Below are 245,399 nucleotides of genomic sequence, written 5' to 3'. Positions count from 1 at the left end.
AGAGGGCGCACAAACGGCCAAATCTTCCGCCTGGAGGATAATTCCAATTATTATTCTGTTGTCCCTCTCAGTAGGGTTGTGCCATCGTCACTTAATGAGTTTTCAGGCAAGAATAAGCTGAGAGCTGAGGGCGACCTGCTGGTTTGCTTGCAAACGGGAAAGATTTTATAATTAAAGGTAATGTAAACAGAACTGCAGCGGTGCAAGCTATTTTCTTAGGAGTCCGACACAGAAATCTCACACGCTCTAGTCTGCTGGTTTTCAAATATCTCTCTGGGTAACACTGACGGCCTGCTACCGGAACGGTAAGGTGCTACGTACCGGTAGCAAATTTTGAGATGCGTGCTCAGCTGTGTGCCCCCAACACACACACGTGCAAGATTTGGCTTCTATGCATGCGCATCAGGAAAAATCTTAGAAACATAGAAACATAGAAGACTGACGGCAGAAAAAGACCTCATGGTCCATCTAGTCTGCCCTTATATTATTTTCTGTATTTTATCTTAGGATGGATATAGGTTTATCCCAGGCATGTTTAAATTCAGTTTATTTGTTTGTTTGTTTGTTTGTTTATCTATCTATCTATCTATCTATCTATCTATCTATCTATCTATCTATCTATCTATCTATCTATCTATCTATCTATCTATCTATCTATTTATTTATTTATACTGTGGATTTACTGTGGATTTATCTACCACGTCTGCTGGAACTTTGTTCCAAGGATCTACTACTCTTTCAGTAAAATAACATTTTCTCATGTTGCTTTTGATCTTTTCCCCAACTAACTTCAGATTGTGCCCTCTTGTTCTTGTGTTCACTTTCCTATTAAAAACACTTCCCTCCTGAACCTTATTTAACCCTTTGACATATTTAAATGTTTCGATCGTGTCCCCCCTTTTCCTTCTGTCCTCCAGTCTATACAGATTGAGTTCATTCAGTCTTTCCCGATACGTTTTATGCTTAAGACCTTCCACCATTCTTGTAGCCCGTCTTTGGACCATCTGCTTGTGTGAAGACACTCACACAAGCAGAGATTTCTGTGATTTTTGCCAGGTTTTTTGCTTCTGCGCATACCAAAATCGCTGAAAATCTCGCTCTTGTGCTCGTCACACGAGATTTCGCTTGCTGCGTATGCGCAGGAACTGAATCTCACACCAATGGGTGCACGCGCGCATGCCGGAGGGACCCATGACGGCCTTGGAAGACGCACCGGTAGCATCAAAGACGGCATGCCTTCACTGCTGGGTAAGAATCTCTACCTGATTATTTGTTACCGTCTGCTGAGATCATCGCAACAAAAAGGAGAAAAGCTGTGGTTTGGAACCGAAAGGATCTCCAAAATGAGATTGTTTCCACTAGTGGCGGGTTGCTGCAAGTTCGGACCAGTTCTTTAGAACCGGTTGTAGAAATTTACCGCCACTTGCTGAACCGACAGCGATGATTGGTGATCCATGCTCCCGAACCAGTCCTCGTGGTTTGCACACGGTCATTTCTGGGTGTTTTGCACAACATGATGGGCGCCCGTGTGTGAGTGAAGTGAGCTTCCGTCGTGATGCAAACCGGTAGTGAAGGTAAGTGGAACCTGGTCTCCACGCCATAAGTTCTGGCACCTTGACTGAATCCGTCTCGAAAAGCAATACAGTGTTCCCTCGCTTTTCGCGGGGGATGCGTTCCGAGACCGCCCGCGAAAGTCGAATTTCCGCGAAGTAGAGATGCGGAAGTAAATACACTATTTTTGGCTAAGAACAGTATCACAAGCCTTCCCTTAACACTTTAAACCCCTAAATTGCAATTTTCCATTCCCTTAGCAGCCATTCAGATTATTACTCACCATGTTTATTTATTAAAGTTTATTAAAAAAATATATTTATTAAAGGCAGACGAAAGTTTGGCGATGACATATGACGTCATCAGGTGGGAAAAACCGTGGTATAGGGGAAAAACCCGCAAAGTATTTTTTAATTAATGTTTTTGAAAAACCGTGGTATAGACTTTCCGCGAAGTTCGAACCCGCGAAAATCGAGGGAACACTGTAAACGTATTTGTTTTTTCATTCTATCGTTTGCATGTCTTTAACGAAGGCAGACCAATCAATCCCTATAACGTTGTAGAGGAAAGGTGTTGCTTACAAAAAAGCGGGAGGGTGGAGATCTGACTTAGTAACTAGCTGGGTGAAGAACGCACAGCCAGTAGGCCGGAGTCTCCTAGGAAACAAACCCCTGGATTTGCTGTTATCTTCAAACAGGCTTGTAAAATTGGTCTCGCCTGGTGATGAATAAAGAGAGAGAGAGAGGTTGATGGGAGATAGAAGCCGGTGGCTGCAAACGTTAGATTATCAAATAATGACGATAAAGCTTCCATCTGAAAGCGTCGGAACTAAAATAGTTTCTTCCCTTTTTATTCACTTTTCCCCAATTACTGAATGTTATCACATATATACAACAGAAAGATGCATATCTCCGCAGGGGAGATAGAAAGCCCCGGAGAGTCACGTTTGCCAATATTGTAAAATATTTAGGGAATAATCAGCAGCACAGGTACCTCTGAGCAAGCCTGAAGGGTTCCCACCGGCCATTTCCACAGATACGGGCAGCTACTTCAAAACTCTTGCGGTGGCATGTGGTCGGTGATTAGGACAGGTACGCAATTGTCTTCCCTCGTATTTTAGAAAGCATGAATGCCCTTCTCTGAGATCGCCAGCACAGCTGAGTGTGAATATGACCTGCAAATCTCATCATCTTGCAAACAAATTGAATTTTGGGGGAAAAAATTGCTTAGATAGGTGGCTTCCTGCTGGAGAATGATTCTTTATACGAGCAATTGTTCTTCCCTAAAATCGTATCACTGACTACTGACAAACCGTATCGCTTATTTATTTATTTTTAATAACACGCCCGGAGAACTAGAGGGATTGTTTTTTAAAGAGCTTTTGGGTCAGGTGTTTCCCTTTTTTAAATGTTCAATTCTGAATTATTATTATTATTATTATTATTATTATTATTATTATTATTATTATTATTATTATTATTACACAGCAAACGAGATCACTATGCTGGATTTCGTATTTCATCATCAGTCGGGCGCTTCCCAAGCACCTAGGACTGCGTGATGTAGCGGCAAATTATGTTTGCCGATCCCAGTAAAGCGGCCTTTTGCAATTGACAGGTGGAGATTTTGTCAATTCCGATGGTTTCCAAATGTCCGCTGAGATCCTTTGGCCCTGCGCCCAGCGTGCCAAGTACCACTGGGACCACTTTCACGGGCTTATGCCAGAGTCGTTGCAGCTCGATTTTTAGATCTTCGTATTTCACTAATTTCTCTAGCTGCTTCTCCTAAATTCTGCTGTCCCCTGGGATTGCGATGTCGATGATCCATACTTTCTTTTTCTCCAGTGTTGGTTAGTGAATTATTATTATTATTTATATTTATATAAACAATTATTATACTATTATTATTATTATTATTATTATTATTATTATTATTATTAATTAAATAAATTTGTATGCTGCCCCTCTCCGTAGACTCGGGGCGGCTCACAGCAACAGTAGAAAACAATGTACAATACAAATCTAATACTGTATTTAAAAGACTAAAATCCCATATAGTATAAGATACACAGTGGAGCCCAAAATTTCTGTTGCTAAGTGAGACAGTTGTTCGGTGAGTTTTGGCCCATTTTACGACCTATGTTGGCAAAGAGGTGAAGTGAATCCCTGCAGTTGTTAAGTAAGCAACACTTCATTGTTACGTGAAAATCGATGTTTATTTTAGTGAGATGTTGGTACTTTAGAACACAATTTGAAAAATACAATTCTTTAAGGCCTAAGTGATGGCTGACCTTTTTCTCATCAGGTGCCGAAAGTGTGGCTGTGCTGGCACCCTTAATGCAATGCGCCTGCTCCTGCATATGCGCACACGACCTCTCCCACTCCTCTGCCCCCACATGTGTGCATATGGCCCCTCCACACTCCCCCTGCTTCTTGTGCATGGGCACATGACCCTCCCCCTACATGCACCCCATGCATCCCAGAAATCAGCTGGTTGGTGGGAGACGCAGGCAAACATGCGCGATGGAGCTGAGCTGGGCGACAGCTTACAAGTCTGCCGAGAGGTCTCTGCATGCTAGCTGTGGCACATGTGCCATAGGTTTGCTATCATGGGCATAAAGTCTTCCAGATTGAGACTAGCCACTGAGTCTACTAAGTTTGTTTATTTATTTATTTATTTATTTGATTTGATTTGTATGCCGCCCCTCTCCGCAGACTTGGGGCGGCTAACAACAGTAAAAAGACAACGTAAACAAATCTAATATTAAAAAATCTAAGTTTCCAATAACATGCTTCAAAGAAGACAGAGGTGTTACATAGCCACCTGCTTGGCCAGGTTTCCCTTTTATCTCTCTCTTTCGTTATCCAATGGAGTGATATCGACAATGCTAAGACCCTTCCTTAATAAAATTGGAAAGGAAGCTTCTTCCAACCATGGCTAGTCCAAGTCTAGGCTGACCCACAAGGAACAGGGCAAACTAAAGGCAGGGATGGTGTAGAAAGGGCCTATCTCAGCACAGCCGTTGTTCAAACAGTAAAAATAAAACAATAAATTAAAAAAAATAAAACATTCCTGGGTTTACAGGCAACATGCTGTAACTACAAAGAAAACGACAGCAAATTTCAAAATCTCTTAAACCGGAAGATGTTTGATATAAACATCTATATAAACTGGTGAATTAAATCCCTGACTAAAAGGAAGGCTGAAATATAACTATTCAGGAGCATTCCTAAGGCTCCTAATTTTTATTCCTCATTTCTAATATAGCTTATGATAGTACGAAAAGATGGAAATCTATGGATCCCTCAATCTTTGATCCAATTCAGTTAATAGGGGAACCTGCTTCTTGACGTATAAATAAATAACGGGATGACGTGTGCCTTCTCCTCGTCACTCTTATAGGCTTAAACGTAGATTAACCAGGAAACTACGGTTTAAAGAGGGTTTCAAAACAAAATAGCAAACGGACTCTCTCTCTGGGGCCCTTAATCCATAATTTTCTGGTGCAGGCACCCTTTTAAAATGAGGACTCCTTTCCTTCCGACCCAAGCTCGGCTGAAGAGGACAAAGTCAGCTTGCCAACAAATTCTGGCCTGCAGGACTCATGACAGAATCGGGCCACTGTGCATTGGCTTTAGGAAGGGGGAGACCAAATGCAAAATGTATTTAAGTGCTGTTTGCACAGAGACATTCTCATTTTAAACTACGTTAACAAAAATGGAAGGCACAGGGAGACATATTTAGTCAAGGGGTGGAGGAAGGAGTTACCAAGAAGGTAAAGTTACTAAACGATATTATATATACTGTATATTGTTTTAATCCCTATTATTATAGTGGCTTAATTCCCCACCGTTTTGCGACACATGGATTTAAGTATCCCTCAATCTGTGTAATGAAACCGCTGGAAAATATATATTAATTTAAGCTCTTTGACGGTGTTGCCAATAAATATGTACATCCGGGTGCAATTTCTACACACACACCGCCCCCCTTTTATTTGTTAGACCGAGCTAGGCTGACCCTACCACTATGAAACTATCTGTTTCAGGAGACAAATTCTTAGTGGACAACGCATTGCTATTTGGAGGCTGGAGGACCGCGCTATCTGCTGGAGTGTTCTGCCCTCCAGTGGTCTCTACCTCGCTTGTCGAAATCACCGTTTCAACACGGCGGGCGAAGGACGGCTCCGTCTTACAGTGGCAGTTCTGGATGATGTCACACTGCACAGCTGCGTTGGATTTTTCTACCGGCTCAGCACAGGCGTCTGTTTGAGATGAAGCCTCGTGCTTCTCCTTACCGTTCAGGTCTGACAAGGGCAGTCCACCTCTGTGCAATGTATTCTTTCCTGGAGTTCTGGGGGATCTTGCCTGGGATTGAAGATTAGTTGTATTCCAGTGCCGGCCGTCGAATTGGCAAACGTACTCTGACCTCCCACATCCCCCTAATCCTGAGCAGAGATGTCTGGAAGTCCTTGAAAAGGAGCCTTGAGAATCCGATGACGCTCCTTCACTCCGCTCCTCTGGCTTAGACTGTTGAAATAAATTGGAGTACTCAGTGTAATTCTTTTGACAGCGGCCGATAAATCACTCTGGTTGTTAAGGAGCCCTTTTTATTGCTCGTACGACCCTTTAAAATATATATAAATGATGATATAATGGAAGAGAATCTTATAATGGAAGAGAAATGATAATATAATGGAAGAGAACCTTCCTTCCTTCCTTCCTTCCTTCCTTCCTTCCTTCCTTCCTTCCTTCCTTCCTTCCTTCCTTCCTTCCTTCCTTCCTTCCTTACTTACTTACTTACTTACTTACTTACTTACTTACTTACTTACTTACTTACTTACTTACTTATTGGATTTGTATGCCGCCCCTCTCCGGAGACTCGGGGCAGCTAACAGCAATAATAAGATAGCGTACAATAATAATCCAATACTAAAAACGATTAAAAACCCATTAATATAAAAACCAAACATACATACAGACAGACATACCATGCATAAAATTGTAAAGGCCTAGGGGGAAAGGGTATCTCAATTCCCCCATGCCTGGCGGCAGAGGTGGGTTTTAAGTAGCTTACGAAAGGCAAGGAGGGTGGGGGCAATTCTAATTTCTGGGGGGAGTTGGTTCCAGAGGGCCGGGGCTGCCACAGAGAAGTCTCTTCCCCTAGGTCCCGCCAAGCGGCATTGTTTAGTTGACGGGACCCAGAGAAGACCCACTCTGTGGGACCTAACTGGTCGCTGGGATTCATGCAGCAGAAGGCGGTCCCTGAGATAATGGAAGAGAACCTTATAATGGAAGAGAAATGATAATATAATGGAAGAGAACCAATTCCAGCTTCAAAGCACAGCCAATAGTTTTGTTTTCCATTACTGTAATCCATTAAGTTAGCTGGAAGTAATGTCAACGATGCTATTAGCTGTTCTATTTTCATGTGTATTATATAGAGCGGGCTTCTTGGCCTTAAAATAATTTGCAGGAGGATTAAAAATCTGAAGTGCGCAAGTATTTGAACAACTTCAAGGAAGCGTTTGTCCTTACCTCGTCAGAGGAGGAACTGGCATATCTGCCTGCTTGCTCTGGAGAATAAGTGGGTGACTGGTTACTTAACTGGGAATCATCATCTGGAGAACAAGAACAGCAACAAAATTCCTGGGTTTGTTTTGAGAAACTCTAAAACAGTAACATACGGAATCCTCATAGAAATATAAAAGATTGACAGCGGAAAAAGACCTCCTGGTCCTTCTAGTCTGCCCTTATACTATTTCCTTTATTTTATCTTAGGATGGATCTATGTTTATCCCAGGCATGTTTAAATTCAGTTACTGTGGATTTACCAACCACGTCTGCTGGAAGTTTGTTCCAAGCATCTACTACTACTCTTTCAGTCAAATAATATTTTCTCACGTTGCTTCTGATCTTTCCCCCAACTAACCTCAGATTGTGTCCCCTTGTTCTTGGGTTCACTTTCCTATTCCTACCCCTGAAGAGTGTTTGGAGACTTCAGACTACAAACCCACATTACATCAATTGTCCAAAGATTGCACTGGCTCCCGATTGGTCTCCGGACACAATTCAAGGTGTTGGTCATGGCTTAGGGCCAGACTATCTTCAAGACCGCCTTCTACCACATAGCTCCCAGTGACTGCTAAAGATCCACAGAGTTGGTCTCCTCGGGGTCCCCTCAGCTCAACTGTGCCGGCTGGCAGGTCCATGGGGGAGGGCCTTCTCTGTGGCTGCTCCGACTCTCTGGAACAAGTTACCTCCTGAAATCCAGACTACCCCTGCCCTACTGGCCTTCCGGAAAGTGGAAAAAGACCTGGGTTTTCCGGCAGGCATTGGGGCCATTGATCTGATGGTGGTAACCGTTGAGATCTGGCCATAAATGGTATGCATGGGTTTAACTGTTGTATTTAAATTGTTTTTAAACTGTTTTTAGAGGTTTTAGTATAATTTGGATGTCTTATGTTTTTGGTTGTGAGTTGCCTAGAGTCCCTAGGAAGTTGGGCAGCATAAAAATTGAATGAATGAATGAATTTCAAATTAAAACTAACCGTTTTGCCTGCTTTGCTTCCAATGTTGGTCAAAGTCACTGTAAACTTCTTTATTCAGCTTTAAAAAAAATTTAAAAGGAAAATGGTATTAGTATAATTTTTGCCAGAGCTGCTTTTATTTAGCTTCTCTTTTAGGTCTTGACATCGCGGTATAAATGATTTGCTCGAAAATGTTCTGTTGTTTACAACATAATATAGAAATAATTCTTTCCTTACGTGAAGGAAATGCTGTTTCTCGGTGAGTTAGTCCTCAACTTTCGACTTACAAATGAGCAAAATTTCTGTTGCTAAGTGAGACAGTTATTAAATGATTTTGCACCATTTTACCACCTTTCTTGATGTAGTTGTTAAGTTAGTCCAGTTCTGTGGGCGTGGTTTGGTGGGTGTGGTGTGGCTTGGTGCGTGTGGCAGGGGAAAGATACTGTAAAATCCCCATTTCCTCCCAATGACTTGGGACTTGGGAATCAAAGGACAGATATGGGGTGGGTGTAATCAGATGTGGTCTTTACCAGTTCTCTGAACTACTCAAAATTTCCGTTACCTGTTGTCCGAACTATACAAAATTTTCACTGCCAGTTCTCTGAACTACTCAAAAGTTTTGCTAGCGGTCTTCCGAACTACTCAAAATTTCTACTATTGGTTTTCTGAACTACTCAAAATTTGCACTACCGGTTCTCTGAACTACTCAGAATTTCTGCTCCCGGTTCTCTGAACTACTCAAAATTTCCGCTCCTGGTTCTCTGAACTACTCAAAATTTGCACTACTGATTCTCCGAACTACTCAGAATTTCCGCTACCAGTTGTCCGAAGTACTCAAAATTTTTGCTCTCGGTTCTCCGAACTACTTAAAATTTCCGCTACCAGTTCTCCAGAACTGGTCAGAACTTGCTGAAACCCACCTCTGGTCTTCGCTAACATAATTACACCATCATTCCATTAAGGGACCCCAGGTTTCTTTCCTATTTGGTTTAGGATTAAAATCTTACGAAGGAAACGGGTGCCCCATCTGGTTAGAAAGAAATAGCAAATGTGTATTTTCTGCTTATTGTACAAATGATCTTTCCGCATGCAAAGGGCAGGTTGTTTGGCATCTGCTGTGTAGCTGCTGATGGCTCATATGCTCTGCACGCAAATCGGCTCGAGAGGTTATTTGTTCTGCATAACTCAGCCTTGTTCCCGTGGCAAACTTACACAATGTAAAACAAAAACAGAAGGTAGAAGGAGTGTTGAAAGAATTTCAGAAAAGAGCAACAAAGATGATAAGGGTTTCTTTTAAAATGTTCTTATAAATAAGGATAATAATTATTTTAGAAATAATAGAAACATAGAAGTCTGACGGCAGAAAAAGACCTCATGATCCATCTAATTTCAATTGGAACTGGATGGGTGGGCATTGGATTTGGTATTGTGTACTGTACTGTTTTTTATTATTGTTGTGAGCCGCCCCGAGTTTGCGGAGAGGGGCGGCATATAAATCCAATAAACCTAACCTAACCTAAACCTAGTCTGCCCTTATAGTATTTTCTGTATTTTATCATAGGATGGATCTATGTTTATCCCAGGCATGTTTAAATTCAGTTACTGTGGATTTATCTACCACGTCTGCTGGGAGTTTGTTCCAAGGATCTACTACTCTTTCAGTAAAATAATATTTTCTCATGTTGCTTTTGATCTTTCCCCCAACTAACTTCAGATTGTGTCCCCTTGTTCTTGTGTTCACTTTCCTATTAAAAACACTTCCCTCCTGAACCTTATTTAACCCTTTCACATATTTAAATGTTTCGATCATGTCCCCCCTTTTCCTTCTGTCCTCCAGACTCTACAGACTGAGTTCATGAAGTCTTTCCTGATACGTTTTATGCTTAAGACCTTCCACCATTCTTGTAGCCCGTCTTTGGACCCGTTCAATTTTGTCAATATCTTTTTTGTAGGTGAGGTCTCCAGAACTGGACACAGTATTATTCCAAATGTGGTCTCACCAGCGCTCTATACAGCGGGATCACAACTTCCCTCTTCCTGCTTGTTATACCTCTAGCTATGCAGCCAAGCATCCTACTTGCTTTTCCTACCGCCCGACCACACTGCTCACCCATTTTGAGACTGTCAGAAATCACGACCCCTAAATCCTTTTCTTCTGAAGTTTTTGCTAACACAGAACTGCCAATGCAATACTCAGACTGAGGATTCCTTTTCCCCAAGTGCATTATTTTACATTTGAAAACATTAAATTACAAGTAGCAGGGAAAATGTAGCAGGCAACTTTCTTTAAACGATCGCTTCTCATGGAAGAAGCTTCTTCACTTCTGACCGGATGGTGGGGAATGGAAGGATTTATTTTCCTTGCAGACTGAAAGCAGCTGGTCATTTGTATCATTTTGGAGGGTCATTGAGGCCACTTGGAGGCCAGTGTTCCCTCTAATTTTTTTGGGGGGTGGGCGGAAAAGTATAGTGTCTGAGCAGCAGTCCCTTTGGGACTGGGCGGCACAGGAAAAATAAATAAACAAACAAACAAACAAACAAACAACCCGCCCTGTTTTGCCTCAGAGAATTTCAAAATAAAATACTGTCCTGTGTGTCTATAACAGTGAGCTCATAATAGGGCAACTCTATCAATATCAAAATGCCACTTAAATAGTTGAGCTAGTTTCAAACTAGATTTTGATTTTCTTTCTCTCTTCCTTACTCCCATTCTTTTTCTTTCTCTTTTCCTTCCTCTCTTTTTTCTATCTGTTTCTCTCTCTTCCTCTCTTCCTCTCTCTCTCCTTCCCTCTCACTCTTTCCCTCTTGGCTTCTGGGCAGGTTTGGAAAACTCTGAGTTGATGATGATTTTTAAGTGAGCAATTGCTCACTGCTCAGCTTAGAGGGAACTATGTTGGAGGCTTGTCTGTGTTTTCAGGGTCAGTAGTGTAAATGGGTGGGGACTGAGAACATAGACAAACCTCTAAGTGACCTGAACGATTATCTAAAAAGAATGCAGATGACCAGCTATCTGCAAGGAATGGAAATCCTTCCCTTCTCCACCATCCAGCCAGAGCTGAAGAAGCTTCTGGGATGAGAAGCGAAAAGTCTTCAAAGAAAAACAAAGAAAGGTGGCCTCAAACCATGAAATTTTACCGTTTCATGCTTGAAAATCTTCAAATAATCCACATCGAGATCTGGATGGCCTTTGTTCCTGCTGGAAAATAAGCCAGATTTATTCCTCAAGTTAAAATGATCGATGTTAGGGTACGGTATAGTTTAGGGAACTTAAGTAAATGAGGCTCTTAGCAAGTCCATCTCATTAGCATTCAGTAAGTATCTGACATCTTTTAGAATTGTTCTGCCAGCGTGTTTCAACCGCCCGTAATTACAGGGTAATTAGTCCAGGAAGACACACACCACAGGATAAAAGGAAAACCCAAACGTTTTTATAAACAGAAAAACAGAAACAGCTCCATTTTTAAATGTCAAAGGGATTTTCTGGTACACACAAGGCACAGGTTACATGCAATCCAATTGCTCACCCAATAACTGGGAAATTGAGTCCAATTCCAAAGTCCAGAGAGTCCACACACAATCTTGAACAGCACAAAAACCATGATCTTGACGAAACAATGAATCAGATAAACTGCCATGAGGCTAAAACACCAGGTTGCACTTTTATCTGTAGCACTAATTACAGCAGCCCCACCCAACCACAGGTGGCCCCATTTTCTCTTGTAATAATCCTTCAGTTGTTGTCTCCTATGCATCACTCTACGCATGCATGGATGTGTCATTAATTCTTTTTCAGAATCCAAGGATGATACAGATGACTGATCTCCTCCTGGGCTATCTGCCAAACTCCCCTCTTCCCTGTCACTCATGCTTCCTTGGTCAGAGGAGGCTTCGTTGTCAGATTCCATCGGGAGCAAAACAGGCCCGCGGCATGTGGATGTTTCCCCCACATCCACCTGCACATTCCTTGGGGCAGGAGCTGGGCCAGAGCTAACCACAACAAGAACTAGAGAAATCTAATGATAGGAACTTATTCTAATATGTTCAAAGAATGCAACAGAGGTCCTCAACCCTTGGCCACAGATCAGTATTGGTCCTTCGCCTGTTAGGAATCATGAGCAAGGGGCACATCTGTGGGATCTGCACATCTGTGGGATCTATGTTGTGTGTGAAGCCATCCCCCACCGCCTCCAGTCTGTGGAAAAACTGTCTTTAATGAAACCCTGGTGCCAAAAAAGTTTGAGGACTGCCACTTTACAGTGTAAAATATAACACAACAGCAATGCTGAAATGCATACTTAGGCACTGGTCTAGTATACAACAATGTATTTGCTTGGCGTAGTCAAGTCTGCTTTCTTTTCTTATATATAAAGCATTGCTATTTTCATCCTGAGGATGAAACAAAACTGGAGAAATGTTGCAGCCGCAGAAGATCCAGTGTCGTCCTTAATACGACACATTAATAGGTATCATCCATCTTCCAGGCCAATTGCACAGGGACTGGTTGGCTTGGAAAACTAAATCAGCACTGAAGAATAGTTTTCTTGCATAATAAGTGCCAGTAATTGCTATCATAAATATGTCTCCTCAGCTTATGTCTCTTTCTTTCTTTCTTTTCTTTCTTTCTTTCTTTCTTTTTTCTTTCCTTTCTTTCTTTCCTCCCTTCCTTCCTTCTTTCCTCCCTTCCTTCCTTCCTTCCTTCCTTCCATACTTACTTACTTACTTTTTCTTTCTTCCTTTCTCTTTTTCTTCCCTCCCTCCCTTTTTCTCTTTTTCTTGACTTCCAAAAAAGTTTAAAAACTCATCTTTGCTGCCAGGCCTGGGGTTCCTTAGACCTTCCCCCCTGACCGATGAATGCTTAGTTTGACTGCTGAATTAATGATATTGATAGTTTTTAATTAGAATTTTAAGATTGTTTTTTAATGTATAATTGGATTGTTATTATTGTTTCCTGTTTTTTCTGTACATGCTGTGAGCCGCCCCGAGTCCTCGGAGAGGGGCGGCATATAAATCCAATTAAATCTAAATCTAATCTTTCTTTCTTCTTTCTTTCTTGTTCTTTCTTTTCTCCCTTCCTTCCTTTTTTCCTTTCTTCCTTCCTTCTTCCCTTTTATTGCCTTCCTTCCCTCCTTCCGTTTTATTTTTCTTCCTTTTTTCTTCCTCCATCCCTTCCTCCATCCCTCCCTTTCTTCTTTGTATCCTACTTTTAGGATTTTTACAAATAATTCAAAGCGGTAAACACATCCAATACTCTTCCTCTGCATTTTTCCTCCACAACAACAATCCTGTGAGGTGGGTTGGGCTGAGAGATGGTGTCCGGCCCAAAGTTACTCAGTTGGCTTTTGTATCTAAGGCAGAACTAGAACTTGCTATCGCCTGGTGATTGACCCAAAGTTACCCAGCCGGCTTTCAGTCACAATCTCCCAGTCATTAGGCCACAACTTAACCACTAACCTTAACCACTAAACTGGATCTCTTTATAATAAGCAAGTTGATAAATGTTGATCATAGAACTCTTGCTGGTTACTTTGACTATAACTAATCAAAGCTAGTCACTTACTCTATGAAAACAAAGGCTAAGCTGTAATAGTTCAGCCTTATTTTGAAGTTTATCCTCTGCTGGAGAAAAAGGAACAATAATTTTGGAAGACCATTCCGCTTCATGTGAATGAAACTCTTTAAAAAACACACACACACACACAACCTCACCTGTACTTTAACAAACCCGTTATAGGTTTTGGCGCCTTGGTATGTTTCTTTTGGTTTGTAAAACCTCCTGCAAAACAAAACAAAACAAAAATCTTTAAAATAGGTTTACATTTATTATTTATTTTATTTTTATTTATTTATTTAGTCCAATACATAATACACATTGAAGAGAATAGATATCTAATAATATAAATAAAGGAAAGAATAGAAGAAAAGATATAAAAGTATAAGTGAACATATTTGAAAGGAAGAAAAGATAAATGAGATAAGGAGAGACAATTGGACAGGGGACGGAAGGCACACTGGTGCACTTATGGACGCCCCCTACTGACCTCTAAGGAACCTGGAGAGGTCAATCATGGAGAGTCTAAGGGAAAAATGTTGGGCGTTAGGGGTCGACGCTACTGAGTCAGGTAATGAATTCCATGCTTCGACAACTCGGTTACTGAAGTCGTATTTTTTACAGTCAAGTTTGGAGCGGTTAATATTAAGTTTGAATCTGTTGCGTGCTCTTGTGTTGCTGCGGTTGAAGCCGAAGTAGTCATTGACAGGTAGGACGTTGCAGCATATGATCTTGTGGGCAATACTTAGATTGTGTTTTAGGCGACGTAGTTCTAAGCATAACGCTAAAAAGAAAACATGGGCCATAATTCCAAATTCCTTGTGTGTCCAATAAAATTCTATTCGGTTCTGTTCTGTTGTGTTTTATTTTAGTCTAATCTAGTCTAATATAGCTCAGCAAGAAAATCCCTGTAATGTGTGACTCTTTGCCCACCCACATTAAATGCCTGCCTTAATAAAATGTAATAATAATAATAATAATAATAATAATAATAATAATAATAATAATCAACATCTTAAACTTAAAGCCTCTTCATTACATTTGCTACTTGCATTGTGGATAAGTACCTATATTATCAAAGAATGTAGTAAGGTTTTGCTGATCAGGAAAGTCTGTAGAATTTCTGTTCTGGATACTGCAGGGTTTGAACCGAACTGGATTCTGGTTTATTGCATTTAAACTTCGATTATTAAGGGAGCAGATCATCTCCGGAGCGGTGAGGATGCTTGCGAGATCCCTCTCAGCTGCACAGTGGGCAGGACCTGTCATTTGATGCATTTCTTCACTGTCAGATAGGCTGGGTTTACTGAATATTTCTTTTGCATCTCCAAAATCTCCAAACAGCTGGTCAATATGGCTTTGGTTAGCAAAAGAACAGTAAGACTGAGATGGAGGAAAGGTCAAAAATTGATTTTCTTCTTCAAACAAACTTGCAACTGGCTGGAAGGTTGCATCTTGGCTAGTTATCTGGTCATTTAAAGTGCCATACAATGACTCTTCCACGTTGGCTTGATGGTTTCCAGAATCCTTATCAATGGAGTTACCGTGTCCTGGACTTGTGGGGAGAAAAGGTGAAATGTGAATTTATTTTATTATTTATTTATTAATCAGATTTGTATGCCGCCCCTCTCCGCAGACTCGGGGCGGCTCACAGCAATAATAGTACAATGTAAACAAATCTAATATTTAAGTTTAAGTTAATTTAAAACCCCAATTTAAAAACCAATCATACGTACTAGCATACTATGCATAAATTTTTATAAGCGTAGGGGGAGGGAAAGTATCAATTCCCCCATGCCTGACGGCAGATGTGGGTTTTAAGGAGCTTACGAAAGGCTAGGAGGGTGGGGGCAACTCTGATATCCGGGGGGAGTTGGTTCCAAAGGGTCGGGGCCGCCACAGAGAAGGCTCTTCCCCTGGGTCCCGCCAAACGACATTGTTTAGTTGACGGGACCCGGAGAAGGCCCACTCTGTGGGACCTAACTGGTCGCTGGGATTCATGCGGCAGAAGGCGGTCCCGGAGATATTCTGGTCCGGTGCCATGAAGGGCTTTATAGGTCATAACCAACACTTTGAATTGTGACCGGAAACTGATCGGCAATCAATGCAGACTGCGGAGTGTTGGTGTGACATGGGCGTATTTAGGAAAGCCCATGATAGCTCTCGCAGCTGCATTCTGCATGATCTGAAGTTTCCGAACACTCTTCAAAGGTAGCCCCATGTAAAGAGCGTTGCAGTAATCGAACCTCAAGGTGATGAGGGCGTGAGTGACTGTGAGCAGTGGCTCCCGGTCCAAATAGGGCCGCAACTGGTGCACCAGGCGAACCTGGGCAAACGCTGATATGTTACATACAGTATCAGTGCGTATGTTTTTAAATTTTATTTTTTTACTTAATATGAAAGGTGGACTTCTGGCTTGCATGACATTGTGTTGGGGTTTAGAATTCTGCAATGATTATAGGTTTTTATTCTTAAACAAAAACTGGAAATCTGAGTTTCCTATATTTCATTTGAAATACATATTGTTCAATAACTGTGATTAACCAGTCTAACCACTGTATGTCACTGTGGCTCCATTAGTGTCAGGAAAAGAGGGGTAATAAAAGTCACAGGAAATGAAATCAGAGTATAAAATACCTAATGAATCACCTAAGAGTTTTGAAATGTTCTGATTTGGACCATCACTGGTGTTATACCTAACATTTTAAACAAATCAAATAGGACCAACAATACTGCATTTAATCATCCATTCATTTAGAAACATAGAAACATAGAAGTCTGACGGCAGAAAAAGACCTCATGGTCCATCTAGTCTGCCCTTATACTATTTTCTGTATTTTATCTTAGGATGGATATATGTTTATCCCAGGCATGTTTAAATTCAGTTACTGTGGATTTATCTACCACATCTGCTGGAAGTTTGTTCCAAGGATCTACTACTCTTTCAGTAAAATAATATTTTCTCATGTTGCTTTTGATCTTTCCCCCAACTAACTTCAGATTGTGTCCCCTTGTTCTAGTGTTCACTTTCCTATTTATCTGAATATGTTCATTTCAGAAAAAAGAACTACCATATTCTGTCACATTTGATAATATTATTTTTAATTTGGATATGACTTAGGTAGTGCTCAGATACATTTAGCTTTAGGTACTTAAGCTCATTTGTAAACATGATAGTCCAGCAAAATGAGCATGAACAGACGGAAGATAAATACAATTCTGATTTCTACATCAGACATGGCTGCTAGTGTCTGTTTATTTTATTTACCGGTATTTATTTATTAGATTTCTATGCTGCCCTTCGCGAGGCCACTCAGGGTGGCGTACAACATTAAATATAACAATATATAAGAAATCTAATAACTATAAAATATGAAAATTTACTTTCAATAAAGCAGATCCCTTTTGGGGGATGGAGGTAAGCTACAGTGAGGCAGTGCACATAATCTCAAAAAATAGCATAATTATATATGTATGTGATATAAAATAAAATAATAAGTGATTAACCCCCGCTTTTCCTAAAAAATTATTATTATTATTATTATTATTATTTATTAGATTTGTATGCCGCCCCTCTCCGAAGACTTATAACCTTATTAAAAATTCACATGAAAAAATCACTATTACAAAGCAAGGGCTTTTCCCCACAAAGATGATGGTGCATTTAAAAGTACAGTAACATAATTAATAATCTATTTTTACCTAGTCAGTTGCTGGAAATATAGACCAACTGGTACTTCTGAATCTGGTGCAGAGAATTCTTTTGGCCTGTATGCTATTGTAGAAAGACAGAAGTCGTCTTCTTTATTATTTACTGGCCAAGAAGTACTTAACTCCTGTCAATACATTAGAAAAAGGTTTCATGACAGATTAAACATCTTCTAAGAAATTTGTTCATTTTATAAACTTAACTTCAGTGATAGAAATACCATTTTTCTTTAGAGAAGAACTGGCCAACTGAATGGAATTGTCTAGTAATATGCATTTATTTATTTTATGATGTCTGTATTTTATTGGAGGGTTTTTTTTGGGGGGAGGGTGTATTTTATTATACTGATGGTTTTATATATCATTTTAGCATTGTTTTGGAAAGGGAGATTGAGTAGAGCTATACAGGAAAGATGAAGTTTATGACAAGCTGCTCTAAAATTCATGACATAAATACAAACCATTGTGCTACATCTGACACAGAGATACAAGTGATACTATAAATCTTTATTGAAAAGACCTCACTTCAGAATGAACACTGGCTTTTTCATAGAGGTATTTTCTTCTACTATCCAAGATTTCTTCTTGTATCCTATGAAGAAAATAATTTTTAAAAACAAACTAAGTCATTGGTGTATTTAAAAAACAACATATGATTTATGCATTTTCAGATAGAGGAAAATCTGAGATGATTGAGGAAGATAATCAGCAAATAAAGTACAAATCTTTAGTTAAGAATAGAATAGATAGAATATAATTTTATTGGCCAAGTGTGATTAGACACACAAGGAATTTGTCTTGGTGCATATGCTCTCAGCGTACATAAAATAAAATATACATTTGTCAAGAATCATAGCTGAATGTATAGCTATTCGTTTATAACTTTCCATAAAGAGAAATGAGGTTGAAAGTTCTGAAACCAACAAGTTTTCATTTAATAGTAACTGGATGCCCTGTAATCTATTTTATCATGAGTTTAGGAACATGGAAACATTTGAGAGTTTTAATGAAGAGTGCAGTATATCTTATGGATATTAACTGCCCTACGATTTCATTGCATTTCATCCTTCTTTATACAGCATGTTCACATCAATTTTAATGCAAGGCAATGCCTCCAAAAAGAGAATGATCCAGAAATCTTAGTACTTCAAGCATACACTGGAAAAATAATTGGGAATTATTGGGAATTGAGGGGGAAAATTGCACTTGAAAATGCAACCCATGAACGAAATGAAAGCATTGTACTAAAATGTGAAAAGAGAATAGACATTTTATGTACCTGTGCTGGATGTCATCAAGGGACAGCTTAGCTGGTCTACATTCTGGTGATTTGGGAAATTCTATATTTTGCTTTCTCAAAGGAATTTGAGTTTCTCTGTTAATATCTACATGAATTGGCTTTCGAATATTCTCTGCAATTAAAATGAAGATTATTAGCAAGATTACAGTGAGTTAAACAGGAATAGAAGGATCAACCCATCTATCTCTATCCTCCAATCTCTACTTTATATCTCTTATTTTTATATTTCCATATCTCTATATTTTTATCTGAAGGCACAGAACCTGGCCAGTTATTCAGATTCAAATCCAAATACTGTAGATATTAAGGGCTACCTGGGAATGCAGACATAGCACCTGTCCCCAACCTTAAAAAGCAATCATGTCTTTTCCTGCCTGGTTATAATTGTTTATTTATTTATTTATTGTTAGAGTTGAAAGGGACCATGAAGGCCATCGAGTTCAACCCCCTGCCCAAGCAGGAACCCTATAGTACACCAGTCAAGTGGCAGTTCAATCTTCTCTTAAAAATGTCCAGAGTGTTGGAGTTCACAACGTCCGCTGGTAGGTTGTTCCATTGGTTGATCGCTCTGACCGTCAGGAAGTTCCTCCTTATCTCCATGTTGAATCTCTCCTTGGCCAGCTTCCAGCCGTTGTTCCTCGTCCGGCCCTCTGGTGCCCTGGAGAATAAAGTGATCCCCTCCTCTCTGTGACATCCCCTCGTATACTTGAAGACTGCTATCATGTCCGCTCTGGCCCTCCTTTTCTCTAGGCTATCCATGCCCAGTTCCCTCAGTCTCTCTTCGTAAGTCTTGGTTTCCAATCCCTTAATCATCTTGGTTGCTCTTTTTTGCACCTTCTCCAGAGTTTTAATGTCTCTTTTGAAGTGTGGTGACCAGAACTGAATACAGTACTCCAGGTGTGGTCGGACCAGGGCGTAGTAGAGTGGCATTAAGACTTCCCTGGTCTTGGAGTGTATTCCCCTGTTGATGCAGTTTAGGATTGTGCCATGAAGTCTTAAGAAAAATGGCAGCTACTTTGCACAAGGTAGACAGGTGTTTAGTTCATTATCTTGTGTTCCAAAGCACTTTGTTGGAACCGAATCCAAACAATCGTACAGCTCTAATTCCCACTAGCAATTGGCAAGCAGGATATTATAGGTTGCAGCCTTTTGTGCCCAATTCCTACTTCTTATTACAGCAGCAAACTTGCAATTCGGATGAAAAATACGGTTGAAATTTGATGAAATGAATATTGTGGCTACAGGGCAGCTAGGATTTGGTGATGTCCTAACAAAGAAGAGGGCGTCAAATAATTGTCCAAAACACCAGAGGGCAGGACAAGAAACAATAGTTGGAAACTGATCAAAGAGAGAAACAATCTGGAATTAAGGAGAAATTTCCAAACAGCATGGACAATTAACCAGTGGAATGACTTGTTTTGGGGTGCTCTATCACTGGAAGTTTTTAAGAAGAGATTGAACAACCATTTGTTTGAGATTTTACAGGCTTTCCTCTGGTCGTCTTCCAACTGTTCTGTTCTGTTCTGCTCTGCTCTACTCTACTCTTCCTCCACTCGAAACAGAACACCCTATGAGACTAGACTTTCAATCCTGGGCCTAGAAAGTTTAGAACTAAGATGCCTTAAACAAAATCTAAGTATTGCCCACAAGATCATATGCTGCAACGTTCTGCCTGTCAATGACTACTTCAGCTTCAACCACAACAACACAAGAGCACACAACAGATTTAAACTTAATATTAATTGCTCCAAACTGTACTGTAAAAAATATGACTTCAGTAACCGAGTTGTCAAAGCGTGGAACTCATTACCGGACTCCATAGTGTCATCCCCAAACCCCCAACACTTAGATTATCCATGGTTGACCTATCCAGATTCCTAAGAGGTCAGTAAGGGGCGAGTACAAGTGCACTAGAATTCCTTCCATCCCCTGTCCTATTGCTCTCCTATATCTCCTATCCCTTTCTTCTATTCCTATATCTCTTCTTCTATTCTTTCATGGATATGTTCTATTACTATATCTTCTTTTCTATTATTTCTTATATATATATTACTATGAGTATCTCCTCTATAACCTTCATCATGTATTTTACTATGTGTATATAGATATATACCCACTAAAACCCTTATTGTTTATTGGACAAAATAAATAAATAAATAAAAAATAAATAAAAAATTAAACTGTCTCTGTGAAATTTGTTCTTAACTTACCAGCATTTTCTTTCTTTGTAGAAATCTGATTAACAACGTAGAGATTGAGAAGGTCCAAACTGACAGCTGAGCTTTTCAAAGGAGATACTCCCAGTAACTTCATCTTTGACTTCAGTTTTTCCTTTTCAAAAAAATCCTATTGAGAAGCAGTAGCAGCAAGTATCACATGCATGTTCGTATAGAACATTTTGTGACTTTCTGACAAGTACAGTATGTGTGCATGTATGTATGTATGTATGTATGTATGTATGTATGTAGTGTATATATATATATTAAGCATACGGTATATTAAACTTCTGCACAACAATGATTATGAATGTATTATTTTAAAACAGCTTACAATATATCTGAAAATAGCTACCATGGCTCCATCATTATAAAATATGCAAACTTCCACAACTGGTTCATAAATTTTTTATTATAAAATTATTGTGATGACGACAATGAGGATGGTGAAGATTCCTGGCTAGCTCACATATATTTTTCAAGTGTAATCATTAGTTACCTTCTGTTTTCTTCTCTCTTTGGTAAGCATGATTCTTCGACTAGAAAATGGAAGAGAGAAAAGAAGAAGCATTTTTAGACATTTTATATAAATTGAAGCCAGATTTATTCAACCACCAAATCAGAAATTGTTATTAATGGTGTGTTTTTCCTTCGATTAAATTTCTTGCCCACTTAATTCAAAATTCCGAAGACTTAAAATTTGTGGGTGGAAGGGACGGTTTCAAAGAAGTGAGAATATTTGAATAATATTAAATGTTTTCAGAACTGTTCTGTTTACAGCATCATTTTTTCAGGCCTTTCCCATCTTTATATCCAAACTGGCAAAGGTACTTAATACCTCTCCCTCCCATTTTCAACGGAACAACCCTGCAAGGTAGCTTCTTCTGAGAGTGACTGGCCCATAGCCACCCAGCCAGCTTTCACAATCACAAATTGCTCTGCCAATACCTTAATGACTATACCAACTAGTTTCTATTATTTTTCATCATGTATAATAATTTGTGATAACAATTCATGCCAACAATTAGCATAGTAAATATTTCCTATTATATTATTTCATTCAACATAATGTATTAATTTAGAATTAATTCCTGCATGGCATTATCATAATTATAATACATCTCAATTTACGATGATTGTTTAGCATGATTAGCATAATATTGCATATTATCGAACTGTAGTAATCATCATTTGCTATTAATGTATGCATGGCATAATTCATTATGACGTATTTATTCAACTTATACAGCCACTTATTTCAATTAATGAACCTGAGGCTTACAAATGAATATATATATAATGAAAACAATGAAAACATTAAAAAAACAACCATTTTCAAACAATAAAAAAACTAAATAAAAATATGAAATAAAAGCATTATTTATCCAAAATAAACAGATATATGCATTCCAATCTATAGTTGTTGATTGGCAGAATTACAATAATAAATATTGCATATTATCCTATTATTTTAATCATTTTCTATTAATATGTACATGGCATCATAACATTTGCTATGATATATGTACAGCATGTATGTATGTACTGTATGTATGTATGTATGTATGTATGTATGTATGTATGTATGTATATATGTACTGTATGTATGTATGTATGTATGTATGTATGTATGTATGTATGTATTCATTCATTCATTCATTCATTCATTCATTCATTCATTCATTCATTCTATGTCTATAGCTGCCTATAGCTGGCCAGCATACAATTCAAAAAATACACACTATAATTAAAACTATTTTTAAAAACAACTGGTAAATTAAAAATATAATTGTCTAAAATAGGCATATGTATAGTATTTAAATTATAGTTACCAATTTGCATTGCAGAGCTTATTATCATCAAATATATTTACAAATTAATAAATAGATAAGTTTTGGATTTTTAAATATCTGAGACAAAGTTTCCACTGCTTTTTGGTTGGAAAGATAATTTTTTTTAAAAAAAAAGAAGAAGGAAGGAGGACTACTAAAATCATGGCTGTATCGTCTCTAACATTATACTTTCCTGTTTCAAAATTTTCCTAAATTTCTAAATACAGAGAGATGTTTGGTTGTTTTGGGAAAATGATCATTTTAGAAAAATGAGTCCGAGAACCCGACATATTGTGGATTTGGGACAAAGATGAATATCCCCATAAAATAGATCATAATGGAGGCCATGAGGTGTTGATCTGTTTTCAAAATGAAGAAATCTGAGGGTTTTCCCTCATGCCAGTATTTTTAAATATTTCTGGACTGCATTTCTCTACCCTGCAAAAAATAATATAATGAACAGGGAAGTCCATAAAACAGGAATTTATCTAACCCCAAGAGAGCTGGCAATATTATTATTATTATTATTATTATTATTATTATTATTATTATTATTATTTATTAGATTTGTATGCCGCCCCTCTCCGTAGACTCGGGGCGGCTCACAACACAATAAAACAATTCATAACAAATCTAATAATTTACAATTTAAAATATTTTAAAAAACCCATTATTAAGCAGACATACATACAAACATACCATACCATACATAAATTGTATAGGCCCGGGGGAGATATCTCAGTTCCCCCATGCCTGACGACAAAGGTGGGTAATAATAATAATAATAATAATAATAATAATAATAATAATAATACTAGTAGTAGTAATGTATATTGTAATATACATTATACGAAATCCAGTATATAAATCTCATTTATATTACTATTTTTTGTGAAAACAACAACAACAACAACAACAACAACAATAATAATAATAATGATAATAATAATGCTGAAGAGCAGGCAGAAGTTCAAAAGAGAAAGTTCTACCACAGCCTTGAAAATCCAAAATCAATAATTCCTATTTTTTTCTCTCTCTTCCTGTCACAGTACTACGCAGGCCTTGCAATGCAAGAATTGGATTTATTTTTTTAAAAAAAAATCATTTTATTGATGCTGTGGGGGGCGGGGAATGAATGTGTATTGTTGCCAGGATGAGGGGGTTATTATATGATTTTATTGTCTTTTTTAAAAATTATTTTTACTTCTTTTATGTTGTGTTTTTATGTCCTTTGTAAGCCGCCTTGAGTCGGCAATATGAATTTTCTAAAATAAAACAAAATAAATATAATCAGAAGAGGAAAGGAGCATTGGATACATTCACGGCCTTAGATTGTTTGTGACATAAATATGTATAAATACTTTATTGTTATTGACAACGAAAGTCACGTGTCGCCCTGAAGGCTGGATATAAAATAAAATTAAAATAAAATAAAATAAAATAAAATAAATATAATCAGAAGAGGAAAGGAGCATTGGATACATTCAAGCCTTAGATTGTTTGTGACATAAATATGTATAAATACTTTATTGTTATTGACAACGAAAGTCACGTGTCGCTCTAAATAAAATAAAATAAAATAAAATAAATATAATAAAAATAAATATAAATATAAATACAATAAAAATAAATAAAATAAAATAAAAATAAAATAAAATAAATATAATCAGAAGAGGAAAGGAGCATTGGATACATTCAAGCCTTAGATTGTTTGTGACATAAATATATATAAATACTTTATTGTTATTGACAACGAAAGTCACGTGTCGCCCTAAATAAAATAAAATAAAATAAATATAATAAAAATAAATATAAATATAAATACAATAAAAATAAATAAAATAAAATAAAAATAAAATAAAATAAAATAAATATAATCAGAAGAGGAAAGGAGCATTGGATACATTCAAGCCTTAGATTGTTTGTGACATAAATATATATAAATACTTTATTGTTATTGACAACGAAAGTCACGTGTCGCCCTAAATAAAATAAAATAAAATAAATATAATAAAAATAAAAATAAAAATAAATATAAATACAATAAAAATAAATAAAATAAAATAAAATATAAAAAATATAAAACCACTTTAGAGCAGACATTATGTCCCCTCACACTTAAAAAAAAGACAATTGTGTCACTGTGAGGCCTTTTTGGCTTCACTCACCGCGATCCCCCAACCCAGTTCATTTTTCCTTCGTCTTGCCAACGCCACCCCTGACAGGCAGGCCTACCCAATGGCCTGAAAAGAAAGAAAGGGAAAAATGAAAAAAAAGAAGGAAAAGAGGCAGCCCCTGAAGGAGAAATGTCAATCAACACAAGTCCTGTGAGGATCACAGAAATGGCTGAGGGAAAGTTTCTCCAGGGGGTGTGTGTCAGCCTCTTCTTGAACCTGGGGCCTCAATGGGCACCTCAGGAATAATTTTTTTTCCCTCTCTAGATTTCCCCCCACTGTCTAATAGAGAGGATGCTTTAAGGCAGTGTTTCCCAACCTTGGCAACTTGAAGATATCTGGACTTCAACTCCCAGAATTCCCCAGCCAGCATTCGCCAGCAAATCAGAGAAGTTGTGATTTGTGGTGATAAAGTCAAGGTTTCTCTCTATGTGTGATGAAAGAGATGGGAAATTTAAGAATAAAAACTCAAGCACCTGCATTGTTTTATTGGATTTTTAAAAATTTAAATGCTGCTTCCCCCCCCCCCCCAAGTTTAATTTTTAAACAGGAGGAAGCTAAAGGTCACACTTAGCTTGCATCAATCTTTCTTTTTAATTTTTTTTTGGACGCCCATTAGTCGTAATTCTATTCCAAATAGAGGAGGAGTTATTGATTATTCAATAAAACAGGAAAGACAACCAAGTAAAACATGCTTACATGGCTGATTTCATAAACAGATGGAATAAGGAGGGCTTTATCGTTTAGATCACTTTAAATGGAAAGTCCAGTGAAAAGGTACGAATATAGTATTGTATTATAGTATGTTTAACATAATGTAAGTATAAAGTATCTATCTTCATTCTCTGTATTATTACTGTTTTATCTATCTATCAATCTATCTATCAATCTATCAATCTATCTATCTATCTATCTATCTATCTATCTATCTATCTAGTCTGTCTCTTTCTCTCTCTGTCTGTCTATCTATTTTATATATATTTATTTTATTTTATTTGTCATACAAATATAGTACAGTATTGTATTATAGTATGTATAACATAATGTAAGTATAAAGTATAAAGTATCTATCTTCATTCTCTGTATTATTACTGTTTTATCTATCTATCAATCTATCTATCAATCAATCAATCAATCTATCTATCTATCAATCTATCTATCTAATCTATCTATCTATCTATCTATCTAATCTATCTATCTATCTATCTATCTATCTATCTATCTATCTATCTAATCTAATCTACCAGTAATCAATCAATCAATCAATCAATCTATATCTATCTATCTATCTATCTATCTATCATCTATCTATCATCTATCTTTCTCTATCTATCTATCTATCTATCTATCTATCTATCTATCACTGTCTATCCTATCTATCCAATCTATCTATCTATCTATCTATCTATCTATCTATCTATCTATCTATCTATCTATCTATCTATCTATCTAATCTATCTATCATCTGTCTGTCTGTCTGTCTGTCTGTCTGTCTGTCTGTCTATCTATCTATCTACCATTTTCTTTCTATCTATCTATCTATCTATCTATCTATCCTATCATCTATCTTTGCAGCAGAAAATAAAAAGTATGTTTCCCATCCCTCAACATCTTTCTGTTTCTGAGTCTTCAACAAGATAATCCTTTGTAGCTTCTGAATACAAGGTTCTTAATCCCAGGCCGGAAATAAGCAGCTCAACGGATCAGAAACCCCGTTTTATGATCAGCAAAAGGAAATTCCTATGAAACATGGAGAACGGAGGTTGGGCTGATGGCACTGCTAGATTTATCAGCTTTAGAAGTGTCTCTCCCCTGTTTAATAACATATATACATTGTGTGGTTTTTGGTCTTTTTGTATGTCTGTATTTTTCATTTATTGCATTGTATTTATAAGCTACTGAGCCACCAAGACACTGTAAACAAATCTGCTTAAAAATAAGTAAAAATAAATAAGCAATGCAGGTAGCCAAATACACTTGCTTGAATGCCCGCAACATAAACCAGAAGAAAAATATTTTCATTAAGAATACAGTAATCAGATGAAACAATTTAGAGAGCTAATATCTCTGGGACCGCCTTCTGCCACACGAATCCCAACGACCAGTTAGGTCCCACAGAGTTGGCCTTCTCCGGGTCCCGTCGACTAAACAATGGTGTTTGGCGGGACCCAGGGGAAGAGCCTTCTCTGTGGCGGCCCCGACCCTCTGGAACCAACTCCCCCCAGATATCAGAGTTGCCCCCACCCTCCTTGCCTTTCGTAAGCCCCTTAAAACCGACCTCTGTCCTCAGGCAAGGGGAAATTGCGATATTCCGTTCCCCCTAGGCTTATAAAAGTTATGCATGGTATGTCTGTATGTATGATTGGTTTCTTAAATTGGGGTTTTTTACATTACTTTTAATATTAGATTTGTTCATATTGTTTTACTGTTGTTCGCCGCCCCGAGTCTGCGGAGAGGGGCGGCATACAAATCTAATAGATAGATAGATAGATAGATAGATAGATAGATAGATAGATAGATAGATAGATAATAAATTTTGAGATGTACAGGAAGCCCTCAATTTAAGACCACAAGGGAACCCAAAATTCATGTTGTTAAGCGAGAACACCATCACTAAGTGAATCACTGCCGTTGTTAAGTTAGCAACTCAGTTGGTCTATGAATCTGGCTTCCCTATTTATTTATTTGATTTGATTTGATTTTGCTGGTTGGAAGTTTGCAAAAATCACATGACCATGTGACCCGGGACACTGCGACCGACATAAATACAAGTGAGTTGCCAAGTGTCCAAATTTTGATCATGTGACCCCAGGGGGAAATGCTTCAAGAGCTGTAAGTAAGAAAAATGGTCATATGTCCCCTTTTTTCAGCACTGTTGTAACTTCAAACCGTTACTAGGGATTACCCCCCCAAAAAAAACCCAGCAAAAAAGGGTCACTTTTGTGTTTATTTATTTATTTATTTATTTATTTTGTCCAATACAAATTGAAAGTTTAGGAGAATAAAAACGTGTAGTAGTAAATATCAGGGAAGGGATAGAAGAAGAGATATGAGAATAGAATACATCAATGAAGAGTAGAAGAAGGATATATGGATGGGAGAAAAGATATATAAAATATAGGAGAGACAATTGGACAGGGGACGGAAGGCACACTAGTGCACTTATGCTCGCCCCTTACTGACCTCTAAGGAACCTGGAGAAGTCAACTGTGGAAAGTCTAAGGGAAAAATGTTGGGGGTTGACACCACGGAGTCTGGTAATGAGTTCCACGCTTCAACAATTCGATTGCTAAAGTCATATTTTTTACAGTCAAGTTTGGAGTGGTTGATATTAAGTTTGAACCTGTTGCGTGCTCTTGTGTTATTGCGGTTGAAGCTGAAGTAGTTGTTGACAGGCAGGATGTTGCAGCATATGATCTTGTGGGCAATACTTAGATCATGTTTAAGGCGTCGTCGTTCTAAGCTTTCTAGACCCAGGGTTTTTCGTAGGGTATTCTGTTTCGAGTGGAGGAGTGAAGGGCTCTTCTGGTGAAGTATCGTTGGACCTTTTCTAGGGTGTTGATGTCCAAAATTCGGTGTGGGTTCCAAACAGGTGAGTTGTATTCGAGGATGGGTCTGGCGAAAGTTTTGTAAGCTCTGGTGAGTAGTGTGAGATTGCCGGAGCAGAAGCTACGTAGGATCAGGTTGACAATTTTAGAAGCCTTTTTGGCGATACTGTTGCAGTGGGCTTTGGCACTTAGGTCATTTGATATTAGTATTCCAAGGTCTTTTACTGCATGGGGATTGTTTGTCAGATTTTGTTTATTTACTTTGTATACTAAATTTACAGAAAGGAGACAGCGTTAAGCTTTAACATGGATTCTTATTTTGCTCTTAAACCAGCACAAATGTTTATAAGTCTGCATCGTTCGTGAAAGGAAATATACAGATATCTATCTTTTTTTTTCTCTGATGATAATTGCCACTCTGGGGTATTGTTAACACCTGAGCCTTCATTGAACTGTTTAATACAAGTCAGAAGTTCCAGGTAGGTAAATGCCATGCTGTATTAATGTCAAAAATAATTGCCTTGTCCTATTTTGTCCTGAAAAAAAATCTTGATTTCCATATTGTTTCTTCCAGACCCAACTTCTTCGACTGAATAAAAAGCGCAGCCAGTCCTCGACTTACAACAGTTCATTTAGTAACCATTCCAAGTTACAACATCACTGGGGAAAAAAAAGACTGATTATTATTATTATTATTATTATTTTTATTATTATTATTATTATTTTTATTATTATTTTTATTATTATTTTATTATTATTATTATTATTATTATTATTATTATTATTATTATTATTATTATTATTATTATTATTATTATTAACAATACAACACAGCAAACGAGATCACTATGCTGGATTTCATTATTTCATCACCAGTCGGGCGCTTCCCAAGCACCTAGGACTGCGGGATGTAGCGGCGAATTATGTTTGCCGAACCCAGTAAAGTGGCCTTTTGCAATTGACAGGTGGAGATGTTGTCAATTCCGATGGCTTTCAAATGTCCGCTGAGATCCTTTGGCACTGAGCCCAGCGTGCCAAGTACCACTGGGACCACTTTCACGGGCTTATGCCAGAGTCGTTGCAGCTCGATTTTTAGATCTTCGTATTTCACTAATTTCTCTAGCTGCTTCTCCTCAATTCTGCTGTCTCCTGGGATTGCGATGTTGATGATCCATACTTTCTTTTTCTCCACAATCACAATGCCTGGTGTATTATGTTTTTTAAAAATTATTATTATTATTATTAATAATAATAATAATAATAATAATAATAATAATAATAATAATAATAATAATAATATAGTATATTATATACGGAATACGAAAATCAAGATTTTTTTCAGGACAAAATGGGACAAGGCAATTATTTTTTACATTAAAACAGCGTGGCATTTACCTACCTGGAACTTCTCAGAATTCCCTAGAACTCCCAGAATTCCCTAGCCGGCAGCCTTAAAATGGGTGAACTTCAACTCTCATAATTGCCCTGCCAGCATCCTTAACATGGGCGGAATTCAACTCCCAGAATTTCCTAGCTAGAATGCTTTCAGAAGTGCAGACTTCAACTCCCAGAATCCCCTAGCCAGCATTCTTAAAATGGGTGGACTTCAACTCCCAGAATTCCTCAACAAAGCATCCCCTTCAGGTGGGTGGACTTCAACTCCCAGAATTCCCCAGCCAGCAGGCTTTCAGATGGGCAGACTTCAACTCCCATAATTCCTCAACCAGAATCCCCTCAAATGGGCAGACCTCAACTCCCATAATCCCTCAACTAACATTCCCCTCAGATGGGCAGACTTCAACTCCCATAATCCCTCAACCAGCATCCCCCTCAGATGGGCGGACTTCAACTCCCATAATCCCTCAACTAACATTCCCCTCAGATGGGTGGACTTCAACTCCCAGAATCCCTTAGGCCTAGCAGGTTGACCGAGGAATTCTGGGCGTTGAAGTCCAACCCATCTTCACGCTGCCCAGGCAAATTAGCGGGGTGCAGTCCCACGCCCTGATACACAACACACACACACCCCTGCCTGGGAAAGCCCTCCCCCGGGAGACCCTCACCCTGGAAGGGGCCCGGGGGTGTGTGAGAGAGAAAGAGCTAAAAGCCAGCCGCGCCTCTCCGCACCTGCGCCCGCCACTCCCGGCGTGGCTCTCCCCTCACGGCCGGACCAGGCCGGCCCTCCACCGCCAGGCCCGGCCCGACCTCACCGGCTTTGCAGGCGCGGCCAATGAACGGCGGAGGTGGAGCAACCGAGCCGGGCGGGCTAGGAAAGTCCCGTCCTCCCCCCCTCGCGGCGTCTCACCGGACCGGGGACGATGAGCGCGGCCGTCCACGGGGGTCGCTGGAGCCGGGCTCGGGCCGCCAAGCGAGCGGCGGCATTGGTGGCCGCGGCTTACGGGCTGAAACTCCTCTGGCCGCTGCTTTGCAAGCGGCTGAAGCGACGCCGGGCTTGGGAAGATGGTGAGGCTGCTGCTCCCCGGGAGGAGGATGCGGAGGATGCGGAGGATGCTGCGGCCAAAAAGTGGTTGCATGGACCAGTCCGCGCCTCCTGCGAGTCCCCGCCGGCCGCCAATGCGGAATTCCTCCGTCAGCTGCTGGCCCTGCGCTCCCTCTTCTTCCCCCGGCTGGTCAGCGCCGAGAGCGGCTGGCTGGGCCTCCACTCCTTGGCCCTGGTCTCCCGCACCTTCCTGTCCATCTATGTGGCCGGCTTGGACGGTCAGATCGTCAAGAGCATCGTGGAGAAGCGGCCACGCAGCTTCGCCTGGAAGCTGCTCAAGTGGCTCCTGGTGGCCCTGCCCGCCACCTTCGTCAACAGTGCCATCCGCTACCTGGAGGGCAAGCTGGCCTTGGCTTGCCGCACCCGCCTGGTGGAGCGCGCCTACCTCACCTACTTCGAACGGCAGACCTACTACAGGGTGGCCAACCTGGACGGGCGCCTGGCCAACCCGGACCAGTCCTTGACCGAGGACATCACCCGCTTCTCCCAGTCGGTGGCCCGCCTCTACTCCAACCTCACCAAGCCCATCCTGGACGTGGCCCTCACTTCCTACACCCTCATCCGGACGGCCCGGGCTCGCGGGGCCAGCCCCGTGGGACCCACACTCCTGGCCGGCTTGGTGGTCTACACCACCGCCAAAGTGCTCCGGGCCTGCTCCCCCAAATTCGGCAAGCTGGTGGCCGAAGAGGCCCGCCGCAAGGGCTACCTGCGCTACCTCCACTCCCGCATCATCGCCAACGGGGAAGAGATTGCCTTCTACAGGGGGCACAAGGTAAAGGGGGACTGAAAAGAAAGTGTCGACGGGAGAGGAAAGAGTGGGATCGAAGGTGGCTTTGACGCTGCTGTTGTAATTCCTTCCTTCCTTCCTTCCTTCCTTCCTTCTATCCATCCTTCCTTCCTTCCTTTCTTCCATCCTTCCTTCCATTCTTCCTTCCATTCTTCCTTCCATTCTTCCTTCCATCCTTCCTTCCATTCTTCCTTCCTTCCATTCTTCCATCCATCCTTCCTTCCATCCTTCCTTCCTTCCTTCCTTCTATCCATCCTTCCCTCCTTCATTCATTCATTCGATTTCTAAAACATATGAAGAACGGTTACAGGAACTGGGTAGGCCTAGTTTAATGAAAAGAAGGAGGAGACATGATAGCAGTCTTCCAATATCTCAGGGGTTGCCACAAAGAAGAAGGAGTCAACCTATTCTCCAAAGCACCCAAGGGTAGAACAAGAAGCAATGGGTGGAAACTAAACAAGGAGAGAAGCAACTTAGAACTAAGGAGAAATTTCCTGACAATTAGAACAATCTCTCAGTGGAACAGCTTGCCTCCAGAAGTTGTGAATGCGCCCACACTGGAAGTTTTAAACAAGAAGTTGGATAACCATTTGTCTGAAGTGGTGTAGGATTTTCTGCCTAAGCAGAGGGTTGGACTAGAAGACCTCCAAGGTCCCTTCCAATTCTTCTTCTGTTGTTGTTGTTATTACTATTACTACTACTACTACTACTACTATTATTATTATTATGATTATTACTATTATTATTATTTCTGACAATCTCAAAATGGGTGAACAGTGCGGTCAAGCGGTAGGGAAAGCAAGTACTGTAGGATGCTTGGCTGCATAGCTAGAGGTATAACGAGTCTACGGAGAGGGGCGGCATACAAATCTAATTAATAATAATAATAACAACAACAACAAGAAGAAGAAGCAGGAAGAGGGAGATTGTGATCCCGCTGTGTAGAGCGCTGGTGAGACCACATTTGGAATAATACTGTGTCCAGTTCTGAAGACCTCACCTACAAAAAGATATTGACAAAATTGAACGGGTCCAAAGACGGGCTACAAGAATGGTGGAAGGTCTTAAGCATAAAACTTATCAGGAAAAACGTCATGAACTCAATCTGTTTAGTCTGGAGGACAGAAGGAAAAGGGGGGACATGATCAAAACATTTAACTGTTAAAAGGTTAAATAAGGTTCAGGAGGGAAGTGTTTTTAATAGGAAAGTGAACACAAGAACAAGGGGACACAATCTGAGGTTAGTTGGGGGAAAGATTAGAAGCAATGCGAGAAAATATTATTTGACTGAAAGAGTAGTAGATGCTTGGAACAAACTTCCAGCAAACATGGTTGGTAAATCCACAGTAACTGAATTTAAACATGCCTGGGATAAACATATATCCATCCTAAGATAAAATACAGGAAATAGTACAAGGGCAAACTAGATGGATCATGAGGTCTTTTTCTGCCATCAATCTTCTATGTTTCTATGTTTCTATTACTACTATTACTCCTCCTCCTTCTCCTCCCATTATTATTATTGTTGTTGTTGTTGTTATTATTATTATTATTATTATTATTATTATTATTATTATTATTTCTATTCATTCATTCCTGGCCATATTCCTCGCTGCCCCGAGTCTACAGAGAGGGGCGGCATACAAATCTAAATAATAATAATAATAATAATAATAATAATAATAATAATAATAATAATAATAATAATAATAATTTGAGATTCCTAGCTGCAATGGACAGCAAACCTGGCACTTCTCATCGCTAACAGGTGGCCAAGCTAAATGCCTGAAGGACCCCATCCCGTCACTAACTTATTATAGAAACATAGAAACATAGAAGACTGGTGGCAGAAAAAGACCATATGGTCCATCTAGTCTGCCTTTATACTATTTTCTGTATTTTATCTTAGGATGGATATATGTTTATCCCAGGCATGTTTAAATTCAGTTACTGTGGATTTATCTACCATGTCTGCTGGAAGTTTGTTCCAAGGATCTACTACTCTTTCAGTAAAATAATATTTTCTCATGTTGCTTTTGATCTTTCCCCCAACTAACTTCAGATTGTGTCCCCTTGTTCTTGTGTTCACTTTCCTATTAAAAACACTTCCCTCCTGAACCTTATTTAACCCTTTGACATATTTAAATGTTTCGATCATGTTCCCCCTTTTCCTTCTGTCCTCCAGACTATACAGATGGAGTTCATGAAGTCTTTCCTGATACGTTTTATGCTTAAGACCTATTATTATTATTGTTATTATTATTATTATTATTATTAATAATAATAATAATAATTTATTTGTTAGATTTGTATGCTGCCCCTCTTCGAGGACTCGGAGCGGCTCATATTACTGGTCCACGGCATTTAAAATTATGAATGTAGCGGTCCCTGAGGTCCGAAAGGTGAAGGACCCCTGTTGTAGATGACATTCTTGTAGCATTTGGGTTTTTACTTTTTGTTTAAATGTGCAGGTGGAAATGAACCAACTCCAGAAGAGTTACAAAGCTCTGGAAGAACAGATGAACGTCATTTTGTCCAAGCGCTTATGGTATATCATGCTCGAGCAGTTCCTGATGAAATACGTCTGGAGTAGCAGCGGCTTGGTTATGGTGGCGGTGCCCATTATTACGGCTACAGCATTTGCGGATGGCGGTAAAAGCGCTTGAATTTGAATTTTGGGGAAACAGGAGCTTGGGAAGAAAAGGCAGAGGTGTCTGAAGACTGTTATTTGTTTGTTTGTCTGTCTGTCTGTCTGTCTGTCTGTCTGTCTGTCTGTCTGTCTGTCTGTCTGTCTGTCTGTCTGTCTGTCTGTCTGTCTGTCTATCTATCTATCTATCTATCTATCTATCTATCTATCTATCTATCTATCTATCTATCTATTGGATTTGTATGCTGCCCCTCTCCGTAGACTCGGGGCGGCTAACAACAGTAATAAAAAACAGCATGTAAATCCAATACTAAAACAACTAAAAAACCCTTATTGTAAAACTAAACATACATACACACACATACCATGCATAAATTGTAAAGGCCTAGGGGGAAAGAATATCTCAGTTGCCCCATGCCTGACAGCAGAGGTGGGTTTTAAGGAGCTTACGAAAGGTGAGGAGGGTGGGGGCAATTCTAATCTCTGGGGTGAGCTGGTTCCAGAGGGCCGGGGCCGCCCCAGAGAAGGCTCTTCCCCTGGGCCCCGCCAAACGACATTGTTTAGTTGACGGGACCCGGAGAAGGCCAACTCTATGGGACCTAACTGGCCGCTGGGATTTGTGCGGCAGAAGGCGGTCCCGGAGATAATCTGGTCTGGTGCTTTATAGGTCATAACCAACACTTTGAATTGTGACCGGAAACTGATCGGCAACCAATGCAGACTGTGGAGTGTTGGTGTTACATGGGCATTTTTGGGATAGCCCATGATCGCTCTTGCAGCTGCATTCTGCACGATCTGAAGTTTCTGAACACTTTTCAAAGGTAGCCCCATGTTAGGGTCTGGATGGGTGTGAAGAGACACAGACTCAAGCCCGACAAAAACGGAGTGGCTGTGGGTTCTGCCTCCCAAGGACACGTCCATCTGTCCGTCCATTACTCTGGGGAGGGGGGAATTCTGACCCCTTCAGAGAGGGTGTGCAACTTGGGCATCCTCCTCGATCCACAGCTAACTTTGGACCACCATCTTTCGGCTGTGGCGAGGGGGCCGTTGGCTCAGGTTCACCTGGTGCACCAGTTGCGGCCCTATTTCACAGGGATAGATAGATGATAGATAGATTGATAGATTGCTAGATTGATAGACAGGTAGGTAGGTAGATAGATAGATAGATTAGATAGATAGATAGATAGATAGATAGATAGATAGATAGATAGATAGATAGATAGATAGATAGATAGATAGATAGATAGATCGATCTGCGGAGAGGGGCGGCATACAAATCTGATTAAACTTAAACTTAAACTTGTAAGTTTTATTGGATACATATATTTAATAATAGATAAATAGAGGAAAAGGTGTAAAGGAAATAGAGTTTATATGAATGACATATAAATGAAAATTTAACATTAAGACAATTTATTGTAGAAAGCTCATAGCGGTTGATATGTAGATCTGTAAATGTCTTGTTTTGTCTTGTTTATATGTTTGTCCTTATTTTAATTTTTTTAAAATAATTATATTTAATAAAAATCCTTATAAAAAAATAAAATACGTGTCTCGGAACAATGTTGCTGGATGCAATTGACTGTTTCTCTCTTGGATAGATTTGGACAACGATCAGAAACAAGCCATGGTCAGCGAACGGACGGAAACCTTCACTACCTCACGGAATTTATTAGTTTCCGGAGCTGACGCCATTGAGCGGATCATGTCTTCCTACAAAGAGGTACTCCATTAACTTAAGTCTTGATGAACAGGGGCGGCATACAAGTCCAACTAATAAATAAAATATATTCTAAACATCGTACGACACTCCTAAATAGAAAGTTCATATCCCGGGCAATTGTTTTAAGTGAGTATGAAAATGAAAACCGAACAAAATTTAAATCGTGCCATCAATATTCTTTTCACGACCACCATAATACCTTGCGGAGTGGAGTTGGGGCAACTGAATGGAGCTGAGTATTTACTGGGTGGATGCTCTTCCCGGTCCCAGTGCGGAGTTTTGTTCGGTAGATATACAGTGGTACCTCTACCTAAGGACGCTTCTACTTACGAACTTTTCTGGATAAGAACCGGGTGTTCAAGATTTTTTTTGCCTCTTCTCAAGAACCATTTTCCACTTACAAACCTGAGCCTCCGAAACTGTAACCGGAAAAGGCAGGGAGAAGCCTCCGTGGGGCCTCTCTAGGAATCTCCTGGGAGGAGACAGGGCCAGAAAAGGCGGGGAGAAGCCTCCGTGGGGCCTCTCTAGGAATCTCCTGGGTGGAAACAGGGCTGGAAAAGGCGGGGAGAAGCCTCCGTGTGGCCACTCTAGCAATCTGGGAGGAAACAGGGCCAGAAAAGGCAGGGAGAAGCCTCCGTGGGGCCTCTCTAGGAATCTCCTGGGTGGAAACAGGGCTGGAAAAGGTGGGGAGAAGCCTCCGTGGGGCCACTCTAGCAATCTGGGAGGAAACAGGGCCAGAAAAGGCAGGGAGAAGCCTCCGTGGGGCCTCTCTAGGAATCTCCTGGGGGGGAACAGGGCTGGAAAAGGTGGGGAGAAGCCTCCGTGAGGCCTCTCTAGGAACCTCCCGGGAGGAAACAGGGCTGGAAAAGGCGAGGAGAAGCCTCCGTGGGGCCACTCTAGGAATCTGGGAGGAAACAGGGCCAGAAAAGGCAGGGAGAAGCCTCCGTGGGGCCTCTCTAGGAATCTCCTGGGAGGAAGCAGGGCCGGAAAAAGCAGTGAGAAGCCTCCGTGGGGCCTATCTAGGAATCTCCTCGGAGGAAACAAGACCTCCACCCTCCATTTGGTTTCCTCAATCGCACGCATTATTTGCTTTTACATTGATTCCTATGGGAAAAATTGCTTCTTCTTACAAACTGTTCTACTTAAGAACCTGGTCATGGAACGAATTAAGTTCGTAAGTAGAGGTACCGCTGTATTTCGCCGATTATTTTGCTTCTGCGCACGCATGGAAAAGTTGTAGATTGTAAGAAGAATTGAAAAAGAATTTTATTTTATTTTATTTTTATAAAGGCTCCTTTTTAAAGGCTGACCTCGCTTCCTCTTTCTAAGGTCCGCTTGCCAAAACGAAAACGCTTATTCTTCATTTGAGATGATCTATTGGAGCCTGATTCCCTTCCTCGGGAATTGTGCTATTTTCTGCAGAAACCCAAGCCTGGGCACTCAAGCTAGGTAACAAGGTTCACTAATCACTTATGGTGCTCTTAATTCAATTGAAGCCGGGGGCCACGTGGAGGCAGGCCAATCCAATTGTTCCGATAGCCAATTTCCGTCTTCTCCAGGGGCATTTCATGCAGTATTTTGCAAAATAATGCAGTAACAAGCACGGCAAAACTTTCTCAAACTGTGCGTCCAATGACGATATTGGGAGGACATAATGACCACTCGATTAAACAAACAATATTTTCCTAATTTTTTTGTAGGAGCATGAAAATTTATATTTTTACAATTCGTTCTCTCTCCCCTGCTCTCTCTTTCCCCCTCCCATTGAATAGAATAGGATAGATTAGACTAGACCAGAATGGAATGGAATAGAATAGAATATAGAATAGCATGGAATAGAATAGAATATAGAGGAATAGAATAGAAAAGAAAATATGGAATGGAATGGAATAGAATAGAATATAGAGGAATGGAATAGAATAGAATATAGAGGAATAAAATAGAAAAGAAAATATGGAATGGAATGGAATAGAATAGAATATAGAGGAATGGAATAGAATAGAATATAGAGGAATAAAATAGAAAAGAAAATATAGAATGGAATGGAATGGAATAGAATATAAAGGAATAGAATAGAATATAGAATAGAATGGAATAGAATAGAATATAGAGGAATAGAATAGAATAGAAAATATGGAATAGAATAGAATATAGAGGAATAGAATAGAAAAGAAAATATGGAATGGAATAGAATAGAATATAGAGGAGTAGAATAGAATAGAATAGAAAAGAAAATATGGAATGGAATAGAATAGAATAGAATAGAATATAGAGGAATAGAATAGAAAAGAAAAGAAAAGACAAGACAATATGGAATGGAATAGAATAGAATATAGAGGAATAGAATAGAATAGAAAAGAAAAGACAATATGGAATGGAATAGAATAGAAAATATGGAATGGAATGGAATAGAATAGAATATAGAGGAATAGAATAGAATAGAAAAGAATAGAAAATATGGAACGGAATGGAATAGAATAGAATATAGAGGAATAGAATAGAAAATAAAATAAAATATGGAATGGAATGGAATAGAATAGAATAGAATAGAATATAGAGGAATAGAATAGAATAGAAAAGAATAGAAAATATGGAATGGAATGGAATAGAATAGAATATAGAGGAATAGAATAGAAAATAAAATAAAATATGGAATGGAATGGAATAGAATAGAATAGAATAGGATATAGAGGAATAGAATAGAATAGAAAAGAATAGAAAATATGGAACGGAATGGAATAGAATAGAATATAGAGGAATAGAATAGAAAATAAAATAAAATATGGAATGGAATGGAATAGAATAGAATATAGAGGAATAGAATAAAATAGAATAGAAAAGAAAATATGGAATGGAATAGAATATAATATAATATAGAGGAATAGAATAGAATATAGAGGAATAGAATAGAATAGAAAAGAATAGAAAAGAAAATATGGAATGGAATGGAATAGAATAGAAAATATGGAATGGAATAGAATAGAATAGAATAGAATATAGAGGAATAGAATAGAATATAGAGGAATAGAATAGAATAGAAAAGAATAGAAAAGAAAATATGGAATGGAATGGAATAGAATAGAAAATATGGAATGGAATGGAATAGAAATCTTTATTGGCAAGTGTGATTTAGATCTGCATCTAAAACCAGATTAGAGAATGCAGATTCGATAGAAGCCTTTGCAATAACGAAGAAAGCCTTTGTTTCGGTGCTCCACCCGTGCCGCTTATCATTACGGCTGCAAATTGCGACTCGTTTGTCCTTTTGCAGATCGCAGAACTAGCCGGCTACACTGCCCGTGTTTACAACATGTTTTCGGTTTTTGATGAAGTGAAGAGAGGCATTTACAAAATGTCAGACCTTACTCCAGAACGGGAAAGCGGCGACAAGAAGAGGAATAAAGCCAGACAATGTATTAATGGCCCTTTAGAAATCAAAGGTAATCGATACATTTCTGCTTTCTTTATTTCTTTTTAATATTTCACATTTGGGTTCAGTTCAACTTAGACCCGTGTCTCCCAACCTTGGCAACTTTTTTAAAAAATTAATTAATTAATTAATTAATTTATTTATTTATTTTTATTTAGTTAGTTAGTTAGTTAGTTAGTTAGTCCAATACATAATGAGAGTTTAAGTGGGTATATATATACTGTATATATATATACACATAGTAAAATACATGATGAATGTTATAGAGGAGATACTCATAGTAAAATGTATCTAAGAAATAATAGAAAAGAAGGTATAGTAATAGAACATATCAATGAAAGAATAGAAGAAGAGATATAGGAATAGAAGAAAGGAATAGGAGATATAGGAGAGCAATAGGAGAGGGGACGGAAGGCACTCTAGTGCACTTGTACTCGCCCCTTACTGACCTCTTAGGAATCTGGAGAGGTCAACCGTAGATAATCTAAGGGTAAAGTGTTGGGGGTTTGGGGATGACACTATGGAGTCCGGTAATGAGTTCCACGCTTCGACAACTCGGTTGCTGAAGTCATATTTTTTACAGTCAAGTTTGGAGCAGTTAATATTAAGTTTAAATCTGTTGTGTGCTCTTGTGTTGTTGTGGTTGAAGCTGAAGTAGTCGCCGACAGGCAGGACGTTGCAGCATATGATCTTGTGGGCAATACTTAGATCTTGTTTAAGGCGTCTTAGTTCTAGGCTTTCTAGGCCCAGGATTGAAAGTCTAGTCTCGTAGGGTATTCTGTTTCGAGTGGAGGAGTGAAGGGCTCTTCTGGTGAAGTATCTTTGGACATTTTCAAGGGTGTTAATATCTGAGATGCGATATGGGTTCCAAACAGATGAGCTGTATTCGAGGATGGGTCTGGCAAAAGTTTTGTAAGCTTTTGTAAGCAGTGTGAGATTGCCAGAGCAGAAGCTACGTATTCGCTGGCTGGGGAATTCTGGGAGTTGATGTCCAAATATCTTCAAGTTGCCAAGGTTGGGAAACACTCCCTTAGACTGTCCACGGTTGACCTCACCAGATTCCTAAGAGGTCAGTAAGGGGCGTGAATAAGCGCACTAGAGTGCCTTCCGTCCCCTGTCCTATTGTCTCTCCTATATCTCCTATATCTTCTCTTCTATTATCTTTTCTTCTGTTCTCTCATTGATATATTTTATTCCTATATTTTCTTTTCTATTCTTTCTCTGATATATTTTACTTCTAGTGTATCCTTTATAACCTTCATTGTATATTATTGTGTATTGAACAAAATAACTAACTAAGTAACTAAGTAACTAAGTAACTAAGTAACTAACTAACTAACTAAGTAACTAACTAAACCGAGTCTGCGGAGAGGGGCGGCATACAAATCTAAATAATAAAATAAATAAGTAAGTAAATAACTAAATAACTAACTAAGTAACCAAATAACTAAGTAACTAAATAACTAACTAAGTAACTAAATAACTAAGTAACTAAGTAACTAAATAACTAACTAAATAATTAAGTAACTAAATAACTAACTAAATAACTAAGTAATCAAATACCTAAATAGCTAACTAACTAACTAACTAACTAACTAACTAACTAAATAACTAACTAAGTAGCTAACTAACTAACTAGCATTTTCATGTCTTTAAACTCACCTGGTAACAGAGGTCCGTCTGCCAAACCGCCTTTCACAAACCCGATTAACTTTCTGTCTGTGCTTGCATTAATTGTCTGCTTGCTCTATTAACACACCTTGTGCTTTTTCTCTTTCTTTCTTTCTTTCTTTTTTCTTTCACTTATAGGAAAAGTAATAGATATTGATCATGGGATTATCTGTGAAAATGTCCCTATAATTACCCCCAGTGGAGACGTGGTGGTTTCCAAGCTAAACTTCAAAGTAAGATCCTTTGCGAGAATCTTCTGATTGTTGTCATCCCAGTTAGCACAAAAACAAGCAGAGCACTTACCGTACTTCCCCTCCCTCCCTCCCCTCCCTCCCTCCCCTCCCTTTCTTATTGCACTGTGCAGTGGTTAATAAATCTAAGTGCTATTGCTATTCCTTCCTTCCTTTCCCTCCCTCCCTCCCTCCCTTCCTTCCTTCCTTCCTTTCCCTCCCTCCCTCCCTCCCTTCCTTCCTTCCTTCCTTCCCCTCCCTTCCTTCCCTCCCTTCCTTCCCTTTCTTATTGCACTGTGGAGTGGTAAATAAATCTAAGTGCTGTTGCTATTCCTTCCTTCCTTCCTTCCTTCCTTCCTTCCTTCCTTCCTTCCTTCCTTCCTTCCTTCCTTCCTTCCTTCCTTCATTCTCCTTCCTGGTGGTGCAGTGGTTAAAGTGCAGAACTGCAGGCTAACTCTGCCAACAGCTGGGAGTTCAATCCTGACCTGCTCAAGGTTGACTCAGCTTCCCTGTTTCTGGAAGTCGATAAAATGAGGACCCAGATTGTTGGGGGACAAAATACTCTGTAAACCACTTAAAAAAAGGGGGGGAGGGCTGTAATGCACTTTGAAGAAGCGTGTAAGTGTTAGTTCTGTTGCCAGGTGAAACCAGGTGAAGATATCTGCCCTCTCCAAAGCGATGGTGTCTCTCCCTCCACTTCACAGGTGGAGGAAGGCATGCATCTCCTAATTGCCGGTCCCAATGGTTGTGGGAAGAGCTCGCTGTTCAGGATCTTGAGTGGTTTGTGGCCTGTCTATGAAGGGGTCCTCTACAAGCCACCTCCTCAGCACATGTTCTACATTCCACAAAGGTTTGGAATTTTTGTTTCTCACAAAATGAGTTCATAATAAGGGGTCTGCAGGCGAATAGAATAGGAATAGAATAGAATAGAATAGAATAGAATACCACTCGCTCATCCATCCATCTATATCTCTGTCCATCCATCCATTCAGCCACTATCCACCCACCCACTCATCTATCCATCCACCCATCACCCACCCACCAGCCACTCATCCATTCATCTTTCTATCCATCCATCTAGTTTTCTATCTATCCATCATCCACCCACCCACCAGCCACTTATTTATCCATCTATTCATCCATCCATCTTTCAATCCACCCACCACCCATCCATCACACATCCATCCATTGAAAGAATAGCAGAATAATAGGTTTGGAAAGAGATTCTGGCCAGTTCCAGGTGATATTGGGGGAGGGGGGGGCGGCTAGCCTTCTCCACCAGCTCATCCACACCACCTGGAAGTGACCACTGAGCCTTTCCAGAATGAATATTTCTGCACTTTTCTGCAGCGGAACAATTGTCAATCTTTTTTATTTTTTTGGGCTACCTGTGTCAGCTGGATGACTTCTAATTATAACCTGCTTATGCAAAAAGAAACCAACCCACTAAGCTCCGCACCGAGTAAGCTGTGCTAATGGGTGTAAGCTAATTAAACTTAGTTGTAGTAACGGAGCTCTTTGAAATATTTAAGAGACCCTGCTGGGCGCTGGGCAGCGAGGCTCACTGACAGTTATTTGAATCCCATTTCAATTATTTATACCTTAAAAGAATGGTGGAAAATATAGCTTGGCCTGGAATATTGTTGAACTAATTCCAATGGAGCAAATAGCATATTAGTTAAAAATAAAGAACCATTAGTAGTGACTTTGTGTGTGTGAGTGTAATATAATTTAAAAAAATACGGACCAAGTGAAGGGCTTTTTAAAAATATAAATCTAAGACAGTGGTTCTCAACCTTTCTAATGCCCCGACCCCTTAATAGAGTTCCTCATGTTGTGGTGACCCCCAGCCATAAGTCTAGCACCAATTCTCCCAACAGAGCTTTAAGTTGATTGGCAGGAAGGTCAGAGGGACACCCCCACTGTAAACAGCTGATCCTACCAAAAATTCACAGGTACAAATTTCAGACACACACACGTTTGAAAATTCAAAACAATGTTCTTTATAATGACAATTCACTTAAACGAAGCCCTCTTTTGGTATAGCCAAGAGCACTCGTCTCCAACCAAACTGGTAATTTGTACACGTCCCTTATCAGTTCTGAGATACTTAGCTTGCAGCTGTGAGGCAATTCACAGTCCTTCTTCTTTCACAAAGTGAAACACACTTTGCTCTGGTTTAGTTTCAAAGCGGGGAAAAATCAGCACACAAAAGGTCAAAGTCAGTAAAGCAGGCACGAAACACAACGATCAGATAATCCTCCACAATGGCCAAACCCACAGGCTGCTCTTTATAGCAGCCTCACTAATGACCACAGCCCCACCCAACCACAGGTGGCCTCATTTTCTTTGATAATAATCTCTCAGTTGTTGCTGCCGATGCATCGCTCTCCGCATGCGTAGATTAGATTAGATTAGATTAGATTTATTGGATTTATATGCCGCCCCTCTCCGCAAACTCGGGGCGGCTCACAACAATAATAAAAAACAGTACATAATAAAAATCCAATGCCCACCAATCTAATTACAATTTAAAATTAGTAATTTCATAAAACAATCCCAATATATATATATATAAAAAAAAAACAGGCACACAGTCAATCAATCAACAAAACAACATGGGCAAGGGGGAGGTGTTTTAGTTCCCCCATGCCTGACGGCAGAGGTGGGTCTTAAGGAGTTTCTGAAAGGCAGGAAGGGTGGGGGCAATCCTAATCTCAGGGGGGAGCTGGTTCCAGAGGGTCGGGGCCCCCACAGAGAAGGCTCTTCCCCTGGGTCCCGCCAGATGACATTGTTTAGTCGACGGGACCCGGAGAAGGCCGACTCTGTGGGACCTAACTGGTCGCTGGGATTCGTGCGGCAGGAGGCGGTCTCGGAGATATTCTGGTCCGGTGCCATGAAGGGCTTTATAGGTCATAACCAACACTTTGAATTGTGACCGGAAACTGATCGGCAACCAATGCAGACTGCGGAGTGTTGGAGTAATATGGGCATACTTAGGGAAGCCCATAATTGCTCATTAACTCTTGTTCTGAATCCAAGGAGGAGCTACATAATTGATCTCCTTCTGACCTGTCTGCCACACTCTCCTCCTCCCTGTCAGTCATGTCTTCTTGGTCAGAGGAGCCTTCATCATCAGATTCCACCGGGGGCAAAACAGGCCTGCAGCATGTGGATGTCTCCCCCACATCCACAGTCCTTGGGGCAGGAGCAGGGCCAGAGCTAACCGCAACACAAGGTGCCAGAATAGAAGCTTTAGTTCCTAACACCATGGGAAATTTGTCTTTTCCCAGGGTCTTAAGCGACCCCTGTGAAATGGTCATTGGACACCCCCCCCAAAGGTCCGTGCACAGGAAGCAAAATCTCGCGAGAGGACATCCGCGGGCGAGAATTCTGTAATTTTTTTGGCTACGAAAATATTTATAAATATTTATATATAAATTATATAAATATCTACATAATTATATAGATAGTTTTATTTATATCGACATGGATATTATGGACATGGACCAGATTATCTCAGGGACCGCCTTCTGCTGCACGAATCCCAGCGACCAGTTAGGTCCCACAGAGTGGATCTTCTCCGGGTCCCGTCAACTAAACAATGTTGCTTGGCGGGACCCAGGGGAAGAGCCTTCTCTGTGGCGGCCCCGGCCCTCTGGAACCAACTCCCCCCAAAGATTAGAATTGCCCCCACCCTCCTTGCCTTTCGTAAGCTGCTTAAAACTCACCTCTGCCGTCAGGCATGGGGGAATTGAGACCCTCTTCCCCGTAGGCCTTTACAATTCTATGCATGGTATGTATGTATGTATGTTTGGTTTTTTTATATTAATGGGTTTTTAATTGTTTCTAACATCAGACTACTATTGTACACTGCTTTATTGTTGCTGTTAGCTGCCCCGAGTCTCCGGAGAGGGGCGGCATACAAATCCAATAAATAGATAGATAGATAGATAGATAGATAGATAGATAGATAGATAGATAGATAGATAGATAGATAGATAGATAAATATTTACATATTTACATATTTACATATTTACATATTTACATATTTATACAATATTTATAAATATATTTATACATTTTTAAATATAAATTATAAAAACATTTATAAATATTTATATATTGTAAATATTTGCCAGTATATAAAACTTATATAAATATTTATGTACAAAATTATATAAATATTTATATAAGTATATAAATCATTTTATTTATATAACTAGTTTTATTCATATGATTACTGACAAAGTATAAACATGATTGTGAATAGTTTTCTGTGAATTTTCTGTTTTGTGTGAATTTTCATTCAAAGGCTTGAGATAAATCCTCCTTTATTCTTTCAGCCAGAGTTCTCCCCGCTAATAAACTCTAATTATTTCTTCTGTAAACAAAGCATTGTTTTTTTCCAGTACGTTTAGGAAACAAACGTCCTCAAATAATTACAGCATTTAGAAACCTGGCATTTAAAGCATTATGTGCTGCTGAGAGCATGGCAGCCCGAAATAGCAGGGTTGAGATGGGACTTCGCTCAAGAGGGCAAATCCAGTTCTGTTTTTAAAAATTCCTTTCCAGGCCTTACATGTCGCTGGGGACGCTACGGGACCAAGTCATCTATCCCGATTCCGAGGACGACATGCACGAAAAAGGCTACCAAGACCAAGATCTGGAATTTATCCTGCAGATTGTTCATCTGAATCATATCATTCAGAGAGAGGGGGGTATGCGTTATAATTTGTTTTTCTGGGAAAATGCGGCATGTCGTTCGGAGGTTGGAATTGCAAATGGCAACCAATTTATTTATTTATTTTATTTATTAGATTTGTATGCCGCCCCTCTCCGGAGACTCGGGGCGGCTAACAACAATATAAAAAGACAATGTAAACAAATCTAATATTAAAAATAATCTTAAAAACCCCAATTTAAAGAACCAATCATACATACAAGCATACCATGTATAAATTCTATAAACCTAGGGGGAAGGGAAATTTCAATTCCCCCATGCCTGACGACAGAGGTGGGTTTTAAGGAGCTTGCGAAAGGCAAGGGGGGGGGCAACTCTGATATCCGGGGGGAACTGGTTCCAGAGGGTCGGGGCCGCCACAGAGAAGGCTCTTCTCCTGGGTCCCGCCAAACGACATTGCTTAGTCGACAGGACCCGGAGAAAGCCCACTCTGTGGGACCTAACCGGTCGCTGGGATTCGTGCGGCAGAAGGCAGTCCTGGAGATATTCTGGTCCGGTGCCATGAAGGGCTTTAAAGGTCATAACCAACACTTTGAATTGTGACCGGAAACTGATCGGCAACCAATGCAGACTGCGGAGTGTTGGTGTAACATGGGCATACTTTGGGAAGCCATTTGATTGCTCTCGCAGCTGCATTCTGCACAATCTGAAGTTTCCGAACACTTTTCAAAGGTAGCCCCATGTAGAGAGCATTACAGTAGTCGAACATCGAGGTGATGAGGGTGTGAGTGACTGTGAGCAGTGAGTCCCGGTCCAAATAGGGCCGCAACTGGTGCACCAGGCGAACCTTGGCAAATGCCCCCCTCGCCACAGCTGAAAGATGTCCCGGAAGGCAAGGGGGGATTCACATTACCACTGTTATTGGTGCAATTGTCCAGGGGGATCTTAAGCAGAAAGAGAAGGCAAGACCCTCCCTTTCCCTTGACCCCCAACAAATGGGACCCAAGGGAACCCTATCGGCACTTGGACATCCATTTTAATAACCACCGATACACTTGGCCTCCATGAATCTGTCTAACCCTGCCTTGAAGCTATCAAGGCTGACAGCTGTCACGACCTGGAAGGGAATTCCATCAACCAACGACCCTCTGGGTGAATAAATATTTCCCTTGATTTGTCCTCACTTTCTTACCTATGAGCTTTAGGGAGGGCCCCCTCTTCCTAGTATTCCTAGTATAGTGATAAAGAAAATAATTTTTCTCTATCCACCTTTTCTATCCCCTGCATGATTTTATACACTTCGATCAAGTCACCCCTTAAACACCGTCTTTCAAGGCTGAAGAGACCAAGGCTTTGCAACCTGGTTTCATAAGGGAGAGGCTCCATTTCCTTGATTATTCTTGTTGCCCTTTTTTTGCACCTTTTCCAGTTCCATTATATTCTAGATAGATCAGACAAACAGACTGACAGACAGGCAGACAGACAGACAATAATTAGATAGATTACAGTATATCTTTCCGAGTCTTCGGAGAGGGGCGGCATACAAGTCTAATAATAATAATAATAATAATAATAGATAACAATAACAATAATAATAATAATAATAATAATAATAGATAACAATAACAATAATAATATAGTTGTAAGTCAAGGACTATCCGTATTTTACTCTCGCAGTAAAGACGTCTTCATAGCCTGAGCTACTTTTTACAGTTTTCATGGAAATTTTCCTTCGAGTTAATAAACGTCGTCGTACAAAGGGACGACGCTTTTTGAAAAGCTTTTCCAAAATAAACACCAAGGCTTTGTTTCTTTTTATGTGGCTCCCTGAAGGGTGGAACGCTGTGATCGATTGGAAAGACGTCCTGTCTGGAGGAGAGAAGCAGAGAATGGGGATGGCTCGGATGTTTTATCACCAGTAAGTCTAATCCTTCTGTTTCAGTGCGGATAAAATAGCCACGAGTTAGTTTAATGCACCGATCGTCTAAGTAGCAATAGCATTTAGACTCCTGTACTGCTTTAAAATGCTTTCCAGCCCTCTCTAAGCGGGTTACAGAGTCATCCTATTTCCCCCAACAATCTGGGTCCTCATTTTACCCACCTCGGAAGGATGGAAGGCTGAGTTGACCTTGAGCTGGTTATGATCGAACTCCTGGCAGTGGGCACAGTCAGACTGAATTATTGCATTCTCCCCACTAGGTGCCACCAGGAAGGAGAATGAGAAAGGGAATGAGAGGGAAGGGAAGGGGGAAAGGAGGGAGGGAGGGGAAGGAAGGAAGGGAGGGAGGAAGGAAGGAAGGAAGGGAGTAAAAAAGGGAGATAATTAGCAATTAGACTCCACCCTGAGTCTGCAGAGAAGGGCGAGATAGAAATCCAACCAAAATATAAATATAAATATAAATTAAATATAAATATAAATATAAATTAAATAAAAATAAAAATATTATAAATATAAATATAGGCTGATAAAAGGGAGTAGAGCCTGTGGCTTAGAGGAAAAATCACTGCCTGGCAAGGCATAAGCAGCCCAGGTTCGAATCCTAGAAGGGTGTGGCTTGGCTGATGAAAGCTAAAAAGCTTGAAATAGATCTATACCACTCTCCCTTTATTTCTTTATCAGTTCTTTGCAAGTTTGGAAAATATAAATATAAATTAGACTTATATACTGCTTAACAGTGCTCTACAGCCCTTTCTATGCAGTTTACAGTCGGAATCATAATTTTACCGATCTCGAAAAAGTAGGTAGGTTGAGTCGACCTTGAGCTGGTCAAGTTGGAATTCCTGGCTGTGGGCAGAATTAGCCTGCAGTACCACATTCCCACCACTGCCCCGCCACGGCGCTATAAAAGCAGCATTTCCCAACCTTGGCAAATTGAAGTCGAGCGGACTCCAACTCCCCGAATCCCCGCAAGTCAACTGGCTGGGGGAATTCTGGGCGTTGAAGTCCGCCCATCTTTAAAGTGCCAAGGTTTTAAAGACGCCGATCTAAGCGACTTGTTTCTGTAGATCCAACGTAAGCATTTCGACAACAACAGGATCTAACAGAGCACAACAAATGAGATCTATTGAATCGCCTCTCGGTGTGGAATTTCATTCAGAAAGACTCCGGCGAAGAAATAAAATGCAGGGATGGCAATTCGGTGACCTCTGGAAACCGTAGACCAGTTCTGGGCTTACGCAATTGCAATCTGCAGCTTCCCAAGGCTCTGGCGTCAGGAGGGATGTGAGAAAAACACAAGCAGCCTTCGACTTACGACCATCATTGAGTCCCCAGTTTCTGTTGTTAAAGGAGACGGTCATGCCGTGACTTTGGCTCCATTTTTAATGAGTTTTCTCACAACGGTTGTGAAGCGAATCACTTAAGTCGATCAATAAGTTGGTCACCTGGTTGTTAAGTAAATCCGACTTCCCTGTTGACTTTGCATTTACCACAGGACACGTGGGGTGGTGGTAAGTGTGAGCTACATGCCCAGAGTCTCAATTGGATGATGGATGATAGATAGATAGATAGATAGATAGATAGATAGATAGATAGATAGATAGATAGATAGATGTAGGTAGGTAGGTAGGTAGGTAGGTAGGTAGGTGTTGTGGTTAGCTCTGGCCCAGCTCCTGCCCCAAGGAATGTGCAGGTGGATGTGGGGGAGACATCCACATGCCGCAGGCCTGTTTTGCTCCCAATGGAATCTGCCAATAAAGCCTCTGACCAAGGAAGCATGAGTGACAGGGAAGAGGGGAGTCTGGCAGACAGCCCAGGAGGAGATCAATCATCTGTATCATCCTTGGATTCTGAACAAGAATTAATGACACATCGACGCATGTGTAGAATGATGCATAGGAGAGAACAACTAAAGGATTATTACAAGAGAAAATGAGGCCACCTGTGGTTGGGTGGGGCTCCAGTAATTAGGGCTGCTGCTATAAATAGCAGTGTGTGGGTTTGGCCGTTGTGGAAGAGTATCTGATCGCAGTTCGTCAGGAATCCTGTGTTGCTGCTTTCTGGACTTTAAATTTTAAGTTTAAGTTTTATTGGATTTATATGCCGCCCCTCTCCGAAAACTTTGTTTGTTGATTTTTCACGTCTTTGAAAACAAAGCAGAGCAGCGTGTGTGTGTGCGTCTCACTTCGTTGGAAGAAGAAGGGGTGTGAAGTTTCTTCACAGCTGCTAGCTAAGTACTTAATGACTGCTTAAGGTTAATTGTACAGCCTACCCGGTTGTTTTGGGACGAGTGCTCTTTGCAATACAAAAAGAGTGCTTAGTTTATTTTGAGTTTTGGGATAAAGAACATTGTTTTGAATTTTCAAACATGTGTGTGTCTGAAATTTGTAACCTTGAATTTTCGGGAGGCTCCTACCAAAGAGCCCGGCAGAACAGTAGGTAGGTAGGTAGGTAGATAGGTAGATATATAGGTAGGTAGGTAGGTAGGTAGGTAGGTAGGTAGGTAGATAGATAGATAGATAGATAGATAGATAGATAGGTAGGTAGGTAGGTAGGTAGGTAGGTAGATAGATAGATAGATAGGTAGGTAGGTAGGTAGGTAGGTAGGTAGGTAGGTAGATAGATAGATAAGGTAGGTAGGTAGGTAGATAGATAGATAAGATAGGTAGGTAGGTAGAGAGAGAGAGAGAGATGTAGGTAGGTAGGAAGGAAGGACCCTTGAGCATCTGCGGAAGCAAAAAATTGCCGAAATCTCTCGCACGCCTCCTCTCGTAAGATTTTGCTTCTCGGGCCCACCGGCTGGTCACTCAGAGTTGCGTGCACACCGCACTGGTCGCGGCGGTAAGTCGGAACCCCTGCCGGGTTGTAAGTCGGGGACTTGCCTATACAGTATTCAGGGGAACGGCAAAAATAAAGGATAATCCTGTTTCTCTTCCTCGCAAGGCCGAAATACGCCCTTCTCGATGAGTGTACGAGTGCCGTCAGCATCGACGTGGAAGGAAAAATATTCCAGGCTGCTAAAAGTGTCGGGATCTCCCTGCTTTCAATCACTCACAGGCTATCTCTCTGGTGAGTCTGCGTTTCAAGGGGAATACACCCTCTTCTTACTATACTCTTGTCCAGTAATGGGCAGCCAAAATTTTTACCGCCACACTGTGGGTGTGGCTTTATTTTGTGGGTGTGGCTTAATGGCCATGTGACTGGGTGGGAGTGGCTTGCCGGCCATGTGATCAGGTGGGAGTGGCTTGAACGATCATCATCGTTCAAGTGAACTATTATTATTATTATTTATTAAATTTGTATGCCGCCCCTCTCCGTAGACTCGGGGCGGCTCACAGCACTGTTAAGTCCTCGACTTACAAACTTACCAGTGTCGTTCGCTGGGGTTGACCATTTGCTTCGCGTTTCCCGAGACTGAGAACCGAGACGAGACCAGCACCTCCCCCGGAACTGAAACACCTCCCCCGGCCACGTACAATTTATGTATGGTATGTTTGTGTGTGTGCTTGTTAATATAGTGGGGTTCTTTTTAAAACTATTTTAAATACTTAAATTTATTGAATCTATTTGGATTTGTACGATTGTTTATATTTTTGTTGTGAGCCGCCCCGAGTTCGCGGAGAGGGGCGGCATACAAATCTAAATAATAAATAAATAAATAAATAAAATCCAGGAAGTGACAGCCGCCAATCAGCTGGAGCTGCGCACGCATCTCCATTTCCGCTGGTGGAACTGTGTTCCACCCCGTCCTGCCTGCTGCCCATCCCTGCTCCTGTTATCAATTTCAATTTGTCATCAGTTTTAGAAGGGAAGTAGAGAGAAAGGGGGGGGGGTAAGAAGAGGAGGTAGAGAAGGAGGAAGGAAGGAGCGGGAGATGGCAGTAGGAAAGGGGAGAGAAGGTGTAAGAAAGTAGTAGTAGAGGTGGAGAGCAGGCGGGGGTTCCTGCTTACCTCCACTACTGGGACAATTGCATGTTCAGTTCTGGGTGACTGGCGGGCGCGTCCAATGCACATGCGTGCATGTCAGAACAAGATTTGGCTTCTGTGCATGCGCTGGAGACAAATCTCATGAGAAGAACTGTGGTCACGTGAGATTTCGGCATTTTTTTGCTTTTGCGTATGCACAGAAAACTGCCGAAAGCTCGTGCACCCGCGCATCCTCACAAAATTTTGCTTAGCTGTTTTGCAGAAGCAAAATCTCACTTGGTGACCTGGGGCTACGCGCGTAGCTCCATTTCCACTACCGGAATGCCGTCCCCATTACACCCATCCTGGCGGAGAGTAAGAGAGAGAGAGTAAATTTTTCTATTGGTTCTGCGTACCTGATCATCCCCGTAGGAGCCCATCACTGGGGCAGGTGTGTCAAACTCAATTTCATTGAGGGCCACATCAGGGTTGTGTTTGACTTCGGGGTGTTCGTGTGAAGACCTGGGGGGGGCATGGCCGGGATAGGGGGGGCGTGGCCCTCTATGTGAATATCCCTCTCTCTCCTCATTCTTGGGGGACATAACTGACCCTTAGCTGTTTTAATTTATGTATGGTTTAATTGGATGGTATGACTGTTTTTTATAATGGGTGTTTTATAATTGCTTTTAATATTAGATTTGTGCTTTATATTTTGTTGTGAGCTGCTTCGAGGTTTCGGAGAGGGGCGGCATGCAAGTTTAATAAATAATAATAATAATAATAATAATTATTATTATTATTATTATTATTATGTCAATACAACGCAGCAAACGAGATCACTATGCTGGATTTCGTATTTCATCACCAGTCGGGCGCTTCCCAAGCACCTAGGACTGCGTGATGTAGCGGCGAATTATGTTTGCCGATCCCAGTAAAGCGGCCTTTTGCAATTGACAGATGGAGATTTTGTCAATTCCGATGGTTTTCAAATGTCCACTGAGATCCTTTGGCACTGCACCCAGCGTGCCAAGTACCACTGGGGCCACTTTCACGGGCTTATGCCAGAGTCGTTGCAGCTCGATTTTTAGATCTTCGTATTTCACCAATTTCTCTAGCTGCTTCTCCTCAATTCTGCTGTCTCCTGGGATTGCGATGTCGATGATCCATACTTTCTTTTTCTCCATGATCACAATGTCTGGTGTGTTATGCTTCAGAATTCGGTCAGTCTGAAGTCGGAAGCCCCACAGTAGTTTTGCTTGCTCATTTTCGACCACTTTTTCGGGCTTATGATCCCACCAGTTCTTTGCCACTGGTAAATGGTAGTTCCGGCACAAGTTCCAAAACTACCATTTACCTGATTATTTTTATTATTATTATTATTATTATTATTATTATTATTATTATTATTATTATTATTATTGTTGTTGTTGTTATTATTATTGTTATTATTATTATTGTTGTTGTTGTTGTTATTATTATTATTATTATTATTATTATTGCAGGAAGTATCACACGCACTTGCTCCAGTTTGATGGGGAAGGAGGTTGGTGCTTCGAGGAGTTGGACACTGCCCTCCGCTTAACTCTGAGCGAGGAAAAGCAGAGACTCGAATCGCAGCTCGCAGGGATGCCAAAAATGCAGCAAAGACTAAACGAACTTTGCAAAACCCTAGGGGAAGATTCCGTCTTTAAAACGGTGGATAAAGGAGAATAAACCCTTTAGGTTCCTCCCCACCTCCCTACAATTTTTTTTAAAAAAAATAATATTTATATATATATATGTATATACGGTATGCCGCAGAAGTGAGTGCACCCCCTCACATTTTGTAAATATTTAAGTACGGTAATCCACCGCTACTTCACGGTTCATCTTTTGCGGATTCGCTACTTCACGGGCTTTCAAAGGGGGCTTAAATCCATTAAATCCATTGAAAATTTTAAATCCATTAAAAATGCATAAAATTCTTCTACAGTACTACAGTACGAGTCTACGGAGAGGGGCGGCATACAAATCCAATAAATAATAATAATAATAATAATAATAATAATAATAATAATACTGTACTCTATTAAAGAAACTGGTAGGATATCACATGTAGTTCCAGCTGAGAAACATTATAGAATGACTGTTTAATGCAAAGGGCGGGTTTTAAAAGTCCAAATACTTGTTAAATACATAAAGAAATATCTTTCCTCTACTTCACGGAAATTTGTTTTTCACGGGTGGTCTTCAAACGCATCCCCCGCAAAAAACGAGGTTCCCTCAATTTTCGCGGGGGATGCGTTCCGAGACCGCCCGCGAAAGTCGAATTTCCACGATGTAGAGATGCGGAAGTAAATACACTATTTTTGGCTGTGAACAGTATCCCAAGCCTTCCCTTAACCCTTTAAACCCCTAAATTACAATTTCCCATTCCCTTAGCAACCATTTAGATTATTACTCACCATCTTTATTTTTCAAAGTTTATTAAAAAAAAAAATTATTAAAGGCGGACGAAAGTTTGGCGATGACATATGACGTCCTTGTGTGGGGAAAACCGTGGTATAGGGGGGGAAACCGTGAAGTATTTTTTAATTAATATTTTTGAAAAACCGTGGTATAGACTTTTCGCAAAGTTTGAACCCGCGAAAATCGAGGGAACACTGTACATCTTTTCATGTGACAACACTGAAGAAATGACACTTGACTACAATGTAAAGTAGTAAGTATACAGCTTGTACAACAGAGTAAATGTGCTGTCCCCTCAAAATAACGCAACACAGAGCCATTAATGTCTACATTGCTGGCAACAAAAATGAGTACACCCCTAAGTGATAATGTCCAAAACAGACCCAAAGTGTCTATATTTTGTGATAGCAGGTTTGACGTTAATGGCTGTGTGTTGCGTTATTTTGAGGGGACAGCACATTTACACATTTATTTATCTATCTATCTATCTATCTATCTATCTATCTATCTATCTATCTATCTATATCTTATTTTTTTATTTATTTATTTATTTATTTATTTATTTATTTATTTATTTATTTATTTATTTATTATTTGATTTGATTTGATTTGATTTGATTTGTATGCCGCCCCTCTCCAGAGACTCGGAGGGGCTAACAGCAACAATAAAGCAGTGTACAATAGTAGTCTGATGTTAGAAACAATTAAAAACCCATTAATATAAAAAACCAAACATACATACATACCATGCATAGAATTGTTAAAGCCTAGGGAGAAGAGTCTCAATTGCCCCATGCCTGATGGCAGAGGTGGGTTTTAAGCAGCTTACAAAAGGCAAGGAGGCTGGGGTCAATTCTAATCTTTGGGGGGAGTTGGTTCCAGAGGGCCGGGGCCGCCACAGAGAAGGCTGTTCCCCTGGGTCCTGCCAAGCAACATTCTTTACTTGACGGGACCCGGAGGAGACCAACTCTGTGGGACCTAACTGGTCGCTGGGATTCATGCAGCAGAAGGCAGTCCCTGAGATAATCTGGTCCGGTGCCATGAAGGGCTTTATAGGTCATAACCAACACTTTGAATTGTGATTGGAAACTGATCGGCAACCAATGCAGACTGCGGAGTGTTGGTATAACATGGGCATATTTGGGAAAGCCCATGATTGCTCTCGCAGCTGCATTCTGCACGATCTGAGGTTTCCGAACACTTTTCAAAAGTAGCCCCATGTAGAGAGCGTTACAGTAGTCGAGTTTCGAGGTGATGAGTGCATGAGTGACTGTGAGCAGTGAGTCCCAGTCCAAGTAGGGTCGCAACTGGTGCACAAGGCGAACCTGGGCAAACGTCCCCCTCGCCACAGCTGAAAGATGGTTCTCTAATGTGAGTGTGGGTCGAGGACGCCCAAGTTGCTAACCTTCTCTGAGGGGGTCAATGATTCTCCCCCTAGGGTAATGGATGGACAGATGGAATTATCCTTGGGAGGTAAGACCCACAGCCACTCCGTCTTGTCTGGGTTGAGCTTCAGTTTGTTGACACTCATCCAGGTGTATATACAAGCTGTATGCTCACTACATTACATTGTACGATTTGTCATTCCTTCAGTGTTGTCACATGAAAAGAGATACTGACAAATTTACAAAATGTGAGGTGGTGTACTCATTTCTGTGACATACTATATATAAACATACACATGCACTTTGGATTCTAAGATGCTACAGTTTACGTAGAAGATTAATTTAGATTTACAAGATCGATTTCCTCAGTATGAATGGCCTTCGGATCAAGTAGTGGGTTCTGAATTCGTTTGCTACCGGTTTGCGTGCGCATGCGCACAACACTTCTACACATGCCCAGAAGCATCCCGGACAGGTGGGCGGAGCATCCCAGGCGGGTGGGTGGAGCCTCTCGACGCTGCTATTGGTTCTAAGAACCAGGCCGAACGGGGAGCAAACCACCGCTGTTTCGGGTGGGTTGGGCTTCCCCCCTCATAATTTGGTGCTATCTGGGGTGGGGTGGGGAGGGGATTATGGGAGTTGAAATCCAACAAAATTAGGCAGAAACAGTATGTTTGAAAAAATGTGTTGTGAAAGAAAAGTACTTTCGGGATGAATGTTAGGTTGGTTTATTTGCTCAGTTAGAAAACAGGACTCTTGAAGGGATGTGAAATGTCTCAAAGTCATTTTCCTTTTTTTTTAAAATATCAAAGGACAACTGGACTTTTCTGTTTTTCCTTTGAACCTTTGAGGAAAAAGAAAGAAAATTTCTGTTGTTTTTTGAAAAAAAAAGAAGAAAGAAAAATCGCCTTTGAGATGATTGAGAATCGCCATAGACGAAAAACTCAATGAAAAATCGTATGTGATACACGTAGTCCTCAACGTGACTGAAGGTACGTTTCGTGTTGTATAACCAAATTTTTAAATATTTTGTTTTAACCAGCAATACCATTTCCCCCAGATTTCATAAAACTTCAGAATCTTCTTTTTCATGTACAGTGGTACCTCTGCTTACGAACTCAATACGTTCCATGACCAGGTTCTTAAGTAGAAAAGTTTGTAAGAAGAAGCAATTTTTTCCCATAGGAATCAATGTAAAAGCAAATAATGTGCGCGATTGGGGAAACCACAGGGAGGGTGGAGGCCCTGTTTCCTGCCAGGAGATTCCTAGAGAGGCCCCACGGAGGCTTCTCCCCGCCTTTTCTGGCCCTGTTTCCTCCCAGGAGATTCCTAGAGAGGCCCCACGGAGGCTTCTCCCTGCCTCTTCCGGCCCTGTTTCCTCCCAGGAGATTCCTAGAGAGGCCTCACAGAGGCTTCTCCCTGCCTTTTTCATCCCTGTTTCCTCCCAGGAGATTTTAGAGAGACCCCACAGAGGCTTCTCTCCGCCTTTTCTGGCCCTGTTTCCTCCCAGGAGATTCCTAGAGAGGCCTCATAGAGGCTTCTCCCCGCCTTTTCTGGCCCTGTTTCCTCCCAGGAGATTCCTAGAGAGGCCCCACGGAGGCTTCTCCCTGCCTCTTCCGGCCCTGTTTCCTCCCAGGAGATTCCTAGAGAGGCCTCACAGAGGCTTCTCCCTGCCTTTTTCATCCCTGTTTCCTCCCAGGAGATTTTAGAGAGACCCCACAGAGGCTTCTCTCCGCCTTTTCTGGCCCTGTTTCCTCCCAGGAGATTCCTAGAGAGGCCTCATAGAGGCTTCCCCCACCTTTTCCGGCCCTGTTTCCTCCCAGGAGATTCCTAGAGAGGCCCCACGGAGGCTTCTCCCTGCCTTTTCTGGTTACAGCTTCGTAGGCTCGGGTTTGTAAGTGGAAAATGGTTCTTGAGAAGAGGCAAAAAAATCTTGAACACCCGGTTCTTATCTAGAAAAGTTCGTAAGTAGAGGCGTTCGTAGGTAGAGGTACCACTGTATTTCCATTGTCAGTTTGCACATTTCTGAACATTTCACCTTTTTCAGTGCCGGTGTAACTTTGAATGGTCACTAAACCAGCCGTTTTAAGAAGTGCAGAACTACCTGTATTTCATAGGTTCTCAATCCAAGGTTGAGTTGCGCATTTATCCTTACAGATTTCTTTTTTTTATGGTAGATAACCAGTCGATACCAGCATGTATCAGATGCAAAACGTTTTTTTATCAGGCCCGTTGGCATCCACATTAATTTGCAAAAACAAACAAACAAAAAGAAAGGATAAATGACAGGTCGTCCTTGTCTTATAACATTCTGTTTCGTGACCCTTTGAAGTTATTGTGGCAAGTGAAAAAAGGGATTTAGAAAAGTTTTTCATTTATTTATTTATTCATCCATCCATCCATCCATCCATCTATCTATCTATTTACTATTTGCCACCTTTGCAACGGTGTGCAAGAAAGAATGGGGCAAAACTTGTCTTACTCAGCGACGTGAATTTAAGACTCCGATACTTTAAATTTGGATGCCTGTACTGTACGATTGTCCCTTGTTTAATATTAAAGCTTTGTGGCATTCTCAAGCCAAATGACAAAATAACCCTCTTGCCTCATCAAACCAGGATTTAGAGGGGAAGAAAAAATGAAGCCGGCTTACAAATTTCATCTAAATAATCATATTGTAAACCATGCTTAAAGAGAACAGAGTTTTTTCAGGGATATTCATTAGTGTAAACTTTTTTTAAAATTAAACATATTTTCCTCCTGATCATCTGGTTTTGTCCAGGGTATTTAATGTATGTGTTCGGAGACTTTTGTTGATTTCAAGGTATTATTCTATGTTCCTATTTCACATTCCCATTAAAATTAGTGAGAAATCTATCTCGCCCTAGTCAAGGGATCCAACAGGAGGCCCAAGAGTTATTTGATCTCATCCATCATTTGAGGAAGCGTTCAGAAGAATTGGAGCACACGTGTTGGTTAGCTTTATCAAATCAAAACGAAGTGATGTGAATAATTATATTTAGCTACAAAAGGTTCAATTGCATCAGCAAACTTGATTGAATATGCTCTTGGCAAAGTGGCATGTTTTGGAAGCAATAAAATTTTGCATGCTTTATTTAAGGTTATAACCCTGCATTAAATAAATGAAATTATTTTACTTTGTCAAAGGTTTCTTCGTTATTTGAAAAGCACAAGATGAAAATAGTTTGTCAAGGATTTTACTGGTGTGACAATTGAAAATTGTGGGCATATAACGGCGATGGTGTTTTTCATGCGTACCAAATATGGGAGTGTGCGCAATAGGAATGGAATGGAATTCTATTAAATTATTCTATCCTTCCCACCATCCAGTCAGAGTTGAAGAAGCTTCTTAGATGAGAAGCAAAACATCTTCAAAGGGGAAAAACAAGAAAGTCCAGTTGTCTCCTAAAAAAAAGCACTTTTGGGTTTCCCATTGAATGTCCTGCAAAAAATGCACTTAACCATTATCTCACTCCGCAACAGAAATGTGGGATTCCATTGTTTTTGTTTTTATTTTTGTCAAGTATGTATTGATAGTATACATATACTATACATAGTATATAAACATTGTTTATATACATGAGATGGGCACTAATAAGTGGGAAACATTAGGACAAGGCACGCTGGTGCACTTATGCATACCCCTTACTGACCTCTTAGGAATCGGGAGAGGTCAACAGTGGAGAGTAAGGGTAAAGTTTTATTTATTTATTTATTTATTTATTTTGTTTTAGTGGGTATATATCTATATACACATAGTAAAATACATGAAGAATGTTATAGAGGAGATACTCATAGTAACTTATATCTAAGAAATAATAGAAAAGAAGGTATAGTAATAGAACATATCAATGAAAGAATAGAAGAAGAGATATAGGAATAGAAGAAAGGTATAGGAGATATAGGAGAGCAATAGGACGGGACGGAAGGCACTGCAGTGCACTTTTACTCACCCCTTAGGTGCTGATACTACAGAGTCAGGAAGTGAGTTCCATGCATTAACTACTTGGTTGCTAAAGACGTATCTTCTACAGTCGAGTTTGGAGCGGTTTACTTTGAGTTTGTATCTCTTGTGTGCTCGTGTATTGTTGTGGTTGAAGCTGAAGTAGTCGTTGGCAGTCATCTGACAACAAGCCGTTGACTTATGACGACAAGTAGTCATTGTTGTAAGTCGAAGGCATATTTTCTACATACATGCATCCTACTCTGATCCAGAAACTTAAGTTGGGTCTACAAGGGTTTACAAGTCTACATTGAGTTCAATCCTGGTCGTAAATTCAGGACTCCCTTGTATTCTCTCCTAGTTTCCCAATTGTAATGCCGGACAGAGCCGCCAGAGGGCTCTCCAAGCTCCCGTAACAACAACAGGATGCAATAGGAAGCACTAGAGATTGGAGGTGAGGAGGAAGCAGGCGGCCATGATAGGGGATGGGAACGAATGAGCGGCACTGGTGAGCGAGAGGGAAAGCGGGAGCTGTCAGGCGCAGAAGAGGGACACTTAAAAGCAACGTACCGGATGCGGGGGTTGGCCGTGCTAGGAAGCTGCCATAGAGACAGGGTCGGAAGAACAAGGCAGCCATGTTGGGGGCTCTTGAGTGGAAACGGGCGGAGCTCGTGCCTCGATCTCGACTCTGTTCCGACGAGACTTCGTCCCCAGCATTACGAGGGTGCAGCCATTCCCGGGAAGGTAGCACCAAGCCGAAGCGGAGTCCTGCCATAGAGACAGGATATGAAGAAAGCAGATAGCCACCTTAGGGGAGCTGACTGGGAACCGGAAGAGTATTGTGTACACCACCGTTTTACCATTCCCACGTTAAGGCTCTATGGAAACGTATTAAGCGCAGAGAGGGGGGTAGCTTTTGTTTCCACACCGCACTTCCGGTATTATTTCCTCCCCGGCCCGCTTTGCACTGATACACGGAAAGAGAAACAGATGAACAGAGTTGGAAGGGACCTTGGAGGTCATCTAGTCCCGCCCAAGCCACTGGAGACAAGTAGCTGTCCAGTCTCTTCTTAAAAATTTCCGAAAGTGGTGACTAGCCTCGATTATTTCTTGATTAAAAAACAATAGAAATAGTTTTAAATGTGTGCTTAACATTGAGGCTACAATTATTCGGCTGGTAGGGACGAGGGGAAGAGCCTTCTCTGTGGGGGCCCCGACCCTCTGGAATCAGCTCCCCCCCGGAGATTCGCACTGCCCTCACCCTCCTCACCTTCCGAAATAATTTAAAAACACATTTATGTCGCCAGGCTTGGGGTCCTTAGACCCTCAGCCTCTGCCCAATGAATGTATTTGGTGTGATGGTATGTATGTGTTTCTTGATTTTAAATGTTTAGTTTTGAAGAAAATTTTAAATTAATTATTCTATTAATTGGCCTAAAAATGTTTTATTTATTGTATTTTTACTGAAATGTTGTAAGCCGTCCCGAGTCCATGGAGAGGGGTGGCATATAAGTCCAATCAATCAATCAATCAGGTTTTTTGTCAGAAAATATGTGATACATATATAGGTATATACTGTATATATATACAGTATACACATATACCTACAGTATGTAGGCCCAACCCAGGGCCATTTCAAGGCAGTTAATTTATTCATAGCCAACAAACTATGTTCTGTATGTATCACATGTTTCTGCTGAATTTTTAAAATTAAGGGAGACTAGGATAGCAAGGCAGAGGCCCCAGGATCAAATCCCGGTAAGGGTATGGCTAGCTGATGAGGCCAGAACAAGGCCGAAATAGCACTATTCTAGTCTCCCTTAATTTTAAAAATTCAGCAAAAACATGTGATACACACACACACACACACATATGACATGTTTTTGCTGAAGTTGTAAGCTTCGTGCTGCTGTAAATATAATTTATATTAACTATATTTACAGCAGCACGAAGCTTACAACTTCAGCCTGATGATGGTGAATGTGATTTCACCGAAACATCGCATAGACATGCAAAATATTACACGGGGCAAAACCCGAACTCAGAACAATCTACATATATGTATGTATGTATGTATGTATATATTTATAAACCTTTTTTTCTGTTGGACATTTTTTTTCTGTTTTAAAATTCAGCAAAAACGTGATATATATATATATGAATGTTCAAATTCAGCAAAAAAACATGTGACATATATATATACACATATACATATATACATATATATATACACATATACACACATATATATACATACATATATATATACACATATACACACACATATATATATACAGTTTATATAAAATTACCATGCACAAGTCCCCAGATGTTACCGCACAATAACAGCTCAACTTTCTAGATTTGTCTTGCATGCAGTGATAACAGTATCACAAAGACATGGTTGCTAGCCATCTTCTTAGAAAGTTGGTTTTTAAAAAAAACAAAAACCAGGGTTTAGAATTGTACCAAGCGCCAAAGATATATTTAAAATTCTGCCCTGCCATGAAGACATGGTTGGAGGAGCCGCCGGGTGGGAAGCTACTCTCGGCTTCATTTTGAACACTGTAATCAGCCCTTAAAGATAGCGGAATGCCTTCCACGCCCACGCAAGTCAACCACAGTGGAAATAAAACTTAAGAAAAAGGACAGTGGGTAGGGAGTCGGGGAGACTGCAAAAGCTATGAAAAAAGGAGGTTTTCAGGGACTTAATTCAATTTCTGCAAACAAGAGATATTACCTGTAGCATAAATAGACTGTAGAAATAGTCTGTTTAAACTATATTCATCTATATAAATAAAAATTCAGGTGTTCGTTTGTTCAAAATCTTAAATCTCCAAACGTTCTTCACTGATTGCTTTGAAGTTTTGACACAACATTGCATTCAAATACACACATGTTTTTATACACCTATATTGAAACATAGAAGTCTGACGGCAGAAAAAGACCTCATGGTCCATCTAATCTGCCCTTATACTATTTCCTGTATTTTATCTTAGGATGGATATATGTTTATCCCAGGCATGTTTAAATTCAGTTACTGTGGATTTATCTACCATGTCTGCTGAAAGTTTGTTCCAAGGATCTACTACTATTTCAGTAAAATAATATTTTCTCATGTTGCTTTTGATCTTTCCCCCAACTAACTTCAGATTGTGTCCCCTTGTTTTTGTGTTCAGTTTCCTATTAAAAACACTTCCCTCCTGGACCTTATTTAACCCTTGAACATATTTAAATGTTTCGATCATGTCCCCCCTTTTCCTTCTGTCCTCCAGACTATACAGATTGAGTTCATGAAGTCTTTCCTGATATAAGTCTAATAAATAATACAAATCTAATACATAATAATAGTATAGATGTCACACATGTAACAGGTAAAAACATGCAGGTGCTTAAAACAGGACCTTCACGGATTGCTTTGAAATCTTGAAATTAGAGGTACACACAGATTTCTTCTTACATGGACAATTTATATGTTGCATGTTTTGATTCTGCAACCCAACAGGACCGACACAGACTTCAGACGATAATCAGAACTGCAGAAAAAAACAATTGTTGCCAATCAACCTTTCATTGAGCCGCTCCGAGTCCTCGGAGAGGGGCGGCATACAAATCTAATAAATAATAATAATAATAATTATTATTATTATTATTAATCTGTGCTTATATAAGTCCAATCCAGCTACAGCAGCCTAAAATCTAATTTCATAACACTGTTCAAAATGAAATTAATCTATCAGAAGAGATAAACCTCTGCTAAATTATTAAATTTTAACAGCACAAGGACTTCCTTACGACACCTTGTTATTTCCCCCCACACGGTAGAAAATTAAGGCCCCAGACTTATTTTTAATTGTAATTTCTGGACAGCAAAGCTGTCCACCTTACATCCTGATTCCATTTCCTGTTTACTTTAAATAATTTCGCGTCTGGATCGTGAAAAACGCATCACGTCACCCTGCTTCTTGGGAAGTCAGCCCGTACTTCCTTCCGTGTCTCCAGCAGAAATGGTCAGCTGTTGCACTTTCAGAACAAAAGGGGGGAAAAAACCCCCAAGAAACATCTGGGGAACTATCAGCTGGATTTAGATTTGGCCCTAAATAACACTGAATTTAAAAATGGTTTAGTATCTGATGCAATAGAAGCCAATCCAGTTGTTGTGGCTTGAACATCATTATGGGCTAGTTTGTTGTGTGAGCCTACCCTGTTTTCTTTTCTCTGGGTGCTTGGAGAGGGAATAAACCACTTTGGTGTGTTGACTCCCTCACACTGCCTGCCACACACCCGGTGTGAGGTTGCCTCCTGGAGCGTCTGGGCAGGGAAGGGCAAAAGGGGGCGCTTTGCTCCGGCCGAATGAACTCAGTTTCAGCCAAACCGAGGAGTCACCATAGAAACATAGAAGTCTGACGGCAGAAAAAGACCTCATGGTCCATCTAGTCTGCCCTTATACTATTTTCTGTATTTTATCTTAGCATGGATCTATGTTTATCCCAGGCATGTTTACATTCAGTTCCTGTGGATTTATCTACCACGTCTGCTGGAAGTTTGTTCCAAGGATCTACTACTCTTTCAGTAAAATAATATTTTCTCATGTTGCTTCTGATCTTTCCCCCAACTAACTTCAGATTGTGCCCCCTTGTTCTTGTGTTCACTTTCCTATTAAACACTAAAAACACTTCCCTCCTGGACCTTATTTAACCGTTTAATATATTTAAATGTTTCGATTATGTCCCCCCTTTTCCTTCTGTCCTCCAGACTATACAGATTGAGTTCATGAAGTCTTTCCTGATATGTTTTATGCTTAAGACCTTCCATCATTCTTGTAGCCCGTCTTTGGACCCATTCAATTTTGTCAATATCTTTTTGTAGGTGAGGTCTCCAGAACTGAACACAGTATTATTCCAAATGGGGTCCCATCAGCGCTCTATATAGCAGGATCATAATCTCCCTCTTCCTGCTTGTTATACCTCTAGCTATGCAGCCAAGCATCCTACTTGCTTTCCCTACCGCCTGACTGCACTGTTCACCCATTTTGAGACTGTCAGAAATCACTACCCCTAAATCCTTTTCTTCTGAAGTATTTGCTAACACAGAACTGCCAATGCAATACTCAGATTGAGGATTCCTTTTCCCCGAGTGCATTATTTTACATTTGGAAACATTAAACTGCAGTTTCCATTGCTTTGACCATTTATCTAGTAAAGCTAAATCATTTACCATATTACAGACGCCTCCAGGAATATCAACCCTATTGCACACTTTAGAGTCATCGGCAAATAGGCAAACCTTCCCTACCAAAGTGAAGGAAAGGTGCCGGCTACAAAGCGAGTGAGCGAGAGAAGAGGGGAGCCCTTCAGCATGGGAAGGAAGAGGAAGCAGGTAGCAGCAGCAGCCGTCAAAGAAGTGGGAGGTTCCCCCCACTCGCCCGCCTGGGTTTCTCTCTCTGGTGCAGTAGAGGTACCAATGTACTGAGAAACGCACTTGTTGCTAGCATTCACACATTACTCTTGACCCGGGTTAGCAGAGCACCTCCATGATGGGGCTGCAGGCAAGAAAGGAAAGGCGAAAGAGACCCCAGATGAGCTCAGCCCTTGTCAGAAACAGTGTAGGGTCCCCTGCTTGGGCAGCACTGATGGTCTGCTAACGGAACGGTAAGGGGCTACGTTGCGGTAGCGATTTTCGGGTGCGCCCGCAGCTGCGCGACCTTGATGCGTGCCTGCACACGCCCGCACGATATTTGGCTTCTGCGCACACGCAGCAAGTGAAATCCCGCGTAAAGATGCTCACGCGAGCGAGATTTTGTCGATTTCCGCTGAATTATTGCTTCCACGCATGCGCGGGAGCACAAATATTGGCGATAATCGACAAAACCTCTCACGCGCACCTGTCCTCATGAGATTTCGCTTGCTGTGCATGCACAGAAACCAAATCTTGTGCCGATGGGTGTGCGTGCGGCTTCCAGACGTGTGCGCACCCACGACGGTAATGCCGAAGATGGCAAGCTTTCGCTGTCGGGCAGGTGGAGGGGGTTGGACTAGATGACCTTCCAACTCTGTTAATTTAAGCTTTGGCCTGGAGGTGGAGCTCTTGCCTCACAGTCTGGAGGTTGAGAGTTCGACCCTAGGTAGAAGCAGATGTAGGGTGTCCTGCTTGGGCAGGGAGTTGGACTAGATGACCTCCAAGGTCCCTTTCCAACTCTGTTAATGTGTTTATTTTATTTATTTGTTTTGTCCAGTACATATTGGCGGCATGTTTAAATAAACCATCCTCTTCTGAAGGCCCTGTGTTTCCAATATTTATCTTACCCGTCCTCCCCCACAACCTCAATGGTACATCCCAAAGCCCTAGATCCGAAACCGTAGGATGAACCCATTCCCAGGGAATAACTTAGGGGTGGGCGCGTTTGAGATAAAAAGGAAGCTCTCCCGCGATACGGAGAGAAAGGCGGGACTTAAAGCGGCCTGAGCCAATCCTGGGGTGGGTGGGGAGGCTCGCGGCCGCCGCCGCCCAGCCAACGGCGGAGAGCCGGGGCCGCGCCTGCGCGCGCGCGGGAGGGGAGGGTGGGGGCAGTCCAGTCCAGCCGTGAGGGGGAGCCCGAGGAGGGAGGCTCGCGCGCCGTTTCGTCGTTGGCGGAGAACGAGCGAGAGGGCGGGAGGGAAGGGCGGGCAGCGGGGAGGAGGAAGTTGGGGGGCCCTCTTCGGGGGCGCTTGGCTGAGGAGGGGCCGGAAGTGGGGTGGGGGAGCGGGCCGGGATAAGCCGGGCGGCGGGGCGGCTCCCTCAGGCTGGGTCGCCGGGGCGTCGTCGGCGTCGGGAGGATGGAGCAGGAGGAGATCCTGAGGCGCTTCATCCAGCGCGTGAGGGCCATGAAGGACGCCGAGCGCCACGGGGAGGACAACTTCGCCGCCGACTTCATGGTACGTAACGCCGGGCTCGCTCTCTCTCAGGGGAGAGCGGGGGGGGGGAGAGAGGAGGAGAAGGGCGGGGCTTCCTCTTTGGCGGGGGGGGGGGAAGAGGAGGAGAGGGGGGGCTCCTGCGCAAGGATGCTCACCCGGGGAGGGGAGGGGGGAGGGAAGGAGGGATGCCGCCTTTTGTGTGGTGGCCCTGCCTGGAAGAGGCCTCCTTTCTCCCCCCCTTTTCTTTTTTTATTCCTCCTTTCCTTCCTTTCACCCTCCCTTCTTTTCCTTTCCCTTTTTCTTTCCCTCCTTTATCAGGCTCTCCTTTCTTTTCCTTTCTCCCCTTCTATCTCCTCTTCTTCCCCCCTTTACTCTCCTTTCCTTGTCTTTTCTTCCTTCCTTTGCTTCCTTCCCTCCTTTTTCTTCTTCCCTCCTTTATCAGGGTCTCCTTCCCCTTCCTTTCTCCCCTTGCACCTCCTCTTCTTTCCCCCTCTTTTCTTTCCCCTCTCTCTTTTTTCCTTCACCCCTCCCTCCCCTGTCTTTTTTTTCTTTCCTTCCTCCCTTTCCTTCCCTCCCTCCTCCCTCTCCTCCCCCTTTCCTTCCTCCTTACCACCCTTCCGCCCTTCCCTTTCTTTTTTCTTCTTCCTTCCCTCAATCCCTTTCTTTTTTCCTCTATCCCCCTTTATCAGGGTCTCTTTTCTTTTCTCCCCTTCCATCTTCTCTTTCCCCCCTCTCCCTTTTTTCCTTCCCTTCTTTCCCCTCTCTCTCTTTTCCTTCATCTCTCCCTCCCCTTTCTTTCTTTTTCTTTCCTTCCTCCCTTTCCTTCCCTTCATTCCCCCCATCCTTCCCTCACACCCTTTCCTTTTTTCTCTGCTCCACCCCTCTATCATTATCTCCTTCCTTTTCCTTCCCTTTCTTTTTTCTTTTCTCTCCTCTTTCCTTTCCTTGTCTTGTCTTCCTTCTTTCCTTTACTTCCCTCCTTCCTCCCCCCCCTCCCCTCCCCTGTTCCTTTCCTCCCTCCACCCCTCCCCTTTTTCCTTCCTCCATCATCCCCATTATCAGTCTCTCCTTTCTCCCCTTCCCTCTGCTTTCTCCCATCTTCTCTCCTTTCTCTTTCTTTTCTTCCTTCCCTCCATTCCCTCCTCTTTCTTTCTTCTCCTTCCTTACCTCATCCTCTTTCTTTTTTTCTTCCTCCATCCCTCTTTTATCAGTATCTCCTTCCCTCCCCTTCTTTCTCCCTTCCTCCCCCCCAGCATTCTTCCTTCCTGGGGTTTGCAGTCTTCATCAAGGTGGGCAAAATTCACCCTTTTTTTTTTTTTTTTAAATCCTTCTTCTGGACCGGTGATGTAATTCTTCCCTTTCCTTCTTTCTCCACACCGGCCTCTGTGTGAGTGAGACAGACACACACACACACACACACACACAGAGAAAAAGACAGACAGAGGACTCATTTTCCAGGTCCTGCCCCCCACCTTCTCCCCTTTGCATTAATGGGCAGTTCGTGGCCCTTTCCTCTCTGCTTGCCCTCTCTCTCTCTCCGCCTGTATTTTTCTCCTTTGATCTTTTTAGCTGGTAGCCTTCAAACGGGCCCCGTGCTGCCCCGTATTTAGCTAAACAATTGGTTCCAGCTCCATCTTCTTTGGATGTATTTTTACATTTCCTCCTTCTCCATTCCCCTCTTTTGGCTGTATGGGTGGGGTGACATCCATTTGGATTGTGGTGCAATTCCCTTGAAAGGATCAGTTCTAGGGCATCCTGTGGATGTCTGAGCTGAAAAGAACATGGGCAAAGAGCAACCCATTCTCCTTCCTTCCTTCCTTCCTTCCCTTCTTCCCTCCCTCCTTCCTTCCCTCCCTCCTTCCTTCCTTCCCTTCTTCCTTCCTTCTTTTCTTCCTTCCCTTCTTCCTTCCTTCCATCCTTCCCTCCTTCCTTCCTTCTTTACTTCCTTCCTTCCTTCTTTTCTTCCTTCCATCCTTCCTTCCTTTCTTCCTTCCCTTCTTTCTTCCTTCCTTCCCTTCTTTCTTCCTTCCTTCCTACCTACATTCCCTCCTTCCTTCCTTCCCTTCTTCCTTCCTACCTTCCTTCCATTCTTCCTTCCTTCTTTTCTTCCTTCCATCCATCCTTCCCTTCTTCCTTCCTTCCTTCCCTTCTTCCTTCCTTCCCTCCCTTCTTCCTCCCTTCTCCCTTCCTTCCTTTCTTTCTTCCTTCCCTCCTTCCTTCCCTCCCTCCTTCCTTCCCTCCCTCCTTCCTTCCCTCCTTCCTTCCCTCCTTCCTTCCTTCCTTCCCTCCTTCCTTCCTTCCCTTCTTCCTTCCCTCCCTCCTCCCTTCCTTCCTTCCCTCCCTCCCTCCTTCCTTCCTTCCCTTCTTCCTTCCTTCCTGCTTGCCTGCCTGCATTTTTGGGTTGGGAAGAGAGAAATTTCCAAGCCAACGTCAAAACTGAGCTGCCCGACGTATAAGAGGAGGGTGTTGAAGTGGCTGTGGGATCCTGGGAAAGACCCAGGAGCTATGGAAAGCTAGGTCAGGCTTGAGGCATGGGAAGAGGAGGTGGATTTAGGAATTCCTTTCCACCTCCTGGTCTTTGGAAAGCCTCTGGAAAGAAGCTCTTCTGGCTCAAAAGATCCCATTGTTCCTCCAGGGCAATTTTAAAAAAAGATCTAGAAAAACTGATGCAAATTAGCTTCTTCACATACTTTGAGGTTACCTTGGTGCGCGTTCGGCCAGCCGCCTTAAATATTGTTTCATAAATTTGGAATATACGTTGCAGGGAGTTTAAGAATTGTGGTCATGGCTTGTTTCATCACAAGCTCTTATGACTCTGTGTGTCCTTGTTGCGAAAACGAATGTGGGAATCCTTGAGTTCCAATAGGAGGGGACCTTTACCGTGAGAATGGAAGGCGTGAGAGCCGGGTGGGGCCTGGGAGGTCTTCTAGTCCAGCCCCTTGCTTCAAACAGGAGAACCTGAACTTGTCTTTCGTAAATTACTCAAGACTCACTTATCCCTCCAGGCACGGGGGAGTTGAAACACTTTCCCCCCTCCAGGCTTCTTTATATTTTGTTTCATGTTTGGTATGAATGTGCTGTTTGGTTTTTAAATATATGATAGGGTTTTATATGCTTCTTTTAATATTAGATTTGTTTTGTTATAATATTGTTTTTATTGTTGTGAGCCGCCCCGAGTCTTCGGAGAGGGGCGGCATACAAATCTAATAAATAGATAGATAGATGGATGGATGGATGGATGGATGGATGGATGGATGGATAGATAGATAGATACATAGATTAGATAGATAGATAGATAGATAGATAGATTGATAGATGATAGATAGATAGATAGATAGATAGATAGATTAGATAGATAGATAGATACGTAGATAGATACGTAGATAGGTAGATAGATAGATAGATAGATAGATTAGACAGATAAATAGATAGATAGATAGATAGATAGATAGATAGATAGATAGATAGATAGATAGATAGATAAATCAGATATGAGTGACTGTGTAGACCAGAGGTGTCAAACTCACAGTCGGTGTGCCGGATGCGTCATGTGATGGCCACGCCCACTTCCGGTTTAGCGAAGGGGGAAAAAATTCATGAGACGACAATGTGACAATGCTAGTCTAAACTGAAATACTTTGTATTCTCTGGACGGAAATATTTACCGCTCCTGATGCTCGCTGAGCTTGGCTCTTGGCTTGCAGACCTTTCGTCACCCAACTAGGTAACATCATCGGTGCAAGTGAACTGTGCGTTTTGCTCCCTGTAGACCAGTGATGGTGAACCTTTTTTCCCTCGGGTGCTGAAAGAGCATGACATTTAAGGGGTGACTTGATCGAAGGGTATAAAATCATGCATGGGATAGAAAAGGTGGATGGAGAAAAATTATTTTCTCTATCGCACAATACTAGGACGAGGGGGCCCTCCCTAAAGCTCATAGGCAAGAAAGTGAGGACAAATCAAGGGAAAGATTTCTTCACCCAGAGGGTCCTTGGTTGATGGGATTCCCTTCCAGAAGAGGTTGTGACAGCTGTCAGCCTGGAGAGCTTCAAGGCAGGATTAGACAGATTCATGGATGCCACGTGTATCCGTGGTTATTGAAATGGATGTCCAAGTGCCGCTTCTATGTTGGTTGAGGCAGGCAGGGTTCCCTTGGGTCCCATTTATTGCGGGTCAAGGGAAAGGGAGGGTCTTGCCTTCTCTTTCTGCTGAAGATCCCCATGATGGTGGGCCACTTTGTGACAAAGAATGCTGGACTCGATGGGCTTTTGCCTGATTCAGCAGGGCTCTTCTTATGTTCTTATGTTCATATGCGTGCACTATCGCAGATGCCTGAGTGCCCACACCCATAATTCAATGCCTGGGGAGGGTGAAAACAGCAACCCCTGCCCCTCAGAGGCCCTCTGGAGGCCAGAAACGGCCTCTTTCCCAACTTCTGGTGGGCCCAGCAGCCTCATATTTTTGCCCTCCCTAGGCTCCAAAGGCTTCCATGGAGCTGGGGGAGGTTAAAAACGCCATCCCCCTGGAGGATGCCTGGAAGCCAAAAATGCCCTCCCTGAGCCTCTGCAAGCAAAAAATGGCCTCCCAGAGCCTCTGCAAGACAGAAATGCCCTCCCAGAGCCTCTGCAAGACAAAAATCAGCTGGCTGGCACACATGCAGATTGGAGCTGAGATTGGTAAAGGTTGGCGTGCCAGCTGATATGGCTTCACCTGCCACCTGTGGCCTCCGTGCCATAGGTTCGTCATCACTGCTGTAGACTCTTGCAGGTAGTCCTTACCCTATGGCTATGATTGAACCCAAGCTTTTTGTTGCTAAGCGAGATGTTCCCGCCCCCCATTTTACCACTTGTCTTGTCCCTGTTGCTAAATGAATCTGGCTAAATTAACTAATAGGGGGAGTGATCACATGACCCTGGGAACATAACAGTGGTCATAAATACCAATCAGGTGATCACGTGACCCCTCCCCCCCCTCTAAATTTGAGCGGCCACTGAACGAACCAGTCGTGACAGCAATCATGGGCTTCCCCAGGTATGCCCATGACACATCAACACTCCACAGTCTGAATTGGTTGCCAATCAGTTTCCGGTCACAATTCAAAGTGTTGGTCATGACATATAAAGCCCTTCATGGCATCGGGCCAGAATATCTCCAAGACCGTCTTCTGCCGCACGAATTCAAGCGACTGGTTAGATCCCACAGAGTGGGCCTTCTCCGGTCCCGTCGACTAAACAGTGTCATCTGGCGGGACCCAGGGGAAGAGCCTTCTCTGTGGTGGCCCCAACCCTCTGGAACCAGCTCCCCCCAGAGATTAGAATTGCCCCCACCCTCCTTGTCTTTCGTAAACTTCTTAAAACACACCTCTGTCGCCAGGCATGGGGGAACTGAAACATCTCCCCCGGGCCTATACAGTTTATGCATGGTATGTTTGTGTCTATGTTTTCTTTTAATAAGTGACTTTTAATTATTAGATTTGTTATTTATTGTGTTATTGTTGTGAGTCGCCCCGAGTCTATGGAGAGGGGCGGCATATAAATCTAATAAATATATATATATATATATATATATATATACTACTAAGTACATGAACATGGAAACCGTCGCAAATTTGTAGAAATCCTAGTAAAATTTGATTCTAATTGTCCCCCGAAATACAGAGTACAGTATTGAGGTCTTAAGTGTGCTTTGTCCTGTGAGTTGCTGCAGTCTGGACGTAAGCTTTGGAAATATGCAGTGAATATTACATATTTTACTGTCATGAAAATTTTCTTTTAAGAGACCTGCTACAAATAAAATGCCTCTATAGCGCATCTTCTAAAAAAGTAAAATGCTTTCCATTTATATGTGAAGTGGGGGAGGGAGTGTTTTATCTGTATTGACTATATTTGAACCAATTGGTTTCCCAGCTTATGCAGCAAAATCCCAATTTAATGGACCCTTTGGAGGGCTGGTCCATTAAATCCAAATTTATTTCTCTTCCATCACTTTGCATCAATTACACAATTATGTAATTGACATTAATGGCAGCGTTTGCAATAAACCCTCTTTTTAATGGACAGGCCTTTGATTTAATGACTATTCATCCATGAGATGAAGCTTTTTGAATGAAAGATTTATCTGTTGGGCCCTTTACTGCGACATTGAGGCCTGGTCTACATGGGCTTTGTGTTTTTAGCCAATCTATACATTTCTAATATTCAAACATTAAGGTTTAGTCCAGGTTTCCTGCCTTAGGTAAGGCCCAAGAGGTTAGGCCTTCTCTGTTGCAGCTTAGCGTCCAAGATCAGCTTCTATGCTGATTTATTAATAAACTTTATTTATTAAACTCTGTGGGGAGCTGATTCCAGAGGGCTGGAGCCCTCACAGAGAAGGCTCTTCCCCATAGTCCTCAATTTACAACACTTCATTTAGTGTCCGTTCGAAGTTACAATGGCGCTGAAGAGAAACAAAAGCCAGAGTGGCACAGTGGTTAGAATGCAGCACTGCAGGCTATTTCAGCTAACCGCTAGCCGTAGTTCAACAGTTCAAACCTCACCACCAGCACAAGGTTGACTCAGCCTTCCTTCCTTCCGAGGTGGATAAAACAAGGACTCCGATTGTTGGGGGCAATATGATGATTCTGTAAACCACTTAGAGAGGCCTGTAAAAGTACTATGAAGCTGTATTTATTTAATTTTTATTTAATTTTATTTATTTAATATGCATGGTATGTTTGTGTGTATGTCTGGTTTTTAAAAAAAGGGTTTTTTAGATATTTTTAAATATTAGATTTGTTGTACATTGTTTTTTTGTTATTGCTGTGAGCCGCCCCGAGTCTATGGAGAGGGGCGGCATACAAATCTAATTAATAATAATAATAATAATAATAATAACAACAACAACAACAACAACAATATAATTTACGTTTGATATGTATGTGCTGTTTGGTTTTTAATTATGATAGGATTTTTAGTTAGTTTTTAGTTATTTTTAATATTAGATTTGTGCCATTATAATATTGTTTTTGCCGTTGTTGTGAGCCGCCCCGAGTCTTCGGAGAGGGGTGGCCTACAAATCTAATAAATTGAATTGAATAATAATAATTATTACTATTTATTTACTAATTGGGTTTGTATGCCGCCCCTCTCCGAGGACTCGTGGCGGTTCACAACACATCAAAGAAAACAGCATATAATATAAATTACTAAAATCCAATTAATATAATTAACTATCCTAAAACCCATTCTAAGATCCCTAGAGCATTAAAAATAATTCATTCACATTCGAATCACAAGCATATTTCATATTCATCGGCCAGAGGCTGGGATCTAGTGACCCCAAGCAGCATTGTCTAGTGGAGGAGGCCGACTCTGTGGGACCTCACCGGTCGCTGGGATTCATAGCTTGGTCTCGAATTCTACTGACCCTGTATCTTCTTACCTTGTCCCATCAGTTCCCGCAGATCAGTTTCATTGGCCGAATTTATCCTCTTATCCATAATCTCAAACTGAATATGATCCACCATGTACCAATTCCAATTTTGTATTGTCCATTTGCTCGCATCCTTCCAGCCTAGGACTATTACCGCCTGAGCGAGTGTCCCAGGGTCATGTGATCATTTAAAAAAAATGTTTTGGCACAACCCAGTAGGGGAGTCAACCGGGTTACTAATTTAACAACTGCAGTGTATTCACTTAACGAACGTGTCAAGGAAAGTCGTAAAATAGGGCAAAACTCACTTAACGCATGTCTTGTTGGGCTCCATTGTGGTTGTAAATGGAGGACCGCTTGCATTTTAATAGAGGCATGAAAAGTTGGCTTTTTCCGAGCATCCTACTGGCTGTTGGGTCAAATCCTGGTGGAATCGTTCACCCTGATCATCACTGACTACACCAAGATTTTCCGGGAAGTTTGCAAGATCGCTATGTAAAAAATGCAATTTGATGTTCGTGTTGCAACCTCACAACCTCATAATTCTCACAAGGCGTAGAGAAAAAAACTTGACACGGCAGAAGAAAACTAACCACAGTTTTGAAACCAGCGTGCCTGAATAACCATAAAAAAAACTCAAAAATCAAACTCAACAGACGACAAATTGTTCCCCAGTGGATGGGTGTCAACAAACTCAAACTCAACCCAGACAAGACGGAGTGGCTGTGGGTCTTGCCTCCCAAGGACAATTCCATCTGTCCGTCCATTACCCTGGGGGGGGAACTACTGACCCCCTCAGAGAGGGTTCGCAACTTGGGCGTCCTCCTCGATCCACAGCTGACATTGGAACATCATCTTTCGGCTGTTTCGAGGAGGGCGTTTGCCCAGGTTCGCCTGCTGCACCAATTGCGGCCCTATTTGGACAGGGAGTCATTGCTCACAGTCACTCATGCCCTCATCACCTCGAGGTTCGACTACTGCAACGCTCTCTACATGGGGCTGCCTTTGAAAAGTGTTCGGAAACTTCAGATCGTGCAGAACGCAGCCGCGAGAGCCGTTGTGGGGCTTCCAAGATTCGCCCACGTTTCTTCAACACTCCGTGGCTTGCATTGGCTGCCGATCAGTTTCCGGTCACAATTCAAAGTGTTGGTCATGACCTTTAAAGCCCTACATGGCATTGGACCAGATTACCTCCGGAACCGCCTGCTACCGCACGAATCCCAGCAACGGATAAGGTCCCACAGAGTTGGCCTTCTCCGGGACCCGTCGACTAAACAATGTCGTTTGGCGGGCCCCAGGGGAAGAGCCTTCTCTGTGGCGGCCCCGGCCCTCTGGAACCAACTCCCCCCGGAGATTAGAACTGCCCCCACCCTCCCTGTCTTTTGTAAACTACTCAAGACTCATTTATACCGCCAGGCATGGGGGAGTTAAGATATTCCTTCCCCCAAGGCCATTACAAGTTATGCATGGTATGTTTGTGTGTATGTTTGGTTTTATAATAAGGGTTTTTAGTTGTTTTATTTATTGGATTGTTACATGCTATTTTTATCATTGTTGTTAGCCGCCCCGAGTCTGCGGAGAGGAGCGGCATACAAATCCAATAAATAATAATAAATAATAATAATTATAATCCACCTCAGTCCTGCAGTATCAAAAACTTCAGCATCAGAGCTGATTTTTCCCCCCATCTGGGATTATTATTATTATTATTATTATTATTATTATTATTATTATTATTATTTATTGGATTTGTATGCCGCCCCTATCCGCAGACTCGGGGCGGCTAACAACAGCAGTAAAACAGTACAACAAAATCCAATACTAAAAAACAGTTAAAAACCCATTATATAAAGACCAATCATACATACAAACATACCATGCATAAAATAGTGAAGGCCTAGGGGGAAAGTGTATCTTAGTTCCCCCATGCCTGGCGGCAGAGGTGGGTTTTAAGCAGCTTACGAAAGGCAAGGAGGGTGGGGGCAATTCTAATCTCTGGGGGGAGTTGGTTCCAGAAAGTCGGGGCCGCCACAGAGAAGGCTCCTTCTCACGTGGAAATTGGCCTGCTCTGGTTTTGCTGTTGTGAGAAGGCTTTGAGACGATCCCAAACACGCCTGCTTTTTTTTGTATGTGTGTGTGTGTGTAAGATGGTTGTGTAAAAAGGATGTCGGTCATCCTCCCATTGTTCTCTTCCATTCTGACTTGCCGAAGTTCGCCGGATGTCTCGAGAGCCTATTCCAGGGAGAACACACAGTGTGTTTGTTTTAGTTGGCTTTCGACAATCCGTGGCGGCTCAGCTGCTCCGCTACTCTATAATGGCTCAATTTTTCTCGCCTGCGTAACACATCCTTGACAGCGAACACGGATATTCCAGTGCTTGATGATAAGACGGTCACGATAGAACATGGTTGCTGAACATGGGCTGTCTGGCTGATTCCAGATTTTTTAAACAAAATTATTCTGGTTATTTGTTTCTCGATTTGTCTTGTGTATGTTTTAAAAAAACAGCTTAAAAATAATGGGTCTCTTGGAAAATACAGGCAGTCCTCCTGCAAGATTTTAATTCATAGAAACGTAGAAACACAGAAGATTGAGGGCAGAAAAAGACCTCATGGTCCATCTAGTCTGCCCTTATACTATTTCCTGTATTTTATCTTAGGATGGATCTATGTGTATCCCAGGCATGTTTCAATTCAGTGACTGTGGATTTACCAACCACGTCTGCTGGAAGTTTGTTCCAAGGATCTACTACTCTTTCAGTCAAATAATATTTTCTCATGTTGCTTCTGATCTTTCCCCCAACTAACTTCAGATTGGGTCCCCTTGTTCTTTGTGTTCACTTTCCTATTAAAAACACTTCCCTCCTGAACCTTCTTTAACCCTTTCACATATTTAAATGTTTGGATCATGTCCCCCCTTTTCCTTCTGTCCTCCAGACTATACAGACTGAGTTCATGAAGTCTTTCCTGATACGTTTTATGCTTAAGACCTTCCACCATTCTTGTAGCCCGTCTTTGGACCCGTTCAATTTTGTCAATATCTTTTTGTAGCTGAGGTCTCCAGAACTGAACACAGTATTATTCCAAATGTGGTCTCACCAGCGCTCTATATAAGGGGATCACAATCTCCCTCTTCCTGCTTGTTATACCTCTAGCTATGCAGCCAAGCATCCTACTTGCTTTTCCTACCGCCCGACCACAATTATTCTTGACAATTATATCTTTTACGTACACTGAGAGCATATGCACCCATGACAAATTCCTTGTGTGTCCAATCACACTGAGAATTCTATTCTAATCTAATAAAATAATTTATTTAGACTAGATTGCTAGTCTGTCATGGATCAAGGCGAAGAACTACAGATTATTGGTGAGCCATCGTTTTCTGTCTTGCTAGAGTCTCTGTCTGAAGAACCTAGGGCTCACTGTGATAGATAGCGGCAATCCAGTTTGTTCCGGGAAGGACGTGTGTGTATGTTTATTGTGATGGTTGTGCAAAACATCTGAACATAACATCTGAGCGTTGGGCCAAGTCTGCCAAGGGATTAAACGAAGGGGAAGAGGGACCTTTGAGAAAAGGGGGCAGTTGTATTGTATTTTGTATTGTATTTATTAGATTTGTATGCCGCCCCTCTCCTTAGACTCGGGGCGGCTCACAACAAAATAAAACAGTTCATAGCAAATCTAATAATTTACAATTTAAAATATTTAAAAAACCCCATTATTAAGCAGACATACATACAAACATACCATACATAAATTGTATAGGCCCGGGGGAGATATCTCAATTCCCCCATGCCTGACGACAAAGGTAGGTTTTAAGGAGCTTGCGAAAGGCAAGGAGGGTGGGGGCAACTCTGATATCTGTGGGGAGCTGGTTCCAGAGGGTTGGGGCCACCACAGAGAAGGCTCTTCTCCTGGGTCCCACCAAATGACATTGTTTAGTCGACGGGACCCGGAGAAGGCCAACTCTGTGGGACCTAATCGGTCGCTGGGATTCGTGCAGCGGAAGGCGGTCCCGGAGATATTCTGGTCCGATGCCATGAAGGGCTTTATAGGTCATAACCAACACTTTGAATTGTGACCGGAAACTGATCGGCAACCAATGCAGACTGCGGAGTGTTGGTGTGACATTGCTTGGAGACTTGGTGAAGATCGCATGTGGGGATAGACAACTTTGCCCTGTGACGGTTGGAGAGGTTACCAGGCAAGGCCTTGCGTGTAACCGAATTCGTTACTTTGGAGGAAGGAGTTCGCGGGTGCCATTTACAAAATTCCCTTTCTGACGACTCTTCACTGGCCTGATCCAGGCAGTCCTCAGCTTTACGACCAAAAATAGAGCTGAAAATGTCCGTTGCTAAGTGAGACCGTCGAGTGAGTTTGGCCCTGTTGCGCACCACCTCCCTTGCCGCAGCTGTGTAGTGGACCGCTATAATTGGTACGTTAGCAATATGGTCGCTAAGTGAGCCCGACTTTCGCCAGGACACTGCAGCCCTGTGAGTCTGGTTGCCAAGGATCCGAATTTTGATAGCGTGGCTGTAGGGAAGCTGCGACGGTTGTAAGTGTGAAAAACGGACCTCAGCCACTTTCTTCAATGCTGTCGTAACTTCGAACATAGTTAGAGTATATGCTGTATGGTTTTTAATTGTTGGGGTTTTTATATATTTTTATTAGATTTGTCCCATTGTTACACTATTTCTTATTACTGTTGTGAGCCGCCCCGAGTCTTCGGAGAGGGGCGGCATAGAAATCTAATTAATAATAATAATAATAATAATAATAATAATAATAATAATAATAATAATAGAGGTATAACAAGCAGGAACAGGGAGATTGTGATCCCGCTGTATAGAGAGCTGGTGAGACCACATTTGGAATAGTACTGTGTCCAGTTCTGGAGACCTCACCTACAAAAAGATACGGATAAAATTGAACGGGTCCAAAGACGGGCTACAAAAACGGTGGAAGCTCTTAAGCATAAAACCTATCAGGAAAGACTTCATGGACTCCATCCGTATAATCTGCAGGACAGAAGGGAAAGGGGGGACATGATCGAAACATTTAAAGATGTAAAAGAGTTAAATAAGGTTCAGGAGGGAAGTGTTTTTAATAGGAAAGTGAACACAAGAACAAGGGGACACAATCTGAGGTTAGTTGGGGGAAAGATTGGAAGTAACATGAGAAAATATTATTTTACTGAAAGAGTAGTAGATGCTTGGAACAAACTTCCAGCAGGCGTGGTTGGTAACTGAATTGAAACATGCCTGGGATATACATATATCCATCCTAAGATAAAATACAGGAAATAGTATAAGGGCAGATTAGATGGACCATGAGGCCTTTTTCTGCCGTCAATCTTCTATGTTTCCATGAACAGTCACTAAGTGAAAGAGCTACTTCGCTGCGCTTATGTTTTTATTCTGTATTTATATAATTTACAAAGCGCAGACGGATGCGTTTAGAATAGTTTAGAATTTCTTCATCTTTGTCGAGTGTCCCATTTACAAATGAGAGAAGAAACGGGATCTTTGTTATGTGGCGCTATTTCAAAATATATTCTCAGGCGTAAATTCAGGCATTGCTTTAGCTCTTTCGCTGGAACGGCTGTTCAGTCATACTTTCCCGTTAGCCCAGTAAAAAATAGATCTTCCACTTTGGGAAGATTCCTCATCCCATGGCAACCAGATGAATTTATACTTTTAGAAAAATTTGAGGAAGGAGAAGCTAATGGGCAAATTGTAATGCTGGCAAAACCAGGATTACAGTAAAATGCCAATCAAAAAAGGACGGCTATGAATTATTGCTTCGGTTTGGGGCGATACTTGGATTAAAATCTCTGAGAATGGGTAGAGAGAGGATGTGTCAATTTTACTATTTTGCACACGAAAACGCATAGTGTGGAAAGATGCCGTGTGTGACAGTCATCAGGGAAAACTATGTTCATAGTTGTGTCAGCAGCAAAAAAATGGAAGATAAATTCTATTTTTGGCATTTTGTGGCGGCATTGATTGTACGACTTTATGAGAAGTATATGGAGTGACAACCTGAACTCATTTAATATAAATACCCTTCTTTGACTGACTGACTGATTGATTGATTGCACAAAAACTACATAGGCAGGGGGAGATATCTCAGTTCCCCCATGTTTGACGACAGAGGTGGGTTTTAAGGAGTTTACGAAAGGCAAGGAGGGTGGGGGCAGTTCTAATCTCTGGAGGGAGCTGATTCCAGAGGGTCGGGGCCGCCACAGAGAAGGCTCTTCCCCTGGGTCCCGCCAGACGACATTGTTTAGTCGACGGGACCCGGAGAAGACCAACTCTGTGGGACCTAACCGGCCGCTGCGGCAGAAGGCGGTCTCGCCGATATCCTATTTAACAGATATGAAGGTCATATCTCAATAGGAATAGAGTTGGAAGAGACCTTGGAGGTCTTCTACTCTGACCCCCTGCTCAAGCAGGGGACCTCTGTACCATTTCATCCAATCTTTTTAAAAATACCTCCTATGTTGGCACACACGCAACTTCTGGAAGCAAGCCATTCCACCGATTAATTGTCCTTACTGTCAGGAAATTTCTCCTTATCTCCATATTGGATCTGTCTTCAATGCCTCTCCTATCTTCTTAAAAAGCTCCAGTGATGGAGTGCCACAACTTCTGGAGGCCAGTCACCCTACTGTTTAATTGTTCTCACTGTCCGGAAACCCACACTTGTGATACGGGTTGCTGTATAAATATGAAGAATAAAAGAATACCCTATGTGTTTGTTTATTCTTTATGTTTCCAAAAATTCAATTTTAAAAAATTCCATAAATAATTTCTTATATATATATATATTTTTTTAAAATTACACATTTTAGAAAGAGCAATAAACATTGATATAGATATACAAATAAAAAAGAAAAGAAAGAAAAGGAAAAGAACAAAGGGAAAGAGAAAGAAAGGGAAAGAGAAGAAAAGAGAGAAAGAAAAAATTGTTACATAGCATATCGTTATTTTGATGTTTCAAAAAACAAACTACCGTATATGTATCACTATTACTTTACCTAGTCCATATTATCAATTATTTGCATTTCCAGTATGTTATTTACCATTACCAGTCAATGTATGATTTACTTATTTGTTTGGTTGTTTCTTCTAGTTTCAAGCCATTTGTAAAATAAATAATAATAAATAATTTCAGTAAGTCAGCTTTTTAGTTTTAATTATCTGGTAGCGGAAGGTTTGAAGAAAATTAGAAGAGAGAATACTGTTCGTTCGTTCGTTCGTTCCTTCTTTCCCTCCCTCCTTACTTACTTACTTATTATTTATTATTATTTATTGGATTTGTATGCTGCCCCTCTCCGCAGACTCCCTTCCTTCCTTCCTTCCTTCCTTCCTTCCATCCATCCATCCATCCATCCATCCATCCATCCATCCATCCATCCACTTGTGATGTTATCTAGCAGGTGGCAACTTGAAAGCTCAGTTCTGACAGCTTGGGGGTATTGCTGAAATGTCGCTCCTAATAAATGGCTCTATTTCCTTTGAAGTTGGGCTCGTGGCCCGTAAAACTTCATAGCAGGTTTTGCAATATTCCTGTAATTCGGCATTCAGGGGGAAATTGAGAGAATTCGCCCTGTCCTTTAAAAAAAAAAGATTAAAAACCCTGTAATTTGTGTAAGACTCTTGAAAGGACATCACCCCCCCTTTAAAAAAAAACAAAAACCTAAGTGCACCCGGTAGTATGGCTGATTTTTACGCCCACCTTATTCTCTGAGATGGAAACCGCATAACCGCCTACGCAATAGCCAAGCTTATTATCGCAGCAGTTAAAACAAGGCAACAACTGACATCAAACACACACACAGAGTCTTCCTTTCTCTTTCCTTGTCTTTGAACTTTTAAAAAAATATTTTATCGCTTGCTGATCTCTGTTTGTAAATACAAAATTTGAATTTGAGTACCGCGTATGCCTTCTGCGAGTGTGTAATTTATAGCGGTCTCTAGATGATTCCAGAATTGAAATCCTTTAGGGAAGAAAGCGCAGAATAGATTCTTAAAATCTGAATCTGCCCTGGGTTTTTCCCGGCCATATTAGTATTTTTTCTTAACAAGGCAACCAAATCAAATACTAAGATTTTTATTAATATTGCTTCTTCATTGCTTATTTGACCCCTATGACAATCATTAAGTGTCGTACCACATGATTCTTGACAAATGTATATTTTATTTTATGTACGCTGAGAGCATATGCACCAAGACAAATTCCTTGTGTGTCCAATCACACTTGGCCAATAAAATTCTATTCTATTCTATTCTATTCTATAAGAGATGTTTGGAAAGGACATTCTTGATGGCTCTGTGGGTAATGTCTTGATTGATGGAGACATGGAAGTAGTAGTCCTCTCCTTAAAAAACACAATTGAGCCCAAAATACCTGTGGCTAACTGAGTCCTTTGCTTAAGTAAATGTTGTACCTGTTTTGAGGATCGGTTTTGTACCCGTATTGGTTTTTCTGTCAAATAAAAAAAAATGCTGTATTTTAAAATATGAGAAATATTCTTCTGCATGAACAGAGCAACTTGGAAAAATTATATTTATTTTTTGGAGCAGCGTGTTTGCAATGTTGTATTATGGGGGACCCCAAACTTGGCAACTTTTAAGACTTAAGAATTCTGGGAGTTGAAGTCCACAAGTCTTAAAAGTTGCCACGTTTGAAGACCTCTGTTGTAGTACAATCTTACAGAAGCTGGCCTATCCATCCACCATTGAAAGGCAGAGCAGATAACATTTTTATCTATCTATCTATCTATCTATCTATCTATCTATCTATCTATCTATCTATCTATCTATCTATCTATCTATCTATTTATTAGATTTGTATGCCGCCCCCTCTCCGAAGACTCGGGGTGGCTCACAACAATAATAAAAAAAAATATTCTAGCGAAATTTTCTTTTCTTTAGAGATAAATCCCTCCCTTTCTGTTCTTCACTCCCAAATTTTTCCTCCACAAATGTGCTTAATTGGTTTAGGCAAGGAAATTATTTTGCTTGGAGGAAAAGAAATGTACCAGAAAAAAAGAAAGGGAGAAAATAAAGAAAATGACCAAAAAATGCCTTAAAGAATGGTTTAGCCATGGTTTGATGAGCAGGAAGTTCACTTAAAAAAAAAAAACCTGTTTTGGTGGCATCATTCCACTGAGTCCCGTCATCGGGGATTGCAAATCTATTTATTACGGGTGATCAAAAGGAATGTTTCCCAATTCATCTGGGAGAGAGCAAATTTCTTCCCAGAATTAGATGTGGCTTTTTAATTCTGTCCATAGTGGTCATTGTACCCATTTTTCAGAAGCTTGATCTGTTAAGGGCTTATTACTTAAATAGTCTTGTGTTGTTTTGAACACAGAAGTGACCCCTGGTTCTAAATAGGAACCATTGCAACATTACATTTCTTTTTTTCTCTTTTTTTTAAACTAGTGGTGAGGTTATTGAAGTTGAAGGCCCAAGGGTTTTCTAGGCTGTTTGTTTAATCTCAGCTGAGCCCTGCTACAAACGGGCCTTTTGTAGAAAAAAGCATGTTCCTTGGTGGTTGGCAAGTAGGCAAATAGGACGAGGGCACATTTGACAAGTTTTGTCCATTAAAAGAGCTGAGTTTTTAAAAGGGTTTTATTTTTGTTGTTTGAAGATTGAGATTGTGACCTTAATAGTCTCATGCATTGAGTTTGCATCTCACCATCAGTTTTTCCTCTTTCCTTCTTTTCTCTCCTTTCCTACCCTCTTCTTCCTTTCCTTTCCTCTTTCCTTCTTTCCTCTCCTCTTCTTCCTTTCCTCCTTTCCCACCCTCTTCTTTCCTTCCTTTCCTTTCCTTTCCTTCTTTGCTCTCCTCTTCTTTCCTCTCCTCCTTTCCCACCCTCTTCTTTCCTTCCTTTCCTTTCCTTTCCTTCTTTCCTCTCCTCCTTTCCTACCCTCTCCTTTCCTACCCTCTTCTTCCTTTCCTTTCCTCTTTCCTCTCCTCTCCTTTCCTACCCTCTTCTTCCTTTCCTTTCCTCTTTCCTCTCCTCTTCTTCCTTTCCTCTTCCCTCTCCTCTCCTTTCCTATCCTCTTCTTCCTTTCCTTTCCTCTTTCCTTCTTTCCTCTCCTCCTTTCCCACCCTCTTCTTTCCTTCCTTTCCTTTCCTTTCCTCTTTCCTTCTTTCCTCTCCTCTTCTTTCCTCTCCTCTCCTTTCCTACCCTCTTCTTCCTTTCCTTTCCTCTTTCCTTCTTTCCTCTCCTCTTCTTCCTTTCCTCTTTCCTCTCCTCTCCTTTCCTACCCTCTTCTTCCTTTTTTCCTCTTTCCTTCTTTCCTCTCCTCCTTTCCCACCCTCTTCTTTCCTTCCTTTCCTTTCCTTTCCTCTTTCCTTCTTTCCTCTCCTCTTCTTTCCTCTCCTCTCCTTTCCTACCCTCTTCTTCCTTTCCTTTCCTCTTTCCTTCTTTCCTCTCCTCTTCTTCCTTTCCTCTTTCCTCTCCTCTCCTTTCCTACCCTCTTCTTCCTTTTTTCCTCTTTCCTTCTTTCCTCTCCTCCTTTCCCACCCTCTTCTTTCCTTCCTTTCCTTTCCTTTCCTCTTTCCTTCTTTCCTCTCCTCTTCTTTCCTCTCCTCCTTTCCTACCCTCTCCTTTCCTACCCTCTTCTTCCTTTCCTTTCCTCTTTCCTCTCCTCTCCTCCTTTCCCACCCTCTTCTTTCTTTCCTTTCCTTTCCTCTTTCCTCTCCTCTTCTTCCTTTCCTCTTTCCTCTCCTCTCCTTTCCTATCCTCTTCTTCCTTTCCTTTCCTTTCCTTCTTTCCTCTCCTCTTCTTTCCTCTCCTCCTTTCCCACCCTCTTCTTTCCTTCCTTTCCTTTCCTTTCCTCTTTCCTTCTTTCCTCTCCTCTTCTTCCTTTCCTCCTTTCCCACCCTCTTCTTTCCTTCCTTTCCTTTCCTTTCCTCTTTCCTTCTTTCCTCTCATCCTTTCCTACCCTCTCCTTTCCTACCCTCTTCTTCCTTTCCTTTCCTCTTTCCTCTCCTCTCCTACCCTCTTCTTCCTTTCCTTTCCTCTTTCCTCTCCTCTTCTTCCTTTCCTCTTTCCTCTCCTCTCCTTTCCTATCCTCTTCTTCCTTTCCTTTCCTCTTTCCTTCTTTCCTCTCCTTTCCTACCCTCTTCTTCCTTTCCTTTCCTCTTTCCTTCTTTCCTCTCCTCTTCTTTCCTCTCCTCCTTTCCTACCCTCTTCTTTCCTTCCTTTCCTTTCCTTTCCTCTTTCCTTCTTTCCTCTCCTCCTTTCCTACCCTCTCCTTTCCTACCCTCTTCTTCCTTTCCTTTCCTCTTTCCTCTCCTCTCCTTTCCTACCCTCTTCTTCCTTTCCTTTCCTCTTTCCTCTCCTCTTCTTCCTTTCCTCTTTCCTCTCCTCTCCTTTCCTATCCTCTTCTTCCTTTCCTCTTTCCTTCTTTCCTCTCCTCCTTTCCCACCCTCTTCTTTCCTTCCTTTCCTTTCCTTTCCTCTTTCCTTCTTTCCTCTCCTCTTCTTTCCTCTCCTCTCCTTTCCTACCCTCTTCTTCCTTTCCTTTCCTCTTTCCTTCTTTCCTCTCCTCCTTTCCCACCCTCTTCTTTCCTTCCTTTCCTTTCCTTTCCTCTTTCCTTCTTTCCTCTCCTCTTCTTTCCTCTCCTCTCCTTTCCTACCCTCTTCTTCCTTTCCTTTCCTCTTTCCTTCTTTCCTCTCCTCTTCTTCCTTTCCTCTTTCCTCTCCTCTCCTTTCCTACCCTCTTCTTCCTTTTTTTCCTCTTTCCTTCTTTCCTCTCCTCCTTTCCCACCCTCTTCTTTCCTTCCTTTCCTTTCCTTTCCTCTTTCCTTCTTTCCTCTCCTCTTCTTTCCTCTCCTCCTTTCCTACCCTCTTCTTCCTTTCCTTTCCTCTTTCCTCTCCTCTCCTCCTTTCCCACCCTCTTCTTTCTTTCCTTTCCTTTCCTCTTTCCTTCTTTCCTCTCCTCTTCTTCCTTTCCTCTTTCCTCTCCTCTCCTTTCCTATCCTCTTCTTCCTTTCCTTTCCTTTCCTTCTTTCCTCTCCTCTTCTTTCCTCTCCTCCTTTCCCACCCTCTTCTTTCCTTCCTTTCCTTTCCTTTCCTCTTTCCTTCTTTCCTCTCCTCTTCTTCCTTTCCTCCTTTCCCACCCTCTTCTTTCCTTCCTTTCCTTTCCTCTTTCCTTCTTTCCTCTCCTCCTTTCCTACCCTCTCCTTTCCTACCCTCTTCTTCCTTTCCTTTCCTCTTTCCTCTCCTCTCCTTTCCTACCCTCTTCTTCCTTTCCTTTCCTCTTTCCTCTCCTCTTCTTCCTTTCCTCTTTCCTCTCCTCTCCTTTCCTATCCTCTTCTTCCTTTCCTCTTTCCTTCTTTCCTCTCCTCCTTTCCCACCCTCTTCTTTCCTTCCTTTCCTTTCCTCTTTCCTTCTTTCCTCTCCTCTTCTTTCCTCTCCTCTCCTTTCCTACCCTCTTCTTCCTTTCCTTTCCTCTTTCCTTCTTTCCTCTCCTCCTTTCCCACCCTCTTCTTTCCTTCCTTTCCTTTCCTTTCCTCTTTCCTTCTTTCCTCTCCTCTTCTTTCCTCTCCTCCTTTCCTACCCTCTTCTTCCTTTCCTTTCCTCTTTCCTCTCCTCTCCTCCTTTCCCACCCTCTTCTTTCTTTCCTTTCCTTTCCTCTTTCCTTCTTTCCTCTCCTCTTCTTCCTTTCCTCTTTCCTCTCCTCTCCTTTCCTATCCTCTTCTTCCTTTCCTTTCCTTTCCTTCTTTCCTCTCCTCTTCTTTCCTCTCCTCCTTTCCCACCCTCTTCTTTCCTTCCTTTCCTTTCCTTTCCTCTTTCCTTCTTTCCTCTCCTCTTCTTCCTTTCCTCCTTTCCCACCCTCTTCTTTCCTTCCTTTCCTTTCCTTTCCTCTTTCCTTCTTTCCTCTCATCCTTTCCTACCCTCTCCTTTCCTACCCTCTTCTTCCTTTCCTTTCCTCTTTCCTCTCCTCTCCTTTCCTACCCTCTTCTTCCTTTCCTTTCCTCTTTCCTCTCCTCTTCTTCCTTTCCTCTTTCCTCTCCTCTCCTTTCCTATCCTCTTCTTCCTTTCCTTTCCTCTTTCCTTCTTTCCTCTCCTCTTCTTTCCTCTCCTCCTTTCCTACCCTCTTCTTTCCTTCCTTTCCTTTCCTCTTTCCTTCTTTCCTCTCCTCTTCTTCCTTTCCTCTTTCCTTCTTTCCTCTTCTTCCTTTCCTTTCATTTCCTTTGTATCCTCTCCTCCTTTTCATTCCTTCTTTCCTCTCCTCTCCTTTCCTACCCTCTTCTTCCTTTCCTTTCCTCCTTCTTTCCTTTCCTTCTTTCCTCTCTTCTCCTTCTTTCCTCCCCTCTTCCTTTCCTCCCTTCCCTTCCCCTTTTTTTCCTTTCCTTTCCCATATTCCATCCCTTTCCTTCCCATTCCTTCCCCCCCTTCTCTTTCCTCTTGTAGAGATTGTCAGTCATCCAGGTCATGGTTATCCCAAAGTTGCTTTTACAGGAGGCAACTGGACTTCCTTGTTTCCCCCCCACCTTTGAAGACGTTTCTCTTCTCATCCTTCAGTTGGGAACCTCCCCCTCTCCCCTCCCTTCTTTTTCCTACTTCTTTCCTCCATTCCTACAGAAGGAAACCCTCTTCTGCCTTTACATGGAGATGCCAGGGTCCCTTAGAGCTGCTCATACAATTGCTGTTCTCCCCTGATCCTTTTGATAGGGGTCATCAAACTTGCAAGGGTCACATGATACATCGTCGCGCCTTTGCTAAACTGGGCGTGGCCAGCACTTGACGCCTGCGGGCTGCGAGTTTTGACACCTCTGCTTTAGATCGAGGCCCTAACCATAATGGTAGCCCCCTGGCTTGATCTTTATTTATTTATTTATTTATTTATTATTTAGATTTGTATGCCATCCCTCTCCGCAGACTCAGGGCGGCTCACAGCAGGATACAACAATTCATGACAAATCTAAATAATGTAAAATATTTAAAACCCCCATATTTCTAAACAAACATACACACAAACATACCATGCATAACTTGTACATGCCAGGGGGAGGTGATTCAGTTCCTCCATGCCTGACGACAAAGGTGGGTTTTAAGGAGTTTACGAAAGGCAGGGAGAGTAGGGGCAGTTCTAATCTCTGGGGGGAGTTGGTTCCAGAGAGTCGGGGCCGCCACAGAGAAGGCTCTTCCCCTTGGGCCCGCCAAACAACATTGTTTAGTTGACGGCCCACTCTGTGGGACCTAATCGGTCGCTGGGATTCGTACAGCAGAAGGTGGTCCCGGAGATATTCTGGTCCAGTGCCATGAAGGGCTTTAAAGGTCATAACCAACACTTTGAATTGTGACCGGAAATTGATCGGCAGCCAATGCAGACTGCGGAGTGTTGGAGTGACATGGGCATACTTAGGTAAACCCATGACTGCTCTCGCAGCTGCATTCTGCACGATCTGAAGTTTCCGAACACTTTTCAAAGGCAGCCCCATGTAGAGAGCGTTACAGTAGTCGAACCTCGAGGTGATGAGGGCATGAGTGACTGTGAGCAGTGACTCCCAGTCCAGATAGGGCCGCAACTGGTGCACCAGGCGAACCTGGGCAAACGCCCCCCTCGCCACAGCTGAAAGATGGTTCTCTAATGTGAGCTGTGGATCGAGGAGGACGCCCAAGTTGCGGACCCTCTCCGAGGGGGTCAATAATTCCCCCCCCCCCAGGGTGATGGACGGACAGATGGGATTGTCCTTGGGAGGCAGAACCCACAGCCACTCCGTCTTATCAGGGTTGAGTTTGAGTCTGTTGACACCCATCCAGGCCCCAACAGCCTCCAGACACCGGCACATCACTTCCACTGCTTCGTTGACTGGACATGGGGTGGAGATGTAAAGCTGGGTATCATCAGCGTACTGATGATACCTCACCCCATGCCCTTGGATGATCTCACCCAGCGGTTTCATGTAGATATTGAATAGCAGGGGGGAGAGGACCGACCCCTGAGGCACCCCACAAGGGAGAGACCTCGGAGTCGACCTCTGACCCCCCACTAACACCGACTGCGGCCGGAGAGGTAGGATTAGAACCACTGAAGAACAGTGCCTCCCACCCCCAACCCCTCCAGCCGGTGCAGAAGGATAGAAAGCCTTATTTAGGAAGGAATGTTTTCTTAAAAGCATTTGATAAAACCTAAGAAAGATAGCTGAGGTGGCTGGACTTCTGCCAGTTCTCTTCGCTACTACCGTTTAACTCACACGGCCCCAATAACTCACTCCGCAGTGTGGCCTCCTGAGATGAGTCAGGAGTATAAAGCAACCGACCACAATCGAGGCATTTTATTGGTCTCCAGGAATTGCTAACAAAAGAAATTTCGTTGACGGCAGGCAAGCGTAATACAAATTCTACCGACACCAGCCATGGTGAATTACTTTCACAACTTGAGAAGTTCTTTTTTCTGGCACCTTGGAGGTATTTTTTATTTTTTTTGCAAATGGGCTGTCCGTATTTATGGCCGTCGGTTGTTCTTGGCAAGCGTAAAAGTTGTCGCCTTAGGCGAGTTACGAATTATTATTTTAACACTAGGTTTTTAAAGTTTAATTTGTTTGGCACTTAAGACAGTTATTCATGCGAAAAAAAGAGGGTAATACACCTGATTTCGTATTATAAAAATACTGTTTCTACTATAGGTAGTCCTTGACTTATCAACATCCTTTTAATGACCATTCAAAGTTACAAGTGGAAGAAGTGGTTTAAAAGTGGTAAGAGTACTTATGACCGTTGCAAAACACACACACAGTCTCATGATCAAAATTCGGACTCCTGGCAACTATAAAGCCCTTCATGGCATCGGACCCGAATACCTCCGGAACCGCCTTCTACCGCACGAATCCCAGCGGCCGATAAGGTCCCACAGAGTTGGCCTTCTCCGGGTCCCGTCGACCAAACAATGTCGTTTGGCGGGCCCCAGGGGAAGAGCCTTCTCTGTGGAGGCCCCGGCCCTCTGGAATCAACTATGTATGTGCTGTATGGTTTTTAAATTGTTGGGGTTTTTTAATATAATTTTATTATTCAATTTGTTCCATTGTTATACTGTTTTTATTACTGTTGTTTTATTACTGTCTTCGGAGAGGGGCGGCATACAAATCTAATAAATTGAATTGAATTGAACTGTCTTGTATTTATGATGGTTGCACTGTCTGGGGGGGGGGTGGCAGGGGGAGTTTCACACAATCCCCCTTTGCGTCCTTCGGACAAGCAAAGCCAAAGATGGAAACCAGAACTTCACCGAGCTTCAGTGATTTGCATAACAACCACGGCAAAATGGTGTTAAAAAAAGGGACGTGGCTCACTTAACAATCGTCAGTCTTAAGCAATGGAACTTTAGAGTTCAATTGTGGTCATAAGTGGAGGTCAGCCTGTAACAGTCAATTGTAAATAAGTGAAGTCTGGTTTATCCTTCTTAGTCATACTGAGATAGGGCGACTATCTGATGTTGTGGCATCCTTTGACTGGAGGTCGTTCGTGCTGCTTTACTTGAAATCTGATGTAGCAAAATATCCGAATGTAATTTGCAAGTAAGGTTAATTCATCTGTATTTTGTAAAGGCAATTCTTTGTGGGTCATGTGAAGAATGAGTACACAAGAGGCTCATTTTATGAAACCGGTCGTTGTCGCATTTCCTGTTGTGGCGTTCAGAACCACTTTGAAAAAACTGGCTACAGAAACTACACTTGTGCCTAAAAGCCACGTGGCTGGATTTTGAGAAACACTACCCAAAATTACACAAACTAGAATAGAAATTCTCTTTACATGCCTCACAAATATACCTCGGGGAGCCTCTTGAAATATTATGTATACTATGTATTGAACGGGTCCAAAGACGGGCTACAAGAATGGTGGAAGGTCTTAAGCATCAAACGTATCAGGAAAGACTTCATGAACTCCATCTGTATAGTCTGGAGGACAGAAGGAAAAGGGGGCACATGATCGAAACATTTAAATATGTTAAAGGGTTAAATAAGGTTCAGGAGGGAAGTGTTTTTAATAGGAAAGTGAACACAAGAACAAGGGGACACAATCTGAAGTTAGTTGGGGGAAAGATCAAAAGCAACATGAGAAAATATTATTTCATTGAAAGAGTAGTAGATCCTTGGAACAAACTTCCAGCAGACGTGGTTGGTAAATCCACAGTAACTGAATTTAAACATGCCTGGGATAAACATAGATCCATCCTAAGATAAAATACAGAAAATAGTATAAGGGCAGACTAGAGGACCATGAGGTCTTTTTCTGCCGTCAGTCTTCTATGTTTCTATGTTTCTATACATATATAGTAAATAAACCCCGCTATACGGTGCTGGACTTCATCTCCCTGAACACGAAGAGGTAATAATTGCTATCGCGCTAGTTTTCAATCGGAAATTGTATTCTTGCGGTTTAAAAAAATCCAGCCTCTGTTCATATGTGTGCCATTTTTTTAAAAAAACCTCCTCATGTATCATGTGCTTCCCAAGCGGAACTCAACAAGGGTTTTTAAATTTGGATTTAGATTTTGATTTAATTGGATTATAATAAGGTTTTTTAGTTGTTTTATTAAATTGGATTGTTACATGTTGTTTTTTATCATTGTTGTTAGCTGCCCCGAGTCTACAGAGAGGGGCGGCATACAAATCCAATTAATAATAATAATAATAATAATAATAATAATAATAATAATAATTTGTATGCCGCCCCTCTCCGAGGACTCGTGGCGGCTCACAGCATGTACAGAAAAACAGGAAACAATAACAACAATCCAATTTATACCTTAAAAAACAATCTTAAAATTCTAATTAAAAAGCTATCAATATCATTCATTCAACAGTTAAACTAAAGCATTCATTGGTCAGGGGGAAGATCTAAGGAACCCCCAGGCCTGGTGGCAAAGATGTGTTTTTAAACTTTTTCAGAAGACGAGGAGTGTGGGGGCAGTACGAATCTCCGGGGGGAGCTGATTCCAAAGGGTTGGGGCCCCCACAGAGAAGGCTCTTTCCCTAGGTCCCGCCAGCCGACATTGTTTGGTTGACAGGACCCTAAGGAGGCCAACTCTGTGGGACCTCACCGGTCGAAGGGATTCGTGCGGCAGAAGGCGGTCTCGGAGATAGTCTGGTTCTATGCCATGAATTTAAAATGGGAGAAAGTTTATTTTTATTTTTTATTTATTCATTTGTCCAATACACAAATACATAGGAAGAAAAATAGACGTGTGGTAATACTGTATATACAGTGGTCCCTCGACCATCGCGAGGGTTCCGTTCCAGGACCCAAAGCGATGATCGATTTTTCGCGAAGTAGCGGTGCGGAAGTAAAAACACCATCTGCGCATGCGCAGATGGTGTTTTTACTTCCACCGCCGCCCGCCCTTCGCCCGCCCACCCCATTGCTCGCGCCTGGGGTTTCCCCGCGCGCATGCCGCCCGCCCGCCCACGCCGTTGCTGGGGCCGCTTCCCAGCTGGGAAGTGGAGCTGGGATGTCCCCAAGCGCGCGTGCGTTGCTGGGGCCGCTTCCCAGCTGGGAAGCGGAGCTGGGGTTTCCCCAAGCGCGCGCGCACCGCCCGCCCGCCCACGCTGTTGCTGGGGCCGCTTCCCAGCTGGGAAGCGGAGCTGGGATGTCCCCAAGCGTGCGCGCGTTGCTGGGGCCGCTTCCCAGCTGGGAAGCGGAGCTGGGGTTTCCCCAAGCGCGCGCGCACCGCCCGCCCGCCCACGCTGTTGCTGGGGCCGCTTCCCAGCTGGGAAGCGGAGCTGGGATGTCCCCAAGCGCGCGCGCGTTGCTGGGGCCGCTTCCCAGCTGGGAAGTGGAGCTGGGGTTTCCCCAAGCGCGCGCGCACCGCCCGCCCGCCCACGCTGTTGCTGGGGCCGCTTCCCAGCTGGGAAGCGGAGCTGGGGTGTCCCCGCGTGTGCTGCCCGCCCGCCCACGCCGTTGCTCGCGCCGCCGTACCGGGGCAAGAGGGGGAAGACCCAGGGAAGCCGCCCAGGGAAACTCCACCATCTACGCATGCGTGGCCATAGAAAAAAGGCACGCATGCGCAGATGGTGGAGTTTACTTCCGGGTTGAAAACTAACGATATAGCCCTTTCGCGATGCTCGAGGACGCGAAACTCGAGGGTTCACTGTATAAGGGTAAAGTGAACTTAGAGGAGAGGATATATGAAAGGAAGAAAATATATATGCTAAGTGAGAGAAAGGAAAGACAATTGGACAGGGGACGAAAGGCACACCAGTGCACTTATATCTGCGTGCTGCTTCTCCGTACTGAAGGAGTGGGTCCAGCAGTCACATGGGTTGCTCCTGTCCAATCCGTTGGAACTGAGCCTAGTATTAAAAAAGACTGCTGGATCCGCCCCTTCCCCAGAATTCGCTCAGTTCGCATATCCTGCGGTTGTATTGTGATAGCTCGTTCAACATTCTAACACCTTCCCTTCGATCTTTCCTTCAAAGTAGTAAGAATTGTTTATCCTTATTTGTTTACTTGCACTAATAGCGCCAGCCGTTTGTGGCTCGGCTTTTTTCCTTTGGGAGAAGTTGCGGTTTCGTTTTCCCCCGGCTGTTTTGCCGTTTACGATCCCCGCTGCCGCTTGTGGATTCCTTTAATCCTTTGGCCTGGAGGTCTTGGTGCAAGTATTGCTTCATTGATTTATTATAGTATTATTGTTAAAGGGCTTAAGAAATACCTCCTGCGGAGTGAGACGCTTGTTTCTAGTCTCCTGGACTTAGTCGATCGCTTCCCCTTTAAGAAGTCTATTACGGAGCGATTTTTCGGCGCGAAGGCCTTCGCGCCCTTTTTAAATTTAGGCCTCTCGTGTTGGCCTCCTGCCAGCCGCGTAGGCCTCAGTCCACCGCTTGGATCCCGGAGTGGGCTTTGGGACGCTCAGGCTTAATTCTCCACCGGCTAAGCCTCCAACCAGAGTGCCTTGGTTACTTTAATTAAAGTTTAGGGAGGCTGGCCACGCTGTATTTGGGGACACGAACTCTGGGTTTGCCCAGATTGCCCTCAAGTCTCAGCAGCTCCGAGGCCTCGGAGCAGGATCCATTCCTCTTGGGAAGTCTTTGAAATTCTTCTCCCTAATTATTCAGTTATTTGGCTCAGCCTTGTCTTCTGTTAATTGTCAGACTATGGCTTCTTTTCCCAAGAGAGGCACTACCAAAGGTCCCAAAGAGGTTAGGCCTACTGGTAATTCTACTGAAGTTCCCCAGGCCTCTTTCCTCCTCTTCCTCAGGCACCCATTCCTTAGCCAAGCCCACCAGGGCTGAGAAGAGAAGGGACCTAGCCCTACAAAAAATACATGTTAAATCAGCCAAACGTTTTAAGGTGCAGGCCCAAGTGCATATCAATCCAACCCCCCCGGAGGCCTCTAACCTGCCTCTTTCTGGGGTTCCTGTGCTATCCCTGGATGAGCCAAACCTAAATCCACCCCAACCTAACCTATGGGGTTTAGGTCCAGAGGAGCCAGATATTACCGAGGATTCCTCCCAGCCAGAACCTGCTCAGGCCCTCAGGGATCCTCCGGCTTTTCCGGCTGATATTTCTTCCTTGCCACCGGAGTTTTCAGTCTATCTTGACTATTCTGACTAACACCATTGACGCTAAACTCTCATCTTTCAATGTGCCTTCTCTGTCTCATCCCCCTCCACGCTCCTCCCGTCCCGTGAGTTCTTCTCCTTCCTACAGAGCCCCAGCCATGGAGGTCTCTGACTCCTCTCAGGAAGAGGATGAGGACGTGGATGCAGAAGAGGATGATGACCCATTTCAGCGTCTGTCGGAAGATGAGGAATCTCAGATTAAGATTCCAGCCCCAGCTGCTATCTTTCCTTCGCAGCTTTTCAAATCTCTCCTGCTTAAAGCTAGAGTATCCACGGGGCTAGCCGGGCAAGAAAAACAGGCTACTTCTTCCTCAGACCCTCCGGAGGAAAATCTTCCTTATTTCATGAAAGAACAGGAAGACAATGAGGTAATTCCTATGCCCAAGTTGTTTAAGGATGCCTTGCTTAAACAGTGGGACCACCCAACTGCTGGCCTTACTCCCACTCCCAAGGACAAGAAGCTCTACAAGCTCTCCTCCGCCTATGAGGAACTCCTAACATGTCCCAAGCCAGATGAACCAGTGAAGACTCTCCACTCGACTGCCGCCATGCCTGGCGAAGCAGAGGAGGTCCTCCGGCCAGAGGACAAACGACTTGAGCAAATGCTCAAAAGGAGTCTTCTTGCAGACTCATGGGCCATTAAGAGTGCTGCAGCGGCATCCTTCTTTTCCAGAGCTATGCTCTTGTGGCTTCGTCAGCTCCAACCACACCTGCCTCCAGATGACTTACGGGGCCAACAGGATTTCAACAAAATCTTCGCAGCTGCCCAATATGTAGCAGATGCTACTCTCCAATCTTCCAGATTTGCAGCCAGGTCAGTAGCAGCCTCCACAACGGCCAGAAGACTTCTATGGCTCCGCCCTTGGCAGGTGGGAGTAAGACAGAAGTGGCAGTTAGCCATGGGTCCGCTGAAACGTAACCTCCTTTTCGGAGACCTTCTGGTCCCTCTCCTTACAGAGACCACAGACAAGAAAAAGGTCTTGGGACCTACCACCAAGAAGGCCCCTAAACCGTAGCCCTTTCGGCGCACAGGGCGTCAACAGGATCAGGGCTTCGCATTTCAAAGGAGTCCAGGTCAGTATTCCCCTCGGTTTCGATCCCAATCTAGAACCACCAGGGGCAGAGGTTCCCGTTATCAGAGAGGATCCTCTTCTACCAGGGCTTCCAAAGAGCCAGATGGTAAGTTTTCCTCCTTTCCCATAGGCGGTCGCCTAGCCTGGTTCTCTTCCGCCTGGCACCGTTCTTGTAAGGACCCCTGGGTCATTGACACTGTGGAAAGGGGCCTAAGGTTAGAGTTCATTTCACCTCCCCCTAACCGTTTTATTTCTTGTCCTTCTCCCAGTTCCCCTCCATCTCGTATCCGAATGGAGGAGGCTATTTCTCATTTGTTGACTATTAGAGCTATTCAACCGGTCCCCTCTCTCCAGAGAGGTTTAGGCTTTTATTCCATCCTCTTCATGGTCCCTAAGACCTCTGGAGGCTGGAGAGCCATCTTAGATCTAAAAAAATTGAACCGGTTCATAAAATATAGGAAATTCAAAATGCATTCCTTACCTTCCATTTTAGCAGCTCTACATCGGGGAGACTTTATGGTGTCTCTGGATCTCACGGAGGCCTACCTCCATATCCCCATTGTCAAGGTCCATAGGAAATTCTGCGCTTTGCCTTTCAAGGCAGGCATTTTCAGTATAGGGCTATGCCATTTGGGCTCTCCTCAGCTCCCAGAGTCTTCTCTAAACTCTTGGGATCCTTGGCGGCTCATATCCGGGCTTCTCCCATTCATATTTTATGTTATTTAGATGACATTTTAATTCATGGAAATTCCAGAACTGGTGTGGCTGCAGACCTCTCTTTTACCATGTCGGTTCTACAGAATCATGGTTTCTCCATAAATCTTAAAAGGAGCCACCTTGATCCATCCACTTCCATTCTGCATCTGGGAACTATCATTAATTCTGAGATATCCCAGGTTTTCCTCTCCACTGAGAGAAAACGCAACTTTTTGGATCTCATTGCTCGCATCCTGCCCCAGCAATCTGCCTCCATTGCCACCCTATCTTCCCTTTTGGGTAAAATGGTGTCATGTATTGGTATTGTCCCCTGGGCCTGTCTTCACGCCAGGGAACTACAGTGGTTTCTATTACCATTCCAGAGATCGGGCCACAGCAACTCGAATCGTCGCATCACCATTCCACCGACGGTTCGCAGATCCCTCAAGTGGTGGACTTCTCCAGCCCTAGACAAGGGATCTCCCTTCCGGTGCCCCGACCAGTTTGTAGTCACCACAGATGCCAGCCTCTCGGGCTGGGGAGCCCACGCCCAGGGTCTTTTAGCTCAGGGCACATGGTCACCGGAGGAGGCTTCCAGGCCCATCAATTGACTAGAATTAAGAGCCGTGTCTCTAGCTCTAAAACAATTCCAATCTCACATCTCCAACCAGCATGTGCTGATTCTCACCGACAATATAGCCACCAAAATCCATATTTGCAGACAGGGAGGCACAAGATCCAAGGCCCTCATGAGGGAGGCCCTGAAGTTAGGCCTTTGGGCAGAGAAGAATCTCCAGTCGCTTCTAGCCGACCACATCTCGGGGAGCCTCAACGTCCAAGCGGACTGGCTCTCGCGAGCGACCATAGATCCAGGCGAGTGGAATCTCCATCAGTCACTGTTCCACCAAATCTGCCTCAGGTTCGGCCATCCAGTGTTGGATCTATTTGCGACCAAAGCCAATGCCCAGCTCCCTCACTTCATCTCCAGGTTCCCGTCTCCGGGAGCAGAGGCAATCACTGCTCTCAGGAGTCCTTGGCCTCCAGGTCTATTGTATGCCTTCCCTCCAATTCCAATTTTGCCAGACGTGATCAACAAAATCCTCCTGGAGAAGGCCCGAGTAATTCTGATTGCCCCTCACTGGCCTCGCAGGCCCTGGTTCGCGGACCTCCAACAACTGTCCGTCCAGGACCCCTGGCGACTCCCCGTTTCGGAGGATATGTTGCGACAGGGGGCCTCCTTCCATCCAGACCCAGAGTGGTTCCACCTCACCGCCTGGCTATTATCCGGAGGGACTTAGACCTGCGAGGGTATGACCCGGACACAGTGGAAATCATCCTGAAGTCTAGAAGAGGGTCTACCAACCGGATCTACGACCATACTTGGTCCAAATTCCATCAGTGGTGCTTACAGGAGGGCTTATCTCCCCTATGTCTTCCCATCCACAGGATAATCACCTTCCTCATGAAAGGCTTCCACCAAGGCCTCTCTACCAGCACCATCCGCCGACACCTGGCCGCCATTTCTTCCGTCTTGGCGGGGCCTCGCAGGCAGCCCCTCCGCTCCTTTCCAGAAATCCAAGAATTTCTAAGAGGAGTGGCCAACCTCAGGCCTTCTAAAATCCACAGATATCCTACCTGGGACTTGCCACGGGTTCTCCACTCTCTTACTCAGGCACCTTACGAACCCCTGAACTCTGCGTCCCTCAGGTACCTATCCTTCAAGGTAGCATTCCTGGTGGCGATTACATCCGCCCGACGCATATCTGAGTTGGCAGCCCTTTCTATCAGACAGGACCCTTGTCAGTTTCACCAGGACAAGGTGGTTCTGCGACTGGACCCCACCTTTCTACCAAAGGTTAGTTCCATGTTCCACAGATCTCAGGATATCATATTACCTTCCTTCTGCCTCCAACGAGAGCATCCCCTGGCAACTAGATGGCACACTCTGGATCTCACTAGAGCGCTAAAGGTTTATATCCAACGCACAAGATCCATCCGGAAGTCTGAAGCACTCTTCATAGCCTACCATCCCAGATCCTTGGGATCCAGAGTGTCTTCTACAGTAATAGGTCGTTGGATCAGAGGGACCATCTCTAAGGCCTACGAGACAGCTTCCCTTTCCATTCCAAGGAATATTACAGCGCATTCCACCAGAAGTGCTGCCACATCTGCCGCTTGGGCGACTCAGGCTCCGTTGGAAGAAGTCTGCAAAGCAGCCACTTGGGCCTCGCCAAATTCCTTCATAAAGCACTACAAAATCGATTCGTACGCATCAGCGGACGCTGCCTTCGGCAGAAGAGTACTCCAATCCGTTATCTCTCACGATAGCAATGTACTCCCACCCTAGGGACCTATCTCTTGGGTATGTCCCATGTGACTGCTGGACCCACTCCTTCAGTACGGAGAATAGGCGTTGATTGCTTACCTGAACGCCTCTTCTCGTACGGTGAGTGGGTACAGCAGTCACTTCCCTCCCTTTGTGTGGTCTTCTTTACCTTCTATTCTATTTTCTTATAACACATGAGAGTTGAACATTAAGGAGCTTCACTACTGAGCCTAGTCTACGGATTCGCGAATTCTGGGGAAGGGGCGGATCCAGCAGTCTTTTTTAATACTAGGCTCAGTTCCAACGGATTGGACAGGAGCAACCCATGTGACTGCTGTACCCACTCACCGTACGAGAAGAGGCGTTCAGGTAAGCAATCAACGCCTATTTTAGGCTGCTGTAGCAATGGCAAATGGCCAGGAAATCAAGAATCCACGTGATGGGATGTCGCCCGGATTCCCAAGAGGGAAGAAGGAAGAGCGTTTCAGAGCAGGAAGAGACAACACAGTTTAGATAATTTGTGTGTGTGGAAGAGGGCAAAGATAGCTCCTCCCCAATAGTTCCCAAATGACAGGTAGTCCTCGACTTAAGATCCCAATTGAGTCCAACATTTCTGTTGTTAAGCGAGACAGTTCTTAAGTGAGTTTTGCCCCATTTTAAGACTTTTCTTGCCATAGTTGTTAAGTGAATCGCTACAGTTTATTTATTCATGCCGCCTTTCTCCTTGGACTCCGATAGATAGATAGATAGATAGATAGATAGATAGATAGATAGATAGATAGATAGATAGATAGATAGATACTGTAGATAGGTAGGTATGTAGGTATGTAGATAGATAGATAGATAGATAGATAGATAGATAGATAGATAGATAGATAGATGGATAGATACTGTAGATAGGTAGGTGTGTGTGTGTGTGTGTGTGTGTATATATATATGTAGATTGTTCTGAGTTCGGGTTTTGCCCTGTGTAATATTTTGCATGTCTATGCGACGTTTCGGTGAAATCACATTCACCATCATCAGGCTAAAGTTTCAAGCTTCGTGCTGTTGTAAAAATGTATATATATATAATGTATATATATAATGTTTTTAGCTGAAATTTTAAAATTAAGGGAGACTAGGATGGAACCATTTCGGCCTTGTTCTGGCCTCATCAGCTAGCCACACCCTTCCTTACTGGGATTCGATCTATCTATCTATCGATCGACAGATCGATAGATAGATACTGTAGGTAAGTAGGTAGGTAGGTAGGTAGGTAGGTAGATAGATAGATTTTCTCCCGATTAGCTGGAACTCGGGGGACAGAGAATAGATGGGGGCGGGGCCAGTCAGTGGTGGCATTTACTGGTGCTCCTGTGCGCTGCTAAGGAGAGTCCATGCATGGGATAAACTTCGGTTGGTTGCCAAGGGACTGAATTAAAAATAGATTAAAGCATGCCCTCTCTTCTCCACCAGCTCCCATGAGTCAGTTTTCAAACTCCGTCGAGCCTAGAGGGACGTTTCTATTTTTCTCTCTTACTTCAATCCCTTGGAAAACGATGATTTATTAACCAACTTGTCTGTTGCCTGTGGCTGAGATTGCAGCGGGTGGGTGCGAGGAGTTTCCCCGTTGCCCTGCAGCCATTCTTGCTGCCAGCATGTGCGCGGGTCCATCTGGTACATTGGCCAGAACCACTACCCCTACAGCTGAGGCAGGCAGAGTCCCTGCCGTCCGGGGGCTATGCTCCTCATTGTGGAGGAGCATTGGCTTACCTTGTCTTCTCTGTGTGCTGTGGGGAGAGTCCAAACCTGCCCTTGCTTTGTCAGGTCCAGGGTCGCTGCAGCTGCTACCTTACAAATTATTATTATTATTATTATTATTATTATTATTATTATTATTATTATTATTAATTAGATTTGTATGCTGCCCCTCTCCGTAGACTCGGGGCGGCTCACAACAGTGATAAAAACAATACATAATGACAAATCTAATAATTAAAATCTAAAATAGCAATTATACATATAAAAAATCTAAAAGAGAAACCCCAGTAAATAAAAACATAAATACAGTCATGTTGTGCACAGAAACTACATAGGCAAGGGGAAAGTGTCTCAGTTCCCCCAAGCTTGACGACAGAGATGGGTTTTGAGGAGTTTACGAAAGCCAAGGAGGATGGGGGCAGTCCTAATGTCCGGGGGGAGCTGATTCCAGAGGGTCGGAGCCGCCACAGAGAAGGCTCTCCCCCTGGGTCCCGCCAAACAGCATTGTTTAGTCGACGGGACCCGGAGGAGACCAACTCGTTGGGACCTAACCGGTCGCTGGGATTCGTGCGGCAGAAGGCGGTCCCTGAGATAATCTGGTCCGGTGCCATGAAGGGCTTTATAGGTCATAACCAACACTTTGAATTGTGATCGGAAACTGATCGGCAACCAATGCAGACTGCAGAGTGTTGGTGTGACGTGGGCATATTTAGGGAAGCCCATGATTGCTCTCGCAGCTGCATTCTGCACGATCTGAAGTTTCCGAACACTCTTCAGAAGTAGCCCCATGTAGAGTGTCTGACATTTGAGGACGATTGTCTACGCCTTCATTTGAAAACTGATTCATGGGAGTTGGCGGAGCAGAGAGGGCAATAGCAATAGCATTTAGACTTAATATACCACTTCACAGTGCTTTACAGCCCTCTCTAAGCAGTTTACAGAGAGGAAGCCTATTTTCCCCTACAATCTGGGTCCTCATTTCACCGACCTTGGAAGGAGGGAAGGCTGAGTCAACCTTGAGCCTACTGAGATTCGATCTGCCAAACTGGCAGCCGGTGATCAGCAGAAGTAGCTTGCAGTACTACACTATAACCACTGTGCCACCGAGGCATGTTTCAATCTATTTTTTTTAACTCAGTCCCTTGGTAACCGACTGAAGTTTATCCCATGCTTGGTCTCTCCCCACAGCACACAGAGAATACCATTCAGGTAAGCCAACGCTGCTCCTCCGAACTACTGAAAGACATAATCTCTCCGCCGCCCCGAGTCTGCGGAGAGGGGCGGCATACAAATCTAAATAAATAAATAAGTAAATAAATAAATAAATAAATAAATAAATAAATAAATAAATAATGAACTCAATCTGTATAGTCTGGAGCAGTGTTTCCCAACCTTGGCAAATTGAAGCTATCTGGACTTCAACTCCCAGAATTCCCCAGCCAGCAAATGCTGGCTGGGGAATTCTGGGAGTTGAAGTCCAAATATCTCCAAGTTGCCAAGGTTGGGAAACACTGGTCTGGAGGATAGAAGGGAAAGGGGGGACATGATCGAAACATTTAAATATGTTAAAGGGTTAAATAAAGTTCAGGAGGGAAGTGTTCTTAATAGGAAAGTGAACACAAGAACACGGGGGGCGCAATCTGAGGTTTGTTGGGGGAAAGATCAGAAGCAACGTGAGAAAGTATTATTTTACTGAAAGAGTAGTAGATGCTTGGAACAAACATCCAGCAGACGTGGTCAGTAAATCCACAGGAACTGAATTTAAACATGCCTGGGATAAACATAGATCCATCCTAAGTTATAATACAGGAAATAGTATAAGGGCAGACTAGATGGACCAGGAGGTCTTCTTCTGCAGTCAATGTTTCTATGTTTCTTCTCAAAACCTCCACTACCGGTTTTCCAGAACTGATCAGAACCTGCTAAAACCCACCTCAGCTGCAGACACCACAATAGTCATAAATATGAACCAGTTGCCAAGCATCTGGCTTTTGATCTCATGATCATGAAGATGCTGCAAATGTTGTGACACCCGAAAAAATGGACACAAGTTACTTTTTTCAGTGCTGGTGTAACTTTAAACTAAATGAACTGTTGTAAGTTGCAGATTTCCTATACAGTAGTACCTCGTGATACGAACCCCTCGTCTTACGAACGTTTCGAGATACGAACCCGGGGTTCGGGATTTTTGTGCCTCTTCTTACAAACTTTTTTCACCTTATGAACCCACAACCGTGAATGCCGAACCCGGAAGTTCAGCAAAGTTTGGGTTCGGTGTTCGGGCTCGTAAGGCCGCCGAGAAGCGCAGCCGCCCAGCTGTCACCTTTTGAAACAGTCAGGGGGCTTCTCGGTGTTCTCCTGAATGCTGAACCCGGAAATTCGGCAAAAGTTTGGGTTCGGCGTTCGGGTTTGGGAGGCTGCTGAGAAGCGCCGCCGCCCAGCTGTCATCTTTGCAGAAGAGCACGGAGCTGTTGGCCAGTCGGGAGGCTCAAACGGAGGTGGGGAATCCCAATAGGGAATTCCATGGGTGGAGCTTTGACGTCACGGAGACGTCCTTCCTGCCCGGCCAAAACGTGGACTCCAGGAAGGACGTCTTTGTGACGTCAAAGCTCCGCCCATGGAATTCCCTATTGGGATTCCCCACCTCCATTTGAGCCTCCTGACCAGCTGATACCTCCGCGGCTCTTCTGTAAAGGTGACAGCCGGGTGGCAGAGCTTCTTGGCGGCCTCCTAAACCCGAATGCCGAACCCAAACTTTTGCCGAACTTATGGGTTCGGCGTTGGGGGAATGTTTCAAAAGGTGACAGCCAGGCGGCGGCGCTTCTCGGCGGCCACCCGAACCCGAGCTTTTGCCGAACTTTTTGGGTTCGGGTTCGGGTGAATGCCGAGAAGCGCCCGGCTGTTTCAAAAGGTGACAGCCGAGTGGCTGCACCCAGCGGTGCGCCTTTTTTGCGATTTTTTTCCCTTTCACGCATTAATCCGTTTTACATTGTTTCCTATGGGAAACATTGTTTTGGCTTACGAACTTTTCACCTTACGAACCTCCTCCCGGAACCAATTAAGTTCGTAAGACGAGGTATCACTGTATATTCTTTATGGAGCTGACAGCCTGCTTTAGTTTGACAAGATTCTGCCTATAAGTGAGGAACAGTAAAGAGCTTTGCCTTTCTTGGTTTTTGGAGCTTGACCTACATGTATAAAACTCTTTAAGGTTGTGGCATAAATGAGACATAAGGTTGTCGTTATTTTTGAAGGAGACTTAAAATCCGTTTCTCTTGCTTCACCTGAAAATGAATGTTATCACTTTGACCAAAATTCTTGTCGTCTGTTCACCTGCAATTTACTAGCTTGATGGTTTATTTGTTGAACTTCTGTTGCACAAAATGTTCTATCATTTTCTTTTCTTTGTATGGTTCCCCTTAGCAAACAACGTTGCATATGTTTTTGTGGCTTAGAATCTATGCAAACAGTTACTGATAAAACGAGAGCTAGCAATTCCATAAAAATTATTCTCTATTATTAGTCTTTACGGTATCACACGACTGCATTCCTCTTTGAAGCTCAGCAGATTAAAAAAAGATAAAGAACTAGTGTCAGAAAATTGTGTACATTCCTCTATCTTAAATCTTACTCTCATTTGGTTCCAAATTACACCGTCAATTTTTAATCGCCAATAGCTCCAGTAATTTTTCCCCCGAACGCAACCAAGCAGTTGCATAGCTAATTCTAGAGTAACACACACACACCACCACCATATTAGCTTGTCCCTAATTTTGGAAACAAGTTGTTATGGTGTGTATGTGTGTATGGGAGGAAGCCTTTACGGTTTATATAAATATAGAGGTTCATGGGGGAAAAGTTGTAGAAGAAAATAGAGAAAAATATTCCTTTGAAGTGCGCACAACGTGGAAAAAATGGATTTGGAGCCGTTAAACAAGTAACAATTTAGCACATTTTAATTATAGAGACTGAGGAGGTTGTCAACAAAATATAGAACAGAAAAGATCTACCCAACCATCACTGGTGAAAAAGAAGAAAATGTGAAGAAGAACAGATATAAGGATATACTGCCATGTAAGTCCGAATCTCTTCTTTTTAATAATGTTTCTATTTTTTTCTGTTAACGTTTACAGCGTTGTACGTAGGTGAATCAGTTGGTAATTATTTAAGAATAATAGGATGCTTGGCTGCATAGCTAGAGGTATAACAAGCAGGAAGAGGGAGATTATGATCCCGCTATATAGAGCGCTGGTGAGACCACATTTGGAATAATACTGTGTCCAGTTCTGCAGACCTCACCTACAAAAAGATTTTGACAAAATTGAACGGGTCCAAAGACGGGCTACAAGAATGGTGGAAGGTCTTAAGCATCAAACGTATCAGGAAAGACTTCATGGACTCCATCTGTATAGTCTGGAGGACAGAAGGAAAAGGGGGAACTTGATCGAAACATTTAAATATGTTAAAGGGTTAAATAAGGTCCAGGAGGGAAGTGTTTTTAATAGGAAAGTGAACACAAGAACAAGGGGACACAATCTGAAGTTAGTTGGGGGAAAGATCAAAAGCAACGTGAGAAAATATTATTTTACTGAAAGAGTAGTAGATCCTTGGAACAAACTTCCAGCAGACGTGGTTGGTAAATCCACAGTAACTGAATTTAAACATGCCTGGGATAAACATATATCCATCCTAAGATAAAATACAGAAAGTAGTATAAGGGCAGACTAGATGGACCATGAGGTCTTTTTCTATCGTCAGACTTCTATGTTTCTATGTTTCTAAGAAAACAATATTTTTTCCTAAGATGTTCCATCTGCCTAAATTAATCCCCCTTTTTATCTTTACCATGCTTGTGTCTTCTATTTAAAAATTCTCTCCAAGTTTCGTAGCCAAACTAAGGTAGCAAAAAGTTTTGGGTGTTTTTTGAATCATCAAATATGCTATTATGCCCATCTACTTTTTAAAAGTCCTATTTTTTACAACTTGGAGGGAAAAGAGAGAAAAGGAATATTCAATGTGCACAGAATATATTTTATGATCGTATCTTATTATCGTATTTAAGTGATAGCTTCAAATAATGAAAAAACAAAAATGACATTTGTGAAAGCCTAACTAGAATTAAAATGAAAGTTTAAATATGTAAACATTTCTTTTCTGTCCTGTAGTATTGGCATTTTAAATAATGACCATTGCCTTGTTTTGTTTTCCTTGGCTGCTTTTTATCTTCTTATAAATGCAACAAAATAAAGAAGCATCTCACTTCACTGCCTGTTGTGTGATTAAATTAGTGGGATGCTGAGACCACTTATATAGTCCTTGTCGCACAACCGGCCATTTAATGGCTGTTCCACAGTTACAGTGTCCTTGAAAAGATGGCTTTACAGCTCATAAAGCACTTCCAGCCGTCATAAAATGGCACATCTTTACAATATTATGGTTTGCATCTTACTAGCAGGTTGTCAATAACATTTGTAATTTGCATAGCTGGCTGGAGAGCTGAAGTCCACAAAGTTGCCAAGTTTACTCAACAACCGAGATTCCAGCTACAATTGTATTCATATTTTGAGGACTATATGCACATACAGTGATACCTTGTCTTACAAACTTAAGGTGAAAAGTTTGTAAGATGAAACAATGTTTCCCATAGGAATCAATGGAAAAGCGATTAATGCGTGCAAGCCCAAAATTCACACCTTTCGCCAGCCGAAGCGCCCGTTTTTGCACTACTGGGATTCCCCTGAGGTTCCCCTCCATAGGAAACCCAACCTCCAGACTTCCGTGTTTTTGCAATGCTGCAGGGAATCCCAGCAGGGGAATCCCAGCATCACAAAAATGAGCGCTTCGCTGGCAACGGAAGTCTGGAGGTGGGGTTTTCCAGCGAAGGGAGCATCAGTGAAATCGCAGCATCACAAAAACACCGAAGTCCTCGAAACCCCATCTCCGGACCTCTGTTTTTGCGATGCTGCAATTTCACTGAGGCTCCCCTCGCTGGGAAACCCTACCTCCGGACTTCCGTTGCCAGCGAAGCACCTGTTTTTTTCGCTGCTGGGAGTCTCCTGCTGGGATTCCCCTGCAGCATCACAAAAACACAGAAGTCCAGAGGTGGGGTCTCCCATGGAGGGGAGCCTCAGGGGAATCCCAGCAGCGCAAAAACAGGTGCTTCGCTGGCAATGGAAGTCTGGAGGCGGGGCATCCCAGCAGCAGCATTGGGTTTGTAAGGTGAAAATAGTTTGTAAGAAGAGGCAAAAAAATCTTTAAACCCCAGGTTTGTATCTCGAAATGTTTTTATGACGAGGCGTTTGTAAGACGAGGTATCACTGTATTTCTAAAATTAGCTAAAGGAATTGAGTGGTTATTTTAAGAGACTGCCTATAATTGGGTTTTTTGGGGGTTTTTTGGCTAGGGAGCACACCTCCTTAGCTTGCAAAGTAATTTTTCCGAAATCATCTCTATTTCAGTTGATCACAGTAGAGTTAAACTGACATTAAAAACTCCCACCCAAGATTCCGACTACATCAATGCAAATTTTATTAAGGTACGTATTAATGTCATTTTATTACCTTGTATAGTGTACGTGTGAATTCCTCAAAAGACTTGACTTAAATTCCTTCCTGGAGACCCATTTTGGTTTTGGAATTATTGTGTGTGGTTGAGCTTGATTGCGAACAAGCTCACAATCCCTGCAAAAAAAAAAAAAAAATTAAAAAAAAATTAAAGAAAAGATGACCTCGTAAACCGTTAATGCAGGAAACAATCGTTGCTAAACTGATACAGCAAAATTCATCACAAAATAAAATAAAATAAAATCTCTAATTTTAGAAATAAAGGAAATAAAATCTCTAAGTTTAGCAATATGCAATAACCTGTTTGACTGATAGTGGTAATTTGGATGTGAGTAAGAGATTTTAAGAAAACATATTAGTAAGTGAATAATTTTTAAATAATTGGCTATTACCCTGTGATACGTATGTTGCAAAGTACAAACACATTTTGAGACCTGTTTTATTTCTGCCTTTGGAAATATAACACGTTAATCAGGAGTTAACATGTAAGTCTTCCAGAGGACAGAACTAAATTAACATCATTTGTTCTGTTTATTTATATCGGAGAAACATTAATGTGTATTATCCCTACAATGGAATGGAATCCCTCAAAGCAGCTTATTATAATTTTTCTCTAATAATTTTCTTAAGAATTATGAATGAAAAGAATGAAAGCCAATACTAATTGCTACGGAAATGCAAACAGTAAAATACTAAAAAAACATTGGTTAAAAAGAAAAGAATTTTTTTTACCCCAGCAGAGAAAAACAATTTTAATAGTACATCACCATCTCTAAATACAATACAATTTCAATCAATCAATCAATCAATCAATCAATCAATCAATCAATCAATCAATCAGTCAATCAATAAATATAAAGTACAATGCAATGGAATCTCTCATTACCCCACAACACATCTTTGAACTTTAAAAAAAATCTAAATATTTTGTCAATTGTTCATTGGCATGGTTGCCAAATAAAAGGAGTTTTTATGCATATGCTCTGGGAATGTGTTGAAGTTCAAAAATTTTGGAAGGAAGTACAGAATGAAATAAATAATATGCTAAACATTAATTGGATAATTACAAAAGAATTAGCAACACTAGTTAAATATGGGGAATTACGAGAATTTAAAGAAATCAAAACCGCAGCTTTGGAAAGCGCTCAAGCAGTAGTGGTATTAGGGTGGAAGGATAGCAATAAATGGACAATCCAGAATTGGTACTGGTACATGGTGGACCACATTCATTTCGAAATTATGGAAATAAGACTAAATAACTTTGATGAAAATAAATTGGAGAAGCTGATGGCACGATGGAATTAAGGTGAAAAATTACAGTGGAACCTCGACATACGAGCAGCTCTACTTACGAGCTACTCGAGATAAGAGCTGGGAGGGGAGCGACATTTTTGTTCGCCTCCCGAGCGCACATTCGGGATACGAGCGCCAAGGAGCTGTCTCCTGAAGCCGAACACTAACTTCCGCTTTCGGCTTCAGGAGACAGCTCCTTGGCGCTCGTATCCCGCGTGTTTTAAAAGGTTGCAGCCGGCCTGGGGGGCTCGGGGGGTGCTGGCAAGCCCCCCAGGCCGGCTGCAACCTTTTAAAACACGCGCGCCGCTTCGCAGCTCTCTGCTGAATCCGGAACGCTAACTTCCGCGTTCGGATTCAGCAGACAGCTGCGAAGCAGCGCGCGTGTTTTAAAATGTCACAGCCGGCCTGGGGGGCTCGGGGGCTTCCCCCTGAGCCCCCCAGGCCGGCTGCAACCTTTTAAAACACGCGCGCTGCTTCGCAGCTGTCTCTGAACGCTAACTTTCGCGTTCGGCGGCAGCGATTTTTTTTGTTGTTGCACGGATTAATTGACTTTACATTGTTTCCTATGGGAAACAATGTTTCGTCATACGAGCGTTCCGACTTACGAGCCTCCTTCCGGAACCAATTAGTCTCGTAAGTCGGGGTTCTACTGTATATCTTAAGTAGAATTTATGATGACAATGTGAAAAATAAATTCCAATCACTTTTTGTATGTAAAGAAATGTAAACCGGAGCTAAGGAAGAAATTGAAACTTACAGTAAATAATATAACTCTCTAAATGGTGGTGGGGTTTTTATTGGTGATGGGCACGTCTTCTTTTATGTATTTTTTGTTTGTTGTTAATTTAGTAAATAAACCAATAATTTTTTTTAATTGTTCATTGTCAATAAAAGTCCAGTAAGGGTGACCATGCATAGTTCTCCCCTTTTAGCTTGAATAAACTGACTTTGTATTCCTTCCCCACGTTTTTAAGGATATTATTTTTTAATCCCTTCCAAAAAGAGTCCCAGAGCTAGGTTTCTGTTCACCTGTTTTCTTGAGCCAGAAATCTTTCAGAATGTTAAATTTCCTTTTCATGTATCCAGTATGTAATTTTTTTTGTCATTTTGTTTGTTATTTCTAATAAAATCTTTCAAGATCTTAACAGAATTCTTTTGTGTATCCGGTAAAGAAAAGTTATCCAAGTCAATTTCCTGGTTCACTAGCAATAGATCTTTCGGGAATACTCTACGTCATCCATCAGCTCCATTTATGTATCCATGAGCAACTTATATAATGGCAAATGGTTATTATGGGATAGATTTTAAGGCTCTCGAGCCTCGCATCTGTAGTGCCTTTCCCTCAAAACCAGATTAGGCGATTCTTAATAGCGTCCTGTGTCTTTTAAATGAAATCTCAAAATTGGACTTTGGTTTTGTTGACTTTTAAAAAAAAATAAAGTATCTCAACTTTGGGAAAAGGAGACCAATAGCTTGAGAGAATTTATTATTATCCCTAAAGTTAACAAAACCAACGTCCAATTTGTTTGCGATCGGTTAAAGAAAACAATTCCCACATTTTGCAGTCTGTAGCTGGGAAAAACTGACATTAACAACGCTCCCTGGGCTGTTAACAGTGTATTTTTTTTAATGTGAAGGTTTGTTATGAACTTGTATTTCATTCATAAAAAATTGATATTGATCTAGGATTTCTTTAAATGTTCCTTTCGGTTTGAAAAGGAGAGCACGTTGACATTTTGTAAATATTTTTTTAAATTGAGGTACCATACTTCCGATTACATCTGTTTTTGGAATGATTTTGGACCTTTAGGTCTGGTTTTTCCGACAGGCCTGGGGCCGTTGATATGATGGTGGTAACCATTGAGATTCAGCCATAAATGTTATGCATGGGATCAACTGTTGTATTTAAAATGTTTTTAAACTGTTTTTAGAGGTTTTAGTATTATTTGGATGCTCTATATTTTTGGCTGTGAGCCGCCTAGAGTCTCTAGGGAGTCGGGCGGCATAAAAATTGAATAAACAAATAAATGTATGAGAACGGTCTTAAAATGTGTCTCGTTCTAAATACATCCGGAACCGCCTTCTACCGCACGAATCACAGCGGCCGATAAGGTCCCACAGAGTTGGCCTTCTCCGGGTCAATGTCGTTTGGCGGGCCCCAGGGGAAGAGCCTTCTCTGTGGCGGCCCCGGCCCTCTGGAATCAACTCCCCCCAGAGATTAGAATGGCCCCCACCCTCCTTGTCTTTCGCAAATTACTCAAGACCCACCTTTGTCGCCAGGCATGGGGAAGTTAGGATATTCCTTCCCCTAGGCCATTACAAGTTATGTATGGTATGTTTGGGTGTATGTTTGGTTTTTTATAATAAGGGTTTTTAGTTGTTTTATTAAATTGGATTGTTAATTGTTGTTTTTTTAATCATTGTTGTTAGCCGCCCCGAGTCTGCGGAGAGGGGCGGCATACAAATCCAATAAATAATAATAATAATAATAATAATAATAATAATAATAATATGCATGTTGCCATTTCAGGGAGTACATGGACCAAAAGCTTACGTTGCTACCCAGGGACCACTAGCAAACACAGTCATTGATTTCTGGAGAATGATTTGGGAGTACAATGTGGCGGTAAGTATCTTAAATACAGGTAGCTCTTGACTGGCCACAGTTCCTGTAACACTTCCAAGTTACAACGGCGCTGAAAAAAAGCGACTTGCGACCTTTTTTTCACAGTTACGACCGTTGCAGCATCCCCCCATGGTCATGTGATCAAAATTGAGACACCTTGGAAACTGACACATATTTATGACTGTTGCAGCGTCCTAGGGTGCCAAATTTTTTACTGCCACACTGTGGGTGTGGCTTATTTTATGGGTGTGGCTTAATGGTCATGAGACTGGGTAGCAGTGGCTTGCCACTCATGTGATAAGACGGGTGACTTGAACGATCATCATCGTCCTCGACTTACAACCTTACCAGTGTCGCTCGCTGGGGTGACAATTTGCTTTGCGTTTCCCGCGCTCTCCTTCCTGGGTTGCCCCCCCCCCTCATCAAGCTGGGTAACTAGGTGAACGGGTGCTGCCAGAAGCATAAATGCTGCCAGCGCCGCTTCCACCCACACCTCCAGGTGGGAGGTGGCCGTGTGAGGCTGGAGGGGAGCCGGGCAGGAGAGAGGGAAGCTCGTCCGAGGCCAGGAAGGAGGAAAGAGGAGAAAAGCAAGGAGCTCAGACGCAGCAGAGCAGGGGGGAAAAGGAGAGCCGAGCTGAGACCAGTAATCCAGGAAGTGACAGCCGCCAATCAGCTGGAGCTGTGCACGCATCTTCACTTCCGCCAGTGGAACTGCGTTCCACCCTATCCTGCCTTCTGCCCACCCCTGGGCGTGTGTGTGACTTTCTGACAAGCAAAGTCGGCAGGGAAACCAGAGTCACTTTGAAGCCTTGTCCTTAACTTAACTTAACACAGTATTCCAAATGTGGTCTCACCCCTTATATAGAGCGCTGGTGAGACCCCATTTGGAATAATACTGTGTTCAGTTCTGGAGACCTCACCTACAAAAAGATATTGACAAAATTGAACGGGTCCAAAGACGGGCTACAAGAATGGTGGAAGGTCTTAAGCATAAAACGTATCAGGAAAGACTTCATGAACTCAATCTGTATAGTCTGGAGGACAGAAAGGAAAGGGGGGACATGATCGAAACATTTAAATATGTTAAAGGGTTAAATAAGGTCCAGGAGGGAAGTGTTTTTAATAGGAAAGTGAACACAAGAACAAGGGGACACAATCTGAAGTTAGTTGGGGGAAAGATCAAAAGCAACGTGAGGAAATATTATTTTACCCAAAGAGTAGTAGATCCTTGGAACAAACTTCCAGCAGACGTGGTTGGTAAATCCACAGTCACTGAATTTAAACATGCCTGGGATAAACATATATCCATCCCAAAATAAAAGACAGGAAATAGTATAAGGGCAGACTGGATGGACCATGAGGTCTTTTTCTGCCATCAGTCTTCTATGTTTCTATGTTTCTATGCAGTGCGTTGTGGCCCACCAGCAGCCTGTAGAGCTGGCAGCAGCGTCGGACAGCAAGGAGGGTGGGGAGGAACATGGGCCAGGCTTGGAGTCAGGAGAAGGCTCTGCGTCTGGGCCAGAGATGGGGTCCGGGCCACCTGAGAGGTCTGTGCTGACTTTGGAGCCCTCTAGAGGCTGACGTGAGCGAGGCAGTGGAACAGGGGGAGCCTGTTTCCAATGCGCGCACGCGCAGGAGCTGCCAGAAGGCAAGAACAGTTACGGAGGAAAAGGTCTACTCGAGAGTAAGGCTTGGAGATGATTGGCCCTGGATGCTTATCAGCCTTCTTTCCAAAGTCTTTGGCAGACTTCTGTCGGACTCATTAACATTGTTTGGGACTTATTACGGCTGGGAATGAATATAATTCACAGCCGTTGAAATAAAAAGGGGGTTTTGAGAACGACATTTGTGTTTTATGATTTATTAGAAAGCTTAGGCAAGAACAGTTATGGAGGAAAAGGTCTACTCGAGAGTAAGGCTTGGAGATGATTGGCCCCTCCCACAGGACGTAAGAGAGCAACAACAGAATGTGCTTGTTGCAGGAAGCAACTTGATTCAATTCTGGTCTCAGCAGCTCTGTTCTGACTCCTTGTTCTGTTTGGCCTTGTTCAAAGCTCCTTGCCCATTAGGTCTTTGGCAGCGTGTCAAGAAAGATAAAGGCTGGTGCTTATCAGCCTTCTTCCCAAAGACTTTGGCAGACTTCTGTCGGACTCATTAACATTGTTTGGGACTTATTACGGCTGGGAATGAACATAATTCACAGCCGTTGAAATAAAAAGGGGTTTTTGAGAACGACATTTGTGTTTTATGATTTATCAGGAAGCCTAGGCAATTCACACCGTGGCAATAAAGGTCTTAATACAAGGCAAAACTCACTGAATTAAAAAAAAAAAAAACCTGAGAGAGAGGGGCGGCATACAAATCTAATAAATTGAATTGAATTGATTGCTTAGCAAAGTAAATATTGGGCTCCATTGTGGTCCTAAGTCGAGGACCTCTTGTGCCTTTTGAAGTCCAAATTGGTTGAGGCAGAATGCAACCCGCCCCAATATATTGGCAGACAATTGTGGCAATGTTTTGTAATCACATTTGGTGTTGTTGTTGTTTTGCACCCTCTCCAGATTATTGTAATGGCCTGTCGGGAATTTGAAATGGGAAGGGTATGTATTGAATCACATTCATTTTCTTACCAAATTTGCTACCGGTGAGAATCAGATTAAAAGTTGATTAAATGGTTTTAGATTTGCTTAGCGACCAAAGAAAAATCCCTAGAAAAGACCACAACTAGTGGTCTCGAGAGTCTGTTTTAAATCAAATGGCTTTCAATATTATATTGTGTGACATTATTCTCTGTTGTGCTGGGGAGAGAGTCCAGTGGAATGGGTTTTCGCTTCCCACTTCCTCTTGAGGCTGAGTCAATCTTTTCCTGGTCCCGTCTCCCTTGAGTCTGCATGTTTTTGACTCAGTCTCCGAGAAAACAGGATGCGAAGAGTGCGGGAGGGAAAAACATTCCATTGATCTTCTAATCCAGTAGTTCTTAACCTGGGGATCGGGACCCTTTGAGGGGTCGAATGACCGTTTCACAGGGATCTCCTAAAACCATGGGAAAAGACAAATTTCGGGACCCAGGGGAAGAGCCTTCTCTGTGGCGGCCCCAACCCTCTGGAACCAGCTCCCCCCGGAGATTAGGATTGCCCCCACCCTCCTGGCCTTTCGTAAACTCCTTAAAACCCACTTCTGCCGTCAGGCATGGGGGAACTGAGATATCTCCCCTTGCCTACGCAGTTTTATGTATGGTATGTTGTATGTATGATTTTTAAACAATGGGGTTTTTTAGACTTAATGTTAGATTTATTATTATAGACTTTTAATATTTGTCATTGTACACTGTTTTTATCATTGTTGTGAGCCGCCCCGAGTCTGCGGAGAGGGGCGGCATACAAATCTAATAAATAATAATAATAATGGTGTTAGGAATGAAAGCTTCTATTCTGGCGCCTTGGAACGTATTTTTACCATCCGACCAATCAGGCGTTTACGATGGGAGTGTCCCTCTGAACTCCCTGCCAATCAGCTTAAAGCTCTGTTGGGAGAATTGGCGCTAGACTTATGGTTAGGGGTCACCACAGCACGAGGAACTGTATTAAGGGGTCGCGGCATTAGAAAGGTTGAGAACCACTGTTCTAGTCAGTAAGACCGCCTCCGGGTGAAGGTGATTGGAAGGCCAAGCCTGGTGCAAAGGGATGAGTAGCAATTCCATTAATTGGAGCGTAGAGGCTCCGCGGAAGACCAGCCGCGCCCGGAGACTTTGGCTTTTCAGCAAAGCCACACGAGGGGTAGCCTATCACTACTTTATTACAAATCCGTACGTTGCTGAATTTTCTGACAGTCTCAAAATGGGTGAGCAGTGTGGTCGGGTAGTAGGAAAAGCAAGTAGGATGCTTGGCTGCATAGCTAGAGGTATAACAAGCAGGAAGAGGGAGATTGTGATCCCCTTATATAGAGCGCTGGTGAGACCCCGTTTGGAATACTGTGTTCAGTTCTGGAGACCTCACCTACAAAAAGATATTGACAAAATTGAACGGGTCCAAAGACGGGCTACAAGAATGGTGGAAGGTCTTAAGCATAAAACGTATCAGGAAAGACTTCATGAACTCCATCTGTATAGTCTGGAGGACAGAAGGAAAAGGGGGGACATGATCAAAACATTTAAATATGTTAAAGAGTTAAATAAGGCTCAGGAGGGAAGTGTTTTTAATAGGAAAGTGAACACAAGAACAAAGGAACACAATCTGAAGTTAGTTGGGGGAAAGATCAAAAGCAACATGAGAAAATATTATTTTACTGAAAGAGTCGTAGATCCTTGGAACAAACTTCCAGCAGACGTTGTTGGTAAATCCACAGTAACTGAATGTAAACATGCCTGGGATAAACATATATCCATTGTAAGATAAAATACAGGAAATAGTATAAGGGCAGACTAGATGGACCATGAGGTCTTTTTCTGCCATCAATCTTCTATGTTTCAGAGCCCAAGGTGTATCCTAACATTGCTCTGAAATTTTAAGTTTTGAAAATATTTAAATGTGAAAAACCAGGAAAGTACACCGTGAATTATCCAGGCGTAGTCTAAACTCTATGCATTTCAAAGTGTGTATATTTTTAAAAACTGCTCATTTTGCTAACAGAAAAAATGTGAACGTTACTGGCCACCGTATGGAGAAGAAAGTATCTCATTTGGACCATTCCACATTTCTTGTGTAAGTGTATTTATGATTGGTAGTCTTTTAACTTGAGCTTAAAAGTTGTAATTTGTGCTTAACGTGCATAGTTGTGGGAACATTGCACGCACAAATCCATTTTGCATTCTTCGGTTACACGAATTAGTCACTAGTGGCTCTGAAGTAATTTTACTTTGACTAGATTAATAATTGTATGAGAAGCAAAAGCAGATTTTTAAAGTCTTGGTGATGCTACATCGATACTTTATTCAGACAGTAGATTAGAATAAAAAAATGTGTGCTTCTCCGTACTGAAGGAGTGGGTCCAGCAGTCACATGGGTTGCTCCTGTCCAATCCGTTGGAACTGAGCCTAGTATTAAAAAAGACTGCTGGATCCGCCCCTTCCCCAGAATTCGCTCAGTTCGCATATCCTGCGGTTGTATTGTGATAGCTCGTTCAACATTCTAACACCTTCCCTTCGATCTTTCCTTCAAAAAGTAGTAAGATTTATTGTCTTTATTTAATTACTTGCACTAATTGCGCCAGCCGTTTAAAAGAAAAAAAGAAAAAAAAAAAAAAACGCGGCTTGGCTTTCTTTCCTTGGGAGAAGTTGCGGTTTCGTTTTCCCCCGGCGGTTTTGCCGGTTACGATTCCTGCGGCCGCTTGTGGATTCTTCTAATCCTTTGGCCTGGAGGTCCTAGTGCAAGTATTTATCCATTGAAATATTGATTATTTATTGTATATAAATATTTAAGGGCTTATAAAATACCTCCTGCGGAGTGAGACGCCTTCTAGTCTCCTGGACTTAGTCGATCGCTTTTCCCTTAAGAAATTCTCAGCAGCGATCTTTTCGGCGCGAAGGCCTTCGCGCCCTTTTTTAAAAATCTAGGCCTCTCGTGTTGGCCTTCTGCCAGCCGCGTAGGCCTCAGTCCACCGCGTGGATCCGGGAGCGGGCCTTGGGGGTCCCAGGCTAAATTCTCCACCGGCTAAGCCTCCAACCAGAGTGCCTTGGTTTACTTAATTACAAAGTTTAGGGAGGCTGGCCCCGCTGGATTTGGGGGCACGAACTCTGGGTTTGCCCAGATTGTCCTCACGTTTCAGCAGCTTCGAGGCCTCGAAGCAGGATCCATTCCTCTTGGGAAGTCCTTGAAATCTTCTCCTTATAATTCAGTTATTGGCTCAGCCTTGTCTTCTGTTAATTGTCAGACTATGGCTACTTTTCCCAAGAGAGGCACAACTAAAGGTCCCAAAGAGGTTAGGCCTACTGGTAATTCTACTGAAGTTCCCCAGGCCTCTTCCTCCTCTTCCTCAGGCACCCATTCCTTAGCCAAGCCCACCAGGGCTGAGAAGAGAAGGGACCCAGCCCTACAAAAAATACATGATAAATCAGCCAAACTTTTTAAGGTGCAGGCCCAAGTGCATATCAATCCAACCCCCCCGGAGGCCTCTAACCTGCCTCTTTCTGGGGTTCCTGTGCTATCCCTGGATGAGCCAAACCTAAATCCACCCCAACCTAACCTATGGGGTTTAGGTCCAGAGGAGCCAGATATTACCGAGGATTCCTCCCAGCCAGAACCTGCTCAGGCCCTCAGGGATCCTCCGGCTTTTCCGGCTGATATTTCTTCCTTGCCTCCGGAGTTTTCAGTCTATCTTGACTATTCTGACTAACACCATTGACGCTAAACTCTCATCTTTCAATGTGCCTTCTCTGTCTCATCCCCCACCACGCTCCTCCCGTCCCGTGAGTTCTTCTCCTTCCTACAGAGCCCCAGCCATGGAGGTCTCTGACTCCTCTCAGAAAGAGGATGAGGATGGGGACGCAGAAGAGGATGATGACCCATTTCAGCGTCTGTCGGAAGATGAGGAATCTCAGATTAAGATTCCAGCCCCAGCTGCTATCTTTCCTTCGCAGCTTTTCAAATCTCTCCTGTTTAAAGCTAGAGTATCCACGGGGCTAGCCGGGCAAGAAAAACAGGCTACTTCTTCCTCGACCCTCCGGAGGGAAATCTTCCTTATTTCATGGAAGAACAGGAAGACAATGAGGTAATACCTATGCCCAAGTTGTTTAAGGATGCTTTGCTTAAACAGTGGGACCACCCAACCGTTGGCCTTACTCCCACTCCCAAGGACAAGAAACTCTACAAGCTCTTCTCCTCCTATGAGGAACTCCTAACATGTCCCAAGCCAGATGAACCAGTGAAGACACTCCACTCGACTGCTGCCATACCGGGCGAAGCAGAGGAGGTCCTCCGGCCAGAGGACAAACGACTTGAGCAAATGTTCAAAAGGAGTCTCCTTGCAGACTCATGGGCCATTAAGAGTGCTGCAGCGGCATCCTTCTTTTCCAGAGCTATGCTCTTGTGGCTTCGTCAGCTCCAACCACACCTGCCGCCAGATGAATTACGGGGCCAACAGGATTTCAACAAAATCTTCGCAGCTCCCCGATATGTAGCAGATGCTTCCCTCCCATCTTCCAGATTTGCAGCCAGGTCAGTAGCAGCCTCCACAACGCCCAGAAGACTTCTATGGCTCCGCCCTTGGCAGGCGGGAGTAAGACAGAAGTGGCAGTTAGCCATGGGTCCGCTGAAACGTAACCTCCTCTTCGGAGACCTTCTGGACCCTCTCCTTACGGAGACCACAGACAAGAAAAAGGTCTTGGGACCTACCACCAAGAAGGCCCCTAAACCGCAGCCCTTTCGGCGCACAGGGCGTCAACAGGATCAGGGCTTCGCATTTCAAAGGAATCCAGGTCAGTATTCCCCTCGGTTTCGATCCCAATCTAGAACCACCAGGGGCAGAGGTTCCCGTTATCAGAGAGGATCCTCTTCTACCAGGGCTTCCAAAAGAGCCAGATGGTAAGTTTTCCTCCTTTCCCATAGGCGGTCGTCTAGCCTGGTTCTCTTCCGACTGGCACCGTTCTTGTAAGGACCCCTGGGTCATTGACACTGTGGAAAGGGGCCTAAGGTTAGAGTTCATTTCACCTCCCCCTAACCGTTTTTATTTCCTGTCCTTCTCCCAGTTCCACTCCATCTCGTATCCGAATGGAGGAGGCTATTTCTCATTTGTTGACTATTAGAGCTTTTCAACCGGTCCCCTCTCTCCAGAGAGGTTTAGGCTTCTATTCCATCCTCTTCATGGTCCCTAAGACCTCTGGAGGCTGGAGAGCCACCTTAGATCTAAAGAATTTGAACCGGTTCATAAAATATAGGAAATTCAAAATGCATTCCTTATCTTCCATTTTAGCAGCTCTACATCAGGGAGACTTTATGGGGTCTCTGGATCTCACGGAGGCCTACCTCCATATTCCCATTGCCAAGGTCCATAGGAATTTTCTGCGCTTTGCCTTTCAAGGCAGGCATTTTCAGTATAGGGCTATGCCATTTGGGCTCTCCTCAGCTCCCAGAGTCTTCACTAAACTCTTGGGATCCTTGGCAGCTCATATCCGGGCCTCTCCCATTCATATTTTATGTTATTTAGATGACATTTTAATTCATGGAAATTCCAGATCTGGTGGGGCTGCAGACCTCTGTTTTACCATGTCGGTTCTACAGAATCATGGTTTCTCCATAAATCTTAAAAAGAGCCACCTGGATCCATCCACTTCCATTCTGCATCTGGGAACTATCATTAATTCTGAGATATCCCAGGTTTTCCTCTCCACTGAGAGAAAACGCAGCTTTTTGGATCTCATTGCTCGCATCCTGCCCCAGCAATCTACCTCCATTGCCACCCTATCTTCCCCTTTGGGTAAAATGGTGTCATGTATTGGTATTGTTCCCTGGGTCCGTCTTCACGCCAGGGAACTACAGTGGCTTCTATTACCCTTCCAGAGATCGGGCCACAGCAACTCGAATCGTCGCATCACCATCCCACCGACGGTTCGCAGATCCCTCAAGTGGTGGACTTCTCCAGCCCTAGACAAGGGATCTCCCTTCCGGTGCCCCGACCAGTTTGTAGTCACCACAGATGCCAGCCTCTCGGGCTGGGGAGCCCACGCCCAGGGTCTTTTAGCTCAGGGCACATGGTCACCGGAGGAGGCTTTCAGGCCCATCAATTGGCTAGAATTAAGAGCCGTGTCTCTAGCTCTAAAACAATTCCACTCTCACATCTCCAACCAACATGTGCTGATTCTCACCGACAATATAGTCACCAAAGGCCATATTTGCAGACAGGGAGGCACAAGATCCAAGGCCCTCGTGAGGGAGGCCCCGAAGTTAGGCCTTTGGGCAGAGAAAACTCTCCAGTCGCTTCTAGCCGACCACATCTCGGGGAGCCTCAATGTCCAAGCGGACTGGCTCTCGCGAGTGACCTTAGATCCAGGCGAGTGGAATCTCCATCAGTCACTGTTCCACCAGATCTGCCTCAGGTTCGGCCATCCAGTGTGGGATCTATTTGCGACCAAAGCCAATGCCCAGCTCCCTCGCTTCATCTCCAGGTTCCCGTCTCCGGGAGCAGAGGCAATCAATGCTCTCAGGAGCCCTTGGCCTCCAGGTCTATTGTATGCCTTCCCTCCAATTCCAATTCTGCCAGACGTGATCAACAAAATCCTCCTGGAGAAGGCCCGAGTAATTCTGATTGCCCCTCACTGGCCTCGCAGGCCCTGGTTCGCGGACCTCCAACAACTGTCCGTCCAGGACCCCTGGCGACTCCCCGTTTCGGAGGATATGTTGCGACAGGGGGCCTCCTTCCACCCGGACCCAGAGTGGTTCCACCTCACCGCCTGGCTATTATCCGGAGGGACTTAGACCTGCGAGGGTATGACCCGGACACAGTGGAAATCATCCTGAAGTCTAGAAGAGGGTCTACCAACCGGATCTACGACCATACTTGGTCCAAATTCCATCAGTGGTGCTCGCAGGAGGGTTTTTCAGCACCATCCGCCGACACCTGGCCGCCATTTCTTCCGTCTTGGCGGGGCCTCGCAGGCAGCCCCTCCGCTCTTTTCCAGAAATCCAAGAATTTCTAAGAGGAGTGGCCATCCTCAGGCCTTCTAAAATCCACAGATATCCTACCTGGGACTTGCCACGGGTTCTCCACTCTCTTACTCAGGCAACTTACGAACCCCTGAATTCTGCGTCCCTCAGGTACCTATCCTTTAAGGTAGCATTCCTGGTGGCGATTACATCCGCCCGACGCATATCTGAGTTGGCAGCCCTTTCTATCAGACAGGACCTTTGCCAGTTTTCACCAGGATAAAGTGGTTCTGCGACTGGACCCCACCTTTCTACCAAAGGTTAGTTCCATGTTTCACAGATCTCAGGATATCATATTACCTTCCTTCTGCCTCCAACGAGAGCATCCCCTGGCAACTAGATGGCACACTCTGGATCTCACTAGAGCGCTAAAGGTTTATATCCAACGCACAAGATCCATCCGGAGATCTGAAGCACTCTTCATAGCCTACCATCCCAGATCCTTGGGATCCAGAGTGTCTTCTACAGTAATAGGTCGTTGGATCAGAGGGACCATCTCTAAGGCCTACGAGACAGCTCCCCTTTCCATTCCAAGGAATATTACAGCGCATTCCACCAGAAGTGCTGCCACATCTGCCGCTTGGGCGACTCAGGCTCCGTTGGAAGAAGTCTGCAAAGCAGCCACTTGGGCCTCGCCAAATTTCTTCATAAGGCACTACAAAATCGATTCGTACGCATCAGCGGACGCTGCCTTCGGCAGAAGAGTACTCCAATCCGTTATCTCTCACGATAGCAATGTACTCCCACCCTAGGGACCTATCTCTTGGGTATGTCCCATGTGACTGCTGGACCCACTCCTTCAGTACGGAGAATAGGCGTTGATTGCTTACCTGAACGCCTCTTCTCGTACGGTGAGTGGGTACAGCAGTCACTTCCCTCCCTATGTGTGGTCTTCTTTACCTTCTATTCTATTTTCTTATAACACATGAGAGTTGAACATTAAAGAGCTTCACTACTGAGCCTAGTCTATGGATTCGCGAATTCTGGGGAAGGGGCGGATCCAGCAGTCTTTTTTAATACTAGGCTCAGTTCCAACGGATTGGACAGGAGCAACCCATGTGACTGCTGTACCCACTCACCGTACGAGAAGAGGCGTTCAGGTAAGCAATCAACGCCTATTTAATAATGGAGCATTTTCCCTCAAAACTATACTTCAAAAAAGAGAAATTGTACATTAGCCTTATTCAGATTATAGTTTAACAAGAAACCATGCTATGGGTGTCTCTTGGTATTTCCCCTCTTGTCAATTCTGATGGAATTAGAAGATTGGCAGACTTTATTTCCATTTTAAAACTGCCACAGTTTGAAGTTTTGCACAAAAGTTGGATACCTTGCTCAAACTGAGCAAAATTTACTGTTGCTTCCATCAAGCTTTATAAATTGTGGTTGGTTTTTTTTAATAACTTTTTTTATTGGTTTATTTACTAAATTAACAACAAACAAAAAATAATTAAAAGAAAACATGCCCAACACCAATAAAAACCCCACCACTAGGGGGTTATATTATTTACAAAAAGTTTCAATTTTTTCCTTAACTCCGGTTTACATTTCTTTACATACAAAAAGTGATTGGAATTTATTTTTCACATTGTCGTCATAAATTCTACTTAAGATATAATTTTTCACCTTATTCCATCGTGCCATCAGCTTCTCCAATTTATTTTCATCAAAGTTATTTAATCTTATTTCCATAATTTCGAAGTGGTTGTCGTCCACCATGTACCAGTACCAATTCTGGATTGTCCATTTATTGCTATCTTTCCACCCTAATACCACTACTGCTTGAGCGCTTTCCAAAGCTGCTGTTTTGATTTCTTTAAATTCTCGTAATTCCCCATATTTAACTAGTATTGCTAATTCTTTTGTAATTATCCAATTAATGTTTAGCATATTATTTATTTCATTCTGTACTTCCTTCCAAAATTTTTGAACTTCAACACATTCCCAGAGCATATGCATAAAAACTCCTTTTATTTGGCAACCATGCCAGCAATTTCCTTTCCCTTTCCTCTGGAAGTGTGCTAGTTTTACTGGCGTGAAATACCATTTATGTAAAATTTTCCTTCTCATCTCTCCAATTCTTGTATTCTTTATCTTATGCATATTTTCTACTACTTCTTCCATCTCGCTTTCATTAATCCGTAATTCATTTTGCCAATATCTTGTTAGGCCTTTAATCACTTCCTCTTCCAGTTGTAATAACATGCTATAAATATTACTAGCCTGTCCTTTTGAATCATTAATCTTTTCTTTTAATATTTTTTCTAGACAGTTTTCTTCTCTCAAAAATGCTTCTTTATTCTCACTTTTATTTAAATATTTACATATTGCATTAATCTGCAACCATTTTTGTTGGCCCAACCACCATTCGAAGCGAGTTCTATTAACTCTTCCGTCTGTCTCATATAAATTGTGGTTTTAAGTTGGCTTTTTGGTGAGCGTATATAAGGCTAAATTTAAATTGGGCAAAATTTTAATCTGCTCTCTCTATCTCCGTTTAGGAAGCCGAACAAGTCAGAACGGATTACTATATTAGAACCCTGCTGATCGAATATCAAAATGTAAGTAGATAAAAGATCTCTTTCTCCAACCAGGCTAAACGTGATAGGATGCCTATTTTTGACTGCTGCTGTTTGTGCGAAACTGTGTTTGTTTTTGACAGTGTATTAATAGAATGAATTATTATCTCTCGGTTTGTGAGAGTCGGCAGGTAAATTCTGTGATCAGTTGATCCTCTAAAACACCTTGGAATCTGGACCAAGCTTGTTGTAGGTTTGGCAAATAGGATTTAGATGTGTGTGTGTTGAAGACCTCTGGGCTTCAACTCCCAGAATTCCTCAGTCAACATGAATTCTGGGAATTGAAGTCCACGGATCTTAAAAGTGGCCAGAGTTGCACACCCCAAATTTTAGATGTTTAATCTTGCAATTTTACAGGCAGATTTTCAATACATTAAAAGTATACAGAATATTAAACCTTGTACTTTTACCAAACCAAAGAGGTTTTTTCCCCTCCAAGTGCAGTTCCTTGATTTCTTTTAAAAAATTAATTGGTTTTCTGCTAAATACTTTCATTAGTGCTTAATAAACGTCATATTGTCTAGGAATTTAATTTGCTTAACCATACAAATACAAATCTACAATACAAATTTACATTCCAATCCTTTTTTTCCCAACCATTGCTAAAATAAATTCCGTGTTTGATTATATTTTACATCTTCCTTCTGTTTAATTTTCAATGTTAATCTATCCATTTTTGCACAATCTAGCATCTTCCTGACTATCTCTTCATCTCACGGTATATCTTCATTTTTAAGTTATTTCGATAGGCTATTGCATGGTACCCTAAATAAATACTGTAAAGGTATATATGTTGGTCAGTTGGATTGCTTTAGGTTCTGTCTTTCTCCCGTTGTTGTAAAACTCAAAAGAACCTCCAGCAGATGTTCCAAATAGCAATTTATTCAAAACTATTTATATGAGTTCCTTTAGGTGATGCAATTACCAGTCACTAATGAGAGATTTGAGAAAAAAGTGCCCTCTCAAAATGAACGGTTTTATAAGTAATGCAACATCCTTCTTACCCTTTTAGGAATCGCGTAGAATATATCAGTTTCATTATGTAAATTGGCCAGACCACGACGTTCCTTCGTCCTTCGATTCTATACTGGACATGATCAGTTTAATGAGAGAATATCAGGAACACGAAGAGGTTCCTATTTGTATACACTGCAGGTATGTTTGTTCGTTTTTTGATCGGGTTTACTTCAGGAGTCCAGTGAGTCAAAATAGAAATTTTTTATTTATTTATTATTTATTTATTTATTGGATTTGTATGCCGCCACTCTCCGCAGATTCGGGGCGGCTAACAACAGTAACAAAACAGTATAATCTAATACTAAAAAAACCAATCATACATACAGACATATCATGCATAAATTGTAAAGGCCTAGGGGGAAAGTGTATCTCAGTTCCCCCATGCCTGGCGGCAGAGGTGGGTTTTAAGCAGCTTACAAAAAGCAAGAAGGGTGGGGGCAATTCTAATCTCTGGGGGGAGTTGGTTCCAGAGGGCTGGGCCGCCACAGAGAAGGCTCTTTCCCTGGGTCCCGCCAACCGACATTGTTTGGTTGACGGGACCCGGAGAAGGCCAACTCTGTGGGACCTAACTGGTCGCTGGGATTCGTGCAGCAGAAGGCGGTCCCTGAGGTAATCTGGTCCAGTGCCATGAAGGGCTTTAAAGGTCATAACCAACACTTTGAATTGTGACCGGAAACTGATCGGCAACCAATGCAGACTGCGGAGTGTTGGTGTGACATGGGCATAACTAGGGAAGCCCATGACTGCTCTCGCAGCTGCATTCTGCACGATCTGAAGTTTCCGAACACTTTTCAAAGGTAGCCCCATGTAGAGAGCGTTACAGTAGTCGAGCCTCGAGATGATGAGGGCATGAGTGACTGTGAGCAGTGACTCCCGGTCCATATAGGGCCGCAACTGGTGCACCAGGCGAACCTGGGCAAACGCCCCCCTCGCCACAGCTGAAAGATGTTTCTCTAATGCAGCGTTTCCCAACCGGTGTGCCGCGGCACACTAGTGTGCCACGAGACACAGCCAGGTGTGCCGCCAAGCTCCTAGGGAAAAAGGAGAGCTTAAGGAGAGCCCTGCCCAGCTGGAGATTCCCTGGCAGCACCAGGTAGAAGCCGGCAATGCAGCACCCTTTTCCAGTGCCGCGCAAGGAGCTGGGCGTTGGAGTTTGGGGTGGGGAGCGATGAAAGTGCGGAGGCCGGCGCCGCGGCTGCCCCCACCCCCCAGTGCCTCCGTTCCCCTCGCGCCCCTGGCTTCTCGCCGCTGACGCCCGCACGCCCGTCCGCCCGCTTGATCTGCCCCTTTCTCCAGCTCCTCCGGCGAGCGCTCGGAGAAAACCTTCTCACAGCGGAGGTCTGAGAAGGTTCTTTGGAACGTCGGGGGTGCGTGCGCGCGCGCGCCCTATTCCCCCAGCCAGTCTACCCGGAAAAGCTTTGCCGGCCTCCGCAGAGAAGGAAGAGAGAGAACAAGAGAGAGAAAGAAAGGAAGAGAGAGAAAGAGATAGCAAGAGAGACAGAATGAGAGAGAGAGAGAAAGAGAAAGAAAGAGACAGCAAGAGGGGGGAAGGAGGGAGAGAGAAAGAGAGCCAAAGAGAGAGGAAGGAAGGAAGAGAGAGAGAAAGAAAGAGATAGCAAGAGAGACAGAATGAGAGAGAGAGAGAAAGAGAAAGAAAGAAAGAAAGAAAGACAGTAAGAGGGGGGAAGGAGGGAGAGAGAAAGAGCAAAAGAGAGAGGAAGGAAGGGAGAAAGAAAGGGATGGAGAGAGAGAGAAAGAGGGAGGGAGAGAAAGAGGGAGGGAGAGAGAAATAGAGCGAAAGGGAGAAAGAGATTTTTTTTTTGTCCAAACTTTTTTGCACCCCCCCCCCTCAATGTTCCCCAGGATTTTGAAAATGTGAATAATGTGCCGCGGCTCAAAAAAGGTTGGGAAACACTGCTCTAATGTGAGCTGTGGATCAAGGAGGACACCCAAGTTGCGAACCCTCTCTGATGGGGTCAATGATTCTCCCCCCAGTAATTTTAGTAATTTTTCTTTTTTCCTAATAATATGGGAAAAGCATTTTCCGTTCCTATTAATATTTTTAAAGTGCGATACACTGAAAAAAATGGATTTCTACATCTAAATCACAGGAATATAAATAAAACTTTATTAGTTAGGTGCCTGGGAATGCCACAATATTAAAAACATTTTTGGGAATAGATTTGTTGGACATTTAGGATATATTTTCTACTCTTGTGTCCTTTGATGGCCTCTTGACTGCTTGAACAAGGCGAGACTAGTAGCTAGAAGAGAAAGGGTCCCTTTATATAATTTTTTTGAGTGCCAGATGAATAGTTCTTTTATATGTTCCCAGTTACTTTAAAAGCCATTTTTATCCATGTGTTTGTTTGACTTGCAGCCTGTTTCGACTGAATGGCTTAAGTGTCATTCTTCCCAAACATATTTTAAAAATTGAGCTAAAAACAATACAGTATACATTAAGAAATAGTGACACGATACAGGGTACGTATAGGCTTAGAATAACAATCCAACCTCCGTGCGAGCCAGTTTGACCTGGTAGTTAAGACATCAGTCTAGAAACCAGGGAACTGTGAGTTCTAATCTCGCCTTAGGCATGAAAGTGGCTGGTGACTTTAGGCCAAACACCAGAAGATGGCGAGTTGGGTGCTATCTAGCAAAATGAAATTCAATGGTGAAAAAAGTCAGGTTCTACATTGAGACCGCCTTCTGCCGCACGAATCCCATCGACCAGTTAGGTCCCACAGAGTTGGCCTTCTCCGGGTCCCGTCAACTAAACAATGCCGTTTGGCGGGACCCAGGGGAAGAGCCTTCTCTGTGGCGGCCCCGACCCTTTGGAACCAACTCCCCCCGGATATCAGAATTGCCTCCACCCTCCTTGCCTTTCGTAAGCTCCTTAAAACCCACCTCTGTCGTCAGGCATGGGGGAATTTAGACATTCCCTCCCCTAGGCTTATAAAATTTATGCATGGTATGTCAGTATGTATGATTGGTTTCTAAATTGGGGTTTTAAATTAACTTAAATATTAGATTTGTTTACATTGTATTATTATTGCTGTTAGCCGCCCCGAGTGCGGAGAGGGGCGGCATACAAATCTGATTAATAAATAAATAAATAAACAACAAAAAGGTACATGATATGTGGTACCTCGCTCAATAATGGTAATTGTGAGAGGGATAATAATAATAATAATAATAATAATAATAATAATAATAATAATAATAATAATAATATATTAGATTTGTATGCTGCCCCTCTCTGGAGTCTTAGTGAACAACCATTTAAATATGAGTCAGTCCTGTTATTATGATGATGATGATGATGATGATTATTATTATTATTATTATTATTATTATTATTATTTATTAGATTTGTATGCCGCCCCTCTCCGTAGACTCAGAGCGGCTTACAGCACTGATAAAAACAATGTATAACAAATCTAATATTTAAAAACTCTAAAAAACCCTTATTTAAAAAGCAAAACATATGCACAAACATACCATGCATAAACTATATAGGCCTGGGGGAGATGTCTCAACGGCAGAGGTGGGTTTTGAGGAGTTTGTGAAAGGCGAGGAGGGTGGGGGCAATTCTAATCTCCGTAGACTCGGGGCTGCCACAGAGAAGGTTCTTCCCCTGTGTCCCGCCAGATGGCATTGTTTAGTCGACGGGACCTGGAGAAGGCCAACTCTGTGGGACCTAACCGGCCGCTGGGATTCGTGCAGCAACTGCCAAAAAAGCCAACACAGTTCTAGGCTGCATTAACAAAAGGATAGAATCAAGATCACGTGAAGTGTTAATACCACTTTATAAGGCCTTGCTAAGGCCACACTTGGAACACTGCATTCAGTTTTGATCGCCACAATGCAAAAAGGATGTTGAGACTCTAGAAAAAGTGCAGAGAAGAGCGACAAAAATGATTAGGGGACTGGAGGCTAAAATGTATGCAGAACGGTTGCAGGAACTGGGTATGTCTAATTTAACAAAAAGAAAGCAAAAAGGCATGTGACACACTTATGTTTGTATACACACCTAATGTTTGTATGCCTCAGAGTTTATTTTAATGGGTTGGATGCCACCCATAAAACAGGAATTCTTGGAGAGATGATTTGGATATGTTTACAAAGTGAACATGCGGAGTTTTATTTAAATCTCCTTTCCATAAACTGTATGTCTCTCTCTCTCTTTTCTGGTTACAGTGCAGGATGTGGAAGGACTGGAGCCATCTGTGCGATAGATTACACGTGGAATTTGTTGAAAGCCGGGGTAAGGAGGATTTAGAGCCGTCGACACGCTGGAAAAACTAGGCCATCTTATGCAAGTGATTAGAGATTTATGGAAGAATAATCAAGTTTTGTACGGGCAAAACTTGAAAAAATGATTTCGAGAAAAAGCAGACAACTGCTCTCGGGAAAGAAAAAAGGATTTTTCGTTTTATTTTGTTTTATTTTTTATTTTTTAAATATACTTTATTAATTTATTAAGAAAGGGGATGGGAATACAAAAAGAAAGATAGGAGGCATGAGGCAAACAATCTTTTTATACAGTAGCATTTATATATTGTTGTAGATTCATTTCATACATTTATCTATAGATAATTATTTTATGTTCAATATTCTTATTTACATAGTCTTATATCTATAAAGTATAGTAGTTTAGGAATAAAGTAGAGCTTTGCTATATGCAATGATAGATAGATTTTTCATTTTCATTGTTGGCAGTGTGCATTTTTTGCAGCAGAGAGAGAGTAAATAAACAAAGCTGTTTGTAAATGCTCGGGAGAATGTTTGAAATGCAAGTTCCTTCAATTTTCTCTTGCAGAAAATTCCGGAGGAATTCAACGTGTTTAATTTAATACAAGAAATGAGGACTCAAAGGCATTCTGCAGTGCAGACTAAGGTAATCTTGTCTTTGGGAGCCTAAATTGTGGCATGATGGGTTATCGGGGAGCGGCGTCTTTTCGAACGATCTAAGTTCATCCTTGTTTTTTTTAAAATCTCACGCGCACAGGAACAGTACGAGCTTGTTCATCGAGCCATAGCGCAGTTATTCGAGAAACAGTTGCAAAAATACGAGAGCTCTGCAGCGTGGAAAATTGCAGATGGATTGGTATGTGGCTGGAATCACTTGTCTTCTTTATGTTCAGCATTTTGAAATGGTATCATTTCCATGAGTTGAGCTACCTTTTCTTTGCTTTGTTTAGCCTTGTTGGCCTTTCCTGGTGTTTCCCAGTTTTTGAAACACTGCGGGTGCCCGAATAAACTTCCAGCTGCTTTGGGCCCAGTTAAAACCACAATTTTGAGTCCTGCATAACGTTCACATTAATTTCTCTTTCCTCTTTCGACATTTCTTATTAATAATAATAGGAACATATGCACCAAGACAAATTCCTTGTGTGTCCAATCACACTTGGCCAATAAAAATTCTATTCTATTCTCTTCTATTATTATTATTATTATTATTATTATTATTATTATTATTATTATTATTTATTGGATTTGTATGCCGCCCTTCTCCGTAGACTCGGGGCGGCTAACAACAGTAATAAAAAACATCATGCAAATCCAATACTAAAAACAACTAAAATACCCTTATTATCTATCTCTATCTATCTATCTATCTATCTATCTATCTATCTATCTCTCTCTCTCTCTCTCTCTCTCTCTCTCTCTCTCTCTCTCTCTCTACCTCTATCTATCTATCTATCTCTATCTCTCTCTCTCTCTCTCTATCTATCTATCTCTATCTATCTCTATCTATCTATCTATATCTATCTATCTATCTATCTCTATCTCTCTCTCTCTCTCTATCTCTCTATCTATCTCTATCTATCTATCTCTATCTATCTATCTATCTATCTATCTCTATCTATCTGTATCTATCTATCTATCTATCTCTATCTATCTATCTATCTATCTATCTATCTATCTATCTATCTATCTCTATCTATCTCTATCTATCTAACTCTATCTATCTATCTATCTATCTAATCTATCTATCTATCTATCTCTCTCTCTCTCTCTATCTCTATCTATCTATCTATCTATCTATCTATCTATCTATCTATCTATCTCTATATATCTATCTAATCTAATCTAATCTAATCTAATCTAATCTATCTATCTATCTATCTATCTATCTATCTATCTATCTATCTATCTATCTATCTATCTATCTATCTATCTATTAGATTTGTATGTCGCCCCTCTCCGTAGACTCGGGGCGCTTCACAACACAATAAAACAGTTCATAACAAATCTAATAATTTACAATTTAAAATATTTTTAAAACCCCATTATTAAGCAGACATACGTACAAACATACCATACATAAATTGTATACGCCCGGGGGAGATATCTCAGTTCCCCCATGCCTGACGACAAAGGTGGGTTTTGAGGAGTTTACGAAAGGCGAGGAGGGTGGGGGCAGTTCTAATCTCTGGTGGGAGCTGGTTCCAGAGAGTCGGGGCCGTCACAGAGAAGGCTCTTCCCCTGGGGCCCGCCAAATGACATTGTTTAGTTGACGGGACCCGGAGAAGGCCCACTCTGTGGGACCTAACCGGTTGCTGGGATTCGTGCGGCAGAAGGCGGTCTCTGAGATATTCTGGTCCAGTGCCATTCAATGTATTCAAAACTGGCCTTGGTACTAAATACAATCTTTAATTTGTACTTTGTATTGACTAGATCAAATTGAAACCGGGTATAACTTCTGCCCGAGTTGCTTGGGTCCCCGTTTTCAATCCCCCCCCCCCCAAAAAAAAAAAAATTACAAAAGTTTCCCATCCAGAGCAAAGTTCAAAATGCACATATTGGCTATACTTGTAATTGTAGGGTATGTACTGCTCTGTCTTGTTCTACCTGCCTTTGCTCGAATTTCTTAGACACGTTTTAGTTCCAGACGTCAAAGGCCGTTTCAAAGACAGTTGTGCAATATCCAGTTTCAGTGAGTAACTCGAGCAAGGCAAACCACAGGCAGACAAAAGCGTTTATCTCGGGCGTTGCAACAATTTGACTTCGAGAGACCACAAAAAATGAGTTTGTAAAAAGCTCCCGAATTCCTCCAGTCTGAGATGTGAGCCCTGGAATTCAGAAGAAGAACTCTTAACGCTTTAGTCACAAGATTAATATGTTCATGCCCTGCTGAGATTTCGCACGGCGTTCTTTAATCTTAGGAGTTTTAAAAAACCTGAAACAAGTTTCCCTGTGACCCCCCCCCCCTCTCCCCCTCCCAATAATTCCTCTGTTTTGTCAGGCTGTTCCTGCATTGTGAAGCCATTTTGCTCCTCGGCAGCAAAACAACATAAAATATAGATATAGGTACAGGCTACCTTTGAAAAGTGTTCGGAAACTTCAGATCGGGCAGAATGCGGCCGCGAGAGCCATCGTGGGGCTTCCGTTTCTACAACACTCCGTGGCTTGCACTGGCTGCCGATCGGCTTCCGGTCACAATTCAAAGTGTTGGTAATGACCTTTAAAGCCCTTCATGGCATTGGACCAGAATACCTCCGGGACTGCCTTCTACCGCACAAATCCCAGCGGCCGATAAGGTCCCACAGAGTTGGCCTTTGGGTCCCGTCAACGAAACAATGTTGTTTGGCAGGCCCCAGGGGAAGAGCCTTCTCTGTGGCGGCCCCGGCCCTCTGGAATCAACTCCCCCCGGAGATTAGAACGGCCCCCACCCTCCTTGTCTTTTGCAAGTTACTCAAGACCCACCTATATCGCCAGGCATGGGGGAATTAAGACATCTCCCCCAGGCTTTCTTATATTTTATGTTTGGTATGTTTGTATGGTTTTTAAATTGTTGGGGTTTTTTAATGTAATTTTATTATTACATTTGTTCCATTGTTATACTGTTTTTATTATTGTTGTGAGCCGCCCCGAGTCTTCGGAGAGGGGCGGCATACAAATCTAATAAATTGAATTGAATTGACTTGAATTTTAGCTTACAACCTCAATTCTACACCAACATTTCTGTTTGCTAAGCGAGATGGTTGTTAAGTGAATCTTGCCCCCATTTTATGACTTTTCCTGCCATGGTCGTTAAATGAATCGCTGCAGGTTTTTTTAACTTGGCAGGACGGTTATTGAGTGAATTTGACTTCCCCAAGAACTTTTCTGGTCAGGGGTTTGCAAAGGGGGGAAATCATGTGATAACATGCAAACACACCCGCCCCCAAGGATGCTGCAAATGGTCATAAACAGAGTCGGCCTTCTCCAGGTCCTGTCAACTAGACAATGTCGCTTGGCGGGGCTTAGGGGAAGAGCCTTCTCTGTGGGGGCCCCGGCCTTCTGGAATCAGCTCTCCCCTGGAGATTCGTACTGCCCCCACCCTCCTTGCTTCTGGAACGTTAATTAATTAATTAATTTATTCATTCATTCCTTTATTTATTTATTTATTAGATTTGTATGCCGCCCCTCTCCGTAGACTTTAATTTTTTTGTGTTTGTGGGGGAGGCAGTTTAAAAGTCTTAATGAATAAATTCCTTCTGCTTCTTATTCCTTCGACAGAACGAAGTGAACGCCGAGGACGCCGTCAGTTCTGGAGACCTGGAGAAACAGGATTCCCCTCCCCCGAAGCCGCCTCGAACTCGCAGGTACCCCCCCCCTTTGAGTCAACTCCCGGTCAATCGTCAGGGATCCATTTGACATGGCTTCATTTCGGTTTCCGCAGTCTGCACTGTTTGCCGATCAGTCACAATTCAAAGTGTTGGTTATGACCTATAAAGCCCTTCATGGCACCTGGCCAGATTATCTCCGGGACCACCTTCTGCCGCACGAATCCCAGCGACCAGTTAGGTCTCACAGAGTGGGTCTTTCTCCGGGTCCCGTCAACTAAACAATGCCGTTTGGCAGGACCCAGGGGAAGAGCCTTCTCTGTGGCGGCCCCGGCCCTCTGGAACCAACTCCCCCCAGAGATCAGGATTGCCCCCACCCTCCTGGCCTTTCGTAAGCTACTTAAAACCCACCTCTGCCGCCAGGCATGGGGGAACTGAGATACTCTTTTCCCCTAGGCCTTTACAATTTTATGCATGGTATGTCTGTATGTGTTTGGTTTTTATTGTAATGGGTTTTTAATTGTTTTTAGTATTGGATTATTATTATATTTAGTTTTAGTTTTATTGGATTTATATGCCGCCCCTCTCCGAAAACTCGGGGCGGCTAACAGCAATCATGAAAATATACAATAAAATCCAATACTAAAAGCAAATATGCTGTCTTATTATTGCTGTTAGCCGCCCCGCGTCTTCGGAGAGGGGCGGCATACAAATCCAATCAATCAATCAATAAAAACAAACAAACAAACAAACAAACTGAATTCAGGCCTTCTGCTGGGGATGGGAAGAAAGGAATGCTCCAGCAATTTCGTTGGGAAACGCCCAGGCGATCAGGGAGGATGACTGCAAGAGAGGATTAAACTAGATCCCTTGTGCAGCCACGGGTGATTCAGAGGTGATCCCTCCCTCCCCCGAAAAGCTCCGTAGAACCTTATCGGTCGGTTCCAAAGAGACACCAAACAAAATCCGGGGAGATTCCTGTACAAGTGATGCACAATTGAGGATTGAGCTCCAAAATTTTCATTGATAAATAAAGCAGTTGCTTAGTGAATTTTGCTCCATTGTACTACCTGTTTTTAGAACAATAGACTTAGGACAGGATTCATTAGAGAAGAGAAGGGGAGATGGCAAATAATAATAATAATAATAATAATAATAATACTAGTAGTAGTAGTAATAATAATAATAATAATAATAATAATAATAATAATAATACTAGTAGTAGTAGTAATAATAATAATAATAATAATAATAATAATAATAATTTATTAGATTTGTATGCCGCCCCTCTCCGAAGGCTCACAACAACAATAAAAACAATATTATAATGGCACAAATCTAATATTAAAAAACTAAAAACCCTATCATAATTAAAAACCAAACAGCACAAACATAAATTATAATAAGCCTGGGGGAAATATGTCTCAAATCCCCCATGCCTGGCGGTATAGGTGGGTCTTGAGTAGTTTACGGAAGACAAGGAGGGTGGGAGCAGTTCTAATCTCTGGGGGAAGTTGATTCCCGAGGGCCGGGGCCGCCACAGAGAAGGCTCTTCCCCTGGGGCCCGCCAGACGACATTGTTTAGTCGATGGGACCCGGAGAAGGCCAACTCTGTGGGACCTTATCGGCCGCTGTGATTCGTGCGGTAGCAGGCGGTTCCGGAGGTACTCTGGTCCAATGCCATGTAGGGCTTTAAACCTATGGCACGCTTGCCACAGGTGGCACGCGGAGCCATATACAAGGGCACGTGAGGTATTGCCCTATGTCAGCTCCAGCACTGAGCAGCTGATTTTCGGCCGGGGAAGGCTGTTTTGCCCTACGGAGGCTTCAGGGAAGCTTCCTGAAGCCCCGGAGTGCAAAAAAACTGCCCAACGGGCAAACCGAAAGTTCAGAAAAACGGACTTCCGGTTTGCCTGTTGTGCTGTTTTTCACACCCTGGGTCCCGTTAACTAAACAATGCCGCTTGGCGGGACCCAGGGGAAGAGCCTTCTCTGTGGCAGCCCCGGCCCTTTGGAACCAACTCCCCCCCGAGATTAGAATTGCCCCCACCCTTCTTGCCTTTCGTAAGCTACTTAAAACCCACCTCTACCGCCAGGCATGGGGGAATTGAGATACTCTTTCCCCCTAGGCCTTTACAATTTTATGCATGGTATGTCTGTATGTATGTTTGGTTTTCATAATAATGGGTTTTTAATTGTTTTTAGTATTGGATTATTATTATATGCTTTCTTATTATTGCTGTTAGCCGCCCCGAGTCTCCGGAGAGGGGCGGCATACAAATCCGATAGATAGATAGATAGATAGATAGATAGATAGATAGATAGATAGATAGATAGATAGATAGATAGATAGATATGGATAAAATTGAACGGGTTCAAAGACGGGCTACAAAAACAGTGGAAGGTCTTAAGCATAAAACGTATCAGGAAAGACTTCATGGATTCAATCTGTATAGTCTGGAGGACAGAAGGGAAAGTGGGGACACGATTGAAACATTTAAATATGTGAAAGGCTTAAATAAGGTTTTTAATAGGAAAGTGAACCCAAGAACAAGGGGGCACAATCTGAGGTTAGTTGGGGGAAAGATCAGAACCAATGTGAGAAAATATTATTTCATGGAAAGAGTAGTAGATGCTTAGAACAAACTTCCAGCAGACATGGTTGGTAAATCCACAGTAACTGAATTTCAACATATATCCATCCTAAGATAAAATACAGGAAATAGTATGAGGGCAGACTAGATGGACCACGAGGTCTTTTTCTGTCAGTCTTCTGTGTTTCTATGTTTATACTGTCAGCCTCTTGCCCCCAACAATCTGGGTCCTCATTTTACCGATCTCGGAAGGATGGAAGGTCGAGTCAAGCTTGAACTGGTCAGGTTCGAACCGCAGGCAGTCGGCAGAGTTCAGCCTGCCAATGCTTCACTCTAACCCTTGCGCCCACACAGGTCCGATCTCTTTCATCTCATCTACGCGCGTTTCTGTGTATGAAAAAATGCTCACGACAGTCTCTTTTCATCGTTGTCCCTAGCTGCCTTGTGGAGGGAGACATGAGAGAAGAAATTTTGCAGGCCCCGGAGCCCCACCCGGTCCCGCCCATCCTAACTCCCTCGCCTCCTTCGGCCTACCCGACCGTGACGACGGTGTGGCAAGACAGCGACCGATACCACCCCAAGCCTGTTTTGCACATGGTGTCTTCGGAGCACCCAGCAGACCTCAACGAAAACTACGGCAAACCCAGGGAATATTCAGGGAAGCACGAATTCTCGGACCCGGCCGACAAGAAGCTGGAACACAACTTGAGTTTCGAAATTAAGAAAGTGCCCCTTCAAGAAGGACCACGCAGCTTCGACGGGAACCCTCTTCTGAGCCGGGGAAACGCCCTTAAAATCAAAACGTGCCCGCCGGGCGCAGGGGAGACGGCTCCGAAACCGCAGGAGCGCGGCTCCGGAGATGCGCCTATGGAGACCGCCCAGAACCCTTGCAGCGAATGCAATCTACCGACGGTTGCTCCGGTTGTAATATCCTCTCTGGATGGAGATCAGGGTCTTACGACGGATGCTCCAGAACGGCCAGACTGTTTGCCCCTTAATAAAGAGAAGGGTCACGCCATGTGGTCCTTGGAAGAGACCCAAAACAAGCATCCTTTCTCCGAGGAGGCCCCTCTCCCCGTTTTGTGTCACAAAGTTAAACATCTGTCCATAGACTCGGGCGTGGCAGGTCAAACGGACACCTCTCCCAGGGAACCGGCGGGCCACTGCCGCGGAGGCGCGCTGTCGGTGAGGGCGCCTCTGTGTTTCACCAACCCCCTGCACTCGGACGACTCGGACACGGAGGAAAGGAACTCGGAGGGGGACCTGCCGCACCGTAGCACGTCGAATAGCGTCTCGGTGGCGAGCGCCACGGTTTCCGCGGCGACTAACGCAGAGAACGTTTCTGTTAGGAAAGTGTTGCCGATGTCCATCGCGAGGCAGGATAATGCGGCCCTAATGCATTCCGAATCTGACCCAGGTAAATTGTGCTAAATTTTATTTATATGGAATTAAGGTAAGGGGTGGGGGAAGAAACAAGAGCAAATTATGCACACTGGGAAATGGGGGGGGGTGTCCTTGGCTTGTCTCTGAGCTTGGCGGTGTTCTTGCAGACGTTTCGTTGCAAAACTAGGTAACAATATCAGTACGTCTCTTTTTATACTAGTGGCTTGCCCTTTCAGTGTTGCTGGGAGTATTCTTGGTGGTTCCTTGATTGGGCTGTTTACTCTTTGTTTGAGTTGGTGGTTCCTTGATTGACATATTGTTTACTTCTTGATTATTGGCCTAGTGTTATTTTTGGTCTAAATCTCTGCTCGCCTGGGTGTTGATTTCTGGCAAGGAAGTGTTTTGGTCTGTTTATTTCCTAAGGGATAAAAAAACAATGTCGTTTGGTGCGACCCAGGGGAACAGCCTTCTTTGTGGCGGCCCCGGCCCTCTGGAACCAACTCCCTCCCAGAGATCAGAGTAGCCCCCACCCTCCTTGCCTTTCGTAAGCGTCTTAAAACCCACCTCTGTCGTCAGGCATGGGGGAACTAAGATATTCTTTCCCCCTAGGCTTCTACAATTTATGTATGGTATGTTTGTATGTATGATTGGTTTTTAAAATAAGGGTTTTTAGCTGTCTTAGTATTGGATTGTCGCATGTTGTTTTTACCACTGTTGTTAGCCGCCCCGAGTCTACGGAGAGGGGCGGCATACAAATCCAATAAATAAATAAAAAATAAATAAATAAATGGCATCGGGCCAGAATACCTACGGGACCGACTCCTGCCGCATGAATCCCAGCGACCAGTTAGGCCCCACAGAGTTGGCCTTCTCCAGGTCCCATCAACGAGACAATGCTGGTTGGTGGGGCCTAGGGGAAGAGCCTTCTCTGTGGGGGTGCCAGATCTTTGGAATCAACTCCCCCCGAAATCTGTACTGCCCCCACCCTCATTGCCTTCAACAAGAGTCTCAAGACTCATTTATGTCGCTAGGCCTGGGGCCATTAGATTCTTGCCCCCTGGCCAATGAATGGACTGAGAGAACCTGATTGAATGGGAGTGTCTGGTTTTTTATGGTTCTTAGTTTTAGATTATATATTTAATTAATTGGTCCCGAAATTTTATGTATTGTTTTATTATATGTTGTGAGCCGCCCCGAGTCCTCAGAGAGGGACGGCATAAAAGTCCAATAAATAAATAAATAACACTTACGTATCATTCGCATAGAGATGAGCAATATACACATGTATATAAAACATGTATATAAAAGATAACAAACCTAGCCAATCTTTCACCAAATCAGACAACGCATGGCAGTTTATAATGTCAAAAAAAAAAATGCAACCTTGAACCGTGAAGCTAAAAAATTATTTTAAAATAGCATGACTAAATACATCAGCTATAGATCTTATTAATTAATTAATTAGATTTGTATGCCGCCCCTCTCCGTAGACTCGGGGCGGCTCACAGCAATAATAAAGACAATGTAAGAACAAATCTAATAATTTAAAAAACACTAAAAACCCCATTATTAAAAGCAAGCATACACACAAACATACCATGTATAAACTATATAGGCCTGGGGGAGATGTCTCAGTTCGGCAGAGATGGGTCTTAAGAACTTTACGAAAGGCAAGGAGGGTGGGGGCAGTTCTAATCTCCGGGGGGAGCTGGTTCCAGAGGGTCGGGGCCGCCACAGAGAAGGCTCTTCCCCTGGGGCCCGCCAAGCGACATTGTTTAGTCGACGGGATCCGGAGAAGGCCAACTCTGTGGGACCTAATTGGTCGCTGGGATTCGTGCGGCAGAAGGCGGTCCCGGAGATATTACCAGCACAGGTAAGTTTTAACTATGAGGGTTATCTGGAAAGTAAGGTTACAAGGCATGTAGCTCTCACGGGAGAAGTCGGTATTACTATCATGTAGCAGGAAGCCGGCGGAAGAGAATGAGTAGGGCTACGGGTCAGTAGAGCATTGCCTGGCGTTGTGGGAAAGGTTAGAGATGAGCGTCCTCATTCCGTTTCCCTCCAAGTGCGAAGTGCGTGCTGTGATACGCTACCTGCTAAGGGCAGGAACGCTGCTACGATGGGCGCCCAAGATTTTTCTCGCCGATTGTTGGGATTTGAATTGTTTGGGATGCAGGAGAATGGGCACGACGCCCCTGCATTGCTTGACAATTGCTCTCTGGAGTCTGGTGATAAGTTCAAGCTTATAGCAGTGATGAGGAAGAAGAGGTTCCTCCTCTTCCTGGTGCAAGATCCTGCAGAGCTGCCAAGAGGCAGGAGTGGTTACTCTAGAGGAGGTCTCCTCGGGAGTAAGACTGGGGGCTATTCGGCCACTCCCCTAGTCTGCTTAAGAACAGTAGGGGCAGCTGAAAGGCTTCAGGAAACAACAGTTTCGACTTGTGTATCTCTTGTGAATTGTCTTGTGAATCCCTCTTTCGGATTTCTTATCCTGGAAGACTCCTGGGCATTATGCCAAGCCTTTGGAAACCACCTGAGATAACAAGAACTAATTGCATGGCACTGAGTTAAGACTGAGCTTACGCCAGCTGCTAATGAAGATTAATTAGCAGCTGACTTTCCGCTTTTTGATTTGTGTGTGTGTCTCCACTGCTAAGCCAGTTATTAGCAGTGGTTCATTGATTAAATTAAGTTTGTTCAAATGGTGTGTTTGTTACATTCATAACTTGGGGAAAGAACTAGAAATCAAGAGTTCCATGCCTGGCCTCGTTTTGTTTTAAAATGCAATTGTTAATATCTTATTGAGGTTATTTTTTTTTCCATCTAGGTTTACTTTTGTTTTTACAAATACGTGTTTGTTTGTTTTTTAATTGTGTTAGTCACAGCTTTGCCAAAAAATCCTGCTCTTCAACAGTCGGCCGAATGGAATTTGTTACAAGACCAGAACATCTCCCAACAACCAAAATGTACAGTAAGTATGACACGACAGAGAAAAAGATATCTGAATATGACGTTTATAATGGCCATTAGGAATATGTTGTCTGGGATGTGTGTGTGTGTTTTAGAATCGGATGAAATCCAGCAGGTTCTCACAGGTTCTCTACATGGGGCTACCCTTGAAAAGTGTTCCGAAACTTCAGATCGTGCAGAATGCGGCCGCGAGAGCCATCGTGGGGCTCCCTAAATTCGCCCATGTTTCTGCAACACTCCGTGGCCTACATTGGCTGCCAATCAGTTTCCGGACACAATTCAAAGTGTGGGTAATGACCTTTAAAGCCCTACATGGCAGTGGACCAGAATACCTCCGGAACCGCCTTCTACTGCACGAATCCCAGCGGCTGATAAGGTCCCACAGAGTTGGCCTTCTCCGGGTCCTGTCGACCAAACAATGTCGTTTGGCGGGCCCCAGGGGAAGAGCCTTCTCTGTGGCGGCCCCGGCCCTCTGGAATCAACTCCCCCCAGAGATTAGAACGGCCCTCACCCTCCTTGTCTTTCGCAAATTACTTAAGACCCACCTATATCGCCAGGCATGGGGGAACTAAGACATCCTCCCCCAGGCTTTTATATTTTATGTTTGGTATGTATGTGCTGTATGGTTTTAATTGCTGGGGTTTTATATATGTTTTTTAATATTGGATCTGTTTTACTGCTATATTGTTTTATTATTGTTGTGAGCCACCCCGAGTCTTCGGAGAGGGGCGGCATACAAGTCCAATAAATTATTATTATTATTATTATTATTATTAATTATTATTATTATGCAGAATTGGAAATTTTGAGTAGTTTGGAGAGCCAGTAAATGCCACCGCTGACTGGCCCCACTCTTTTTCTCTGCTTCCTGTGTCCCAACTGATCTGGAGGAAATGGGGATTTTGCAATATCCTCCAGGGAGCACCAGGAACCCCACTGTTTAATGCAATGCTAAGATTCCATTATTTTGGGATATATAATGCTTATCATCATGGTGTGTGCCCGTTAGCCCTCCTGTACGAAACCACAGTTCTCATATATATATTTTTATGTTAACAGGGAATGAAAATCACCGAGTCTTCACAGCTTGGTAAGCAAACTAAGAACTTACAGAATTCTGCCACTAATCTAATTCAATTCAAACTGTTACTGGTTGAGAATTGTGTAGTTACAGAACTATATGGAATCAACTCGGCGCATAAGGATAAAGCAGGAAGGAAAAAGACCGTTGCTAATTGCTAAGCCCTTACTGGGTGAAGTTCTAGGAACTCTGAATGGAAGCTGAAAGAAACTTTGCCATAACCAGCTACGTATGTTAGCTCTGTGCAGTTCTGTGTTAGCAAAAAACTCAGAAGAAGATTTAGGGGTAGTGATTTCTGACAGCCTCAAAAAGTGCGGTCAGGCGGTAGGGAAAGCGAGTAGAATGCATGGCTGCATAGCTAGAGGTATAACAAGCAGGAAGAGGGAGATTGTGATCCCGCTGTGTAGAGCGCTGGTGAGACCCCATTTGGAATACTGTGTTCACTTCTAGAGACCTCACCTACAAAAAGATATGGATAAAATTGAATGGGCCCAAAAATGGTGGAAGGTCTTAAGCATAAAACGTATCAGGAAAGACTTCATGAACTCAATCTGTATAGTCTGGAGCAGTGTTTCCCAACCTTGGCAACTTGATGATATCTGGACGTCAACTCCCAGAATTCAATTGCATTTTAAAACAAAACGAGGCCAGACATGGAACTCTTAATTTGCTGGCTGGGGAATTCTGGGAGTTGAAGTCCAAATATCTTCAAGTTGCCAAGGTTGGGAAACACTGGTCTGGAGGACAGAAGGAAAAGGGGGGCACCCTGGGCGTCCTCCTCGATCCACAGCTCACATTAGAGAACCATCTTTCAACTGTGGCGAGGGGGGCGTTTGCCCAGGTTCGCCTGGTGCACCACTTGCAACCCTATTTGGACCAGGAGTCACTGCTCACAGTCACTCATGCCCTCATCACCTCGAGGTTCGACTACTGTAACGCTCTCTACATGGGGCTACCTTTGAAGAGTGTTTGGAAACTTCAGATCGTGCAGAATGCAGCTGCGAGAGCAATCATGGGCTTTCCTAAATATGCCCATGTTATTCCAACACTCCGCAGTCTGCATTGGTTGCCGATCAGTTTCCGGTCACAATTCAAAGTGTTGGTCATCATCTATAAAGCCCTTCATGGCACCGGACCAGGGTATCTATGAGACTGCCTTCTGCCGCACCAATCCCAGCGGCCGGTTAGGTCCTACAGAGTTGGTCTTTTCCGGGTCCCGTTGACTAAACAATGTCATCTGGTGGGACCCAGGGGAAGAGCCTTCTCTGTGGTGGCTCCAACTCTCTGGAATCAGCTCCCTCCAGAGGTTAGAACTGCCCCCACCCTCCTTGCCTTTCGTAAACATTTTAGTAGACTTTCCTTCAGAGCTCCTGGTTGTACTTGTCATTTACAAAATAACAAAGTTGGATGGGACTGCGGAGGTCTTCTAGTCCAACCCTATCTTTTATGAGACTTACGATGACAAATAGAAAATTACATTCATTTTGAGGGTAGCTGTGATGACATCACACACCTTCCAGAAACCATTGCTCTAGAACTGGACACCCACCTATCTGAAATGGTAGGGGGTCTCCTACTTGAGCAGTGGGTTGGACTAGGAGACCTCTGAGGTCCCTTCCAGCTCTTTTCTGAATGCATTTTTTGTGTGCATAAGCCTACCCGCCTTTCAGCGCTGTCTATTTCTTGCAAAATTGGTACTGGCTTCTCCTGTGAGATTGTAGGATGTGTGTCAACTTTGAAGCAACTTGAAACACCTTGGTGTTTATTAACCAGAATTTTCCTTTGTAAGAAAGAAAGAATTTTTGCTACCTAAGGGATACATTATTTTAGCAAGTTACATTGCTCAAACTAAATTTCACTACTCTGCTTACTAGTAAAACGGGGTGGGGATTTTTTTTTCCCACATAAGAAATTTTTGCTTGCTCTAGATACATAGATATTAAAATCTAGATCATTACAATATCAGGAATGTTAGATCTACGGATCTAGATATTAAAATCCAGCTTTGAAAACTGCCCTTTATTAATGGTTTCCTATTCTTGCAGATAACTCAGATCTAGGAGACAAATCTCCAACGGAGACAATACCTCAACCATCTTCCACCAGTCTAACTCCTAAAGGACAGCCCTTACCAGAGATTGCAGTTGAGACTACAGATATTGGTAAAGTGCAAATCACGATCTTACGTGAATTTTAACCCTAGGTGAATGTAATGAAAAATAGCAGTAACCATGTTTTGTGTCCGTTAGAATTTAAATTGTGCTGTGTTTTCACATTGGCCTGAAAAGTGCAGCACAACAACTGCATTATGTTGTCCCCTTGGATTGTGTCTTCTTGGGAGTGGAGTCCAAATAAGCAGAGATACTAAATTTACAGATTTTAAAAAAACTATTTTTAGGAAGCATTTAAGGCAGGGATATTTAGATTTCCCTCCCATCAGACATAATAAAGTGAAATTAACCTGGGTGTGGTTTAACAAGAATCAGAATATTTGCTTAATTTCAGAAATCACTGACTTTTAGAAAGTCCTTCCCATTTTCCAAGATGTAGCTTTTTCTTACGTTTACCCTATTAATAGAGTTTTTAATTCCCTCTACCCTGTAGACAGTGTGATATTTTGTTGTTGGATTTACTTAACTTAAAGGAGCCTCCCACGTAAGCGAACAGAGGTAGTTGGGTTTTATGCTGCTTTCCTTCTTTTTGAACTTTGGGTTGTTACTTGAGGTCTCATACACCTCTTATCATAACTCTTTGAAAATTATACCGTCAGTATACTGTATACTAAATTGGCTACAATAGTGTGAAAACGTGTGAATATTTAGTTAAGTGTATATTGTTAGTGAGGTACTTTAATGGAGTTGTTCTCCTTTAGGGTTTGGTAGCCGCTGTGGAAAACCAAAAGGACCAAGAGACCCTCCTTCAGAATGGACATGATGCAAGAACCAATGGACACATATTAAATTATACTGGAAAATTCAAGTGCCACTGAACAAGATCCGTAGTATTCCAATGCTTCATTTTTTTTTGAACGATCGGTGTACATATAGCTACACAATGGTACACTTTTGTATACATCTACACAAATATTAAAGATTTGAAATGGTGGATTCTATACTTCAAACTTAACTTTTTGCTGGGGCCATCAATCTGCCTTATTACATTTTAAAACAAGTATTACTTATGGTTTGTTACTTCAAGTATTATTGCCTTAATGTCTTTTAAACCTGTTAAAACACTGTTTATAAACATGTTAATATGGTGAAACTTTTGACAAATTGAGTTTATGAAAACTTTTTTTTGCAAACGTTTGATTACCATGTACATTTTATTTTGTGTATGTATAGGGCAAGTCAGGTATATAATTTGATAAAGCTGCAATCGTAAAGTATTAACAGAAGGTGTAAGAACTCTCTGCATGAACTAAGGTTGTGTACCTTGTAAATTATTTGCTCTAATGTTTTAGAAAATAGGTTTTTTTAAAGAAAATGTTGGTGCACATTCAGAATTACAGAATGGCAGAGATGAAGATTGTAATACATTTTGTAAATTGTAAGCAAAAGGTTATTTTTATATTATATACTGTTTCAACTGTCAGTCGTAATTTGTCCTGGTTTTCATCTAGTCACTGATATTCCATAAGTGCCTTGAAAGACCAGATTTTTTAGCATGAACAAGTTACCTATAGAGACTAGTGTTATCAACATATTTGAACTGTCAGTAAAAGAGAATATTTTAAAATCCTTTAAGTTAGTTTTCCTTTATATTATATTTCAATTTAAATCCTTAGAATTTTCAAAAGGAAAACCTTGGTAAGTATCCTCAGGATTAAAATTATGACTAATAATGCTAGTAAAATATTTTCCGTAAGAGAAGTTCGTTTTGTAGAAGAGGTAGCATTACTGACTTGGGCTTAAATGTTCTTCCGGTTATAAAATACTTTTGTTCCACATCTCATCTCTTACCCCTGCCCCTTTGATTTGCATGCTAGTGGTTATACATAGCAATTAAATAGCAATTAAAACTAAAGTACCTAAATAGAATTGACTCTTAACCCCTTTACATTATAAGCCCATGGCAATTTGTGAAGGCTGATAACTGTCAAAAAATATAATGGTTGTGATTTCTAAAATTGTTACTTGGGCTAGCAAGCCATCCTTTCACACCCCCCCCCCATGGGTTGAACTGCCACATTCAAATTTTTTAATATGTATAGTTCCTATATGATGGCATTTTCATTTGACTTTTAGTCTGCTATAATGTAACTGTAACACATGCAGTTACTAATCTGATGATTCCAAACTAATTTTATTGATATTTATTTATTTATTGGATTTGTATGCCGCTCCTCTCCGCAGACTCGAGGCGGCTAACAACAGCAATAAAACAATATATACCAAAATCCAATACTAAAAACAGTTAAAAGCTCATTAATATAAAAACCACTCATACATACAGACATACCATGCATAAAATTGTAAAGGCCTAGGGGGAAAATGTATCTCAGTTCCCCCATGCCTGGCGGCAGAGGTGGGTTTTAAGCAACTTTCGAAAGGCAAGGAGGGTGGGAGCAATTCTAATCTCTGGGGGGAGTTGGTTCCAGCAATGTGTATATGAAATGTTTCTATCAACTATAATTTCCAGAGTGGACTTTCTGCAAAGCTCAGAAAACACTGGAAGGAATAGCTTAAGCTGTTCTACATAAAGATAGATACCTGAATGTAAGTGTACTAATACAGGGTGTGCAACATTTTTATGTGGCTGAAAGCTATTTCAGAAAATCAAAGGGGTGCTTAAAATCAATGTGGGAGGAAGACGACGTTATGACCAAACAATGTGGATTTCCCCCTCAAGTTTCTTGTACTGAGACTAATGTGCTTATTTTCTTTTCTCCAGCAAAACCTGATGGGGGATCATGGTTCCCTTTATGCTAAATTAGTGCATTTTTTTGCTTCCAGGTGAAAAAAAAAAGATATGCTGTAGGATCTTGATGTCTGTCCATCTATGGATGCAAGATCATTACGAGTTTTAAAAAACAAATTCATTTCTCGCTTGCCTCGGAAATAGTCTGGAAAAGCACAATACAGTTACAAGAGTATTAGTGCTTATGTCAGAGTAACATGCTCATTTTATTACCACTGCCCCAAATCCAAACAAAGGTAATTTAAATTTACCTTCTTCCTGAATTTTCCAAGCTGAATAACAAAAACCTATTGGGAATATATTTACAATAGTGCTTAAAGGTTTGTAAACCCTTTTGAATTTCCATTATTTCAGCCTAAATATGACTTAAAGTGTCATTGTTTTCCTTGAGTAAAGAGAACCCAATTAAACTCTTCCCCGTTTGCCTTGAATGCAAAGATAATACAGTCTGGAAAATTGTACACTGTTGTTTGCTAACTTTTTATATTGGCACTACAGTTCAGTTTGAAAATATCCACTATTAGTGTTCCCTCGATTTTTGCGGGTTCGAACTTCACGAAAAGCCTATACCACGGTTTTTCAAAAATATTAATTAAAAAAATACTTTGCAGTTTTTTCCCCTATACCACGGTTTTTCCTGCCCCATGATGTCATATGCCATCGCCAAACTTTCGTCCGGCTTTAATAAATATTTTTTTAAATAAACTTTAATCTATAAACATGGTGAGTAATAATCTAAATGGTTGCTAAGGGAATGGGAAATTGTAATTTAGGGGTTTAAAGTGTTAAGGGAAGGCTTGTGACACTGTCCATAGCCAAAAATAGTGTATTTACTTCCGCATCTCTACTTCATGGAAATTCGACTTTCGCGGGTGTCCTTGGAATGCATCCCCCACGAAAATCGAGGGAACACTATATACTTACAAAATAACTATAATATGAAGCCTACTAAAAGATGATACCATGGACATTGTGTGTTTAGAACAATGCCTTTTCAAAAGGGCTCATAATAAAAATCTTGAGTTTTAATATTAAAATAACTTCCATATCTATGCCTTCTCATGAATTACAATGCTTATTTTAAAATGCTTCTATATAATTCTTATTCTAAAATTAGTTTCTGCAAACATAACAGAAATGTAAATTTAGCTAATATTTTTCTTACATTATTAAGATAACTAAAGAATGTGAAATTTAATCTTGCAACGAAAACCAGGGCAAGTTTAAAAACAGGAATAAGACAAAATGAACAATCTAGATTGTGAAGATTGAATAAAATATTGCAACTATTGCAAATAGTTGCAATACTTGCACTATTATATAAACACATCACAAAGCTAATTACAGTTCTTAGAAGAATTTGTGTTGCTGGACCATAAAGTTTATACATAGGATTACCAGTCTTTAAATAAATAAATGGGGTACTTTCAAATTATGCCTTTGGAAATGTGTTGTTTTTGCAATCTAAAGGAAAGTGGTGGTTCAGTACTCATTGTTTGATGCTGTTGAATGTATTAATATGATACAAATCTTAACAGATTTCACCTAAAATGAAACTTTAATAATTCTATAAAGTTTTAAACAGTAATGCAGTTAACAAAAAATATACTGTATATTATAGAATGTCAGGTTCACCCAACATATTTCCAAGAAATAGAGTGAATATTGGAAATGTCAGTGTAATATAATCTTAATTCCTCAGGTTGGTCTCATTTTTCAGTTACCGGTAATACATTTGTTCTGATAGTATTTTTTTTTAAAAAAAAAACCTGTTAAGCTAGTTCTTCTATTTACACAATACATTTCTATCAAGGTACAACTTCAATTTTATAGGGTTTTTTGGTCCTTGAAAATCTCCAGCATATTTTCCACTTCAAACATTTAAAGAAGTCTTCTAAACCTCAACATCAGGGCTGCTACAATGGCTTCAGCAGGTAATGTCCTACCCGAAGGCTCATATACCATTAATTACCTGGCGATCTCAAGGGACCCCTAGTTGGGTCAGGATCTTATAAAGTAATTAACATCTATAGCTCTTAACACTGGGAAGAAAAGCATAGAACATAGAACAATAGTGTTGGAAGGCAATCTCGGAGGTCTTTTAGTCCAGCCCTCTGCTCAAGCAAGAGACCCAATACCATTTTAGACAAATGGTTGTCTAATCTCTTTCTTGAAAGCCTTCAGTGATGCAGCACCTACAACTTCCGAAAGCAAGCTATTCCAATAGTTTTTATTATTCTCACGATTAAAAAATGTCTCCACAGTTGCAGTTGCCCCTCTTCTTGGTTAGTTCTTAACTTGGGCATTTTAGTGGGGTGATCAAAGAGAGTCAAAGGTTAGTTTGGGTTGCCCTGGATCTCTCCTGATCTCTACAAACCTTTTGTCACAGGCAGATTGGGTCGGACTCACTCACTCACTGTGTAATACCAACGGTGTAAAAAACAAACCAAGAGGGCAGCTCACTCAGGCAAGGTATGAAACTGAACAGGGCTATTGGACAACCATTTGTTTGAAATGGTATAAGGCTTCCTTCCTTCCTTTCCTTTCCTTGGATTTATATGCCACCCCTCTCCGCAGACTCGGGGCGGCTCACAACAATGGCAAAAACAGTACATACTGACAAATCCAATACCCACCAATCCAATTACAATTTTAAGTTAAAAAATTCATAAAACAATCCCAATACAGTATATATAAAAAGACAAGCACACAATCAAACACCAAAACAACATGGGCAAGGGGGAGATGTTTCAGTTCCCCCATGCCTGACGGCAGAGGTGGATTTTAAGGAGTTTACGAAAGGCAAGGAGGGTGGGGGCAACTGATATCTGGGGGGAGCTGGTTCCAGAGGGTCGGAGCCACCACAGAGAAGGCTCTTCCCCTGGGGCCCGCCAGATGACATTGTTTAGTTGACGGGACCCGGAGAAAGCCGACTCTGTGGGACCTAACCGGTCGCTGGGATTCATGCGGCAGAAGGCGGTCCCGTAGATATTCTGGTCCGATGCCACGAAGGGCTTTATAGGTCATAACCAACACTTTGAATTGTGACCGGAAACTGATCGGCAACCAATGCAGACTGCGGAGTGTTGGAGTAATATGGGCATATTTGGGGAAGCCCATGATTGCTCTCGCAGCTGCATTCTGCACGATCTGAAGTTTCCGAACACTTTTCAAAGGTAGCCCCATGTAGAGAGCGTTACAGTAGTCCAGCCTCGAGGTGATGAGGGCAGGAGTGACTGAGCAGTGACTCCCGGTCCAGCAGTGGGTTGAATTAGAAGACCCCCAAGGTTCCTTCCAACTCTAGCTATTCTATTGATTTAGCAGCAATTGTTAGTCTGGGCAGAGGCCAATTTTCACAGGCTAGATATCCTCTATTGTTCCCTATGTCCCAAGAAACACAGAGCAAGTCATGCTTACTTCCTGGTCTGCTCAAATGTTGCAGGCTATTTGGAGAAATTCTGAATGATCGAGCTAAAAAAAAATCTGAATAGAGGGCTAATAGTGCAAGAGCTGTTCTCCCAGTCCTATTTCCCCTGCAGAGTCCATCACAATCTTAAATGTAGTGAGCTTCCCTATCCAAAAAACCTCACAGCCCCCACACTTTACTAGGGCAGTTTTGAAAGGGGAAGGCATCAGAAACTGACCCACAAGATTGAACTTGTTATACCATGCATGTTTTAAAGGAGCCTTACGCATATGTAGTAAGTTTCACACCAGACTGTCCAACCTAACACGATAGCTTGCAAACCCAGCCTGTAGGTAACCCTGCCAATACTTCAATGCAATTCTCAATTTGTATATAAAGATCTTCTATTGCAGTGGTTCTCAACCTGGGAGTCGGGACCCCTTTGAGGGTCGAATGAGTGTTTCGCAGGGGTCGGTTAAGACTTTGGGAAAAGACAAATTTCCCATGTGTTAGAAACTAAAGCTAAAGAACATATTTTTACAATCTGATCAAATCAGGCATTTACAGTGGGGGTGTCCCTCTGACCTTTCTGCCAATCAGTTTAAAGCTCTGTTGGGAGAATTGGCGCTAGACTTATGGTTGGGGGTCACCCCATTAGAAAGGTAGAGAAACACTATCTGTTGCATTCTCAATTCCTATAGATCTTCTATTGCAACTAGACACAAAAAGTTTCCCCCCAGAATGCCATCTATGCTAAATAAATAATTCCCTCAACACTATCAAACTATTTACCAAGTCTGCACTATTACTACTAGTTTTTTCTCATCATTACTATCACCCATCTCCTCCCACTAATGACTGTCTGATTGTAACTTGTTGCTTGTATCCTTAAGATTTTTATTAATATTGTTTCTTCATTGCTTATTTGACCCCATGACAATCATTAAGTGTTGAATCTCATGATTCTCGACAATGTATCATTTCTACACTGACAGCCTATGCACCAAAGACAAATTCCTTGTGGGTCCAATCACACTTGGCCAATAAAAGAATTCTATTCTGTTCTCAACTTCCATAGGATCTTCTATTGCAATTGTCAACTTCTATAAAACAGCAATTCTCAATTTGTATAGAAGTATCTTCTATCGCAATTCACAACTTCCATAGGATCTTCTATTCTATTGCAATTCACAACTTCTGCAAAACGGTCTTCCGTTATTGCAATTCTCGATTTGTACAGAAGGATCTATTTATTATTGCAATTCTCAACTTCTGCAAAAAGATCTCCTATTGCAGTGTTTCCCACCCTTGGCCACTTGAAGATATCTGGACTTCAACTCCCAGAATTCCCCAGCCAGCAAACGCTGGCTGGGGAATTCTGGGAGTTGAAGTCCAGATGTCTTCAAGTGGCCAAGGGTGGGAAACGCTGTCCTATTGCAATGCTCAATTCCCATATAATCACCTTCACTTTCCACAGCTTAGTGATGAATTTTGCAGCCTCGGCCTAGCTACACCCTTTCCAAAAACTGACTGAAGCAACCTCGGGTCTTTTGCTCTCATAATTCCCACGTTGGCTTCATGATTTCCTTTAAAAAAAAACAAAACCCAAGGCTACCTTCGCCCAAGTTATCTTCGCCGAGGGCTTTTGCATGCCGCCTTTCTTCCGCTCACACGACGGCGGATCAAAGCAAGACCGAGCCCAGCAGCGCGCGTATATAATAATAATAATAATAATAATAATAATAATAATAATAATAATGATAATAAATTAGATTTGTATGCCGCCCCTCTCCGAAGACTCGGGGCGGCTCACAACAATAATAAAAACAATATTATAGTAGAACAAATCTAATATTAAAAAAACATAAAATATATAGTATTGTTTATTAGTTATTAATTAATTGGATTTGTATGCCGCCCCTCTGAGGACTCGGGGCGGCTCACAAATATCGAAACATAACAAATACATCTAAAAATCAAATTAATATGATTTAAAAAGACTTTTAAAAGCTCTAATATACTGTAGTTTAAAAACATTCATTTCCCCCCAAGGACCAGTTTTTTAAGGGAAGAGTTTATTCGCTTTGCGGACGGCACCGGCCCTATGGACCCCTGGCACCCTCCGCTTCTTTCGCCCAGCGTCCTTCCCGCGAGCCGGCCTTAACAGCGCTGCGGAGAGGTTTTCCGGGGCGGGCCGCCGCCACCTCCTCCGCCGCCGTTCCTCCCGCTGCTGAGGTACCATCTCCGCCCAGGCGCCTCTTCAAGATGGCTGCCGCGGGCGGTTGGGCCTTGGGGCCCCTCCGGCGGGACTCTGAGGTGGAAAGCTTCTCTCTGCCGAGTATCCACGGCGGGGGAAAAAGGGAGCCCGGCCTCAACCCGGCTCCGGCCAGGCCTCTCACCGGGAAAAGCCACCAACGAGCCTCGCCCGCGCTTCCCGCCTTTCGCTTCCCCCCTCCCCTCACAGAAATCGCCTCAGCGAACAACCTCTCCCTCCTTCCCTCCGTCGCGCGCCCCTCCGCCATTGGCGGCGCCGGGCGTCCCTCCGAAGCGGGCGGCTTTTCTATTGGCCGCCGAAAGTGGCGCTTGCAGCGCACGGCCCGCCCCCCCGCTCTCCGCTTCCCCGCCCCTCCCGGCTCTCTCTTCAGCGACGGGCGCTGTGAGGTAAATAGAAGCGGATCGCAAAATGGCGGAGCTGCCCAGTCCCGTGCGAGGGGCGACGGTGGCGCCTCTGCCGACGCCTCTTCCTCCTCCTCCATCGGCTCTGGCCGTCGGCGCCCGCGTCTCCCCGCGCGGGCTCCAGCCGCCGGCCGCCAAGCGCCTGAAGGGGGACGAGCGCGGCTTCAAGGCGGGCAAGCGCCTCAACGGCGAGGGCCACAGGCAGCCTCCGCCTCTTCCTCCGCCTCACATCCCCGTGGCGTCTTCCCCGGCAGGCCCCGCCGTGTGGAGCCTGGCTGCCTTCTCTTCCGGCGGGGGAAGCGGCCCGACCGGCGGCGGCGGCTCCTTCGTCTTCCAGCCTCAGCTGCCTCCGAAGTTGCTTCTTCCGCCGCCGCCGCCTTCCATCTGCCTGGCCAGCGTGGAGGGCCCCGGCGGGGCCAAGAGCAAGAAGCCCAAGGAGAAGCGCGAGAAGGAGAGGCGGAAAACCCTGCCCGGGACGACTGGGGCGGCGGCGGTGGTGGCGGCGGCGCCTCCACCACCTCCGGGAAGCGGCCGGGAAGAGAATGGCGACCTGAAGAGGATGCTCCTCCAGCAGCAGCACCACCATCGGCACCACCATCGCCCGGGCGGTGAGGAAACACTCACACACCCCCGACCCATAAAAAAGGGGGGTTCAGGGAGGTTGGGGGGTGGGGCTGGAAAATGGATGACTGGTGGGGGGGGAAGGAGGAAAAAAGGGGGGGCAAGGAAGAGATTGGGGGTTGGGGGGGCTGACCGGGACCCCTTTTGACCATTGGGAGGGTGGTCCCCACTTGGGAATGATGGCTGGTGATGGGGATGCTGGTATCTCCCATTGCAAGGCCAGGCAGAGGAGGCTTGAAAGGGGGGCGTGGGAGCTGCCTGGCATGGCAGCAGCCCTAATATATTTATATTTATATGTGTGTGTGTGTGTGTGGATAGATAGATAGATAGATAGATAGATAGATAGATAGATAGATAGAAAGTTGTGAGTTTGGATTTTTGCCTGTGTAATATTTTGAGTGTTGGTATTTTTGCAACGTTTTGGCGAAATCACATTCACCATTATCAGGCTGAAGTTATTGGCTTCAGCCTGATTAAACCATATTCAAACCTTTATTAAACCATATTCAAAGCAGCACAAAACCAGTAATTTCAGCCTGATGATGACGAATGTGATTTCGCTGAAACATCATAAAGACACTCAAAATATTACATGGGGAAAAACCTGATCTCACAACAACCTACATGCATATACCCATGAAAATCTACGAAAACATGTACAGTGTGTGTGTGTGTGTGTGTGTGTGTGGATAGATAGATAGATAGATAGATAGATAGATAGGATTTTCATCCCGCCCCTTTATAAATTAAAATGCAAAGTACAAAAGAAAATAGTAGAAAAATAAGGAAAATGTAGGGCAAAGGGGGGGAAAGAAAGAAAAGGCTTGACTTCCAACTCCCTTGGGTGCGGTAGAATAAGGTAATGACATCAAACCTCAACTTTTGACTTTTGCATAGTAGTATAAGCTGGCCATTTCTGTAACAACAAACCTGTCTAATCCATAAAGGCAAAAATGGAAAGTTTCATCCCTCCTTCTCCAAATCCCAGTTGCCTTTGGGGGTGGGGGGCAAGAAACACCTTTGGGATATGGACAGCTGTGTCCCCTTATTATGAACTGGATGCTTCTGGGTTTAAAATACTATTTCTGGTGAGCAAGAAAGGACTGGCTTGTATTCCTTTATATAAGACACTTTAGCAACATCAGTTTTTTTAAAAAAGTGATCCTTTGCTATCAGAGTCCACATTTGTTTTGACATTCTTCTAATAGGGCCCGTTTTTCTGTAGAAGCTGGGGAGATTGAACTTGAAGTTCAGTGATGTCTAATATCAGGATGTAGGTATGAGAGAGGATGAAAAGCCTTAATTTTTTTCATTCAGATGAGATCTTCTGAATATGCAGGTCTTGGTTGTTAAGTAAGTCTGAAGCTAGCTGGGTTATCTTGAAAAAATGCTACAAATTTACCTTCAGTATGGATGCAGCTCAATCTCATAAGTTTTCGGTATGATTTTCAGTCACTGTCATAGATTAAGGAATTTGGGCAATCCAGTTGATCATTGCATTACCCTCAGATGAAAAGAAACAAGATTTGGTACTTTTGGACCTAGTGAAGCTTGAAAGTTTAAAAAAACCCTGCAAAAATGCCCCCTTTAGTGTAATCTTAAACAGTTCCAAGACCCTCACATGGATTCCTATATTCAATCAATTATCATTGAACAGAAAAGGAACTGTGCTTTAAGTTGATACCATCTGGTTTATGCAGGTATAAGCCAGTGTTTTAATTTCAGCCATTTTAGCTGGAATAGAGAAATAGGTGGTAGTTTTTAACATGAGGACCCAGATTGTGGGGGCAATAGGCTGGCTCTGTTAAACAGTGCTATTGCTAACATGTTGTGAGCCGCCCTGAGTCTGAGGAGATGGGCGGCATAAAAATTGAATAAATAAATATTAGGAGGTCTTGAAATTTCCGTTCAACTATTTCTCATAACTTTTCAATATGATTTGGTAAGGAATAGTCAAATTAGACTATTCTAAGGAAAACTTACTTTGTTAGAACCTCATGGTCTTTATCAGTGAAACATCTAATATAGAATGAAATAAATAAGTGTTGACTATTAATCATGTACACTGTATTTGTACGGCTGTATAGTTTATCTAAGACCAATTGTTTATCAACATAAGTTATCCACTACTGGATCTTGCTCAATGCCTTTTTTTAAAAAAAACAACAACCAGATTTATAGTAGAAAGGATGAGAAGATAAAATTTTCTTCAGGGGGAAAATGCTTTAAAAAACAGCAAAATAATGTGAGGAAGGTATTAGCTTCCCATATGTTTCTTTCAGGAAAATAGTGAATGCTGCTTTATTGGTGAAATAAACAGATACAGGGAAGAAACAGGGTTCCCATGTCACATTCGGTTTGGCTCAGTAAAACTATATACAGTACTTATGAAATCAAGTTGGAGTTAAAAATGAAATTTAATTTTCTGTAACCATTCCATAGTGCTATTAATATTTTTAGGCTTATAGAAATCTAATCTGAATGCAAAAAAAAAATCTGTTGGCTTCTTGAATCATTAGTGTTCTTTTGCATCTAGTTATGTTCAAGGCAGTTAGGAAGTTTTAGATCTAACAAGTCAGTGTTTGCAAAGCTTGCGAGAAGAGGAGGTAAGAGGGGGACATTTGCTTTGAAACAACCATTGAAGCAATTTAAAGGAGTATCACAGACCTGAAACATGACTAATATTTCCTTTATGTAAACTGAAAAATAATATAATGGTAAAACTTTTTGACCTTTTCAGTAGCTGTCAGTTTTTGGCAGGCTTCATAGCACAGGGCTTTTTTTTTCAACAGCTGCAACTTCTAGTTTCCTTGGCTGGATTTTACAATGTGTAGAGTTTCTTTCCCAACACCATTATAGTGCTTGTATGGCCAACTTAAAGGTCTCTTCCTTGGCTCTAGTACACTAGAGAGCAATTACAATAGTAAGGCGTAGGACAGTCATCCCTTTTCATGATACATCATCCCATTTCCTCCAAGCTCTGATATCCCAGGGCTGAATGCTGGTGATCCCCACGTTGGAGACATAATCTTGTCAGCGAAGGCCAAGAATGGATCAGAGAGGATCCTTGTGAAATTTCTCCAGCTGTTTGACATACCTTCAATAGAGTCCAGAATTCTGCATCCATACAGGAAAGACGGGCTACGAGAATGGTGGAAGGTCTTAAGCATAAAACTTATCAGGAAAGACTTTATGAACTCAGTCTGTATAGTCTGGAGGACAGAAAGGAAAGGAGGGACATGATCGAAACATTTAAATATGTTAAAGGGTTAAATAAGGTCCAGGAGGGAAGTGTTTTTAATAGGAAAGTGAACACAAGAACAAGGGGACACAATCTGAAGTTAGTTGGGGGAAAGATCAAAAGCAACATGAGAAAATATTATTTTACTGAAAGAGTAGTAGATCCTTGGAACAAACTTCCAGCAGACGTGGTTGGTAAATCCACAGTAACTGAATTTAAACATGCCTGGGATAAACATAGATCCATCCTAAGATAAAATACAGAAAATAGTATAAGGGCAGACTAGATGGACCATGAGGTCTTTTTCTGCCGTCAGACTCCTATGTTTCTATGTTTCTATGAGATGGTACCACAACTGTGTAGATTCTCATCTCTGTGGAAATAACAGGTGTTTGTATTGGTTGAACACTCGAGTTTGCAGTACCCAAGGGCCTGGCTGGCCTTGTTAACCAATTTCTTCATCTAAAGGCCCATTGCTTGAGATGATGCTTCCCAAGTATTTGAAGCTGTTCACACTTGTCCTCATGACCCTGACACATGATCACAGGAAAGCAAAAAAACTGATTGAATAGGATTGAAGCTTTCTATTTTCTAGATGGAGCGCGGATCACTTGTGTCATGGAATTACTTATTGAGAACTTGTGAATGCTGTATGGATAGTTGACTATATAGTCTGGAACATTAGCACGCCCTTAGGTTTATTAGAAAGATTAATAGTGTCTTAATAATAGGTGTATGTGCAAGGTGTCCACTTAAAGTAAAGTAGCATTTCCTTCCACCTTATGAGAAAGTTGATTACTTTAAAATAATGTTGTCATTGATGTTTCTCTCAAAGTTTGCCAATTTTGTGTGAATTGTACTTAAGAACAAATTATAGAGAAAGTGCTGAGATTTTTACACATGTCTTATTCTGTTTTATTTACTGATATGCCAGGATGTTCCCAGCAAGCTTAATCCATGGTAATTTATGTCAATCTAAATGCCAGTTTAATCCAAGCAGTACTTGAAATTCATGGGCTTTGCTTGGATTATTACTCTTTTACAATCTTTCAGTTCCTCCTAATACGATAATATCTTGCTACTACTTCCTCCAAAATATATGCTCTTAGTTTTACATACGAATCTTAAGGAAGGCAGAGGAATATGAAATGCAGTAAGGATATTCAATTGAATTGTTAATATTTTTGTGCCTATAGAAATGAGAAGATTAAGTTCTGATATGTTTTTATGCTTGTTGGACAACCATGGCTTTTTTTGTCTCTAAACTAGCTTCCCACAGTAAGTTGTCTGAAACTACAGTTTTACCATTGGTATCTCAAATACTTAGTGTGAGAATACAACACTTGTTTTTAAATGCGTAGCATCAGACCAAAAGAAACATCTTGTAATAGATGCTTTAGGAAGCAAATTATTATTATTATTATTATTATTATTATTATTATTATTATTATTATTATTATTATTATTATTATTTATTAGATTTGTATGCAGCCCCTCTCTGTAGACTTGTAGAATCTTGTTATTTTACCCTAAGAATACATTCCTTTTTTTTTTGGGATTTTTTTATTTTAAAACATACACACATAAAAGACAAACACAAAAACACACATTTGTGTTTACATCCCCATTTCTATCAGAAGCTCTAACAAAGATGTATACATTTTTATATTATTTTGTTAATATTTATGCTTGCATATTTTTGTGTAAAATTTCAAATATAAATATTTTTATCCATTATTAATCTTTTATGCTTTCTCTTTAGTTTCACTTCCCTTATCATTCCTCTTTTTTAACAAACTATAAAATTTATCCCATACCCTATAATAATCTGAATCCTCTTTTCCCTTCTAATTTCCTTGTCAACATGTCAATTCCTTCACATTCCATGATTTTTACCCTAAGAACACATTCAATATTTGAGACATTTGTAAAAGGCTGTAGCCTATTTTATTATAATTTTGCACTTTATTTTCCTGATACAAATCTCAGTTTTTTACCTTTACATTCCTAACCAGTTGAGTGGAAATTCTTGCCACATGTAAGATGATGATTGTCATACAGGACTTAGCATTTTGGGGGGGAAGGCAGTTAAAGTTATGGAAAGCAGATGATATTATGCAGCAGTCTAAATAACATTAGATTTCAGGGAATACTATTATGGCTAAAAAGAAACTCATAGTTTTAATACAAAGAATGCTTAAAATAGTTTAATTTTGTGCACAGCAATATGAGAATTTAGAGAATTTAAACTATAAATATTATATTGCTTTCATTGAACATAAATGCTTATGCGTTTATTGTGGCTAAAATTTTACTTGTAAGGTTTGCATTATTTAAAACGCCCATATATAGTCACTACTTTAAAACTCCCATATGTTTTGTCAAACAGTTGTGATTATATCTTGAATTTCAGCTTTGCTGTAGATCTGTGGGACTCGTAGAGTGCTGCAGCCCCCAAGACAAAAGAAATAGCAATATATTTTACTCTTGAAATGATCAGTTGTTCTCAGTGTTTGACCCTGCACATTTGAAGTTCAAAGGGACATGTAGGAGAGTGCTGATTTACTTTTGTTTACTCATCCAGTTTAAAACAGTAAACAATCATTAAAGTCAAAAGTAGCACATAAGAAATAACCTATAGATACAATGTTGATCATATTTCCTCCTGTAGCAACTTTGGAGAAGGGTACAAGTTAACATTCTACTAAATATCTAGATGGCTTAGTGATGGCGTAATTCAGTAATTAATTCAATGCTTGGGGAGGGCAAAAACAGCTTCCCCTGCTCCCCCCCAAAGGCTCTCTGGTGGCCGGAAATGGCTTGTTTCCCAACTTCTGGTGGGCTCAGTAGGCTCGTGTTTCACTCTCACCAAGCTTCAAAGGTTTCCAAAGGCTTCCCTGGAGTCAGGGGAGGGTAAAAATGCCCTCCCCCTCCCCTGGAGGATCTCTGGAAGCCAAAAATGCCCTCTCAGAGCCTCTGTGCAAGCCAAAAAACAGCTGGCAGGCATACACATGCATGTTGGAGCTGAGCTAGGGCAAGCTGACTCAGCCTTCCATCCTTCCGAGGTGGGTAAAATGAGGATCCGGATTGTGGGGGCAATAGGCTGGCTCTGTTAAAAAGTGCTATTGCTAATATGTTGTAAGCCGCCCTGAGTCTAAGGAGAAGGGTGGCATAAAAATTGAATAAATAAATAATAGTTTGTGTGCCAGCAGATACGGCTCCGTGTGCCACCTTTGATTTCATAGGTTCGCCATCACTGGCTTAGGTATTTCTTTAAAGGTTTCCTTACTCTCTAAACTTTTCTGAGTTCAGAATAGGCTTATAAAACCTATGTGTTAGCACCCTGATACGGAACTGTTGTAAAATGGAAACGTTTTTCCTTGTGTTTTTGGTTTTGGTTTTGTCTTTATTTTTAAAGAAAAAAAATCCCCTATCTATTTGATGTACTGGTATTTGAAATGAATTAAATTTGCCTAGCAGTAGGTTGCCTTGGACAGAGGAAGGATTGTTGTCACAGTGGCTGATCTAATGGCCTATGATTAGACCTCTTGATGTAATAATTTTATATGCCTTTTGATAATACTTCAACGTCATAAGCTGCCTTAGATCTCAGTGGTTTGTTTTATAGTCTGATGTGGGGTCCTCTTGGAAGTTTGTGCAAAAATTATTTGCTTGCTAACAGAAAACCAATAAAAAAACCATACTGTAGGTATGCAAGATTGTAAAAAGATTAAATATATGATTATTAAAAATTAAATCTAAAGATTAAAATTTCATCAAGATAAACATTAATTGTTCTTTACTTATTAAACTTCAAAAGGTTAATCATTTTACAGCTTCAGCCGAGTATTCTGTTATTTTTACTAATGTTATTTTAGGAATTAATTAGCTATTACAGTAGTATTTCTTAATTCAGAGTATTTGGGATATTTTGTATGTTTTTTTGCAACAGGAATTTGAAATACTGAAAGGTTAACAATTATTACGTTTTGTATGTAAGAGTGGACTTAGAGGCTCTAAAGTGATTCTTAAGAAGTGGAAAATGTGAATTTACTTAGTAACTTTACTTCTCTGAATGTTGCTACTTGGAGTACAATGCTAATTGTGTGTTTGGATGTTTTTACATAACTCCATATGAGTCACTATTAGCTGTTTTTAGTCTGTTTTATGAACACCAATAAAACTTAAAGGAAGGTCTTGCCAACTTGATTAAAAGTTTGAAGAGAATTATATTACAAAACACAGGTACTTGTGTTAAGGAAAAGAAGTATTATAAAGGGGTGTTCTAACTCGTTGATCCAGTTTTGAAGCTTCTAGATTAAGCTGTTTTCCCCATCAGGATTCTGAGTTGGGCAGTTTTCAAGAGTTCTTGGTTGGATTGCAGTTGGGCAGATATATGAGCAGACTTAATTAATGGAAGAGATATAAAGTAGATTTTTTTTCCTCAGTTTTTTTCCTAGGATATCATTAGGAATCTCGGAAGCCTCATGTTTGGTTGGCTTTTGGTAACAAAAGGGATTATTGAGCCAAGATTTCAACATCACGAGGATGAGAAAATATATAATGACATGTCCCAAAAGTGCTTTTCAAAAGGCAATTGTACTTTTTGGTTCTTTTATTCGAAAACATCTAATTTCTCATCTAAGAAGCTGCTTCAGTTCAGAAGTTTGTTGGATGAAAAGCAAAACATTTTCAGGGGGAGAAAATCAGAATCTAGTTGCCTTTTGGAAAAGCACCTTTGGAACAACTATGACCTGGATAATTGGAAATCTCCATAGATATAATGACATAAGATATAGAGCTCATGTATATAGAATAGAATAGAATAGAATTTTTATTGGCCAAGTGTGATTGGACACACAAGGAATTTGTCTTGGTGCAGATGCTCTCAGCGTACATAAAATAAAATATACATTTGTCAAGAATCATATGGTACGACACTTAATGATTGTCATAGGGATCAAATAAGCAATGAAGAAGCAATATTAATAAAATTCTTAGGATATAAGCAACAAGTTACAGTCATACAGTCAACATGGGAGGAAATGGGTGATAGGAATGATGAGAAAAACTTGTAGAATAGAAGTGCAGATTTGGTAGAAAGTCTGACAGTGTTGAGGGAATTATTTGTTTAGTAGAGTGATGGCGTTCGGAAAAAAACTGTTCTTGTGTCTAGTTGTCTTGGTGTGCAGTGCTCTGTAGCGACGTTTTGAGGGTAGGAGTTGAAACAGTTTGTGTCCAGGATGCGAGGGGTCAGTAAATATTTTCCCTGCCCTCTTTTTGCAGTATACAGGTCCTCAATGGAAGGCAGGTTGGCAGCAATTGCTTTTTCTGCAGTTCTGATTGTCCTCTGAAGTCTGTGTCGGTCCTGTTGGGTTGCAGCACCAAACCAGACAGTTATAGAGGTGCAGATGACAGATTATATCACATTATAGCTTTGAAAATTATTCTCAAACCTAATTTAACTGCTATAAATTGGAAGATATTGGTCAGGTACTTCGGTTGAGGTAGCATGCTGAAGATCTTGAGTACTTTGCATTTAAAAAGTTATATATTAATGGGTTATAGTAATTTCAATATTTTGTCACTGCCGATGCATTTTGTGAAATTAAATTGTGGTTTTTAGTTAAGGAATGACGGTCTGTGGATTATTAAAAAACCTAAATACGTGTAAGAGAAACCTGTAATTTTTTTGCTTATCTTTGGAAACATTAGGAACAAAATTAGATGGTTATGATAAACCCTGGTTAAGTCAGTTTGTTTCTGAAGTACAGTGCTCTTTGTATTCACATATTGTTTTCCAAACTCTACTGTGAAAAGAAAGGCATTCAGTTATTGATTTGGGAAGTTGTGCTGATCTGAGACATATTTCTGTTCTGTATTAAAGCTGTAGCCCATCCATCAGTCGAATGAATAACTGTGTTGATTGTGAATTTCTTTTTAAAACTTACTTTTCTTTATTGAATATGAACGTATTTCCTTTCCAGATGAAATCGTCAGAGAAAAAACCACAGAACGAGACAAGGAAAAGCAGAAAGAAAAGAAGAAGCACAGATTAATGTCTGAAATAAAAAAAGAGAATGGAGAAATGAAATTATTTCAGAAAGGTAAGCACAGGATTTTTCATATATGAGGATGGTGTATAAATAAAATAAGATTTTTTTTAAATGAGTATGTTTTTAGATATATGTAATTCTGATTTGTTCTAGTTTTTCTTAACGATAAGAGGCAGTATAACCTGTGGTTTTCATTTCAGGTTTGTACTTAAGAGAAAGGATATCATGTTTATCTAGTTACAGGTCTGTACTTAATTTGAATACCAAAACAATTATGTGAGAATTAAAGGCAAGTGCACAATAAAGTGCACACTAAACAATGTCGTCTGGCGGGACCCAGGGGAAGAGCCTTCTCTGTGGTGGCTCCGACCCTCTGGAACCAGCTCCCCCCAGAGATTAGGATTGCTCCCACCCTCCTTGCCTTTTGGAAACTCCTTAAAACCCATCTCCCCCTTGCCCATGTAGTTTTTGTGTATGATTTGATTGTGTGCTTGTTTTTTATATATTGGGGCTCTTTTGGATTTTTTTTTAAACTTAAAACTGTAATTTAGATTGTGAAATATTAGATTTGTTACTATGTTTTGTTTACCATTGCTGTGAGCCGCCCCGAGTCTACGGAGAGGGGCGGCATATTAATCCAATAAATCTAATCTAATCTAATCTAATAATGTGCCTGAAATGTGAATTTTGTGGCACCTTTCTTACATGAAACAAAATGTTTGCAAAATGGGTTATATATGTTTCCTTCCCTCTTTTGTTGGGTTTCTGTAACAGTGACCACAGAATTATTTTGGATTGGCTACTAAATTGGTTTTCAGTCATTGTTATATGGTGACTTTGATTGCACATTGGGGATTAATTTCAGAATTAATCTGAGAGTGGAAATCTATTGGGGTGAAATTTGTGGGGATCTTTTATTCTCCTATGCTACGTTGTTGAATTTGTACTTTATTGCCATGAAAAATGCTTTGCAAAAGATAACCTCACAATTAAACTGTAGATAATCACCCTGGGAAGCTCAACATGTGTATGAAGATGATTTTGCATGGTTAGTGGCCAAATTGAAGATAATATATCCAAACTTTTAAAATGCAGTTAACCCTTAAGGATGGCAAGTGAGGGGTGACTGCTGTTAAATATGTGGTCATATTAAATCCAAGAGCCAATGCAGCCACAGCTGCAACTAAACAAGGTGCCACCATCTTACTTCCAAATTGAAAATTATTAAATTGAAAATCAGTGACGCTAATGTAATAATATAAAGGGTCAAAACTCATATGATTTAACAAAAGACTGTTACGTGTAGGTTTATCCAAACATCAGACCTGTCCATCAAGTCAAAACCTGGTAAAACACTACTAATCAGTATCGGTTTTACCTTGACCGAGTCCAACTTATTTGAAAAATTACTTCAATCTTAGATATTTTTTCATTCTGTGTGCTTGTACATTTATACCCTGCTGATACAAGCACATGGCGGGACCCAGGGGAAGAATCTTCTTTGTGGCGGCCCCGGCCCTCTGGAACCAACTCCCCCCAGAGATTAGAATTGCCCCCACCCTCCTTGCCTTTCATAAGCTGCTTAAAACCCACCTCTGCCGCCAGGCATGGGGGAATTGAGACCCTCTTCCCCCTAGGCCTTTACAATTCTATGCATGGTATGTATGTATGTATGTTTGGTTTTTTTATATTAATGGGCTTTTAATTATTTCTAACATCAGACTACTATTGTACACTGCTTTATTGTTGCTATTAGCCGCCCCCAGTCTCCAGAGAGGGGCGGCATACAAATCCAATCAAGAAAGAAAGAAAGAAAGAAAGAAAGAAAGAAAGAAAGAAAGAAAGAAAGGAAAGAAAAGAAAGAAAGCAGCTCCCAACAACAATAGATAAATCTTAAAGGCACTAAAATGAATGAATTACAATAAGCACAATAAAAATAAGTTAACAGTTGAAAATTTGGTACAGTTTGAAATATTGGGACAAATGTTGCCAAATGAGGCTTCTTGGAAAAACCTCCAGTAGCCTGAGGGCTCCTTAGGAGAACAAGCCCTTTCTCCAGTTCACCAGACAACCGAGCTTTCTGCCAATGATTGGAAGTGTCTCCTGAAGCTGCTCGCTTGTGATCTAAATACAGGGCAGGTTCGTAGCAGGAAAGGCAATCCCTTAGGCCATAAGTCATCCAAGGTTTCCAAAGCTGATATCTTACGACATCTTTCATAACTGGGTAGATAATTGGCAGTTTATCTTTGGCATGCCAGGATTGTACTTTCATTCAGGATTCAATCCTGATAGCAGCTGTTTGGCCACATGTTGGCCTGGCAATAGAAGGGAGAACTTTGAGGCTGTGGAGTCCAGCTTGACCCCTGACTTCCTTGTGTGGGCTGCCACTTGAAGGGCAGGAGGAGAGGGGGGGGGTGTACAAATCCAATAAACTATAACTAATAAACTATAACTAACTGCCTCTGCCTTTCTTACCCTGCAGCAGTAAGGTTACAGTCTCCTTTGACATTCATTCATTCATTCATTCATTCATTCATTCATTCATTCATTCATTCATCCATCCATCCACCCACCCACACACCCACCCACCCACTCATTCATTCATTCATTCATTGGATTTATATGCCACCCCTTTCCAAGGACATGTCCTTGTGCATATGATACGTGGTTTGCAATCATCCATTAAGTGACCATTCAAAGTTACATGGGCATTGAAAAAAGTGACTAATGTCCGTTTTTCACACTTATGACTGTTGCAGCATGATCACGTGATCAAAATTCAGATCCTTGGCATCTGACTCATAGTTATGACGGTCGCAGTGTCCCAGCGTCATGTGATCCCCTTTTAGGATCTCCTGATTAAGCAAAGTCAATGGGGAAGCCAGATTCATCTCATGTATTACTAAACAACTGCAGAATGCGCCAAAACTCACTTAACAACTGTCTCAGCAACAGAAATTTGGGCTCAATTGAGGTGATCGGTCAGGGATTACCTGTATCAATTCTGCCATTGAATCTGCATAAAGACAAACACAACAACCTGTCCAAGGAATCAAGAGTTTTGAGAAGAAACTTCTACTCTAACAATAGTCAACTGTTTCAGGAAGTAGTTGATGCAAATTTTTGCAGTCTTTTCAGCCAAGCAAATTTTACGCAATTAGGGTCCACAAAGAAAGTGAGAAGCAGCTGTTATCTTTGCAGCTTCTCTCCAATAGTTGCTGCATGCTAATATTGCTGTTTGCAGGTCTAGCCTAACGAAAAGATACGGGAAAACATTAACTTTTTCCTGCTGTCAAGCGCTTGTTGCAATATTTATTTACTCATTCATTAGGTCACTCTGTCTTCAAGCATCTTGCAGACTTATGAAACAGTAATGAGATAAACTAGAAAAGAACAATATATTGCTAACATTTCCTACTGCTGGCGAAAAGCTGTATCCCCTATACCCAATTGCCTCCACACACACCCTCCCATTGCCCACCACCAGCAGCAGCCTAGTCTTAATGGCAAGTTAGTAGGGCTGCCTGCAGAGGGATTTCTATTCTGAAGAAGGAAACCAGTCTGCGAGTCTGCGGAGAGGGGGGGAATACAAATTTGATTAATAAATAAAAAAATAAAATAAACCAACAATTTAAAACACCTCATTCCAGGAACCCTGCAGGTAATATTTGTCTTAGACTAGGAATCCCAGATCATTTTGAACGGGTCCAAAGATGGGCTACAAGAATGGTGGAAGGTCTTAAGCATAAAACATATCAGGAAAGACTTAATCAACTCCATCTGTATAGTCTGGAGGACAGAAGGAAAAGGGGGGACATGATCGAAACATTTAAATATGTTAAAGGATTAAATAAGGTTCAGGAGGGAAGTGTTTTTAATAGGAAAGTGAACACAAGAACAAGGGGACACAATCTGAAGTTAGTTGGGGGAAAGATCAAAAGCAACGTGAGAAAATATTATTTGACTGAAAGAGTAGTAGATCCTTGGAACAAACTTCCAGCAGGCGTGGTTGGTAAATCCACAGGAACTGAATTTAAACATGCCTGGGATAAACATATATCCATCCTAAGATAAAACACAGGAAATAGTATAAGGGCAGACTAGATGGACCATGAGGTCTTTTCCTGCCGTCAGTCTTCTATGTTTCTATGTTTTTGCAACCCTGACCCTGGTAGCTTAACTATATTAATGATTGAAGGTATAAGTGACATTGCTGTTCTTCAGGATTCATGTGTAAGCATGTTTTTTTTAAAAAAATTATGCTTCAGTAGGTACTTAAATTTGTTTACAGTACTTGGCATGGGATATTTTTTTACTTTCATGTAGCTCCAGCTTTTGATAAATTAAAGCAAAACCCTTTCTTTCTTTCTTTCTTTCTTTCTTTCTTTCTTTCTTTCTTTCTTTCTTTCTTTCTTTCTAGACATAAAAGAAAAAATGAAGAACAACGCAGACGACCTGCAGATTAAAAAAGTGAAGAAGAAAAAGAAAAAGAAACACAAAGAGTGCGAAAAACGGAAGCGTCCAAAAATGTACAGTAAATCTATCCAGACCATCTGCTCAGGATTGCTTTCCGATTTTGAGGATCAAGAAGCCAAAGGCATCGTGGATCACCACCACCACCACCACCACCACCATCTTAAAGATTTCAATGAGAAGCATAAGAATCCCAAGAAGGACTCGGAGCCCAAGAGACCGGACCACAGTGAGTTTCCCTTTGTCTCGTTAAAGGAGCCACGGGTTCAGGAGAAGCTGCAACGGTTGGACGCGCTGGAGTTCAAAGAGTTTATTCACGTGGAGCACCAGCCCAACGGAGGTGCCTCGGTGGTTCACGCCTACACGAAGGAACTCTCCCACTTGTCTCCTGTGGAGATGGAGAGATTTGCAGAGGAATTTCTGGCGCTGGTTTTCAGCGAAAAGGAGAACTGTGCCGCTTACTATGTCATGGGGATTGTTCATGGGGCAGCTACTTACTTACCTGATTTTTTAGACTACTTTTCGTTTAATTTTCCCAATTCACCAGTGAAAATGGAGATTTTGGGGAAAAAAGACATAGAGACTACTACTATGTCCAATTTTCATGCTCAGGTAAGAAGTTATCTTTCATATTTTTTTTTTAAAAAATTGCTTACTATTCAGTGTTCCAGTTCTTTAAAATTATCTAAATTTGTTAAGACAACGAGCTTCCTAATATTTATTTATTTTATTTTATTTTATTTATTTATTTTATTTATTTTATTTATTTAATCTATTTAATCTATTTAATCTATTTTATCTATTTTATCTATTTAATCTATTTTATCTATTTATTTATCTATTTATTTATCTATTTATTGGATTTGTATGCCGCCCCTCTCCGGAGACTCGGGGCGGCTAACAGCAACAATAAAAACAGTGTACAATAGTAATCTGATGTTAAAAACGATTAAAAACCCATTAATATAAAAACGAAAGAGACATACAGACATACCATGCATAAAATTGTAACGGCCTAGGGGGAAAGAGTATCTCAGCTCCCCCATGCCTGGCGGCAGAGGTGGGTTTTGAGGAGCTTACGAAAGGCAAGGAGGATGGGGGCAATTCTAATCTTGTGGGAAGTTGGTTCCAGAGGGCCGGGGCCGCCACAGAGAAGGCTCTTCCCCTGGGTCCCGCCAAGCGGCATTGTTTAGTTGACAGGACCCGGAGAAGATCCACTCTGTGGGACCTAACTGGTCGCTGGGATTCGTGCAGCAGAAGGCGGTCCCAGAGATAATCTGGTCCGGTGCCATGAAATACCGTGTTTTCCCCCAAAATAAGACCCTGTCTTATATTTTTTTCAACCCTGAAATAAGTGCTTGGGCTTACCAAGCCCAAAAGCAACATGAGAAAATATTATTTTACTGAAAGAGTAGTAGATCCTTGGAACAAGCTTCCAGCAGACGTGGTTGATAAATCCACAGTCACTGAATTTAAACCTGCCTGGGATAAACATAGATCCATCCTAAGATAAAATACAGGAAATAAGGGCAGACTAGATGGATCATGAGATCTTTTTCTGCTGTCAGTCTTCTATGTTTCTATGTTTCTATCAGGGGATGTCTTATTTTGGGGGAAACAGGGTATTAGCATTTTTTTTCTCTTTATACCATGGTATATAGAGAAAAAAAAATGATAGAACATCTATTTTTGATAAGGCAAATAAAAAAGGCCCTGTGAACTACCTGCTCACAGTTTAGATTGCCTACATAATTCATGGAAATTCTGCCTTGTATTCCTTGATGGCTCTGGAGTAGGAGCTGCCAGTTTGGTATATCCTGACTGTGGATCTTAAGGCTGAAAAACAAACAAACCAAAAACCAAAAAAACCCAGAATGGAAACAGTAGGGGAAAGAACAATTCCTAAAAATGGTTAACAAAAGTCAAAAAGGGTCAATGTCTATGGAGATTCTCAGTCATCCAGGTCACGACCCTCTAAAAGGATGCAGATGACCAGCTGTTTGCAAGGATTATAAATCCTTCCATTCACGGTCAGACCTGCGGAAGCGAAACATCTTCAAAAGAAAACCCAGTTGCCTCCGAAAAAAGCACCTTTGGGTCAAAGTGGGTCATTTTGTCCAAAAGTGAAGTGGCTGCAGTCTTGTATATACGTATCACACCTGGATTCAGGTGCGGTTGAAAGAGAAAGGAAATGCAATACGTACTGTATATCAAATCCTTCCATTGCAAAATTAGAATAATAATAATTCATGCTTGTTTTATGTTTGCAAGTGGATTTTTGAATGATAATTTCTGATTTTAGATTTTCCGCTGTAGTTTGAAAAAAAAATAGAAGATTATTCTTGAATTCCCCCCCCCCCCCCCGGGCATATTAGTAGTTGCCACTTGCCTATAAGCAAACGTCCAGAAATTTTCTGCTTGATTAAAAGAATGTGGAGCCATTTAAAGCAAAATGGAACTGAATTGGCGTGTGGTGTAAAGTTATTTTCAGGTTGCAGAAGCTGTATGGTTTTGCTGATGTTTTGAGTTCTTCTCTTGGGCCACCGTTGTTTTGAAGCATTTGAAAGAAAGCCAAGAGTATTCATCATTTAATAACCATTCCATGGAAAATTCAATGTTAAGAGCAAGATTGTTACATTTAATTGTTCTGTCGGGCTCTCTGGTAGACTCCTCCCAAAACTTCACAGGTACAAATTTCAGACACACACACGTTTGAAAATTCAAAACAATGTTCTTTATAATGAAAAGTCACTTAAACCAAGCCCTCTTTTGGTATAGCCAAGAGCACTCGTCTCCAAACAAACTGGTCATTGGTACAAGTCCCTTATCAGTTCTGTGATACTTAGCTTGCAGATGTGAGGCAATTCACAGTCCTTCTTCTTTCACAAAGTGAAACACACTTTGCCCTGGTTTAGTTTCCAAGCGGGGGAAAATCAGCACACAAAAAGTCAAAGTCAGCAAGGCAGGCACGAAACACAAGGATCAGATAATCCTCCACAATGTCCAAGCCCACAGGCTGCGCTTTATAGCAGCCTCACTAATGACCACAGCCCCACCCAACCACAGGTGGCCTCATTTTCTTTGATAATCTCTCAGTTGTTGCTGCCTATGCATCGCTCTCCGCATGCGTGGCTGTATCATCAACTCTTGTTCCGAATCCAAGGAGGAGCTAGAGAATTGATCTCCTTCTGAGCTGTCTGCCCCACTCTCCTCCTCCCTGTCACTCATGTCTTCTTGGTCAGAGGAGCCTTCATCATCAGATTCCACCGGGGGCAAAAGAGGCCTGCAGCATGTGGATGTCTCCCCCACATCCACAGTCCTTGGGGCAGGAGCTGGGCCAGAGCTAACCACAACATTAATTAATAAGCTTTGCTGTATATGGTGTGGGGGGGATGTGGTGACAGGCAGAGAGAGAGAGAGAATCCCTTGGATTGGTTTCAGCTGCATTCAGAAATGTTAGGTTGAACAGGAGAGGAAGTCAGGTGCTCCACAGCAGGTGTGTCAAACTGGCAGCTGGGGGGGGGGGCGCAGATATGTCACCTGCAGGCTCCCCCCACTCCAGATCCCCGAATGGGAAAAACGTCATGAAATGTCACATGATGGCAACGTGACACAACGAGTTTGACACCCATGCTCTACAGCAGTGTTTCCCAACCTTGGCAACTTGAAGATATTTGGACTTCAATTCCCAGAATTCCCCAGCCAGTGAATGCTGGCTGGGGAATTCTGGGAGTTGAAGTCCAGATATCTTCAAGTTGCCAAAGTTGGGAAACACTGCTCTACAGGATCTTTCCCCTGTTTTTATCATTTCATTTCATTTATTTACTTGTTTGTTTGGCTTCTGTGCTGCCTGGAGGTGACTGAACTTTATTTGAGTCTAGTTTTTCTTTTTTTTTTTCCTGGCAGAAGAGCATTGTCTCAAATTTGGACTCCTCTTCACTTCAGTTCAAGACAATGATCTCAATCTCTATCTAATTTCTAGTCTAAAAATAGTAAAAGAACATACGCAAATAATGAAGTTCAAAATCCAACATCAAAATATTCATTAAAAGGGTTGAAAAATATTTTCCAACGGTGGAATTGGAATGATGATGTTATCATTATAAAAACATTTATGCCATCTTCAGAAGGAGTTAATTACATGTTTATACAATACCTTAACGTAAGAAATACCTTAAAATACAATTTGAAAAAGGCATCAAAGAAGCAGGTTTAACAACCAATTAAGATGTTTAAAGCCTGTAAAATAAAAACATTTCTTGGCTGCTTCTCTCAAAAGTATCAAGGCAGGGCAAAGTGAAATTGAAGTATTTGTATGCCGCCCCGAGTCTGCGGAGAGGGGCGGCATACAAATCCAATAAATAAATAAACAAAATAAATAAGTGCTACATTGAAAAAACTATGTACTGCCGCCATCTGGCCTGCCTTTTCTTGTAAAAAAAACAGTTTTTCAATGGCCCCAGCTGTCAGGGCAGATTCTTTGGGAATAAAGAATCCTTCCGGTCAACGACTACTTCAGCTTCAACCGCAACAACACAAGAGCACTCAACAGATTCAAACTTAATATTAACCGCTCCAAACTTGACTGTAAAAAATACGATTTTAACAATCGAGTTGTCGAAGCGTGGAACTCATTACTGGACTCAATAGTGTCAACTCCCAACCCCCAACATTTCTCCCTTAGACTCTCCACGATTGACCTCTCCAGGTTCCTAAGAGGCCAGTAAGGGGCGTATATAAGTGCACTGATGTGCCTTTCGTCCCCTGTCCAATTGTCTTCCCTTATCTTATCTTATCTTATCTTCTCTATCTATCTATCTATCTATCTATCTATCTATCTATCTATCTATCTATCTATCTACATATATATATATATATATATATATATATATATATATATATATATATATATATATATAGGTGAAATCCGCGATGGGGAATTTATCGACTGATAGTACTTATTTAAGTATTTATATTGTAATTGTTTGGTAAGTTTTCATTGTTTTAAGTGTTTATAAACCCTTCCCACACAGTATTTATTTTAGATACAGTATTTAAATACAGTATTTACAATTTTAGATTTTTTTTTTTAAAAAAACCTGCCGATCAAGTTCAGCGGGCTGTTTAAATCTGCCAATCAACTTCCTCAGAAACCCGCGATGAAGTGAAGCCGCAGTAGGTGAAGCGCGGTACAGTGGTCCCTCGATCATCGCGAGGGTTCCGTTCCAGGACCCCAAGCGATGATCGATTTTTCGCGAAGTAGCGGTGCGGAAGTAAAAACACCATCTGCGCATGCGCAGATGGTGTTTTTACTTCCACCGCCGCCCGCCCTTCGCCCCGCCCACCCTGTTGCTCGCGCCTGGGGTTTCCCCGCGCGCGCACCGCGCGCGCCGCCCACGCTGCTGCTGGGGCCGCTTCCCAGCTGGGGAGCGTAGCTGGGGTTTCCCCAAGCGCGCGCGCGTTGCTGGGGCCGCTTCCCAGCTGGGGAGCGGAGCTGGGGTTTCCCCAAGTGCGCGCGCACCGCCCGCCCGCCCACGCTGTTGCTGGGGCCGCTTCCCAGCTGGGGAGCGGAGCTGGGGTTTCCCCAAGCGCGCGCGCGCGTTGCTGGGGCCGCTTCCCAGCTGGGGAGCGGAGCTGGGGTTTCCCCAAGCGCGCGTGCACCGCCCGCCCGCCCACGCTGTTGCTGGGGCCGCTTCCCAGCTAGGGAGCGGAGCTGGGGTTTCCCCAAGCGCCGCGCGCGTTGCTGGGGCCGCTTCCCAGCTGGGGAGCGGAGCTGGGGTTTCCCCAAGCGCGCGCGCACCGCCCGCCCGCCCACGCTGTTGCTGGGGCCGCTTCCCAGCTGGGGAGCGGAGCTGGGGTGTCCCCGCGCGTGCCGCCCGCCCGCCCACGCCGTTGCTCGCGCTGCCGCTGGGGTCTTACCAGGGCAAGAGGGGGAAGACCCAGGAAAGCCGCCCAGCTTCCCAGCTGGGGAACTCCACCATCTACGCAAGCGTGGCCATAGAAAAAAAGGCACGCATGCGCAGATGGTGGAGTTTACTTCCGGGTTGAAAACTCGCGAAATAGCCCTTTCGCGATGCTCGAGGACGCGAAACTCGAGGGTTCACTGTATAGCGAGGGACTACTGTATATCATATATATTCTCTCCTTATCTCTTATATCATATATATTCTCTCCCTCCCATCTGTTTCTCTTCTTTTTACTTTCTATCTTTATATATATTACTTAATGCCTACTCTCTTCCATAGGTATTGTATATTGGACAAAGAATAAATAAAAATAAAAAAATAAAAAAAATAAATGGTCTTTCCAATAATCTTATCCCAGGCAATTCAAGTTTCATATTAATTATATGCAACACTATGAATTGGGCCTGAAAACCCTCCCCAAGCAAGCTGTAAAAAAAAAAGATCGGGTGACCACATCTTATTCTCCATAGTGGGCGAAGACATCAGCCAGCGTGGTTCCTCCTTCTGGATACTCCATAATGTTCCACGTAGAATGTGTTTTTAATTTAATTTAATTTTTTAAAGTAATTTAATTTGGATGTTGAATTACCCAGTTGTGTCAAACCTGGGAATAGTCTTAGCAACGGCTGTGATGATGTAATAATTCTGAAATTCCATAGGTGTAAAAGTGATTCATTGTAGAAAGCTGGCCTCAGATATGTAACCATACAGCCAGATATATATTTTAGAGGAAAGGATGCGATAGCAATGGCTGGGATTGACAACATCATTCATAGCCACAGCAGATACCTTGATATTGGTAATGTCCGGAACACACCGAAATGACAAACCTTATCGTTCAAAGGGGCTAGAATCCCAACCAGAATAACCGCTCTTTTTTGTATGCATTGCCACCCAGTCTATTGATTTTTCTGTTTTGTCAGAATCTTAGCTTCTTTCTTAACGTCCAGCCCAGCGGTCCCCAAACTACGGCCCGGGGGCCATTTATTTGGCCCGCGGGTCTTTTCCAAGGCCGCACTGGAAAAGCAGTGAGAACGTCCCCCTCAATCTTATCTCACCCGAGGTAAAGTAAGGCTTGCTGAAAGTCGAGCTGGGCACAACACACACACACACACTCTCACATACTTGCCTCCTCCTCCTCTTTGAGTTGCTAGCTCCCGTTTTCTGAATGGGGATTGAATGGGAGTCGGAGGGTGGAGGCTTGTTGGGTGAGTCCTCCGTGGGGAGAGAAGAGGGAGGGTGAAAGAGGGAAAAGAGAGAGAGAGAAGTGGAGAGAGAGAAAGAAAAGGGAAAGAGAAGGGGAAAAGAGCGAGGGAAAGAAATGGAGAGGAAGGAGGGAGGGAGGGAAGGAAGGAAGGGGGAGAAAGAGAGGGAGAGAGAAGGGAGAGAGGGAGGAAGAGAGATAGCAAGAGACAGAAAGAAAGCAAGAGAGAGAGAGACAGAAAGCAAGAGAGAGAGAGAAAGAAAGAGCGAGCGAGACAGAGAAAGAGTGAGTGAGAGAGAAAGAAATAAGGTATGTGTAGTGTGCATAGGAATCTGTTAATAGGTTTTTTTATAGTCTGGCCCTCCAACAGTCTGAGGGACAGTGAACTGGCCCCCTGTGTAAAAAGTTTGGGGACCCCTTGGACTCCAGCCCATCTCTAGAATCAGTGATACCTTGGTGGAAAAAAATATAAAGTAGTCGTGAGGACAATTATATAGGGCGGAAAACCTTTGTAGAATTTTATGCCAATATTTACACTGTGGTTTATTTTGGAGAACTAGCTCAAAACTGAAGTCATTTGAAATCTATTTACACACATTGCCTTTTGGGTATTGTTTTCTTCCTGTGAAAACAGTTTGTATCCGTTTTGTATTTGTATCAAATGTTAAAGTATTATTTGCAAGTTAGATTCTCTCCTCTTCCTTGTGTTCAGGGAAGAATTATATTATGAAAAGAATATTGTTGCTAGGATGAATTAAGGGGCTTGTGGGGGGAACCAGTTGTATTTTTCACAGACTGGAATAATTCATTTTCATTCGTTTATTTCCTGTTTGATTTTTTAAATGAAAGTTTTGTATGATTGAGGAATGTTGTTAAACTGTTTATCTCTTGGTAAAATATATATTCCTTATTATATTAATGAATGGAAGATTTCTGAATGACAAAGGGGGAACTCTATTCATACTTGTATAGATTTAATGTAAAATGTGGGAGGCACAGTGGCTAGGAAATAATCAGGAAAGAGAGGCAGAAGCCCCCAGCCGCTTATGGTCAAAGGAAGAAAATGAGGAAGGACTTCCTTGAACAGATTAAGCAACTCAAAGTGACAGGCAGACTTGCAAGATTGACATCTGCCTGCCCAGATAAACCAGACAGGAAACTATTTTGTTGTAAGGCCACCTTGACGGAATCGTGCAAGTCTGAAAATACAAACTTCCTGCCAGCAGTTTTAGCTGCTTGATCCATTAGGGTGGGTCCTTCACAGATTTCTTTTCTTGTCCTTTTATTTATTTAGATTTATTTATTTTTGTCCTGCCTTTATTGTTTTTATATCCCATTTCCCCCCAAAATAAGACCCAACTGGTAAATAAGCCCTAGCATAGTTTTTCAGGATGCTCATAAGTCCTACCCCCAAAATAAGCCCCAGTTAGGATCATCAGGCAGACGGACTCAATTAGTATCGTATTTCCCCCAAAATAGGACCTAAACAGAAAATAGTCCCAAGCAAAAATAATATAAGGCCTAGTCTTATTTTGGGGGAAGCACAATAAGTAACTCAAGGCAGGTATGGGGATTTCCTAGCTTACTTGCCTGATGGTTTGGTGAGCAGAACCTCTTTCCCTCCTCCCCCAAAGTCACCCGCACATCCCATTGCACCGAATTACATTATTTTGCTCCTGCGTGGAGAAGTAGAATTTCACCCAGTTCTATTGTTTGTATTAGAATGTAATTTGCTGTTAGTTAAACTTGTTCATTTCATTCTTGCTCTAAAAATAGAGCAGGTTCGGTCACAGCCTGTGTAATCATCCTCTTTTCTATATTTAGAGAGCTGAACAAAATGCCTGCTAGACCTAAGAGCAGAACTGCCCCATTCGTGATGCACCAGTCTCCAACCATATCATGGACCCATGATAAAACCTTGAGATTGTTAAATTTTGAGATGGTACCTTTTCATGAATAATTAACTTGGAACGTACTCGTCTGGAGCTAAAAAAATATACAGTGGCATTAAAAAAAACTGTCCTACCTTTTTTAATGCCACTGTAATCTTATATAGTACTATGCCCCAAGTCCTAAAACTAAATCGAGACAACCCAGTATAAACAAATGAGTCAAAACATATTTATTCATGGATTTGAGAAAAATGATCTAAAGCTACATATTTGTGTACTGCAAAAGTATGTGAAATAAAAGATGTAGCAGGTGTCACAACACATTGTATCAGGTGATGTGACAAGACTTAATCCTCTCTCTCCCCCCCCCCTTTTCTAAAATTGGGGTTGAAATAAAGTTGGGAGGCCTCTGGGAGAAAAAAACAGCTATTTATTTATTTATTTATTTGATTGATTGATTGATTTCTATGCCACCCTTCTCCTGAGATTCAGGGCAGCTATATCCATGTTTAAAAAGTCCCAAGATATCCTGAAATCATGTTATTGAATTTAAACCATAATATGGTGATAGGGTATCTGATGATGAAATGTAGAAACATAGAAGACTGACGGCAGAAAAAGACCTCATGGTCCATCTAGTCTGCCTTTATACTATTTTCTGTATTTTATCTTAGGATGGATATATGTTTATCCCAGGCATGTTTAAATTCAGTTACTGTGGATTTACCAACCACGTCTGCTGGAAGTTTGTTCCAAGGATCTACTACTCTTTCAGTAAAATAGTATTTTCTCATGTTGCTTTTGATCTTTCCCCCAACTAACTTCAGATTGTGTCCCCTTGTTCTTGTGTTCACTTTCCTATTAAAAACACTTCCCTCCTGGACCTTATTTAACCCTTTAACATATTTAAATGTTTCGATCATGTCCCCCCTTTTCCTTCTGTCCTCCAGACTCTACAGATTGAGTCCATGAAGTCTTTCCTGATACGTCTTATGCTTAAGACCTTCCACCATGTACTTTATCTCCCATAGGTCTTTCACTTCTAGTTCCTTCTTTGTTTTTAATGAGGGAATAAAAGAAGAAAAAAAACCCCCACCCCAAATTGTACTATAATAAATAACACATATGGCCATTGTGATTGTGGAATATTGGATGCGGGTAAACAGGATTTTGAGAGAGAGTATTTTTGTGCGAGTCCTGCTCTTCAGTAAATTGCTGTTAAACCAAATAATTGTTTAGTGCAATATACAAGTCGGGCTCCCCAGGTACTCTCCTGAAAAATAATTGTTTGCATTTATTCGCAGAAGGAGTTGCAAGGCTGTTATGGAAAGGAACTACAGGTAGTCGTAGACTTATGACCACAATTGTGAGCCCAAAATTTCGGTTGATAAGTGAGACATTTGTTAAGTGAGTTTTGCCCCGTTTTACGACTTTTCTTGCCTCAGTTGTTAAACGAATCGCTGCAGTTGTTAAGTTAGTAACATGGCTGTTAAGTGAATCTGGCTTCCTTGACTTTGCTTATCAGAAGATAGCAAAAGGTGGTCACATGACCCCCCCCCCCAAGGACACTGCAGTCGTCATAAACATGAATCAGCGGCCTAGCTCCATATTTTAATCATGTGATTATGGAGATACTGCATGTCACACCGTAAGTGTGAAAAACGGTTGTAAGTCACTTTTTCTCCAGTTCCATTATTTGGAATGGTCACTAAACAGGCTGTTGCAAGTTGAAGACTACATGTGTAACATTTAGGCTTCGTAAATTAGGTGTGTTTCTATTTCTGGGACATGTCTTAGAAGAAACGTATTGGACACATCAGATATAATTTGGCAGGCTGAGTAAGCCACTGTGGCCTAGTTCATACATAAAACCAGGGCTTGGAAACTTGAAAAACTGGACTCTTATTTCATTTAGCAAAAACAAACAAAGTCCATTGCAATTTACCAAGAGGTTAACTAAATCATTTCTCACCATGTGTAAACATTTGTATGATACCGTATTTATGAAATAACATTTGTTTCCATTGCTCTCACTCAGATAGAGTCAGGGGTGGTGGAAGCAGAATTGTTATTAGTTTATCTGTCTCCCTCCCTCCCTCTGCATAGAGAGAGACTTATTTCTGCTGTTTTAGATTTTTCTCTTCTATTTATTGTTTTTTTTTTTTTAAAAAAAATTAATTTTAAATTTTTTATTGGGTTTGTATACCGCCCCTCTCCGCAGACTCGGGGCGGCTAACAACAGTGACAAAAAACAGCATGTAACAATCCAATACTAAACAACTAAAAAAAACCTTATTATAAAACCAAACATACATACATACAAACATACCATGCCTAAATTGTAAGGACCTAGGGGGAAAGAATATCTCAGTTCCCCCATGCCTGACGGCAGAGGCGGGTTTTATTTATTTTATTTATTTATTTATTGGATTTGTATGCCGCCCCTCTCCGGAGACTCGGGGCGGCTAACAGCGACAATAAAACAGTGTACAATAGTAATTTGGTATTAGAAATGATTAAAAATCCATTAATATAAAAACCAAACATACATACGTACATACCATGCATAGAATTGTAAAGGCCTAGGGGGAAAGAGGATCTCAATTCCCCCATGCCTGGCGGCAGAGGTGGGTTTTAAGTTGTTTACGAAAGGCAAGGAGGGTGGGGGCAATTCTAATCTCTGGAGGGAGTTGGTTTCAAAGGGCCGGGGCCGCCACAGAGAAGGCTCTTCCCCTGGGTCCTGCCAAACGACATTGTTTAGTTGACGGGACCCGGAGAAGACCCACTCTGTGGGACCTAACTGGTCGCTGGGATTCGTGCAGCAGAAGGCGGTCCCTGAGGTAATCTGGTCCGGTGCCATGAAGGGCTTTATAGGTCATAACCAACACTTTGAATTGTGACCGGAAACTGATCGGCAACCAATGCAGACTGCGGAGTGTTGGTGTAACATGGGCATATTTGGGAAAGCCCACGATAGCTCTCGCGGCTGCATTCTGCACGATCTGAAGTTTCCGAACACTCTTCAAAGGTAGCCCCATGTAGAGAGCGTTACAGTAGTCGAGCCTCGAGGTGATGAGGGCATGAGTGACCGTGAGCAGTGACTCCCGGTCCAAGTAGGGTTGCAACTGGTGCACCAGGCAAACCTGGGCGAACGTCCCCCTCGCCACAGCTGAAAGATGTTTCTCTAATGTGAGATTTGGATCGAGGAGGACGCCCAAGTTGCGGACCCTCTCTGAGGGGGTTAGTGATTCCCCCCCCCCCCCAGGGTAATGGGCAGACAGATGGAATTGTCCTTGGGAGGTAAGATCCACAGCCACTCCGTCTTGTCTGGTGATGGTGAACCTATGACATACATGCCACAGGTGGCGCACTGAGCCATACCTGAGAGCACGCGAGGTGTTGTCTTGTGTCAGCTCCAGTGGCATTACACGCACTGGCTAATTGATTTTTAGTCTTCTTTTCAGACATTTTCGCTCTCCTCAGGGTTCAGGAAAGCCTCCTGAACCCCCTGGGGAAGGCAAAAAGCAGCCCGACAGGTCTACCGGAAGTCTGGACCCTTCAACGAGACCTGTGGAGGGAGGGCATTGCATTATGGATGTGGGCACAGTGCACCCTTTTGGCACCCAAGCCAAAAAAGGGTCACCATCATTGGCCTATTAAGTGACACCGAATAGATGAAGCAATTAAAAGCCAATTAACCACTTCCTGAAGAGCCAGCAACAAAGCAATCAGAATATTGCCTCAGCAAAACTTTCAGTTGAGAAGGAGGAAGAGAAAAAGGAAGTGAAAACAGAGTTGCTTAGCTGTGAACAATTTTGTAAAAAATGGTCCCTAGTTTTAGCCCGTGACAACAATCCCTGAAATGGGATGTTTACAGCAGTCTTTAATTTCAGACTTTGCACTAAATTACAACAAAACAGAAGGAGGCAAGAAAAGGATGGAAACAAAGGAAAACAGACAGCACAGGTGGTCCTCAACCTATAACCACAATTGAGCCCAAAATTTCTATGGCTAAGTGAAACATTTATTAAGTGCACTTTGCCCTGTTTGATGACTTCTCCTGCCACAATTGTTAAGTGAATCACTGCAGTTATTGTTAAGTTAGTTGTTAAGTGAATCTGGCTTCCTTACTGACTTTGCTTGATCGTAAGATGTAACCATGAACTCATGAAAGTCAAACTCAACTTAATGAACTCCATCTCTATAGTCTGGTCTGGAGGACAGAAGGAAAAGGGGGGACATGATCGAAACATTTAAATATGTTAAAGGGCTAAATAAGGTCCAGGAGGGAAGCGTTTTTAATAGGAAAGTGAACACAAGAAGAAGGGGGCACAATCTGAGGTTAGTTGTGGGGGGAGATCAAAAGCAACATGAGAAAATATTATTTGACTGAAAGAGTAGTAGATCCTTGGAACAAACTTCCAGCAGATGTGGTAGATAAATCCACAGTAACTGAATTTAAACATGCCTGGGATAAACATAGATCCATCCTAAGATAAAATACAGGAAATAGTATAAGGGCAGACTAGATGGACCATGAGGTCTTTTTCTGCCGTCAGACTTCTATGTTTCTACATTTCATATGACTAGGACACTGCAGCCATCATAAATATAAGTCCGTTGCCAAGCATCAAAATTTTAATCACATGGCCATAGAGATGCTGTAATTGTAAGTGTGAAAAGCAACCATACATCACCTTTCTTAATACTATTATAACTTTGAACAGTCACTAAATGAACTGTTGTTAAGTCAAAGACGAGCTCTCTTAATTGCAATGCCCAGCAGAAATGGAAACAGTTCAGGGAGACCAAAAGATTCCACTATTTAAATCAAGTATCGATAAAAGTTCATGCATTGTATAGCTAGTACAGAGGAAAGAGGGCAGGCAATCGTCCCTGAAATATATGGCATTCTCTACCATCTATAAATAGGCTGGAGTGTGTTTTGTGTGATAACTTTCCACACTATGATAAATTTCTGGAAAAGGTTTTATAATCGTCATTGAAAACAGTTGGCCCTCAAGCATGCTTTTTCAGAGTATTTAATGCCACTGGGGATGCAGTAAAAATGTAATTTAAGAAATAATAAAGGAAGCTTTATTTTAACTACATTGATTGGATCAAAATCTGAAACCAAAATTGTTATAAAAAGGCTGACTTGGTTTTTTTTTAATCGGAGTGGTTATTGAATTACTTATATAATCAATGCCAATGTCTTTAATTTTAATTTGGATATATTTTCCACAATCAGTTACAGAGCAATTATCCTGCAGTACAATTTAAAATGCTCAGCAAGTTAAACCAAATGGTTCTTAGCCTTTAAGACCTGGTCCATTAGACTGTTTTAATGATGTCCGTTGTGCTAATTGAGTGCTCTTGTGGTTTTGGCTTTGTTTCAGTAAGACGCTCAGAGTTTGTGGAATTGGTCTGTATATGAATTATGCAAAATAAAGGGTTTAATTTCTCAAAATATCTTAGAAATGTTCCTCATGTGTCTATGAGTTGGTGTGTAAAAATACAGGGCATCTAACTTTGATTGGTGGATTAGTAAATTAAAGTTGTCTATAGAGGCATCTATGAAAGTATAGTATGCTTAATGGATTCAGTCAGGTGGTAGGGAAAGCAAGTAGGATGCTTGGCTGCATAGCTAGAGGTATAACAAGCAGGAAGAGGGAGATTATGACCCCGCTATATAGAGCGCCGGTGAGACCACATTTGGAATAATACTGTGTTCAGTTCTGGAGACCTCACCTACAAAAAGATATTGACAAAATTGAATGGGTCCAAAGACGGGCTACAAGAATGGTGGAAGGTCTTAAGCATAAAACGTATCAGGAAAGACTTCATGAACTCAATCTGTATAGTCTGGAGGACAGAAGGAAAAGGGGGGACATGATCGAAACATTTAAATATGTTAAAGGGTTAAATAAGGTCCAGGAGGGAAGTGTTTTTAATAGGAAAGTGAACCCAAGAACAAGGGGACACAATCTGAAGTTAGTTGGGGGAAAGATCAAAAGCAACATGAGAAAATATTATTTGACTGAAAGAGTAGTAGATCCTTGGAACAAACTTCCAGCAGACGTGGTAGATAAATCCACAGTAACTGAATTTAAACATGACTGGGATAAACATAGATCCATCCTAAGATAAAATACAGAAAATAGTATAAGGGCAGACTAGATGGACCAGGAGGTCTTTTTCTGCCGTCAGACTTCTATGTTTCTATGTTTCTATGGATTAGGAGTGGTATTTGGCTGCCAGGATGCTAGTGAAAGGTTTATTACATTTTGTCTATGGGAACAACATACATTCGGGGGGGGGGGGGGGAACCCCACAGACATTGAAAAAAAGCATTGACTAACCTCAAGAAACTTGAATCTTTGGATAGAGAGATGTAAAGATTAGCACTGCTGCATAAGTCCTCGGAGAGGGGCGGCATACAAATCTAAATAATAAATAAATAATAAATAAATAAGTGACAACTGTACAATCTGTCATTTTAGAGGGTTGAATATAGGAACTCTGTGTGTGTTAGATCATCTGGCAATTTAAAAAGCCATTACTGGATGCTGACTATTCAGCTGAATAACCTTGAAAAGTACAGTGTGATGACAACTTGATTGATTCCATCATTCACAGCAATGTTAGCAGAGAGAGAGAAAGAGAGAGAGAGAAAGAGAGAGAGAGAAAGAGAGAGAGAAAGAGAGAGAGAGCAACTTAGATGAGTGATCATTTTCTGCCTCTTATAAATGGAAATGCATTCTTGAAGTTATACCTTGACAGAGAGAAGTCATAAAGTATTAAGTAAAAGTAATAAAAGGAAACAATTATTCTCAATTATTTTTTATATAAAAATAGAATACTGTGTATGAAGTGTGAATATTTTCCTTTAAAAAAATAATGCATAAATTAAACTCCTTTCTTTCTTTTTTCTTTAATTGGCTTTTCTTTAGGTAAAAAGAACATATTCCCATGGTACATACAGAGCTGGCGCGATGAGACAAATCAGCTTGGTTGGAGCAGTAGATGAGGAAGTTGGGGATTATTTTCCAGAGTTCCTTGACATGTTGGAAGATTCGCCTTTGTTAAAAGTAAGATGGAAATTAGAATGTGTTGGGACCTTTCTTTCAAATAAAACCATGAGAGTCAATAAATTAGTTAAGATCAAGGAGGTAAAAATATATATCTTTAATTCAATGTTATGTTCAAACAAAACTGAATGATTAAAAATTCTGAAGCCCGTAACGTGTAGATAGTAGTTTGTCTCTTGCAGAAATTGGCACATTTGCAGTGCTCATCAGTTGGATGTCAAAATACTGGGAATGTACAAGTTTCAGTCTGGTTTTCAATCTGAATTCAAATGGAATGTTCCAATGCTTTGCATTAATCATATTGTCAATCATGTTATCATTTGTAGATGGATATACAGTGCTTTTCGTTTTGTAAAATAAAGAAATAGTTAAAAATAGTATCAGAAAATGACATAGATTTTAAACATAGGTGTTTCGTTTCAGTGTACTTTACCATGGGGGACTCTTTCCAGTCTTAAACTAGAAAGTCGGAAAGACAGCGATGATGGTCCCATCATGTGGGTACGTCCAGGAGAACAAATGATCCCTGTGGCAGATATGCCAAAGTCGCCTTTCAAAAGGAAAAGGTATGTCGTAATATCTGATTGACTTCAATATTTAATACAGTGATCCCCCGATTATCGCGAGGGTTCCGTTCCAAGACCCCTCGCGATAATCGATTTTTCGGGATGTAGTGGTGCGGAAGTAAAAACACCATCTGCGCATGCGCGCCCCTTTTTCCATGGCCGCACATGCGCAGATGGTGGAGTTTGCGTGTGGGCGGCGGGGAAGACCCAGGGAAGGTTCCTTCGGCCGCCCAGGCAACGGGGAAACCCCATCTTCGGCTCCTTGCTGCTGCCGCGCTGCGGAGCAGATCAGCTGTTGGGCGGCCGAAGGAACCTTCCCTGGGTCTTCCCGCCGCCCAGGCAAAGGGGAAACCCCAAGATCGCTTGCCGCTTGCCCGTTCACCCGCCCGCCCGGCTGCTCGCTTGCCCGTTCACCCGCCCGCCCGGCCGGCTGCTCCGCTTGCCCATTCGCCCGCCTGCCCGCCTGCTCGCTTGCCCGTTCACCCGCCTGCCCGGCCGCTCCGCTTGCCCGTTCGCCCGCCCGCCCGGCTGCTCGCTTGCCCGTTCACCCCGCCCGCCCGGCCGCTCCGCTTGCCTGTTCACCTGCCCGCCCGGCTGCTCGCTTGCCGCTCGAGAGCAAGAGGGGGAGAGATAGAGAAAGAGAGAGAAGGAAAGAAAGAGATGAGAGAGGGAGGAAGAGAGTGTGAGAGAGGAAGAAGCAAGATAGAGAAAGAGAGAGAGAAAGAAAGATGAGAAAGGAAGGGAGTGACGTCATTGGGTGGAAAAATCGCGATATAGCGTTTCGCAAAGATCGAGATCGCGAAACTCGGGGATCACTGTAATCCGTTGCAGGATTGGTGCAGTAGAAGGAGTGGCGGAATCTGGGAGGCGGAGTTAAAAGAGGAATCTGTCTAGACCAGTGTTTCCCAACCTTGGCAACTCGAAGATATCTGGACTTCAACTCCCAGAATTCCCCTGGCTGGGGAATTCTGGGAGTTGAAGTCCAGATATCTTTGAGTTGCCGCGGTTGGGAAACACTGGTCTAGAATCCTATGTATCCATAAGCAGACTAAGTCCAACCTCCCTTGAATTCCCTTGACCTTTATTTAACTCTAAACAGGTACCTGCATTTAGCTGAGAAGATTCTGGTACATAGGGTATAGCAATACATCAATTTAATGGGACCTTCACAGGTGGACCTGACTTTGCCTGTCTGGCAATTGGCAATGCAGTGACTGTGTATTGTCAATGTATAAAGGGCACACCCTAAACGACTGGTTTTTCAGTTCTCACATATTTTGTCCTAAACAGCAGCTAAAGTCCAAAAAGGGCTTTAAAGATTTTCTTACTATTAAATGTCCCCCCCCCCCCACCCGCACCGCTTGCTCTTAAGGACGCTGTATCCTTCCAATTATCCTCTTTAAGGAAATAAGCACCTCATATTTCATGCTATATATAGAATAGAATAGAATAGAATTTTATTGGCCAAGTGTGATTGGACACACAAGGAATTTGTCTTGGTGCATATGCTCTCAACGTACATAAAATAAAATATACATTTGTCAAGAATCATGTGGTATGACACTTAATGATTGTCCTAGGGGTCAAATAAGCAATATTAATAAAAATATTAGGATATAAGCAACAAGTTACAGTCATACAGTCAACATGGGAGGAAATGAGTGATAGGAATGAGGAGAAAAACTAGTTGCAGCACCAAACCAGACAGTTATAAAGGTGCAGATGACAGACAGATATATGCCACCGTTTGATTTTATTTGGGTTCCCCCCAGTTATTTCAATAATTATTAAATAAAATAGATAAATTCACCAACCTAATACAAATGTACACTGCTCAAAAAAATTAAGAGAAACTTGATGCTGTTTGGACTAATCACCCTTTCTCAGCCAGTCCTATATCATGGAAGAATTGGAAAATAGTGTGATATATACATATATATGTGTGTGTTCGGATCGTGTTATTTGTAGGACTGTCTCCCCTTCACTTCATGCTGTGAGTGAAATTAATCCTATGAAGGCCGAAAACTTAAGAGTGTGTACCCTTTCTTTAATTTTGTTTTAACAGAACTACCAATGAAATAAAAAACCTGCAGTACCTACCTCGTACTAGCGAGCCTCGCGAAATGCTTTTTGAAGACAGGACGCGAGCCCACGCAGATCACATAGGACAAGGGTTTGAACGACAGACTACAGCTGCCGTCGGAGTGTTAAAGGCAGTGCATTGTGGAGAATGGTATGTAATTGCCATTTGGTTCAGGAAAACATCTATAGAATACTAGGCGTGTTTAGCAATAAGGAAATTATCTGAAAATGGATTGTGAGAGCCATTTTTCAAGCACTCGAAGAAGTGTCTCACAGAAAAAGATCAAGTCTTGTTTTCTGTCATTCAAAAGTGGAAGATATGGCACAGGGATGTTTATAGATAGAATATTTATAGCTCGGGGTTGAATTGTGGGCTACTTCTCTGAGTTTGCTGGTTTTCTTGCCGACATTTCATTACCAAACTAGGCAACACCATCAGTCCTAAAAGGGAGTGGAGTTTGCTCTTATTTTTATATCCTGGTGGCTTGCCCTGCCAGTGTAAGAGCAAACCCCACTCCCTTCTAGCACTGAGAAGGTTACTTAATTACGTAATTAAATGCCTGCGAGAAAACTTCCAAGCTCAGAGATGACCAAAGACCCCACACAATAATTTTTAATTATAGATCAAGGCAATTTTGGATGAGGGAATATATCCTGTTGATAAGAGCAGTTTGATTGTTGAACCAATTAAACCAAGAGATTCTGAGACCTTTTTCACTGGGTATCTTCAAACATAGTCTAGGAGGTTGGATTAAATGTCCTTTTCCCAGTTTTTTCTAGATATTTTATCAGTAGACCTACCATTTAGTAAGAATTTGCATATTAAACAGCATTCTGCAGCATTAAAAGAAACCATATAAAATGGTACTGAAGGAAGACTTATTTCTGTTGCCATATTTATCAATGGGGGTAATCTACACAGTTACCTAGAAAAATGAAAATTATATCTTGATTGGAGAACTGCTACCCTGTTTCCCTGAAAATAAGACAGTGTCTTATATTAATTTTTTCTCCCACAGATGTGCTATTTCTTATTTTCAGGGGATATCTTTATTTTTTTCCAATGAAGAATAATTCACATTTATTGCAAAACAAAAAAACCCAAACATTTATTATATACTGTACAGTAGTTGTTATCACAAACCAGCATAACCAGACAAACTGTGAATCCTATCAAGAATTTCTTACTACTTCCATACCATTATTTCCATGTACAACAATTACACTTACTTCAAATATATGTTATATATGTTCTGTTCGGGAATGCTGTGAAACAAAATGTCTCCTATGTCTTACTTTCAGGGGATGCCTTACATTAGGCAATTCTACAAAACCTCTTCTATGTCTTACTTTAGGGGGTGACTTATTTTCGGGGAAACAGGGTAATTACCTGACACTTAAAGAATGGAGGAATGGGATAAATAATAATGAATATTTTGGTTTGAAATGAGATTATGTAGTTAGTAGTAAAGCCTCCAAGTCCTTGTGACTTAATCTATTTCCATTCTCCATGTAGTTTTCTTGGCAATAATACTTCGCTTCTGTCTGAGGGTTACTCACCCCTGCACTTAACCAAGATAGTCCCAACATAGCTTCCAACCTCAGACAGTGCTAGCCAGACGCTGCCCTGTACTGAGTCAGCGGTTTGTCTGACGTGTGAATCCTATTGCTTTACTCTCTTCTCATAGCTCAGTATAAAACATTTCTTGAATTCATTTCTGTGAGTCTATTGCCGAAGTATTTGGTTCTCTCCTCACTAAGCAACAATTAGTACAAGATCTATCTATCTATCTATCTATCTATCTATCTATCTATCTATCTATCTATCTATCTATCTATCTATCTATCTATCATCTATTAAATTTGTATGGCGCCCCTCCGTAGACTCGGGGCGGCTCACAACAACAACAGAAAAAAACAATGTAGAATACAAATCTAATAATGAAAACTAAAAACCCATAATTTTAAAAAAACATGCACACAACATACCATACATAAACAATATAGGCATGGGGAAGTTAAATCAGTTCCCCCATGCCAGAGGTGGGTTTTAAGGAGTTTATGAAAGGCAAGGAGGGTGGGGGCAGTTCTAATCTCAGGGGGGAGCTGGTTCCAGAGGGTCGGGGCCACCACAGAGAAGGCTCTTCCCCTGGGACCCGCCAAACGACATTGTTTAGTCGACAGGACCCGGGGAAGGCCAACTCTGGGACCTAATCGGTCGCTGGGATTCGTGCGGCAGAAGGCGGTCCCGGAGATATTCTTCCTTATGTCTGTTAAAATTAAATTTAAAAGATATGTTAAATGAGCTTTACTTCCACAGTACATTCAATATATGGAGCAATTTTCAATAGTTCCATTTTTTCCTTTTGTATGGTTACAAAAACAATATTGCTGTATAACATTTAACTTTCCAATAATTGTGTATCAGAATCAAGTGTCTTCTAGTTACAGAATTCAATACGAAGGAAAAGCCAACAAACATATAGAGACACACAGTTACACAGAGAGAGGGGGAGAGGAAAGGGAGAGTGTTTTAGAGAGAGAAAGAGAGAGTATCAGAGAGAGGGGGAGAGGAGAAAGCACTCTTCTTTTTCTGATTGGTTTGAAGAAAATGTCCAGTTTTAATAATCTTGGGTACATGCTGTTCCTATATGTTTATCTCTTGAAGAGCATGTAGACGTGGATAGTACCACTGGACATCACGATGGGATGAGAAATCAAAGATAGAAATCACGTTATTGAGATAGATCTCCCGATGCCAGTAATTTCACAAGTTTTCTTCATTTTCATCCTGATTTCTTGATCCATGTCGCTTCTGCATTTCAGTCTCTGATATTGCCTACTAGATACCTCTTAGTCATTCCAAAATAGAACAGCTTTTTGGATGGCTTTGCCATAGTCCAATCCTTCAAACTCCACTTATTAATGTTGTAAGGCATTTTTTTCACCTCAATGAAGGTTAGAAATGTTATTTGCTTTTTTTTTAAAAAAATTGTAAGCTGCTAACTTTCAAAGGTGGCTTGTGAAATTCATTAGAATAGCCGTCCTTCAACTGTTTTATATCTGTTTCATTTTCCAATATAGCTACCGCCTCTTTGATTGCAAGAATAATTCATTGGCCGGTTGATTGAATTAAATATTAATTTTTTTCATCTTCATTCTCAATGTTTTTTGTCTGATGGATGAAAGAACTTTCATTTGCTAAAGTGGTATTTTCAGCATCCTCTTCTAATACTTCCTATTTTTGGCACAAAGAAGAAGAGCTGTTCTTTGAAGAAAACAATAATTTAAATTATACAAATCAGTGAATTGCAATATAGGGTTGGCAAGTTCATGCTGCCTTTCAGCACTACTGGCTGATGTAATTTGCATACGGCGGTCAGCTGAGCACTCCATCTGTGATTGCGCAACCTGATGCCAAGATCTCCTGGCTGAATTCAACCCCCCCCCCCCTTTCTGTTCATCTTTCATCCTCAAATGCTTGAGTGTTTTAGGAACTGTGCACTAGAATAAACCAATCTCCTCCGCATTGCAAATCCGACACAGTAGGAGGCATTCATTCCAGTTTATGTTATATAACCTTTTCCTTAAAGCAGGCTTTCCTTAAACCTATGCTGGCTGGAGAATTCTGGGAGTTGAAGTCCACAAGTCTTAAAGTTGCCAGGTTTGAAGTGCTCTGCCTTCAATTCAATTCAATTCAATTTATTAGATTTGTATGCCGCCCCTCTCCAAAGACTCGGGGCGGCTCACAACCATAATAAAAACAATATTCCAGCGAAAACAAATCTAATATTAATATTAAATATTAATCTATAAATATAAATATAATTTAATATAAATATAAATATAAATATAATATAAATATATTTATAATTAAATATAAATCTAATATTAAAAAGCACATAAAACCCTATCATATTTAAAAAAGCAAACAACATATACACACCCAAACATATATATATTCAAATTCAGCAAAAAAACATGTGCCACATACAGATAGAATTGTCGGCTATCAATAAAATTAACTGCCTTGGAAATGGCCCTGGGTTGGGCCGAGAGGCAAATAAGGAGCTGTGATGTTCCTTCAATACACCAGGGTGATTCGACACAAAATATGTAACCCTTCCCTGGTGCAGAGCTGAAGGGATTGGATATTGTAGCCTAGAGGATAATTCTCTGCCTTACAAGGCAAAGGTTGCAGGTTCAAGTCCCAGTGGGTATGGCTAGCTGATGAGGCCAAAATAAGGCCAAAATATCTATCCTAGTCTCCCTTAATTTTCAAATTCAGCAAAAAACATGTGACATATATATATATATATATATATATATAAAAAAAGCCTAACTTACCTCTATTTGGACAAACAGATGCCAGTTCCACAGACATGCAAATGTAGATGTTCTTTTGCAATCACATTAACTGCTATTTTTTTAGTTTTATTCCCCATAATTAACCTCACCTGAACATAGTGTTCAACCCCTGCTTCTTCGCTAAATGGGGTTTCGTGTCGCGCTTTAAATGTTTTTGTTTTAACCCCAAGTGCAGTTTATGTGCCTCTATTATTTGAATGACACTGAAGGCATAGTTCTGTACAAAACAGAAATTTTGGGCTCAGTGGTCCTCAACCTATTACCATCACTGAGCTCAAAATTTCTGTTACTAAGCAAGACAGTTGTTAAGTGAGTTTTGTTTCATTTTACGACCTTTCTTGAAACATTTGTTAAGCGAGTCACTATACAGTGATACCTCGTCTTACGAACTTAATTGGTTCCGGGACGAGGTTTGTAAAGTGAAAAGTTTGTAAGACGAAACAATGTTTCCCATAGGAATCAATGGAAAAGCGATTAATGCGTGCAAGCCCAAAACTCACCCCTTTTGCCATTTTTTCGCTGCTGGGATTCCCCTGCAGCATCCCAAAAACACAGAAGTCCGGAGGTGGAGTTTCCCATGGAGGGGAGTCTCAGGGGAATCCCTGCAGCGCAAAAACGGGCGCTTCGCTGGCAACAGAAGTCCGGAGGCAGGGCATCCCAGTGGTGGCAGCTTGGGTTTCTAAGGTGAAAATAGTTTGGAAGAAGAGGCAAAAAAATCTTAAACCCTGGGTTTGTATCTCGAAAAGTTTGTACAATGAGGGGTTTGTAAGACTGTAGTTGTTAAATAAGTAGCATGGTTGTTAAGCTTGCCAGAAGGTGATCACATGACCCCAGGTCACTGCAACCGTCAAGATTGATTCAGCCTTCCATCCTTCCTGAGGTTGATAAAATGAAGACAAAGATTGTTGGGTGCCATGTGCTGACTCTGTAAACCGCTTAGAAAGGGCTGTGAAGCCCTGTGAAGTGGTATATAAAGTTTAAGTGCTATTGCCATTATCCCTGCCGAGTGTCTGAATTTAGATTTCATGCCCATGAGGATGGTCGTAAGTCAGTTTTTTCCTGTGCCACTGTAACTTCGAATGGTCACTAAACAAACTGTTGTAAGTCAAAGACTCAACCTACACAGCTCTTTGTATTTTGAAAATTAGTAACGATTTTTTAAATAATTCTGAATGGCAACTTTTGATTATCTCCCCACCCCATGTGTAGGGTTGAACAGCCTCGCATAACCAAAGACGTAATTTGTTTTCACGCGGACGATTTCTTAGAGGTAGTCCAACGGCTGCAGTTAGATTTGCACGAGCCTCCACTTTCCCAGGTAACTGTCTCGATGTGTTCTGTGTTAGCAAAAACTTCAGAAGAGAAGGATTTAGGGGTAGTGATTTCTGACAGTCTCAAAATGGGTGAACAGTGCGGTCAGGCAGTAGGGAAAGCGAGTAGGATGCTTGGCTGCATAGCTAGAGGTATAACAAGCAGGAAGAGGGAGATTGTGATCCCCTTATATAGAGCGCTGGTGAGACCACATTTGGAATAATACTGTGTCCAGTTCTGGAGACCTCACCTACAGAAAGATATTAACAAAATTGAACGGGTCCAAAGACGGGCTACAAGAATGGTGGAAGGTCTTAAGCATAAAACGTATCAGGAAAGACTTCATGAACTCCATCTGTGTAGTCTGGAGGACAGAAGGGAAAGGGGGACATGATCAAAACATTTAAATATGTTAAAGGGTTAAATAAGGTCCAGGAGGGAAGTGTTTTTAATAGGAAAGTGAACACAAGAACAAGGGGACACAATCTGAGGTGAGTTGGGGGAAAGATCAAAAGCAACATGAGAAAATATTATTTTACTGAAAGAGTAGTAGATCCTTGGAACAAACTTCCAGCAGACGTGGTTGGTCAATCCACAGTAACTGAATGTAAACATGCCTGGGATAAACATAAATCCACCCTAAGATAGAATACAGGAAATAGTATAAGGGCAGACTAAATGGACCATGAGGTCTTTTTCTGCCGTCAGACTTCTATGTTTCTATGATGTCTGGATGATGATTAAGAAAGTTCCGAATCTCAGAAGGGAAGGTCTTTTATTTTCTCTCTGTTTTCCCCTCTAGTGTGTCCAGTGGGTGGATGATGCAAAACTTAACCAGTTACGAAGGGAAGGCATCCGATACGCCAGGATCCAGCTGTACGATAACGATATTTATTTCATCCCACGGAATGTCATCCATCAGTTTAAGACGGTTTCGGCGGTGTGCAGTTTGGCGTGGCACGTGCGGCTCAAGCTCTACCACTCGGAAGCCGAAAACCAAGCCACAGATCTCCCCACGGATGCCACGTCTTCTCTGACGGGACTCCAGACCGTGGGGGGGCCCCATCCCGCGGACATCCACCCCTCCGAAGGAACCCAATTCTTAAGCGGCCTTCAGACTAAGTACGTCAAACAGGAGGTTTCGTGCCCGCCACACGAACCCGATTTATCTCTCCGGAACCCCGAGCGGACCCTTCCCGTCCACCTCCCGGAAAAGACGGCGGCCTCCGGTGCCGCGGAATGTCCGAAAGTGAAAGCGAGGCTGGATCACGCCTATTTGACAGGGTGGAGACTTGAGACCGACTCGAACCCCGAGCCTGGTCGGAAATACCTACAGGACAGCGTGCGCCCCGGGGGCCGTGCGAATCCGGACGACACGAGGCACCGGAGCTCATCTTACCCGGGCCTCCATGGCAAACCGGACGACGATTTTTTGTGTTAAGTGTGTGGGCGTGCGTGGGCGTGCGTGTGTATATGTTTTTAAAAGTACTTTTAAAATATAATGGACAACAATGTAAGGAGGCTCACATTCTGTGGGGCAGGATGTCGTTTCCCTGACCTGCCCTTGCAGCTGTGGCAACATAAAAAAAAAATAGTACATGTAGCTTTGTAACATTCCTCGGTGCCTGTCCGTAACTGTAAACTGTTTGAAAAGCACTTAGGGCCAGATGCACTGTAAACACTGCAGGTATAACATAAAAGAAAAAAAAGTCTTTAAATATGAGTTGTAGGTTTTAGAATAGAGCTGACATTTAACATATATATATTTTTTTGTAAGATAAAGCCCAGAATTCCTTTTGACAATTCCGGGCTTTTCCATAGAGCTTATTTATACCATTTTATGTTTTCCTTTTTTTAATGTGTCAGCGCTGTAGTGTAAATAGCTTTTTTTTTAAAAAAAAAGAAAAAACACACAGACACACACAAAATGAAACAAAAAAAAAATCTTTTTAGTGTGATTTATATTAAAATGTGAGCCGCTTAATAAAGGTTCATAATAATTATTTTTATTTTTTAAAAAAATCTCAGTCCTGGTTTTAAAAGGGGGAAAAAAAAGGGAAATATTCTTATATTAAAAATGCATAGATGTATTAAGTAAGATAGAGTTTGTTGTTGAATTTCCGCAAAATCTTGTCTGGAGAAGAATAGGAAGGTTCGTTTTCTTTTTAGTTGGATGCTCGACAATATGTCAGAATGGAAGCATAACTTCTTTCCTTTTTCCTATCTTACGGACGTTAGACTTCAGCAAGGATTGGACATTTGAGTATTCTTGACTGGCATATCACTATAAAGTGGAGTCCTAATGAGTGGCAAATCGTCAATAAATACAAAAAAGAGGGGTACAAAAAAAAAAGAATAGTACTACAGTTTGCCAGTTATTTGAACAAAATATATAAATAGACCAGCAATGATCTACTTCAGTGATTTTCAACCTTTTTTGAGCCGCGGCACATTTTTTACATTTACGAAACCCTGGGGCACATTGAGTGGGGCGGGGAGGGGGGGGGCTAAAAAAAGTTTGGACAAAAAAATTCTCTCTCTTCCTCCCTTTCGCTCTATTTCTCTCTCCCTCCTCTCCCTTCGTTCCTCTTTCTCTCCATCCCTCTTTCTTTCTCTTCCTTCCTTCCTCTCTCTTTTGCTCTCTTTCTCTCTCCCTCCCTCCCTCTATGTCTTTCTCTCTCTCTCCTTCCCTCCCTCTCTCTCTTTCTCTCTCTCTCTCTTGCTTTCTTTCTCTTGTTCTCTTTCTTTCTCTCTTGCTTTCTTTCTCTCTTGTTCTCTTTCCCTCTCTCTCGCTCTTTCTCTCTCTTGCTTTCTCTCTCTCTCTCTCGCTCTTTCTCTTGCTTTCTTTCTCTCTCTCTCTTTCTTTCTCTTTCTTTCTCTCTCTCTCTCTTTCTTTCTCTTGCTTTCTCTCTCTCTCGCTCTTTCTCTCTCTTGCTTTCTCTCTCTCTCTGTTTCTTTCTTTCTTTCTCTTTCTTTCTCTCTCTCTTGCTTTCTTTCTCTCTCTGAGCTTCGCGGCACACCTGACCATGTCCCACGGCACACTGGTTGAAAAACACTGATCTTCTTAACACCCCTCTGCTCTCCGTCCTTTGTCTGGGCATTTAATTCTATAATGGCAGCAAGCAGATGACTAAAGAGGTTTACAATAAATATAAGAAACGGGGGGGGGGGGGGGGAGAGCATTTTATTTCCAATCAAGAATATAGTGCCAGGTCAATGTGGATTTGCCTCATGCATCTGGCTAAATAAAGTTAGGAACATGCTTAGTTTAATCACTTCAGTGCCAGAACCTATCAGATTTCCTTTCTGTAACTGGACACAGAAACAGCTGTCTCTTTCTGACCTCTTTTATGGCACAAACTATAACTTCCATTCTTCCCAGCTGGGAGCATAATAGGGAAAAAAATATCCATTAAAATATCCACCCATCTCCTCAATTTGAGTCTTCAGCTTTGCCATACAGGTGGTGACGGTCTTCGCAGCAGCCCCCGGCCCCACAATTCGGTGGAATAACGCAATAAAACCTCCCCTTGCCCATATCCCTTGAGTTTCTTAGCTTGCATTGCTGTCATCGTGGTCATTTTAAGAGGCAAGCAAATCACTAGACTTCGTTTGCGTGTGGGATTTTTCCTTTTTACAACAAGGTTTAATGTGTGGGCCTCAATCCAAAATGCCACAGAAGCTGTTGCCAGAAAAAAAAAGATTTCAGAATCAGCTAGCCCTCAGTGAGACCGGGGGATCTCTAATTTAGAACTGATCTGCGGTAGGGAATATATACAGTGGTACCTCGGTTCCCGACCACAATTCGTTCGAGAACCGATTTGGTCGAGTACCGAATTAATTTATCCCATAGGAAATAATGGAAATGGATTTAATGGGTTCCCAGCCCCTATTGACTCGCTGGGAACCAATTAAATCTATTTTCTTTATTTCCTATGGGATAAAAAATCTGAGGAGCTCTATAAGCGCTCCAAGCTGCAGGAAGGGTGGGGGCGGCTGCAATCCCGGCAGCTTCGGGGGGCTCCTTTCCTCAGTGTTTCGTCTTGTTACCTGTAGGCAGCTGCACCAACTTTCTCCTTCCCGGCGGTGGCAACGGCGGCGGATTCCCTTCGAGTAGCAACAGCGCCGGTAACGTCATGTAATGAAGGGAAGCTGCTGGAGTGGCGGCAACTGCTGAGATGGCTACGGCGGCTTCCCTTCATCACGTGACGTTCCCAGCGCTGTTGCTCCTCGAAAGGAAGCCGCCGCCGTTGCCACCACCGGGAAGGAGAAAGTTGGTGCAGCTGCCTACAGGTAACAAGACGAAGCATTGAGGAAAGGAGCCCCCTGAAGCTGCCGGGATTGCAGCCGCCCCAGGCGGTAACATTTCGTATAATTAACAAAATTTTCTGTGGCTGTTCGGTATCCGAATTTTTGTTCGGATACCGAAGGAAATTTTTGCTTAAAATTTTGTTCGGTATCCGAAATGTACGACAACCAAGGCGTTCGAGAACCGAGGTACCACTGTGTATATATATACAGAGTATAGCAAAGATTGCCAGCTGGACATTTTCAAAGTGTCTCTGCCTCTCTTTTGTATACAAACAGGACAATATATATTCTCATCACCAGAACCAAACGCCTAGCTGACCATGAGCACTTAAAAACAGAATTGAACAAACTCAAAGATGTATTAATTTCTAATGGATTCGAAAGTAAAGCAATTACAAACCTAATCAAAAAAGAGACACCCCCCAAAAATCAAGACCAAGAACAGGATAATGGCACCACCCTCCTCCCTTACATCAAAGGCACCACAGACAAAATTAGTAAAATTCTACACAAACATAATATCAAAACTTCATTTGTCACTAACCAAAAAATATCAAACATCCTAAGAGACCCAAAAGATAAGATCCAACTCGAAAACCAAGGAATCTATGAAATCCCTTGCAAAACATGTGCAGCCACATACATTGGACAAACTAATCGAAGAGTAAACGCACGCATTGCAGAACATAAGAATGCAGTCAAAAAAGAAGAAAAAACTTCCTCCCTTGTCCAGCACATTAAAAAAACAGGGCACGAAATTGACTTTGAAAAAACTAAATTACTTTCCAAAACAGAAAATGTATACAGAAGAATTATCATGGAAGCCATAGAGATAGAAAAACACCCCCTTAGCATGAACAAACGAGATGACACGTCCCGCCTACCAGAGATTTGGAAACCAGCCTTAAACAAAAAAACATATCATAATCATCACCATGTCAATCCTTCAACTAAATGTGATTCCACCAACCAATCAAATCATTAAAACATAGCCACCCAATCTATTTGCTACATTCAAACCAAATCTCCACCCCCAACACTATATATAAGGAACAAATGGCAGTTGCAAACATTCTATATTTACAGCAGCACGAAGCTTATAACTTCAGCCTGATGATGGTGAATGTGATTTCACCGAAACGTCGCATAGACACTCAAAATATTACACACACACACACACACACACACATATTCCTGTTTGTATACAAAAGAGAGGCATATATACTAAACTGTGTGAGTGCACGTGGAACTGCCTGCCGTAGGTCCTGAGCCATACATTGCAATTGCAGAACATTTAAAGAAAAGGTAGACATGCAGAGATATTGGATGCAACCTATGATAACCAAACTTTGATTGATTTCTTGGCCTCTTCCACTTTAAACTCTCTGGGTATTTTGAAAAAGAAAAGCACAGGGGGGGTGGGAAGCCCTTATTAAAACCAGTTATGATCATTGCTGTGCATTTTAAGCACAGAGGATGATTTCCAGAACGGGAGTCTCCAACCGTGGCAACTTTAAGACTTCTTGGACTTCAACTCCCAACTTCCTCACCGGCTGAGGAATTCTGGAAGTTGAAGTCCGCAAGTCTTAAAGTTGCCGACCCCCGTTCTAGAAGACTCTCGCTATGAATATAAGAGTCAACAACGTGGTTTTCTATACCGAGTGATGGTCATAGCCCTTTCAGATTGCTGATGTCAGCAAACGCCACAATTTTCTTGCGCTTGGGTGTTTGGTTTTTTTTGCACACAGTTTGGCAAACATGTCTTAACAATGCCAGGCAGTTTCTGTAAGAGGCTGCATTTATGTTTTCCCTTTGAGGTGGACAAGGTGTGCTGAAAATGTGACGAAGTGCTGAAACCTTTTGTTTACCTGAAACTAAGCTGTCATTGGATATTGTCATTTCTCTCTTTTGTTGGGGCTGTTATATCTGGCATGTAAAAACCTGGACGGCCTCTAGAAGGCAGCAGTGAGCTAGAGTTTTCTAACACTCTCTGCTGTCAGCTAGTTCTTATATTAGCCTTAATTTTTTTTTTGTTTTTCCTCCAGAAATATGTCCTTCCTAATCTCCTTCCACTTATCTGCTTTGAATGATGCAACAACAGATAAATGCTACTTTTTTTAAACAAAAATTCTCTGAGCTTCTTCATACTCTCCACCACACCCTACACTTTAAGAAAAATATATTTTCAATCTGTACAGTTTAATCTTTTCCAACTAAGATCTGAATGGTTGGGGTTTGGTTAATTATGACACCCTACCCTCCCTCTGTTTTTTTTAAACGTACAAGTAATGGTAGTTCTCGATCTACGACGCCAGATGAGTCCAGCTTTTTTGTTGCTAAACGAAACATAGAAACATAGAAGACTGACGGCAGAAAAAGTCCTCATGGTCCATCTAGTCTGCCCTTATACTATTTCCTGTATTTTATCTTAGGATGGATATATGTTTATCCCAGGCATGTTTAAATTCAGTGACTGTGGATTTACCAACCACGTCCGCTGGAAGTTTGTTCCAAGGATCTACTACTCTTTCAGTGAAATAATATTTTCTCATGTTGCTTTTGATCTTTCCCCCAACTAACTTCAGATTGTGTCCCCTTGTTCTTGTGTTCACTTTCCTATTAAAAACACTTCCCTCCTGGACTTTATTTAACCCTTTAACATATTTAAATGTTTTGATCATGTCCCCCCCTTTTCCTTCTGTCCTCCAGACTATACAGATGGAGTTCATGAAGTCTTTCCTGATTAGTTCTATGCTTAAGACCTTCCACCATTCTTGTAGCCCGTCTTTGGACCCATTCAATTTTGTCAATATCTTTTTGTAGGTGAGGTCTCCAGAATTGGACACAGTATTCCAAACGTGGTTGCACCAGAGCTCTATATAGCGGGATCATAATCTCCCTCTTCCTGCTTGTTATACCTCTAGCTATGCATCCAAGCATCCTACTTGCTTTTCCTACTGCCCGACCACACTGCTCACCCATTTTGAGACTGTCAGAAATCACTACCCCTAAATCCTTCTCTTCTGAAGTTTTTGCAAACACAGAACTGCCAATACAATACTCAGAAACATTTGTTAAGTGAGTTTTTGCTCCATTTTACAACCTTTCTTCCAACAGTTGTTAAGTGAATCACCACAGTTGTTAACTTAAGACCACGGTCGTTAAATGAATCTTGCCAGGAGGTCACAAAGGAGGAATCACATGACCCTGCAACCATCATAACTATGAATCAGTCGCCAAACCTCTGGATTTTGATCACGTGACCACGGGGAGGCTATGACGGTCGTAAGTGTGGAAAACGGTCATAAGTTACTTTTTTCAGTGCCATAATTTTGAACGGTCAGTAAATGAACTGTTGTAAATTGAGGATTGCCTGTATTACGTAGTAGGCAATCATTAGCAATTGGGTTGGAGAGGTTTGTGCTTAATTTTTTTCTCCAGATTTTGGAATTCGAGATATGATTTATAATACAGTGATACCTCGTCTTACAAACTTAATTGGTTCCGGGACTAGGTTCTTAAGATGAAAAGTTTGTAAGACGAAACAATGTTTCTCATAGGAATCAATGGAAAAGCGATTAATGTGTGCAGGCCCAAAATTCACCCCTTTTGCCAGCCGAAGCGCCTGTTTTGCGCTGCTGGGATTTCCCCAAGGCTCCCCTCGCTGGGAAACCCCACCTCTGGACCTCCGTGTTTTTGTGATGCTGCAGGGGAATCTCAGCAGGGGAATCCCAGCAGTGCAAAACAGTCACTTCACAGGCAACGGAAGTCCGGAGGTGGGGTTTCCCAGCAAGGGGAGCCTCAGTGAAATCACAGCATCACAAAAACATGGAAGTCCGGAGGTGGGTTTCGAGGACTTCCGTGTTTTTGCGATGCTGCAATTTCACTGAGGCTCCCCTTGCTGGGAAACCCCACCTACGGACTTCCGTTGCCAGCGAAGCACCTGTTTTTGCGCTGCTGGGATTCCCTTGCTGGGATTCCCCTGCAGCATCACAAAAACACAGAAGTCTGGAGGTGGGGTTTCCCATGGAGGGGAGCCTGAGGGGAATCCCAGCAGCGCAAAAACGGGTGCTTCGCTGGCAACGGAAGTCCGGAGGCGGGGCATGCCAGCGGTGGTGGTGGGTTTGTAAGGTGAAAATAGTTTGTAAGAAGAGGCAAAAAAATCTTAAACCCCGGGTTTGTATCTCAAAAAGTTTGTATGATGAGGCGTTTGTAAGACGAGGTATCACTGTACCTCCATTTTCAGTAAAGAATAGAAAAAAATATGGGATTGGTGTTTCTGAAAAATGAAGCATTTGCCACAATTTGGATCCCGGACCTATTGTTTTGCTGGAATGTAATAGACTACAAAATTTGTTTTGAAGTGGAAAATGTTTGTACTGTGTATTCTAGGCAACAATGGAGCATTCCAAAACTTTTTAGTTCATGGATTATGCTTAAAACCTGGTTTAATCGTAGTGTGCAAGTTGCGTTTGCTTGGTTGAGAAGGTGAGGAATGCTATAGGCACTTCCTGGTGGGAGAGTCCTATAACTTATTTACTATTTATACTCAACCGATCAAGCAAAATTGTAATTCTGAAAAAAAAAGTCAAGCTGGGAATGTATGTGTAGGTTGTATCAAGATTCTTACTACCAAACTGAATGGCTCTGGTCCAAAAGACATTTCCTTATTACCTGGTCCCCAGCCAGCTAAGCAATGGAAGGAAAGAAAAAAGTCATAAAACATAAAAGTCTGACTTCTAGATTTCTATCAATGTAAAGTTGCAGAAACTAGAACCAAGCAGGAAACAGATTGCAGCTGCAATATTCTTCCTGTTAACAGTTGCCTGTGCTCTTCCTTCCAAAAATTATTTTAACCATATTGTTCAAAAAAGACCGTGTTGCTTTTCTCTCGTTGAAAACTAAAACCCTGATCAGTTGCTATATTTTTCCTTCTGTGGAATACTGTTGGTTTACCTCTATCAGGAACACACAAAAGTGTTTCCTCTTTTGAAAAATAAGTGAAATAGCACGTAAACATCACCATCCCATGTCATTGAATATTTCGTTGTATGTAAAGCTAGGCTAAATTATGAAACATCTCTCAGCTGTGGCGAGGGGGGCGTTTGCCCAGGTTCGCCTGGTGCGCCAGTTGCAGCCCTATTTGGACCGGGAGTCATTACTCACAGTCACTCACGCCCTCATCACCTCGAGGCTCGACTACTGTAACGCTCTCTACATGGGGCTACCTCTGAAAAGTGTTCGGAAACTTCAGATCGTGCAGAATGCAGCTGCGAGAGCAATCATGGGCTTCCCAAGGCATGCCCATGTCACACCAACACTCTGCAGTCTGCATTGGTTGCCAATCAGTTTCCGGTCACAATTCAAAGTGTTGGTTATGACCTATAAAGCCCTTCATGGCACCGGACCAGAAGATCTCCGGGACCGCCTTCTGCCGCACGAATCCCAGCGACCGGTTCGGTCCCACAGAGTTGGCCTTCTCCGGGTCCCGTCGACTAAACAATGTCGTCTGGCGGGACCCAGGGGAAGAGCCTTCTCTGTGGCGGCTCCGACCCTCTGGAACCAGCTCTCCCCTGAGATTAGGATTGCCCCCACCCTCCCTGCCTTTCGCAAACTCCTTAAAACCCACCTCTGCCATCAGGCATGGGGGAACTGAAACATCTCCCCCTTGCCCATGTTGTTTTGGTGTTAGATTGATTGTGTGCTTGTTTTTTTTAATAATCTGGGGTTGTTTTTTAATGAATTTTTTAGCTTAAAATTGTAATTGGATTGGTGGGTATTGGATTTGCTATTATGTATTATTTTTACTTTGTTGTGAGCCGCCCCGAGTTTGCGGAGAGGGGCGGCATATAAATCCAATAAATCTAATCTAATCTAATCTAAACTGGTTTGGCTTAAACATGGTTTAGAGATTAGATTAGATTAGATTTATTGGATTTATATGCCGCCCCTCTCAGCAGACTCGGGGCGGCTTACAAAAATAAAACCCAGTATATAGTAACAAATCTAATATTTAGCAATGCCACAATGGTGAGGTTTGCATTTTGTTAGTCTGTACAGAAACAAACTATACAGGTCAATATGATATGTAAATACCGGGTGTGAATGGAAGAGGTTAAGTTAACGAGGAAGCGAGACATATCCAGAGTATTTTACTGCATAAAGCACTTTAATGTCAATTGCTTTTATTTTATTCATTGAAAAAAGGGAATACGAGAAAAAAAATTTTTTACACTTAGGACTAACTAGTTGCAAAATGCAGGTGTATATAACACACATAATTTTAATGATTTGAATGAATGGAATTATATAGAAACATAGAAACATAGAAGTCTGACGGCAGAAAAAGACCTCATGGTCCATCTAGTCTGCCCTTATACTATTTTCTGTATTTTATCTTAGGATGGATCTATGTTTATCCCAGGCATGTTTAAATTCAGTTACTGTGGATTTACCAACCACGTCTGCTGGAAGTTTGTTCCAAGGATCTACTACTCTTTCAGTCAAATAATATTTTCTCACGTTGCTTTTGATCTTTCCCCCAACTAACTTCAGATTGTGTCCCCTTGTTCTTGTGTTCACTTTCCTATTAAAAACACTTCCCTCCTGAACCTTATTTAACCCTTTAATATATTTAAATGTTTCGATCATGTCCCCCCTTTTCCTTCTGTCCTCCAGACTATACAGATATACAATATCTTTTTGTAGATGAGGTCTCCAGAACTGAACACAGTATTCCAAATGGGGTCTCACCAGCGCTCTATATAAGGGGATCACAATCTCCCTCTTCCTGCTTGTTATACCTCTAGCTATGCAGCCAAGCATCCTACTTGCTTTCCCTACCGCCTAACAGTGCAGTCAGGCGGTATATTGAATAATGCAGAGGTTTCTCAGTGGAACTGAGCTTTTCCACTAAAATGTCTGGATTTTCTAAGACTTCAGAAATTAGCATGAAAGAAACAAGCACAAAGAGAAGATCTCCCTTGTCCAAACTGCCTCCGTCGCAGTTTCTATTTTTGTAGTTTAACACAAAGTGGTTTCCGCTAACGGAAGGCCCCTGTTAGTTTACCCTGGTAGCCTGCCTGTCGCATTGAATTACGGTTTATTTAATAAACTGCAATTGCTTAGACAAAAATATAAATCCTAATGATATATTAGCCTATATCAAGAGTATCCAGTGGAGCTCATTACGCTTCAAAACTGATTTAAAGTCCCGCATGAGCAAAGCAAATCTATGCTGCTAATTAAAGCAGCCCCCCCTTTCCTTGGGCTGCTGCTGCTGCCATGGAAGATTGAAAAACCCGGCCTGCTTGAATGAATCAACTCATTTAAAATGACCTTCAAAAGCAAGCACATGGCTTAACCTTGCCCTGACAAAAAGTTGTGGCAGCCTTAATGAGGAGCAGGGAAGTGTCATGCTCAGGTGAGGTTTACAGCGCCGCCAGGTCATTTTTAAAGCATCCGCAGGCCTCATTTTAACATTAAGCTTAAAACAAATCCACATGATGGCTTAATCATGTCACACATGATATGTAGCACCACTTTAGAAACCTACAAAGCTTTTACCACACCACACACAGAAAACAAGCCAAGAACCATCCTCCATGACCATTCCCATCCTTCCTTCCTTCCTTCCTGCCCTTCTTCCTTCCTTTCCTTCTTCCTTCCTTCCCTTCTTCCTTCCTTCCTTCCCTTCTTCTTTCCTTCACTCCCTTCTTCCTTCCTTCCTTCCTTCCTTCCTTTCCGTCTTCCTTCCTTCCTACCTTCCTTCCTTCCTTTCCGTCTTCCTTCCTTCCTACCTTCCTTCCTTCCTTTCCGTCTTCCTTCCTTCCTACCTTCCTTCCTTCCTACCTTCCTTCCTTCCCTTCTTCTTTCCTTCCCTCCCTTCTTCCTTCCTTCCTTCCTTCCTTTCCTTCTTCCTTCCTTCCTTCCCTTCTTCTTTCCTTCCCTCCCTTCTTCCTTCCTTCCTTACCTTCTTCCTACCTACCTTCCTTCCTTCCCTTCTTCTTTCCTTCCCTCCCTTCTTCCTTCCTTCCTTTCCATCTTCCTTCCTTCCTTCCCTTCTTCCTTCCTTCCCTTCTTCCTTCCTTCCCTTCTTCCTTCCTTCCCTTCTTCCTTCCTTCCCTTCTTCCTACCTTCCTTCCTTCCCTTCTTCTTTCCTTCCCTCCCTTCTTCCTTCCTTCCTTCCCGTCTTCCTTCCTTCCCTTCTTCTTTCCTTCCTTCCTTCCTTCCTTCCTTCCTTCCTTCCAACTCCCTAGGGACTCTGGGTTGCTCACATCCACCCACCCACCCCCAAATAAACATACAGTGTAATATTAAAATCTCTTAACAGAACAATTTAAAACCAATTTTAAAACCAACAGTTAAAAACCATGCATGCCATTTGTGGTTCAGAAGATAATGGTCTTGGCCTAAAACTAATGGATGCTCATTAGGTAAACACTTGTGACAGTTCACTGCTGAGGAGTTGCTCCCTCCTATATAATTTCGAGGTGCCCTGTTGAAAGCCTGCCTGGGCCTGGTTGCTATAAGTACCCATGTACCTGGACAGGCCTTTCTTGCTCACCTTCGGTTTGAGGAACCTACTGTCTCCAGAATGACCCCAGTGCTCAAGAGCTAATCCGATGGGCCACGCTGGCATAGAGTCCTGCGCTCAGGGTGATGTTGATGTCTATTGTTCTGCTACCTTGAAAAAGGGGGGAAAGTTAGTGCTAAGATCTGTTGTTATTCTTCAATGGTTCGGCTTGGAAAAAGTGGCCTTTGGTCTTGAGATTGCAGGCATTTGTGGTGTTTGTGTATGCCTATGTCTTAAGGTATTTGTATTTGTATTTATTAGATTTGTATGCCGCCCCTCTCCGAAGACTCGGGGCGGCTAACAACAATATAAAAAGACAATGTAAACAAATCTAATATTAAAAATAATCTTAAAAACCCTAATTTAAAGAACCACTCATGCATACAAGCATACCATGTATAAATTCTATAAGCCTAGGGGGAAGGGAAATTTCAATTCCCCCATGCCTGACGACAGAGGTGGGTTTTAAGGAGCTTGCAAAAGGCAAGGAGGCTGATATCTGGGGGGAGCTGGTTCCAGAGGGTCGGGGCCGCCACAGAGAAGGCTCTTCTCCTGGGTCCCGCCAGACGACATTGCTTAGTCGACGGGACCCGGAGAAGGCCAACTCTGTGGGACCTAACTGGTTGCTGGGATTTCTGCAGCAGAAGGTGGTCCCAGAGATATTCTGGTCCGATGCCATGAAGGGCTTTATCGGTCATAACCAACACTCCATCCTCTGCAATTGTCTATGGAGATTCCCAGTCATCCAGAATCATGGTTGTCCCAAAGATGCTTTCTTCCCCAAGAGGCAACTGGACTTTCTGGTGGTGGTTGTTTTTTTTTTAAAAAAATTGGGAGACACTTTACTTCCTGTCCATTGTGGTTGGATCACAGCCAGCTCTTCTGGTAATGGACTTTGACCCCGGTCCGTCCGAGCATCGGAGACCTGTGTGGCTATCGGATGATTCAGACAGTGAGGGGGGGAAGGAGAGATGGACGCTGAAACTTCTGGAGAGATAGAGGTGGAGGCCCCTGCAGTACCTATGACTAAACAATGTCGTCTGGCGGGACTCGGGGGAAGAGCCTTCTCTGTGGTGGCTCCGACCCTCTGGAAGCAGCTCCCCCCCAGAGATCAGGATTGCCCCCACCCTCCTTGCCTTTCGTAAACTCCTTAAAACCCACCTCTGCCGTCAGGCATGGGGGAATTGAAACATCTCCCCCTTGCCCATGTAGTTTTTTTGTATGATTCGATTGTTGTTTTTTATATATAGTGTTCCCCCGATTTTTGCGGGTTCGAACTTCGCGAAAAGTCTATACCACGGTTTTTCAAAAATATTAATTAAAAAATACTTTGCGGTTTTTTTCCCCCATAACAAGGTTTCATCGCCAAACTTTCATCTGCCTTTAATAAATATTTTTTTTAATAAACTTTAATAAATAAACATGGTGAGTAATAATCTAAATGGTTGCTAAGGGAATGGGAAATTGCAAGTTAGGGGTTTAAAGTGTTATGGGAAGGCTTCTGATACTGTTCATAGCCAAAAATAGTGTATTTACTTCCGCATCTCTACTTCACAGAAATTCGACTTTCACGGGCGGTCTCGGAACGCATCCCCCGCGGAAATTGAGGGAACACTGTATTGGGGTTTCTTTTTTGGACTTTTTAATCTAAAACTGTAACCTAGATTTTTAAATATTAGATTTGTTACTATGTATTGTTCTTCACCATTGTTGTGAGCCGCCCCGAGTCTGCGGAGAGGGGCGGCATATAAATCCAATAAATCTAATCTAATCTAGTCTATGAAACCCCCAGCTAGGGCCTTGTCTGGGTCGGATGAGGAGGGGGTGATTAATGACCCAATCCTGACTGTGCGTGTGCGAAGGATTAGGGGGAGACAGGAACAGTTGCGCAGACGCAGGAGGAGATCTTGATCACAGCCGAGACTAATAGGGAATTCTGCAGCACGCAAAAAAGGGGAGGTTTTGTGGGAGTGTTCTTTGCAGGCGTTATCGTTCGCGGTTTAACGGAGAAAGGCATTCGTATTCAAGTGTGGTAAGAGTGATTAGAGCTACGGAAAAATTCAGAGAAAATTGGTGGGCGTCTTTCTTGCAGAAGATATGGGTAATAAGAGGTTGAGGCATCATTAATGCAGGGGTCTCCGGCCTTGGCATCTTTTAAGCCTGGTGGACTTCAACTCCCAGAATTCTCCAGCTAGCTGGGGAATTCTGGGAGTTGAAGTCCACCAGGCTTAAAGTTGCCATGTTCTAATGCATGCCTCAATTAGTTTTTCAACCATTGTTTCAGGTTTTGGGTAATGTATACTGCTCAAAATAAATAAATAAAGGGAACACTCAAAGAACACATCCTAGAGGAGGGTGTTTGCCCAGGTTCGCCTGGTGCACCAGTTGCGGCCCTATCTGGACAGGGAGTCATTGCTCACAGTCGCTCATGCCCTCATCACCTCGAGGTTCGACTACTGCAACGCTCTCTACATGGGGCTACCTTTGAAAAGTCTTCGGAAACTTCAGATCGTGCAGAACGTGGCCGCGAGAGCCATCGTGGGGCTTCCTAGATTCGCCCACGTCTCTGCAACACTCCGTGGCTTGCATTGGCTGCCGATCAGTTTCCGGTCACAATTCAAAGTGTTGGTTATGACCTTTAAAGCCCTGCATGGCATTGGACCAGAGTTCCTCCGGAACCGCCTGCTACCGCATGAATCCCAGCGACTGATAAGGTCCCACAGAGTTGGCCTTCTCCGGGTCCATACGACTAAACAATGTTGTTTGGCGGGCCCCAGGGGAAGAGCCTTCTCTGTGGCGGCCCCGGCCCTCTGGAATCAACTCCCCCCAGAGATTAGAACTGCCCCCACCCTCCTTGTCTTTCGTAAATTACTCAAGACCCATCTATGCCGCCAGGCATGGGGGAGTTGAGACACCTTTTCCCCCAGGCTTTTTTATATTTATGTTTGGATATGTATGTGTTGTTTGCTTTTTAAATATGATAGGGTTTTTTATGCGCTTTTTAATATTAGATTTGTTTTCGCCAGAATATTGTTTTTATTGTTGTTGTGAGCCGCCCCGAGTCTTCGGAGAGGGGCGGCATACAAATCTAATAAATTGAATTGAATTGACATCTGAATGAATGAAATATTCTCATTGAATACTTTGTTCTGTACAAAGTTGAATGCGCAGAACAGCATGTGAAATTGACTGCCAATCAGTGTTGCTTCCTAAGTGGACAGTTTGATTCCACACAAGTTTGATTTACTTGGAGTTCTATTGTGTTGTTTAAGTGTTCCCTTTACTTTGTTGAGCAGTACATATTGGGTAACATTTATTTATCATCCGTTGCACCTCCAAATAAACATTAACTGGTGAAGTTATAAGGTGCTTTTGTCTCAGCCCAGCTGTCAAGTTAGTTGTGCTTTTGTAAGCTGTGGTTTATGACTCAAACCAGCCAATGGTGGTTTAATGAACCCTGCATGGGGCAATGAGTAAATGCTGTCAGGGGATTTGGAGGTTGCTCTCCTGCTTGTGAGATCTATTTGTTTAGGTAATGATAATGGAGTGCATTTGAAACACATTCCTGGTACTCATAAGCTGAAATACAGACATCCCAATCTCGGAGCTCAGAACTAGGGTGAATAAAAATTGATGATTTAAAAAAAATAATAATAAAAGAAAATCAGATTTAAAAAAAAATCAAATTAGATTTTTTATTTCAATCAGGTTTTTTTTTTAAAAAAATCAAATTTATTTTAATAAACTGCTTTTGGAGAAAAAATCTAGTTTTCTGTTTGAGACATGGATAATTTAGTTTATTCAGCATGAAATGCATCTCAGTTATTATTTATTAATTGGGCTTATATGCCGCCCTTCTCGGAAGACTCAGGGCGGCTCACAACATATAATTTATACGTAGTGTGAGGCTGTATATTCTGCAATATTGGGACTGTCGGTGAGTCAACAGCAGGTCAGAGGAGGTTGCCGCTGGGGGACGGAGCTAACAGTTGCTCTCTAAAAATTAGGAAAACTTCCTAAAAATGGAAAAATCGCTAGTAAAAAGTCTTGATTTTAAATCAACTCGGTTTAAGTTGATTTAAAATCAAGACTTTTTACTAGTGATTTAAAATGTGATTTAAATGGACTTAATTTAAATCAAATCCACGCTGCTCAAGACACAGCAACAGCTGAGGCAGTGGTGGGTTGCTGCTAATTCGGTCCGGTTTTGCGAATCGGTAGCGGTGGGAGGCTCCGTCCACCCACCCCGAGCTGCTTCTGCGCATGCGTTGTGCCTGTGAGCGCCACTGGTGAATTCCTACCATTGCGGTCCACAGCTACGTACCAGTAGGAGCATGGTCATTACGTAATTTTCAGCTATTTTTCCCCCCGGGTTTAGATGATGATGATGATGATGATGATGATGATAATAATAATAATAATAATAATAATAATAATAATAATAATAATAATAATAATTTATTAGATTTGTATGCCGCCCCTCTCCGAAGACTCGAAGACTTAGATGGTATATCCGCATCGAAAAAAGACCCCCTACCCACCCTTGCGTTAATGTCGACCTTTATTCTTCGTCCAAAGCACAGCTGAGAAGGTCCTCGACTGTGTTTTGGCTTGTAATGTCGCCCTGAACATGCACAAAAGTGAAATCACGCAGTGGGATGCGTACATATGCACGGGGGCACCACCGGTAGCGAAATTCAACTGGAACTCGCCCACTGATGGTTTGCTCTTCTTTGGCGCTACCAGTGTGCCCTCCGAGGCCGTTACAGGCGCGCAGGTGTCCCAACAGCTGCACGTGCGCCTGTCGGCGCAAGACTCAGCTTATGCATATGCGCAGCGAATAAAATCTCACGTGAGGACGCGCAAGTGAGGTTCCGTTGATTTTCGCTGTTATTTTTGCTTCCCCGCAGGCGCAGAAGCAAAAAAAAAAAAATCACTGAATTTTTTTGATGAAAAATCGCTGAAATCTCACTCACGCTAGCATCCTCACATTTATTTATTTATTGGATTTTATTTATTTATTTATTTATTATTTAGATTTGTATGCCGGCCCTCTCCGGAGACTCGGGGTGGCTAACAGCAATAATAAGACAGTGTATGACAATAATCCAATACTAAAAACAATTAAAACCCATTATAATAAAAAACCAAACATACATACAGACATACCGTGCATAAAATTGTAAGGGCCCAGGGGGAAAGAGTATCTCAATTCCCCTATGCCTGGCGGCAGAGGTGGGTTTTTAGTAGCTTGCAAATGTGAAGTCAAATCTCGCCTGGGGGCACACGTGTGCTTTGGTGATGCATAGCTGCATGCCCATAATAATTTAATGATAATTTATTAGATTTGTGTGCTGCCCCTCCCAGGACAGCGCATCACATAGTAACCCTGGAACCCATTACTGAACCCACCCCTGGTGAGCGCGTGCATGCGCGAACCAATAGCAACGGGTTTTAGAACCCACTACCGATCTAGCTTTTAAAGACCTGTGGACTTCAACTCCCAGAATCCCCCAGCCAGTCATACTGGCTGGGGAATTCTGGCAGTTGAAGTCCACAAAAAAATTGCCAGAGTTGGCCACTCGTCTTTAGATGATTGGCAGCCCAGCAGATGGCAGCCTTTTCCTGTTGTATTTGGCCAAGAAAACCGCTCTTTGGATTGCAGGAGGTCAACTCAGGCAACGCCATGACTAATATACCCCTTCTCTGGGATTTTTTTTCTGTCTCCCCACTTAGCAGGAAGTTACTCCCTGTCAAGCTGGTGCAGAAGTTGGTGAGCAATCAACGGCTAGCCACACCATCTACGAAAGGCCTGATGTTTATGGGAACTTGGGAGAGGTGATGATTTTCACGAGGGAACAAATGTAATAATAATAATAATAATAATAATTTATTAGATTTGTATGCCGCCCCTCTCCGAAGACTCGGGGCAGCTCACAACCTGATAAAAACAGTATTATACAGGTACAAATCTAATATTAAAAAAAAAACTAAAAACCCTATCATAATTAAAAACCAAACAGCACATACATACCAAACATAAATTATAATAAGCCTGGGGGAAAGGTGTCTCAAATCCCTCATGCCTGGCGGTATAGGTGGGTCTTAAGTAGTTTACGGAAGACAAGGAGGGTGGGAGCAATTCTAATCTCCAGGGGGAGTTGATTCCAGAGGGCCGGGGCCGCCACAGAGAAGGCTCTTCCCCTGGGGCCCGCAAGATGACATTGTTTAGTCAACGGGATCCGGAGAAGGCCAACTCTGGGACCTTATCGGTCGCTGGGATTCGTGCGGTAGCAGGCGGTTCCGGAGGTATGTAGCCACAAATAATTCTTTCAGGGGGGTTGAAGGCTATCCTATGCCCACCCACCTGGGTGGAAGCGGAAGGAGGAGTGGCCAGGCTGGCACAATCTGAGTGGGCAACGTGACAAATTTGTGGGTGGGGGAACAACGGACGTCAACTTTCAACTGAGTGGGAAACTCGGTTTCCCAGTCTGGGTGCCAGGATGGCTCGGGAAATAAATTGGAACTTTGAGGAGTAGTTTGAGTCGGATTCTGATTTAGTTCGGATGGAACCTTGACATTTAACCTGAATCTGGCCGGTTAACCTTGACTCTCTCTTTAGAAGTTTACATTTCTCAGTTAATCTTGATTGATTAAAGCGTGCTGACTCAAAAGTGAGCTCTTCCACAGACTGGGCATTCGTAGCACGTTTTAATCTCTCAAATGGACCACCAGATTTTACTAAAGACAGCTTGTTTCCAAATAAAGCCCGTCCCGTATTGGAAACAAGAAACCAAAATGTTCACAGGAGACAATTTCCACATTGTAGTATTTTATATCTGAAAGATATAAAATACGAGGGTCGCCCAGAAAGTAATGCACCACATTTTTTTTCAACAATTATTTATTTATTTTATTTATTTATCTATTTATTATTGGAAACAAGAAACCAAAATGTTCATAGGAGACAATTTCCATATTGTAGTATTTTATATCTGAAAGAGAAAAAAAATCTATAGTTTAAAAAAAAATCTATAATTTATATCTGAAAGATATAAAATACGAGGGTTGCCCAGAAAGTAATGCACCACATTTCCCCCCCCAACAATTATTTATTTATTTTATTTATTTATCTATTTATTATTGGAAACAAGAAACCAAAATGTTCATAAGAGACAATTTCCATATTGTAGTATTTTATATCTGAAAGAGAAAAAAAATCTATAGTTTAAAAAAAAATCTATAATTTATATCTGAAAGATATAAAATACGAGGGTTGCCCAGAAAGTAATGCACCACATTTCCCCCCCCAACAATTATTTATTTATTTTATTTATTTATCTATTTATTATTGGAAACAAGAAACCAAAATGTTCATAGGAGACAATTTCCACATTGTAGTATTTTATATCTGAAAGAGAAAAAAAAATCTATAGTTTAAAAAATAATCTATAATTTATATCTGAAAGATATAAAATACGAGGGTCGCCCAGAAAGTAATGCACCACATTTTTTTCCCAACAATTATTTATTTATTTTATTTATTTATCTATTTATTATTGGAAACAAGAAACCAAAATGTTCATAGGAGACAATTTCCATATTGTAGTATTTTATATCTGAAAGAGAAAAAAAATCTATAGTTTAAAAAAAAATCTATAATTTATATCTGAAAGATATAAAATACGAGGGTTGCCCAGAAAGTAATGCACCACATTTCCCCCCCAACAATTATTTATTTATTTTATTTATTTATCTATTTATTATTGGAAACAAGAAACCAAAATGTTCATAGGAGACAATTTCCACATTGTAGTATTTTATATCTGAAAGAGAAAAAAAAATCTATAGTTTAAAAAATAATCTATAATTTATATCTGAAAGATATAAAATACTAGGGTCGCCCAGAAAGTAATGCACCACATTTTTTTCCAACAATTATTTATTTATTTATTTATTATTATTGGAAACAAGAAACCAAAATGTTCATAGGAGACAATTTCCACATTGTAGTATTTTATATCTGAAAGAGAAAAAAATCTATAGTTTTTTAAAAAAAATCTATAATTTATATCTGAAAGATATAAAATACGAGGGTCGCCCAGAAAGTAATGCACATTTTTTTCAACAATTATCTATCTATCTATCTATCTATCTATCTATCTATCTATCTATCTATCTATCTATCTATCTATCTATCTATCTATCTATCTATTTTTATGCCGCCCTTCTCCTTAGACTCAGGGTGGCTTACAACATGTTCGCAATAGCACTTTTTTGAACAGACCCAACATATTTCCCCCACAATCTGGGTCTTTATTTTACCCACCTCGGAAGGATGGCTGGCTGAGTCAACCTGGAACCGGTGGTGAGACTTGAACTGCTGACCTACAGATCTACAATCAGCTTCAGTGGCCTGCAGTACAGCACTCTACCTGCTGCGCCACCTGGGCTCTTATTTTGATTTAATTATTTATTGAACACAATGAAGCTTAACACACAAGAAAGAATGATGTTTCTTTTGCACTTCCTATTGTTCCACGTAATCTCCATCCTCTTCTATGGCCTTCGTCCAGCGAGACACAAGGGCGTGTAGGCCCTGTTGATACCACTCCTTGTTCTGGCCGTGAAGCCATTTCTGCAGTGTGCGAATTACCTCCAATGGCCTCCCACTCTGGGCCCAGCGACTAACCGTACTTCTGTCGACTGCAGATTCTCCATAAACTGTACAGAAACGTTTGTGAATGTTCCCAACAGTTTCTTTCTCTGCAGTGAGAAATTCAATGACGCACTGCTTGAAACGTACATCACTTGTAGACGCCATTTCAAAACACAGCTGCAGCTATGCGGTCTGAAGAAATGCAGAATTTACACATACATTCCTGACAATTCAAATATTGTATATCTAAAGTTTCGCACTTGGACCATTACTGTAGGCTGAGAAAAAAAATGTGGTGCATTACTTTCTGAGCGACCCTCATTACTTGGTATCTAATGCTGCTAGTATCAACCGAATTTGAGTTGGTTGATTGTATGCAAAAGGGGGCTTGTCAGATGGAAAGCTAACAGCGCAGGTTCGAGACCCGAGCTATGCACGTCGGGGTGAGCTCCCGTTCCTTGCCTCGCTCCCGCCCACCTAGTGGTTTATAGGATGCAAATTTATTTATTTTATTCATTTATTTATTACATTTATTCATTTTATTTGTTTATTTTATTTATTTATTCATTTTATTCATTTATTTATTTATTTATTACTCCGTAGACTCGGGGCGGCTAACAACAATAATAAAAACAGCATATAACAAATCTAATATTTAAAATAACTAAAAAACCTTATTAAAAACCAAACATACACACAAACATACCATGCATAAATTTTATAGGCCTAGGGGGAAGGGAATATCTCAATTCCCCCAAGCCTGATGACAGAGGTGGGTTTTAAGGAGCTTACGAAAGGCGAGGAGGGTGGGGGCAATTCTGATCTCGGGTGGGGGAGCTGGTTCCAGAGGGCCGGGGCCGCCACAGAGAAGGCTCTTCTGCTGGGTCCTGCCAAACGACATTGTCTAGTAGATGGGACCCAGAGAAGGCCTTTGTGGGGTGGAGTTTGGGCAACTGAATGGAGCAGAGCGTTTACTGACCGTATGCCCTTCCTGTTGCCAATGTGGAGCTTTGTTCAGTGGGTAGATTTGCACCCAAAGAGAGAAATTTCTGCCTCTACCTAGGATTGAACTCCCAGCCTCCTGATTGTAAGGGGAGAGCTCCACCTCTGGACCAGCACACCACTCTTTGAAAGGGTGCAAATGCCAGTAGAGAAATAGGTACCATTTTGGTGGTACCTGATAACTGCATCGTGTGTATCTTTGGCAATTTATTTAATCAAATTTATTTTATTTAATCAAATTTATAGGCTGGATAAAATAGCCACTCTGGCCATATAACCATGGAAAATGTCTTTGGCCAACCCTGGCTCGCTCAGCCAAGAAATAGATACTCTACAGCCAGCCAGAACCAGCCAGGGGAACCCTTTACTTCTAAATATTTGAGATTGTTAATTGCCTTATTCTAATGCACAGGAATTTTCTATTTATCCTCCACTTTTTCCTCATTCCCTCCCCCCGTTTATTTATTTATTTATTAGATCTGTATGCCGCCCCTCTCCGTACACTGGGGGCTGCTAACAACAATAATAAGACAATATAAACAAATCTAATATTTAAGTTTAAGTTAAATTAAAAAACCCCAATTTAAGAAACCAATCATACATACAGACATACCATGCATAAATTTTATAAGCCTAGGGGGAAGGGAATATCTCAATTCCCGATGCCCGATGACAGAGGTGGGTTTTAAGGAGCTTACGAAAGGCAAGGAGGGTGGAGGCAACTCTGATATCTGGGGGGAGTTGGTTCCAGAGGGCTGGGGCCGCCACAGAGAAGGCTCTTCCCCTGGGTCCCGCCAGACAGCATTGTTTAGTCGACGGGACCCGGAGAAGGCCAACTCTGTGGGACCTAACTGGTCGCTGGGATTCGTGCGGCAGAAGGCGGTCCCGGAGATATTCTGGTCCGATTCCCCCCTCTGCCCAGCTCTCATTTAACTTTTATTATTATTTATTATTATTATTATATGCGAGAATTTTGTTCATCTGCTTGGATACTGTTTTAAAAACCGCCTCCTGCAATTTGGATGCCCCCAAAGATGGGCGGATTTAATTATCAGGATTATTAAGGCGTTTGCTAGGGGATTCTGGAATTGTACACTGCAAATTTGGTGACTTATAGCAACAGCAATAGCATTTAGACTTAAAAACTGCTTCATAATGCTTTTACGGCCCTCTCTAAGCGGTTTACAGACTCCGCCTATTGCCCCCAACAATCTGCGTCCTCTTTTTACCCACCTCGGATGGATGGAAGGCTGAGTCATCTTTGAGCCGGTCGTGAGATTTGAACTGCTGAACGACAGCTGGCTGTTAGCTGAAGTAGAAACATAGAAGACTGACGGCAGAAAAAGACCTCCTAGTCCTTCTAGTCTGCCCTTATACTATTTCCTGTATTTTAATCTTAGGATGGATATATGTTTATCCCAGGCATGTTTAAATTCAGTTCCTGTGGATTTACTAACCGCGTCTGCTGGAAGTTTGTTCCAAGCATCTACTACTCTTTCAGTAAAATAATATTTTCTCACCTTCCAAGCATCTACTACTCTTTCAGTCAAATAATATTTTCTCACCTTCCAAGCATCTACTACTCTTTCAGTCAAATAATATTTTCTCACCTTGCTTCTGATCTTTCCCCCAAGTAGCCTACAGGGCTGCATTCTAATCACTGCTCCACCCCAGCTTCTAACCACTGCGATTCTAACCACCGCGCCAACCCCGGCTTGGAATATAATAGCTGAAAACAGTAGCGAAAATACTAAGGGTTCTTAGTTACACTGCTGTGTAATTGCAAATTGGTGTACCGTGAAACGTCGGACCGCAAGAGAACTTAAAATGTAGAAACCGCAGAAAATAATGAGGTGGTTTTATTTACAGTATGTACATGGGGCATCGGATGGCTCTGCTTCGCATGCTGGAAAAAAAATCACGTTTTTAACAGCTCGCAGAGCGAATACCTATTTTTTAAATAATTCCTTGTAGAGGCGGTAAAGCTCGTAGCAGCGTCGCTCAGGAAGCGGAAGGGCTTAGTCCCTCCTTACGTAGAAAATATTGCAGCCGAGCTCTATCATCCCTCCAATGAGCAAAATCCACAGGGGAATAAAGACATAGTACAGTTTCATGGCGGTAAATTGTTCCAGTTTTGCGCAGAGCGCCAGGCAGAAGGCCAGCTTCAGGAGCATCGCTGTCAGGTACCAGGCTTTTTTCTTGAGGTTCTGGGAACCGTTGCGAGGGTCGTAGCCGGATTTGCAACGGCGGGCCATTTTCACGATGATCATCACTAGAAGGATGGTATCAAATATCCAAACCGGGATAAATATGAGAAACCAGTTCCAGGGCGCCTTTTCATCCAGTTTTAACACCAGCATGATCAGGAAGAGTAACGTGAAGAGCCACGTGAGTAGAACTCTCTGGGCCAAGGACATTCTCATTTAAACAGCCTTGGTAGGTCGGTAGCCAGAACAGAAAAAAAAGGTGCCCTAGAATTTAAAAAAAGAAAGAAAAATAAGGCGATGGGTAAAAAGCATATAAAAAGACATTCTGCGTATGTGTCTCCCTCATAAAGCTTTTGCTATTTAAAAATAAAAAACAAAAAACAATACAGTGTTCCCTCAATTTTCGCAGAGGATGCGTTGCGAGACCACCTGCAAAAGTTGAATTTCCATGAAGTAGATAAGAGATGCGGAAGTAAATATACTATTTTTGGCTATGAACAGTATCACAAGCCTTCCCTTAACACTTTAAACCCCTAAACTACAATTTCCTATTCCCTTAGCAACCATTTAGATCATTACTCACCATGACAGAGTGGGCCCGTTTTTCACCGTCCCCGGGCTCTAGAAGCATTCTAGGAGCCTGAGGATTGCAAAAACGGCCACCTCCCCATCGAAGGCCATAAACGGCCCATTTGTCAACTTTTGGTGGGACCGGAAGGCCCATTTTTCGACCTCCCCAGCTTCCAGAGGCCTTCCTGGAGGCTAGGTAGGGCGAAAATTGCCTCCCCCGTTCCCCCAGAGGCCCTCCGGAGGCCAGAAACAGCCTCTCAGAGCCACTGAGCTAGCGAGCCCTTTACTTACCCTCAAAACGGGCCACTAGAGACTCCTAGGAGGGAGCTGAAAACCAGCCAGCCAGTACACGCTGGAACTGATCTAGCGCAATGGCTCCTGTGCCGGCCAAGATAGCTCCGCGTGCCACCTGTGGCACACATGCCATAGATTCACCATCAGCGCATTAAGGCATCAGACTAGAAAGCAGAAGACAGTTTCAGTCCAATGGTCAGGGTGAAAACCAAGGGGGGGCGACGTTGGATTAACCCACCTCCCCTGATTTTGTTGTGGGGAAATTAGCAGGAGGAAAGGCTGCAGGTAGTCCTCAACTTACGATCGCAATTGATCCCAGCATTTATTTATTTATTAGATTTGTATGCTGCTCCTCTCCGTAGACTCGGGGCGGCTAACAACAATAATAAAACAGCATATGATAAATCTAATTTTTAAAATAACTAAAAATCCTTATTAAAAATCAAACATACACACCCGTTGCTAAGTGAAACATCCGAGTCAATTTTGTACTGTTCTATGACCTTTCTTATTTTATTTGTTCGTTTGTCCAACCGTCCGATTTCTAGGCCGCCCTTTTCCTGAGACTCGGGGTGGCTTACAACATTTAGAAGCGTTTTATATATTGTGTTTCTATTGAATTGTTGTAAGCCGCCTGGACTCCGCAGAGAGGGACGTCATATAAATCCAATCAATCAAACAATCAATCAACAAAGAAACAAACATTAACAATGGAAGAAATCAAAATTAAATAAAACATTATAAAAACATCACTATAAAAAAACCCCTTTAACTTGAAACATCTCAGAACTCATACAGCTCTGTCATATTTCTAACATTCATAAAATAATGGAAGGAAGGAAGGAAAGATGGAAGAAAGGAAGGAAAGAAAGTGGAGGCAGACTATAGGGTCTTTCGTGTTCTCTGAGCTTGGCTGTTTTCTTACAGACGTTTCATTGCCCAACTAGGCAACATCATCAGTGCTAAAAGGAAATGGGATTTGTGGAAGGAAGGAAGGAAGGAGGGAAGAAGGAGGGAAGGAAGGAAGGAGAAAGACTGGGGTCCTTGGTGCTCTGATAAATGGCTTTCATACAGATGTTTCATTACCAAATAGAAACATAGAAGACTGACGGCAGAAAAAGACCTCATGGTCCATCTAGTCTGCCTTTATACTATTTTCTGTATTTTATCTTAGGATGGATCTATGTTTATCCCAGGCATGTTTAAATTCAGTTACAGTGATCCCCCGATTATCACGAGGGTTCCGTTCCAAGACCCCTCGCGATAATCGATTTTTCGGGATGTGGTGCGGAAGTAGAAACACCATCTGCGCATGCGCGCCCCTTTTTCCATGGCCGCGCATGCGCAGATGGTGTTTTTACTTCCGCACCTGGGAAGACCCAGCAGCTGAGGAGCCGCCTGCCTGCCCGCCGCTTTTCCGCTTGTCCGGCTGCCGCTTTTCCGCCCGCCGCTTGTCCGCTCGCCGCTTGTCCGCCCGCCGCTTTTCTTGTCCGCCCGCCGCTTTTCTTGTCCGCCCGCCGCTTCTCCGCCGCTCTGGGAGTTGAAGACCCAGGGAAGGTTCCTTCGGCCGCCCACCAGCTGATCTGCTCGGCAGCGCAGTAGCAGCGAGGAGCCAAAGATGGGGTTTCCCCGTTGCCCACGCAAAGGGGAAACCCCATCTTCGGCTCCTCGCTGCCGAGCAGATCAGCTGCTGGGCGGCCGAAGGAACCTTCCCTGGGTGCCGCCCGCCGCTTGAGAGCAAGAGGGGGAGAGATAGAGAAAGAGAGAGAAGGAAAGAAAGAGATGAGAGAGGGAGGAAGAGAGTGTGAGAGAGGAGGAAGCAAGATAGAGGAAGAGAGAAAGAAAGAAAGATGAGAAAGGAAGGGAGTGACGTCATCGGGTGGAAAAATCGCGATATAGCGATTCGCAAAGATCGAGATCGCGAAACTCGGGGGATCACTGTACTGTGGATTTATCTACCACGTCTGCTGGAAGTTTGTTCCAAGGATCTACTACTCTTTCAGTAAAATAATATTTTCTCATGTTGCTTCTGATCTTTCCCCCAACTAACTTCAGATTGTGTCCCCTTGTTCTTGTGTTCACTTTCCTATAAAAAACACTTCCCTCCTGGACCTTATTTAACATCGTCAGGTAACATCATCGTCAGGTAAATAGGTAACATCATCAGTGCTACAAGGAAATGGGATTTGTGGAGAGAAGGAAGGAAGGAGGGAGAAAGACTGTGGGATTTCATTACCCAACCAGGCAACATCATCAGCGTCAGCAAGAAAAACAAACCAAGTTCAGAGACCACCAGGGGATCCAGAAAATAATTCCTTGGAGAAGGGCGACCTATATAAGTCCAATAAATAAAACCAAAATAAATGAAATGAATAATAATAATAATCATCATTTGTATTTGCACTTAAGGGATGCTGACCCTGAGGTTCTCCCCCTCAGCACTAAGGGGGAGCGGGCTTTGCGGAGAGGAGGATTGTGGGGGCCTTGTTCCCTGGTAGACGTTTCATGACCCAGCTAGGTAACACCATCAGTTGCTCCCAAAAGGCAGAGTCGTAGGGGCAAAAAACCCCCTCTAACCTAACTAACCAATCAGCCATCGACTTTTCCACACGACGCAGCGCTATTGGGGGGGTAGGAGACTGCCCCTCCCCCTCCTGCAGGCCTAAAGAAGCCCCTCCCCCTAATCTCCTTCTGTCCCCCTCCCTCCTCAACAAACGCCTCGAGTCCGGCCTGGGCCTCGCGGCGACGGACCGGCAAGCGAGGCCTGCCGGCCCTGCCCCGGTCTCGTCTCTAAACCGGGCAGAGCCGTCCTCGTCTCCGTGGAAAGGGCCGCTACTTACCCTCCTCAGGACCCCATGGGCGGCCGCCAAGCGACGCCGCTCTAGGAACGGCACCTCCCGCCTGATCAGGGAGAGGAAGAGAGAGGCCCCGGAGGCTCCCCCTCCCCATAGGAAGGCCTTGGCTTCTCATCGGCTGGGAGCGCTGTCCGTCAAACCCGCGCGGCGCCTCCCCTTCGTCTTCTTCCCTTCCCTCGTTCCCTAATTGGGCAGCACCCGCTGCCTATCAAGAATCTTTGTCCCTTTAAGTCCCTCCCCCTCGCCGCCGGAGTTGTCATTTCCCTTCGGCTGCTCTCCCCTCACGGGATCCCGTCAATCAAAGCCGAACCAAAAAAAAAGGTCGAGCGCTGAGGCCACACCCCTTCCCTCCCTCCCGCCCCGAAGTTCCTCGCCCAATCGGATCTTTCGGGCTTTTTCCCCCCTTTACCCTCCTTCCGCCCCGCCCATTGGAGGAGGAGGAAGAAGGGGGCGGGGCCACCGGAGCGGCGCGCCGTCTTTCCACGGCGGCGCGCTGTTGCTGTTGCTGCCGCCGCTGCTGCTGCTGCTTTTCTTCTGCTTCCCCCCCCTCCGGTCCGTTGCGCCCCCCCGCCTCGGGAGCGCGCGCCTGAGCGCCCCCCGCTCACGCGCTGCTCTGCAGAGGCATTTTTTTAAGGAGGGGGGGGGTCCTTCCTCCTCCCGCCCCTCGCCTGCCAGTCAGTCAGCCGAGAACCGGTGAGTTGAACACCCCCCCCCGCCCACGCCTTGCAATTGGGTGGGGGGTTTAATAGTGGGGGGGGGGAATTGCACGTGCGCGGAGGATGCAAAGTGTGTATGTGAGGGGGGGTTGTCCTTGGGGGAGGAGGGCGACGTGGCTGGGGAGGGGGAGGGACCGGGGGGGGGGTCGTTGCCTACCAGCCAGATGGGGGGGGGACAGTGAAGGATGCTGCATGAACTCCCCCCCCCCAACGCCCAAGAAGGGGTCTCGGTTGCTTTACCCCCCCCATCTTGCAGGGGTGGGTCCTGGGCACCTCCTGAAACTGGATCTCGGCTGCTTGGTCCGCAGGTGGGACCCCCCCCCCAAAAAAAATAAAGGGGACCTGGGCTTGCTTGCCCCCCCTTGCAAGCAGGTAGGAGGGGGGTGCAAAGGTGAAGGCACAGGGCCCCCTCCTAGAAGGAGATATCGCATGCTTTGGCCCCTTGTGGGGAGATAGGATGCAGGGGGTTCAGGAGGGGGCTGTCCCCCCCAAAATAAAGGGGGTCTGGGCTTGCTTGCCCCCCCCCTTGCAAGCAGGTAGGAGGGGGAGGCAAAGATCAGGGGGCCCTCCTAGATAGAGATCTGGGATGCTTTGGACCCTTGTGGGGAGATGGGATGCAGGAGTTTCAGGAGGGGGCTGTCCGTCCCCCCCCCAAATAAAGGGGGTCTTGACTTTCTTTGCAAGGAGGTAGGAGGGGGACGCAGAAATGAGGGCACAGAGCCTCCTCCTAGACAGAGATCTGGGATGCTTTGGTCCCTGGTGGAAAGGTTGGGGAGGGCACAAGTGAGGAGGGGTCTGGGGGGGGTCTAGTAAGGAATTCTCAGTTGTAGTGCCCCCTTGCAGGGTGGTGGGAAGGGATTGCAGAGGGCAGGAGGGGGCCTGGAATGGATCCTGTCCAGGGGAGCAACCCCTAAGTCATTCAGGTTTGGTCCAGCATGTTAAGCGAGTGACAGGTAGATCTCTACAGAAAATCCACCAGGTTGCTCCCTTCCTCGCTGATGGAGCGAGTCGCTTGTGTTTTTTGGACACAACTTTGTAATTCTCACCACATTAGAAACATATAAGATTGACGGCGGAAAAAGACCTCCTGGTCCATCCAGTCTGCCCTTGTACTATTTCCTGTATTTTATCTTAGGATGGATATACATTTATCCCAGGCATGTTTAAATTCAGTTCCTGTGGATTGACCAACCACCTCTGCTGGGAGTTTGTTCCAAGCATCTACGACTCTTTCAGTCAAATAATATTTTCTCACCTTGCTTCTGATCTTTCCCCCAACTAACCTCAGCTCGTGCCCCCTTGTTCTTGGGTTCACTTTCCTATGAAAAACACTTCCCTCCTGAACCTGAAAAAAAAAATCAGATTTTTTTTTTTAAATTTAAAAAATAAGGGAGCAAAACAGACTCATTATACAAAGGTCTGGAGTATAGAGAAGAAGCTACCTGGGGAAAATAGTAATTATGATTATGCAAACGTGGCCGGACAAAGGGTTATTTCAGCAAGCGGATTAAATAGGAAGAGGTTGGGTGATGTGTCCTGGGTCACATCTCCATTTGGCCTTGTCTTTTTCAGGGAAATATGGAATTTTCAAATTTGATTTGATTTGACTTGTATGCCTCCCATCTCCCTAGGGCAGGGGTAGGCAAAATTGGCTCCTTCTTTAATTCCAGAAATGAGGTCTTCAGGAATTTAAAACGCCTCCACCATCTTGTTTTTTGACCTTTAATAAAGCAAGAATTCAAGCGGTCAACTCCCCCCCCCCTCTCTCTATTCTGGTTCAAGCAGGAATTTCTGCTGGCTTTTTTGGGGGTCAATTTGTGCCAGTTGTATATCAGGGGTTTCCAACCTTGGCAACTTTAAGATTTGTGGACTTCGACTCCCAGAATTCCTCAGCCAGCTGAGAAATTCTGGGAGTTGAGTTCTAAGGATTTGCCCGAGAATCTTCTAAGTCCAGGGTAGGCAAAGTTGGCTCTTCTATGACTTGTGGACTTCAACTCCCAGAATTCCTCAGCCAGTCGTGCTAGCTCAGGAATTCTGGGAGTTGAAGTCCACATATCATCTCAGGAACCGCCTTCTGCTGCACGAATCCCAGCGACCAGTTAGGTCCCACAGAGTGGGCCTTCTCCGGGTCCCGTCAACTAAACAATGTCGCTTGGCGGGGCCCAGGGGAAGAGCCTTCTCTGTGGCGGCCCCGGCCCTCTGGAACCAACTCCCCCCAGAGATTAGAATTGCCCCCACCCTCCTTGCCTTTCATAAGCTTCTTAAAACCCACCTGTGCCGTCAGGCATGGGGGAATTGAGATATTCTTTCCCCCTAGGCTTCTACAATTTTATGCATGGTATGTCTGTATGTATGTTTGGTTTTATAGTAAGGGTTTTTAACTGTTTAAATATTGGATTGTTATATGCTGTTTTTATTACTGTTGTTAGCCGCCCCGAGTCTACAGAGAGGGGCGGCATACAAATCCAATAAATAAATAAATTCTTCATATGTTTTAGCCTCCAGTCCCCTAATCATCTTTGTTGCTCTTCTCTGCACTCTTTCTGGAGTCTTAAACAGAACATTTAATCGAGACATGATATTGTTCTCTGCAGGCACATCTATATTTAATATAATTTTAAGTCCTTCCCATGCTAATATTGGATTGCTATATGCTACTTTTTTATTACTGTTGTTAGCCGCCCCGAGTCTACGGAGAGGGGCGGCATACAAATCCAATAAATTAAAATAAAATAAAATAAATATGTCATAGAAGAGCCCACTTTGCCTACCCCTGCCCTAGGGCAGTGATGGCGAACCTATGGCACAGGTGCCACAGGTGGCACATGGAGTCATATCTGCTGGCACTCGAGCCTTGCCCTAGCTCAGCTCCAACATGCGTGTGTGTGCCGGCCAGCTGATTTTTGACTCGTACAGAGGCTCTGGAAGGGCGTTTTTGGCTTCCAGAGAGCCTCCAAGGAGATGGGCGATGACGTTTTCACCCTCATCGGCTCCAGGGAAGACTTTGGAGTCTGAGGAGGGCAAAATATGAGCCTTCTGGGCCCACCAGAATTTGGGAAACAGGCCATTTCCGGCCTCCAGAGAGTCTCTGGGGGGGGGGAGCTGTTTTTGCCCTCCCCAGGCATTGAATTATGGGTGTGGATACTTGCACATGTGCGATAATGAGCGTGCATGCTCTTATTGCGCACAAGGGAAAAAGGTTCACCATCAGTTCAGTTCTGGAGACCTCACCTACAAAAAGATATGGACAAAATTGAACGGGTCCAAAGCCAGGCTACAAGAATGGTGGAAGGTCTTAAGCATAAAACGTATTAGGAAAGACTTAGTGAACTCCATCGGTAGAGTCTGGAGGACAGAAGGAAAAGGGGGGACATTTAAATATGTGAAAGGGTTAAATAAGGTCCAGGAGGGAAACATTTAAATATGTGAAAGGGTTAAATAAGGTCCAGGAGGGAAGTGTTTTTAATAGGAAAGTGAACACAAGAACAAGGGGACACAATCTGAAGTTAGTTGGGGGAAAGATCAAAGGCAACATGAGAAAATATTATTTGACTGAAAGAGTAGTAGATTCTTGAAACAAACTTCCAGCACTCGTGGTTGGTAAATCCACAGTAACTGAATGTAAACATGCCTGGGATAAACATATATATCCACCCTAAGATAAAATACAAAAAATAGTATAAGGGCAGACTATATGGACCATGAGGTCTTTTTCTGCCATCATCTATCTTTTATCATCTATCTATCCATCCTCTATCTATCTATCTACCTACCTACCTATCTATCTATCTATCTATCTATCTATCTAATATATCAATCCATCCATCATCTCTCTCTCTCTCTCTCTCTCTCTCTATCTATCTATCTATCTATCTCTAATATATCAATCCATCCATCATCTCTCTCTCTCTCTCTCTCTCTATCTATCTATCTATCTATCTATCTATCTATCTATCTATCTATCTATCTATCTAATATATCAATCCATCCATCATCTCTCTCTCTCTCTCACACACACACACATCTCTCTCTCTCTCTATCTCTCTCTCTCTATCTACTACCTACCTACCTATCTATCAACATGTATTGTCAGGGCATTTGTTTAATTGATGCACTGTTAATTTTCAGCCAGCCTGCTTTGCAAGCTCTCAGATGTCAGTGTGAAAAAGTGGAGGAAATATATATATTTTTTGTTGTTTCCTTGGGCTCAAGGCTGAAGTTGGACAGTTTAGTGGAGAAGGATGGAGAGAATTCGCCCCCAGAAAGAAAGAACTTCAGTTGCAAAGTTATAACAGATCACGAGGAAGCTGCATTTGCCTCCAAGCGATAATATTCGACAGTTAGTAGCCGGGCATTGAAAGACAAGGAGGAAAAGAATGCAGAAGTTTTAGAGTATAAATAGTTGGGAGATGGTTATTATACTTGTAAATACCGTGTGTTGCTTAAAACTTCTATCGCTGGATCTCTGATGAAATGAAATAAGTTTCACCTGGCTTGGAAGGCACTTGAAATAGAAACATAGAAGACTGAAGGCAGAAAAAGACCTCCCGGTCCATCTAGTCTGCCCTTATACTATTTCCTGTATTTTATCTTACGATGGATATATGTTTATCCCAGGCATGTTTACATTCAGTTACTGTGGATTTACAAAGCACGTCTGCTGGAAGTTTGCTCCAAGCATCTACTACTCTTTCAGTCAAATAATATTTTCTCATGTTGCTTTTGATCTTTCCCCCAACTAACTTCAGATTGTGTCCCCTTGTTCTTGTGTTCACTTTCCTATTAAAAACACTTCCCTCCTGGACCTTATTTAACCCTTTCACATATTTAAATGTTTCGATCATGTCCCCCCTTTTCCTTCTGTCCTCCAGACTATACAGATGGAGTCCATGAAGTCTTTCCTGATACGTTTTATGCTTAAGACCTTCCACCATTTTTGTAACCCCTCTTTGGACCCGTTCAATTTTGTCCATATCTTTTTGTAGGTGAGGTCTCCAGAACTGGACACAGTATTATTCCAAATGGGGTCTCACCAGCGCTCTATATATTCATTTATTTTCATTTTCTGTTGCTGTTTGGCTTTAGTTATGGAGCTTTGTCTGTGCATTCTGCAGAGATTGAAGAGGGCTCAGTCACTAGATTTGCGGTAGAGAATTAAGGGGAAACGTTATCTGTCCAGCCACCCATGGAGAATGTTTATATATGTGCACTTTGAGGGTTTGAAACTTTGAGGGTTTGAAAGGTTGGATCATCTCTCCTTCCTGTTCCTCCCCTTCTCAGAAAACTGCCAGGCCAGCTGTCCCGTTTAATGAGGAATTCAAATTATAACCACCTCCTTCTCCTCTTTTTTCTTCTCCTTTTCTTCTTTATCTTCCTCTCCCTCCTTTTCTTTCTTTCTCTCCTTCCCTCTTTCCTCCTCCTCCCCTTTTCCTTCATCTTCTCCTCTTTTTCTCCTTCCATTTTCTCTCTCTTCTTCCTCCTCTTCCACCACCCTCTCTCTTCCTTCTCCTCCTTCCTCTTTTTTCTTCTTCATCCCCTCTTTTCTTTCTCTTCTTTCTTCCTCCTCCCTCCTTCCTCCCCTTTTTCTCCCTCCTTTTTCTTTCCCCTCCTCTTCCTCCTCCTCCTTTCTCTTCTTTTTTCTTTCTCTTGTTCCCTCTTTCTTCTTTCTCTTGGAGGTCATCTACTCCAACCTCCCTGCCCAAGCAGACCCCACGCCAGTCTCTTCTCGAAAGCTTCCACTAATGGAGCACCCGCAGTTTCTGAATGTGTAACTAAGGCTGGAAACAAAGACGGACCCAATGCCTTAAATAATGGATCTATAGCATTGCTTACATAGCGAAGCTCTGAGAGCTTTTTACTACGATCAATAAGTCCTACTTCCTTCCATTACTTTTTCCTCCACTTTATGGAGACCTCGTTCAATGGATATGGTCGGATTTGGACGCCTTCTGTTCCTTTAATTCCAAAAATGAGGTCTTCAGGAATTTAAAACGCCTTCACCATCTTGTTTTTTGACCTTTAATAAAGCAAGAATTCAAGCGGTCAACTTTTTTCCCCCTCTCTCTCTATTCTGGTCCAAGCAGGAATTTCTGCTGGCTTTTTTGGGGGTCAATTTGTGTCAGTTGTATATCAGGGGTTTCCAACCGTGGCAACTTTAAGACTTGTGGACTTGTGGACGTTGAGTTCTAAGGATTTGCCCGAGAATCTTCTAAGTCCGGGGTAGGCAAAGTTGGCTCTTCTATGACTTGTGGACTTCAAATCCCAGAATTCCTGAGCCCATCATGCTAGCTCAGGAATTCTGGGAGCTGAAGTCCACATGTCATAGAGGAGCCAACTTTATTTATTTATTGGATTTGTATGCCGCCCCTCTCCCAAGACACAGGCAGCTAACAGCAATAATAAGACAGCATACAATAATAATCCAATAATAAAAACAATTAAAAACCCATTATTATAAAAACCAAACATACGTACAGACATACCATGCATAAAATTGTAAGGGCCCAGGGGGAAAGAGTATCTCAATTCCCCCATGCCTAGCGGCAGAGGTGGGTTTTAAGTAGCTTACGAAAGGCAAGGAGGGTGGGGGCAATTCTAATCTCTGGGGGGGAGTTGGTTCCAGAGGGCCGGGGCCGCCACAGAGAAGGCTCTTCCCCTGGGTCCCGCTAAGCGGCATTGTTTGGTTGATGGGACCCGGAGAAGACCCACTCTGTGGGACCTAGCTGGTCACTGGGATTCATGCAGCAGAAGGCGGTCCCTGAGATATTCTGGTCCGGTGCCATGAGGGGCTTTATAGGTCATAACCAACACTTTGAATTGTGACCGGAAACTGATCGGCAACCAATGCAGACTGCGGAGTGTTGGTGTAACATGGGCATACAGTGATACCTTGTCTTACAAACTTAATTGGTTCCGGGACGAGGTTCTTAAGGTGAAAAGTTTGTAAGACGAAACAATATTTCCCATAGGAATCAATAGAAAAGTGATTAATGTGTGCAAGCACAAAAATCACCCCTTTTGCCAGCTGAAGCACCCGTTTTTGCGCTGCCGGGATTCCCTTGAGGCTCCTCTCCATGGGAAACCCCACCTCCAGATTCCCTTGTTTTTGTGATGCTGCAGGAGAATCCCAGCAGGGGAATCCCAGCAGTGCAAAAACGGGTGCTTTGCTGGCAACGGAAGTCCGGAGGTAGGGTTTCCCAGCGAAGGGAGCATCAGTGAAATCGCAGCATTGCAAAAACACCGAAGTCCTCGAAACCTCACCTCTGGACTTCTGTGTTTTTGCGATGCTGTGATTTCACGAGGCTCCCCTCACTGGGAAACCCCACCTCTGAACTTCCATTGTCAGCGAAGCGCCCGTTTTTGCGTTGCTGGGATTTCCCTGTTGGGATTCCCCTGCAGCATCACAAAAACACGGAAGTCCAGAGGTGGGGTTTCCCATGGAGGGGAGCTTCAGGGGAATACCAACAGCGCAAAAACAGGTGCTTCACTGGCAACGGAAGTCCAGAGGTGGGGCATCCCAGCGGTGGTGGTGGGTTTGTAAGGTGAAAATAGTTTGTAAGAAGAGGCAAAAAAATCTTAAACCCCGGGTTTGTATCTTGAAAAGTTTGTATCACGAGGCGTTTGTAAGATGAGGTATCACTGTATTTGGGGAAGCCCATGATAGAAACATAGAAGACTGACGGCAGAAAAAGATGATTGCTCTCGCAGCTGCATTCTGCACGATCTGAAGTTTCCGAACACTTTTCAAAGGTAGCCCCATGTAGAGAGCGTTACAGTAGTCGAGCCTCGAGGTGATGAGGGTAGGCAACCATGACTTGTGGACTTCAAATCCCAGAATTCCTGAGCCAACCATGCTAGCTCAGGAATTCTTGGAGCTGAAGTCCACATGTCATAGAAGAGCCAACTTTGCCTACCGTTGGACTAGATCATTGATGGTGAACCTCTTTTTTTTTTTTTTTTACTTTTTTTGGGGTAAATTTCCTTAAATTCCAGAAATGAGATCGTCAGGAATTTAAAACGCCTCCGCGGTCTTGTTTTTTTGACCTTTAATAAAGCAAAGAATTCAAGCGGTCAACATTGTTTTTGTCTCTATTCTAGTTCAAGCAGGAATTTCTGCTGGCTTTTTTTTTTGTTTTTGGTCAATTTATGTCAGTTGTCCCTCACTCTATATCGGGGTCTCCAACTTTGGTAACTCCAAGGCTTGTGGACTTCAACTCCCAGAATTCCTCAGCCAGCTGTGGAATTCTGGGAGTTGAAGTCCAGAAGTCTTAGAGTGGTCAAAGTTGGAGACCTCTATATCAGTCCATAGCACCCGAAGGCACGAAACAATGGATGGAAACTAACCAAAGAGAAAAATGCCCCTTGAGTTCGACAACCCTGGTCTAAACCAGATATCTCCAACCGTGGCAACTCTACAACTTGTGGACTTCAATTCCCAGAATTCCTCGGCCAACCATGCTGGCTGAGGAATTCTGGGAATTAAAGAATTCCCAGAATTTATAGACACCTCACATCCTGGACACCAACTCCTACCCTCAAAACGACGCTATAGAGACACTAGAAAAGTTTTTTCCCTGAATGCCATCACTCTGCTAAACAAATAATTCCCTCACTACTGTCAAACTATTCACTAAGGCTGCATTGCTATTACTACTAGTCTTCTCATTGTTCCTATCACCTATTTGCTCCCACTTAGGATTGTATGACTGTAACTTGTTGCTTGCATCCTTTCGATTTATATTAATGTTGATTTGTTTCCTGATTGCTTATTTGTACCTATGACAATCATTGTGTTGTACCTCATAACAACATAGAAGATTAACGGCAGAAAAAGACCTCGTGGTCCATCTAGTCTGCCCTTGTGCTATTTCTTGTATTTTATCTTAGGATGGATACATGTTTATCCCATGCAGGTTTAAATTCAGTGACTGCGGATTTACCAACCACGTCTGCTGGAAGTTTGTTCCAAGCATCTACTACTCTTTCCGTAAAATAATATTTTCTCACATGGCTTCTGATCTTTCCCCCAACTAACCTCAGATTGTGCCCCCTTGTTCTTGGGTTCACTTTCCCATTAAAAACACTTCCCTCCTGAACCTTATTTAACCCTTTAACATATTTAAATGTTTCGATCATGTCCCCCCTTTTCCTTCTGTCCTCCAGACTATACAGATTGAGTCCATGAAGTCTTTCCTGATAGGTTTTATGCTTAAAACCTTCCACCATTCTTGTAGCCCGTCTTTGGACCCATTCCATTTGATCCATATGTAGGTGAGGTCTCCAGAACTGGACACAGATTTAATTATTTAAACTAATTTTAATTTTTTTTTAAAAAAAATGTCATTCAACCTTTCATTTTGTCGTTCCCTTGGCATCCATTTCTTCAACACTTCCATCCCACTATTTCTTCCATATTAATGCAACTCTTGTTCCTGTGGCATGTTGACCTGGACAAGTTGACCATGTCAAGTTGTCATAGATAATAATAAGCTCCATCAATTGAGCCCTGAGGTGTAGAAACACTCGAGCACTGACTTGTGTTGTTGGATTTTTGGCAATCACAAACCAGTTTGCTTTTCCAGGAAGAATTAGGAATAGTAAGCTATTTTGGGTCGTCTCTTTCTAAAAATAATCGTTATATATAGAAATTCCGCTTCTACTCATCATTCCTTTTTGGCTTACATTACTCCATTGATTATTCTTCTTATTATTTTTCTTGTGGGCTTTTCCTAAATTCAACAATTTCAGGCAACTGGGGGAAAATATTACTGTGTATGTTTGTTTCCCAGCAGGCAAGAATTTCCTACAAAACAAGGATCATGTGAACGAGGAATGGAATCCCTCTTGTCTATGACTATATAATTTATGACCTGGCATTTCATGTTTAGCCAAACCCAGTTCTTGTACGAGGACGGTTGCAAATATATCGCCGCGAAAATATGTCCCGAATGAGAAGGGGGGGAAAAAAATTGTTATTGCGGATGGTTTTGCAATGAAACATTCCAAATCGGATTTTTCTTTTTTCAGATTTTCAGTCCTGGCTGGTTTGGCCACATTTTAGAATCTGAAAGCAGGTTTTGGATGCCGGACAAGAAGAGGAGAGCTATTTGCGTGTATGTTTATATTTAGAACGGAGCTGTTAGCCGTTCGAAAAGCATAACCTTAAAAAGTTGTAACCCAAAGTAAAATGGAGTTACTTAAGGCGCTAATAAACATGGTCAGTCTTTTGTGTTAGAAGTCAGATAGCTTGGAATTTGCTTGGTTTGAGGTTGGGCTTAGAATCTAGCGTTGACCATAATCTGTCTGTCTGTCTGTCTGTCTGTCTGTCTGTCTGTCTGTCTATCTATCTATCTATCTATCATCTATCCATTCATCATCTATCTATCTATCTATCAGCTATCCTACCATCATCTATCTATCTATCTATCTATCTATCTATCTATCTATCTATCTATCTATCTATCTATCTATCATCTATCCATCCATCATCTATCTATCTACCTACCTACCTACCTACCTACCTATCATCTATCCATCCATCATCTATCTATCTATCTATCTATCTATCTATCTATCTATCATCTATCTATCTATCTATCTATCTATCTATCTATCATCTATCCATCCATCATCTATCTATCTATCTATCTATCTATCATCTATCCATCTATCCATCTATCCATCTATCCATCTATCTATCTATCTATCTATCTTCTATCCATCCATCCATCATCTATCTATCTATCTATCTATCTATCTATCTATCTATCTATCTATCTATCTATCATCTATCCTATCATTGTTGACTAAACAATGTCGTTTGGCGGGACCCAGGAGAAGAGCCTTCTCTGTGGTGGCCCCGACCCTCTGGAACCAGCTCCCCCCGGAGATTAGAACTGCCCCCACCCTCCTTGCCTTTCGTAAAGTTCTTAAGACCCATCTCTGCCGTCAGGCATGGGGGAATGATACATCTCCCCCGGGCCTATACAGTTTATACATGGAATGTTTGTGTGTTTGTTTGCTTTTAATAATGGGTTTTTTAGTGTTTTTTAAATTATTAGATTTGTTCTTACATTGTTCTTGTTATTGTTGTGAGCCGCCCCGAGTCTACGGAAAGGGGCGGCATACAAATCTAATTAATAATAATAATAATAATAATAATAATAATCCATCCATCATCTATCTATCTATCTATCTATCTATCTATCTATCTATCTATCTATCTATCTATCTATCTATCTATCTATCTATTCTATCCATTCTATCCATTCTATCCATCTATCTATTTTTTTATGCCGCCCTTCTCCTTAGACTCAGGGTTTCCTGCCTAAGCAGGGGGTTGGACTAGAAGACCTCCAAGGTCCCTTCCAATTTTGTTGTTGTTGTTGTTGTTGTTGTTGTTATTATTTTTATTATTATTAAATGCGAAATGCCCACAATCATTTTTCTTAATATGGACTGGAACTGTGGAAGAAGCAACTTTTGAGAGATGGTAGGCAATAGTTTAATAATAATTTACCCAAATTTGCTTTGTTTTTATGTCAGCGTTTTGGGTGCAGGTTTAGTGAAATAATGGAACCATACCATGTACAGGATGCGTTCCAAAAGTAATGCAATTATTTTTTTAAAAAAGTAATTTATTGAACAGATTTGCACAAACACTTAAAATGCTTCAAAGTACTGTCCTTGGGCCTCTACACATTTTTTTCCAGCGACTCTGCCATGACCGGTATGTGCCCTGGAAGGCGTCTTCGGGGACCTTTCGCAAGATCTTCGTCACGGCTGATTGGATCTCCTCTATGGATGAAAAACAGGTTCCTTTCAGGGCTGGGAACAAAAAGAAGTCTGCTGGGGCGACGTCAGTACTATGGGGAGTGGGGGGCAACATTGTCATCTGGTGTTTGGCCAGGAACTCGCGGACTCGTAGCGCGTTGTAGCAAGGCATGTTTTTCGTCCATAGAAGAGATCCAATCAGCTGTGACGAAGATCTTGCGAGACGTCCCCGAAGACGCCTTCCAGGGCGCATAGCAGAGTCACTGGAAAAAATGTGTAGAGGCCCAAGGACAGTGCTTTGAAGAATTGTAAGTGTTTGTGCAAATCTGTTCAATCAATTACAGTGATACCTCGTCTTCCAAACGCCTCATCATACAAACTTTTCGAGATACAAACCCGGGGTTTAAGATTTTTTTGCCTCTTCTTACAAACTATTTTCACCTTACAAACCCACCGCTGCCGCTGGGATGCCCCGCCTCCGGACTTCCGTTGCCAGCGAAGTGCCCTTTTTTGCACTGCTGGGATTCCCAAGAGGCTCCCCTCCATGGGAAACCCCACCTCTGGACTTCCGTGTTTTTGTGATACCGCAGGGGAATCCCAGCAGTGCAAAAATGGGTGTTTCGCTGGCAACGGAAGTCCGGAGGTGGGGTTTCCCAGCAAGGGGAGCCTCAATGAAATCGCAGCATCGCAAAAGCACAGAGGTCCGGAAGTGGGGTTTTGAGGACTTTGGTGTTTTTGCGATGCTGCGAATTCACTGATGCTCTCTTCGCTGGGAAACCCCACCTCCGGACTTCTGTTGCCAGCAAAGCACTCATTTTTCTGATGCTGGGATTCCCCTGCAGCATTGCAAAAAATACAGATGTCCGGAGGTGGGATTTCCCTTGGAGGGGAACCTCTGGGGAATCCCAGCAGCGCAAAAATGGGCACTTCGGCTGGCAAAAGGGGTGAATTGCACGCATTAATCGCTTTTCCATTGATTCCTATGGGAAACGATGTTTCGTCTTACAAACTTTTCACCTTAAGAACCTCATCCCGGAACCAATTAAGTTTGTAAGACGAGGCATCACTGTACTTTAAAAAAATAATTGCATTACTTTTGGAACGCACCCTGTAAGAATAGCATTGCTTTGAAAGAGCGCTAAAGCCATTTTTTAAAAAGGAGCCAGAGAAACAGGTGATAGGCCACAGGGCATGGTTGTGTTAGTGAAATGCTCTTTCTGAAGAGACATAGGGATGATCTTGGGAGACAGGAGGAAGACCTGAGGCCGAGGAGAGACAAGTGTGGCTCCCAGGCCTTTCCATGAAACTAATGTGAGAAAATACAGGGGGGTGGACAAAAAAATGGAAACACCTTGAAAAATCATCAAAATATCTTTTAATAAGGTGTTGGTCCACCTTTTGCGGCAAATACAGCCTCAATTCTCCGAGATATTGATTCGTACAAATTGTGAATTGTTTCCAAAGGAATGTTAGCCCATTCTTCAGTTAAAGCACCCTCCAGTTCTGTATCTATATCTCTGTATATGTTTGTGAGTGACATAGGGGAATGTTTGGTAGGGAAGGTTTGCATATTTACCGATGATTCTAAAGTGTGCAATAGGGTTGATATTCCTGGAGCGGTCTGTAATATGGTAAATGATTTAGCTTTACTAGATAAATGGTCAAAGCAATGGAAACTGCAGTTTAATGTTTCCAAATGTAAAATAATGCACTTGGGGAAAAGGAATCCTCAGTCTGAATATTGCATTGGCAGTTCTGTGTTAGCAAAAACTTCACAAGAGAAGGATTTAGGGGTAGTGATTTCTGACAGTCTCAAAATGGGTGAGCAGTGTGGTTGGGTGGTAGGAAAAGCAAGTAGGATGCTTGGTGCAGAGCTAGAGGTATAACAAGCAGGAAGAGGGAGATTGTGATACCCTTATAGAGCGCTGGTGAGACCACATTTGGAGTACTGTGTTCAATTCTGGAGACCTCACCTACAAAAAGATATTGACAAAATTGAACGGGTCCAAAGACGGGCTACAAGAAAGGTGGAAGGTCTTAAGCATAAAACGTATCAGGAAAGACTTCATGAACTCAATCTGTAGAGTCTGGAAGACAGAAGAAAAAGGGGGGGACATAATTGAAAAGCAACGTGAGAAAATATTATTTCACTGAAAGAGTAGTAGATCCTTGGAACAAACTTCCAGCAGACGTGGTTGGTAAATCCACAGTAACTGAATTGAAACATGCCTGGGATAAACATAGATCCATTGTAAAATAAAAGGGCAGACTAGATGGACCATGAGGCCTTTTTCTGCCGTCAGTCTTCTATGTTTCTATGTAATGGGTGGAAACTAAACAAGGAGAGAAGCAACTTAGAACGAAGGAGAAGTTTCATTGTGTTCAATAAATAATTGTTGAAGGAAAAAAATACGGCGCGTTACTTTCTGGGCGACCCTTGTATAACGAACACGGTAGAGGGATAGACTTAAATAGCGCAGAGCAAGGAAATTAGCGTCATGGTTTAAAATCAATGAAAGCTGTTAAATGCTGCTCTTCACAGAAATGCTGGCAAAACATCCCGGGAGGAGAAGGAATGGCGAGTCCTTTTTTTTCTAACTAGCGTTCCGGGTGAACAATCTTTGAGTGGCTTCCGGTCAAAAAACCTAACTGTGGAACGAAGGAGGAAAATTTTGCTGACGGTCAGAACAATTAATTGGCGGAACGGCTGGCCTCCAGAAGTCGTGGGTGTTCCAACACTGGAGGTTTTTAAAGATGAGATTGGACAGCCAAATTGTCCAGGGCAGTGATGGCGAACCTTTTTTTCCCTAAGGTGCCCAAAGAGCATGGGCGCACGCTATCGCCCATGCACGAATACCCGCACCCATAATTCAATGCCTTGGGAGGGCAAATACAGCTTAGAAACATAGAAACATAGAAACATAGAAGACTGACGGCAGAAAAAGACCCCATGGTCCATCTAGTCTGCCCTTTTACTATTTCCTGTATTTTATCTTACAATGGATATATGTTTATCCCAGGCATGTTTAAATTCGGTTACTGTGGATTTACCAACCACGTCTGCTGGAAGTTTGTTCCAAGGATCTACTACTCTTTCAGTAAAATAATACTTTCTCATGTTGCCTTTGATCTTTCCCCCAACTAACTTCAGATTGTGTCCCCTTGTTCTTGTGTTCACTTTCCTGTTAAAAACACTTCCCTCCTGAACCCTATTTAACCCTTTAACATATTTAAATGTTTCGATCATGTCCCCCCTTTTCCTTCTGTCTTCCAGACTATACAGATTGAGTTCATTAAGTCTTTCCTGATACGTTTTATACTTCAGACCTTCCACCATTCTTGTAGCCCGTCTTTGGACCCGTTCAATTTTGTCAATATCTTTTTGTAGGTGAGGTCTCCAGAACTGAACACAGTACTCCAAATGTGGTCTCACCAGCGCTCTATATAAGGGGATCACAATCTCCCTCTTCCTGCTTGTTATACCTCTAGCTATGCAGCCAAGCTTCCCCTGCCTTCTGGTCATAAGTCACTTGTTTGTGGCGCCGTTGTAACTTCGACCGTCATAAATAGGAGTTGGTCGCCGAGTGTCTTCATTTTGTGACCAAGGGGGATGGTTCGATGGTCGTAAGTGTGAAAAACGGTCATTAGTCACTTGTTTGTGGCGCCGTGGTGACTTCGACTGCCATAAATAGGAGTGTCTTCATTTTGTGACCAAGGGGGATGGTTTGATGGTCGTAAGTGTGAAAAATGGTCCTAAGTCACTTGTTTGTGGCGCCGTGGTGACTTCGACTGTCATAAATACGAGTGTCTTCATTTTGTGACCAAGGGGGATGGTTTGATGGTCGTATGTGTGAAAAATGGTCATAAGTCACTTGTTTGTGGCGCCGTGGTGACTTCGACTGTCATAAATAGGAGTGTCTTCATTTTGTGACCAAGGGGGATGGTTTGATGGTCGTAAGTGTGAAAAATGGTCATAAGTCACTTGTTTGTGGCGCCGTGGTGACTTCGACTGTCATAAATAGGAGTGTCTTCATTTTGTGACCAAGGGGGATTTGCATACAAATCCAATTAATTAAATAAATAAAATAAGTCACTTATTTGTTGTTCTGCTGTGACTTCAAATGCTCACTAAATGAACTGTAATGATTTTTTTCATGTACTGTAGAACCGGGCCAAGGATGAAAAAAACCATAACAATGTCATTTGGCGGGGCCCAGGGGAAGAGCCTTCTCTGTGGCGGCCCCAGCCCTCTGGAACCAACTCCCCCCAGAGATCAGAATTGCCCCCACCCTCCTCGCCTTTCGTAAGCTCCTTAAAACCCACTTCTGTTGTCGGGCATGGGGGAATTGAGATATTCCTTCCCCCTAGGCCTATACAATTTATGCATGGTATGTTTGTGTGTATGTTTGTTTTTTAATGAGGGTTTTTAGTAATGTAAATATTAGATTTGTTTTATGCTGTTTCTTATTATTGCTGTTAGCTGCCCCGAGTCTACAGAGAGGGGCGGCATACAAATCTAATTAATTAATTAATTAATTAATTAAGAAAGAAAGAAATAACATTTTCATTGTTCACCAATGTATGACTAAACATTTGACTTTTCCAATTATTTGGCAAAGGATTTACCAGGGCAAAAGCGATGTAAATGTGAATGAATCAGATAAGCTTTGGATAAATAAAATCCGGAATTCAGCGGTACATCTTTAATACAATTCCATATTAAAATTGACTCATCTTTAGGGAATGAAATCAACGCTTCCCGGGGGGGCGGGGGGGGGGGGATATGGCCTAGGGCTACCTCTTTGTCAACAGGATTGTTTAATTGTTGAAGGCAATTAAACAGTTGAAAGAAAAAAAAATAATAATAATAATGCGTTTTGATGTTTAAACCATGTTAATATATGAGCAGAGTAACCCTTGTTTACCAAGGTTGTGCACACAGAGAAAACTTTAAGTTGAGATTAGTTGTGAATAACTACTCAACCACACACAAATACGCTAACTTGAATTAAAGTTTACTTTGAGAAATAACATATTCAGATAAACAGTCTAAAGCCATACACCTAATAAGTCAGAATAACAAACATTACCAAGTACATAGTCTTTCTTATCAGTTGTATTTGTCATAAACAGCAAACAAAGATATCAAGCCTAATTACATTTTAGCTATAATACATGACTACCCAGCTTTACATCTCCACCCCTTGTCCAGTCAACGAAGCAGTGGATGTGATGTGCCGGTGCCTGGAGGCTGTTGGGGTCCGGATGGGTGTCAACAGACTCAAACTCAACCCGGATAAGACGGAGTGGCTGTGGGTTTTGCCTCCCAAGGACAATTCCATGTGTCTGTCCATCACGCTGGGAGGGGAATCATTGACCCCCTCCGAGAGGGTCCGCAACTTGGGCGTCCTCCTCGATCCACAGCTCACATTAGAGAAACATCTTTCGGCTGTGGCGAGGGGGGCGTTTGCCCAGGTTCGCCTGGTGCACCAGTTGCGGCCCTATCTGGACCGGGACTCACTGCTCACAGTCACTCATGCCCTCATCACCTCAAGGCTCGACTACTGTAATGCTCTCTACATGGGGCTACCTTTGAAGAGTGTTCGGAAACTTCAGATTGGGCAGAATGCAGCTGCAAGAGCTATCATGGGCTTTCCTAAACATGCCCATGTTACTCCAACACTCCGCAGTCTGCATTGGTTGCCGATCAGTTTCCGGTCACAATTCAAAGTGTTGGTTATGACCTATAAAGCCCTTCATGGCATCGGACCAGAATATCTCCGGGACCACCTTCTGCCGCACGAATCCCAGCGACCAGTTAGGTCCCACAGAGTTGGCCTTCTCCGGGTCCCGTCAACTAAACAATGTCATTTGGCAGGACCCAGGGGAAGAGCCTTCTCTGTGGTGGCCCCTGGCCCTTTGGAACCAACTCCCCCCAGATATTAGAATTGCCCCCATCCTCCTTGCCTTTCGTAAGCTTCTTAAAACCCACCTCTGCCGTCAGGCATGGGGGAACTGAGATCCTCTTTCCCCCTAGGCCTTTACAATTCTATGCATGGTATGTCTGTATGTATGTTTGGTTTTATAATAAGGGTTTTTTTTAGTTGTTTAGTATTGGATTGTTACATGCTGTTTTTTATCACTGTTGTTAGCCACCCCGAGTCTGCGGAGAGGGGCGGCATACAAATCCAATAAATAAATAAATAAATAATAAAATAAATACTGCAAACTTGCTTTTACAAATGTCTCACTTAGCAACAGAAATATTCCGTGGTAAGTTGAGGACCACCCAGGGAAGTCTTCAGCAATTTTCTTGTGGCAGTTTCAACTTGTCGTGTTACACAGCTGGTTGGAATTCCTTGGGTAGGATACGGACACCTTTGGCTGCAGATGGTTAAGAGTTGTGTTTGTGTCCTTAAGGCTAGGCGCGGCGTTAGCGGTAAGGAAAGGAATGTTTGGATCCAGATGCCGAAGGGGAAGGGTTTCTCTGCCAGAGGTTTTTACGCTGACTCCTGATTTCGCCACCTGAAACAGCCTCTCCCAAATCCTGTAGATTGGACAGGAGCTGGTGTTACAACGCTAAACTTCCTACCCAGCGGGAGCAGCAACCACGGGCGACCACAAATGGAATTGCAATTTCTGTGTATCCAGAGGGGAACCCGTTTGGGAACCATCGTCTGAAATAATCACCATTTGTAGTTTTTGCGGGATATCGCATGCAAGTGATTTCAGATACACATCAGTATTTTTTTAAAAAAATAAAAATTTATTTATTTATTTGACTTCTATGCCACCCAATCCTGAAGGACTCGGGGCAGCTTACAAAATAATGCAATACAAATACAAAAAGATACAAAGCAATAGTAGATCCTTGGAACAAACTTCCAGCAGACGTGGTTGGTAAATCGACAGTAACTGAATTTAAACATGCCTGGGATAAACATATATCCATTGTAAGATAAAATACAGGAAATAGTATAAGGGCAGACTAGATGGACCATGAGGTCTTTGTCCGCCGTCAGTCTTCTATGTTTCTACGTTTCTAAATAAATATAGCGTCCCTACTTTTCGGATTTTCCTTTCTCGCGGGTGGTCCTGGAACGTAACACCCGCGACAAACGAGGGAACATTTATTTATTTATTTATTATTTAGGTTTGTGTGCTGCCCCTCTCCGCAGACTCGGGGCGGCTCACAACAGAATAAAACAATTTATAACAAATCAAAATATAATTTAAGATATTTTTTTTTAAAAAAACCAGTTTGATTTTTTAAAAAAACCCATTTACTAAACAAACATATATACAAACATACAATGCATAAATTGTATATGCCCAGGGGAGATGTCTCAGTTCCCCCGTGCCTGACGACAAAGGTGGGTTTTAAGGAGCTTACGAAAGGCAAGGAGAGTAGGGGCAGTTCTAATCTCCGGGGGGAGTTGGTTCCAGAGAGTCGGGGCCGCCACAGAGAAGGCTCTTCCCCTGGGGCCCGCCAACCAACATTGTTTAGTTGACGGGACCCGGAGGAGGCCCACATTGTATGTATAATTTCAAAAAAACAGCCGTAAGTTATTTTTTTCAACGCCGTCGCAACTTGGAACCATCACTCAAAGAACTATTTGTAAGTCAAGGACTATTTGTAGTCGGAAAAGATGCTATTACACTGCTGATTTTATTTTTATTTTTTTGCTATCAAATACTAGCCTGGTCCTTTATACCTGGTACAAACTTCACTCCTTTGACAAACGTACCTTTTAAAAGATCTCTGTGCTATAAACTTTTATTTACCGTTGCAACATTCGCGGCGCACCGCTGCATAAATATTCCCTCACGTTGCTCAGCATTTTTTGTTTTCAAATAAAATACTTCGCAGCTGTGTCATACGCCGCTTATAAGTCAATTTATTTTCCCTTCTCTGAGCATTCGAGAGCCGTTGCTCACTCACTTCCTCCCAGGCCTCCCTGAAGCCTTTTTTATTATTTTCAGCTTCGAATCCTTGGAGACTCCTTCAATTGCTTGTGGCGGGCAGAGAGAGAGAGAATGAAAGGCGGGTGCCTGGGGACAATTACATCGGCAAGGTGAGATGGCGAGCTGTGGGACGGTTTGACGGCCGATCTTGTTTTATTTTCTTTTTTTTCCACTTTTCTAAGATTTTTTATTTTTTTTAAACATAGAAACGTAGAAGACTGACGGCAGAAAAAGACCTCCTGGTCCCTCTAGTCTGCCCTTATACTATTTTTTTGTATTTTATCTTAGGATGGATCTATGTTTATCCCAGGCATGTTTAAATTCAGTGACTGTGGATTTACCAACCACGTCTGCTGGAAGTTTGTTCCAAGGATCTACTACTCTTTCAGTCAAATAATATTTTCTCACGTTGCTTCTGATCTTTCCCCCAACTAACCTCAGATTGTGTCCCCTTGTTTTTGGGTTCACTTTCCTATTAAAAACCTTACATATTTAAATGTTTCGATCGTGTTCCCCCTTTCCCTTCTGTCCTCCAGTCCAGACTATACAGATTGAGTTCATGAAGTCTTTCCTGATACCTTTTATGCTTAAGACCAGTGGTTCTCAACCTTTCTAATGCCGTTACCCCTTACTACAGTTCCTCATCTTGTGGTGACCCCCAACTATAAGTTTAGCGCCAATTCTTCCAACGGATCTTTAAGCTGATTGGCAAGGGTCAGAGAGACACACCTCTGATTGGTTGGATTGTAAAAATATTGTAATCGCCTGATTGGTTGGATTATAAAAATATGTTCCGAGATGCCAGAATAGAAGCTTTAGTTTTTCTTTTTTTTAACATAGAAACATAGAAGACTGACGGCAGAAAAAGACCTCCTGGTCCATCTAGTCTGCCCTTATACTATTTTTTTGTATTTTACCTTAGGATGGATCTAGGTTTATCCCAGGCATGTTTAAATTCAGTGACTGTGGATTGACCAACCACGTCTGCTGGAAGTTTGTTCCAAGGATCTACTACTCTTTCAGTCAAATAATATTTTCTCATGTTGCTTTTGATCTTTCCCCCAACTAACTTCAGATTGTGTCCCCTTGTTCTTGTGTTCACTTTCCTATTAAAAACACTTCCCTCCTGGACCTTATTTAACCCTTTAATATATTTAAATGTTTCGATCATGTCCTCCCTTTTCCTTCTGTCCTCCAGACTACTGTATACAGATTGAGTTCATGAAGTCTTTCCTGATAGGTTTTATGCTTAAGACCTTCCATCATTCTATTTCTTCTGGTTTCAAGCCATTTATAAAGATTTCCCCAAATTGTATAAAAGTCTTTCTCTTGTTGATTTTGTAGTTCAAATGTGACCATTCTTGTAGCCCGTCTTTGGACCCGTTCAATTTTGTCAATATCTTTTTGTAGGTGAGGTCTCCAGAACTGGACACAGTATTCCAAGTGTGGTCTCACCAGCGTTCTATATAGCGGGATCACAATCTCTCTCTTCCTGCTTGTTATACCTCTAGCTATGCAGCCAAGCATCCTACTTGCTTTTCCTACCGCCCGACCACACTGCTCACCCATTTTGAGACGGTCAGAAATCACTACCCCTAAATCCTTCTCTTCTGAAGTTTTTGCTAACACAGAACTGCCGATACAATACTCAGATTGACTGACTTGTGGATTTTTTAACTCGGGCAGTGATGGTGAACCTATGGCACGCATGCCACAGGTGGTACATGGAGCCACATGTGGCACACAGAGCCACATCTGAGGACACGCGAAGCGTTTATTTATTTGTATTTATTTGTTTTGTCAAGTACGTGTTGGTGGTATACAAAGATATAAAAATATTTAAATGCATGATCCTAGTAAGAGAGAAACATTAGGACAGGGGACGGTAGGCACGCTGGTGCACTTATGCACGCCCCTTACTGACCTCTTAGGAATCCGGAGAGGTCAACAGTGGAGAGTCTAAGGGTAAAGTTTTGGGGGTTAGGTGATGATACTACAGAGTCTGGTAGTGAGTTCCATGCATCAACTACTCGGTAACTAAAGTCGTATTTCCTGCAGTTGATTTTAGAGTCATTTATTTATTTACTTACTTGCTTGCTTGCTTGCTCGCTCGCTCGCTTGCTCATTCATTCATTCATTCATTCATTCATTCATTCATTCCAATACACAATTAGGGTTTTAGTGGGTATATATCTATATACACATAGTAAAATACATGATGAAGGTTATAGAGGAGATACTCATAGTAAAATATATTTAAGAAATAATAGAAAAGAAGATATAGTAATAGAACATATCAATGAAAGAATAGAAGAAGAGATATAAGAATAGAAGAAAGGAATAGGAGATATAGGAGAACAATAGGACAAGGGACGGAAGGCACTCTAGTGCACTTGTACTCGTCCCTTACTGACCTCTTAGGAATCTGGAGTGGTCAACCGTGGATAATTTAAGGGTAAAGTGTTGGGGGTTTGGGGATGACACTATGGAGTCCGGTAATGAGTTCCACGCTTCGACAACTCGGTTACTGAAGTCATATTTTTTACAGTCAAGTTTGGAGCGGTTAATTATTAAGTTTAAATCTGTTGTGTGCTCTTGTGTTGTTGTGGTTGAAGCTGAAGCTACTTTAGGTTTGTATCTGTCGCGTGCTCGTGTGTTGTTGTGGTTGAAGCTGAAGTAGTCGTTGACAGGAAGGACCTTGTGGCAGATGGTTTTTACGCCGCCCATATATGCCGCCCTTCTCCGAAGACTCAGGGTGTCTCACAACATATAAAAAATACAAAATACTGTAATTCAAAAGCCCTATTTTAAAATGTTGCCTTGTGTCAGTTCCAGGACACGTACGCGTGCCGGTCAAGTGATTTTTGCCCTTCTTTTTGGGCAGTTTTTGCTCTCGACAGGATTCGGGAAAGCCTCCTGAAACTTTGGGGAAAATGGCCCAGTGGCCCAACCGGAAGTTCAAGAACGAACTTCCGATTGGCCCATTCGGCCATTTTTCGCCATCCGCAGTGTTCAGGAATGCCATATGAAGCCAGCATAAACCAGCCCAACAGGCCTACTGGGAGTCCAGGGGGAGCATTGCTTTATGGGTCTGTGCCCTATTGGCGACCGAGCCAAAAAAGGTTCGCCATCACTGTACTATGTAATGTATGTATGTATGTATTTTTTATTTTTTATTTTTTATTTATTATTTATTATTTATTTATTCAATTTAATTTTTTAATTTTTTAATTTTTTTAATTTTTTATTTATTTTTTATTTTTTAATTTATTTATTTATTTTTTGATTTGATTTGATTTGATTTGTATGCGGCCCCTCTCCATGGAGTCGGGGCGGGTAACAACAGTGATAAAAACAGTATGTAGCAATCCAACAATAGAACAACTAAAAAACCCTTATTATAAAAACCAGACATACATACAGACATACCATGCATAAACTGTAGAGGCCCAGGGGGAAAGAATATCTCAGTTCCCCCGTGCCTGACGGCAGAGGTGGGTTTTAAGGAGCTTACGAAAGGTGAGGAGGGTGGGGGCAATTCTGATCTCTGGGGGCAGTTGGTTCCAGAGGGCCGGGGCCGCCACAGAGAAGGCTCTTCCCCTGGGTCCCGCCAAATGACATTGTTTAGTCGACGGGACCCGCTCTGTGGGACCTAATCGGTTGCTGGGATTCATGCGGCAGGAGGCGGTCCTGGAGATAATCTGGCCCGGTGCCATGAAGGGCTTTATAGGTCATAACCAACACTTTGAATTGTGACCGGAAACTGATCGGCAACCAATGCAGACTGCGGAGTGTTGGCGTGACATGAGCATTTTTGGGAAAGCCCATGATTTCAATCCACTTGGGCGTTGTGGAGCGATCTTCGTTTTCAATAGGAAGGGTCAATCACACGGGATTGAAATTTCAGCTCGTCCCCACATGTGGGACGAATGGACATCCGCCGAGAATGGACTGCGCCGATTATTTTTTAAAAATAATCATGCTATTACACGCACACCCTCTTGGTGCCCAAGCTGAAACCAAGATTCGCCATCACTGTACTAGGACCTCGTCGAGTGTTCTTCGCTTTCGATGTGAAGGGTCAGTCTCACACAGGCTTGAAAATTTCAGCTCATCCGCAGATGTGGGACGAACGGAGATAGAAACATAGAAACATAGAAGTCTGACGGCAGAAAAAGACCTCATGGTCCATCTAGTCTGCCCTTATACTATTTTCTGTATTTTATCTTAGGATGGATCTATGTTTATTCCAGACATGTTTAAATTCAGTTACTGTGGATTTATCTACCACGTCTGCTGGAAGTTTGTTCCAAGGATCTACTACTCTTTCAGTAAAATAATATTTTCTCATGTTGCTTTTGGTCTTTCCCCCAACTAACTTCAGATTGTGTCCCCTTGTCCTTGTGTTCAATTTCCTATTAAAAACTTTCCTATTAAAAACACTTCCCTCCTGGACCTTATTTAACCCTTTGACATATTTAAATGTTTTGATCATGTCCCCACTTTTCCTTCTGTCCTCCAGACTCTACAGATGGAGTTCATGAAGTCTTTCCTGATACGTTTTATGCTTATGACCTTCCACCATTCTTGTAGCCCGTCTTTGGACCCGTTCAGTTTTGTCAATATCTTTTCGTAGGTGAGGTCTCCAGAACTGGACACAGTATTATTCCAAATGTGGTCTCACCAGCACTCTATATAGCGGGATCATAATCTCCCTCTTCCTGCTTGTTATACCTCTAGCTATGCAGCCAAGCATCCTACTTGCTTTCCCTACCGCCCGACCACACTGCTCACCCATTTTGAGACTGTCAGAAATCACTACCCCTAAATCCTTCTCTTCTGAAGTTTTTGCTAACATGCCAATACAATACTCAGATTGAGGATTCCTTCTCCGCCGAGAATGGACTGTGCTGATTATTTTAAAAAGGACTGTACATTTTGCATAGGCCGCACGTCCCTGTAGTGATATGTTATCTTGTGTCTGGGGAACACTCGGAGGAGTGATGTTTTTGTGATGCTTTCGAAAGGCCCTGGGGAACAGTGAGGAGGAATTCTTGTCAGAACTCTCCATTCAGTAACCTTCTCAAGGTCGTGTCTTTACGGGGGGCGCAAACTGTAGATTTGATGAAGGCCCAGATAACCCGAGAATCACACTGAGAGATATCTAGTCTGTTTCCCTCTCCCAAACCATATTTTCTAACAGAGCAGAGATCATTCATTCATTCATTTGATTTACAGTGTTCCCTCGATTTTCGCGGGTTTGAACTTCGCGAAAAGTCTATACCACGGTTTTTCAAAAATATTAATTAAAAAATACTTTGCGGGTTTTCCCCCTATACCACGGTTTTTCCCACCCGATGACGTCATATGTCATTGCCAAACTTTCGTCTGCCTTTAATAAATATTTTTTTTAATAAACTTTAATAAATAGACCCAGGAGAAGAGCCTTCTTTGTAGCGGCCCCGGCCCTCTGGAACCAACTCCCCCCAGAGATTAGAATTGCCCCCACCCTCCTTGCCTTTCGTAAGCTACTTAAAACCTAACTCTGCCACCAGGCATGGGGGTATTAAGACTTTTTTCTCCCCCTAGGCTGTTACAACTGTATACATGGTATGTTTGTATGTATGTTTGGTTTTTATATATTATGGGGTTTTAATTTGCTTTTAGTATTGGATTTTATTGTATATTTTCATGATTGTTGTTAGCCGCCCCGAGTTTTCGGAGAGGGGCGGCATATAAATCCAATAAAACTAAACTAAACATGGTGAGTAATAATCTGAATGGTTGCTAAGGGAATGGGGAATTGTAATTTAGGGGTTTAAAGTGTTAAGGAAGGCTTGGGATACTGTTCATA

The 245,399-nt window shown here is 42.4% G+C and overlaps 6 protein-coding genes across 11 annotated transcripts in view; 4 read left to right on the top strand and 2 right to left on the bottom strand.

Annotated features, from left to right (window-relative positions):
• Positions 1-5,391: 5,391 nt before the first annotated feature.
• Positions 5,392-30,614, bottom strand: REDIC1 (regulator of DNA class I crossover intermediates 1). Of its 2 annotated transcripts, XM_070755106.1 has the most exons (12): positions 30,534-30,614; positions 21,352-21,391; positions 20,847-20,982; positions 18,616-18,748; positions 17,862-17,928; positions 17,331-17,464; positions 14,696-15,183; positions 13,787-13,853; positions 11,216-11,276; positions 8,102-8,159; positions 7,089-7,171; positions 5,392-6,080 (listed from the first exon to the last, which is right to left on the bottom strand). In XM_070755106.1, exons 2-12 carry the CDS (start codon positions 21,379-21,381, stop codon positions 5,562-5,564), a joined length of 1,776 nt encoding a protein of 591 aa, XP_070611207.1. In that variant the 5' UTR covers positions 21,382-21,391; positions 30,534-30,614; the 3' UTR covers positions 5,392-5,561. The 2 variants fall into 2 exon arrangements, with proteins under 2 accessions (XP_070611207.1, XP_070611208.1); XM_070755107.1 differs by lacking the exons at positions 17,331-17,464; positions 20,847-20,982; positions 21,352-21,391; positions 30,534-30,614 and having other exon boundaries at positions 18,616-18,722.
• A 108-nt stretch (positions 30,615-30,722) lies between these two features.
• Positions 30,723-53,656, top strand: ABCD2 (ATP binding cassette subfamily D member 2). The gene is made up of 10 exons (XM_070754677.1): positions 30,723-31,678; positions 34,165-34,345; positions 35,942-36,063; positions 39,335-39,503; positions 41,303-41,397; positions 42,099-42,244; positions 45,971-46,116; positions 47,913-47,997; positions 50,962-51,087; positions 53,426-53,656. The coding sequence occupies exons 1-10, from the start codon at positions 30,725-30,727 to the stop codon at positions 53,634-53,636; spliced, it is 2,235 nt and encodes a 744-aa protein (XP_070610778.1). The 5' UTR covers positions 30,723-30,724; the 3' UTR covers positions 53,637-53,656.
• A 12,718-nt stretch (positions 53,657-66,374) lies between these two features.
• PTPN12 (protein tyrosine phosphatase non-receptor type 12) lies at positions 66,375-144,487 on the top strand. Its single transcript, XM_070755104.1, has 17 exons — positions 66,375-66,634; positions 104,420-104,528; positions 106,913-106,989; positions 110,841-110,936; positions 113,498-113,536; positions 115,565-115,636; positions 123,073-123,132; positions 124,163-124,305; positions 128,368-128,434; positions 128,990-129,067; positions 129,179-129,277; positions 132,676-132,761; positions 135,753-136,732; positions 139,575-139,666; positions 140,725-140,755; positions 142,792-142,908; positions 143,619-144,487. The coding sequence occupies exons 1-17, from the start codon at positions 66,536-66,538 to the stop codon at positions 143,678-143,680; spliced, it is 2,307 nt and encodes a 768-aa protein (XP_070611205.1). The 5' UTR covers positions 66,375-66,535; the 3' UTR covers positions 143,681-144,487.
• A 6,925-nt stretch (positions 144,488-151,412) lies between these two features.
• RSBN1L (round spermatid basic protein 1 like) lies at positions 151,413-192,972 on the top strand. Its single transcript, XM_070755103.1, has 8 exons — positions 151,413-152,356; positions 161,598-161,717; positions 166,087-166,751; positions 182,155-182,292; positions 182,716-182,858; positions 184,924-185,091; positions 190,518-190,626; positions 191,422-192,972. Exons 1-8 carry the CDS (start codon positions 151,756-151,758, stop codon positions 192,058-192,060), a joined length of 2,583 nt encoding a protein of 860 aa, XP_070611204.1. The 5' UTR covers positions 151,413-151,755; the 3' UTR covers positions 192,061-192,972.
• A 22,038-nt stretch (positions 192,973-215,010) lies between these two features.
• Positions 215,011-219,239, bottom strand: TMEM60 (transmembrane protein 60). 3 transcript variants are annotated; one of them, XM_070754674.1, is made up of 3 exons: positions 219,078-219,239; positions 218,474-218,568; positions 215,011-215,637 (listed from the first exon to the last, which is right to left on the bottom strand). In XM_070754674.1, exon 3 carries the CDS (start codon positions 215,587-215,589, stop codon positions 215,185-215,187), a length of 405 nt encoding a protein of 134 aa, XP_070610775.1. In that variant the 5' UTR covers positions 215,590-215,637; positions 218,474-218,568; positions 219,078-219,239; the 3' UTR covers positions 215,011-215,184. The 3 variants fall into 3 exon arrangements, with proteins under 3 accessions (XP_070610775.1, XP_070610776.1, XP_070610774.1); XM_070754675.1 differs by lacking the exons at positions 218,474-218,568; positions 219,078-219,239 and adding exons at positions 216,235-216,401; positions 216,539-216,574; XM_070754673.1 differs by lacking the exon at positions 218,474-218,568 and having other exon boundaries at positions 219,078-219,238.
• Positions 219,240-219,528: 289 nt separating this feature from the next.
• PHTF2 (putative homeodomain transcription factor 2) overlaps positions 219,529-245,399 on the top strand; it is an 83,757-nt gene continuing 57,886 nt past the window's right edge. Inside the window, exon 1 of one of the 3 annotated variants that reach the window (XM_070755100.1) lies at positions 219,529-219,785. The gene's annotated coding sequence lies outside the window, so the exon portion shown is untranslated. Of the gene's footprint in view, positions 219,786-239,572; positions 239,656-245,399 lie in introns of those variants that run through there. The other 2 variants (XM_070755102.1, XM_070755101.1) reach the window with 2 other exon arrangements.

This window comes from Erythrolamprus reginae, chromosome 6 (assembly GCF_031021105.1).
Source record: "Erythrolamprus reginae isolate rEryReg1 chromosome 6, rEryReg1.hap1, whole genome shotgun sequence".
Taxonomy (NCBI): domain Eukaryota; kingdom Metazoa; phylum Chordata; class Lepidosauria; order Squamata; family Dipsadidae; genus Erythrolamprus; species Erythrolamprus reginae.
The sequence above is the reverse complement of the archived record's forward strand: the minus strand, read 5'-3'. Positions and strand labels throughout refer to the sequence as shown.

Coding starts and splice junctions, on each gene's coding strand:
- ABCD2 (XM_070754677.1), top strand. CDS start 30,725: ATGAGCGCGGCCGTCCACGGGGGTCGCTGGAGCCGGGCTCGGGCCGCC. Junction 36,064..39,334: donor TCATGTCTTCCTACAAAGAG/GTACTCCATTAA, acceptor GTCCTTTTGCAG/ATCGCAGAACTAGCCGGCTA. Junction 46,117..47,912: donor TATCATTCAGAGAGAGGGGG/GTATGCGTTATA, acceptor GGCTCCCTGAAG/GGTGGAACGCTGTGATCGAT.
- REDIC1 (XM_070755106.1), bottom strand. CDS start 21,381: ATGCTTACCAAAGAGAGAAGAAAACAGAAG. Junction 20,983..21,351: donor AAGAGAGAAGAAAACAGAAG/GTAACTAATGAT, acceptor GCTTCTCAATAG/GATTTTTTTGAAAAGGAAAA. Junction 8,160..11,215: donor AGATTTTCAAGCATGAAACG/GTAAAATTTCAT, acceptor TTTTTTTTAAAG/CTGAATAAAGAAGTTTACAG.
- RSBN1L (XM_070755103.1), top strand. CDS start 151,756: ATGGCGGAGCTGCCCAGTCCCGTGCGAGGGGCGACGGTGGCGCCTCTG. Junction 152,357..161,597: donor GCACCACCATCGCCCGGGCG/GTGAGGAAACAC, acceptor TTTCCTTTCCAG/ATGAAATCGTCAGAGAAAAA. Junction 166,752..182,154: donor TGTCCAATTTTCATGCTCAG/GTAAGAAGTTAT, acceptor GCTTTTCTTTAG/GTAAAAAGAACATATTCCCA.
- PTPN12 (XM_070755104.1), top strand. CDS start 66,536: ATGGAGCAGGAGGAGATCCTGAGGCGCTTCATCCAGCGCGTGAGGGCC. Junction 66,635..104,419: donor ACTTCGCCGCCGACTTCATG/GTACGTAACGCC, acceptor TTTTAATTATAG/AGACTGAGGAGGTTGTCAAC. Junction 124,306..128,367: donor CCTATTTGTATACACTGCAG/GTATGTTTGTTC, acceptor TTCTGGTTACAG/TGCAGGATGTGGAAGGACTG.
- TMEM60 (XM_070754674.1), bottom strand. CDS start 215,589: ATGAGAATGTCCTTGGCCCAGAGAGTTCTACTCACGTGGCTCTTCACG.